General features: G+C 37.4%; 4 protein-coding genes and 1 long non-coding RNA gene across 7 annotated transcripts; 2 read left to right on the top strand and 3 right to left on the bottom strand.

The window, feature by feature from the left end:
* Nucleotides 1-4003: 4003 nt before the first annotated feature.
* On the bottom strand, nucleotides 4004-8943 carry LOC132142501 (uncharacterized). Its single transcript, XR_009434077.1, has 3 exons — nucleotides 8817-8943; nucleotides 5576-5673; nucleotides 4004-5511 (listed from the first exon to the last, which is right to left on the bottom strand). It is a non-coding gene; the product is annotated as an uncharacterized LOC132142501 (long non-coding RNA).
* A 25519-nt stretch (nucleotides 8944-34462) lies between these two features.
* On the top strand, nucleotides 34463-67262 carry LOC132142500 (insulin-like growth factor 2 mRNA-binding protein 2). Of its 3 annotated transcripts, XM_059552412.1 has the most exons (14): nucleotides 34463-34705; nucleotides 35256-35298; nucleotides 52793-53098; nucleotides 56615-56749; nucleotides 56906-57028; nucleotides 57176-57311; nucleotides 58088-58201; nucleotides 58409-58477; nucleotides 60063-60179; nucleotides 60873-60947; nucleotides 61080-61211; nucleotides 63591-63704; nucleotides 66106-66497; nucleotides 66600-67262. In XM_059552412.1, exons 3-13 carry the CDS (start codon nucleotides 52917-52919, stop codon nucleotides 66202-66204), a joined length of 1296 nt encoding a protein of 431 aa, XP_059408395.1. In that variant the 5' UTR covers nucleotides 34463-34705; nucleotides 35256-35298; nucleotides 52793-52916; the 3' UTR covers nucleotides 66205-66497; nucleotides 66600-67262. The 3 variants fall into 3 exon arrangements, with proteins under 3 accessions (XP_059408395.1, XP_059408398.1, XP_059408397.1); XM_059552415.1 differs by lacking the exon at nucleotides 35256-35298; XM_059552414.1 differs by lacking the exons at nucleotides 34463-34705; nucleotides 35256-35298 and adding an exon at nucleotides 48751-48860.
* A 3301-nt stretch (nucleotides 67263-70563) lies between these two features.
* Nucleotides 70564-79390, bottom strand: LOC132142499 (transmembrane protein 41A-B). Its single transcript, XM_059552411.1, has 5 exons — nucleotides 79113-79390; nucleotides 75482-75632; nucleotides 75181-75342; nucleotides 71680-71818; nucleotides 70564-71511 (listed from the first exon to the last, which is right to left on the bottom strand). The coding sequence occupies exons 1-5, from the start codon at nucleotides 79265-79267 to the stop codon at nucleotides 71282-71284; spliced, it is 837 nt and encodes a 278-aa protein (XP_059408394.1). The 5' UTR covers nucleotides 79268-79390; the 3' UTR covers nucleotides 70564-71281.
* Nucleotides 79391-89855: 10465 nt separating this feature from the next.
* Nucleotides 89856-106148, top strand: LOC132141921 (UPF0524 protein C3orf70 homolog A-like). The gene is made up of 2 exons (XM_059551571.1): nucleotides 89856-90377; nucleotides 105016-106148. Exons 1-2 carry the CDS (start codon nucleotides 90203-90205, stop codon nucleotides 105651-105653), a joined length of 813 nt encoding a protein of 270 aa, XP_059407554.1. The 5' UTR covers nucleotides 89856-90202; the 3' UTR covers nucleotides 105654-106148.
* A 12365-nt stretch (nucleotides 106149-118513) lies between these two features.
* Nucleotides 118514-266939, bottom strand: LOC132142498 (vacuolar protein sorting-associated protein 8 homolog). Its single transcript, XM_059552410.1, has 45 exons — nucleotides 266750-266939; nucleotides 266367-266435; nucleotides 265296-265424; nucleotides 265070-265168; nucleotides 264735-264767; nucleotides 264601-264655; nucleotides 263644-263768; nucleotides 263458-263544; nucleotides 263309-263376; nucleotides 262413-262566; nucleotides 261487-261546; nucleotides 260147-260254; nucleotides 259776-259856; nucleotides 259514-259684; nucleotides 257394-257468; nucleotides 248101-248136; nucleotides 247920-248010; nucleotides 247575-247621; nucleotides 246677-246766; nucleotides 245897-245943; nucleotides 224266-224488; nucleotides 224101-224190; nucleotides 220799-220850; nucleotides 219465-219507; nucleotides 219313-219385; nucleotides 213184-213303; nucleotides 212978-213049; nucleotides 206102-206221; nucleotides 205744-205800; nucleotides 205571-205653; nucleotides 203844-203928; nucleotides 203622-203720; nucleotides 200049-200138; nucleotides 198001-198047; nucleotides 184402-184552; nucleotides 181544-181633; nucleotides 176063-176245; nucleotides 175855-175936; nucleotides 171202-171284; nucleotides 156645-156725; nucleotides 150375-150544; nucleotides 148466-148634; nucleotides 147182-147235; nucleotides 144547-144627; nucleotides 118514-118707 (listed from the first exon to the last, which is right to left on the bottom strand). The coding sequence occupies exons 1-45, from the start codon at nucleotides 266819-266821 to the stop codon at nucleotides 118564-118566; spliced, it is 4239 nt and encodes a 1412-aa protein (XP_059408393.1). The 5' UTR covers nucleotides 266822-266939; the 3' UTR covers nucleotides 118514-118563.
* Nucleotides 266940-288358: the final 21419 nt, after the last annotated feature.

Raw genomic sequence — 288358 nt, 5'->3', positions numbered from 1 at the left:
ATTTCTGATTAGAGAAATAAATACAACTTTACCTCCAGGAACAACCCTCGGATATGATCATGTTAAAAACAAAGTCTTTCTAAAAGCCCCTCCTAAGATTTCTCTGACATTTTTTGGAGATTAGCTATTATACTAGGGTTAAAACCAAGGGCCGCTATAGAATCTGCAAAAAAGAATGATGAAAACTACATCGGTGGGGTCACAGCTGTGACATACGCACCGCATCAAATGGAGGGTTCTACACTCTGTATATATACACAGATATCATAGAATACCAATCAGTTGGTGATTCGTATGTGCCACTACTGAGATGTGTACATATAGATGGTGAAAATTTTCAGTGTTAGATACGACAAGCCTCATTACGTACCAGTCAATAAAGCATCCATTACAGAGATAGCTATAGAGGTAAAAGACGATCAGGATCAAAAGGTACATTTTACTTATGGTAGGGTGAGTGCCAAGCTACACTTTAGACCCGTGAAACAGGTTGTTTAAAAAAAAATAATAATAAATTGGCATATTTAAGTACTTACCAAATGGATCCTGAGCGTTACGTAACTTATTACCAAAACCAAGCTGGTAACGGTATCCCCGGTTATGCAGGGGGAGGAATTTTTAGGGGTCTCTTTAGAATGGCTATACCATTACTAAAGCGAGGGTTTAACATAGCAAAACCGCATCTAAGATCAGCTGCAAAAAACATACTAAGCGATGCTGTTAGCAATACGTTAACACGTTCTTTTAACAACAATAATACTCAAGACGGGTCTGGATTAATGGTGATGTCTCGCAAAAGAATATTTAGACCACCAGGAACCAGGAGGAGTGGTCAAACACCAAAGAAAAGAAGGTGCACAACTAAGAAGACCTCAGTCAGAAAACGTAGGCGAAAAGTAACTGCCAAGCGGATTACAACAGCAAAGACGAAGAGATCTGTCAATACAATATTCTAGATTATGGCTTTATTACACACCATGTCAGAAGAGTGCATCAAATCTGAACTCGATCTATTCACATTACCACTGACACAAACAGCTATTGAAAAAAATACCTATATAGAGGTGCCGCCATTATCTGCGATTTCAGACACAGCACCATTGGAGTTTTTTATTGCAGGCACTGGAGAGCATTATGTTGATTTAAACAATACGTTACTGTTTTTACGGGTCAAAATCACTAATCCTGATGGAACTGATCTTGCCGATGGAGTCCCTGTGGGACACATCAACTATGCTGGAGCAAAGATATTTTCACAAGTAGATGTGTCATTGGGGGATCGTTTAATATCACAGAGCATTAGCACACATCCCTATCGTTGCCTTATTGAGTGTCTTCTTAATTATGATAAAAACACTCTGGAAACACTTTTCTCTGCGGGGCTTTTTTACAAGGATAGTGCAGGACATATGGATGTAACAAATCCTGCTGGAGAAAATCGGGGATTGACAAAAAGAGCCGCTTTTACCATTGCCAGTAATGTTGTGGAGCTACTAGCACCCATTCACAGTGATATTTTCTTTCAAGAAAAATGGGATGGATATTAAAATTCATATGACAAGAGGTAAAGATGAATTCTGTTTGATGAGGAGTGACGCTGTGGCTTATAAACTAAACATCATATCAGCCTCGCTATTTGTGAAAAAAGTGAGCGTCTCACCATCTGTAAGATTAGGGTCATGCGCAAGCACTGCTCTCAACCACAGCAAAGTATCCCATAGACAGAGTGAAACTCAAAAACTTCTCAATTCCTGCTGGCTCTCGTGTCTGCAATCAAGAAAACCTATTCTTAGGAACTCAAGAATCTGGGAGCCAAAATCTGTGGTTCTAGCGATGGTTGACAATGATGCATTTACAGGTTCCTATAATAAAAACCCCTTTGCATTTAAACATTATGATCTAGAATTTTTAGCCTTATATGTTGACGGACATCAGTACCTCTCAAAGCCTCTTCAGCCTGAATATGGCAGCGGTTCCGCAGTGAGTGAATTTTACCAGTTAGCACTGTCTTCTGGAAAACGCATTCAACCTCACACCTGATGAAGAGTGTGGGCAACACATATCACTTATCAAGGCGGGCAATATAAGACTGGAAGTACGTTTTAGACAACCGCTCCCCCATACAATTAATTTAATTGTCTATGTTCGACAGTATTATACAAGTGTCAAACCGCAGACAGGCGTTGGTTGATTACTATTAATACAAAAGATGGACACTGTCCAACTCACAGCTGTGCTGGATAAGATTTCATGTAACACTCATTTTCTTGGAGTTCTACCATGTGACTATCTACCTAAAGTACCATTAAGAATATTACCATCAATGGTTGTATTTAATACACACGTTTCTCTACTTCCTGGCGAATATTGGTTAGCCATTTACATAAACAAAAATCATGTAGGATGTTTTTATGACAGCTTCGGTAATAAACCAGACCATTATCGTTTCCCTACAATGATTAAAGACTTTCTACACCTTAATACCACGTCTGTACAATACTCAATTAGGCAAGTCCAAGATTTTTCATCAGACACATGTGGACAGCATTGTGTATTCTTTCTCTACCATATGGCAAAGGGTTTGGATTATGAAAATGTAATGAGTCTGTATACTGATGATTTTATAAAAAATGACAAAAAAGTGTCAAATTTTGTGAAAAAAACGAAAAATGTCTCATTATAATGAAAATGTATTCAAATGTGTACAAACTGGTGAAATGTACATGTAATGTTCATTTTTTTATAATTTTTAATAAAAACAAATAAAATTTATTTTATTATTTTATTAGACTTTAGACTTTAATTTTTCACTTTTTATTTGTTTGAAACAATACAGGTAATCACAAGATTATACATTGAAAAAACACACACACACACACACACACACACACACACACACACACAAACACACACACACACACACACATTAAAAATTTAACCATTGGCTTCTGTCATGAACAGGTGATTATTATAATTGGCAGTTGGTGTACTCAGGAGAGATCTCTTTGTTTTTTGTATTCTTTTTGGATGAACTTGGAATTGAAGCGGTTCTGGTTTTGAAAGAGTTAATAGCATGTCTAACATAATGGTTTGATATTGTTGGATATGGTATATTTAATGTCACAAAAGCCTCCAGAAACTCATGCCATCCTGTTGGTCTTCGTTCATCCACAATCTTCTGTGGAGCTGTTACACTTTTTACTAAGTCCAGTATATGCGAACCTTCGATAGTTCTACCTTTAAACACAAACTCTCCCGAGTCAGTCCATGAAGCAACGTTTTTAGTTTTAGACATTTTATTTATTTAAAATGTAACGAATATTTTTTAAACTCCTCTGCGGAACATTCTTTAAAACTTCATCCACAACAACGTCTGTAACATCATGGCTGTCTGTGGTTGTACTTTATCACCCCCATCTGCTGTCGGAAAGCTTAGTGTTAATGTATTTGTTTCCTTGTCCCCCAGCCTAGACAATGTTAAATACCTCTGCCAAACAGAGGTGTACATCTTGGCTTTCTCATATGGCTCCAGATCTTTATTGTACAAAATATTTCTTATAGTCATATCCAGATCATTCTCCACAACCTGCTGTAAAGACTGTTGCTGGTTGGATATTCTCAACTTATCCAACTGGTGTTGTGGAATCATATACATCTTCTCTGCATAATTCATCCCCGACATTATTTAGATGCAATCATAAAGGGGACTGCAACACTTAAAAGAGGTAGAAGAAACCCACCCTGCTGATTAATCATCTGCCTCTTTCTCCTTACCCCAATCTTTTTATTTGCAACAAATCTGCTCTCTGCTTTTCTCCTCTTAAGCTTCTGGTATTGTTGTGCAGTTAGTGGTACATTACCATGGAGGATGTTGAGAGCTAGTTCACACAATGTGTGAAAAAAATTTTTTGGACAATATACAGGGCACTCAAATTTCTGTGATGAACATATTTTTTGAAAACTCGTTCAACCTCAGAATTACCGCTAGAGTGTTTTAATAACATCATCCAATATCAAAAAATTAATTTTATTGGGTGGAAACAGATGGTCATCATTCAGGGTCTGTGGGATACCTTCAATAAATTCAATATCATACATTTTCAACAATTCATCATACAATGGTTGCCAACAATCATAAATGCACACAATGTTTTCAAAATTGTTAGAAATCATACCTTTTGCATTCTGCAACAACATTTTTACAAAAAAAAGTTTTTCCTGAGCATGATGGGCCACAGAGGGTCATTGAGAATGGATGTTGAAACCGTGGATCAAACCCATCTGTATCCTTTACCCCTCGATAACTGAGAATGTTATCAGTAGCCATAAGGTAATGTTCTATAATCAGGGAGAAGCACCCTCTTGTTATACACAACCTTGAATCTTTTAACAACTGACTTGTTATGCAATGTGACCGTCTTTTTATTTCTCACAATGTTGTCTGTGTGGGCTAGTATGTGCTGAGTACTGTCAGATGAATTTACATAGCTGTTAACAAGGCTGATCAATGAATCCAATCTGATAACTTTGGAATTTTCTGAATTCAATGTTATCCCCTTTGCTTTCATACACACTTTTCCCTTTGCAGTTCTGTAGCCGTATGTTTTCGGTCCACTTGAACAGTATTCAGTGATATAATCATCACTGCCAACCTCATCTGTCAGTTCACCTAGATATGGACCTTGTGGAGGTTCCCAGTCTCCTTCTCTAGACACATAGATGACACTATCAGTATCGCTATAGAGAAGCCTATCCCCCAGCTTGTCCATTAGATCATACAACTCTAGTCGAGCATGGGCTGTTGTAAAAGCACCAATAAAGACATTAACATCTCGAGTCTCATAAAAAGACCCCTCTGCATGTTTGTACTGTAATAGTGCAACGCTGTCAGATAGAAAAGTAAAGTACTTGATCTCATACTGACATCCAAAGATGAAATGAGCAAAATCTTCGGGGTTTTTCAAAAGTTTAGAATTAGCGAGATTTTCTCTCAAACAGAATCGTCCCCAAAGACTGTTCAAAAAGTAATTTCATAACTGACATTTGAGCAGGGTAATAAGCTATCTTTTCAGCATCGAGTTTAATCCCTTCTTTTTTATGATAGTCATCAATGTACGCCCTTTTGTCATCCTCAGTGATTACATCTGAGGGATAGCCAGAGGCTTGCTGTTTAAACTGCAAAAACGTCTTCACATAATCACAAAACAGACTGTCAGATCTCTGTGGAAAATGCCACACCTCATAGATCTTAACCACTACATTACCTTTCTCAATGGCTTTTAACAATCCAAGACTGACCCATGTTCCTGAAATTGCTCTTTCATCATCGGTGTGAGTACAAGGTATGACATTACTTTGCTCTTTCCGCACATGTGCGGCAGAGGGAAAACATTAATTTCCCAGCGGACCTGATGGGAAGCAGCGGATATAGTAATTTTCGAGGAGGCAGCATCTTTACCTTGACAAGACCATAATAATTTTCAAGATTTTCAAAATCGCCGAAAATAATTTCTGGATGACCGATAGGATAGCTCTTCAGAGCCTGACAGTATGGGTAGAGGCTAGTGAAATCAACATATCTGATCTTCTCACCATCAACAGTTTTGTCGTACAACTTGTACGCATTGGTCCTTCCACCAAAAAGGGCATCACGAGGTTTCAGTCTCTCTGGTGCTGAATAAGTAGACATAAAATCAATTACATGAGGGTCTGTTTGCTTAAGACTAGCCCACTGACATTCCCACATAACCTCTGTGTCTAGAGGGTGTACACGTTGCAAAACATCAATCCTTTCATTGAACATAATCATGAGTGTTCCAAAAGAAATTTTGGACTGGGGGTTAATATAATCAGCTCTATAACGACAGCAATGCCCATGGAAAAAACAATCTGCAAAATCTAGAGCCTTTCTCACACCATCTTTCTCATAATAACCGTCTACATATTATGATCCAAACTTCATCTCACCATGGTTAAGGGCATGGTGGATATCCACCCCACGGGTCTTTTTCACATATTCAAGCCATTCGATCGAAACATTCGAGAATGTCTTGTGTTGGTCTACGTATGCATTATTGAGAGTCAAGGCTATTGTGTTAGGCTTGAGGAAGTGTGTCTTAAACACACCCATGCAACATGATGCCAAGGTGGTGTAGCTAAAAGGGTCGATCTGCGTACACTGTATGAACTCCTCTCTATATTTCATGCATGCTTCACATAGTAAAACTACATCATTCATACAATTCAGCCCAATCTCTTTCCTGAAGTCGAAGATCTTTCCTGCAAGAGTATCGTACCACTGGTCAAATTTTGTCCTAGCACTGTCTGTCATGTTGTTATAACCGTAGTAATGCTTAGCGGGGTATGGACCTACATAGCTCTGATTCTCCAACCTATTGAAAAGATAGGGAAAGTAGCCCTTCTCAGCTGTGGTCAGATTTAACGCTGCAGATGTCTTCGCTAAAGCCATAGGCAAAAATGAATAGCTGTCAAAGTAACGCTGCTTGGTCATCTCATCAAACATGAAGAGTAGTCTACAGCCTTGCATGAGGATCTTAAGTTTAAGACCTACTTTGCAAAAATACTCCAGTATTAAAAAATTATCAAAGCCTGAAGCGTTGTGTGCTACAAGTTTGTAATTTTTAAATTTTGGGCTGCCTGAATTTATTGACGAGTTTTTTCACACAGTCTTCACCCCTAAATTCATATTTCTTTCCATCAAAAGTCATGGCAGAAGCGTAATTCGCAACATGTTTTCCATTATCACTATGTGTTTCAAAATCATAATAGATGTAACGGGTGTCAAACTCTTTAGGTTGTGTAGGCTGTATGAAGCATTCATGAGCCCCTCCATGACTTACATTATCACCGCAATGCAGACAAAATTCAGCAGGACATTTGTGGGGTTGTGGATTGCTTGAGGCGACGTGATAACGTCTACTGCATTTACTGCAGTATTTAATAGTATCGCAAAGGGATCTACCCGACACGTTACCACCAACTGGTCGTTTATGAGCATTAAAACAGTATTGTGATTTACAAAATCGCAAACAGTCGGGACAATGAATTGTGTTTTTGGGTTGTTTTTTAAATTCACTGTCATTGCAGACAGAGCATGCAAATTTACATTCATGATTCTGTCTATTATTAGATCCTGCATAACAGTACTCACACACATAATCTGATCCAATAAATGCTGTGAGTTTCTTTATCATGTAGTAATGACTATCATGGAGATATAAAAACACAGTTTTGGGATGCGGCTTTTCATGCGTTTTATACTTTTCTAATCGACCCTCACTAGATCTGTGGAAAACCACAATTTTTATGTTTAAGACGTTCTCAAACTTCTATACATCATTAAAACCTATAAGACTCTGCGATGTGAAACCGGCAGCATTCTGTATGGTCATAGCCCTTCCTTCTAAGTCATGGTGTGGTGTTTGTGGTTCAAGAAAATGGGCTAAACAAATAGCAAAGCATAGATTTGTTCCAACACTGTTTGGACAAAATAAATGCATCTTCTTCCTCTTAATCACATCATCATGGGCGATATCAGTAATCTTCCTACGAATCCCTCCACTCTTACTTCTGGCTATCGACACATGTAATTGTAAAGAATCATCAGCCATCACACCTTCATTACTCGGCATTACAGCTCCAAACTGGTCTACAAAAATCTGCTCATTGTAATCATTACCGGGGGACAGCACAGCATTCACATCACGTTTTAGACTAGGACCTCTCAAGCTAATGTTAATAAACCCACCCTGACCTGCCATCTGTTTGGAAAATGACGCCATCTCTGACAATACATTTTGCACAAATATAGTGTATGCAGCTAAATTGGGGGATGAAATTTCTCTCAGATTCAGATCTCTATGTAACTCTAAAGTTTAAACCATTAAAATGTGGTCTTGGTACTACAGTGTATCCTCCTACAACACCACCATCTCGAGCAAGTCTGTCAACATCATTCTGACTTAAACCTGCAAAGGGACCTGTGGAATCTGACATTACAGAATCTAATAACCTGGTGCCTATCTGTTCAGAATCATAGGCATGTGTCTGGATCAATTGTTCTAATCTTTCACATAGATCAGTTGAGTCTAACATTTCAGCCTCTGTGGTTATTAGATTCTGTAATGTCAGATTTGATACTATCTCAAACATGTTATTGTTTAAAATCATCCCATGCTGTTCGTCATTAGAGCTTTGTGTTTGTAAAAGACTCTCTTATCTATCTGCTAGATTTATATAGTCCGGACCAAAGGCCTCAATCTGCTGATTAATTATGCCCTGCAACCACTCAACTATAACTAGCCCAACACTGTTAAACACGTCTTTACAGATAGTAATTAACCAAAAATTAAAAAATGTATTTGTATTTTCAAAAATATATACATCTGATTACAGATGCATACTAAATAAACAACCACAATCAAAATAAATCTCAATGCTAGTAATAAAAAAAAAAAAAACACTAGCCCAAAACTGTTAAACACATCTATACAGATAGTAATTAACCAAAAAAAATTTAAAAAGATTTACCCATCACAAAACCCCACCATTTACACAGAATGTTATAATACAAATCAATGTGAATAAAACTAATTTAACCTAACAAACACACCAGCAGTACAACACTACGCAAATGCATCTGCAGTACAAAGCATATCAAAAACAATTAACACATGGTAACCGTCAGCTCAGAGAAAAGAAGAAACCAGCGCATTTTTCTTTACATGTGTAATCAAAAATGCTCAGGATTTGCCACCGCCTAAAACAGCATTATTAATATTAGAAAGCAGTGTTACCGTGAGTTGGCGTTCTCTGAATTCCTCCCGACGCCCACTGTCAATCTTCTTCACTTGTTCAGCAATAAAGTCTGTATGTTCATGAACCAGTCTGCATATCTGTCCTTGTTCAACAGAGTTTGTCAATTACATATCAATTTGACTGTTGAGTCTTCGGAGGTGTTCAACTTGTTCATTCAGTTTTTCCTCCACACGTTAATTATGTTCAGCTTGTTCTTTTAGTCTTTCCTCCACACGTCGATTATGTTCCTCCACACGTCGATTATGTTCACGGCCCTCCAGCAATAGTTCATGAATGAAGCATTGTTGATTTGATGGTAGAGCTTGATCATTAGTTGATGCAGAATGTTCAGCAGGAGTCTCAACAGTGTTAAGTTCATCAGTCTGATGATTTTTAACCACCTCTGTCAGCTCTGTATTATTTGTAACAGTTGTGGGGGCCACACTGTCTGCAGCAAATATCAAGTCTTGATTGATCATCTATATCCAGCACAAAATTATCAGCATTTGTAAAGTCTGAAGGTCTGAAAAAATAGAAATATACATACCAACTGATTCGTGGGTTGTCGTTGGGCTACATTGTGCAGACCGTTCTCATCCCGAGGTGTCATATACTGACCCTTTTGACATTTCGTCAACATCCTACGCACATGGCACCCTCTAGCGTCAATATTAGAAGCAGATAAAAATGGGCCAGAAGGCGCCTCCTAGCGGTCTAACCCTAACCCTAACCCTAACCTTAACCCATAATCTGTGTCTCATATTGACGCTAGAGGGTGCCATATGCGTAGGATGTTGACGAAATGTCAAGAGGGTCAATATATGACGCCTTGGGATGAGAATGTGTTTTATTGTGTCAGGGTCGCCACTAGACGTCTCTTAGTACTAAGCCTTGAGGTAGTAGCCCTTGTTGCTAATTTGTCTGGCCGGGGTTGTTTAACTCCCCTGTTGACTTTTAACAAAGATAGTCTCTGATCTGAACTGGTCGATGCAGATGGCTCTGAGTGTCCTGCATCATGCGTCCTGTTAATCAGTGGAGCTCTAACTAACCACAAATAAGTATAATTAATATAAAATAAGTGGATAAATCCTTAAAAAACACAGTGTATTCACTATAATATATGTATAACAATACATTACTTACGTAGCTGGTCAAGATGATCAAATGCGTTCTGCGCTTTAAAGTATTCTGAATTGTACACACATACTATATAAAAATCCTGTTAAACATTAAAGTTAAACAGAGTAAGAAACCCCATTTACAAAGAGACAACCTAATATATAAATTAAATGCACTCACCATTTTTGTAAGCCATTGTAAAAAACAAAGTATTTCTCAGAGATTCCACAGCAGCAGATGTAGGCTAGCAAACTAACTAATCAGTGACTTTTTGTGAAACTGATCAGGTTAGAGCGGACATCCTTTGCATGTGTTGAGGTGTGATGTCAGCTGTAGGAGTAACATGAAAATTTACATTATTAAAAAACACACCTACCCAATGTTCTGTCCAATAGGGATGAATGTTTTAATTTCTTTCTAACCAATGAACACACTCCGAGGATCTACAACTTTATCAAATATAACTTACTAAATCTACTAGTAAATACAACTTAGATATTTCTAACCAGATAAAATAATATAAAGTCAAGATTAAAACTTGGTTAGAATACTAGTAATGTTTTCGGGTAGGGATGCATTCACTGCAACATTCAACATATTTGTTTAAAAGAAATGGTTCTGCTCCTTTTTCTTATGTTTTAAAAATTAAACCCACCCTAAATAAATCCCTACTAGACAGTTAAAATCGTATACTACTAAAATAAAAAGAAGAACCTATGTGGAATGGCTTTCAGTAAATAAAACTGAAAAGGTTTTTAAACATGATCGGAGTCCTAGTAATGGTTTTGGGTAAACATGCATCTGCTGTTACGTACACCATCTTTGTTTTGTTTTTAAAATTGTAGTTGTTCAATAAAGAAAATTCTTATGTTTTAAATAAAACCACTCAGAATAAAACCCTACCAGACAGTAAATTCAATGAAACGTTTAGTCAAAAGTCAGGCGTTAACATAGAAACATTAAAATGACATCTTCCACCACTAAAAGCTAGACGCCTTTGCACCTTCCTGCTCAGAAGGTAAGAGACATTAACATTTAGCCCATAGATCAGATAAACATGTTTGGATGTCTTTCAACCTTAAACAAAAGTATAACTCTAAAACATGACGCTGTTTTGTCTTCAACCACTAAAAGCTAGACGCCCTGGTACCTTCCTGCTCAGAAGGTGAGAGACCTTAACATATAGTCTATAGATCAGACCATGGTGAGGTGTCTGCATAAACACTGTTGTACCGGCCCAGTCAGGAAGGAGATATTTGAAGAAAAGGTGAAAGAATAATTAGAATATTTTAGAAAGATTTTAGACTAGTTAGGACATTCATATGATAAGTTACATCCTGACTAGCTTTTTCAATACATGTTTGATACTGCCAGTCAGGGTAGCACATTGCAAACCAAATACACAACAGCACAGTCAGCAGACAGGGGGCTACGCATGCATGTCTGGGAACAACTTCATTCACAGATGGGCAAGTGGACTGCATGGATCTCATTTTTAACTCCTGTAAATACTCTTAGAACTTTGTTGTTTTATTTCTTAAACTTATGTACTGCTTCTTCATTCGCATTCATGAGTGGAAAATGAGCTGGTGCTCTTAGGGCCTAAAAAGAACATGTCCAGACATAACACTTTTTCAGAAGTCTGGATGGATTAGATAGTTGCTGCCTCACATAATTTTTTGCCATTTTGATCATTTGACCACCCATTGATGACAATAGGGATGAATGTTTGGAAGAGTCTTTCATCGCAAAACAAAAGAGTGTGTTCCCTATCATCTCATTCATTCTTGTTTCTTGTTCAAAGGTGTGAAACAACCAGAACGCTTAAAGGACCGCCCTAGATTGCTCTTCATAGCACATGGTAAATCCTGATGACTGATTTATATCCTGATCGCAAAATGGCCGCTGCCATAAAACATCAAGGAACAGGATGCCAGAGGTTCTCAATTTGACACCTCTGTTCACAAACATCAAGAAAACAGGAACAGGACATCAGAGGTACTCAGTTTGACACCTGGGGGTCATAAACATCAAGGAAAACAGGAACTGGACGTCAGACGTGTAAGTTCGATATCTGTTATTTACAAATTAGTTATTTACTTTTTAACGTGGCTAACACTCCCTCTGAGTCAAAATAAACCAATATCCCGGAGTAATTAATTTACTCAAACAGTACACCAACTGAACTGCTGTGAAGAGAGAACTGAAGATGAACTCGATGAACTGTTCTATGTGGACTCGGAGGGCTGCGCAGCCTGCACACTGTGACTACTCCGTGTTGTTTCAAGCTTATCATTCTGCGCACTAGCACTCTGTTTCAATCCTTGAAATCCTTGAAAGTTTGAACAAAAAAAATTCAAGGCCCCGGAAAAGTTTTTGAAAATAAACATACGTTGATGCAGGTCCTTAAAAGTGCTTGAATTTATTTTGTGCAAGAAGTTTTCTGGAAAAAATTCCATATTATCCCTCCTGCTCCCTGCAAACATTCTAATATTGCATAATTTTCACGCACCAGGGAGCCGCTATCAATACACAGAGTATTTAAATCTCTTTTGATCAGCCATCTCTCTCTCCTCAACCCGCCGTGATCAGTCAAATCTGACTCATACAGCTCGTGTTGAATGCAGGGTTGCCAAGTCTGTTTTTTTTCTGTTTCTGAACATTCTGACACCCCCGCGCTGCTGGAGGCTGGGGGTAGATTACACAACAACAATAAAATGAAGAAGTTTAGGCAATCTCTGAGATGTGAGATGGGCCCCAATGGTCAGAATATTATAGACAAAAGAATAATGATTAGCAGCAGTTCAGAGTCAAGTATCATGTTTGCAATACAAAAGAACCATTCCATAATCAGTCCTTTATGGGAAGTGTGAATGGCTCATAGTCTTAAAACTTTAGAATGATGTAGGGAAAAAATATTGGAATCAGTGTCATGATCCTGGCTTTTTCTCCTTCTCTGTCTCCCTCTTGTGGTCACACATTCACACTATGACGCACACACATCCACTCCTCCGCTCATTATCTATTTCAGCTGTTTCCCCTTTCGTTCCCTTCTCCTCACCTGTCCCTTCTTTGGCCCTTGATTGTCTCTGCTTCTTATTCCCTCTTTCTAGCCCTGTCTTGTTGTCGGATTATTCGATGACCTCTCGTGAGACATGTCTGTTTCCCAGTCCTGTTCTGTCTTGTCTGTGGAGTCATTGTTGCAACTGTGAGTTATTTTGTCATTGAACTGTGTATCATCCAGCTGTGCCTGTTTGCAGAGTACCTGTGCAGGGCTTGCCCTTGGCTGTTCACTCTGCCGGCTGTCTTCACTGTTTTTCGGACTGGCTGTATGCATCCCGGGGTCCCTGCTTCTGCCCTCGTGGATATTTTTGTAGTTTGTCTGAGACCCAGTCGTCTGGCTGTTCCTGTTTTTGGCTCTGATAACAGCCTGTGATTTTTGTTCTATATTATTCAGTGAAGACAATTTGCTTTATTAAAGACTGTAAACTGCATCTCGCCCTGGTCTTCCATCATTCTTTCCCATAACAATCAGTTTTTTGCTTTATTTGATTAGTGTTCATTTATTTATTTTATTAAACTGTATAAATTGTTTTGATAAAAACAAAGGTTTATTATTATATGTTCATTTGTCATTTCATTTATTGTATACCCTTTAAATGTATTTGGAGCTTGTATACCTTATATCTTTACTCTTTACTTTCATTCTTTTCATGGCTTTGGAAAACTTGTCTCGGATGTTTCTCTGCTTTGCTTTTTGCATAACTCCGGCTCATCAACCTCAAGCTTCATTGCTATTTCTTTCTAGGAATGAAATGCTGTCTCTACATCTTTAAAGTCTGTCCGTGAGTGATCGTACAGGTGTGGATACACTTGTGCAGCTCAGCTATTCGACACTCCAGTGTATTCAGCAGATGTTGCTCTCCTTAAATGTCCTCCGCAGAATGAGGAACGAACTGAGGAAAAAAAAATTGTGCATCAAAGAAGGTGGAGTTTCAGAACACACCCACCTATTGTGTAACCGCCACGGACCAATGGAATCTCAAAGAAATTTAGGAGCCAAACCAACTCCTCCAGAAAGTTCACTTTGGTGAGCCGTTTCGAGCTGCAGAGACAAACTCAAAACGAACTTCGTTTTGGCCTGATTTTGTTCTAAATGATGTCATATCAGTTTAATCTTTGATTTCATTTGAAGTATATCGGGGCCTTTATGAGTTGATTTTCCCCGTGGGTTAAAGGTTGAAATGTTGCTTAATTACATTTGACTAAAATGCTTGTATTGAAACATTTTGCATTCTGCCTATAATAAAACTGTGCTAGATGTTAAAGTTTGTGAAGGAGGGCAACTGGTAGGAAGCTTTTTAGCTGTGTTTATGATCAATATGCATAACAGTGACTCGTAAAACATGTATTTTAGGTATGTAAATGACATTTTCAGTTTTAATATTTGGGATATGGTCATTGCAATACTTTGGGCACTACTTTAACCACCAAGCAACCAGGCCCGAGCCCCTGTCCCCGCCCACACCCACTGTCCCCTTTTTGGAAAACTAAAATATGGTCACCCTGTATGGCGTTCATGCGTGCACAAAACTATTTGGATGGATGGTACCTCTATGTTTCACAGACACACCCAGAAATTAATGTTGAATTGCTTTGCTTGTTAAGATAATGTAAACCCATGAGGCAAGAAAAATTTAAAAGCATATTCATATATCTTAAAACTTCTGGTTACATGAGCCTAAGCTCGTTTCAATAAAATCCATGCAAAAGTTAATATCAGATCATCTTAGAATACAGAATAGGATATACTGAATATTCTTCAGTTATATGCAAAACAGTACAACTAATAGAATATCATAGCGAGAGTGAACATCACGGAGAGTGACGTCATCGACCAGGAAATTATAAAGCACCCCAGAATCACAAGCGCATCAGCTTCGACTGTACTGAAGCAAGCGATCCAAGGACATGCTGAGAATATGGCAGGACACCACACCGCAACCTGGGAATGCAGGGAACACAGCGCACCACGCCGCAACCTGGGAATGCAGGGAACACAGCGCCCTTTCCCTTCGGGGAACTAGGGTTACATACGTAACCCAGGGTGTTCCACTTCAGGAACTGCCCCTGCGTGAACTCGCATAGTGAATGCTAATACCCACGTCCCATACGAGCCAGTCCCAGTAGTGTGATTAGGAAACACAAGCTGACGAGAGACCCTGTGCCCCTCTAGTAGAGCTAAGATCAAGACTATAAAATCTGACGAATGTGTGCGGTGAGGACCATCCTGTCACATCACAAACATCTTGAAGATCAGCCCCTGCAAGAAGAGCTTTAGAAGTGGCCATACTCCTAGTAGAATGGGCTCGTACAGCCAAAGGTGACGGCTGGCCTGCCGACTCACACGCGAGTGAGATGGCCTCAACCACCCACTTGGTCATCCTTTGCTTAGATGCAGGACCCCCCTTGTTGGGTGACCCGAAACCGATAAACTACTGTTCTGATTTTCTCCACAGGGCAGCTCTATGGACATATGCATCTAAAGACCTCACTGGGCATAGCAAATTGAGTTTTTCCTGGTCAGACATCAAAAAAGGAGGAGGACAGAAAGCCTGCAGTACGATGGGTCTAACTACCATAGTAGGAACCTTAGGAACATATCCTGGCCTAGGATGAAGAAAAGCCTTAGCCATGCCAGGAGCAAATTCCAGGCATGAGGGAGCCACAGAAAGTGCTTGAATATCTCCAATTCTTTTTAGAGATGAGATGGCAAGAAGAAAAATAGTCTTAAGAGTAAGAAACCTTTCTGACACTTCTTCAATGGGCTTGAAGGGAGCTAGGGAGAGGCCCTCTAGAACGATGGCCAGGTCCCAGGATGGCACCCACGTACATACTACTGGCCTCAGCCTCAAGGTGCCACGGAGGAAGCGAGATATAAGTGGGTGTCTCCCGAGAGAACCTCCACTCGAAGGGGCGTGGTTAGCAGCTACACTTTCAGTGTGGAGTGGGATAGCCCCGTGGAGAGACGGTCCTGCAGGAACTCCAGCACTGTACCAACCGGGCAGTTAACAGGGTCCTGCTGGTGCTCTCCACACCAGGAAGGGAAGAGTTTCCACCTCGTGGCATAAAGCTTCCTTGTGGCAGGAGCTCTGTAATGGAGGATGGTCTCAACAACCTCAGTCGAGAGACCAGATTCTATGAGCTGGGCCCCCTCAGAGGCCAAGTCCACAGCCTCCATAGTTCTGGGCGGGGGTGGAGGATCGACCCACTCGCCTGAGAGAGTAGGTCTCTCCTGACTGGAGAGCTGTCGAGGAGAGACACTAGGTCCGCAAACCATACTCGGGCCGGCCAGAACGGGGCTATTAACAAAAGACTGAGCCCGTCCTGGTGAACCCTCTCCAGAACTCCCGGGAGCAGAGCAATCGGGGGAAAAGCATACAGGCGTGACCTCGGCCATGCCTGCACCATGACATCCAACCCCAGGAGGGCTGGATGGCTCAGAGAGAACCACAGTGGACAGTGTGATGTCTCTCAGGAAGCAAATAGGCCTACCCCGGCACGACCGACGTGTTCCCACAGGAGCTCCACCACCTCCACCAAAGAGGGATCTGACGTGCTAGTTTGTAAAGCGGGCGAGAATGCAGACCCCCTGATGGTTTATATAAGAGACCACCGATGTGTTGTCTGTCCGGACAAGAACATGGTGGCCCCTCAGGTCTGGGAGGAAGTGTTTCAGAGCCTGAAACACCGCCAACATTTCTAGGCAATTTATATGCCACGAGAGATGATGGTCCTGCCACAGACCCTGAGCTGAGCGACCACTCATGATCGCCCTCCAGCCCGTGAGAGAGGCATCCGTCGTTAGCATAACGAGATGACAAGGAGCTCCCAGCATGGGACCTTGGGAAAGAAACCAAGGATCTTTTTCACATGATCAGGGCGCGATCACACCGATGACTCCCCGAGGGATCTGAGCCACCACTGTAGTGGTCTCATGTGCCAGAGGCCAAAAGGTATCACGTTGGACGCTGCTGCCATGAGACCTAATAGTTTCTGAAACTGTTTCACAGTGAGTGACTGGCCTAGCTTGACCTGATGTACGGAGGTGAGAATAGAAGCAATACGAGCAGTTGACAGTCGTGCCTGCATTGCCGTCGAGTCCCACACTACACCTAGAAAAGTGGTTTTCTGTTGTGGAGAAAGTACACTCTTCTTGGCATTGAACCTCAACCCCAAACTCTTGATGTGAGCAAGAACGACATCTCTATGCCGAACTGCCTGATGTTCCGATTGGGCTAGAATTAACCAATCGTCGATATAATTCAGAATGTGGATGCCCTGAAGTCTCAGAGGAGCTATAGCAGCATCCATACATTTCGTGAATGTTCGGGTTGACAGTGCTAGATCGAACGGAGGAACCAAATACTGGTACGCTTCGCCCCCAAAAGCAAACTTCACAAACTTCCTGTGTTGAGGGAGGATATATATGCGGATGTAAGCATCTTTTAGATCTACCGTGACAAACCAGTCCTCGGGCCTGATTTCTGACATGATTTGTTTGAGTGTTAGCATCTTGAATTTGAGCTTCCCTACAGAGCAGTTCAAGAGACACAGATCTAAAATGGGACGCAACCCCCCGTCTTTCTTTGGAACGATAAAGTAGCGGCTGTAATATCCTGACTCCCTGCTGGAGGGAGGAACCCGTTCTATAGCTCCTTTTAGCAGCAGAGTTTTTACCTCCTGTTCCATGATCCCTCAGGAAAACACTCGCCGGGCCCTTCTATGCCCTGTATCGGCAGGGTTAATAGAATGGACCCCTGAGAGCACCGGGAGAGACAGGGCACCGTCAACTAAGGTGAACTCAAGTATCTCTCGATGGGGACCACCCTCAGAGCCCTGACATTTTTGTCATCAGGACCTCTTCGACGCGGCCTGCTTGGCGACAATGACTGTCCTCAGATCAGCCCTGCCCTCTCGAAGACCGCACCTGACAGAGCGTCCCTCCAGTCTCTCTGTGGGGGGGCACGAGACACGACGCTCTGCTTCTGTTGCACTCTCCTTGAGGAGCTACTCGACGGCTGGGGCTGCCCTCGACCAGCAGCCCCAGAAATCTTGACTTCTTAAATCTTAAATTTTTCATAAATTTATGAAAAGCGGCAGACTGTTTCTTCTCTTCCTGGAATCTCTCAGTGACAAATTGTAATGCATCACCAAAGAAACCGGGGCATTTAAAAGAAAATATTTTTCTCTCTCATTCATTTTAGTCTGGTTTAGCCATTAATGCCTCTCCCTGGCCACCAGGGCTGCCATAGAATGGCCAATAGATCTAGCTGATTCCTTGGTGGCCCGGAGAGAAAGATCAGCACTCTGTCTCAATTCTTTAATAATATCAGCTGAAATTTCTCCCTGCTCGCTAGCTTCTTTAAGCAGGTCAGCCTCATAAGCCTGCATTATAGCCATGGTGTGCTTGCAGGCTGCCGCTTGGCCAGCTGCCGAGTAAGCCTTCCCCACCAGTGTTGAAGTATTTTCTAAAGGTCTGGTGGGGAGCTCCGGAGCTTTAAGTAATAATGCCGATTCGGGAGAGAGATAGCTCATGAGTGTCTCTTCTGCCCTCGGCATCTTCACATAACCTTCATTTATAGCACCCATAATATTACAATAAATATTTGAACTGTGGGTGTAAATGCATGCTGACATCGGTCTAACCCAGGTCTTTGACACCTCAGTGTGAAGATCCGGGAAGAATGGTAAGCACCGGCGAGAAGGCTGAGTGTGTTTGGGCAGAAATCTGTCATGAAGTTTGCTTTTAATAAAAGACTCCTGCCTGTCAGATGGCCACTCAATGCTTAGCTTTTCTACAGCATGGGACAAACATCAATAAGCTCCTCATCAGGGGGAGACCAGAGTGACGAGTCTCCAGCCTCCTCTGTTCCCAGTCTTTCAACATCCAGCATCCAACATCCATTCAACAACCACGCTTCCACAACCGAGATAGAGACACTGGATCTCATTGGTGAAGGCTGAGATAGGGAGGAGCTCAAAATGGAGCCTGGTGAGATCCATTTGCAAACCCTATGACAAACGCCTCTGCTCTGCCTCGACAGAAGCGGGACCCGAGCAGCGGGGAACGCGCATCGAACCGCTCTCCTCAAAGAGCGATCGACGGGAGCGCAGCTTCCTTAGGGGCAGATGCTTGCAATACTCACAGTCAGCCCCCTTGAGAGCTGCCTGGGCATGCTGCACTCCTAAACAAGCCACACATAGTTGGTGTGAATCCCCATACATGAGAAATCGAGTACATGGGGGAACACACTTTCTATAATGCGGCTCGCTCGTCACACTCTCTCTGATCATTTTTCTGTGTTTTTTATTTTATTTAATTTTATTCCTGTCTAGTGCTTTTACAACTAGAGACAGACAAACACAAGAAGACGGTTTTCAAACACACACAGAGCACTCCTGAAGTACAGAAGATGATGTGCTTGTGATTCTGGGGTGCTTTATAATTTCCTGGTCGATGATGTCACTCTCCGTGACACTCAGTCTCGCCATTGACTGATTTCATTCATGCTTCAGACGCACTACGCTGGGGCGTTCCCACTGCGAGTCCACACAGCAGTAGTTCCTGAAGGGGAACTATGCCTTACATGGTGGCTCTCCTGGGTGTTGGAGAGCGAGGTCATAAGGTGCAATTTCATTGTGACACGCTAGGCTCGGAGGAGATGTTTTTTATTAAAAATTATAAGGATGCATGAATAATAATAATGATATGCACAGATGATTTATAATACACAATATTCACACTACACGACTTAAAACATTGGCAGATTGCTGTGCTGTTCAGACTACCAGCCTTCTTGGCTGTCTTGAAGTCGTAATGTTCACACTACGTGACACTATGTAAATGATCCATAACAGGGGGTCACACAACAGGTGATGAACTGACAACAACTCGGTCACCCAACGACTTGAACCCAATCGCTCAATTTTTTTGTTTCCAGACTTTTCTTAAAGCCATGTGGCTGCTGCTGTTTTTCTTCTGCTGACCTCAAACCCATGCCTTTCTCTCTCATTGGCTGTAACTCATTGTGACACCTGACACAATGTGATGTGCCACAGATGATTTATAATAAACAATTGCAATATTCCATTTTTATTCCATGGTGACTTTAAAAATAATTCTTGTCATTATTTCAGCAGACAGGTCTCCTGAATGGGAACCGATTCTTCCCCACTCAAAGGACAGAATCAACCAGCAACAACAGCCCTATATGCACCCGCCGGATAACACCGCTGTGGCTGAGGAGCAGGTGAGATTATATGCCAATTAATTACCCAAGCAGTTCACCCAAAATTGGAAATTTGCTGAAAGTGTACTTTCAATGGTTTAAAGTTAATTTCACAATATGTTAAGTGATGGTCTGGAGTCGTGTGGATTACTTATGAATTATTGTGATGTTTTTATCAGCTGTTTGGACCCTCATTCTGATGGCACCCATTCACTCAAGTTATGTAGTGCTAAACTTCCCTGAATTTGTTCTGATTAAGAAACAATATCATATACATATTCAGTGGCCCGAGCAAGTGTACATTTTAAGCAAACTTAAATTTTTGTGTGAACAATTCTATTTCTAATTTCACCTTCAATCAGGAAGATTTGTGTCATGGGTTGCTAGAATAAACTTTTTTTTGCCAGATACTAACTTTAATAATACAATGTTTTTAAATTTTTTTTATTTTGTATTTTTTTACCAGGTTGCAAGATTAATGGAGATGGGTTTCTTAAGAATGGATGCCCAAGAAGCTCTCAGAGCATCCAATAATGACATTAACATCACAACAAACTTCTTGCTTCAGTACTAAGACAAAAGAAAGATGAAAAGGAGAATGAATTTTTAACTTCTGTAAGATTACTAAGTTGAAAGTACTTAAAGGGTTAGTTCACCCAAAATTGAAAATTAGGTCAATAATGACTCACTCTCATGTCGTTTCAAACCTGTGAGACCTCCTTTCATCTTCAGAACACAGTTTAAGATATTTTAGATTTAGTCCTAGAGCTTTCTGTCCCTCCATTGAAAACGTATGTACAGTATACTGTCCATGTCCAGAAAGTTAAGAAAAACATCATCAAAGTAGTCCATGTGACATCAGAGGGTCAGTTAGAATCTTTTGAAGCATCGAAAAAAAAGTACGACTTTATTCAGCATTGTCTTCTCTTCCGGGTCTGTTGTGAGTGCATTCACAACACTACAGTGATGCTGCTGATGTACGAGACTGCTGTTATCTTTGTTATTGGGCACACCAGATAACACGTCAGCAGCGTCGTATGTCAACTGTCACAGCAGTCACACTCACAACAGACCTGGAAGAGAAGTTTAAACAACTCAGTTGTGCTAAAGTCATCACTTAAAAAGGATTCATGTCACAAAAACCTTTAACTTTATACAACAATATGCTGAAGCTACTCTTATATAATGGATAAATATGTCCAACTTTAACAGTAAAAAACAATTAAACACACTGCATCTTTGTTATTTGTGTACAATGCGAGTAAAATAGGCTTCTTAAACCTTGTACTCTTGTCAAGCCATAGATGACAGTGTTTCACTTATTGTATAATTATTATTGTACACTATTATTATTTATTTTTTGTTTGTTTTATTTATTTTACAAAAAGTATGATTTGAGGTGTATACATAAAAAATAAGAAACTTCAGAAATTAGAAGATAATATTAATTAATTTGACCTGTATATTGCTTTTGACAATACTTTCCAAAGTAGCTTTCCAAAGTTTTCTGCCTTACAAAATCCAAAGGCAAAAGGAAAAACTCTCTGACATATCTCAAAACTGAAGAAAACCTCTGAATTTAACTACATTTTATTTTCGCACAGTGGCTTTTATTCTTTTGAGCTAAAGCTGTGTTGATGCTACTAAAACTTAGTATTGTACGGTTACGACCTCTCATAAAAATATCAGCTCAGAGGGAAGAGATCTACGTAGCATAAACAAAAATGAATAAATAGCGAAGTCACGCAAATCGGTTTATTCACTCACTCCCAACAGACGTCACAATAATAACGAACATACCAACCCAGGAACGAAATTCAGAACAGACAACAACAAAAAAAAAAAAAACTAAATACAAATAAAGAAACGCTTGTTTGCTGGTTAGCCCACAAGATCTGTTCATCTCCTTTCTCCTCCTCGTTGACGTTTCTACCGTATCAATCAGCCACTCAAATCACGAACAGGTGCGTCCACCTAAGAGAGAGATAGAGCACATACGCTCCAAAAGGATAGCGCAACGCCAAGAAAAACAAGGGGCTAGTGGGTTGCGACTGTGCCAATAACCGCTGTGATCGAACGAGGACACGCTGGACGGAGATTTCGGCGTTGTGTTTGGAGTTTACGGCGGTTGACATAAACTGGTTTGTGACTGGATTGAGATGTTTTCTGGGGTAAATGAGGATGATGAAATGGAGTCAGATGATTGGAATCTAGTAGGCTAAGTAAGAAAGGACAAGAAAAGAGAATGAGTGGGCGAAATGAAATGAGGTTGGAGTAGGCCCTATAGCCAATCCAGTAAAAGAGGATTAGAAGAAAACAGCTCTGAGGAAGAGAGTAGGGTTGTCCGGAAAAAGATTGAAAGAGAGCAATATAAAGTAATTCTTAAATTTAGAAAGGAAGATGAACATGTTAACCTAAGTCCAGTAGCATTGTCTAGAGAACTGAAGAAAAAGTTAGGAGAAGTGGACACGGCTAAGATTTTGAGAGACGGAAGCCTGTTGGTGATATGTAAAACTGATGAGCAGAAAAACAAAGCTCTAAAAATGGAGAATGTATGTAAGAAAAAAGTGAATGAAAGAAAGATCTTGGGAAAAAAACGGCTGAAACAGGGAGTAATAACAGGCATTCCAGTTGAGGAGGATCTAGAAAGACTAAAACAAAGTATTTCTGGGGGTGAAGTAAGTAGAATAAAAAGGTTGCAAAAAACAATGAATGGGCAAAGAGTTGACAGTTTGTCAATTCTTTTGGAGTTTCAGGACTCTGTGCTTCCAGGAAAAATCAAAATTGGGTACATGAGTTTTGTAGTGAGGGCATATATTCCTCCCCCACTCCGCTGTTATAGATGTCAAAGATATGGACATATAGCAGCGGTGTGCAAAGGAAAACAAAGATGTCCTAAGTGTGGAGGTGATCATAGATTTGAAAATTGTGAAGAGAGTGCACAGGACAAGTGCTGTAATTGTGGTGGGCAACATCGGGTAACATACAATGGATGTAACGTAAGAAAGAGAGCCGTGGAAATTGAGCAAGTAAAAGTTGTAAATAACCTAAGCTATGCAGAAGCAATAAAGAAGGTACAAGAGCAAAGGAGAAGTGATGATACTGGCAAAGACATGTCAAGTCAAGAGATTGGGCGAACAGAAGAAAGTGGTACAACACTGACAGTGGATAGACTAATTTTGTTTGTGGCATATGTAATTAATTGCACGGACCAAGTTAGACAAAAAACAGAGAAAATAAAAATAATTGTGAAGGGAGCTGAAAAGTTTTTGGGTATAAACAATATATCCTGGGAAAACATCAATAAAAGACTGGAAGGAGATGGGAAGTCAGGAGGTGCAGGTGATAAGACAACTTGAATATTGTGCAATGGAATGCAAGAAGCTTGTTAGCGAATGGTCAAGAGTTTAAAGGTTTTATAAAAGAGCTTAGAAAGAAACCAGAAATCGTATGCATACAGGAAACCTGGCTTAAGCCAGTGTTGGATTTTAATATTAAAGGGTATGATTGTGTACGTAGAGATAGAGAGGAAGATATTGGGGGAGGGTGTATAATATTTGTAAAACAAGGAGTACAGTATAGTGTTATAGGAAAAGGAATAATGTTGGAGTTTATAGTAATAGAAATTTTAGGGGAAAAAGGAAATGTTAAAATTCTAAATTTTTATAACCCTTGTAAAAGACTATCACTAGAGGTGTTGGGTGAACTAATTGTACACTTAGAAGGAAAAGTTATATGTTGCGGAGATTTTAATGCTCATAGCACACTATGGGACAATTGCAATGATGGAAACGGAATAGTGATTGAAGAATTAATGGAGTTAAAGGAATTAGTATGTTTAAATGATGGTGGGGGAACAAGGGTTAATGTGAGAACAGGAGTAGAATCAGCTATTGACCTTACACTTGTGTCAAGTTCACTAGCGGGTATATGCGTATGGGAGGTGATTAGAGAAACAACTATAGGGAGTGATCATTACCCTATAACAATTGAGGTAAATCTAAGTTTAGAAAAATGTGATACAAGAGGAGTAGACAAATGGTTCTTTGAAAATGCAGATTGGGAGAAATTTAGGAGTATAAGTGAACAAGAAATGAAAAACATTAAAGTTAAAGAAGGGATTGATGAGGTTAATAATGATATTTGTAATGCTATATTGATATCAGCAAGTCAGTCTATTCCAAGGAAGGGAGGTAGGAAAAAAAAGAAGATTGTGCCATGGTGGACAAAAGAGTGTGATAAGGTAATTAAATCTCTAAATAAAGCTTTTAAAATGTTAAAAAAGAATCATAGTTTTCAGAACTTCATTGAATATAAAAAGATGCAAGCAAATGTTAGGAGAATCTTAAAAAATACAAAAAAAGACTATTGGAGGAGGTTTTGTAACACAGTGGGAAGGGAAACTGAAATTGGGCAAGTATGGAATATGATAAAAAGAATGAATGGGATAAAAAGAGAATTTGGGTATCCAGTTTTAAAAGATGGTGATACAATAGCAATAAAAGATGAAGAGAAAGCAGAAATGCTTGCAAAAAGTTGTGTTAAAGTAAATAAATCAGATAATAGTAGTAAGGAGGGTAAAAGAGAAAGGGAAAGGACATTGGAACAGTTTAAAGACTAAATACAGAATGAGGAATTTAATAATGAACAATTAAATATGATATTTACAAAGGCAGAGTTAAATCGAGCTCTTAGAAAAACCAAGAATTCAGCTCCAGGTATAGATCAGATTTGCTATTTAATGCTAAGACATCTCAGTGAAGTATCTAAGGAAGTTTTATTAAATGTGTACAATAAATCATGGGAAGAAGGAAAATTACCACAAAGGTGGAAGGAGCCGGTGATAGTACCAATACGTAAAACGGGGAAGGATGGTACAAATCCAGGAAATTATAGACCTATTGCGTTGACATCTAATATTGGTAAAATAATGGAAGAAATGGTGAATGAAAGGTTAACGTATCATGTAGAAATGAATAAATTCTTATCCAAATATCAGAGTGGTTTTAGGAGAGGGAGAAATACAATGGATCCGGCGGTGTGTTTAGAACATGAGATAAGAAAAGCACAAATAAATAGAGAAAGTGTAGTGGCTGTCTTTTTCGACATAGAGAAAGCTTATGACATGATGTGGAAAGAAGGGTTGTTAATTAAACTGTATAAGTTAGGTATCAAAGGTCAAATGTTTAGATGGATCAAGGATTTTTTATCAGACAGAACACTAAAAGTGAGAATAGGAAACAGTTATTCAGAAAAATTCACAATTGAAAATGGTACTCCACAAGGAAGTATAATAAGTCCTTTATTATTTTCCATTATGATAAATGATGTGTTTGAAGATTTGGATAATGGGCTGGGCCTCTCACTCTTCGCTGATGATGGGGCAATCTGGAAAAGGGGAAGGAATATTGATTTTATTGTGAAAAAAATACAGGAGGCTATTACAATAGTTGAAGAATGGTCATATAAATGGGGTTTTAAATTCTCAGTTGATAAAACTAAAATAATGTTGTTTACAAGGAAGAAAGTGGGAAGTGAGGTGAAACTAAAATTATATAATCAAGAACTGGAAAGAGTAAAATATTTTAAGTTTTTGGGGATATGGTTTGATGAAAGAGTTACGTGGGCGGTGCATATTCAGAATATAATAAATAAATGTAAGAAAATAATAAATACAATGAGATGTTTAGTTGGTAGTGAGTGGGGAGCAGATAGGATGGCATTAAAGGCCATGTATAATGGATTGATTAGATCTGTGTTAGATTATGGGTGTGTGGTTTATGGATCAGCTGCAGAAACATCTCTTAAAAAGTTAGATAATATACAGAATCAGGTATTTAGACTATGTACAGGAGCTATAAAAACTACTCCAATTACAGCGCTACAGGTGGAAATGGGGGAAATGTCTTTGGAAATGAGAAGGGTACAGCTATCATTGAATTACTGGGTTAATTTACAAGGCCATAGTCAAGAGCATCCTACACTAGACACGTTAAAGCCATGTTGGGAGAAAGAGAGGAGGAAAACTAAAAGTTTTGGATGGACTGTGATACAGAAAGCCACAGAACTTAAAATTAATCAATTAAATGTTAGTCCTACTGTTCCATTACCAGTAATAAAACATTGGGTACTTCCAGATGCTATAGTTGATTTTACATTGTTAGAACAGAGAAACAAGGGTGAGGAATGTAATTCATATAATGTACAGACATATATTAATGAGTACTACAGTTATGTTCAGATATACACAGATGCATCAAAGAGTTCAGACAACAAGATAGGAGTAGCATTTACTGTCCCAGAGTTTCATTTATCAATAAGGAAAAGGATCAGTGATGAGCTATCTGTTTATACAGGGGAAATGGTTGCATTATTATTAGCAATACAGTGGATAGAAGAAATAAGACCTGTGAAATCAGTTATATGTTCAGACTCATGTTCATCATTGGCTAGTTTACAATACAGTCATTCAGAAAGTAGACCAGATATTTTAATGGAGATAATGCAAACAATATACAGAATTCAAATGATGGGGATTACAGTAGTATTTTTGTGGGTGCCTGCACATGTTGGTGTCCAAGGAAATGAAATTGCAGATAAAGAAGCAAAAGAAGCAGTTAAAAACAATGACATTAATTTAATTGTTAATTTAAGTAAGAATGAAATAAAGAGTATTATCAAGAAGAGACTAAAGGAAAGGTGGCAAAAACAGTGGGGCAAGGAGAAAAAAGGTCGGTGGTTCTATAGAATTCAAAGGAAAGTGGGAGAGATGAGAATTGCAGGGAAAAACAGGAGAGAAGAAATTGTAATATCAAGGATGAGATTTGGACACACAAGATTAAATAGTACACTTTATAAAATGGGTAAACATGATACGGGAAGATGTGATTATTGTGGGCAAGAGGAAACAGTAGAGCATGTTTTAATGCATTGTCAGAAATATGAGAATGAAAGAAGGTTGTTAATTCATAATTTAAAAAAAATAAAAATGCAATTTATACCAAAGTATATTCTGCAAAATAACTCGAGAAATGAGTGTTATAATTTTATTCTTCAGTTTCTTGTGGAATCTAATCTGTGGGAGAGAATTTAAAAAAAAAATAAATAAATAAAAAAAAACGTCATCTTGATCCACACTCCATACCAGTTGGTGGCGGAAATACACCATTGTGTTCTGTGTCAACCGCCAATAAAATCCAAGAAGAAGAAGAAAAACAAGGGAGGGACAAAACAAAGAAAACAGACAGACCAAGAAGCCACCGACAGTAACATGTACTTAAAGTGAATTATATCTGATAAGTTGTAGTGCACAGGTTTAAATCAAGTTGTTTTACTTAGTTTGGTGCAATAGTTATAACAGACAGTAAACCTTTTGATTACAGGTCTGTCAGTCCTGACCTTGAAGGACATTCTTGGTTTCAGTGGTCAGAATTCAAAGGTTAATGTGGTTTATTAAATGTCATGGGATTTGTGCAATGACAGTAGCCAGGAATTTTTTGAGAATAAACTTTAGAAAAACAACTTAATGAAAGGGGTCAAAGTCATTTATATAATATCTGAATGTCTTGAATCTTTTCCTTTTAAAATTGTTTTCTTTCATTTACATATTTATAGCTGTGCTCTGCGTTTTTTCTTTGTATTTTCATAAATCACTCTGTGGCATAATATTAAGTTTAAATATACTTAAAGGTGCAATGTGTAGGCTAATATTTACAACGATCTATTAACATAATAACTATATTTTCAGAGGAGTATAAAGACCTTTCTAAATGAACCATTATGTTTTTATTACCTTAGATTGAGCTATTTCCATCTACATACACCATGGGTCCCCTTACACGGAAGTCGCCATCATGTTTCTACAGTAGCCCTAAACGGACAAACGACTCTACAGAGCACGTTTGGTCACTTTGTTGTTTTTGCGAAACACTGACAGTGATGAACAATAGAGTTGTGACGTTCGCGAACGAACCGATTCTTTTGAACGGCTCATAAACATGAACGATGGGAGCCGAGTCGCGGCTGGAGGGGAGCCGTTCTTTCTGTCGTTCTTTTATCCTATGCGTGTTTCACACAGATGCACACAAATGAGCTCCTCCGCGAGACAGAACAGTTGTAGGGGGAGGGGCGCACCCAGCGCAGGCCAACCCTTTATAGCGTGATGATATTAGTTATTAGTTGTGCACGCATCCTTCACGCCCTTCACATCCTGCGTGCCTCTGTCATTGGGTAGGAGCGTTGAAAAAAAGCTGTTTTGCACAGACATTTATTGCAGCCCACTTTGTTATTGTTCATTGACTTGAAGGGGCTGATGTTTGCAAAGTTTACAGTAGTAATTGTATGTAGACATTTCCATTTTATTTATTCTAACTTTAAATATTTTTTGTTTTCTATCAAAATGTTCTTGTGTGATAACAATGTTCTTGTGTGGAAGTGTTTGTAGTAAAAGCTGTTTTGCACATAAATTCATTGCAGCCGGCTTTCTTTTTGATGTTTATTTGTGAGTAGGTATTGTATGAATAACATAAGTCAACGTAGCTTTACACACACACACTTTGTACTAAAGGTAAATCCAAAATAGTGATGTCACTGTCTAAGCAAGGGATTTGTGCAACCCTATGGAATATAGTCCACACATGACAAATGAGGTAATAATCAATATTTCAGAATAATTCAAACTCAGATATTGGTGTGTGATATCTGAGTTTTAATTATTTGACTACAAATCTCACCTCATCATTCTTCCCAGTGATTATTTCCAGGATAAACTGAGATGGCTCCAAGCTGGCTTCTTAAAACTGACTAAATATTTAAAAGAGCCAAAAGAGCCGTTCTTTTATATATATATATATATATATATAAAGCTTGCAAGCACCACTAGCAAAGAATCCGCGGGATTAATATGCTCTGCTGTCTGCCGCTTCTCTCCTGGTGAAAATGAACTGAGCTCTCGTTGCCGCTTGTCGGTGCAGTAGGCTATACAGAAGGGATGAAAGGGGCGTTTCAGCGCCGCCCACACATTCAAACAAATATTAAAGCATAATCTCATTTTTTACCCACAAACAAAAATACGAAAAATGCAGCTAAATTTTCGTTTTCCGTTTCTTAAACAAAACGAAAAAACGAAAATCAAACCGTTTCTCATTTATCTTTATTTCTTTTAAAATGGAAAATCAAATGACCAAAAGATACACGGACCCCATGGCCATATGTATGCTCTATTATGCAGTGTAAACTGTACTTGCCTAGGAAGACCAAACTAGCAGCTTATAAAATCTCGACAAGACATCAACCCTTCGCAAGAATGTAGAGGTAAGCTAAATAATTGCATCGTTGCATTGGTGGTTAAAATGAAGCTTTGACATTTTAGCAAGAGGTTTTGCACAAATTAGCCAAAAAGACAGTGGTGAGGAGTGTGCTATTTTTGTTTTAATGATGTGCGCGCGCATTTATAGTGCGTTCTTCCACTGTGTGATTCAGTCTCCTAAAATGCATTTAGAATGATCACAGAATTGAAGATATAGGGGCAGAAAATTCACATATTTATATAATTTCATATATTAAATCAAAATCACACAAAGAATGCCATCTTTTCCTCCAAAAATCATCATGAATATATACATACATATATATAACAGTTCAGTAAACAAGTTAATTAAGAGACTTGCGTTTTAGACACCATATTGCCTTTTTAGCTCTATTTCTACAACAGAAAATAATTCCAAACACAGCCACCAAAGCACAGTTTTGCGTCTCTGAGCAACGTGACAGTGTTTCGTTCCTGAATGAATCAACCGTTTAAATGATTCGGTTCAATCGCAATGACTCACTTATTAACAGTGACTTGCTGACACATACTGGCCATTTTAATTTCACATTTAAAGTATCTTTTGATTTTTTTAAATAATTAATTTCTTATCATTTCAAATGAGTATTCAACATTTTATGTCTTGTATATCAAAACATTATTCATGCATTTGTAACTGCAGGTTAAATGCATTCTTGTCCTGCACTAAACAGTGTAATACATCTAAATGCCACTTCCAATGAATCTTCTGCATTTCCTCTGCATTAAAAGATGAGTTTGTTGATAATGATTTGCCTGGTAACAGCTCAAATGTTTTATTATTCTAAATAACTGATTCGTTTAATTAAAAACAACTAGTTTGAGATTAATAGACCTATCCCAGGGGTGTCAAACTCAGTTCCTGGAGGGCCGTAGCCCTGCAGAGTTTAGTTCTACCCCTGCTCCAGCACACATATCATGTAGTTTTCAAATAAACCTAAATGATTAGATTAGCTGGATCATGTGTGTTTAATTAGGGTTATATCTAAACTGTGCAGGACTGTGGCCCTCCAGGAACTGAGTTTGACACTCTTGGCCTGTCCCATTTTTGACTCCCTCCCACTGTTAAAATGTAACTAAGTAATTTTTACTCTGAGTAAATTTTAAATGAGCTACTTTTTACTTTTACTTGAGTAGATTTTTAGACTGGTACTTTTACTTGTACTTAAGTAAAATTTCATTAATGTAATGGTACTTGAGTAGAATATTTTTGTACTCTTTCCACCTCTGCCGGTTCACCTGCTTATACAACTTCCTAAAAGTGTGTACTCTTTTTGAGAGAAAAAAAAGTACTTTTGAATGTGTAGCAGAAGAGATAAGCTTTTGACCATGTCATAAAACCGCACTCTGTCGCAGTTATGTTCATTCTGATACCATAATCCAGCTTGTCAATCATCCTGTCACGGTGAACATCCTAATAGACTCCACATTTTATTTTGTTAAAATTACAGTACTCAAACAATACTTCACATTGTATTGGAGAAAAAACATAGTACATTGTAATTGTTGTCCGTGGCTCTTTGGACAGAGTATTGATGAATTCTGCACATTGCTGGGTGAGCAGAGGCTGCTAACAAGGCATGACAGTGGAGAAATTAATTATTGCGACACTGTTGTGCAATATGTTGCTTCAGGACTTTTCACTTCTGTTGTACATGCAGTTTCTGCAAAGGAAAGGTGGCCAACAAGTGCTGATCTCCATATTAAAATGAGAACATATAAAAACATAATTTCTCCAAATATACATGATTTTGGACTACCAGTCCTAAGGGATGTTGTTTATCTGCGTCAGCTTAGATATTCAAATCCTTTTCAGGGCATCTCCAACCAACCATCAGTCACAAACATCCAGCTGTCACAGTCACTTTCTCCATTCACCAATTCACACTAGTCCTAACTTTCTCCATAACAGGATTTTTATTCAGGATTCAGAATTTTACTTATTTATTTATTTGTTTGTTTGTTTGTTTATTGTTTATTTTGCCAATTTTAACTGCTAAATGTTGTTTTGTTCAGTAATATGAGGCAGTATTGTTCTACTCAGAAAAAATGTACTTCTCTTTACCAGCATTTGCAGTTCACAAGCATAGTTACTGTATGTTGTGCACCAGTCTCTGCAGGTTAAAGGTCATTCATGTACAGTAGATGCGTTTAGTGCTTCCGGAGATCAGTCTTAACAATCCAAATGCCAAATGGAAAGATTCTAATAAAATAATAGCCACTCTGCTCTGTATAAGAAATTAGAAAAAGGAAAACCTTATGACCTGCATGATACAGGTTATGAGAAACAAGCCTTTAGGCAGCAATGCAACATTTATATACAGTATAAAGTACAGTGTGTGGAATTACTGGATTTTTTTTTTTTTTTTTTTTTTGCTCATCCTCATCAAACTTTATGAAATAAAACTTGACCTTAGTTTCTCATGTAAATATATTGCAAGCGTATATTGGTATAAACAAACCTTACTTTAAACAAAATTGTATATAAAAAATGAGGACATTTTCATTTTTATTTATTTTTTAAGGTTTTGTATTTTTTGGACATTTGAAAGTAGTTTCAAAGTAAACTCTAAACCAGATTTTTTTTTTTAATACTGTAAGAAAATGTCTTGATGAGCATACATTTTTATTTTTAGTTCCATAGCAAACATACCAAATACATTTCGATAGACAATTTCTTTTTTTAAATCATAAAACATATGCAACAAAAATATATACAATTTAAATAGTTTGATAGGGCAAATTTCTAAATATGGTTGGGGTTTTGAGTGTTGTGCTATTCATTACATATTTACTACAAAGTATGATCATGTCTTCACTGTAAAAAATGGTTTGAGCTATCTATGGTAACAATAGTAAACATAATATTTTTAGTCGTTTTTGAGGCTTGGCTTTCTAATGGAATCTGCCTGAATAAATCATGTAAAACCTCATAAATGTTTTAATCTATGACACATTGTTTCAACATTTACTTGTTTCTCAAACGTCTGTGATTTTGAGTAAGGTCTGTTTGTATTTGACTATGACTAGTTATTTTGAATGATTAAAAGACTGTATACAGCATGACAGCTCAAGTGTTATAAACCTTTACTGCAATAATAATAGCAAAGATATTGCTCATTGAATAAAACAAAGCCTCTTAGTGCTAATATGCAATTATCCATAACCATAAGCTCTACTCTTCTGCACAACGGTAAAAGACAAATATAACTGAAAATTAAACATTAATATATGTTACTCTTTACTCAAAAACACATAAATTAGCACTGAATTTCTATATTTATTCTCACCACCCAGCCAAATGCAAAGCATGCTGGGAACTAACAATCACGCCAAAATAAAACTGCAAAATTGAGCTAATTCTCTTCAAATACATAGGTAGCCTTCTTTCCTTATTTGTTTAATTGTTTTCAGTTTAATCAGTTCCTTAATGCAAGCCTAAAATGGCTTATGTTTCCTTAAATAATAATAATAATAATAACAAAACATATTTCTTGATTTTATTTGTGAAAATTCTCAGTATTTTCTATACAACACTGAACCACAATTTCTTTAATAAAATATACACACTATTTTAATTACCACCTTAATTTTTTTTTTTTTTTTAATAAAAATTAGAAGCCCCATGGTTCATTTTTTTACAGTGTTGAAACCGGCGTAAGTCTCCGCCCTTCTATTGGACTATTTAGGTTTCTTATTTATTTTCGTCTCCTTACAGTTTAACTTCTTTGCTCTTGGCTATGTGAACTCATAGTTAGTGGTCAGAATAGTCGTGTTAGAAAAACATCTACACAAACATTCAATAAAGGAATGTTAATATTTCTGAATGTTTACATACATACATTTCTTAAATATAGGCGATATATACGAAAACACAAACACTAGGGGGCAACAGGTATCATGGAGAGTACACCAACTGATGGAGGCCTAATGTAATGGATGATTACAAAACATTTTTGCAGCTTTGTTTAGTTTGTAGTTACACATATATTACAAGAACTGTGTCAGGCGATACTATAGTAATAATGATGAAAAATACATGCACTAATATACTGGCATTTTAATACAGGTCATGAATATTTTATACTTTCACGATAAGATTCAGTCTCAGTCAATTTAAATAGCCATACCTGAACTGTAAAATATTGTCATTATTTTTTCAAGATATAATAGTATTTTTTACAATACAAGACTGAATTCAGGTTATTTTTTTTATTTTTTTTTTTAATTGATTGTCATTTTCTGTCATAAAACTATACAGCAAAATAAAGCAGCAAATTATTCAAAAGTGCAACTACATAATTTGTTACATGATGGAAAATTAAGTAGTTCACTAATCTATCAATATACAAAAGATTAAAGTAATGCATGCAATGAAATGTAACGCTTCAGGTTTTCCAACATTCCATTGGGACACTCATGTTTGTTCAATTTCTGTAACAAAATTTTAGGGTCTTTTAAAATTTTAGGGTCTAAAAAGAATAAACAGCAGATTGTTCAAGTTGTTGAAATTAAAGGTGCACTTTAGAAAATAACTCAAATCTACTCAAAATCACATTCAATCAAGATGTTGATGGACAACGCTTATATGGTTACATTACAGTGTTATCATGCAATTTATTTTGAATAATTTATTAAGAAAGAAAGTAAGTAAGAAAGAAAGAAAGTCACATTGTAAATAGCTGTCATCATTTACAGTAATTGATCAGCAAATCTAAATGTATATTAATTCTATTTTAAAAGGTTAAATCGAAAGCACTTCTGGTTTATTTGCTCTATCTGAGAGTTTCAGTTTGACAGTAGAATAGGGGAGGCGCTATGAAGTAATGCTTTACGGTGAAGAAGGACAATAGTTCTGATAGGATAGAGTCCATGTACCGTCGTCGTGAAGCCAGCTCCTCCTCTACTACCGTGAAACGACGCGAAAATCTTATTAACCACGTGAATGTATAAGCGAACAAGTTCTTTCCACGCTTTCCAGTTATCCGCATCCAGAGGAATGCGTTTGTTTCATAGAATACGATGCAGTTTGGATATTTCCGCCGTGTGGTGCATGTCACGGATTTCCCGCAGAATTAATTTTCTGTAATATCTTGGTGAATTTATTTTAAAGACTTCACGAGGCGAAACGGTATGTTTATGGGTTTGCCAAGTTGGTGCAACATCTGAGTATGCTTTTACGAGGTGGATTGTGATTAGGGTCAGTGGGGTTGAAGAAAACAGATGATCATATAGTTCAGGTTGGGATTGCATGGATCCTTTCAGTTAACGCAGCACAAATATAATAAATCATTCAATTTAATTTCGAATATCAACAGGCTGTCAAGTCACTTAAATAGTAGCCTCAGTATATATCGTTTAAGGTCTATTTTAAAGGAAAGACGTCCAGCCAGTTTAAGTTTAGCTTGACAGTTTTGTTTAGCTTGGCACCCTTATTTATTTTGCGCCTGTTTCTCAAAATGATACTGTTGAGTATTGGAGATGGTCGTTTTTTGTAACCTTTATTCTTAAAATTGAACTAGACGTGTGTGGAATTACAGGATATATACATATATATATATATATATATATATATATATATATATATATATATATATATATATATATAAGAGAGATAGAGAGAGAGAATGTTTCTGGCCCTTTTCACTACTGTTAAGTTGTCTGCTCTGTTGTTTTCTCAGGGAATTGCACAGGAAGGTGTTCAAGGTTTCCCAGAAACTTAAGGTATTTTTCTGCTTTTTTATATAACTAGGTAATTGCTTACTTGTCGGCTCCACTGTGCTTTTAGAGTTGTCTGTATGATCGTGTGGGCCTAGTCTTACTTGTTTATATAAGTTGTTATCATGCAACGGGAAATGTTGTTTTGCTCATTCGATCAAAACATATGTAATATATATATATATATTTTTTTTTTTAATTTAGGGAAAAAATAATAATATTCAGCCTTTATGAATTAGTTTAGTAATGTAAAGATTACATCTGTGCAGAATGTCACAATTAAGTCAAACTTCCTGTTAAGTTAGAGTGCTTTGGCCATTGTGTCAGAATAATTGTGTCATGTTGATTTCTGACTTAATTGTCTCTCAGAAATATTACAGTTTTTTGGAAAAATATCTAATGGGCCTATATAGACTTGAAATGCCATGTAGGCATACGAGTTTCTCTGAATACATTACTTTATTCAGTACAACACTTTTCAAAAGAGTATCACAGTGAATTTTTAAAAGTTTTTTTTTTTTTTTTTTTTTTTTTTACATCTAATGTAAATCAGATTGGATATGTAAAAACACATGCCGAAGTGCTTGATTAGCAGTTAGAGGTCACTGCATAGAGCACAACCAACTGACCAGCTTTACATTCTTCCTGTTTGGCCACCCTCTAGTTTTTTGCAAATGTGTTTCTACACAGACAACTTTTTTTAAAGAAAGCTTTTTAGCAAGGATGTAACTACAGTGTAAAAACCTACAGTCGGAATGAATGGCAACTGAAAATTGTGGTGGTCATTTATGCTTCAGTTTGTGTCAGTTTATTATAAAACCCAAATAGACAGGCAGCAAAATGTTTTTGTAAGTAATTACATGTAAATAAAAATCATTCTGAGAACATCGACATGAAACTTGACAAGATCTAGATTAAAGCATTCCATCAGTGTGATATCGAACACAACGTGTTCCCATATTAGATTGACTTTATTTCATAAGGATTTTATAATTTTTTTTTTTTTTTTGCTTATGAAGAAAGATCATGCAAGCATGACTGTATTAATTTGTATTAATAGAAATACCACCATCTGAAGCAGGATTTTCTGCAAATAACATAAATTCCACAATGTAGCAAAGCACATACTGTACACTTATACTTCCACTTTTAGTTGCAGTTTAAATGGCTGTTTTTAAATAAATTATACATGTGTTACTTTCACCATGTACATTATACAAGCATATTATTATCATATAAACAAAGAGTGCATATTGATATCTTCCACTGTGGTTTGTGGCAAATGATTGTGATTTCATCAAAAAATGTCAATTTAAATATTATAAATAAATATTATAATAAAATATTAAATATAAAACAAATCAAAACTTGATTGAAATCAAAATTCCAAAAAGTAATGTCAGCATTCATTTGATCACAAAGGAGCCACTCAGCTTTTCAAGTGATAATTGTAATAATAATTAGGCTAAATGATAATTAACTTTTTTTTCTTTTTTTGTTTGACTTCAAACATGATAACATTTATGCAGTTGATAATTTTGTATTCTCAACTGTTTAAACAAGTTTATTTTTCAGTGTAAGTACTTACAAGTACTCATTATGTAAATATTCCAACAGACTTAAAACACATCAGATAGCAAACTAAATCAATACACTGAAAAAAGGGTAACCTTAAATGGTATTAAATCTGTATTAACTGGTCTGACTCAAGACAGAAATCAACCGAAATTCTTTTATACCAACAAAACTAAGTTTTATTGGTTAAATAAAGTAAAAATAGCTAACAATTGTTGGTCATCAGTTTTGAATCATTTATACAACCCCAACTGTGTGGCTAAGCATTACAAACGATTAGCAAAACTAGTGCTTGAATTTGAGGATATATTAGTTGTTGATTTATGTAACTTATATATTTGTTTTTTGTGTAGTTATTTTTCTAAACGTTCACATGTAACACAAATATCGTACATTTGAAAAGGCAGCATTTTCTGTACTAAAGGCTATTTGTGTTCGATAGTGATAGAAGATTATAATATAGAGACCCAGGGATTTGTAGATTTAGGAGTGCTTACAAATAGTAATTTAGTCAAAATCAAAGACAGCCTTTTAACTAGGGTTGGTAAATCGCAAATATCACATTCGAATATTTGAGCTCACAAAAAACGAATATTCGAATATTCGTTTATTTAAATTAAGTTTAATGAGACAGACGTTATTTTTCAGCAACATTTATTGTTTCCGTCATTTTGAACAAGCTTACACACAATAAGCTTGAACATTACACATCGTGTTTTGTAGCTGAAAACCTTTAACAATGCGTGCAAACGAACAAAAGTACAGATTAAAAGCAAAAAAAAAAAAAAGTGAACAAAGAAAAAACGTAAAGCAGCCAGCAGCAATTAGGCTATTGTAGAACGTAGCCTACACTTAACTTTGAAACTTTTAAACTGTCAGCAAATGTTTTTTTTTTCTATTGTTTTACATGTTCTTGTTAAGAAATATGGGCATGTAAACATGATCGGGGGAAAGTCGGCTCCTTAGTCTGTTAACAATAAGGCGCGCTCTGACGGCACAGACGTTGTCGGGACTCACAAATAACGGTGTGCTAAGCGAATAAGTTTTGTGAAGCGCTTCGTGTTTTCGTTTCACCGCTGAATGGGATCCTCATCTGGTGCAATACATGGCTCTTCCCACTCGTCTCGGCTGGACTCTCTGTACAGTACTCATCGCTGAAGAACTGGCTCAGCCTTTTCCGACGAGTGAGCATTGCATCCTCTTCATCGTTGGTGACAGAGGCTGCATCCGCACCACTCGCATCAAGGAAAATGTTCTGATAATGTTCAAAAAGTTTTTTTTTCTTACTTCTCTCATGTTTTCATCGAGAAACCTGAGTTGTTTGTGCTGAGGGTCTAGGGCAGACGCGAGAAGAGGAGTTTTCACTGTATTGTCCAAGTTAGCAGTGTTTATTCGTTGCTTGAGAGATGCCGCAACAATGTTCTTGAATTCGGTCCCTTTCTGTGATTCTCCATGGCATATTTGGAAGTACTGTAGAAGACCGCAGTTCTTAGGGGCCGTTCACATATCGCGTCTTTTGCGCACTCAAGTTCGTTATTTCCAATGTAGGCACGCGGTATGCGCGCTCATAATGGAAGCGATGCGGTCGCGATGCGCACGTTTTTTCCAGGCGCGTCCGCACCGCATCGAGATAAAAAAATATCTACACTTTTCAGAATGCCGCAAGCGCACCGCAGGTCATGTGACAAGAACTAAACATTCAGCTTCATTCTTTCCCGTAACAACGTTAAAAGCTCAGCCAAGATGAAGGAACAGCTGATCATAGCTGTATATAGATTGCCATTTTGAAAAAAATTCAGTAGCAGAGCTACTGAAAGCGATTTTTTGTGCTGCAAATCCATTTATCCTTTGGTGAAATCTTCATGAATAGAGAGTGTGTCATTGTTGCGTAGCAACGGCAGACGCCTCAGGAGCGCTTTTGCCCGAGCACTTTGGAAAGAAGGAGAAAGTGGCGCTCCTAGCATTTTCCACGCGTTTTTAGGCGCGATATGTGAACGGCCCCTTAATCATTCATTAATTATGTTTTGCTTGCATACATCTTCAAATATGCCGTGGAGAATCATAGAAAGTGACCAAATTAGGTTTTATTGTGAACTTTTTTTTTTGCAAAATTCGAATATCATTTTTATTTATCGAATAATTAGAGCAGAACGAATATTCGAATGTTCGACTATCTGTGCACACCCCTACTTTTAACAGCTTTGAGAGTGATTATCAACAACGTTTGACAGAATCAGTCAGTTCTAAATGTAATAAGTATAAATTTAAACACATCTTTAAAATACATTAAATAAAATTAATAAAGATAATGCAGTTATAAAATTTTAGGGTAGTCTTTGTATTTTTGTGAAGCTGTTTATGATTGTTTGAAATATTATTTATTATAGGTCTCAATTTCTTGGTTCTTTAATTCTTTTTAAATTAGATTTATATGATGTTATTCAACTGATCTGTTTATTTGTGCATCAAATTGTCTTTCTTTTGAAAAGAACACAAAACAAAAAAAGAACTGGCCAATTCTTTCTATACTTTTTAAGGGAAAATATACAGACTAAATGTAAAATAAAAAGTTAAAATCATGTCATTAATTTCATAAAAAAAAAGAAAGCTCTTCAAAGTTCCTGGAATAAAATAATTGGGTGTTTCTGAGGAGGGAGGTTGTTTTTTGTATGCGTTCGTGTGCAAGTGCTTTTTCTGCATTACTTTTGATTAAAATTGCATAGAGAAATATGGATTGTTTGTGTGTGTGTGTGTGTGTGCTCTCGTTTTTGTGACATATCAGGACACAACTCTGTATAATGACATGGGTATGATACAGGTATTACAAGGAGAGGGTGACTTATGAGGACATAACCTGTGTCCCCATTTTTCAAAATGCTTATAAACCATACAGAATTTTTTTTTTTTTTTTTGAGAAAGTAAAAATGCACAAAGTTTCCTGTGAGGGTTAGGGTTAGATGTAGGGTTGGTGAAGGGTGAATATACAGTTTGTACAGTACAAAAACCATTACGCCTATGGGATGTCCCCACTTTTCACAAAAACAAACGTGTGTGAGTGTGCATGTGTGTGTGTGTGTGTGTGTGTGTGTATAACCAGAGCCAAGAAGATCAGATGCCACACTGTGAACAGGGCTTCGGTTCTGTTACCTTGTCATCTGATGCACAGGATTTCTGTCACAGAACACATTGAATGTACTGTTGTAGGTATCAAGCTTAGAATAGCAGATACAGAGCAAAAAAAAGTTTTATATATATATATATATATATATATATTAAATATAAGTATATATAGTATATATGTACATATGTATATAAGTATATAAGTATATATGTACAACTGCTGCTCAGTAATTGTTTTAGTTTGTGTATTATCATGGCAAAAGTGTCTATTTGATGATGATTTTTAAGGTTACACATTTTTAATAGCTAATGCCTGTATTTGGGGATTAATTGTGGTTTTATGTGAACACCGCTCATGATTCTTGGCATCACAAGATCGATCTTTTACTCGGACTGCTTTCAGTAGCCATGTAAAAAAGTAAAGAAAACCGACTCCCTCCACTGCTTAGTCTGAACCCTGTTGTTAAATGTTCAAATGATCATTTTTGTAATGTACATAGTTTGAAGATTCCCTGTTTCCCACTTGCTTCAGTGCGGTGACGCCTTTCCTATTAGCCGATTCTTTTTAGTTGAATCCAAAAAATTACGGAAGCCTGACAAATGACTCTAGAGATGATATACTGCTTTGTATTTTTTTTCAGCATTAGCAGAGAGGGAATTTCCTTTATATGCAAGCAAAATTGACATTTTAATGGAAATATGCCCAAATAAAGGAGAACCGAATTGAATTGATTGGTGGTTTCTGCACATTGTGCATGGCATTAGTAGTCCATCAGGTGTTTACAGTCTCTTTATGTATTCATCTCTGTTTAAACACACACACTAGGGCTGCACGATGTGTCGTTTAAGCATCGATATCGCGATGTACGAATCCACGATAGTCACATCGCAGGATGTGCGATGTAGGCTGTCGTAGTTGATCCGTTATTCATTAACCGTACGGGCCAGCTGCTCCCCGGCCCTTGACGAATGTGATTTGTGGACTAATTGCACAGCTTAACATAGAGTGAAAGTTTATCATTTGCATGTGTTTTTAAGTCCTGTCAGTTTAACAGGGCAGAGAGAGAGAGAGAGAGAGAGAGAGAGCGCGAGAGCAAGCGAGCCCCGACCGCACGCTCACCATCTTCAAACAACACGAGCGCTGTCTTGCTCTCTCTCCCTCGCGCATATTAATCAATTGACACGATGGTGTCGATGTTTAAATCATTTATAATGAGAATGTAAGTGTGCTCACCCCATTTTTGTTTGTAAGAAAAAATTAGATTAGATTTCATATCGCAATATATATAGCAGAAAAATAAAATACCACAATGTAATTTTTCCCAATATCGTGCAGCCCTAACACACACACACACACCCATTGACTTGATCACATTCAATGCTCTTGCCCCATACTGTTTCTACGTAGACTGAGTCAACACGTAGACTGAGTCAACACGGATGTCTTGGGGATGGTGCAAGAGTTGCCATGGTAACCCCATAGCTGGAGAGTGTGGAGGTATAGGGAGTTCGGCTGGGCTTTTGTTATGGATGGAGTATGTGAGTCTAGAGCAACACAATAGCTCACTGAGACCAGCTCACAGGAGATGGAATTTAGTGGGAAAATTGTGATCTGTAAGTACTGTGAGAAACATTGGCAAGCAGAAATAATAACATGCTGTGAAAGCAATGTGAAAGGAACACTCCCTATCTGCTGATGGGTGTCGGCTGTTCAACGGGTTAGGTAGCATGTTTAAGAAGATTGAGTGTTCATTTGTAGCTTTATCCAAAATAAAAACTGAAACTACTGTTTAAATATAAAATACACATCATCCTGTTCAGAACTTCATGTACTGTATACTTCTTGAGTGTCAGTGAATGTTTGTAGACTCAGTGTGAAAAGATGGATGTCAGAATCATGTTCTAAAATGCCTCAAATCTGCTGAAGATCCTGGAAAACCAAATATTGTGCAGGACCTGGAGGACCTTTCTGAATAACTGTAAGCAGTTTTCGGACAAACAAGGCACTAATCAATTGATGAAACTTTGAAATTCAAGAAAAAAAGAAACAAAGAAAGATAGAAAATAATAATAATTATTATAAAATAAAATATTTCCATAGCACTGTATATGTGTGAATGTTTAATGGATGTGTTCAATAAATATGTAAATAAATGTGTGTGAAAGAGGTTTTTTTATTAAATCCAGAAACCACACATATAACATATATCACATATATTTTCACTGCAGTTCGACAACCAGTCAGTATTTACACTGACTGACAAGCCTTGAGTACACAATAACTGATGTGCGACGGAAATGATGACTTGTCTTGCACAGTTCATTGTGTTGCCAGTATTTCGGAGTTGGTATTATAAATGTGGAAGCTACGCTTCAGTGAAATTTAGCTACTACTCCCTAAAAGTGACAACTTCCATATACAAGTGTTGTAGTGTTCCTTTTGCAGTGACGGAACAATGCAGACATTGAGAAATGGATGGTCATGTGAATTATTTGCTCTTATTATTTCTAACAATTTCTGGTATTTTCTTAACAAGTTCACCATTCCCAGCATTGATTTTTTGTAAATTGAATCAGTCTTATCACGTGCATTTGTATGCTGTTCTGGAATGCAAACCTTTGTGCTGGTCTGTAACCTGTTCTAACAATCATATTAGAAGAATCACTCATGGTTTTACTCTGGCACTCTGAATCTTCAATGGCATGACAAAAGAAATTATATTTTTCCTGACTGATGAGTTTTTTTGTTAGAATGTAATAAGAAAAATGCAGTGTACCATGAAAAAAAAAACATGAACACAATGCACCTTTTTATTGCATTGTCTTCACTGGCTGCACTCATGAACAGACATACCTGTCAAGTTTGAAATAAATTTTTGTATTTTAAAACACAAGCTTATAATTTGCTCAAAGCGATTTAGTTAGAATTAATGAATTAATGTCTGAATCTCTTATTCAGCCTCAAGTCTTGCTTTCCAGTTTGACCTCAAGTCAGATTTTCCAATTAAGCAAAAAGGTTCACAAATCTTCCATCAATAAATCTTCCATCTAATAAATAAATAAATGAAAAAAAACCTCAATGATTGGTTATGTTGTTTATATGATATCAAAATAAAACTTAAATAAAGCTTCAAATATAATACCAAAGTAATATTGTTTGTAAAAATGTATGTCTTTAAGAAATATGGTACCACACACACACACACTCTCTAAGTTAGCTCTTTAGATACTGAGCTACAGGATATGGATACACACACTGGGTCAGAGGATGAGGATCAGGTTGTGATGAAGATAATGCTTCTTCAGCCTCTTGTGAATGACGTGATAGTCAGTGATCTGATGACCAGGTTAGATCTATATGCCATTCTAATATGATTAAAACACATGGCAGTGGATTGTTAATTAGTCTTTAATTGCTTCCATTGAGGCAAACACTGACACGCACATTGTAGAATTTTTTAGTATTAAACATCAATATATATTGAATGTTTGAAATGGTATATGGATAGTGTATGTGCTGTATTGTCTCTTTTTAACCCCTTCACGAGGATTGAAATGAGCTGAGTATGTGTGCATGTTTCAGGGCAGGGGGTGTAACCACACTTAATTTAATAAAGGCCTTGCCTGTGTTTTATAATCCCAATCCCCTCAGATTAATGGATGACGTACGTGTTTTGTAGAGCGCTACTTGGCTCAGACTCTGGCCAATTTGTGTCCTGTTGAGCGAATACACCATTCATGAATTACTTCAGTAAGTGGGGTTTGATAAAGCGAGAGTCTGGAACACAGAGCGTTGATGTCACAATTTGTGGAAAACCTTTTTTCTTTTTACATCTAAAGAGGAATTTTGGTGTCTCATCTGTAATGACTGACTTGCTGCTTTGTACCAAATCTGTAATACCTTAGTAATGAAGATCTAGAACTCAGTTAGACCTCTTCAGCAAAGCTAACTTAATTAGAAAAGACAACAGGAGTTGTTGGATAAACACATTTCTCTTATGACAACACTTTCTAAAACTATTTTGTACCGTCAGTTTTCATGATCACTGGACCATCTGCGGCAAGTTGGGAAAAGGTATCATACTCACTATTGTCAAAAGATTGGAATCAAGATCTTGTTTTTTTTTATGTATTTGAAAATTTAAATTTTGGATGCAAAGCTGAATTTTCAGTAGTTGTTACTCCAGTCTTCAAAGTCACATGATCCTTTAGAAATCATTCTGATCTGTTGCAGAAGAAACATTTCAGTATACCATTCAAAAGTTTGGTTAAGTAATATAAAAATAAAAAATAAAATCATTACTTTTATTGAGCAATGATAAATGCTGTTCTTTTGAACTTTCTATTCATGAAAAAATCCTGAAAAAAAATTATGCATGCATAAAATCCTGCATAAAATTATGTTTTTCATTGTGGGAATAAATTACATTTTACAATATATTGACATAGAAAACTTTAAAACTAAAATTTTAATTGAGATAATAGACCATATTACCGGGTTTGCTGCGTTTTTTATCAGAAAAATACAGCCTTGGTGAACATAAGAGACTTCTTCCAGAAACATGAAAAAATCGTATCGTAATCGTAATTTCTTTTTGTTATTTATCTATAGTATGATACACCCATAAACCCATGTATACACAGATAAGATTAGTTAAATGCAGGACATTTGTATCCAAAGCAACTTTTCCATTCAGATTATATATTTTATCCATTTATGCAATCCCTTGAAATCTACCCCATGTTCTACTGTTTGATCTCCAGGAACCATCCATCCATCCATTATTCAAGTCATTTATCCTCTGTAGGGTCTTGGCGAATTCAATAGATTTTTCTTTTCACTGTTGGAACAAATGGGAATGCAAAAATTAGATATCTTTTGGCAGTGTGGGCAGGTGCCAAATCCAGCTGGAAAACGAAATCAGCATCTTCATAAAGCTGGTCAGCAGAAGAAAGCATGAAATGCTCCAATATTTCTTGGTAAACAGGTGCAGTGACTTTGGTTTTCAAAAATACAATGGACCAACACCAGTAGATGACATTGCACCCCAAATCATCACAGACTGTAGAAACTTAACACTGGACTTCAAGCAACTTGGGCTATGAGCTTCTTCAACCTTTCTCTAGACTCTATGACCTTGGTTTCCAAATTAAATACAAAACTTGTTCTCATCTGAGGCAACAGGCACTGGGCAACAGTCCAGTTCTTCTTCTCCTTAGCCCAGGTAAGAAGGCTCTGACGTTGTCTGTTGTTCAGGAGTGGCTTAACAAGAGGAATACGACAACTGTAGCCAAATTCCTTGACACCTCTGTATGCCTTGACCCCAGCCTCAGTCCATTCTTTGGGAAGTTTACTCAAATTATTGAATTGATTTTTCTTGACAATCTTCATAAGGCTGCGGTTCTCTCGGTTGGTTGTGCATCTTTTTCTTCCACAATATTTCCTTCCACTCAACTTACTGTTAATATGCTTTGATACAGCACTCTGTGAACTTTGGCAATGAATGTTTGTGGCTTACTCTCGTTGTGAAGGGTGTCAATGATTGTCTTCTGGACAACTGTCAGATCAGCAGTCTTTCCCATGATTGTGTAGCCTAGTGAACCAAACTGAGAGACCATTTTGAAGGCTCAGGAAACCTTTGCATGTGTTATGAGTTGATTAGCTGATTGGCATGTCACCATATTCTAATTTCAAATTTGTTGAGAGAGTGAATTGGTGTTTTTTTTAATGTGAGCCAAAATCATCACAATTAAAAGAACCAAAGACTTAAACTACTTCAGTCTGTGTGCACTTAATTTATTTAATACACGAGTTTCATAATTTTAGTTGAATTACTGAAAGAAATGAACTTTTCCATGACATTCTAATTTATTAAGATGCACCTGTATTACATCTGTGGAACACAAAGAAGACACTCTAAATATCCTCATTCATTGTTTGTTTCACAGATGAGAGTAAGTCAACAATTTGAAATTGTTTAGTCTGCAGTGTAAATTAATCTAAGAATTTCTAAGTAGAACTGAATTGCAATACATGCTATTTCTCTGTATCAGGTAGCCATACATCCTGCTGCCTTGTCTTTAGCTAATGCATTTTTTTACTCACTTTGTCAAGTATGCTAATTAATCCTGTTTACTCTTAAACAATTTGTGCTGTAAAGGGCATCAGAATGAAAATACACAAAGTGCAACTCAGAATGCTAATGGATTAGCCACTGGGGGCAGCAGGATGCTGCTGTGGTAAAATAGCACATAAGCGATGTCCAGGTGTGTGTGTTTGTGGAATGTGAAGAGAGGCAGTGATTCTATTTCTGTCTCTTTCGTATACAATAAAGAAACAACACCAGGGGCTTCAGAATGAAAGCAATGTTGACAGTAAATGCTGGTTTAAAAGCAACAATTGTGGAACACCAATCTGCAGGATACATACAGACATTGGTGAAATTTTAAGTGAAAGGTTTTTTTTTTTTTCATAAAGCAAAATCAGATTCAGTTTGATTTATAGGTACTTAATGGTGCAATGTTACCTAATGGTGCAATGTTACAGCACACATAAATATTGGGTTAATAATACATTTGTAGTTATATTAAATTAAATCAAAACAAATTTTGTTTAATAAAATCATTCATCAAGCTTTGTGAGTCCTTTGTGCTTTGTGAGTACATGTATGGTACCTTTAAATAGCAAAAAAGTAGCAACTTCCATAATATAATTCCATATTTTGACATACATAAGAATGTAACACATTATACGGAGAAAAAAAATGTTGGGTTCAGGTTGGTTCTATCCATCAGTTGTTGACTGGATTTTGAGATTCAAGCATTATATGATTAATGCTTAAATATATATTTATGGTAAAATAAATAATAATAATTAATTAAACAAATGCATCAATGAATCTATGCAATAATATTGTGGTTTAAAATTAACTTTTTCACTCAGCAGCCAATTAACAGTAGTTAATGTAATTAAATACTACATTAACAGCCATTCAAACTTAAGATTATCAAAATCATTTATATTTAAAATTATTTTGGAGTCTAATACTGAATCAGCAAATGCCTTTCAGTTTTATGACAGTCAGTCATATTAGGGATAAACACAATGTTCTGTGTGACTCTTACAAAACAGCATTGATTTATTTATTATTTCTCACAACATTACCCCAAATGAATGGGCTAAGGCTGGAGGCTCCTAGTTGGAGGACATAATTTATGAACCGTCCATAACCTATCAGTTTGGTTATTGAGTTGATACTTATTCCCCATGGTTATTGTCACCTACACTCGGCAGGCATTCATTTCAAACCCTGAATATCATGCATTTAGAAATTGGTCTAGGATGACATTTCATGCATATTATAAAATGTGCAATTCAGTAGTTTTTTTTTATAATTACTATTATAATCATGTAACGTTGGAAGGACTAACATATAATTTTTGGTTTCTAAAGCAAATCTTCCCAGTACTATCAAGTGGTTAGTTCAAAGTGACATTTAAGTTCAGACTTGACTAGTATAGATGCGTATCTAATGAGCTAAGGTGAAGGTTCACATGGATCACTCAGTGTATTAAGGGGTCAGTAGTGTCTGATTAGCAGTAGCTCTGACTGAGATTGGCAATGGGACAGAAAATTCCTCGTCCTCTTCAGGGGGACCCACACTTGCTAGAGCAGATTGTGAGCTGATTAAGACCTCCAGATGTCATACTGCTAGTATAGATGACTAGATATTGCAGATCTGATTAAGGTGAGGCATTAGTTGCTGAGGAGGCTAAATTATTTTTTCTCTACACCAAAGCACTGAGTGCGATTATATCTAGTGCTTGGCTGTAGAGACCTTTCAGTAGAAAATCTCCATTCATTTGGTATACAGTAAGAGTCCAAGATTGAGAATTACCCTTTTTTTTGTCATTCCTCAAAAAAAAAAAGGTATAGCAAAAGGTATAGCTATAGCAAAGGCTGGAATACCTTTTGCTATAGCTCATAATACAAAATCTTTTGTCACCGTGGAAAATGCATTTGCTCTGTTTCTTGGCTCCGACTCTTTGCACACTTTCAGGACACTTATGTACTTAAGTGATTAAGAGACGAATTGGGAAAAGTGGGTTAATTCAGCTTAAAAGTGTCTCTATAGGTGGGTGGGAGCCACTGCCACTTCAGGGTCCCTGGGGCCTCAAACATATCCTACATCTACCTGCAGTAGTAACTGAGTTCAGCAGCTTCTAGACATTGTTTTGGTTATTTTGTGCCAGTTATTCCAGATTTGTTGGAGATAAAAGACTTTGGGGCCGAGGCTCAGAGCACCAAAGCTAGAGCTGTTTCCTGTAGCCTTTGTCTTGATGCCTTTGTTTGTTTTGAAGATCTCACGTCATGTGTGACGTGTCATGTGCAGGCTTTCAAACACGCTCTGTGTGAATGTTTAGGCTCATTACAGTTTCATAGTTGCCTGTATTGTGCCTGATGTGCTTAGACAATGGCTGTACAATTGGCTAGGTTTAGTCTGTGACTCATTACAATAGATCAAGTTTCCCTGGCTTCTCTAAACACATGGGTGTAGACCTGTCCTGACACCTGTGTGGTCCTGAAACCTCTATTACATGACCAACATTGATCTGTGACACCAAAAACGACGTGGCTGGTGGAGCAACTGTCATGGCACACTGGTATCTTTTACACCCTGTGACGACAGTCACATTGTTGCATTCTATGAGCATACCAATCTCTGTAAGAAGGTGTGCCACGGGTGTGTGTTTAAAATAGTGGAACTGGAAAAGCAGGGTGTTATACGAAGGTGATTTCTAGCAGCGCTAACATATTCAGTTAGCACAGGTAATGCTTATATCCGTCTCAGCAAACGTGTTGACACAGTGAGGTACGTAAATGACTTTATCTTTAATATCTCAAACATTTAACAATCAAAACCAATTTAAAGGTTTAATATTATGTAATTATCCGGTATATAATACAAAATTCCTGTTGGATGGTTTTCAAAAGACAGTGGTGTGAAAGTGGATTTTGAACATTTGCAAATGTTTTGATGCTATTATTTTCATCTCATTATTGATGTAATTCTAACCCTGTACAAAATTAGTTTACACAGTCTTAAATGAACAATTACATCATTCATTATGGCTTAAGGGAGGAACTGTAAAAATGTTAACATAAAAAATGTGATCAAAATAACTTAAAAATGAAACATATACAGTACATTACTGTTCGGAAGTTTGGGTTAGGTGAGATTTTTAAAGTCTCTTAAGATGCATTTAAATCACCAAAAATACAGTAAAAAAAATAGTAGTATTTTGAAATTGAAAGAACAGGTTTTCGATGTAAATATATTGTAAAAGGTAACTTATTCCTGTGATCCAAAGCTAAATTTTAAAGCAGCCATTTATCCAGTCTCCAGTTTACATGATCCTTCTGAAATCATTCAAATATGATGATTTGCTGCTCAAGAAACATTTCTTATTGTTATCAATGTTGAAACCAGTTCTGTAGCTTCATATTTTTTGGTAGAAACGGTGATACCGATTTGTTTGGAGGACTGTTTTTGACTATTTGAAATATAATTTTTTTGTTTTACTTTGGTTCAATTTAATGCATACATGCTGAATAAAAGTATCAGTTTCATTCACAAATAAAATGACTGACCTCAAACTTTTAAATGGTAGGGTCAATTAACTGGTTTTATTCAAGTCAAAATATATGTAGGCTGATTCTGCCATATGAAATGTTTTTGTTACACCAACTAAAATAGTTTTAAGGGTTAGCTATAGAAGGGTTATATTTTAAAGCGATGTAACCACTCTTTACAGTGTGAACTGTGGTATGACCCAAAAAAAACTGAGTCAGGTGATGAAAAAAGGTGGCGTTAGAATAGTAACTGCCACTCATCTGACCCCATTAGTGGAGGTGATGTAGCCTAGCTGCAGTAGTTGTAATTTAGACTGCAGACATGCAGCTGGTAATAGCTTCAAAAAAAATTAAATCTTCAGTATCTTGACAATCGGGTTAACACTAGTCACTTCAATCTACTTTCATTAACTCAAGTAGTCTAGTCACAATAATACTACTTGCCAATGTGTGAAGCAGGTGACATGCAAAGCTGCTGGTGATCTTGGTTTTAAGGTACTGCAAATGTAGTGGTTGTTTGTGGATAAAAGAAGCAGTCCCACCTCATCCAGCATTCTGGACAACACTTCAGATAGTTGTTGATGTAGCATTTATAGCATTACAATTGTGAATGAATGGACATCAGCTGAGAGATGCTGAGAATATTTGCTCCAGGACTAATGCCTGACTGAATACTTGGCCTCAAACAATAAAACTGTGTTCCCAGCAGCTGATAAAAGTCCTCTGTGTGTGTGTGTGTGTGTGTGTGTGTGTGTGTGTGTGTGTGTGTGTGTGTGTGTGTGTGTGTGTTGGACCAGTCTCCAAGTCTTGCCAGCTGGTGTTTAACCCTTAACTTCTCTCATATGGATAACACACAAACACGCACACTTTCAAACAACTCTTTTAACAACAGATCTCCAGTCCTCTATCATTAAATGTTTCCTTTAACTTATTTTGATATCTGGAATGGTTCCAGATCAGTGAATGTGGGGATTTTCTCCCCGTGGGATAATACAGATAATAGGTAAATATTTAAATAAACCAATTGAATTAAAATGACTTTTAAATAATTTATTTTTCTCTATAAATTATGTACGCTCTACTTGTCACAAATTTGGGATAGTCAGATTGAATTTTTATCCTAAATGAATGAATGCTTTTATTTAGCAAGGTCCATGAAATTGATCAAAAATTACATAAATCTTTTATAAAATTATAAATATCTTTACTATTTCAAATAAAAGCTGCGAATTACAGTTTTTTTTTATTTTATTTATTTATTTGAGTCATGAAACCACCGTTTCTACAAAAATATGAAACCATTAGAAAATATATATATTTCAAATAGTCAAAAACAGTCCTCCAAAAAATCGGTATCACCGTTTCCACCAAAAATATTAAGCTACAGAACTGTTTTCAACATTGATAATATCCGCATATTAGAATGATTTCTGAAGTATCCTGTGACACTGAAGACTGAAATTAGCTAAAAATTAAACTTTGGATCACAGAAACAAATTACATTGTAAAATATATTCACCCAGAAAAGTTATTTTAAATTGCAATACCATTTCACAACTTTGCCGCTTTTACTGTATTTGATTAATTAAATGCAGACCTTGTGAATGGGTTATTCTTCTTTTAAACATTTAAAATCTTAATTGAACCCAAACCCGAACTGTAATGCATTTCATGATTTTGCATAAAATATTTTTTTATTATATCTCATATATTTAAATTCATTTTATGCATCATGCTGAAGGAACATGTAATATAATAATGCTTTAATTTACATATATCAGTTAATAGATTCAGTTTTTGAAAGTGCATATTATATATATATATATATATATTATCTGAACATAATATGATAGACATTTTATGGAGCTTTACTGTTTCTTTTATTTTGACATTGAACAGTTTAGAGAAATATGTCTAATCAAACAATGTTTTTTGCACATCAAGAGATACGCAAGCATGAATAGTCCAAATTACTTGTGCAATTATATGTTTTGTTGCAAAAAATTTTTGTGTTGCACTACTGAAATTCTTCTGCTTCATGACTGTTCACATTAATTGAATTGCAATGCCTCTTCTTGTCATTTCAAATTCAAATTCCAAGGTAGCCTGTAGGATGTGGCCAATTCATTTAAAATTCCATTAGAATGAACGTCAGTTCTTAAATTTTACATTTTGCTCAACCCTAATAGTGAGGTGTCAATCACAGTTATGTAAAATGTGAGAGATGTTGACTATGCATTTTACCTTTGAAATTTGAAGCAAGTGCAACTCTGGCGTCTCCATTGTTTGTGCGTAGTGATGTGATGGCAATTTAAATAACAGATTTCCAAACAATCCAAATATTAAATAAACAGGCTATTTATAAGAATAGTGAATTTGAAGGTTAGAACCCATCCATTTTAGTAATCAATTCATGGCAGTAACAGAAGTCATAGAGCCAATAGCTGGCTTTCTTTCTTTTATGTGCATTTTGAAATATCAGAATCAGCATCAGAATCGAGTGATGGAAATGCTGAATCGCGAATAAAAATGCCTTAATTCGCAAAAACGTTTTTACGTTCGCTTGACGTGGTTTTTGACTTGGCGAAAAAGGGTTAATGTGAATAATGGGAGATGGAAATGCATTTTGCGAATAAATTCCTCAAAGCAAAAAGCATCAAAAAAGTAATGTGACTTTGCGCTATGGTAAATCCTGACTAACCAGCGGACCGATCTCATTCCACAGCATCTAAAATGTTGTTATGGTCATACGGAATTGGCCGAGCAAAGTCTGTCATCAAAGTATTTCTGTATAATTGCCTCCCAGAACTGTTAAACGATAGCGTTCCCAAACAGCAGCATTCACCTCTGAAACCAATAACCGCATTCATTGTGTTTTGTCTGCAGGTGCAAGTAATTTATTATATATGAAAATTATTACATTTAGTAGCTTCTCCTACTTTTCTTAGTGATGTATAGTGCCAGTTTATCAGGAACTGACGATTTTGTTCTCTTTGACTCGTTGGATGGAAACGGTGCTTGTTTGCAAATGTTTTGTGCGATATTACAATTTTGCGCATAAGTTAAATTCGCAACTTTGGATGGAAACCCGGCTAGTGTAACTTCTTTTTTTCTCATTGCAGTGTTTGATCTAATGATTGACTGATCTTTTTCTCTCTCATTCTTCTCCAGGGCTGTTGAGAAATTGACAGATAACAGTTTTGACAATCACTCCTTCAGTGTGTCGTACATACTGGACGAAGAGGCAGGAAGGGACGGGGGTGTAAGACCCCAGGTCCTGCGAGGAGCATCTAAAATGGGGACAGGAAATCATGAGCAGGAGTTTGATCAGCCAGGGGCCATGGGACGCCCCCAGGGGCCCAGGCATCATCAGCAAGAGCTGCCTTTACGAATCCTAGTGCCCACTCAGTTTGTGGGAGCCATCATTGGGAAAGAGGGACTCACCATAAAGAACATCACAAAGCAGACACAGTCCAAGTAAGGAGTCTTGATATTTAAAACATTTTAACCAATATTTGTTTAATTAATAATGAATTCAATTTAATTAGGGCCCGAGCACCAATTAATCAAAGATATACAAAGATGTGTTACAAAGATGCAATAGCTAGCATAGTTTAATGTTACTAATACAAATTCATCGATGGGACATTTCTAGGCTGATAATGAACACCTATAAACAATTTAACCGCAAGTCGTATTTCTACCCCATTTAACCTATTAAAAATAGTTTTGCTTATATGAATTAAAGGGGTCATATGACGTTGCTAAATAGAAAATTATATTGTTTATTTGATGTAATGAAATGTGTTTATGCGGTTTAAGGTTAAAAAAACTCATTATTTTCCACATAATGTACATTATTGTTTCTCCTCTATGCCTGCCTTTCTGAAATGTGAGGTGTACACTGATTAGCCAGCTATCCAGTGTGTTGTGATTGGCTGAATACCTCAAGCATGTGACGGAAATGTTAAACACCTTACCATACTTTGATGCCGTCTCCCAGGATGACGAGACGAAACCAATAAAACCCATTACATACGAGACATTTGTTGCATCCAGTGGGGACATAATTACTGATTATAATGATTTATACTGGGTTTTTACGCGTTGCATTTCCTATCGCGCCACATAAACATAAAACCATGTCTACATTTGTGATCAGAGAAATGACAAACAGCAAGCGCTACTCTACATTGCTTAAAGCTTGCATTTGAATCATCAGTGGCAAATTCTTTAAATCTAAAAATATAACTTACAGGCTTTGTGTCAGAAGCACCAGACTGATCACAGAAGGATCACAGACCCATTGTAGGCTAGTCTGCAGGTTTAGGTAACAGTCCGCCTTAAAATGCGCCACACAGTGTCACACACTGCGGACTTTAAAACGGCGCTGCCGTTGGGCTTGCAGCTACTACATGTGACGACCCCGGGCTGGATTCAGCTTCATCCATGGTGAAAGCCGATCTGGCGATCCACAGTACAAAGTTGATGTATTTCCTCAGCGACCAGCACGGATTAGTCCTAGGAATAACGAAGTGGATATCGTCCTCTTTTGGAAGACTAAACAAAGTAGTTTCGCTTTCACAATGAAACACACAGTGTCTCAACAATATGACGGTGGCCATACTACAGCAAGAATTAAAGTAATGCCTTCTTTCTTTGCCTGAACATTTGGGCGGCATTACACAAATATTTCCACATAGTGAATTAGACATGTGGGGACGTGTTTAAATGAGCCGTTTAGGGGGGTCAAGTCAAGTTAAGTCACCTTTATTTATATAGCGCTTTAAACAAAATACATTGCGTCAAAGCAACTGAACAACATTCATTAGGAAAACAGTGTGTCAATAATGCAAAATGATAAAGGCAGTTCATCATTGAATTCAGTGATGTCATCTCTGTTCAGTTAAATAGTGTCTGTGCATTTATTTGCAATCAAGTCAACGAAATCGCTGTAGATGAAGTGACCCCAACTAAGCAAGCCAGAGGCGACAGCGGCAAGGAACTGAAACTCCATCGGTGACAGAATGGAGAAAAAATCCTTGGGAGAAACCAGGCTCAGTCGGGGGGCCAGTTCTCCTCTGACCGGACGAAACCAGTAGTTCAATTCCAGGCTGCAGCAAAGTCAGATTGTGCAGAAGAATCATCAGTTTCTTGTGGTCTTGTCCTGGTGGTCCTCTGAGACAAGGTCTTTACAGGGGATCTGTATCTGGGGCTCTAGTTGTCCTGGTCTCCGCTGTCTTTCAGGGATGTAGAGGTCCTTTCTAGGTGCTGATCCACCATCTGGTCTGGATACGTACTGGGTCCGGGTGACTGCAGTGACCCTCTGATCTGGATACAGACTGGATCTGGTGGCTACGGTGACCTCGGAATAAGAGAGAAACAGACTAATATTAGCGTAGATGCCATTCTTCTAATGATGTAGCAAGTACATCGGGTGTTATGGGAAGTGTTTCCGGTTCCGGTTTACCTAATTAATGCAGCCTAAAAATCCTTTAACGGATTTGGATATTAAAAGCATATTAGTATGTTATGTGTAAGCCAGGTTAAAGAGATGGGTCTTTAATCTAGATTTAAACTGCAAGAGTGTGAAACTGCTAATAAACGTGGCTTTCTAAGGAAAGATTGCGATCTAATAGCACACCTAGGTTCCTAACTGATGACGAAGTGTGGTGTGGATGAGTCTTAACTTTATAAAGAATTTGGATCTCTCTGGATTTGATACTTTAGTCTTTGCAACTTCGCAGATCTTCTTAATGCACTTGTAACACTCCAAAGAGAAAATAAAAATGTAAATCACATCATATGACCCCTTTAATGTATACAGGTTGATTCAGTGATGTTAAGTCCTATTTTTGATTTGAATAAAACCAGTTAATAAATATGTAAAAAAAAAAAAATTCAATGTGTTGCTAGCTAACTAAAAATCACTCACTTGATATTTTTAAAAAGCTTAGAATTTGGACCTCATAATAGTGGTTGACCAATATATCATCAAGGTTATATCGCAATTTTTTCTTTTTGGCCAGTAGGAATAGGAAGTGGGACTTTTATGATGATCCCAGCAACTGAGCTCAGACTAACTTTGTTTAAAAGTTCTGTTTAATAATTAAAAAGTGAGAAATATAATACTTAAGTCTAATGTCTAAAGAATATGTAAACATTTAATACCCAAACTTCATAAACTTTTGGCAAAATTAGGTGTTAGAGCTTGGAGTGTGCATAGCCTGTATAAAAGTGTAAAGTACACTGTGTGTGGTGCCCTGTCTGTGTGTAACGATCTAAGCCTAGTAAAATAAATGCAGACAGGGCAGCTATGGTAACAACTTCTGTCGTTACCAATAGAATTCAATGGAACTTGTGAACATAGTTAGCTAAAAGCTATCTAGCATAGTTAGTGTGGGGAAGGAGACCCTGGAGAGTTGTGCTGTCACTGGACATGCATGAGCAAGAAACTTTAAATTTTGTAAAATTCAAAACTGAGCTGTACCATGTCCGGTAATCTTATACATTAGTAATAAATAATTATTTTCCAGTAATTATTTTAATATCATCAAGATACTTATAATTTGCAATAAAAATTTGAATCCATAATTATTTTTATATTTTTTTCTTCATTTTGATTTAAAAGTTTAAGTAATTTTGTTGTTTTTCTCTCTTTTCTTTGCTCAAAATATATATAAAATATATTGTTTTGCATTGATTTTTATTTCATTTTTTGTTATTTTAATACATTGTTAAAGTAAAATGATAAATATATTTCAGGTATATATCCAGGTATGTATTTATTTCAGGGGTTTTTAAATAACAAAAATGTTAGTTGAAGAAACTAAATAATATTTTGGCTAACAATATATTGAGCACTACTAATCACTAACATTGCACAGGTGTTCTTATTTCTGAGATCATAAACTATCCTTCTATATCCATTTTGCTCTATCCCTCTTTATTAGCATGTGACAGTGAGGTTCAAAAATGTGATCTCTTTCTCAGGGTAAAAATCCATCGTAAGGAGAATGCAGGAGCAACTGAGAAGTCCATCACTATCCACTCATCTAAAGAGGGCTGTTCAGAAGCCTGCAGGATGATCCTGGAAATAATGGAAAAAGAGGCCGATGACACCAAGACGTCAGTATCTTTTCTGACAGCACAATAAAGTTTTACATGCTTCATTTGCTTTAGGATTGATTTAAAAACCATGTAAATAAGCAAATATACTCATGTTGTTTTGAGTTTTATTTAAAAAAATATATATTAATATTGTGTACTCTGTCCCTGAATCAGTGTTGAGGAGGTTCCTCTAAAGATCCTGGCCAACAATAGCCTGGTTGGGAGGCTCATAGGGAAGGAGGGCAGGAACCTGAAGAAGATAGAGCAAGATACTGGGACCAAGATCACTATTTCTTCGTATGTTTGCTCTATACACAGATCATTTAATGATTGGGGTTTAAACAGTATCTCATAGGATGGGACCCAGTAATGGGATTGAGGGTCAGTTGCTTACATATTGAATGGTCACCGTAGCAATGCTAATTTCATTCATTTTTTTTTTAGATTACAAGACCTGACTATATATAACCAGGAACGTACCATCACAGTGAGAGGAGGGGTGGAGGAGTGCTGTGATGCAGAAGTGGAGATCATGAAGAAACTTCGAGAAGCCCATGAGCATGATGTGGCTTCACCTAATGTGAGTAAATCATAGCATTTGAGGTTTATTGGTGGTTGGATGGTTGTTTGTTTGTTTGTTTTAGTTATGAAGGAACAGTTTTATGTAAAGTCTCTTTGAAACAACTGGGATTGTGAAAAGTGTAATAAACGTAACATAAGGCAAATATGTTTTTTCTCTTCATTCTGGTTTATCGTAATTAATAAAGGGAACATTTTAATTGCAAATCAAATTTGCAAAAACGTTTAACAGAAGAATTAATTATTATTATCAAAGCTAAAAGCTGAAATATCATTTTAGGGCAAGAAAGTGAAGTAGTTTGAGAAGACCACATCTTTGCGTGTTTTGATTTGTTTGAAACTGACCTGACCAGAACTGACCTCTGTGCAGTTATGTGGAAGTTTGTCCTCTATGAAAATATTTGAGTTGCTGTCAAATGTAAAAGCCCATGTTTACAGAACTTTATGCGTGTATTTTTAGAAGGATTTTTTATTTTAAAAATGTGTAATTATAAAGCTACTTTGGTTATAGAAAAAATACTTTTTCTCCAAACTTGTCCTGGGAGTGAATACGGTCAAACAACCACCCAAAGAGTTCCCTTTCTGTTCTGTATTGTGAAATATTCTTAAAGATACATTAAATGACTTTGGTAAAACAGGATCAGGATCAGGACCAGTTTTAAGAACAAAGATCTCCCAAGATGCACAAATTGAACGAGATTGATTTATTCCACGGGCTGAATAATGTCTCAGTTATACTCTCAGATTCACATCTCTCTCCATATTCAGTTTCAACAGCATACTAACATGATGCCAGGTCTAAACATGAGCCCATTGGGGATCTTCTCCTCTGGCTTGTCTGTTCTCCCCTCAGCCTCTGGTCTGAGAGGATCTGACTACAGCCCCCTGCTGGTGAGCATCAGCATGTGTATATCAGGACACTTAGCTGTCAATGACTTGACAAAACAATGTGTGATCTTTACAGGGTGTGTGTGTATGAGACAGTGAGTTGTCTTTCATCTTAGCGTATATTTTCTCTTAAATAGCCATCTGTTTGCTTTGCAATTTTGAGTTACATTGGTCTCACCGCATTCTCCATGTGTATGTTCGCCACCACAGGGCCCCCCGTCAGTATTGGGTAGTATGTACGGGGTTCCCTCCTCTGGAGCATTCTCTCATCAGCAAACAGTGAGTACCGTGTCTGTATACTTCTCTCATAATGATGTTCTATAACTCTGCGCACTGTATGTCAAGACAATCTCAAGCTTATAAAAAGCTTTTTTGCTCCCATTTAATGGATAGATATTTCATTATATTTATATAATTAACTTTAAAATGAAAAGTTACAAATTATAAGTTGACTTTAAAGGGAAATACAATAATACAATAATATTCAGTGTGTCAATGCATTAGGTATCATAATATAAAAATTAATAATACAGGAATCTATCATTTAATTTACCTGAAATTAAGCTGTAATTTTAACTGAAATGATTGTATTTTGATTGAATAATTTTGTGAAGCTAATGGTGATTACTACTATAAAGCTGCTCTGAAGCAATCTGTATCTTAAAGGCACTACACACATATACATATATATTAGTGCTGTCAACGTTAACGCGTTAACGCATGTGATTAATTTTTGTCTGGTTTAACGTGTCAAAATATTTAACGCAATTAACGCAGCATCCGTATTTTCTGCCATCCGTTGGCTAGCTTTACATTATATGATCACGCTCTTATTCATTTAAATGCTTTTAAACATTTCAAGCGCGGCAAGACAAAAGAGAATGCGCTGTCTGTGAATGCCCCTATGTGACACGTACACACACACACACACACACACAATGCATAGACAGGGCACCAGAATCCAGTTCTCTTAAGCGCTTGAACTAACAATAAACATCCCAAAGTGCCAGTTTTGTCGATTATCCTCATAAGAGCAATCTTAAATGATTTATATAAAGTCTAAAATGAACAAAAAGAGTTGTGAGAGAATGAGGCGAGATCCATAGACAGTATATAAACGGTGAGATCCGCGTGTCTGTCTGCTCTTAAAGGGACAGCAGCCAATAAAGCTTCCTGTCAGTAAAGTTAAAGAACAAAGGGAACAGAGAAAATGACTCACTGCTCTTGACTAAATATCTTTTGTAGAGCTTTAATAAGGATTAACTATTTAATTTATAGTTTATGCAGTGCAGACTGCATATAACTTTGATAACTTTATTAAATTTCTGTATATTTCCTAACTGTTAAGACAGGAAGGGCAGGAGTAAACATGACATTTATTATGGGTTTATGTTAGCATTGTTTTAAGTTTACTTAAATTAAAAACTGTTATATTTTTGAAGCCTAATAATAAATGTAAAAAATAAAAAAAAATCAGTAGCTTTATTAATATCAGTAATACTGGCCTTCATTCATAAAAAGATGCCATTTAAACAAGTATTTAAAATATACTGTCTTTGTTGTTTCTACATTAATTTGTTAATTAAATTATTACATAAAAAAATATATTAAAAACGTACAAAAACATTTCTTTTTTTATTGCGATTAATTGCGATTAATCACAGAAAAAATGTGTGATTAATCTAGTTAAAGTTTTTAATCGATTGACAGCACTAATATATATATATGTGTGTGTGTCTGTGTGTTTGTGTGAGTGTGTGTGTATATATATATATATATATATATATATATATATACACACACACACACACACACAGACACACACTTGACTGGGAGGAGTCACGGCTGTCTGTGTGTGTTTCAGACTGCTGAACAGGAATTGGTCTACCTCTTCGTTCCCACTCCAGCAGTAGGAGCTCTAATCGGGAAGAAAGGGCAGCACATTAGAGAACTGGCACATTACGCTGGAGCCTCAATAAAAGTGAGCCACTTCTGATTCCTACTGCAATTCATTCCCTCTCATTGTCAACATTAACCAGTTTGAAACAAAGCTTGCATGAAAGAATGGTTTGGATCGATGGTATCCTAAGACTTGTTGTTCAGGACTAAAAAAACCATGATGTTTTTTTTTTACAGTTTTGGGCCAGCTGATTGAACTGCTAATTTCACCAATGCTGCAGTGTCTCTGAATCTTACAATTGTTGATTTAAATGTGTTTTTGTGCCTTGCAAAGGTTTTAAATTCCAAATGATTTATTGTGAATTCTGCTGAATTCTGCTCCAAGGTTGTGTCATTTAGCTGATTGACAGTAGTGGTTTTTGTCTAAATTATAGCTTGTGATTAGAAAAAATTTCAGGTAAAAAAAATCAGTAATATCTTGAATTGTGTTCGTTTTCCAGCAAAAGTGTATTGTAGTATAATGTACAGTACACTTGAGCTGTATACACTGTAAAAAGTGATGACCTGCAATTGTTACTTTAAAGGGTGATTTCTAACTGGTATTAAAATTTAGTTTAACTGGTATATATTGGTGTATATAGGTTGGTTCATTGACGTAAAATACTTTTTTTTCTGTCTATAACGGTATCACTTACACTTTTAGCAGTTTAAGTCATCTTTTGTATTTAAATCAAGACAGAATGGAAAAAGAAAGTGTTTTTTTTTGTCACTGCAGATTGCTGCACCAGACAATCCGGATGATCCTGAGAGGATGGTTATCATCACTGGACCACCAGACGCTCAGTTCAAGGTAAAAGCCATAATTCAGTCATACAGGCTCCTGATCTTCAGGGGACAGATTCCATTAGGCAGGACCCAGTGTGTTTTTTATTCATCCCTCATTTCTCCTTCACTCATTTCTGTATGTGTGTTGTGTCTGTAGGCACAGGGGAGAATATATGGGAAGTTGAAAGAGGAGAATTTTTTCACAGCTAAAGAAGATGTGAAGTTGGAGGCACATATAAAAGTGCCTTTGACTGCCGCTGGACGAGTCATCGGGAAGGGTGGCAAAATGGTATGTGTGCTTGCTTTATGTACATGTGATAGGAACACCAAAGACAGATGTTAAAACCATGTGTAAACACACAAGTCAAGTGAGACAGATTGTTTTTTACACCTGGTAGTAACACGTCCCTTGAGATCAGATTTTATAGGAACTATCACTGAATGTTACTTTGTGTAGAAAAAGTGCAGAAAAGTTTCTTCTTGGTTGAAGAAAGTTTCTTCTTCTGGTCTCCCAGATCAAGTGTCTGTCTCTTTTCATTTACACTGCAGGTCTTAATGCACAGATTCGATTTTTTTTTTGCTTTTTAGTGTTACTTTTTCACTTTAGAAATCTGGTATCTGTGTCTGTGGGTTAAAATTAATTCCCGTACAAAAGGATTGTCTGCAGTTATCGCTTTACTATGCACATGATAGACCTTCGGGTTTGAATGGCGGTGCTATATAAATGTATATAATTCCCTTCGAGTGGCCATTATTTGCCAGCATGGACAACAGCTGTCATGGTTGTTTTGCAGCATAAAATCTGATTGAATGGATAAATAATGGAAAATAACAGTAATTTTCATTTGTAAGGCTATTTTATCTACAGCTTGTTAGAGGTAGAATTCTTTATTGAAGTAGTGCCAAGATGATATTTATTATAATGAATTTGAATGAACTGAGAGAGAGAGAAAACGCACTGGTGTGAAGCTTGTGACAAAGCATGTACAAAAACTGCAAAGTTATCAAAGTTATTTGCTCATTGCTGAGAAATATAATGTAGCTTTAAGCTGTTATATGTATAAAATTCATGGGGCAGGGGTTGAAAACCAGCTCCTGAATGTACAATTTCTTACATATATAAATTTTCCATATCAATAAATGTGAGCGCATACAGCACACCAGCATCAAAATCACAATCTTTATGGGCAAACGTGTCACCCTCGCATTGGGAGTTCTGCGGGGAATCAGATTTGTGTGTTTAGACGTAGGTCGGATGTCCAGATATTGGATATGTATCTGATTTAAAACCACATTCTTAAGTGGCTCAGATCGGATGTGAAAAAAATTGGATCTCGTGTGCAACAAATTCCGATCTGTGTCCAAAAATCTGATTTCTTGTGTTTGTGTAAATGCAGCCACAGTTATCTCAGCTACTGTGGCTGACAAGTGCATGATAAACCTAAAAGTGTAGAAAAGGATGGATGACCAGAGAATCTTGAATAAGTGTCTCTCCAAAAAATCTTTACTGATTTGTCTTATTGTAAATACAACAAAATATTCCATCAAAAGATATTCCAAAAGAATTGAAGATGGCTCAACTAAAAATATTATCTTTAAACAACAACATAAAATATAGTAAAGTCTAACCAGGAACAGGCAAAAAGAAACTATAGCCCTATTCAGAGAGCAATTGTTTATCATGTGGACGTCTGTAAAAATTAATTTACATGGCACCTCAATAATAAAAATCATGGGTTTGAATGGCAATTTATTCATGGTGGAGAAGAGAGTTCTGTGATCCTATGAACCCGGGATTCTATTGAATTCCTGTTGCTACAGTACCCCATAATAATGGCCAGTTTCAAAGGTTTACATGCTCTCTTTTTTTCCTAACAGCTGCCGCTTGCTGTGGTGGTGCAGTTATGAAATATTGTTCTTGAACATACTTTCCAGCATTTTAGTATTAAAACTGCATTTAAATGCAAGTGCAATGGTCACTGTACGGTGTACGGCAGTGTTAAAAAAAAAAAAAAAGTAATCCATTTCTTCTTGTAAACACAGAGATGTGGATTTGGAATTAATTTACCAGCAATTAAATTACCACACAACCTTGGTGTTTGTCAAAAACAGTATAGGCAATTTGGCTGGAGATTTTTAAGCAAACGGTGTAAGAAAACACAGACATTGTGGATTGGGACAGTAATAAAGTCAGTTACTAACCCCTGTAAATGTTGAAAATAGCTTACCTCCTGTCCATATCGACATTTATTAATTTCTCTGGAAAACCATGCAAAGAGGGTTCAAGACTGAACAAAGGCAAAAGAGTGAGACAGAGCTTAAACAAGGCAGAAAACAGGTGAACACAAATCTTTCTGATTAATGACAGATCTCAGACCTCTCTGGGAACATAGAGTCATCTGGTGGAAAGGAAGAGTTCATGCGTATAGGTTACACCCTTACATCCCTTACACAAGGGTTAAACAAAAAGAGTAATTTTAGTGAGGTTCTTTCGTGGACTAAATTTAATTAGTAAATTTCAGCAATGGGTTGCTGGGCAACATCATGTAACATCAGGTGTTGTTGGCAACACCTAGGAAACATGGAGCACTGCTCTTGTGATTGCAGTGTTAATTCCAGGTCTAAATGGAATTTGTGTGTGTGACCTCTGACTTCTTACCACCCACAGGTCAATGAGCTGAAGAATCTTACCAGTGCTGAGGTCATTGTACCACGGGAACAGACCGCAGATGAAAATGATGAATTGTCTGTTAAGATAATTGGACATTTCTATGCCAGTCAGGTATGTGATATGTGATTGACATTCTTCTAGGCCTTAAAGCAATAGTTCACCCAAAAATGAAAATCTGATGTTTATCTGCTTACCCCCAGGGCATCCAAGATGTAGGTGACTTTGTTTCTTCAGTAGAACACAAACCAAGATGTTTAGCTCAAACTGATGCAGTTTATCAGTCTTATAATATAAGTGGATGAAAATCACATGACTAAAACATACAATTAAAAAAAAAAAACATACACAAGCAAAACCAAATTAAACCATGTGGCTTGTGATGATACATTGATGTGTAAAGACACAAAATAATGTGCAAGAAATTAAACATTATTTATATCACTTTTTACCTCTGATTCACGCAGTCCAAACTGTTAGAACTCTCCTGAGTAGCAGGTGTGAGGCTTCTTCTTCTTCTTGCTTTACGGCGGATCACAGACTTATAAGTGCATTACCGCCACCTATCTCTCAAATGGACCATTGACACTCCTAATTGAGATTGTAGATATAGTGTATAGAGTGTCAATGGTCCATTTGAGAGATATGCACTTATAATTCTGTGATCCGCCATAAAGCAAGAAGAATATACTGTATTGAGATACTTGATTTATATAATTTAGTCTTTTTTTGTTTTAATTTTTTTAAATATGAACATTGATCTGACCGCATATATGGAGCCCATCATATGTAGTAAACAGGAACTCAAACATGGTTTCTTGATGCACAAAGAATCATTTGATGTGCCTTGTTGTGACAGTTAGATGAACCGGGTATCCCTCGCTAATCATCCACCCTCCTTATCCCGTTGTGCTACTTGTGCCGCTTCTTGACATGGGTTTAACGTCTTCTAAAAATGATGTAATACACTTTTATATTAATGGTAAGGTACTTTACAATCAGAATTGATTGGCAAGCAGCTGCAGTTACTTCTATTTAATGCAGTATTGATTGCCATTGAATGTTTTCAATAAAAAGCAACCTATCTACAATGAACAGAGAGAGAGAGAGTTAGATACAGAATATGCTGGGGAAGCAACGTAAAAAAGGGCACCAAGCTTCCTCGTCAGAGGGACTTGAAGTTTTGCTGGACCTTGCCACCAGGTCAGAGATCACACCCTTATGGTCCACCATAACCTACACGTTTATGGCCCTTTCTCAATAAGTACGCCTGATCAATCACTGATGGATTGGCGATAGGGATAAGTGTGCCATCACAACGCCACCAGGATGTAATCCCCAGCATGGCGCAGAAGGGCGTTGGTGACAGTGTGGACGCGCCTCCAAACCGAGGTCTTGATTAGGCCGTAGCCCTCTCCCACGAGCTCGATGAAGCTCTCTGTAGCAAAAAAAAAAAAAAAAAAAAAACAGCTGGACTTCAGGGCTTAAAGCAAAATTCCGCCACATTAGCCTGGCAAGCGCAGGTCTGAGAAGGTCCAGCAGCTCCATAATGAGCTGTCTTGGGGAGCAAGTTTTTTTTAATATAGCCACGTCAGGCAAAGTGTCAAAAGGGCTTATTGACATGGACTAAACGGCTCCGCGTCCGGCGCCGTCTTTGATTCAATACAAGGACACGTTGGATCGCTGCCATAGTTGGTCGCTTACTGGACACCACCATGCTTACTCATTTATAGATCTTAGCCATTTAGAGCCAAATTGTTTGCCGGATTTTAATTATCAAAAGTGATTGCCAATTCGCTTTAATTACATTACGAAAAAGCCTAGGCTAATTACCACCATATTAGTTCTGATACCACATAAAGTCAACTTCATAAATAGGCCTGTATCCATTGCGAACATAATTTATTATGAGTCTTAAAATGTCCATAACATAAAATCAATGTTGAGCCACAATATTGTCAACATACCATAGTTTGACTTGTACTGCGCATCGCTGATTTCTAAAGACTACAGTCTTGAGCTCAAACAACACTAAGAGAGAGTTTACGAATGGTCCAGACCAACCTTACGAAAGTGTGACTTACAGAAGATATACTTAGCGTACGAACGTGTTGGGAATCGTGCCATAACATTAAGAGAGAGGTTAAGGAATAGGTTAAGAACTACTTAGCGATAAGAACGTTTTGGGGAACTGGGCCCTGGTACTTACGTATAACACTACATGTTTTAGATAATTGATTTGCATAAACTTCCAGGCTGAGACAGGTGTGCTGTGAAAGCAAGACACTTTGAGACACTTCTGATTCCCACTGCAGTTCACTCTCTCAATGTAAACATTAACCAGTTTTGGATTAGGCTTGAATGAAATAATTGTTTTGACTTGTCTGTGTCCTAAGACTTGTTATTGGGACTACATATGATTCGTTCACCTTCTTAAAATATTAGCTGCTGATATAAACAATATATTTGCATGTGTACTGCAGTCACCTTTGGCTATGGTGTGTTTTGTTTGCAGACGGCCCAGCGCAAAATCAGGGAGATCGTTCAACAGGTCAAACAGCAAGAGCGGAAACACCAGCAAACGGTGCCCACACCCTCACAACCATCAGAATGATCAGCAGATGCCAGCAAGCAGCAGCTAATGAATGTAGCTCGTGCGAGGACAAAAATCGAAATTCAAGAAATATTTCAAGAAATTGACAAAGGGAGAGTGAGACAGAGCGGGAAACAGAGAGAGACAGAAGCTGATGAAGAGGACCAGCAGTTTAAAACAACCAAAGAACTTAAAGCACAAAAACATTTGGAAGTGTGGATATGAATGAAGATGTACGAGTTTGTTACCAGGTCAGAGACTGACCTGATATTTCATATTGAGCACTTTTTATTATTGATTAAGCTGATGTGAACGTATATAGAGGATTTTAAGCACTGTGAAGTAGACTGCTTGATGAGGTGAATGCACACTGCAGGTAGATTTCATAGGGACTTACAGGTTTAGTTGTGCACTAGATCTACTAATTTATTAAGAGCAAATGTTAAAAAGATTTTAAAAACCATTCCAAATGTTTATTCAACAGAATTTTCTTTGGAAACTCATTTCAGGCTATTTAATGTGAGTAATCAGATTTGTTTGTTAATCTTCTCTAGTAACTAAATAGTAAAGCATTATAACTAAAAGCATTAAGTGATCTCATAAAGGAACATAAATGATGTATAAGACCGCTAGCTGTATGCCAGCATTTCACTTCCAGTTCTTCTTTACCACTGCTGAGTCCCAGCTTTTCTCCTCTGCTTGCTGTCCTTTTCTCTTTTCTTTAAAAAAAAAAAAAAGTATTTATTTTAGTTTCCTTGTTCCTGACTTATTCATCACACAAAATAAGAGCTGTCTGTGTGCCAACTTAAAAAAAAGTACAGTCTCTAAACAGAGGTAGCTCTAGATCATCTTACTTTGGGAATAGAATGTTGATATTCTCTACTGCCCATGTATCATATTATACGCTCTTAATATTACCTTACACTTACCAATCAAAAGTTTGAGTTTTTTAAATATATTTTCAAATTTTCTGATCAAAAGTGAGTAATGACATTTCTAATGTTGCTAAATATTTCTATTTAAAAAAAAAATGTTTTTAAAACTTTTTTGATCATCAAAGAATCCTGAAATGAGTATTGTTTCCATAATAAACCACATAATAACTGATTTCAGCATTGATAATTAGAAGTTTCTTGAGCAGTAAATCAGCTTCTCAAATAAATGCATTCTTTTTTAATCAAATAAATACAGCCTCGGTGAAAAAGACTTCTTTTAAAAACATTGACCAATCTTTTCCAACCCTGAACTTTTGAATGGTAGTGTACGCACTTGAAATAGCTGAATTTCTTGTGCATTCTGCACCTGGGCTGTAGGTCCTGTAACTGGTGCACATGGGAGTCCTTTTAGGTCTTCCTGACTCTAATGAATGTATATGATGCAAATGCCTTCTGCAAACATATACTTTCTGTGTTGCAAACATTCTTTTTTCCTCTTCTGATTTCATGTGCTGAGATCTTCTCTTGCAAGTGCTTGTTTGCAGTGGGCAATGACAACATAAGTGTCTATAAATGCAAAAGTTTCAAGTAAAGTCAAAGTTTTTTTTGCAAAAAAGATTTTCAATTTTTTCGCAATATATAAAGGTGATGTGTTTTGGTGAAGGATAATGCCATTAAGCCTTTAATGTTGCACATCCGAAAGGCTAATGAATTTATTATTTTTTTAATGATTTTCATTATATAGGAGACGTGCACAAAGTACAATTAATTAAACATTGGTTTCAGTATTTCTTGACTGATCAAATGCAAGCAGCCAGCACTGCAGTACTGTACAGTACAGTCATAGAGTGTAACATTGATATTAAGCAACTGATAAATCCATGATTGAGTCCATGCTGCTTTGTGTGAAGCAGTACAATATAACATTCTACCTCAAGAACAGGGTACACCTTATAAAGCTCTCAAACATTGAGCATTTTTTATTTTTCTAAATAAAAAAAAACATGAAGAGAAAAAAAGGTTTAGTGCAAGGCACCAACACGGCCTGCTTGTTCTTGCAAAAGGTTTCAGGACCTGAAACCTAAGAAACCGATTGTTGCTTTATGAACCGTTTGACTTAAATGAGCTCTTGAGGTCAATACAACTCTTGGGCAACTGAACATTTGTGTTGATGGTACTTTGTTTCTCGCAGTTTATGTTTGTACTGAAATAATCATCTTGACAGATACTGTATATAGTGTCTATAAGAATACAGCTTAATTCAACCATATGCAGTGTTCTTCAACCTGTATAGGGACATTTAGAAGACATTATCTTTGTTATTCTGTTATAAATGGCTTGGTAATTTGTCTGTGTTGGAGGTCATATCAGATGAGATGGCCAATAACAAGTCAGTTTTGCATTTTATTCTAACCGTGTTTGTGTGAGGTTTTAGTATAGGAATAATCAACACTGCTGAATATTAGCATAATGATATTAGACACGTTTGAATTTGATCTTTTCAATTTGGGAATCTGTAGTAAATTTTTGCTGTGTCAAATGGGAGGGATGTCCAGCTGTCTCAAGACCATCTCTACTCATATCATTTACAAAGACAAAATGTACATGAAACCTGATTTTTGGCGTATTACTTCTGTTGCTGTCTCTGTGTTTATTTGTCTTTACATTCTACCATGTTTCTATATGTCTTTATTGACCACTTGTACCGTTAATACTTCTGGGTGTTTGATAAACCTGTCCCTTTAATCCTTATTTGAGATGGGCTTCTGATATCAACTTTGTAATGACATCACACAATGTAAAAATGTGCAAACAAACTAATTTCAGATCTTGGCAAAAGAGGGAAATATTCCACTGGTAAACTATGGGCTCTAGCCAAGTGTGGGGGAGTTTAGGGAAAATGAGAATACAAAATCATGAATACACATCTGTTTTTATGTTTTCTGGGAGGGTCTCACTATACTTTTCACATGGATATGAGCAATAAAGAGTCTTTAAAACAATGTGTTTTTTTTCTTCATCTTTATATCAATACATAAAGTTTACTTGTGTCAGCAATAGCTTAAGGATTCTGTTTAAGCTTGTTTCTGCCACAGGATTCACAGTTATGGCTCTTATTTTTCTCGAAATTGTGAAGAAACTCAGAATTCAGACTTTTTTTTCCACACGCGATTTTAAGTCTGAAATTTACATTTATCTCACAGTTCAGATTTTCTCTCCTTGCAGTTTCAAGTTTGTATCTCATAATTTTAATTTATCAGAATAGCAAGTTCATGCAATGATTTTTTATCTTAAGCAATATCTGGATTGTGAAAAAAATATATAAATATATATATTGTTGCATAAATGGGCTTCCATTTAGTATCTGAATGCTAAAGTGAAACCTTGATGTCTGTTGGAAAATAGGATTACATAATATTATATAATATTGCAATATTCTTATCCTGCTGTTATGCGACAATGTTTTTACTTGTAAGTAGCTTGGCAATATGCACCAGTAGAAATAGTTTGGATAATTTGACTATGCTTACAGCTGCCAAAATAGTATAATTATCTCACTCATTTCAATTTTACCATGTATAGATCCATTCAACATAATTTAGCAGTCTGTGGCTGCATATACTGTAAGTTACAATGAGTCTGTTTTAAATGTTTTTTTTTTTTTTATAATTAAATGAACATTTCTGAACCTTTTGAATAACTTCTTAATTGTGAACAAGCTGTTAAAATTTGGTTATAACAGAATTATAAATTTCAAGTGCGTAAACAACAGTTTTCAATGCAAAAACTAAACCTTAATCTGTACACAACAACATCTGTACACGTTAAGACATTGATTCATTTTTCCATATGTGACTCAAAACAGGAGAGCTTCTGTAATGCAGTAACTATTCAAGTAGCACCTGAAGATGCAATTCAGGAAATTGCATATTGCAATGGAAATTCATTTTGGTTTTTAAAGGATACATATCATATTCACCATAGAAACAGCACTAGAATCTAGAGTTTCTTCCAGCTGTCATTAGTAGTGTGCGTTTTTGTAGCTAGAGATGAATGCACATGTGCACATGCAACAAAATTGTTTATGTATGACAAGATCAGTTATCAATCCCTGAATGTACTGTGCAAGTCCAGAAGATTTAGCCCATTATATGAATTATCATAGGCTTCATTATCACAAGGCTATATTTAAAGCATAATACTATCTTGCAAATAAAAGTACAACCTGACAGTACGATGCTTGAGGATAATAAATATAATAACATCAAAAATATTTTGAAGGTTTGGATACAATACAAGAAAATCTGGAATACTATTTTCAATGAAAATATTTGTATGTAATACATTTGATTAAATCTGTATGTATATGTATTACATTTACATGTATTAAATCTGCAATTGTTACTTTAAAGAGCTATTTACATGATTTAATCCATAAAAATTTGTTTTAATAAAGTACTGTGTTATTTGAGCCATATTAAATAATATTTTTTGATAAATAAAACAGTTAATTTTTAGGTAACTATTTTATCAGTGTATATTTAGAGGGAAAGTAACTAATCATTAGTTCTATTTTAGTAAGGTTTGTAAGCATACTCAAAAACACATAAACATGAAACATGACAACATAAGTATTTGTTTGCTTCAATAAAACTTAAAGGCTAAGCTGTCAGATTCCCTTTTTCCTATAAAATGTCCAATGGTGTGTACAGTGGGTAAAGAAAATTAATCCCCCCCTTTAAAATAATACCATTTTGTTGCTTTGCAACCTGAAATGACTGGACTGGACACAGTTTTGGTTTTACTCTGCTGTATTTACTTATAACATCCAAGTGAAAGGCCGCTGGATAAAACAAAAAGTGTATATCCAGCTTCAATTCAGGCAGCAATGCAACAAAATGTGATTATTTTAAAGCATGTGATTCTTTTCTATACCCACTATATGTAACATTTCAGCAATCTAAGTGTGTTCTCTTTTAAGACATTAATAGTCTCTTCTTCTGCGCTTTATCATCATTATAGACATTCAATATTTGTATTTCTGTCCATGTCAGTTCCACTCTGCATTCAGACATTCACAACCAAATCCTCAGCTGTGACTCCAGACCATTGATCAGTCTCATATTAACAGACTGCAGTCTCCTCTTCTGTCTATCTTTGAGTCATCTAGTCTTGCGATCATTCTGGACCTTTTGGTGTCCATTGGCCTCCAGGCCATCAAGTTTGAGGTGGGCCTGGCTGTAGTGGCGGATCAGAGCTCCAGGAATTAGAGCCACACAGGCGATCAACAGGAGCTGCAGCAAGGTGCCCCACGAAAAGATGTCATCCAAAGAGTGGATCTCAGACAAGATTGCACCCGTACGGACACAGATAAAATTATAAGGGATTAGACCTGGGGAGAACATAAGTATTTGAGATCATGAAGGTTGTTTTTAAGGTCAAAATGGAATTATTAGGAAAAGTTAGGTGGGGCGAGGGGTAGGGTATGCTGAATTGCAATGAGTATGTGCAGCTATAACACAGAAAATACATTAATGTATAACATGTACTGTAAGCTTACCAATGAGAATGGAGAAAAAGAATATGGGGATGGGGATGTTCAGGATTGGAGAGGTGACATTAAGAAACCAGTTTGGCGTCATGGGAAAGAACCGCAGAAAGAGCAAGAAGAAGAACAAACTACTCCTGTTCTTTTCCACCTAATAGAGAGAGATTCATCATGTGCTCGTGTTGCATGAAGTTTGAACGCCAAAGTTTTATAACAGATGAAAATAATGATCAGGGTTGCCAAATTGGGCTACTTTCAAACATTTTTTCATCACAAAGTATGCCTTATATATATATATACAGGTGCTTCTCAATACATAAGAATGTCGTGGAAAAGTTCATTTAATTCAGTAATTGAACTCAAATTGTGAAACTCATGTATTAAATAAATTTACTGCACACAGACTGAAGTAGTTTAAGTCTTTGGTTCTTTTAACTGAGATGATTTTGGCTCACATTTAACAAAACCCCACCAAATCACAATCTCAACAAATTAGAAAACTTCATAAGACCAATAAAAAAAACAGTATGTTCATAAAAGTATGTTCATTTAATGTACATGTACTTAATACTTGGTAGGGGCTCCTTTTGCTTTAATTACTGCCTCAATTCGGTGAGGCATGGAGGTGATCAGTTTGTGGCACTGCTGAGGTGGTATTGAAGCCCAGGTTTCTTTTATAGTGGCTTTCAACTCATCTGCATTTTTTGGTTTCTTGATTCTCATTTTCCTCTTGACAATATCCCATAGATTCTCTATTTGGTTTCAGGTCTGGTGAGTTTGCTGGCCAGTCAAGCACACCAACACCATGGTCATTTAACCAACTTTTGATGCTTTTGGCAGTGTGGGCAGGTGCCAAATCCTGCTGGAAAATGAAATCAGCATCTTCAAAAAGCTGGTCAGTAGAAGGAAGCATGAAATGCTAAAAAATGTATTGGTAAACAGGTGCAGTTACTTTGGTTTTCATGAAACACAATGGACCAACACCAGCAGATGACATTGCACCCCAAATCATCACAGACTGTGGAAACTTCAAGCAACTTGGGTTATGAGCTTCTCCACCCTTCCTCCAGACTCTAGGACCTTGGTTTCCTTGTCACATTGCTTGACATGTCTATATGCCTTGACTCCCAGCCTCAGTCCATTCCTTGTGAAGTTCACTCTAATTCTTGAATTAATTTTGCTTGACAATCCTCATAAGGCTGTGGTTCTCTCGGTTGGTTGTGCATCTTTTTCTTACACACTTTTTCCTTCCACTCAACTTCCTGTTAACATGCTTGGATACAGCACTCTGTGAACAGCCAGCTTCTTTGGCAATGAACGTTTGTGGCTTACCCTCCTTGTGAAGGGTGTCAATGATTGTCTTCTGGACAACTGTCAGATCAGTAGTCAGTCCAATGATTATGTAGCCTAGTGAACCAAACTGAGAGACCATTTTGAAGGCTCAGGAAACCTTTGCATGTGTTTTGAGCTAATTAGCTGATTGGCATGTCACCATATTCTAATTTGTTAAGATAGTGAATTGGTGGGTTTTTGTTAAATGTGAGCCAAAATCATCACAATTAAAAGAACCAAAGACTTAAACTACTTCAGTCTGCATGCATTGTAATTATTTAATACATTTAAGAGTTGGATTACTGAAAAAAATTAACTTTTCCTCAACATTCTAATTTATTGAGAAGCACCTGTATATATAATCATTAATATGACATCTAAATTGACTGGAATCCTTGGAATCAAACCCATAGCCTTTACATTGCTAGCACCGTATGCTACTGTTTAGGCTAAAGTAGATGCAGAGTATAAAAAAAAAAGCTAAGTCATAAATACAGTCACTGACTACAACCCGAATTCCGGAAAAGTTGGGACGTTTTTTAAATTTTAATAAAATGAAAACTAAAGGAATTTCAAATCACATGAGCCAATATTTTATTCACAATAGAACATAGATAACGTAGCAAATGTTTAAACTGAGAAATATTACACTTTTATCCACTTAATTAGCTCATTTAAAATTTAATGCCTGCTACAGGTCTCAAAAAAGTTGGCACGGGGGCAACAAATGGCTAAAAAAGCAAGCAGTTTTGAAAAGATTCAGCTGGGAGAACATCTAGTGATTAATTAAGTTAATTGATATCAGGTCTGTAACATGATTAGCTATAAAAGCTTTGTCTTAGAGAAGCAGAGTCTCTCAGAAGTAAAGATGGGCAGAGGCTCTCCAATCTGTGAAAGACTGCATAAAAAATTGTGGAAAACTTTAAAAACAATGTTCCTCAACGTCAAATTGCAAAGGCTTTGCAAATCTCATCATCTACAGTGCATAACGTCATCAAAAGATTCAGAGAAACTGGAGAAATCTCTGTGCGTAAGGGACAAGGCCGGAGACCTTTATTGGATGCCCGTGGTCTTCGGGCTCTCAGACGACACTGCATCACTCATCGGCATGATTGTGTCAATGACATTACTAAATGGGCCCAGGAATACTTTCAGAAACCACTGTCGGTAAACACAATCCACCGTGCCATCAGCAGATGCCAACTAAAGCTCTATCATGCAAAAAGGAAGCCATATGTGAACATGGTCCAGAAGCGCCGTCGTGTCCTGTGGGCCAAGGCTCATTTAAAATGGACTATTTCAAAGTGGAATAGTGTTTTATGGTCAGACGAGTCCAAATTTGACATTCTTGTTGGAAATCACGGACGCCATGTCCTCCGGGCTAAAGAGGAGGGAGATAACACCTTCCAGCATGTTATCAGCGTTCAGTTCAAAAGCCAGCATCTCTGATGGTATGGGGGTGCATAAGTGCATACGGTATGGGCAGCTTGCATGTTTTGGAAGGCTCTGTGAATGCTGAAAGGTATATAAAGGTTTTAGAGCAACATATGCTTCCCTCCAAACAACGTCTATTTCAGGGAAGGCCTTGTTTATTTCAGCAGGACAATGCAAAACCACATACTGCAGCTATAACAACAGCATGGCTTCGTCGTAGAAGAGTCCGGGTGCTAACCTGGCCTGCCTGCAGTCCAGATCTTTCACCTATAGAGAACATTTGGTGCATCATTAAACGAAAAATACGTCAAAGACGACCACGAACTCTTCAGCAGCTGGAAATCTATATAAGGCAAGAATGGGACCAAATTCCAACAGCAAAACTCCAGCAACTCATAGCCTCATTGCCCAGACGTCTTCTAACTGTTTTGAAAAGAAAAGGAGATGCTACACCATGGTAAACATGCCCCGTCCCAACTATTTTGAGACCTGTAGCAGAAATCAAAATTGAAATGAGCTCATTTTGTGCATAAAATTGTAAACTTTCTCAGTTTAAACATTTGCTATGTTATCTATGTTCTATTGTGAATAAAATATTGGCTCATGTGATTTGAAAGTCTTTTAGTTTTCATTTTATTAAAATTTAAAAAACGTCCCAACTTTTCCGGAATTCGGGTTGTATTTTTAGAACATTCATTAATGGACAATCCCTCTATCATGTGCTCATGATACCTAGAGGCAACCCACCATTCTCTGTAGCATCGCCACTTTCTCAGGGAAGAGCCTGACGATGTGGCGTTTGCCAAATGTACGGGACAGCAGGTAGCAGTTGGCGGAACCCACTGTAGTCAAAGTGCAGGCGATGAGGAGTCCATGCCATGGCCCAAACAACGCCCCTGCTAGCATGTTCTAGACTCGACAGGAAAGATTGACAGTGAAAGTTGGTTTATTAGCTCATAAGCAACATATAGTCACAACTGTTGATCAATCGTTTATTTCAGTCTTATAAGTTGGTTTCAGGCAGGTCTAGTAGACCTCTTTTACCAACCAAAAAGAACGAGCCTGGCATGGCGAAGGACTGCTTGTAAAGGTAGGCACTGCAAAAGAGAATGAACACATAGCCAGTGTGTTCTGTCTTATAGAAGTACAACAGCTCGGCTAGTTCCCTCAACTCATCCAGATCAGACGGAAACTTCAACCTGGAGAAAACATAAGACATTATGGAATCAGTAAATAATGGCAATGAATTTGTAAGATTCTCTTGTCATTTCTAACCGATTGGAGTGTGGCTGTTCTCTTACCATCAACCAAATTGCTTACCCTTATCAAAATCAGCACTAAAGAGACTGCTTTGAAGGAGGACAAGGGTTTTAATCATTGGATTTAGTGGGTACTGTGGGCTTTAGTAATATGACTTAAGCGTAATGATCTGAAAAAGCCCTTTGTTGCCCGCAAAATGTGGTGACCAGAAACTGTTACTTTAAAGAGATATTTGTACATGATTTAACCGATATAAAGTAGTTTTGATGGTATAAATGAATGTTCTAGGTTGATTCAGTGATATTAAATCATATTTTTGATAAAATCAGTCAATTTAGATGTCACTATTTTAGGTTACAATTTACTTTTTTTTTTTTTTTACAAGTGTCTAATTTTGAGTGGGTAATAAAATACAGTACTTAAAATCAGATAAGTTTGAAGCTTGAGAGTTTTTTTTATCATTTATTTATAAATACAGGACAAATTTCATATGCCTCTTTTACTTTCTTGTAATTAACAAAATGACCAGGGTTTTCAATGAGGGTAAGGGTCTGTGACCACAAGGTGGTACCATGGTGGTACTGCAGGAAGTCTGACAAAATGAAATATTCTTTAAATATACACAATATTACCAAAAACAATTATTAACCAAAAACAAAGTTAAAGGGACAAATCACAATAAATATAAACTGTATATTAATACATTATAGTACTGTTAACACATACTGTATGAAGCAGTGACATATTTAGGTTTATATATATATACAAGTTATTTTTAGATAACAATAGGCTTGAAATCACCAAAGGGTTTTTAAAAATCATTGAAGGCCCCTGATCAAGACAATAGCCTATCAGCAAGATGAGAAAGACTGAAATCTGCCCTCAGCAAGAGTGAAGGAATAAAATATGATACACCAACTGAACGGAAATAGCCTCTCAGCTTTGGAAATGTGCTTGTGTGTGTGTGTGTGTGTGTGTGTGTGGCTGTACTTGATGGCCAAACTGTTTTAAATGTCTTTAAACACATGATCACATGATCATCAATAAATATGTGGATGTACCACAGACTGAATTTCTCGTGTGGTGGTACCAACTGATGAATCACATCTTGGGCAGTAGTGAGTAATCTAAGCTCCTTACTGCCGACCAGGGGGTAATTTGGGCACGTAGCGGGGCGGTACTCCCAAACCATTTGCCAAAGCAGAGGTCTTGATTTCACATGCGTAACCAGTGTGACGAATATAAACATGTGATATGCTCCAAATTAAATTGAGTGCAGACTGAGTATGTTCTCACAAGTACAACAACAAGAGAGCCTTCAGTGGAGGAAACTCACCAGACAATAAACAAAACAGTAACAGTAAAATAAGCAAAACTACTTTTAAAAGAAATGACATATTCAGCCAATTAAGCCTTCTTTAAACAGCTTATTTTTATGGCTACACCACTGTAAAACATGATACATGCACGTTAACACAAAATTTCCCTTCTCTTATAACCATGGGAATTCCCATCCAAAGACTACAGCTGTCTCTGCCATCACTGCTGAACAACATGTGAAAAACTTCACCCCAGTCTCATCAGCCGATATTTTCCCAGGGTACATAAGGGTGAGCTAACCAGGAAATGAACCAAGACATACGGGTCACAAGACACTATGGAAAGGTCAGATCTTTGGACGGAATGTGATAATGGTAGACATACAACAGATCCGTTACCTAATTTGAAACTCCAGTGTCCTTTCCACTGCTTTTGTTGATGACTTCAGAAAGTGACGTACAGGGCTTTTGAGACGTCTCTGCTCTCCTTTTATTTATGTGTTATTTATTTTAGCTGGTCATCATGCCAGACAAACAAGTTGCATATGAACCATCCAGATATCTCTTTCTCTCCCTCCTCCTCTATATTGCACAACTCAGCAAATTCAAGAGGTCCACTCCAGAAGGCAGTTGTCTGATCTTATAACTGTCACCTCATGTCCTCTGCTAGGCTCCACTTCTGAGACATGACGGCTAATGTTGATTTGCATTCAGAGCAGACAAGGTAATAATTAATAGAGAGTTTAAAATTACATTAATAATAAAAAAATATATATTTAAAAATGTATATGAAAAAACAAGAGCACACACACACACACACACACACATACATATATATATATATATATATATATATATATATATATATATATATATATATGGGATCTAGAGGACTATGTGTGGATCTAGGGGTTCTTAGACTCCTTAATTCACTCATAGCATACAGTCACACACATGCAAAGCAGATGATATCTGAGAACCAGATGCATAATAAGAACGGACTAAGGATCAGGTCCTTTAGGAGACATGAAAGGACAGATGAAACGTTAGAGAAGAAAAAGAGTTTTGATGTTGGTTGCAGGTGAAACACCTATGATCTGGACATTTCCCACCCCGGGCCAGAGCTGCTCCTCACACGGTATAAAGTATCGCTGAGGAGGAGAGAGCAAAGGAGCTGTATGTTCCAGAATATTTGCCATTATCAGAGATTAACTGACAAAGCTTCTCTCTTTCTACACTACACATCCATCTCTCTCTTCCATTTATTATTCTCCCACAACTCATTGTCAGAATTGAGATGAGGATGTATATATTATAATAAATAAACCAACACTGAGTCAAACAGACATGCAGGCAAATAAGGAAGAATGTGAAATTAATGAAGATAGAGAAAACTAATAAATAAAGAAAGAGGGAGTTGTTCCACAAATAAAAGTAAGTGCTGTCACAAACTGCATGTACAGTCAGTGACTGTAGAAATAGTGTGAACTTACTGTTACATTGCAACATATTTTTACATGAGTTTAATGACAATGCATCATCCAATATATTATTAGGTGAAATGTATTATCAATGGAAATAACTAAACATTTTACAGTTCAGTTATCACAAATCCGTGATAACGGCCATCTTGCTTCATTAACTGAGGCAAAAAGTCCCCAGGATAAACATGCAAGGTAAAACACATTAAATATTCTATTTACATGCATGTTTTTTTTTCACAGTTTACATGACAGAAAACAAAAATCAAGTTACTAAATCACAATCCAATCAAATAGTATCTATTTCATTTTATGTTGTGTATGTTTGTATCATATCTGTGTATGTTCACCTGAAACCATTTCCTATTTTTTTAAAATTATTTAAGTTATTATCAGCACATGTACGATTATTAAAATAACATATATGACATGTAGGTTTGTAAATTGTGTGTTATTAAGACGCAAGTTTAACTGATGTGTTAATTAGGCCTACCATTTGACAGTTAATAGAGCATTTAATAGAATTAATTCAACTACAAACAATAGCATCATTAGGAATTGCTCACAAAACAAAGTACCAAAGATAAGATGCAGTGAGATCGTATTCTAATTGTTCTACCTGAGTTTTTCCTCCTCCGGTTCATCGGCAGTGTGTTCAGGTTCAGTGTCGTGAACCCGGACGGCACGAGGACCCGGCGGCAGAAACGCTGACAGCAGATACAAGTAAAAAGTTGCCGCGGCCACCAAGGCAATTAAACCCCAGATTGAGCGCATAGTCCCGGGCTAGATCGGTCTAAAAACGACACGGTTGCACTTGGTGCCACACCTGTTAAATAGCAGATCCACTCAGTGGGCAGTTTATACATGTTACGTCTCCAGCCCATGGAAGTACGTGGACCTACTATGTATTGCAACAATCTGAGTCAGTGAAGCCCCCCATGAGGGTGGACCTATCTGTCACATGAGACCCCCAAACACGAGCCTTTGGTTTTAGGACTCTGGGAACAGTATATGTAACTTTAAAAAACATTAAATAGAACCCCGCTTAAACTATGTAACAAAACATTATAGGCTATTAGAGGCTATATCAATAGGCCTACTATCAGTGCATTATTTTCAGAGCTGCAGAGAGTAATTATTCACGTGGCATCCAAAAATGAAATTGAACCATTGTTTTTAAGCCATTATATTGATGTAGTGAGCAGATATAATTGAGGTATAATATGATTTATCAAAGTCAAATGTGCTAAAACAGCAACAATGGTAGCTACTTAATTCATAACCGTGAAATACTTTATTCTACATTATGACCAAAAAGATATTAGGAATAAGTAGTACTGTAAATAAAAAGAACATGTTAATAAAATTATGCAACTCTAAAAATGTAAAGTGACATGCAAAATATAAAAGTGATAGTTAAAAAGAATGCCTAGTAATAAAGAATACGATTTTTTAAAAACAAGTGGACTGAGCAACTGGGTAAATAAAAAAATAAAAAAATAAAAAACGAGTTTACTCAGTTTCCATAAACTGTTGGCAAAGAACATCCATTCAAGACATATTCTGTGGAAAGATTGGGAATGGTTTGAACAAATTTCAACTGTTTGGAACCAATTTTACTCAAATGAAGTGAACAATTTAATTGAGAGAATGGATCTTATACTAGCAATTACACGGGCTTTCGTTGAGTACTGTACTGTCTTAAAACATGTACGTCAGTCTTTTTTCCTTTTCTTCTTTTTCCAAGGTTAACTCTGGCCCTCAAGCTCTACTTTCCTGCTCCTAATCAAACACATAAGCTAATCAAGGTTTTAAGGATTACTACCACATGATGGCAGAGTTTCCTTCATAATCTAAAGCCCAAAGAGGAACCAACACAGGGTGAGTTTTGGAGAGATTTAGAATTTGTTTAACTACTTGTTTTATAAAGAAATGTCCAAACTCCTGTAATAAAAGAAAGAAATAAAGGTATGACAAATTAACAGTTTAAATATAAACATAAAAGTTGTAAAACATAATGCATCTTGCTGTGTAAAAACATGAGAAGTGTCTGAAATCACACGTGTCATTTAATCAAAATAATATTATTGTTAGCCTATCAGGTTTTAGGGCTCAGGTTTAAGCTGCAGTTATGGCTGAGGGAGAAGATTGATATGTTTGTTAGACAGGAATGTTGATTCAGAAACAAGGTCTTGGCACCAATTACTGTAGGCAAGAAAAATAAAAAAGGGAGTGACAGACTTTGAAATGTTTGATTAATGTTCCCCTTGAGGAAGTTGTTTCATCATCAAAGATTAAAATAACCTTCCCAGCATACTGAAGAGGCAGATTCATTGATAAAATACTGCTGTGTAGGTTCTCTACAGAGCTGCCGTGCCTGACTGAGAGTTATACAGTATATTGATTACAGGCATATTGGTTTCCACATTTTCACGATTGGTTAAGGATCCACCGATTTGAATTGTGTGGAACATCTCTAATCAACTGATTCCCATTCACTGATGGGGAGTTTGAATGCACGTGGTGGACACACACAGACACAGCGGGCTGTGCTGGATGCTGAGTGGACTTATTGATTTATTTTTGTGGAGCCACAATTTTGTCATTGATATTAATCAGTGACACACAAAAGAAAAACGGTGAGATTTCATGCTTGATATTCAAGTCTTTAACTTTAAGGAATCATTCAGAAGAAGGAATTGTTCGACAACTTTTCCAGGAAAGAGAGTGACGATGTTATAGCTTGTTCATCATCAGTGTTATGTCACTGAGTCTGTGCGAGCGTGATGTAAGATACGAGGGTGCTGTCGTTCACACAAATAAAAGATAGACTTTGGAAGATAAAGGGATTTAGATGTGATTAAAGAGAGATAGGTGCACTCTTAGCTCATTTTGATGGTCCCCTTTACAGGATGCTGTGCTTTTTAAAAGGACATACAGTACTAGGAAGCAATGCTGCTTGGGACAAGAAAAAAAGTAAGAGAAATACTTGATATGAAAAGAAGTCTTTTATTAATAATCCTTTAAAAAATAGACCAGTATAATTACTCATCTTAAAAAAAAATTGTTCATGTTGTTTGCGACATTATTTCATATGTGGTTTCAGATATTTTTAATGTTATCTCTCCATTTCTCTTATGCTATATTGAAAGTCTACACAACCGATATTTTCAAGCTTCAAAACATACATAAAGACACGGTAAACATAATCCATATGAATCAAGCATTTTCTATAATGAAATGATTTAAATGTAGGCTTTAAAAACATGATCAGTGCACATACATAGAGCACATCAAATATGTTAAAAGGAAGCTCACACGTACTCGCTTGATGCATGAGAACGAAACTCACTGTTTCTCACACAGCAAACAACCATATTTAATATGTTCTGTGTATGCGCATTCTGAAGATAAACAAAAGTATTATGGCTTTAGAACGACACACGAGTAAGTAAATGACAGAATTTTCACTTTTTAGTGTACTATTCCTTTAAATTTAAGTCTGTTCCAAGTCCTTATAAACAAAGCTATTGTATGGCTTCATTATACCAATTTTATAATACTTTTTTGAAACTTGAAAGCCACAGTCCCCCTTTTATTGTATTTGCATGTAAAGAGTGACCACTACAATTGTTCCTTCATGGGACATAAAGTCAATGAGTAAATAATTAAAATGTTAATTTTAATTCCACATAATTTTTTTTTTTTTTACAGAAACTAGATATTACCCCACCACATAACTAGTTGTACCTAAATAACCCTATAAAAGATGTATCCAAACCAGAGTTTTAACATACTGTATGCACACTCATACACTATCCCCGAATGATTTATGTTCACCCCTTGTAGTTACTGAAACATCTGGATCATGCATTGGATCCCTTAACAAATGTGACAGTGAAACTACTCCCAGGAGATCTGCAGCAGTTCCACTGGAGTTTTACTGAACTACAGCATTTATAGACATTCTGAACTCTATTGGGGTTAGACAACACGTCTCAGGACCTACTCATTGTCGAAATCATACTCTAGATTTAATACTGTCACATGGAATTGATGTTGATAGTGTTGAAATTATGCAGCAAGTGATGATATCTCATTATATATCCTATAGATCATTATTTTGTTTTTTGCAAACTTCATATAGCCAAAATTGTAAATTCTACTTCTTGTTACAAGTATGGTAGAACCATCACTTCTACCACAAAAGACTGCTTTGTTAGTAATCTTCCTGATGTATCCGAATTCCTTAGCATATACAAAACCTCAGAACAACTTGATGATGTAACAAAAACTATGGACTCTCTCTTTTCTAGCATTTTAAATACATTTGCTTCTTTTATGCTTAAGGAAGGTTAAGGAAAACACCATGGTATAATGAGCATACTCGCACCCTAAAGAGAGCAGCCCGGAAAATGGAGAGCAGCTGGAGGAAAACAAAACTAGAGGTATTTCGTATTGCTTGGCGGGAAAGTAACCTATCCTACAAAAAAGCATTAAAAACTGCTAGATCCGATTACTTTTCTTCTCTTTTAGAAGAAAACAAACATAACCCCAGGTATTTGTTCAATACAGGGGCTAAATTAACGAAAAATAAAGCATCAACAAGTGTTGACATTTCGCAACATCACAGCAGTAATGACTTTATGAACTACTTCTAAAATCGATACTATTGGAGATACAATTGTAACCATTCAGCCGTGCACTATAGACCCCCTGAGGAACAGTTCCACTCATTCTCTACTATAGGAGAGGAAGAATTGTATAAACTTGTTAAATCATCTAAACCAACAACATGTATGTTAGACCGTATACCACCTAAGCTCCTAAAAGAGGTGCTTCCAGAAGTCATAGATCCTCTTCTGACTATAATTAATTCATCATTGTCATAAGAATATGTCCCCAAAACCTTCAACCTGGCTGTTATTAAGCCTCTCATAAAAAAAACAACAACTTGATCCCAAAGAACTAGTTAATTATTAACCAATCTCGAATCTCCCTTTTCTGTCCAAGATACTAGAAAAGGTAGTATCCTCACAATTATATTCCTTCTTAGAGCAAAATGGTATCGGTGAGGATTTCCAGTCAGGATTTAGACCATATCATAGTACTAAGACTGCTCTCCTTAGAGTTACAAATTATATGAAAGTTCTGCCAGGAAGACTCAATTACTTCGTCACTAATTACCTTCATCATTATCCAATCACGTCTTTATACTTCTGTATAAAAGATCGTACTTACACATGTTTGAGTTCGCAGATGCCGACATGATAACAACCTCCACCCTCCCCACCACCACCACCAGGATGGTCCTGTCCTTACCTTCCAGGGGGGTTGGCTGTGCCCCTGCCTTCGTCTTCAGGCAGGAAATGCAGGTCCGCTACCCTCGGATTACGAACCATGGACGGGGCCTTCCGCCAAAGAAATTTATAATTATTCTTGCTGAGTCAATAAATGTATGCTTCGTACATTATTTTATCTCCAGAGTCTTTCTGGTAGAACTACTCTTATCATCCGATCATGGGTGTATCTCTGTATTAGTGCTAATGGATCTTGGTTCTGCGTTCGACACTATTGACCACCACATTCTTTTGCATAGACTAGAACACTTTGTTGGCATTAATGGAAATGCATTATTATGGTTTAAATCATACTTATATGACCGCCATCAGTTCGTAGCAGTGAATGAAGAGGTATCATATCGATCACAAGTGCAGTATGGAGTCAAGTCAAGTCACCTTTATTTATATAGCGCTTTAAACAAAATACATTGCGTCAAAGCAACTGAACAACATTCATTTGGAAAACAGTGTGTCAATAATGCAAAATGATAGTTAAAGGCAGTTCATCATTGAATTCAGTGATGTCATCATCTCAGTTCAGTTTAAATAGTGTCTGTGCATTTATTTGCAATCAAGTCAACGATATCGCTGTAGATGAAGTGACCCCAACTAAGCAAGCCAGAGGCAACAGCCGTTAAAGGATTCTTAGGCTGCATTAATTAGGTAAACCGGAACCCGGAACACTTCCCATAACACCTGATGTACTTGCTACATCATTAGAAGAATGGCATCTATGCTAATATTAGTCTGTTTCTCGCTTATTCCGAGGTCACCGTAGCCACCAGATCCAGTCTGTATCCAGATCAGAGGGTCAGTGCAGTCACCCGGATCCAGTACGTATCCAGACCAGATGGTGGATCAGCACCTAGAAAGAACCTCTACTGCCCTGAAAGACAGCGGAGACCAGGGGTCTCATATATCAACCTTGCATACGCACAAAAACTTTGAGTATGCCAGCTTTCACGCTCACGGTCAGATGTACTAACAGTGAAATTAACGCAAGAATGTGCGTTCCTCCAAGCCAATTTCATGACTGGCGTACGTTCATTTCTCATTGTTTTTGTCCGTTGGCGACCCTTACAGGCAATGAAGTGAAGTTGCAAACATTACACAACAAATTGTTCTACAAGTCTATCGCACCACCACCTGTGGGAAGCATTGCAATTAATTTGCAATTTATAAAATAATTGACATATATTGTCACACGGGCCTTGTGGGAATATTATATTAATTATGCAATTAAATAAGAACATATAAAAGCATAACGGTATGCAAATTGATACAACCCTTAGTCTATGGCAATGGCAGCTTTGGCCTTATCAGAGGACGTTGCTAATGGCAGAATCCGACGAGAACGAGTTTTTAGGGACCACATTGATTTTCTGGCCCAGGATGATGACTGGCTTATCAGCCGTTTCAGATTTCCAAGGGCTATCCTCTTGGAGCTCTGTGCTGAGTTGGGGCCAAATCTAGAGAGAGAGAGACAATGAGGAGCCACGCAATACCCGTTCCCTTGCAGGTGCTGACAACACTTGGTTTCCTGGCAACTGGTTCTTTCGAAAGGGAACTGGCAGGCCGCTCAGGAATAAGCCAGTCGTCTGTGAGCCGGGAAATGCCAGCGGTATGGGATGGGATCATCCGCATGTCTACCAGGTATATAAGGTTCCCATATGATGCAGTTGACCAGCCAAACATTAAAATGCAATTTGCAGCGATAGCCGGTTTTCATAATGTTATCGGAGCGATTGACTGCACACACATTGCTATAAAGGCACCATCTGAAGAATTTGCATATGTGAATTGGAAACATTTTCATACAATAAATGTGCAGATAATATGTGATGCACAAATGCGCCTAACAAATATTGTGGCAAGGTGGCCTGGGTCAACCCATGATTCATATATCCTTACAAACAGCATGGTTGGGATGAGGCTCCAAGCTGGCAGGGTGCGTGATGGGTGGCTTCTTGGTAAGTGAGGCATTTAAAGTTATGATTCTATCTAATTGTAGTATATATATATTTTTTGCATGTAATTATTGAATAACCCTTCAGGAGACCGCGGTTATCCAATAAAGACGTGGCTTTTAACCCCCCTCACCAACCCACAAACTGACCAATAGCGCACATACAATGATGCCCATTCTCGCACTTGTTCAGTTGTAGAGCGGGTGATTGGGCAGCAGAAATGTCGGTGACGCTGCCTTGACAGGACTGGGGGGATGCTGTTATACCGCCCTGACAAGGTGTGCCGATTTGCTGTTGTGACTCCAAAACAGCATGCGTCAAGACGCGGCCAGACGGACGGACGTCAGCACTGGGGGGAGCACTGGAAATGCTGGGCACAGTGGGCGCTGGCTGCTCAGGAGGGGCGGACTCTGAGTGCCCCTCCTGAGCAGTGGATTTTTCGGCTGTTGCACCATATGAGTCTAAATAAACAGGCACATGTTAACTGTAATTTAAGTCCGTTTCATTTGTAAGGGGCACACACATTTGCAATAAATGAAATGGATCCGTAAAATCTCTGGTGTACTTTTGGTCCGCTACACTGCATGCATTTGACAATGAAATAGGTACGCTATATGTACCAAAGTAAAAACAAATGAGAAATTGGTTACCTTCGTGGCAGTCCTGTAGTAAATCGGAGTCTCCCACAGCAGCAGATAATACTCCAGAGAGTAAAGTGTCACCCATAATTGAGGAAACTCTCTGCTCAAAGGGTGTAAGTTCATCGACCCCTTTACCACTGCCTGTTTTGCAGACACTTTGTCTGTGCGCAGCAGTTCTTCTTTTAACGTCCACCTTTATATCAGACCATTTCTTTTTAAGGTCATTTACAGTGCGACTTTCAGATCCCACCGCATTGACGGCTTCAGCCAAACTCTCCCACTCATATTTTTTCCTTTTGTTATTAATTCCGGAGGACAAAGTTCCAAATAAAATATTTTTTCTAGTCTCTACCTCCGATAGTAGCACCTCCAATTCACTTTCCGTAAAGTTCCGTTTCTTCCCGCTTGCTTTAGCCATTTTCTTACTGCTATCTTTTGCCAAAGTGGACTCATTACCATATTGATTTAATAAGGGGAGGAGACTGGGTGGGGCGTTGTGCTCGTGCATGTGCGCTCAATTTTACGTTAATTGGGATGTACAAAGAGAATATGCGTGGAATCCTTCATATGCAGAGATTCATACCTCTGTTTTTTTTGTGCATACGCACATTTACAGCTTTGTCTGTATGCAATGTTTTAGTATGAATTCAACGCAAGTCTTTGTACATGAGGCCCCAGGACAACTAGAGCCCCAGATACAGATCCCCTGTAAAGACCTTGTCTCAGAGGACCACCAGGACAAGACCACAGGAAACAGATGATTCTTCTGCACAATCTGACTTTGCTGCAGCCTGGAATTGAACTACTGGTTTCGTCTGGTCAGAGGAGAACTGCCCCCCAACTGAGCCTGGTTTCTCCCAAGGTTTTGTTTCTCCATTCTGTCACCGATGGATTTTCGGTTCCTCCGGTTCCAATTTATTTTGTTTAAAACAATATATAAATAAAGGTGACTTGACTTGAAGGATCAGAAGCTGAACCTGAAATGACCTGCCAAAAACATAACAGTACGAAAAAATCACTTAACAATAAATTTATTTAAATTCAAGGGAAAATCCAATGTTGGGCAGATAAAGTTTTAATAAAAATAAAAACTAATTTAAAAAAATATATATTTGTATATATATATTATAATAATACTATTTTATTTTCAGGATCAGGATGGAGCAAGAGAGCAGTCATGCATTGCAAGCATGTAAAATCATTCATAGGATCGTGTTAGATGGGGGTTTCCCCAGCTGGGATGCTGCACTGCTGAAATAGAATTGTGTAACCCAGTTTTGGTGATGGATATAACTCTGCATCAAGCTGAGGGTCCAATTCCTGTCCAGATCTCATTACACTGAGAAAGCAAGACAACGTTACACACACTGAAAAGATTCAGAGATGCACCATCCTGCCAATAACAATCTCAGTGCCTCGGGCAGTGTCTGTTTGGTGGATGATAGCAAATGTGATATTGAAGTTATTCAATAAAACTCAATGTCTGAGTGTGAGAAAGATTTCTCAAATGTTAAAAATGTATGTGTGCGTGTGTTATGTGAGTGTGTGGAGGAGAGTGCTTTCACCCTAGATACAGTATAGTTATTGCTGCAGGCTTTGGTAGTTATATATTGACACCATTCTACCATTCTGCGTGGCCTGCCTGCAGTCTCTGAAAAAGTGGTTATGGATGTTGCCAATTTAATGGAAGCTTATTAGTGTATGAGTGGCTGTGTGCATGTGTGTTTCCCTTTTTATTCTAGAGAGAGTCAGAGACAGCAATATGGGTCTGGAGAGACAATAAAATGTAAACAAGGTTGTAGACATATGACATTAACAATCTTTACTAACATTGTGGAGGTTTTGCTCCCTGACAAGACAATGAAAACAAATAAATACCGTTAACACTAGTGAAACCTTTGAATGATGAATAACTTCTTTGTTGCCCTAGAGACAGTACATATTGACATTTCAGTTGAAGGTGAAAAAGAATGAGATGTAATTAAAGTTGAAGAGGTCAAGAGAAAGATTGTAAACAATGCATATGAACAAGTGTAAAGCTGTGCAATTATTCTGCTCCTCAAGGCCAAGCACATCTGAAGCAATTATTCTTATTGATAGATGCATTCATCCTGCCATTTTCTTGCAGTATTTCGCTAAAAGTTGCACAATCCTCCATTTCCCTTTCATTTTAATAAGATACCAAGCTTTTTTTCAAGTATTTTTTTAATACTCTTTCAACTACATTGGCTTTTTTGTAAAGCTGTGAAATCAATTTCTCTTTGGATTAAATATGGTTTGTTCTGTTCATGCCATGAGCTGAATTTCTTCATTCTTACAATTTTTTCTTTCATCTTTTGATAAAAGATCACCCGCAAGTAACTTGAGTGCAGTACTCTCAATGCTATAATGTGGCCTTGACCGTTCTGTTCCACAATACCTAATCCATTGAGAGACTTAAAAAGACACTGGAATTTTCTCCTTGATGTGGTCTAACATGAAGTCAATCACTGTCAACGGTGGCTTTGAATGAGGAAAATGTTGGGTGAGCCTCTCCTGAAAACTGCTGACAATAGAGCAGCTTTGAAAATGTAACACTGGGTATAGATGCCCTCTATGACTGTTCTTATAACTTTGAAAGCCGAAACATTTTCATATCCACAGCCAATGCCTGAAAACATTCAGAAATTCTGCCTATAGATTCTGCAACACACAGCTGATGTATCGCATAATACTTCACCATACTAGAACATACTTCATTGATCTCAAAGACAGGACGTATTTTAATGAAATATATTTAAAATACATATTTCTAACTTCTGAGTACTTTGTCATTTGTATTTTGCTTGACATAATAATAATAACAATAATTTGTAATTAAATACTTAAAGAGACATTATTTTGTATTTGAAAATAATGTTGTGTCTTAAGAGAACAAAGAAATATGGATCAATATATGAATTGGATAGGGTTAAAGAACAGTTAATAAGTTGTTCAAGTAGGGGAAAGCACTTCTCTTTCTCTTATGCGTGGAGTAGATTTCTCACACTAGTAGGCCTATTTAGAATTTTAAATGAAATGCATTTAATGAGCAAGTAGGCCTATTTGTAATTTCTAACGAAATACTTTTTGATGCTTTTGTGGCCTTCTCTGATTAATCTTCAAAAACACTTTTCATAGTGCCTAGGATATCATATTCTGTTACTTTCAGAATCGTATATAGCATAGTGCCTCAAAAAATTCCTTTTGATAAAGTTGCTAGAGGATCCGTCTGTTTCGAGATCTTACAGGACATTATGGGTTCCATTTAGCAAATTCCTAAAATTTCCTTTTTTACAGACAACAATTATTTGACAATCCTAGTCAATGCGTGGAAATGCGCGCATGCATTCATAAAACACACACACACAGAGAAAGAGAGAGAGAGAGAGAGAGAGAGAGAGAGAGGCGGGGATCGACGGCGCAAGCGAGAAAAGGAAAATCCGTCTTTTACAATAAGTATCCAGTTCAGTCTCTGTGTCATTCTGAAGCTGTTTATACGGACACATTTGGCTCGGCAATCTCTAGTGCTGAAGTAACGGTTTTAGAGGCAGATCGAGCGGAAACGAGATGTTTTTGTATAAGAATTAGAAGTGGATTTTGGATAGCCGAAGTCTTGGGCGTATCTCCACTTTTGTTCATTTATTTAGTGTCGAACTGAAAACAGCCGAGGCTGAGCGCATCTGATCCTCCTGGAGCGCTCGGCGCTGATGAGGGCTCTGTCGGCGTGATCCGTGCGCGATGGCCGCTTCGGGCGGACAGAAGAGTGAGAAGTTAGATGAAGCTCAGGCTCTAGCGAGGAGGTGCGCAGGGAGACCGGACTTTCTGCCCTGTGATGGACTATCCATCTGCGCCACGCACAGTCACGGGAAGTGTTTCAAGCTGCACTGGTGCTGTCATCTGGGCTGGTGCCACTGTAAGTACTGTTTCTCCAGCAGCGGGGAGACCTGGATGGATAAGATCTGTTTCACAGAATAAATAGTATCGAAATGCCTCGAGACACAAAGAGGATTTTATTAATGGGTCTCTTCACAGTTCACTTGAGGCTACTGTGAGGTTATGTGAGGAAAATGTATGTGTAAAAGACAAATTTTCAAGAGTTCTTTGGTTTATTTGGTCTAGTAGCTCTGTATCGTCAAATGTTCTAAATGTTATAATTATTTAACCATGATAACATCTAACACTAATTCACTAGTAGTCATTTACAGTATGTGTAGGATACTGTTGCAGCAGGAACACATGGTTTTAAAATATAGCCTTCCTTAAAAAGTAGGTTACAGTGCTTTGAAATGACAGTAATCCAAATGCAAACATATATGCCAATATGTTTCACTAATCAGGCATTAATTACCCTGTAGAATCTGATAGATATGTAGTCAATTTTTTCTTTTTCTTATCTCATATTCTCAGAGTAATGGACAATCTTGCGTTTGTATCACTTATGAAATATTAAACGAGTTGATAAATGATGCATATACATCTTAGAAATGACGTCGTGAATGTAGGCCTACTTATGCTCGTCTAAGCAATATTTAAAAATCGATTAAATTACTATAGACAGATAACGGTGATCAGATGTACCTTATACAACCGGTGGAGGGAGCTGTCTCTCTCTCTCTTTTTTTCGTATAGGTCTTTATATTCTCATATGAAGCGATAGCTTAATAAATAGCAAATTTCAGCTGGTTGATTTATATAGTCTCCATGTGTTAACTATCCTATAGATCAGCTCTATCCTGCTAAATGTGGACTACACAATAGACACTAGAGTATTCTAAACATGAACATTAGCTGCCTTGAAAAATATGCAGAATTCTTTCACAAAACCTGTCCCTGACAAACCAAACCAAACCAAACAAAGAAATCTAAATGAAGAAGTAATTAACATTATATAACCCAAGGATCATTAACCTAAGCAATATGCAATTGTTTAACTATAAATTATTTCACTGTTTACATTATAAAGAATTAGCAATTCCATTAATTACATTTATCGATATTAAGTCATTTATAGCTCATTTTGTTTTTATAAGTAGTGCGAGGTCTAAAATTGTTTAATGTGTGTACTGTGTGAATATTTCATTCAAAAATATTTTTAAGTATAAATTGACCTTTACATTGACTCTAAATTGAGTCTGATGTGTGTTTTGAGACATTCTTGAAGCCATATTTCTCTTTTACGAGAAATTGTCACATGGTTATGTTTGTCTCTAGTGTTAAAACTCTTAGTTCATTTATTAAATAACATAATAAAGTAAGCCATCAGCTTTAATTAGACATAAGCTGAATGGAAAAATTCAGTAGGGCCAACATTTCTGAGAATTATCCACTACTATCTAACACAAAAGCAGACTCAGAGGGACTTTATAGCTGAAGTGAAACTTGCTAAGGTACTAGAAGTGAGTTAGTCTAACATGTCCATATGAATGTGCATAGAGGAAGTCAACAGATGAATAAAGATGAGCGCTAAGATGTCTTTATAAGGTGGCAATAAGATCAGCCCATTTCTGGTGTCAGGGGTGTCTGATAAAAATGGCAGGCTTTGTGAGGCTAACAAAATGTCATGTGACTGTGAAGGAGGGAGTAAATTCCTTAGATTCCTGAGACCTCTGTGAAATAATCATCCCCAAATGTGTGTGGACAGTACTACGAGGTCGCTAGGTTTTTGTTCGTTTCGATATGCAGTTGCTTCAGGACGGTACTTCTGCCAACAGACTGTCTGATTCTTAAGTCATGTTTCCTGTTTAAGATTAGAGCAGCATCAGTATGACAAATTATGAAAGAGATGTTCTGGGAAGCCACTATGCAGATTGGAGCACTATGCAAAACCATTCTTGGCTAAACTGTGTCTTTGAGAAAACCGCCATAGCTTGACTTCAGAACTCAAACACTGGGAGCAGAACAGTTAAACTTCTGTTGTACCTGACTTTGTTTTTTAGTTCACATCTCAGCTGTGTACATCCCTTCAGGAAACAGTGGCTTGGATTTCTTAAACAAACCCAACAATTTCTATATTTTTATGACTGACAAGTTGAAAAATAAATTAATCAGGATATGACAGAAAGTTCACATAGCTCTGTCAGAGGTCAAGCGCTAGTCTGGGCTTGGTGCTATGTTAAATGTCAGCACAATTTATTCCTAGCATTAAGGTCTTAGCTTTGACTTGATTTTTTAAAGTTCAACATTTCACTTTTTTTAGAAAAAAAAAATCGATAGTGGTCATTTCACACAATAATAAAATGACAAAGTACAACATCAAACTCACCCATTATATAAAATTAAATTGAGAATGTTCTGAATTCATTAAATTGAGAATTCTGAATTCACTTCCTGAATTTAAATTGATGTACAAACAGGATGCAGAATTCCAATTTGAAATAAAGGAAATAAAATTAACTGTGTTTGAAACTGAAAGAAATTAACATGCTGGGAAAATGCCAGAAAGTGTCAATTTTAATAATATAATGAATAATATATTTGATTTTTCACTGAATTACACACACTCACTTTTTTTTTTCTTTCTGAAAATAATTTTTAATTCCAGAATTAATTTTATTTCCTGAAAATCTGTGTTTCCAGGACATTTTATGCACTGTATTGCAAAATTAAAATGTGTAGTTTAGAGAAATATATAGAAAAATATTTCCATTCAGAAAAATGTAGGCTATTATACAGGACACAAATAGGCAACTAAGTCTAAATTAATGCTGTTATTATTTATATTTTGTGTCCCATTGCTGTCATTCTAATTAGGTTCCAATTCAACTTCTTGTACTAGTAGGTTGTGACCACTTCAGGAATTCATTATTACATTAGTGACAAAGCCATGTGTACCCAGACACAACAACATACTGTAACTGTAAAGTTCATTTGTTACAATAATTAAGCCATTATCTGTTCTCATTAAAGGGAGGATGTTAATGTTTGCAACACTATGAGCATTATGTAAACATGCTAAATATTAATTTGATACTTTGTGCGATGCAGCACAGGCTCTCAGGCAGAAACAGTGCTGGTGAAAATGGAATGACAAGGTTAGTCTTGGGAGCTTGACTGACATTTGCTCCACTTGTGAGTTGAATTGCTAGAGTTGTATCTTCTTTTATGACCCGGAAAAGATAATACCATTATTATACAGCGATTCTTTATGTGTGCTGTCAGGCTTGTTTGTATAAATGAGGAATACAGTACAATTAGTGGATCATTATGCCAAAAATAATACCTAAACATCTGTTATTACCATTTCCCACTTATTACTTTGCTATGTTTTAAATAAAAAAGTTCAGGAGAAATATATTTTATGTTGTAGACACACACACACACACACACACACACAAACTGATCCCAAGATACCGTACAAGACCATTGTCTTTTAGTCTCACACTGTACAGTATAAAGCCCAGAGGCAGTTAGAAATGTGTTTATACATACTTGTAGGAGTGAATAACTGAATACAGATTGGATGTATCCTTTGAGTTTTATCTTTTCAGAGGAGTTCTTTTTCAGACCCTTGGGAATTCTGATGTTTTCTACTCTCATATTCCACTTTTTCTGTCTTTTATTTGTCTTTGCTGTTTGGTTGCATGTAAACACAGCAGGCATTGTTTTTGTTTACCTCCCTAAAGGTTAGCAGAAAGATATGCCGTTTGGGGACTTCAAAACATAGAGGATGCTTTTAAGAGTTCACTAAATATGCTGTGTGCAGTTAGATTTTTAGTACTTATTTCCGATTTTTTTTTTTTTTTTTTTGCATCCTCAAGATGTCTCTTAGATCTAAAATGAACTACATCCCTCAAAAAAGCCAAAACTAGGGATTGTCCCTGACTAAGGATTTTCATAGTTGAATCGGAATTTTTCGAATCTTGCTGATATTCGACTGCGAATCGTGTGTTTTGGGGGGTGGCAAAATACATCACCAGAGTCAAGTCAGACATTCGACAGTCATGATTACATTAACAGGGAAAATGTGTAATGGACGCCTTGCAGATACAAACAGGGTAAATAATGTTTTACATTTTGATTAAAAGATACATTAAACGTAAGCGAAACCCTAAAGATTCAACAGTGCACTCATTATAACGTTATGTATATGAACATGTATAGTAGTTATTAATCTTCTGCATTTCTGCATTTCATTTATATCATATAAAACACGCTTCGTTATTTATAAAACATAACGCCCAGAATGCATGAACGTGTCTGTGAGGCTCCCAATTACCTCCCTTTGTGAACGTGTTCTTCACGCAACATCGTGCAACTAAATTCACAGTGTTTTATTATAATATTGTTACTATTATTGTGTTATTTGAATGATAGTCCCAGTCCCAGTTATTAAAGGGGTCATATGACGTTGTTAAAAATAAAACTTATTTGGTGTAATTAAATATGTTTATGTGGTTTAAGGTTAAAAAAACACATTATTTTCCATACAATGTATATTATTGTTTCTCCTCTATGCCCGGCCTTTCTGAAAAGCAAGGTGTATGCTGTTTGACCAGCTATCCAGTGCTTTGTGATTGGACGAATACCTCAAGCATGTGACATTTTGTAAATGTTACACCCCTTTCTATACTGTGATGCTGTCTCCCGGCACGATAAAACAAAACCAATAAAACCCATTACAAACGAGGCATTTGTCACATCTAGTGGGGACATAATTACTGATTATAATGACTAATACTGTCTTTTAACGCGTTGTGTTGCGTTGCATTGTGTATTGCGCTGCGTATTGCACTGCATAAACTCAAAACCATGTCTGCATTTGTGATCGGAGAAACAACAAACAACAAGCGCTACTTTGCACTCAAAAAATTAGTTTGAATAGTCAGTGGCAAATTTTTTAAATATAAAAAACATACTTACAGACTGTGAGTCAAAGGCACCAGACTGTCCTTGCAAAGTTGGAACTGCACCACTTTATAGATACAATCTTTGTGCCACAGACGTATTGTAGGCTACTGGTTCAAGGAACAGTCCTCATCCTCCATAAAGGTGCACACATCTGTATATTTGGGTTGAACTGTTCTGGAACAGTGTTGTAAATACAACTTAACCACTGATTTCTAGTTGTGTCTTCTTTTGGAAGACCAAAAAAATAGTTTCGCTTTCACAATGAAACACACAGCTTCTCCACAACATGGCAGCGGCAGCAACAGTGTGAATATTTGGGCGGTGTTTTGCAAATCTTCCCACATCGTGAAATAGAAATGTAGGGGCGGGTTAGAACGAGCCATTTTAGGAGGGCGTGGTTGACTCTTTAAACGATTATAAAGAATATTTCTTTGGATTTGCGACTTTAGTCTTTGCAACTTTACCGATCTTCTTTATGCACCAAGAGCTCCAAAGAAAAAGAAAAAATGTAAATCGCATCATATGACCCCTTTAAAATTCTGCATTGTTTGACCACAAAGCTGTGCTTGAACACACCGCTCAGACTACAGCCGACCGTAAACTAACACGTGTTCTGCACCTGCGTGAGAGGACTGTCTACTGTATATCAGCAGCTATCAATAGTATATAGTCATCATTCAAAAGGGGAAACGGAAACAATGTTAAACAAGATATACGGAGTTATACGAAAGCAAATAAAGCAGCGCTTGCTTACCATTTTGAATATCAATTATGTTGACAACTTTCTTCATTTTATGCAGCTCATATTTGAAAATATTTGCATATTGGAATGCTTGGGTAAGATCACTTGACATCAGAACAGCCTTCTCTCTGTTTCGCCTGCATTTACTTGCTCGTTTTCATCACTTGCGCTTTAATTCTCAGGCATTGGCTCGTTCACTAACCTGAAGATCCAGTTAGATTTCTCACTCTTGGCCCTAAACTAATTCAACATGTTGCATTGGGCAAACTGCAGCCGATGTGAACCGACGTGGAACACAGCAGAATAACTAGCCCGACAGATGCTTACCGACGGCCAACCATCATCTTGGTGTGTCCCAGCCTTTAAATGATCACCAGGGGCCGCAGGGTCATCTGTCTGTACCAGAGTTAGCCAATGGGATTTAGAGAAACAATAATAATAATTGTGATGATGGTCGCGAGTCTGAATCAAACAAACTTTAAATAAATATTATTCATAAAAAATATAAACCAGATGGATAGTGTTCTCCTCAGTAAACAGCACTCTAAAACTGTAAATACGCGCACAGCGTGATATGATGCTCAGTCTGTTCTTGAAGCCAGTCTTGACTGCCAAGGAAACATATCAGAGACACAGAAACTGAGAGGGAGAGAGTCAGACTAAGAGTAAATGTTCTACCTGAGATGAACCGAGATCGATGTGTCAACATGGCATTGCCTGTCTAATCCTGATGAATGATTCACACTAAGGGATTTTCAAGTCCTTCATCATCAGTCTTCATCCAAGCCCACCTTCACATTTCTCTGAGACCAGTCCAATGTGTAATTAGAAATGAGCAGGACAGAGAGATTGTAGGAATGTAGAGCTCAACTCCTCTCATCTGTGACTTCACTTTTCTAATCAGAGTTCTCTCCTAACCTTTTATCAAGACATGCATCTCACAAAGTCTGAGTGGGAAACAACCTCACGGTTCTTGAGATTCTATTTTAAGGATGCAACAAAAAATGAACTCCTCCATATTACTGGCAGCCACTCACCATTTATGTGAAGTATATGATCAGAAGAGAGAAAGCACATATAAAAGCCCAAAGCACATATAAAAATACAATAAAATATAGTACTCAAATTCAACTAATACTGTAGACAGACCAAGTCCAAGTCATTGGTTTGTAATTAAAATGGACTTCTCAATTCTCAAGAGCAATGTATACTGTAGAAGTTGCTGGTTTGTAGATTGACATTTTATTTAGAGCTAGGTTATAGTCATACGTAATTGTGATTAGGACAATATAACATTTAAAGTATTCTAAATGCAAATTCATAATTACTCAAAACTGTGATTCGATTCAAGTTTAAAGTCTCAAGCTCTAATTTCTGGTCGCTAAGGTTTCAAGTGTTTAAAACTGTGTTTAAAACTGTTCCAGTCAGCAGAGATTTGAAATGTCCTCATATGGACCTTAAAAGTAGTCATAACAGGCCACCAGTGAGTTTTCATGAGAAAATCTTTGTTGTATAGACAAAATCAGCTAAAAAAAACTGCTAAATCAGCAAAGTAATTGGGTCATTCTGCACATGACAGATATAACTGACCATGTGTCATTGACCGTATAATACAGTATATTATAGGCCAAGTACAAATCAATAACCATGTGACGGGTTAGCAGTCCATGCTAAGTGCTAGGAGGGGAGCACTACCTAATTGAAAGCTTACCCACCCACACCATTTACAGCAAAACAGAAAGCTTCAGAGCTGCTGTTTCCAGTCTGTTTTTGATGAAATGATGAAAGCTAATGAAACTGGAAACCACTTTTAGACATGCGGGGCATATAAATAAATGGCATTTGAGTGATCAAGCAAGTATTGCAGTGAGTTTTATCAGTGAAGAATCACTTAAACGGTTCGCTTTTCATTATTTATAGTCTTTTTCAAGGAGCTTTCAACAGATTTGATAATATATATATATATATATATATATATATATATATATATATATATATATATATTTCATCCTTATAAAACTGGAAATCACAAGAAGTAACACATTTCTGTATTCATTGGCAAACTTCAAACTGTAAACATCTTCACAATTTTGCATTGCTCTTTAATGATGTTAATAATAATTAACCCATACGAAAAAGTAATTATGTACATACAATTTCCATGTAAGTCAAATATTTTCATATGAAGTAAAAACATATATGAAAGCTGTTAGAAATTGGAACATAAATAAATATATGTATATATATATACCATACAAATGTGCATGTTTATGTATAATACATTTTTGGACAAATATGTGTGCACATACGTATATAAGTAAATTATATAAGTAAATCTGAAAGAAGTGTATTTAAAACATTTATCACAAAACATATATACAAATAAAGATACATACACAGAATATATTTTTTGACATATGTTATTGCTACATATAATAGCATATAAAAATCATCATACAGATATTATACATACATATTTTACTATGGAGAGTTTATTTATGTTATAAACTTATATATACCTAGGGAATGTATGTACAGTTTGAGAAAACTATATATGGCCTTACAAGTAACATTCTTGATAAAGGACAATAAATGTCATTTGGGAACTCATGGGAACGTTAAGGTCAGCAGCACAATTACTTTACTAATGATTAAACACAGGGACGTGCACAGACATTTTGAGGGGCAGGGGCTCAAGTGAAATAAAGGGGCACTTATTTTTATTTTTATTTTTTAAACAAAAAAGTATATATATATATATATATATATATATATATATATATATATATATATATATATATATATATATATATATATATATATATATATATATATATATATATTAACGCAACTCTGACTTCCTTTTAAAAAAATAATTTAAAAAGTTAATTAATTTTATCTTCCTCAAACTCACGCAATTGTTTCATTTTCAAAAGATGTCTACGAAATAATCAGTTCACAGAAACCATGGTCTCCTTAGTATTCACTAGGTTTATAGAGCAGCAAAGGAAACCATTCCACAATGTGCATGTTTTGAAAACATTTTCTATGCTACTAGTTTCAAGTATATTTGAAGAGTTCAGATGCAAAAGCCTCTAAGTGTCATCTGAAATTTTCTTATGCGCTTTTTTTTTCAAGCTCGTATTTAAGTTCAGTAATTTAACTTAAATGACAATTAATAGGTAATTTTCATTGCCAGTAATGTGAAATAAGTGAACATAAACATACAAGCTTGATAAAAATGATCATTATTGAATGAAATTTCAGATGGCACTTAGAGGATTTTTCATCTGAACTCTTCATATTTAGAATAACCTAAATAACTGCATCAAACAGAGGGGCGTGTTTTACTAATAATTTGTTTATTTTTGCACAAGGCACTACATCATTTTAATTATTTTGGTGTTATCAGAATACATAACACTTTAAAATTAAACTTACCAAAATAATTGAGTAAAAATTCAATAAAAGCCAATGTCATGCATGTATTTGTGGTGGTATGGAATACTATTTTATAAAGGTTTCGAGGAAATAAAAAAAGTTAAATTACTTAAATAGTTAATTTATAAATATTGTTATTTTTAAAGTTTAATGTTAACTTATTTCTACTCAGTTTTATTTATTAATGTACCAGATGCAGTTACTCAGATTTACTAAATTTTTTAGAGTGTATCCTCCATCTGTTTGCATCTGTAGATTTCTTCTAAATTCACCAATTTAGATTTCTAAATTTCAGGGGGAAAGACTCTTGATGTAAGTCAATAACTGGGGACGTTCTGTATGCAAATTAGGCGTCATCTAGTTAAAATGCGCACATTTGCATCTAATTGACAGGGAAATGCAGGTAAATAGGATAAACAAAATAACTAAAGCATATCACCTGGTGGTGATATATGCTTATTTTATTAACTTATTTTATTACATGGCTTGGTTGAATTCCAATGTAGAATGCTGTCTGTTATAACAAACAGACCGCTGTGCAGAGTATAACAGACCGTTGCCATGAAAAACAGAGCGTTGCTATGGACTCACAGGATTCTAACCGTAGAGACGGAGCGGACTATTTTCTTTAGCGGAAGCAATACAATCGGGTTTAACAATCGGGGGAGAGGGAGCGCTTCAGAACTCCTGACCTGCTATTTAGATACTATATTTCAATAAATATATTTGTTTGACAGAGAAGCTGTGTGCAAACAGAAATATATATTATTTTTCAAAAAAAAAAAAAAAAAAAAGCATCCCAGAAAAAAGGGCACTTTCTCTCCAGGAATAAAAAGGGCAGGTGCTCAAGCCCCCTTTTATGTCTATGTGTGCACGTGCCTGATTAAACACTAATTATGTTTTATTTGAGTCTCTTCTGTTAATTAGCATTACACACATCAACACATCTACATCAGATAACATATACTCTGTCTGAAGGATAGTGATGGATATAAACACACTTTTATAGGCAGTATGAATGTTTTTGTTCCGAATTATGTCTTTACTTTTGTGAAGCTTAATCTAATAAGACAGACATGACAGTAACAGTTAGAGTGGCAGAAGAATACTTGTTCTTGACAGGATGTTGATGTGATTATTAAGAGGGATAGTTTTTCTTAGTGGCTAAGAGTTTCTGTACAAGCCTCAATGCATCTATCATTTGACATTTCACACATGACTGCAAACACTTGTTATTTCAGATCCATTGCAATGTGGAGGCAACTGTTATGTAGATACATTCATCCTTCTTTCAAATTCTTTAGCTTGGCAGAAGAAAAAGTGAAAGTGGCATGGTCACAAAAATGGTCAGTAACTATACTGAATAGTGGGCTTAGAGGTTATTGGCTCTTGTTCTTATATATATATATATATATATATATATATATATATATATATATATATATATATATATATATATATATATATGTTTAGCATTTTTACCTTTATCATAGAGGACAGTAGGTACTTGACAGAGTGCAATGTGGAAGAGAAAGAGAAGGAAAGGATCGGAAAGTACCACAAGCCATTTACCTGATACAATGAGCCACACACATTTTAATGTATATTCCATACAACCCCTTACAGTTTTTGTTCCCATAATTTAGAAATTTCATATACTGCACATACTTCTAAAGCAGACCCAGGATTGAGAGTCTTGAAAGAAGTTGCACAGTCAAGGACAAAGATAATGAGAAAGTAAGTGTTTATCTAATTTCAGAAAGTGAGAAAGAGAAGCGTTTGTCTGTCTGGAGAAGTAGAAACTGAAAGTGATGCTGGTAATTATGGTTCATTGTCAGTAACTGCCACAGTTGAATGACATTTATCAATGCTGTTGGAAATTTAAGGTGCTTTCCCTAAGGGGTTGAGATAAATAGTAAATCTACAAGGTGGAAAATCAGCTGGATAGAGCAGATAAAAGTGTGCTATTCTACATTAAAAAAAAGTGTTTCGGAGCAGATATCTGTGATACCAGACTTCTTTTTGTCATCTAGAGATTCGGATTAGATAGAAATGATTCTTTCTCCAACCTCACAGCCAGCTGGGCCTCAGAATGTTCCCTAACAAGGAATCTATTCTATCTTTGTAGGGAATTCTGCCTTTGAGATACTAGACATCAAACTCAAACTATTCACTCTACGGGGGAAATGCAGTGGAATTGCTTTTAGATGAGACTGCACTCAGTGATGCTAAAATAACTACTGTACTGTGATGAGCATGTTTAGTTTTATTTCTGAAACTATATATATATATATATATATATATATATATATATATATATATAGTATATAGTATATAGTATATAGTATAGTATATATTGGGGAGCATAAATAAATTAAAAAAAGTCCAGGTGGTAAACCTTTCCTGATATCATAATAAAGATTAAAAACTGATTCTTAAAAAAAAAGTAGTTTGAAATTTTTTTTATTTTTGTGACGAGTGGGGCGGGGCCAAGAACCGTGGGAACGGGGCGGGGCCGAGAGCCGTGGGAACGGGGCGAGGCCGGTGGAGTGATTGAGAAATGAGCGACACCTGCTCGACCCACCGGTCTCGAGTCCCACGGAGGAGATGGAAGGATATAAAACAGGAGCGACGACAGTGAAGGATGAGAGAGGACCAGGCCTGGGCTTTAGTTGTGTTTGGTTTTTGTTTATGCACGGTAGTCGTCCGCGAGGAGCTGCCACGCTGTTTTGTCTTTATTTTATTATTAAAGTATTGTTTGATTGTCCGACGGTTCCCGCCTCCTTCTTCCCGTGAATATGAAGTTTGAACAGCGTTACAATTTTTATTTCCTGTTTTTAGAGACTATAATTTCTGCTTCCTTATTCATATTGGAAAAATGTGCAGAAAATGTACATTGTATTTTAAAATATATATTTTTGCATAGCTGTATTTCCTTATAAAGTACCGTAAATGTCTGCTTTCTGACCACTAAAGTTGAGAATATGCCACGTTGTTTCCATGCTGCGTAAGATTGCTGGATGTGAAATAATTATTTCTGTCCTATGAGAAAGAGTAACTTTTTCAAATTAGTAACCTGTGTTGTACTGTGCAAGTATCTAGCAACTTTTAAATCAAGTCAAGTCAATTCAGGTTGAGCTTTATTGTCATTCCACTACCCTCGCGGGATCAGGGTGCTACATAAATACAGACATACAACAATGAGGTAAAACAGTACAAACTTATACACAACTAACCTTCTGACAGATTTTGACTATAAATATAAAATATATACCGTATTTTCCGGACTATAAGTCGCACTTTTTTTCATAGTTTGGCTGGTCCTGCGACTTATAGTCAGGTGTGACTTATTTATCAAAATTAATTTGAGATGAACCGAGAGAAATGAAACAAGAGAAAACATACCGTCTCAAGCCCTCTCGTGGTTGTAGACAGCAATGTTTTCTCTCGGTTCTTGGTTCTAAACAAATGCGACTTATAGTCTAGTGCGACTTATATATGTTTTTTTCCTCGTCATGACATATTTTTGGACGGATGCGACTTATACTCAGGTGCGGCTTATAGTCCAAAAAATACGGTAATGTATATGTTTACCTATACAAACACTAAAAAATACAAACTATACGAATGCTTCACTTAAATACTGTGCCTAAACCCAACTAACCTACTGACAGATTTTGACTATAAATGTACTATATATAAATGTTTACCAGTACATAAACTAAAAGAATACAAACTATACGAATGCTTCACATAATGCTCTACATGTGCAAAGAGAAACATTGCATGTCAAGCAGCTGGCTGGGGAACAGTGCAAGATGATTTGTAGTGCATGAACATCTAAAAATACACATATTACTAAGTCTTTTGTGGGATTATGTACACACAGCAGTGTGTGTGGAAATTGGAAGTTCACTTACCATATAAATAGAGTAAGGAGAGATGGCTGAGGATGATGGCACATTATTTGCAGATCCTGAGCATCAATGACAAACATCTAATCTTGTAAAATGGCAGTAAATACTGCTGCTTATATAGTATAGAGTCCTTGTGATTGCAAAACTCAAAGGTGAAAGTGAAAGTAATATGAGAGCGCGCATTCAAAAGTGGTTTCCATAGCAGCGGCTCCCTGATGCCTGCAATTTATATACAGTAGCCCGTAATTATCCAATGATATAATTGCGAGAAAAAACATAACATTTTTTTCCGTATTACACTTCATTTCCTTTCCAAACACGGAACTGGGGTGCGGCAGACTGTGGGAGAGGGGATGGGGGGAAGGAATCACAATGTCTGCTCAACATCGTGATGTCTGTCAGCCATCGGTGATGGATGATGGCATCATCTAACGGCCCAACCCTAGTGGTGAGAATGGATGGAGGGAGACATGCTCTTTTAGACAGTGAAGAAAGTGTAGGCGCTGGTGTGCCTTATTGGAGAGGGACATGGTGTTGGTGGTTCAGGTGAAATCCTCTGTGATGTGCACCCCCAGGAATTTAGTGCTGCTGACTCTCTCCACAGTCGAGCTGTCAATGGTCATTTTGGGATGGTCAGTGAGGAGTTTCTCCTGAAGTCCATCACAGCCTCCATTGTCTTCCCCACATTGAGGGACAGGTTTTTAGTGCCACAACATTCGGCCAGCTTTGCCACTAACTCTTTGGAGTGCATTTCTTTGCTGTTGCTGATGAGACCTACCACTGTTGTGTAATCCACGAACTTGATGATGTGGTTGTAGCTGAACTTGTCAGTGTAGTCGTGGGTCAGCAGCATGAAGGGCAGCAGGCTGAGCACACAGCCTTGTGGGGCACCTGTGATTGGATTGGAGTCAGTGCTATGGGACGGTAGTCGTTTACACAGGACACAGGTGATTTATTTGGTACCTGTATGATTGTTGTGAATTTGAGATGTGGGGATGACAGCCTGGCTCAGCGAGGTGTTAAAGATATCTGTCAGGACCTAACTTGCTTGGGTTAATCCTAGATATGGTCTTCCTTACAAAGGCTGTAGACAGACAGAGTGTCTGGTAGTTGGGATGTATGGGCAGTTTTTGTGCAGGTGTGTCATTCTGCCTTTCAAACTGTGAATAAAAGTGGTTGAGTGCATTCGGGAGGGATGTGTCATTATCACAGGCCTGTGGTGGGGGCTTGTAGTCAGTGATGGTCTGAATGGCCTGCCACAGGCTCTGTGTGTCTCTACTGTCTGTAAAGTGATTGTTGATTTTTTGATTGTTGAACATCTATCACAGCTATCACTAGTACAGCAGACAAATCACTAACAGCTCAAGCTCAAGACTATATCAACTGTCCAATGGGATTTGAATTTAAGTTTTCAGCAAGAAAATATTTACTTTTGCTCAACCTCACTTTTTTGGCATGTATCTTTTAGAAAGTTCTCTCACATTCAGTTGGTGATACCAGTGTCTCCTGCTGCTCAGAAAGAATTGTTTTGGGGCATTTATTGTATTCGTTACACATGCATGTGCTTGAGCAAAAGGTAAAATCTGCTATTTTTCTTTTTGCAGGTAAATATGTCTACCAACCCATGACCAGTGTATGCCAACTTCCCAGCACGCCGGTTCCAGTTGCCCCCTCAGGTCACACTCTCACCATGAACCTGTCCGTTTCCTTGACTGAGCGCTTTCTCAGGACAGCCCCCAAGTTCAAGGCTCCACCCTGCCCAGAGTCGCCTGAGTTTTGTATCATCTCTGACCTCTTTGTGGATGATTACATGGTAAAACGTATCAATGGTAAGATGTGTTATGTGCAAAGGCCGCCTCCACCTACACCAAATTCTACACACCAACCCCAAACACCGGCACCTCAACCTGCCCCCCAACGTACTAACAAGCACACACGGCAGGTGTGCCCGACTATTAAGCACAGCCAACCAAACGAGAAGATCTCAGGCCCTAAAATGGACCACTGCTCCTCTCCCTCCAGCTCAGAAGACTCTGGAATCAATGCATTGGGTCTGCACTACATGGAATCATGCGATGAGGACTTCTTTGTGGATGATGATGATGAGGAAGAAGAGGATGATGAGCTGAGTACCGATGGAGACTCCAGTACTGGTAGCTTCTGGGACCAGGATGAGTGCACTTTACTGTCACCATCCAAATCAATGGTTGAGATCATTGAGAAGATTGAGACAACGGTTTGAAGTGCCTGTCAGTAAATACCACAGTTGGAATTCCTCAGTCTCGGAAATACTTCCCTACACTATCCTACCAGCAGGTGCATGTGTTTAGTGAGCCAGTGCAAGCACACACTCCTTGTTATGGCAGCGCCATCCGAGGTTGTCCCAGAAGAACCCTCGAGAGATGAGTCATGGCAACTCTCTCCAGTACTTACTACAACTCTCATTTTCCCTTTAGTCCCTTATGCATGATAAGACTAATGTAGGTTACACGCAAGTAAATGCGCTGACAAATACATATTGTGAGAACTTCGACCAAATGGGACTCAAAAGATGAATATTTCATGGATGAACAGATTTAAGACAGTCAAACTCAAAAATATGACGCTATGTCTCTCCTTAGAGGGATCAACTACACTCTGTCCAATGCATAGAAATGGAAGAGGGCATGGCTGATGCAATATAGAGAGATCTAGACTAAGATGGTCTGTGTGTGTTAGAAGGATGAAGAGAACGCTACAAAGATAGAAGGAGAAAGAGTTAGGGACAGAGAGAATCTTTCAACATCCTACTGTTAGAGAATCAGTCAGAACAGTGGCTAAATCATGCATGAGCTCAGAGGATGGTAATGAAACTGCGATAAAAAAAAGATTGAGGCTCGTGCTTGAGGGAATACCCCTTTTCTTAAACTCTCTCACATGCAGAGATTCCTTGGAGGCAGTCAAGTGTTCATTACCAGACATTTCTTGTCTGGCACCACTGTGGGGTGGATCAGTCCTCCCATCGTCATAGTCTTCAGAGTTTGTGGCTTCTTTAAGAGTGGAAAACAACTTTTTGACAATCAGTTATAGAAAAGGAAGGTTTAAGCTAAATTCTGCAAATAATATTAGAATAAAATTGCTTTGCTCGTACCCCAAGAATCCCATTGTGGTCTATGTTCCATTCTGTCAAGCACACATTGACAAAGCCAGAGGATTGCTTAGTGGCCATTCACACAATATGTGTTTTTGTTTCCATCTAATTTGTTTCCCTATTTTTTTATTGTTGGTCAATATAAATGTGCTGGGCACATGTTATTGTCCCTTGCTGTTTTTATTACAGCTGCATTTTAAGGGATAGTTCATCAACATTACAATTCGGATTTAATTTACTCACTGTTATATCTACACAAATCTGTATGACTTTCATCTGTGAAAGATTTTGAGATTTTTTGAGAAATTATTTTGTATATATTGTATGCTTTTGGCAAAACAACTTACATTGGATTCAAGGTATACATTGTATAAGGTAAACATTGTATTAAACCCATAACCTAGACATTGCTGGTAGCATGCCTGAGCTACAGGAACTCTAAAAACCAGCTTTCAGGTCATTTCTGTCACCCGTCTAGCTTTATTTAATGCAAGAATGTGCCCTATGTGAAGGGCCCCTTAAGTGTCTCTTTGGCTTTAGGGTTTAAGAACATTTGGCCCATTCAGACTTACCATAACATATCTGGATCTTTTTTTAATCATTGTATTCAAATTTATCTTATTATATTAAGAAACATATGTTACATTTCCAAGAACCAATATAGACTAGGCCAAAATGTAAAAAAAAAATATATAAAAAAAACTAAAAAAATAAATAAAATTTAATAAAAACACCAAGACCTATGTCAGGTGCAGCGTGTCAAGAAGTGATTCATGAAACCATTGCTATCACTGCTAAGGTGGAATAAAGGGACTACAACTTAACCCCCCCCCCACCCCCCCAAAGAGAAAGTTATGACAATAAATTTACTAACTGGGGCTACGAGCTGAGACTGCCAAGTATGTACTAACTGGTTAAAACCAAGTGAACCCTTTTAATCATCCAATCTCATTTATTTCAAGTATTGGTTCAAAAAAATTATACTAGCTTACTTGTCCACCCCATGTAATATATAAGTACCTATGTAACTTCACTGCCTGAACAACAATACACATTTTGGAGTTTGTTTCTCATCATGAAAGGACAATGAACCATTGATGGTGCAGGTATGATTCTCTCCTTGTTAGTGAATGAATGAATAAGACTATCCCTGTCTTTGCAGTTTTGATATCAGGGACTGATGTAGCTACAAATATATACTGTAGACACGCAAATGTTTATCAAATATTAAAACATGTCCTATTGTTTTGCTTTTTTTCTCATATTAACTATTGTTAACTCACCTCATATTTTTTCTTATAAAGAAATATAAAAAATATGAGCTGTTTCTGTCTTTCATTCTGAGAATATGCCCATGCATTTTGGTTAGTTCCAAACTGAAGTGTTACGCATACTGAAAGTGTTAAAATATTTTCACTGAAACAATCTTGTATGGTTCTTCAGCTGTTAAAGAGTACCTGCAAAGCCCTTTTAATCCTAGATAATCCTAGAGAACTTCCAGTTCAATTTATCTCCTTCGTTATCAGAATAGGAGATATTTTGGAGTAATATAGGAACAGTGAGACCTTATGCCTATTTGGAAAACAGCTGTGTGCTAACAGGAAGAGGCTCCATGCAATACTAGCCTTAACCATTGAAAAAAAAAAAACAGAACACAAAACGTCCCAATGTTGCTGTGCTCACTTGGATCTCTATTAAGGCTAATGCACACACATACAGAACACCCTATATATCAATGCTTCTAATAACTGCATTTTTGGTTTAGGGGTATGATGGACCTATTAAAGGAATAGTTAACCCACAAATGAAAATTTACTGAAAATGTTCTCACCTTCAGGCCATCCAGGATGTACTGTAGATAGTTTCTTTATGGGAACAGATTTGGAGAAATGTAGCATTACATCACTTGCTTACCAGTGGATCCTTTGCATTGAATGGGTGCCTTCAGAATGAAAGTCCAAACAGCTGATAAAAACATCACAATAATCCACAAGTATCCACACCACTTCAGACCATCAATTAACATCTTGTGAATCGAAAAGCTGTGTGTTTGTAAGAAACATAAAAGATAGAACCGAGAGCTGCTTGGACAAAGGCCACAATTCATTTGCAGTTGAGAGAGGCAGGTGGAATGGAGAGCCGGCACAATTCTTTAAATGAACACTAGAGAATTGGAGTGCTTGAATCATGAATCATGATGAATGATTGAATCATGATGCTCACATCATTGTCCACACAGATCTGAAGAATCCACTCAGTATTAGAGCACACAGGAAACTCGTGCTAATGAACAAACAGAAATGTTGGATCCAGCATGCACTCATCCCCACAGGTTGTCAGGGAGACATTTATCTGTGGATCCGAGGAGAGCGAGACATAAAAAATATAGCTACAAGGTATCCTGTAGATAGAGAGAGGGAACTTATAAAAAGCACAAAGAAGTGCACAGTCAGTCTCAAGCCCATCTAGAAACACAGAGCTCATCTCATCAGATATGTGCTCTGTTTGAAACAATTAGTGGAGAATTAGACCATTACCCCAGGGCTGGCATCAATTGCAAAAAGTAAACAGTCTTTTCTTTCATTGTCAGAATGTGGTGGTGGGGTTCACTCAGTTTGATGGGGTCTGATGTTATTAATCTTCATGCAAACAGTGCAGCACAGCAGGCAGAGAGCTAGACTGAGAAACATCTATAGAATTCAGCTAATTAATCCAAGCTAACCTAAGGCAAAAAACACAACAAACTACTGGCTTACAAAAGCATCTGTGAGACAAGCATTCTTTTTTGCTTTGAGCTGAGAATTGGAAATAAAATTCGGAATACCACTGTAAAAAGTTAAAAAAAAAAAAAAAGAAAAAAAATTAAAGCCAGTTTTTTTTGTGCTGGGAGACACCTCTAAATGACCGCATGATCGTGTTTGGTTCATTTCATGAAAATGACGCAACATATTAAAATAATATTTCAGTGAGGTGGCATTTGCAGCATTCTTATTCTTAGCTTGTTATCCAAATAAAGACTTTATCAAAAGTTAAGACACCTACAGTGGATATAGAAAAGAACCTCTCCCGTTTAAAATAATCACATTTTGTTGCTTTGTAGCCTGAAATGATGGACATGTTTTTTTCTCTTTTCTTTCCCAGCTTTATTTAATCAGTGCAACTAAAATATCCAAGTGAAAGATACAACACTAACAGGAAAAAAACAACAAAACAAAAAAACAGAATCACCGAGTTGAAAAGATCACCCCCTTGTGTCATTCTTTTTTATTTTTATTTTAAACAACCTAGTCTGTTGGGATATGTCTCTGTCTACTCTAATTTTGCAATATCTGCCCACTCTTCTTTGCATTACTGCTCAAGTTCAGTTAAATTTGAGGAAGAGTGTTTGTGGACTACAGTCTTCAAGTCATTCCACAGATTTTTTATGAGATTTAAGTCTGGGCTCTGACTAGACCATACAAGGAAATATCAAATTTTTCTCCTTCAACCGCTGTGTGCATTGGGTCATTGTCATGTTGGAAGGTAAACCTTCTTCTCATTGACAACTTTCTGGCAGAGGACAGCAGATTTTCCTCAAGAATTTGATGGTATTTTGCCCCATTCATTTGTCGTTCTATCCAGACAAGAGCTCTAGTTCCTGCTGCAGAGAAACACCCTCATAACAGGATCTTATCACATCCATGCTTTAGAGAATGCTGTTATTTGGATGTTGGATTTCCGCCAGACATATCGTTTGGTGTTGAGGCCAAATAATTAAACTTTAGTCTCATCTGACGTCAGGAATATACAAGGTGTTTTGCCAAAGCTTAGTTGTGACTGCATGTGACCTTACTTGAGGAGTGTCTTTTTTCCACACAAGCCACATTTGTGGAGAATTGATGATATTGTTGTCACATGCACACAATGAACACTCTTTGTCATAATTCCTGCAACTGCTTCAGAGTTGCTGTAGGCCTCTTGGTCATCTCTCTAATCAGTTTCCTTCCGGCTCTTTCATTCAGTTTGGAGTGACATATTGATCAATGGAGGGTCTGTGTCTAAAAAGCTTCCACTTCTTAATAGTAGACTTCACTGGGCTTCTAGGCACAGATAAAGCCTTTGAAATGTTTTTGATCTCCTGTCTTGTGCCTGAAATAACCACAGCTGATCACAGCTGAGAGTCATATGGCTTTGTGTTTCATTACACCTGATTGAGTTTACAAGTCATTTTTAAGAGGGGGGTGATCCTTTTTCCAACTCAGTGATTCTGTTTTTTTTTTTTTTTCTGACATGTTGGTAATGGTATTATATCTTTTACTTGGATATTATGCGTTGCACTGAGTAAATACAGCTGAATAAAACAAAAACTGTTTCCATCTTCATTTCAGGCTGCAAAGCAACAAAATGTGATTATTTTAAAGGGGGCGATTCTTTTCTATACCCACTGTGCACATATGCCTACAGTATGTACACAGTACGGAGTTCCTCACTCATCATGACCTTTAGGTTCTTCCTGTTTCTGTAGCGCTGAAGCCTGTATGTTTGACAGGGTTGTTTGCCATTCAGAAATTATTTGAGAATGTCATTTTCAAGTTCCTGAATATAAATTAAATTGGACTTGAGGTCGCAAATATGATTCAAGTATAAGTAACCATAAGCCAAAGCTTAATCCTAACCATATAGTAAGTACATGTAGTTAATTAGTACTTAAATGTGAAATTACACTCGATCTTCACTCAGTCCATGGTTGTAAGGTTTGTAAATCATTAAAGAATGTAAGAAATTGTTGCCATTTTCAAAAAAGGTCCCCCTCTGATATTGTACTTAATTTTTTTTTCAAGTTAAACTGAAATAGAAGGGGGTTGTGGGAAAGGTCCAAGATAGCAGTATTCTGCTCCTAGCAAGAAGAGATGCAAAAGCCACAGAGTCAGCCTGTCCTGGCACTGAATATGAATTCAATTTTTAATATGAGGGAATACACTGAATTTATTTGGCAAATTCCACCTCCTGATCTGAAAGCCACACTGTGTATGATTTTTGATGATTTTGTGCCAAAGTCTGAATATGCAGAAATTAAACAGTCAGTGTGGATGAGATGGATGACACACATATAAAGATGAGGCATTTATAAGAACAGATGTAAGGGACTTTTTTCAAGTGCTTAAATTAAAAATGTTGCCCTCAGAAAGCAAAGATTAACTTTTTAAAGATTTACATGGTCTTGTAAATGTTACAGAATGTCTCTTTGGCCTAAAAACAATGCTGCTAGTTACTTGTCAAATTAGTGTTGATCATTCATGTGCATGCAAAATATTCTTAGAAATGAACCTTTTTTTAAATGTTCATTGTTCATGTTCATGAAATGTTCAGCATAATTAGACATTGTGTTTTATTCTTCACAGTGTATCTACACCTTAGTGCAACAAAGAAGGAAAATATTCACCAACAAAAAATTCATCCTCTGGAGAACCTCGAGAACCCTTTTCAGGGTGCTTATCTCCTGGCACCATGTATCTATAGCACAAGTTTGTTGTATTGCTTGTTGCTTTCATTTGGCATGCTATTTATATGCAAAGATCTCCTTTTGCCCACACCGGTTACACATTTTACTGTATATGCATCTGATATGCAATATACACATTTCACTGATTGATTTGCAGGAAGCATCAGAACTTTTAAAGCCACTAGAACAACTCAAGCAAATCAATTGGATTTTCAATTAAAACACTAAGAGAAATTCATATGGTATTATTTGTTTATGATTTTATTTCCCCTCCAGTGTTATATATATATATATATATATATATATATATATATATATATATATATTAATACTTATTTCCAAGCACAGGGAGATCTCTGATAAAATAGAAACAAACACACAGACTATACATCACGAAATGTTTTGGAAGTTATCCAGCATCACGAAAGTACAACAGAAGTAGGGAGATGGTGTTTCAAATTGTTTGTTTACTCTGAACACAACTAAGTACATGATGATGATGAATTACTATTGTGAACAGAGGCAAGGTCCTTGAAGAGCAATGAGTCTCTCAAAACATATTGGAGTTTCTCTCAAGAGTGTGATAGCAGAAGGCATCAAACACACTGGAACGTGACGCAAATGCACTGAGAAGCTTTCAAGCCCACCAAGATACATGTAAACGCACCTCTAAAGGCTCAGAGTCTCAATGAATGCTGGATTGTGAGGGTGGGTGGTTTCAGGTAAATTGCCCAGATAAGAACATTGACTTTTGAATTAGCAGGACACTAATAAATGCAGCACAGCCAATAACAGCCTTGGCAGTGCAATTATTTAACAGCACATTCAGTCCGTTTCACAACTTGTAAGGCCTCAACAATTACCCTCTATATCTCATTAAGCCTAGAGTCCCTTTTTCTTTTCTTTTCCATAAGACCAAATATTTACAGTGTGAGCATAGAAGTGCAGCGCTGAGACATGGTGCGGTTTAAATACTCAAGAGAGGCCAGCTGTGCTTGATTCAGATCATTAAAAAGTAAGAAAAAAGGGACTGGAGACCAAACACTCCTCCACGAAGCTCAATCAGCTCAATCATAATGGGAACAAAACCTCTAGCACTGCTTCATTTATTATTCAAGATAGTGTTTTTACAGATGAATCATAATTCTTTTAGTTGTGTTAATTGCTATTGCATAAGTCATTGTTGGGGAAATTACAAAATACATTTTCGACAAACATTTTAGTGGATGGCCTCTCATTTAACAATAAAAGGCATAAATCAGTCATTAGACCACCGGAAACTACAAAGTCCATATATAAATAAAAATCCATCTGTTGTGGATGGTGATTATGGTTCCATAAGTGATACTTTCAGTGTGTGTGTGTGTGTGTGTGTGTGTGTGTGTGTAAATAAGGGACACTCTCTGTTTTATATCACATATGCAACAAGTACAAGCGATACTTGACTACATTGTAAATAAAAATGAAATGCTAAACAGTCATAGTGCACATCTGCAGTATGCATATAAAAATATTCTAATCAGATTTTTGTAACAGCTTTTTGTTTGGCTGTGAGACAGTAAAACAGGAAACTATGTTGTATTATAAAGTACTTATCGATTTGCCAACCAAAACCAAAAAGATGTTAAACATCAAATTGTAGTTCTATAAAGGAATATAAACACTTTACTAAATTATCACATATATTATACAAATATCAACTTAACTTCTACTTAGGCAAATTAAACCACGGTTAAACCAAAACAATTTTGTTTTTGTACTTTCTCTTCTCGGTTTGTTATTCCTGAAGTTGTAGTTGTAGTTTTGTTGGAGCAATATAACAGACTTTGACAGACTTTTTCTTGATTCACTCCTCTTGCTTTTCTTAATGGAGAACATGCTCTCTGTGTGGATGATGGAATTCTGAGGATGAATGAGTCTATAGCCAGCATGACGAGATCTGCAGCTTGAATCCTTTCATCCTTTCAGCTCTTAGTAGCGGCACAGCCTGGATCTTCCTTCTTCGGCGTAGTGTAACCTAGCAACAGCCAATGTTTTCACATTTCACACAGTTTACGCCAATTTACATACGTCTCCTATTCTAATTGGAGATTTATTATTATTTTTTTTTTTACATTAACACATGTAAAAAATTATTAGAATGCAATAAATACTGAAGCGCTCTTGGCTGTAAGATACTAAAAATGCAACAATTCTGTAATACACAGTGATCGGCAATCAAAATGCTACATTAACCATTAGAAAATACATACATACACACATACCTAGACTCTTTGTGACATGAAAAAAAGGGATGCTTAATCCATGCTTCAGAATCTTGAAAGTAATTGCATTAGATAACAAAAGGCATTTAAATAGCTGTCCTTGAAAGGCTGCACTTGAAGCAAGTTTGCTTAATGCTTTTTAAAATAAAAAACCCAAGCACTGCACTTCACAGCTCTCTGCACTTGATTTCATGTCCAACTGTTTATGTATTTTTTTTCATATTTATATGAAGAACAATATCAATACAGTGCAATATGATGCTGAATCTTCACTCTTCCCATCTCTCTGTGCTTTTTAACAGCATAGCTTTATTCTTGCAGTGGTGATGAAGATGTGCGCTTTTAGCTTCAGTGTTAATGCATTCAGTGAGATTCCACATTTAATGCATCAAACACCTTAATGTGGTTGGCAATGCATCTATGCATATACAGAAAAAAACTGATCTTTTTCTCACTTTTTAAAAAAATTAATTTAAATACATTACACTTCATACATACTATGAGTATGAAAAGGTCACACTGGTAAACTTTTCACAAATGGCCTGTGATAACTTCTTGACTTGAATGCACATTTTTCATGTTTCCTCTAGCACTTTAGAGACACAGGCCAAGGCTCAGCACAATTAGAGGGATTCAAAGCCATCATCGAAAAACACTCCATTCTTTTGATTGACTCTTTTTCACTGCCCACACATGTAAGCGCTCACCAACACTTAGAAATTGCCTTTTATCCGAGCTGTTCAAGTGCAAATGGGAGTATTAAAAGTAGAAGGTGAGGTAGAAGCAGTCAGGCCTTTGCTGAATAGTTTAGGGACCATTAATGATCTATGTATAGAAATGTAGTTGTAAAAATAAGATCCAGATACCATATCTTACTTCAAGAAGCATTTTAGCTGTGGCTGTGTTGATTCTTTCTATATAAAGATCATATATGTGACAATGAACCACAAATTATTTGCAATTGAGATTTATTCATCATCTGAAAGCTGAATAAATATGCTTCCATTGATGTATGATTTATTAGGAGCGGACAATATTTGACAGAGATACAACTATTTGAAAATCTGGAATCTGATGGTGCAAAAAAATCTAAATATTGAGAAAAACACTTTTGAAGTTGTCCAAATGAAATCTAAGCAATACATATTACTAATTAAAAATTAAGTTTTGATATATTTACAGTAGGAAATGTACAAAATATCTTCATGGAACTTAATTTCCTTTGGCATAAAAGAAAAATCAATAATTTTGACACATACAATGTTTTTTTCTTTTTTTTTTTTTTTTTTTGAGGCTATTGCAAAAAATATACCCCAACGGCTTAAGACTTGATTTGTGTGTGTGTATATATATATATATATATATATATATATATATATATATATATATTAGTGGTGGGCCGTTATCGGCGTTAACGTGCTGCGTTAACGTGAGACTCTTATCGGGCGATAAAAAAAATATCGCCGTTAATCTATTCTCAAAGTTGGGTTGGGAGCTGGATCTATACTATGCGAGCTATGACGACGTTCACCTTGATATTTTAGCGTGGATGTATACCTATCCGAAATGCACTGTAGGGGGCGAGAACGAGTCTTTAAACCTGTGAATGTGCCTACTGTGAAATAAATTACCACATCAAACGTGATGTGCTAACATGGATGCAGCTGAAGCTTTCTTCAGGGATTTTTTTTTTTAAAACAAGCACACGCCTGTTTCACACATACTCTGTCTGCAGTGCGTATGCAGTCCGTGTGCGTTTCGTATGTGGTGCTGAAGCAGCACGGACTCATACTCATTGTGCTTTCACACAGGACGCGTTTGCAGTCCGCTACTCGGTACGTGAACGATCGCTGCACTGGTGCAGAAGCAACGCTCCTGGAATGCACTGACGGACCGCAACCACGTGAACGCTGGAATCCGTGTTCCACACATATTCTGAATGCCTTTGGCAGAATTCAAATGAGCCATTTTAATCTAGATTAATTCCAAGATTTCAGTGAGATTAATCTAGATTAAAAAAAATAATCTATGCCCACCACTAATATATATATATATATATATATATATATATATATTTATTTATTTATTTTATTTAATTCTCCATTTAGTACTGGCCTTCATAAGTTATTAAATTCATTTTCCAGAAGACAAAATAAGTATAATTTACCCTGCTCATCCAATCCAAAAAGTTGACTGCCTCTGGCTCTTAATGAGTTGTTACCTTCTTGAGCATCAGTGAATGTTTTCATGTTTTGAAATTGTGGTGTATAAATCCCTCAAATTGTCCTCGGTGTGAAAAGACGGATCTCAAAATCAAACAGTCACTGCTGGAAAGGGTTCAAATATGCAGAAGATGCTGGAAAACCAAGGAATGTGCAGAACCTGGAAAAGTTTTCTGAAGAACAGCAGGCAGCTGAACTGTTCATGACTCGTGAACAACAAACATAAAACAGTTGTGGATCATCCAGGTAACAACACACACTGTTAAGAATTAAGCCTATGAAAGAATCAAGTATATTTAACAGGGTTTTTTTTCTAAATTCCTAAATGTTCCTGTAGCTCAAGTGGTAGAGCATTGCGTTGTCAAGGTTGGGGGTTTGATTCCCCGGGAACACATGATAGGTAAAAATTGATAGCCTGAATCCACTGTAAGTCGCTTTGGATAAAAGCGTCTGCTAAATGCATATATTTTAATTAATTTATCATTTTGTCTTTTGTAGTATATGTAAACATGTATGTAAAATTGCTTATTCAGGACAAATGAAACTAAATGAAAAGTAACAGTCAATGATTTTTTTTATCATCTTATTTTGTTAACATTATTAACATTTTGCATATTCTACAAGGGGTATGTAAACTTATGAGCAGAACTGTAATTCAAAGGGAAAACAGTTTTTCATACCCGCTGGCAGATATTTGTTCTATTAAGCAAAAATTAAGTTAATTTTGCTCAGTTTCTCAGAGAACAAGACTTTACATCTTCATTTTGTATCTCAAGTGAAGGTATCTTAAAGGTATCTTTATTTAAGGATGTTTAGATATTTGTATTGGAAATCAAGAGAAAATACTAAATAAGGTTTGCTGCAATGCATGCAACAATTAATTTCCTTAACCTTCTGAATTTAAGACTTTCTGCTCTGATTAAATTATAGAAGCGCAAATTCAGACTTTTTAAGACCTACAGAAATGAAGCTACACAACACAGCGCTGCATCAACAGCGCAGTGTTTGCAGTGCATCTCTGTGCCTTACACTGTTTAGGACACTGAAATGAGCTTTTGATGAGAGAACAATCCTCACTCAGAGGCTGTACGGGGACAACGCCTGCTCTCTATCTCTTAAAGAACTCTGTGTCTGTTCTCTAGCACACACATCTCACTGTTCCCTGTGTAAGTAACAGTGTGTATATTAGAATCAGTGATACTGGAGGACCACTGAGAAAGTTCAACCCGCATGCCTGGAATACTGAATACTATCTGGTCTGGTTCAGTGACCGGTTTTGAAAAATGAAAAAAAAAAAAAAGGACCATTAGGATAGCTGAGAGGATTGCAGGGGTACCCTTAAGCACAGTCCTAGCTTTGCACACCCAAACACAACCTGTTTGAGCTTTACAGATGCTAGAGAACAGAGGCACAAAAGCAGCTTCTTCCCTCAGACCACTAAAGCCAAAGGATCGCTCACAAACACTTAGCGCTGCCTCAGTGGTTATCTTTATACAGCAATATTTTTGAGACATGCAACATTCTTATTTATTAATATTTTTTACATTTACTTTATTAGTGCTTTAACAGCAAGGAAATTATGTTAAATTATATTTAAAGTAAATGTAAATTGTTTTAATTAAATTATTTTTGCTGTTAAAATTAAGTACTTGTTTGGTAACAAAGTCAACTTCCTTGTGCCTGTGCAATCATAAAAGACAAATAAAACTTTTTTTGTATACATTTTTTTTATTTAGTTTGCCTTAGGTAGTTAAGCTACTATTTACAGTGCCATGGGCCAAGTGTAAAGTCATTTGAATATTACTTTAATCTGTTTGACAATATAAATGTTTTTACTCCATTGAGCATTTCTGAAACTTATGAAAAAAAAAACATATATTAACTAGTAATCACCAAAGTTGTGACGATTAATTTGTATCAGCTGATTTGACACAGTAATGACTGGACTAGTGTGATGACTAACAAAGCATTATTAGTTGAAACACAACATCTCAAACATCTCTGTACAGACATGGTAGTGGTTTATTATGATTTGTAACAGTGGGCGGAAACATCTACTCCTCCACCAGTGGCGGAGGAGAAAGCTTTAACTGGAAATTCTCGCTGTGATAAATACTTCCAGTTCCTGGATGGACAGGGTTCGACAGGCCGGCCCTCTCATTGCCATGAGAATGTGTGAGTTCTGTCAGAACAGCAAGCTGAAAAACAAAGAAAACGGAGATGAAAATAAAAAAATAAAAATCTGTAGTCAATAATTAAATAAACAGCTAAAATACTAAAAAAAAAAAAAAGACATGAATGACAATAACATTAATATTATATTAATATTATTTATCATCAAACATTTTTTTTTCTTCTTTTCAAATCATCCCTACTCTGGTTTGTTCACAAATTGCAATCAAATAATAATAAAAATATTATTAATAATAACAATTATTATTATAATACAAATTTCTTAAAATTGAGCAATATAGCACAGTCATTCACAAGAAAAAAATATATTAAATATTACATTTTAGATATTAAAGATGCTGTTGTAAGGCAGGAAGAACCTCTAACATTGATCTCCTGAGAAATGGACAATACAACAGTGAATTAACATGTAGACATCTGTTTCCACATGTCACTGAGAGAAGATGCGGGAAAGCTTCTTTCTCATCTGTTCTTTCTGCACATTTGTTCCTTCTACAAAGGATGATCAATAGCAAAACAGAATGTTCAAAAGAATGCCAGTAATATTCACAATCATGTTTGGTATCATTTGAAATGTCTCAGTGTGAATAATGCAATGGTAGACTGAAAGGTAAGTAAGATCCTAAGAGTTAAGATATATTTTGCGTAGTGTAGAGGGTGTCTTTCCTAGTGTCTTTCATGCAAATTACCATCCGTCCCCAAAAGGTGTAAACTTCTCCTCGTCTAGGACTTTAAGTTGTTATGTAGTTAGATTAACTATGGGGGCTAGATAAAATACTATTGAAGTATTAGCAAAAATGGTGCGGCATACTTCATAGTACTAGCATAACCTCGAATTATTGTTTGAGCTGTAGACATAGATTCCTAACGAACAAGTAAAATAAGGTGAAGTGAAGAGTTAACTAGAATAATCAAATATCAAAAGAATAATAATTAGAAATGGACAAACAACCCATTTGCATTTCAATCCAATTTAATGTCATAATAAAATGGAGTCAGAATAGAATTTAATTTAAATTAAATTACTTTGCACACCAAAAAAGCCTGAACACACAGGAAACCTTCAGACACCATTGGATACCTCCACTGGGCCAATTGGGTGGACACTAACTGCCACATCCACACTGAACCTAGCTGCAAATAAGTAAAAAAATAAATAAAAAACCCATTTGCTAACAGTGCAAGATGAATAAACAGTGTTAAAAGCTTTTTAATGTGTTTCAAAGTGCTTTCCCTGTAGCAATTTCAGATCTTTTCTGAATACAAGCTTTAATTAAAAAATGTTATCAATTAAATAAAAAATGATTAGTAATTTTTCTGCACCCAACTGACAAAGTTTGGTCACCTGTGATTTTGTTTGCTGAGTACCATAAGGCTCTCTCGTAAGTCTGCCTAAAAACCCTGCCATGAATTAAGAATGGTATCAAAACGTCCTGAAAGAGCGACTTCTTCCAACAATCCATGAGCAGTTTCGTGCATTTTCCAGCAAGATGGAGCACCATGTCACAAAGCAAGAGTGATAAAGAAGTGGCTGGAAGATCATTACATTTAAATTTTGGATCCATGGCCAGGCAATTCCCCGGATCTCAGTACCACTGAGAAACTGTGGTCAGTCCTCGAAAGGTGAGTGAACAAGCAGAAGCTCACAAATTTTTATCAACTCTGAGAACTAACAAGGCAAGAATGGATCGCCATCAGTCAGGATTTGGGCCAGAAGCTAATATCCAGCATGCCAGAGCGAATTGCAGGGGTTATGAAGAACAAGGGTCAACACTGTAATTTTTTTGCCAATAAAAGCCTTTAAAACTTTTCCAGTATACCATAGAAATGTGGAAAAATAATCTACAAATACTGAAGCTGCAAACTTTGCAAAGCACAAAATATGTGTCACTGCCAAAACTTTTGGCCATGACTGTATGACTGACTTAAATCTAGCGTAAGTTTAAGCACTCTCAAAAAAAAACCCCTCCCTTATAATCAGTAAAGCTGTCTATAGACCGTTTGATGTATGGATCTCCAACTTACATCATACATACATTTGCACTTTGTTTATGATAAGAGAATTAGCGAGTGAGCAGAATTCAATTTAATGTTGGAGTCAACAGTTTTCATTTCATTTTCATTTTATTCGCGACAGCATTCATGGATTTAGTTTAACTGTACAGCAGAATTTTTTCCACGCGTGTTGCCATAATAGTTTCTAAAAGCGGAAACGGCATGGTAGCGTGGATTTTACGCCATTGATAGGCACCAATCAACAGGGACGAGCCATTGTTTAAAATTTTAATTTCTCTGGATTTATAAATCCATGGGATCTTTTGGGATAACACAATTACTCAACCTCATGAAATATATAACACTGTGCAAGTGGTTTTTGGATATTTTAATAAGAAAATTGTACATATCGTGCCTTTGAAAGGCTTAGTTCACCTAAACATTTAATTCTGTCATCATTTAACCACCCTCATTTTATACCACACCTTGAGTTTATTTGTTCTCAGGAACATTAAAAGAAGATTTCCTTATAAATTCATTGACAATGGATGTCATTGATAATCAAAAAGTATCTACTGTTGAAAAGTAAGTTATACAGGTTTAAAATGCCATGCAGGTGAGTAAATGATGTCAATTATCATTATTTTATTGACGACTGAACCAATCTGTTGGTGTTGGCCAGTATACGTTATGCAGTAACCTGGGTTGCACCCCATGAAGAAAGATATTCAGAAAAGTTAAAAAGCTTAAATACAGACTCACACCACCATTCATTAGCAGCATTAGCCTGTCCTGAGTCATTCATTAATGTCTATATTTTCAGCAGAGACCTTGTTACAGCCAGGGCAATCAATGTGCATTTAACGAAACAGCATGAATCAAACAGCATAATCTATCCTTCTCTCTCAAGCCTCACTTTAAAGCCCTCCTTTGCATCTTTATCTTCTCCTTCCCTCTCTGATCTCACTCATATTTTCCCTTTCTCATTCCAGTCCACCTTTTCTCTAATGAGTCCCTTTTTTCTGTGGGCAAACCAACTTTTCAGCATCAAATCCATCAGCGTTACTGTTTTAATTCACTCATTTCATGTCATCTTCTTTCTCCTGCTGTTTATTAGCAGTCTTTAAATCAGACTGCCATTTATAAGCCATAGTTCTATTTCTCATGCTTCTTTTCTTTTTTTTCTTTAGCTTCCCTATCTAAACCGGACACCTGCTAAGCAAAGGCTCCGGAGAGTGACGGATAAAAGCAAATACAGACACGGAAAGCACGTCAATGGCTAATAATCGCTTCTGTCATGGCGGTGGCTTTATTATTACCCCCATACTGTTAGCAAACAGGCTAAACACAGAGTAAGAAGTCTGGGCACGTCTGATGCCAGTAACAATCTTTCTATCATACTTTACTATGAGCAATTTTCCACACTGCTAACCAGGGTTGATACTCCTCTGGGAAAAAGCGTAGCTTTAGATACTATAATAACAATGTTTCATTCTATTTTTTTACTGCATCTATAGGATAAACTTATAGAAATGGTTGTTTGTCTGCTTGTTTAAGGAAAGCTAAGTTACTTTTACATTATATGATAGAGACTACAACACATCTGTACACAAATTCATGTGTTGTACTTCTTAGTGTGTTAGCTTGCAATGGCTGCTCAGGGTGAGTTATTCATGGAGGCGATGGATAGAAAGTTTGCCTTTGTGTGAAAACTATGGTGTATGATTTAATTACACTGGTGGAGAGCTGTCAAAGTGCTGGATATGAAAAAGGACACACTTTGTACCATGCTGTGTGTGATGGTGCCTACTGTAAAATCCATATATGGATAAGGGCCTGAAGAGAGCCTAAAGGTTTATTCACACTAAGAACTGTGTGACAAAGCAAGCAATTTGCCAGGACCACATAGACATTGAGCTGTTGATATTAGCGTCGGGTAAAAGGAAAATAAATCAGCTTAATAGGAGTCTGAGGGAATGCATATTCCTTTACGAATATTTTGTTATAGAGATTTGTGCTTGATAAATGCAGAATTCTCATATTTGTGACTATGTATTCTAGAACTGTGTATTCTAGTGTGTGGGAGATCATTTGTAATACAGTATATGAATGTTTCTGTGTGTTTGTAATGGTTATTATGATGCTGCAGGTAGACTTTCTCATCCAGTGTCTGGTTTGACACGTCACTGTATTTGGCTCAAAATAATTTTTCAATGTGAATGAAAGTAATGGGTTTTGATTGACAGTTGACAGTGATTAACTGATAACAGAATCTTAATTTCTGGGTGAACGATTCCTTTAAGTTGCAGGTTAAGTTACCTTTTTAATTTTTTGCCATTTCTTTAATTCCCTTTTCATTATTTTTTAAGATTGCTTAAAGGAGAAATGTTTAAGAATGTGCAATTTTGGGCCTTTTACCCGATTACATTTTTTTCTGCATGAGAACTTGGGATATTGTATTTTGACTGGAAGCAAAAGTTTACAGTTAAAACATTTCAATGATGGATTTGTTTCTACAAGCACGCAGTTTTTCACTTCACACGATGTTGATCGATGGGCTGAAGTCGTGTGTTACAGCTGTTAACAGTTGCATTAATTAGCTGTTTGGACTCATTTTGATGGCACCCATTTACTGCAGCATATCCATTGGAGAGCAAGTGATGCTAAATTTCTCCAAATCTATTCCCATGAAGAAACTCATCTCATTTACATCTTGGATGAACTGAGGGCGAGTACGTTTTCAGAACATTTTGGATCAACTATTCGTTTAAGGCCATGGATCAGATCTCCCAGGACACATTGAAACATTTGTTTTTAACACAAATTAAACATTTTCTAAGAGTCAAAAGCAGTAAAAAGTACCCCAAGTGAAAAAAAAGATCCATATAGGTCTATAATACCCCCTTTTTTTCCTCTCTCATTCTGTCCTTTCACCTCTCTTAAATCTTGTCCTTCTAATTCATTCATTCCCAACACCCTCCGCCATTTCATTGCTCCTGCAATTTCATTATCCTTCCACTCATTCCTATCAACACAATCCCTTTCCTCCAGCTCTATTTCTCTTTATTGCATGCTTGTCTCATCTGTCTTCACATACATTTCTTTTTCCAGTGGCTTCATCCGTCTTCCTCGCCTTCTTCCTGGAACTGCAGCGCTGAAGGGAAATGGACGGACTGGGACCTCAAAGACAGCAATCAAAGCTCAGTCCTGACAAAGCATCAGAGAAACCCTGACCTCCTCCCACACACACACAGATTTCAGAAAGACTATAAAATAAAGCACACACAAACACAACTTTCACTTCCTCCTGGTCAAAATCAAATGATCCTCTTAGCTTAATCAGCAGGTTCAGCATGTTTAGCACTTCAAAAACTCGCATATATGCTAGTGCTGACATAATTACAACCGGAGTTTATTGCCAGTGTCTGGTAGCCTTCTCATTAATGCTTTGAAGAAATACACACACACATTTGTTTTGCTATCTTAGTAAGGATATAGCATAGACATCTAGTAAATTTATATCAGGTTAATGATATTTTCTATAACCTAACCCAGGGGTAAGCAACTCGCGGCTCTTTCATCCGTCTCCGGTGGGTCCCTGTAGCATGGGCAGAGAATATGCAGAGGACATGTTCTCCTGACTTTTAATAAAACCTAAACTCTTCCCCTGCACTTTTTTTCGGGCAAGTGTGTTCACGTAGACATTTTCAAGGCCCAGTGTGAAAAAAATCTAGATTTCATTTAAAAGAGACAAGACAGTCACATAGTTTTGGATAAGTTTTATTTGCATCCAAAACAATGTGAACATTACGGAGCACTCAACACACTCATGCAGTGTGTGTTTCACTTATACTCCAAGCAGAAAGTACAAAACAGACTCATAGAAGTGGTGATAACTTTTGATGTGGCAGGAAATTCCTAATAAAGGCATCCAGCTATCGCTGCAGCTAAGCTGAATAACAAGCAAAAACCATAACTGATCAATAGATAACGTGAAGACAATAAACAAATCGCTACAATATATGGTTTATGTATGTTTTTCAATTCTTCTCAAGGTAATAAATATGAATGATACTGTGCCGACTGACATAGCATTTACTACAGTACAGAAGTTATAAAATATATTTTCTGCCTTATTCAGTGATAAAAATGGAAAAATTGTTTGTAGTATATAAACCAATCATAATCTTAAAATTGTCATTAGGAAAATATCAAAAATATTATAGAATACAAATGACTGGTTATTGTACAGCAGTATATTTTATTTATTAGCCAATTAAAATATTTTGTTATTGTCAATTAGACAAACATACATAATTAAATATTATTTTTATTATTACATTTGACATTTCTGTCCCCCTCACCTCTGAAATGATTGCTGTTCAACACACAAACATCTTCAATCTGTTCAGCTCAGTTTCTTAATACAAATTTGAATTCCATAATCTTTACCTAGACAAAGGAACAACGGGAGACACTAACCACACAAGCACAAATACACACATTGTCTGACACTCTGGTCTTTTTTTTCATCTACTCATCTTCTGAAACCATTTACGGTTTAATTAAGGAGCTCAGAACTGGGCTGTGCAGTTCGGCTGTGTTAATTATGGGAAGTCTGCTGGGAATGTGTATGTGTGTGTGCTGACCAAACAGTTGTAATAACACTCTTGAGGATGATTGTGTGAAAGGATTGGCACAAAAGACTGATAAATGTTTACCTGACTGTTTGGTGTGGGTACCATTTTTTATGTTTTTTTTTATTGAAATCTTATGCTTATCAAGGCTGCATTTATTGGATCAAAAATATAGTGAAAACAGTAATATTGTGAAATATATATCTATTTTCTATTGTAATGTATTATAAAATGTAATTTATTCCTGTAATGTAAAGATGAATTTTTATGAATTAAAAGAAAGGTGAATCATTACTCAAGACAAGGTCCTTCAGAAATCATTCTAATATACTGATTTGTTATTCAAGAAATATTTCATTTTATTATCAATGCTGTTACTTTATTTTGGAAACCGTGATATTATTTTCATGATTTTTTTAAGCATTATTTATTTAGAAGCATTTATTCGAAATTGAATGTGTCCTTGCTGGAAAAAGGTTTATTTTTGTCTTTTTTTTCCATTTTATTTCCTTTTTAAATTTCACTAACCCATTTATTTCCTTTTTAAATTTCAATAAACTCAGTTCCCCGCTGAAGACGACTCCAGCTCGGGCTCGAGAACGAGCGCAACGCAGCGCAGATACGGTGAAAACAGAACAACAGAGACTGGTTAATAACACGTAAATTACTTCTGTTTAACGTTTAATTTTTTGTTTTACTGTTTGTTAAACGAGTTTATATATGGGCAATATGTATAGCCTATTTAAAACGATATAAACAATGCTGTAAATGATAATTACACTCTAAAAAATGTTGGGTTATTTAATCTACCCAACAGCTGGGTTATGAAATGCTTTACCCATTATGGGTTATTTATATGGAATTTGGGTTATTTTGTGCAACTCATGCGTTGGGTCAAAATCCATCAACCCAACTTATTTCATTTGACCCAGCACATGGGTTGTTTGTGCTTCGAACCTCATCATCACATCATCACAAGAGTCCACACACTGAGAGCTCGACACAGCAGAGAACCTGACTGCTCATCCAGCGAGGAGAAGAAGTAATAAAAGGTATGTGTACGCTACGTGTCTAATTCACTTTGTCTGTGTTAAGTTACCTATTAAAGTAGTATATTGTCGAGGCAAGTTTGTTGGTTTGGCAAACATTGTAGCTAACGTTAGCCATTATCATGGAAGCACTGGTAGCCTACAGCTTATCCGTTTGGTCTGAATTATATTAATTAATTAACTTTAATTAAACAAGTTCATAAAGCCCATGAGCATATATAGTCATGTTTATTGAATTCGCCAGGCTAATTTGAAAGCTAGTTTAAAGCAGGTGATTCGCCAGTTAACTAGTTTACTGTCAGTTGCTTTGCCTTATTTGCTGGCTATAACGAGCGCTTGTTTTTCCTGAAGCTTTTAATGTGACATGAAGGCATTACACAGTGTTTGACTGATTAAAATAGGTGAAAACAGTGAGATAATCTGATTTTGTGAAAGAGATAATTTTATTTTTATGCATGTGAATTGTAGAGATGCGGGGCTTGAAAGTAAATCAGCACAGGGTTAAGTCTGCAGTGGTGAGAAACCAGGACTCTTATTTTGAAAACTGAAAGGAGGAGCTGTGTGCGCGCCTGCGCCCTTACATCTGCAGAGCATTTGGTGAGACGATACACGGATGTTTCCTCATCAAACTTTATTTTGCAGGTATTGTTACAAAAACTTGATAATATGCACACGAGATCTGTAATGTAAATGTATATGCTCATACCGCTGATATTTCACTGCGGTCAACCCAGCCGCCAAGTAGAAAAGCACGGTCAATCTAGCCGCCGCGTTATCGGGATTGTGGATATGCAGACTGTCCGCCATTTTTTTTTTACGCTGTAACACGAGGTGATTGTGAAACGCGTTTAATTCTATTCAAATTGACTCCAGTTACAAAGTTATAGTGTTCATTATGAGTTTACTTCAAATTTGTGTTTGGTTTATTTAGTTATATATACGTATAAAGATCGGATGCACTTATTTTGCAGAACTGTCTTATCTGTCTTAACGTTACTTGGCCTTCTGCGTGGGGTCTGTAACATCAAGAAATATATAATATATTTATGTGCACTGAAGGCTATGCTGTGAGCAGCCACACATATTCTTGTGCTGTAAGAACAGACAATTTACATGTATGCAATTTGTTATGAATTATATATAGAGAGGGAGGATTGTTTTCTCTATATTTTGTGATGCTAAATAAAATTGCTGGTATCTTCACATCGTTTTACATTTTCTGCTGCTGTAGTCTGCATTGCTTTTGCATGGTGACGTATGAATAGTTAATACTATAGCAATTGTATTTTTGCTTAAGCTCTTTTTGTGTTTGTTTCAGATCAATGGACAACTTTGTCATTAACACTTTGACAGACTGGCAGCTGACAGACCTTGTGACTTGTCTAAAGATTTAACATTAGAGGTAAGAATTTAGTTTTCCCATCTACCGTATATCAAGTCTGCATTGCTACTCAAGCCCTTTTCAGACATGAATTCTTATGAAATATCATTTTTCAGCAGTACTTTAAAGTTTTTTTAGTTTGAATTATAGGACATAAATATATATGAAATGCTTACCGTCAATATGGCCAATGCAAAGTTTTTAATTAATAACCCAAGTCCTGTGTCTTGAATTTTGATTTGGTTATTTTACGTTTACTCCACAAAATTCATTGCATTTATATTGTTGACTTGTTCTTTTAAAAAATGCTGTCACTGGGTAAAGATTTTCTGTATGTGCTATTCAACACATCAATGCACCTCTGTTGTTCAATGCCTGCAAGTGACTGCAGCACAACGTGTCCTTATGCAAGCTTTTGCATGAACATGCTCATTGATAAAAGGTTGCACAGCAAATACAGAAAATAGTGCCTAGTTGAACGGACACATCCTTTTATAGATGAAAAAAGTCAACAATACAACTGCAATGAGTGGAGTAAGGCTTTTTACATTTATTTGTTCTAGCCAACTCACTGGAAGTACTTGTTATGGATAATAACCAAATTAAAACTTGAAATGAAAAAGAGACTCTCGTTATAAATTAATTCCTTCACATTGCCTATATTAACTATTTCATACTTCTTTATTTCCTACAATCCAAACAATCCATTTAAATCTAGTTTTCTAATCTAGTTTTTACCTGTGTGTTTTTCTGATTAACAGTCCTAAATCAGATATCAAAAAGGCACTGGCTTCGGGTTTGGTTCAGTCATTTACCTGTTTGAAAGACTCAAGCAGTGGCAACATGAGTGTTTTTTTTTTTAATGTCATTGAGATTTATTTGGGTTGTCATGATCCTCAAACCGTTTTAGTTTGATTTTTAAGGTTGCAATCCAATTCGATTTTCAATTTAAACTTTTCTTAGTTTACTGAAGTCAGCCGAGGGCTCTACCAGCCCCCCTTCTGTTTTTGCTAGATTTCCTGTGTAGATCTCCTATTTCTGGTGAATCCTCACCGAAGAATACACACTAGGGTTTGTACATGTGAAAATTTTCCCGCAGGTCCTTTAAAAAGATTTAAAATAAATTATTGGGAATTTGAGGCCTTAAATTAGAAAAAAAAAATATTTGAAGCAAAACATCCATATTTCAGTTTCTGACAACTTTGTTCTTTTTTTTACAGAATGTACCATATCAGACGAACGTGCGTCACAGTTTAACGAATGGTTGAGAAACAATTCTCAGCCCCTCAGCCAGATAGAGGCCTACAAAGGACCACGTGGATTAGGGACAACAATTGGACCATCGATCAGATCCTCGAAGAGTTCCCTCGCTTAATGACAAAAGGCATGGTAGGTATAGGGAAATATGATCTTACATATGAGGAAACATTGTTTATAATGTCTTATTACTGTGCCACATTAAATTGGTTTTAAAAATGTGTTTTCCATTTTATAGATTGCACGGGACTTTCTTGTCCTACATGGGGATGCTGCATCAAAGTTGTCTGAAATTTGGCTACCCATTTATGTTGAGAAGATCCTGTACCTGGCAAGACAGGAGGGGAAGCTGACATTGCCCCTGGATAGATTAACACCAGGTAATATATTCTTGTCAGGAGATCTTGTAAATGCAGGGAATGCAATGGAATATGTGGGGTATTTATGCAATTATATATGATGAAATCGCAGGTATTGTGAAATCACAGGTATGCTTTTTCACATCGTATTGACACCTATGTCTTCCTACAGATGGTGTTGGGGAACTCACCCTGATGCAGTTGCCAGCCTTGCTTCTACCCACAATTTACAGAGTTGGCAGTGGCCACAGTGTGAAAGTAGTTTGCCTCACCATACAGGAATGCAGCCTGGCCTTCATCAACCATAAGCCTGTAAGTCCTCATGCACATCTAAAGGGGAAACTTTATTCATTTTATCAACCTATCTGAGCTCAATACTGTGCACGCACACATGCATATCCAGGTTTGTTTTACTATACTTTTGGGGACAGGCATCAAAAATAGCCTGACAGTATTAGCTGTTCTACAAGCTTACAACTCGTTGGTCACTATCAAAGCATCCTAGAACACCTCAGCAGTGCCACAGGTTGATTACCTCTGTACCACACTGATGCAGTAATTCGTTCTAAAACGGGCACCAACAAAGTATTGAGTGCAGAAATTAACTTTTATCAGAAGGTTGACACTTTTGTATTTTAACCCATTTGGACCTGACTCCATGAGGTTGACTCTAAAGAAGTCTTCTAAATCTACAAAGCATTTGCAGCCCAACTATCTGACTACCTAACCCTGCTGCTGCCTATCGGCCAGATAGGATAGTCAGATAAGTGAGCCGCACGCATTTTCTCAGCATGTTTATTGCAATGTTAGATCAATCAATTTATGACTTTTTAGGTCAATTGAGGTTTGTTAAATTGTTTTCTGTAATGTGAGCCATATGCTCTAAGACTAAGGCTACGTTCACACTGCAGGCTGAAAAGACCCAATTCCGATTTTTTTGCCCCTATGCGAACTGTATCTGATCTTTTCATGACAGTCTGAACGACAAAGATCCGATCTTTTCAAATGTGACCCAGGCCACTTGGGTATGTGGTCCTGAATCCGATACGTATCCGATCTTTTGAAATGCGACCTCCGTCTGAACGACCAGGCCACATGTGTCCGACCCGTACGTCATTGATATGCTACAAACATCACAATTCTGCATTGAAGTAGGCGGGAACGAGAAGATAAACAACAACCATGGCGGACGATCACAAAAGGTCGCATTTAATTGAAAATGTGAACGGCCTTGCAAAAAAATCAAATTAAAAAAAAAAAAACGGAATTGAGCATTTAAGCCCTGCAGTGTGATTGTAGCCTTAGTCAAAAAAGGTTTGGAATATTGGTTATTTGCAATGAAATGTGAACTATTACAGTTCAACTTTTTTAATTAGAAATGCACTGAATCTTTTCCAAATTGTAAAGCTAACTAGACTTTATCATAAAACAGTAATTTCTCTAGTGAGGACCAGGAAAATGGTCACACAATGTCTGTATTTCAATTCTACTATAGTAATCGGTTGAAATTTGGTCCTTACTCACTCGTACTCTCGCTCTCTTGTATTTTCTTTTTTAGCCTGGAATAAACATGGTGGAGTACCTCCATGAGGCCAAGGCATGCAAGTCATCCCCCCACATCCTGACGCTGGGAAATGATCAGAGTGCATTTCAGGCCTTCGTCTAAAATGGTTAAGTTTATTCAAACTAGAAATCTTGCTTGCAAGTAGAGCTAATGGCTCTTAAAAGCAGCAATTAGGAATTTGAATTTATTCACTATAGAGCTGCTGTTGGTCTGTTGAATGTTCAGGCAGTTCAATCGAAATTGTTGTTTTGCTCTGAATGTTTGAACTGAATCATTTCTACTGTATTGTTGATATTAATATAATAAATTTTTTCAAACATTCCATTGCTTTGCTATTATTGCATAATATGCATAAATCTAGCATGTATTCGGTTCTAGGTTTGTAGTTTCAGTTTTTTATGGGTAGTCTATTGCAGTTTATTTTCCTATTGTACTGTAATGTTAGACTTAATCTGGTTTATGGGTTAATTATACCCATCTTAATATGTAGTTGAATCAACCCAGAATTGTAATTAATTTGACCCAGCATTTGGGTAGAATATTTAACAAATATGTAGTTAAATCAACCCATAATTGTATTTAATTTGACCCAACGTTTGGGTAGAATATTTAACAAATATGTAGTTAAATCAACCCATAATTGTATTTAATTTGACCCAACGTTTGGGTAGAATATTTAACAAATATGTAGTTAAATCAACCCATAATTGTATTTAATTTGACCCAACGTTTGGGTAGAATATTTAACAAATATGTAGTTAAATCAACCCATAATTGTATTTAATTTGACCCAACGTTTGGGTAGAATATTTAACTCATCTGTTGGGTTAAAAATGATCAACCCATCTTGCTGGGTCAAATTAACTACTGTTGGTCTGGTGCAATAGTGACCCAGTGGTTGGGTTATAGAACAACCCAAGTTGGGTTATTTTTAACCCATCATTTTTTTTGTGTGTAAAGAAAAATAAAGGAAGTTAACATGCAATCCAGTGGTTGTGTGGATTATTTTAGAAAAGTTCAGAGGATTAAAGTTAATCTGTAAACATTATTTAATCTATGAAGTAAAAAAAAGATATAAATATAGTAAAAATTAATACACTTTATCTGGGTTAAATCAACCCCTTGTGCTGGGTTAAATAACCTAATTTGCCTAAATTAACCCAAGATGGGTTCTGTCCTATATTTACCCAGCCCTTGGGTTAATAACAACCCAAATTGGGTTGTATACAACGACTTACGGATACATTTCTGTCACTCATACACAGAGGCAGGGAATGGTGCGATATGAGGAAAGAGGGAGATAGAAAAGTTTTTTAATGTCCGTTTTGTGTGATAAAGGTGTCAATGTTTCTAAAAACATTTTTATTAGGTTCAAACTGACTGACAATTTTCAAATAAATGAAAACTTTGTTTTTGGTCTTCTTTGGATTGATAGGGAGATTGGAGAATTGATGGAAAGAAGAAGTGGAAATGGTATTGTGTAATGACAAATCTGAAGGAGTATATTTTTTTCATGCTCTTTTTCTGTCTCACATTTTCACTTCATTCCTGTGTCTATTCCTTCTTTTCATCAGCTTTGATCAAACTCTGAGTCCACACACAGAGGAAAATATTACGATTGGTGTTTGTTTCGACTGGAAGGATAGTCTCTCATTAGCACACAACCATACACACACACCCACGGGCTATAAAAAGTATTCATACTCCATTCTTTTTCACAATTTGTTATGTTGCAGCATTATGCTAAACAATGTTAAATAACTTTTTTTTTCCACATCAATCTACACTCCATACACTATAATGACAAAGCAAAAAACAGGGTTGTAACAACTTTACAAATTTATTAGAAATAAAAAAAAAAGCATTCATACCCTTTTCTTGGACAATTTCCCTCAAGAGCATTCATATTGATTGTAGATGTTACTACACTTTCAGTGGCGTTAACCTGTGGCAAATTCATTTGAATGAGTATAATTTGGAAAGGCATACGCCTCTCAATAAAAGATCTAACAGATGAAAGTGCATATCAGAGTAAAAACCAAGCCCTGAGGTCAAAACTCAATCCTCTCCTTCTCAGTGAAGAATTTGCAACAAAGCACATAAAGAGCTTTCAGATTGTGAGAAAATCATGATGTTTGAAGGAAACCAAAGCACTGCTCATCACCTACAATCCCATCCCAACAGTAAAGTGTGCAGGTAGCAGCCTCATGCTGTGGGGCTGTTTTTCAGTGGCAGGGACTGAGGGACTCGTCAGAGTAGAAGAAAAGCTCAACACAGCAAAATATAGAGATTGCCTTAATGAAAATCCAGTCCAGAGCATTCAGAACCTTAGACTAAGACTGGGTAGAAGCTTCACCTTCCAACAGGACAATGACCTTAAGCACACAGAAAGAGTGGCTTATATACAACTCTGTGCAAAGCTTGTCCCATCGTACCAAAAATACTTGAGACTGTAATGGTGCCTCAAATAAGTACTGTGGAAAGGTTCTCACTTATGCAATGTTTTCATTTCAGTTTTTGTCACAAATCTGCTTTTTCATTATGGTGTATGAAGTGTAAATTGATGTGGGAAAAAAAGTTGCTGTTTAACACAAGGCTGCAACATAAAAAAGTAAAAAAAAAAAAATATATGAAGGGGTATGAATACTTTTTATAGGCACCGTATTATGACTGTTGCCTCATGATTTCACAGCATCTTTGCTGAATTATTAACATCTTAATTCATATCACAAAATATCATGAAAAATCTAAAGTTCCGCGATGTTTTGATTTTTTGTTCTTTGCAATATTTTAAAATATTGTAACTTTCAGAGTGTAAAACTCCCTCCCAAGTTTCATTTGTTAAAAGTATGCTGTAAAATTCTCTTAATCCATGTTAAATATTAAAAGCCTATATGTACACACAAATGTTGTGGCTATAAAGCAGATGCAGGATATTAACATTAGATACTGGCATTCCTGAACACTAAAAGAAGAACATGAAACTTGAAGCTGGAATATTACTAACAATAAGATGCATGGGATATCCATCAAACATTCCTGGCTGCGTGAAAGAACAGATTTCTCTGTCTAATGTTAAAACAGCTTATATTTACCAAGGCCACCCTATTTATAATAAGAGACAATATTAACTATAAAAAAGAAATGCATTCCTATGAACCTATATACACTGAGGACGGAATATGATGACATATAACAGTTTTTTCCCCCCAACCTTTTTCCTTAATTTTGCAAACAAACTAAAATAATAATTGTAAAATAAAAAATAAATACACAACATTTTTCACAGAAGGATTGGGGTTAAACAAGCAGACAACGAATATGTGATATGAAAAACAAAGGTGCAATTGAGTATTTATTAAACAAATTTATACTATATTAGTAATTTTCTTTATCTGCTGATTTGTAAGGTGTTTTTCTCTATGAAAACGGAATTGTATTTTGTGAATTTTATTTGTGCATTACAGCAAGGTAAAATGGTTATTACCCGATAAACTTAACAAAACAATAAACCAACCTTTGACTATGTGGACTTCACAATAAAATGACCCTTTTAACAGAGCCCTTTCAAGTAACAATTCATGTTTAATTAGCTCTAGACTTTGGGGACACTCTCTGGACCTATAAAAAGTTGCAACCCAGTTTCTGAATTAGGTCTGTTAAGCTTTAGAGGTCCAAAATGTTCTGGTCTCATCGAACCTGTTCTTCCAGATGCTGACTCTCAGAAAACAGAAAACGCTCTTTCAAAGTGTATAGGAAGAGATGTGAGGGAGTTTTTAAGGTGTGAATACTTTGCATTACGTGCACCATCCACACATACACATATTATGTGTTGTATTCATAATCATTGATATATACACTGAGTACATGAGCCCATTTGTTTATCTCTCAGAAGCTCAGTTTGACATGATGTCATGTTTACAGTAGTTTGTTTCCTCATTACAGAGAGTGTGAAGTCTTGCACAGAGACAGGAAAAGATCGACAGCACATAAACAAACACACTTCAGCATGTCACATTCTGTAGATAAGTGAACACAGCAGCAGTCTATCTACCATGACTCTTAAGGCTGAGGACAGATGCTGAGCTTGAGAGTGTTAAGAGTTATACTGTATCACTGACCCCCATAGAGGATTCGGGTCAAACATTCCCCACACTGTGATTGCAACATCACATGATCAAACCAAAGTTATTATAGTTTTGAATTTGTTTTATTTTAATATCGTTTTCTAATTTGCAATAAAATTCGGTTTAGTTTTTATTAGATTCATTAATATTGTTATTAGTTTTAGTTTAGTTGGTATTTTGTAAACACATTTTTATTACGTTTTTATATAGTTTCAGTTTTAATTAAAGTTTATCAGAATTAACAGATCACTTCTAGAGCGCAGGCCAAAAAAAGACTTTGGCATAATTTAACCTTAGTGAGGCAAACATCTAGTGACAGAAAATTAATGCATGCTGAGATTGATTAAATGGGAAAAGTGTACAAATATACGCCAAAATGAAGCAGTCAAGCCTTTTTATTAAATAAATCTACATAAGCTGTGCTTAATGTCATATCTAATGATGTGTATAGAGATATTTAATGACAATAAATGTAGCCTAATTTTGTTAAGATGGTTAGATGTCTTGCTTATTATTTAACCATAATCATGAAATTGTAACTGTCGTGACTTGCTCACTTTACTGTGAACAACTGCGCATAAATCATATCTGGGACTAGTGAAATTCAATAATAATGGCAATTGCATTAAACAGTAAAAGCTTATATTTGAATATGTTCTTTTCATATATGAATAATTATAAGCATGTGTATGTGATTTAGCCTATGCACATTTGTCTGAAAGCCTGGCAGAGTGATCACAAGATGCTAGGCTAAAGTTTCGTATTGTTTACAGAAAGGATGCGCGTTCACATATTTTTTTCCTGTTAATTATCATGTTGCGCTGTGTGTCTGTTTTTCTTCAAAGCATCAAAATAGAATGCCTAATTTTGGTTTGATTGCTTGTATAATATGAGAAAATAAATAATTTTGCCTACCTGATGTAATAGATTTAATGCGGGTGCGGTCTGGGTCGCAACTCACGATCTTTATTATGTCAAACAGTTCTGGTCTGGTACAGAATTAAATAGTGCTGCTTTTGGATAACGGGTTGAGTGTGCTGTTAAGTACTGCTGGTGCGCATTTACCAAACAGGACCCATGCAGAACTCTGCTTTAAACTGCTTTGCGTCAGATAACCCCATGTGCGCAATGCACCATTTACAGGTAATTCCCTAAACTGCCACACAGCTAATATATTTTTTTCCACCAAGGAGTGATAACGTAATGATTATGAAAACGATTATTTATTTTTGATAATTAATATTTAGGTTACTTTTTCAATAGCCGTTGTTAGTTTTGATTTTAATTTTTTTTTTTTTTTTAGATGTGAAATTTATATGTGAAAATGAAAACAGTAATTTATGAATAATGTGAGGTTGCATTAAGTGAAAAATATAGATCATTTAATGCACTTTAAAAACATTGCTATAGGGGTGTTGCAGTATCCGCACTGATGATAACCACGATACAGTATTACAGTGAAAAAAAAAGGATGTTAATACTACACATGCGTTATTACTGTGAATTATCAAAAGCCAGACACAGAAAAAGTCAGCTCGCAAATGTGGGAGTATTTTGGACAGGTGTTAGACAGTAACAGTAATTTAAAAACACTTTAACTGCCTTTATGTATAATGCACTTTAAAGGGGCATTATCTTAATTTTAAACTCAAAATACCCCACAAATAATTTTTTATAACTTGCTGAAATGGCCACTTTTAGGGTATGAGCCAAAACGCGCCGTTTTTGTGCTTGTCCCTTTACATGCAAATTAGCTTGTGCTCCTACCTCCCTTTTCAGAAGAGGGCAGAGCTTCAAGAGTTCATGCTCCGGCACACAGGCAACAACAAAACAGGACAATATCACGCAATCTGACTTTACTGTACATAGTAAATGCGCGTTTATGAATAAAACGGACAGGGAGCACGGCGTGATAATTATAACATATGTCGTCTCATGGTGCCTTCACGTGCTATTACATTATGAGCTAGACAAATTCAAGCAGTCAACTTCACATTGCTTCCAAATACAATTTTGAACTACCACATTCCTACTTACAATCATTCTTGCAGCACGTGAAGGCAGCATCAGTGAAAACAATCCGAAACACAGTCACAGCGCTGTTTTGCATCTCTAAGCAACATGATGGTGTTTTGTTCCGGAATGAAGCATTTGTTAAATGACTGTTCAATCGCAATGACTCCTTTATTAAGAGTGACTTGCTGCCCCACTCTGGTGGTTTTAATTTCACATTTAAAGTTTCAAATATTTTAAATATCAGTATTCAACATTTTCTTTTTACAATATTACAATTTTATGAATGTGTAACTGCAGGTTAAATGCATTCATGTCCTGAATTAATCAGTGTTTACATGCATCTAAATGCCATTTCAGATGCAGCTTCTGTGTTTCCTCTGCATTGCAAAGAGGAATTTTGTTGATTGATACTTTAATTTGCTTGATAACAGCCCAAATATCGTATTATAACTGACTGATTAAAGATAAGAATTTGACTCATATGATAATGCGCACTTTAAGAAAAAATGTCTTTAAGGTAAAAAGGACCATAAAAGGTAAAAAAATCAATTTAAAACTTATTTTAAAAATTAGAAAAGATTAATTTCTGTCACTGCTGTGAACTGAACACCACAGAGAATATCTGTCAGCTGTCCACTGTAGTCATCAATATATTAGCACAGTAACACTCAAAAAATTTTGAGCAATACAATTTTTCATTTTCTCTCTTCTTCAGCCCTTTCTTTTTCTTGTGGTTGTTAGTGGAAAGCAGTGACTAAGTGACTGACAGCTAATATTAACCCATCTAAAATATAACAATGCAATATAATTTGTAGTTGTGATGCTCCTAAATTTCTGATGAGGGCATTGCTCTGATGAGAGCAATGCTACAAAGTAAAAAAGCTAATTATGAGCCCTGGAATGGATAATTATTACAATGTAATATATATATGTGTTAACAATTTTTCATGAGATCAGACAATGCACTGTAAGATATATCACAAGGCATAATTATACAGCATTATTTATTTAATTTCTATACTTACTGCATAAATTGTTTGGCCACATTTATCGTATAGTAAAAATCCACCTAGTTGATTTATGTGAAGTCTGAAGTACAGCGTAACCTCAATTCATTTTACTTATCTAACACAAAGTGGATAACAAAAATGCATTTACACCATTAAATGTGTCATAATCCATGTCAGACCACCTAAATATATGTTTTCAGTGATTCAATCACGACCCAATCAAAATGTCTCTTGGGTGCATTTATGCCTGGCTTTTAATGTGATTAAGTGTTATTTTATGACAGTAAATGGATATTAAATCCAGGTGTAAATGGGGCAACTGGCCTCTTTTATTCAAGGACACATTTAACCAAAATCCCATTTGACACTGAGGCAACTTAGTTTTTAGTCCGCAATGTTGAGTCGACACGCACCTTCATTTGATTCTGTTGAGTGTCTCTATGTTTGTGTGAGTGTATGTAGGGGTGTGTACATGTGGGTGAGATTATATGTAAGTGCATCTGTGTGTATGTGATGGATAGAGCTGTGAGTGGAAATAAAGGCATGAATAGTGTCCAATACTACAAGTATCTAATCTGGAAAATGTATATAATATAAAAGTAAAAGGAACAAGGATGGCCTTCCAACCTCCCATATACACACATACAAATGTAATGTACTGTACATGCACACACCTGATTTTAAAACTGGACTACTGATTTTAAAACTGGACATACAGCATGATTAGTACACCGATGTGATGGTTGGTAAGAGGGTAGAGGACTGTGTGATTGAGTTCAGACAGGATACTGACAGTCAAACACTTAAATGAAGACATTCGGATTGTCTCTGTCTGATAAGTGATGACCCATAAACAGTAAGACTCAATGACTCCAGTAAATATACAAAGGCAACACATACACACACACAATCTGCTGTTATGCAATAACCTTGTAAGGCACTGACAAGTATTCTCAATGGCTGAATGAAAATCCCACAAAATCTGCAAAAGAGCTGCAGTTCAAGTGTTTACATATCCCTTAGAGCAATGAGGGGCGCAACCACCAAGGGTCCGCACAGGTCCTTCATGTGGGAAAAAAATGGAAACCACTGTGGCAACAGCATTCAAATGTGCGAATAGCGGTTGGCTTTCTGCTTTTTATAAAGCATCATCAGTCGCCAATTCCTCTAAATCTTTCTCATTCAAACTATTCACTTTGCACCTTTTGACTCAGCCAGATACAGAAGATCCTCTCCATCGCAAAGCACTGCTTCAGCGAACAGAATCACAAGCTGCTACTGTGAACTCAACCTTCAACAGCAACAGAAATATTGTGTCTCCACTGTATGCAACTGTTGCGTCATGCTGCAACAGCTAAAAGCTGTCTATGATGTACATGACAAAGTGATCGATGCAAATCCATCTGTCCTTCTGTGTCCGTAGTAGTGCAAGCGCTTAGAGTATGTCAGAAATAGAATGGGCCGTCAGCTTAATGTCGAGATTTGTCGCGTTGCACCCACTGATCTATAAATATAGAACTGGATTGCTCATGATGTCATGAAAGTGAAGCCGCCATGCCGCCATATTGGTAATCCCTAGTGTGCATAAACGTTCTATTGAATTAAAAGGAAATTGTATGATTTTAATGAGAAAATATCACCTAACAAGTCAGCGTTTCTAACTCTGAAGTATCTCTGTGCATTCTTATAATGCAAACATCCTAGGCATGTAAACAGTTATTTTTTTTTACATTTCGAGAATTTCCCTTACTTATTAAAAAAGCTACATTCATTACAGTAGCGAACATCATGAACATGATAATCATCAGATGGAAACGATCTCAACATATATATATATATATATAACAAACAACAAACTGCTCATTCTGAAATCTGAAGAAAGATTTATGCTTTGTATACCTTTATTTGCCTTGTACAGTTATTCATTGTTTATATAATTTAGTTATAGTGTTTTTATTTGTACAGTAGCTAACTGCAAATATTGCAACAATGAGTTCATTAACAGCATTCATTTTGAAGCAGGTAACGCTAATGATTTAAACGGTGGTTAAATAAAGTATTAATTTAGTATACAACATTTACAGGGAAACGGTAATAAACATATTTGTGCGATCTTGGAGAGTCTATACACATCATAATTTATTCAGAGAAATAACTGACTACATACAGTATGGATTTAAAGACAAAGCCTAATTTCCAAGATAGTAAGTTAAGCTTTTCATTTCATTATAGAGCAATATTAACAGAGGCTATTGTATTATTCATTGTAATATTCAAATCCATTTCTGATACTAATCGAGCTCAGCATTAGATCAGTCAGGCCACGGAGGCTTAGGCTGCGACCAGCTGATGCGGTCAGCTGTCAAATAGCTCCAATCACTACCATTTTCCAAATAGACATGGGACATATATATGTGGCACCACTGCTTGGTAAGTATGCTCAAATGGCTCGCAACCCTCCCTCCTTCCACATTATAAGCATGAGCATATTACCATGCACCTTCTGGTTGTCGTCTCTTTGTTTCAGATCACTAAGGCTTTCAAGTCCTGGTTGGCATGGACCTCACTGCCGAGAGACACTCATCCTCATAACCAAGCTACAGGATAGACGACCCACTGCTACATCTATACGATTACCACTGTTTGCTTTTAAAGACATTAATAATAGTCTTTATTGTCATGTTTTTCAAAGCTGATGGTTCCGGTGGGGTTAATGTTTAAGTTCTTGTAAGTTCAATTAATTTGGGAGCAAGAATCCCGATAAGGAACCATATCGCCAAAGATAAACTGTGTTCAGTAAACTCATGTAACTTGCCAAAGTGAAATATTATTAATTATTAATAATATTAAATATATCTCTCATCCTGCCCAAAAAGACCATAAACACTGCAAATAACATCAAAAGTAGGGCTGGGCGATATACAAAAAAAAAAATGATATCTCGATATTGTCAAATTTTTTACGATATTCGATATATATCTCGATATGTTTGCATTTGCATTTAAATAAAAAAAAATAAAACATGATTTTCTTTTGCCCATTAAAAAAAAAAAAAAAAAAAAACCATTTAGATTAAACAGCTAATTTAAGCAGTTAAAAAATCTAGACCAAGAGATCACTTACTGCTTTTTATTAAATGAATACATGTAGGCCTATATGTAACTGAAGCAGTGCAAATTAAGTAACAGTTACAGAAAGTGCATTCTGTCAACTTTTTAGTGCATGCAATTCACAATTTAAACTATGCAACTTGGATAAGTATTTTATTTAAATTTTTTTAACAAGTTTTTAAGCTAAGAACACAAGTCTGTTAAAAAAAACCCTCTAAGATGGGGAGCTAGTTGCTAAAGCACATAGCTATTTCTTATATATAAATATATATAAATGAATACCAAAGACTTTTGCATTTTCTCTGTCTATATTATGGAAACTGGTAAACATATCAGTGAAATTCCCCAATAGTAATTCCAAATGGCCATAGCCTATGTTTCTCTATTCAAACATCAGCGGTCGAGTAAGTGCATTTATTTTGCGATCACAAATGCAAACAATACAGTTGAGATCTCACGACAGAACACAGACCGGCTGAACGACGCTTCATTAGATCGCTCAATTCCAGCTTGTTAGTGTTTTCAGATTATAGTCAGCGGCTCTTCCGCAATGAGGAGTGAGCACGTGCGCATGGTTGCCAGATTGCTTAGAATAAGCAAACACCGGGAAGAAAATGTATCCTTGTAACAGTGGAGCTCTGATTCGGAGATTTAAACTCTTGTTATCTGGCAACAGCTATCATTAAAGCTCTCGTAGTAGAGGGGCGTAGAGCAGTCAGCAGTTACAGGTTCCTTTTTTGGACATTCGGCGCGTTCTTTTGGGAAAGTATGCTTGAATTTGAAATATTCGATATTCCTGATATATTCAAATTGTACATCGTTGTCAAAATTATTCCGATATTATCGCTAATATTCGATATATCGCCCAGCCCTAATCAAAAGTAAACATTAATCAAAGTAAACAATGTACATACACATAACATAAAAACTAATCCCATTTGACAAAATTTGCTTCAAATCGGGTGATTTTAGGTCAGTGTTTTAGCTGTGACTCAATGGTGTGCTCTGCCGGTAGGGATTAGTAAGATGGCGGATCGAACACTACCGGTAGCTTCACTGCCAGTTGGCAGTTTAGAACGCAATGAGCGATAGGGATGGGTATCGTGAAGGTTTTAACGGTATTACTACTCTTACTCTAACGGTATTCTTATCGGTACTTTGTGTTGTGTTACTTTGTGTTGTGTTAGGCAGTCGAAAACTTTGCATTTCTCTGTCTGCACATAATGAACTTTTGAAAGATGCTTTGACAGATTGCTTGTGTTTCCGATTACATGCAAAAATTTGGTAGCACTTTATTTTACAGTCCTGTTCCCCATGTATATACTATGTACTTATTATAGTAATTACAATAACTATGTAATAACTAGTTACTAACCCTGAACCTACCTCTAAACCTAACCCTACCCCATGTATTTACCTTGTATTACCAGAACTTTCTTAGATAAATACACTGTAAGTACACTAAGGACATGTAAGTACACGTACTGTAAAATAAAGTGCAACCAAAAATTTAGTTGCACTTATGACGACCAGCGTTGTCTGCATCAACTCTAGTGAAGTATAACCACACTTTGGAACGTTTTGCTGTCTCCGCCATCGTCACTCTTTGTATTTTCGTTCTGACTTTTTTCCCCCAAAGCCTTCGGGCACTTGTGCTCCTGAGGCGTCTGCCGTTGCTAAGCAACCATGACCTGCTCTCTCCATGAAGACGCGGAAATTTCAGCAATGGATAAATGGATTTGCAGCACTAAAAACTGCTTGCAGTTGCTCTGCTACTAAATTAATTAAAAAATCCACATACAGCTATTAGCTGTTCCTTCATCTTGGCTGAGATTTCAATGTTGTTACGGAAAAGGTGAGGAAGTTACATGACCTGCGGTGCGCTTGCGGCATTCTGAAAAGTTGAGATGTTTTTAACTCGATGCGGTGCGGACGCGCCTGGAAAAAACAAGCTTGTCGCACCGCGTGCGCGCCGCTTCCATTATGAGAGCGCATACCGCGCACCTACATTTGAAATAACGAACTTGAGCGTGCAAAAGACGAGATATGTGAACGGCCCCTTATGCGTGTGTGTGCGCCGCGCTCGTTCTTGTTGTGTGTGTGAGACTGACAGACAGCCTCCGCGGCGCGCATGAGAGATCTCGCAGAGCGATCCAAGCATACAGTATATAGAACAGTGGTTGCCCCGCATCCAATTGAGATGGGTTTTACTGTCTTTAGTCGCATCGTGTTGCGCTGCTCAAGTCCGGTGTAGACATGGTTAAAGTGAAACAACTGTATGCGTGACCAAAATTTCAGAACCACACTGCCTTAGAGAATTTGCAAGGTTTAGCTTTTTTTTAAAACTAGAAATATCATAAAAACTGCATTTTGTTTATTTATTAAGTACCGCAGAACTTGATTTTATTTTAGTACTGAAAAAGGTGCATAACAGACATTTAAAATATTCCACAAGACAAATAAATGCAATTACTGAAAGTAAAATATGTCTATGTAGTCTTGGTTCTTAGTATCATGTACTGCCTCCCTGAGTATCCATGAGTGCTTCCAGCCTTTTGTAATAAGGTAGTCCTTCAGTTATCCTGAACATGGATCTCAACATCACTGAGCCAATGTGGGGATGAACTCAACTAGCATGCAAGAACTTAAAGTACCTGGGGGCTTTTTAAAAAAAAAAAAAACAGCCCACAAATTTAATGTTCTGGACAAACCAGGGGTTTGCACTGCTATCAGAAAAGGCTGCAAGCAGTTACTGATGCTTGCGGTGTCAATACTAGACATTAATAACCAGAGTATTTAAAGCTATGTACTGAACATGATAATGTGTTTGAATTAAGTTTTTTTTGTCTTGTGGGATACAATATCATTCAAAAGTTTGGGGTCTGTAAGATTTTATTTTATTGGTAAAAAAAAAAAAAAAAAGAATTTAATACTTTTATTTGCCAATAATTTTGGCATTCCTATTTCAAATAAACAAAAAAAAATTCACAGAACAAAAACATGAAGCGGCAGTTTATAAAATTGGTAATAAGAAATTATGAGAAAACAGTTATTTTAAACTGTAATATTTCACAATATTAGTGTATTAACTGTATTTTTATCAACAACAAAAAAATAGCAAAATTAAAATTTTATTGGACATAAGAGACTTTCAAAAACATTACAAAATCTTACCAACCTCAAACTTTAAAAAAAAACTATAGTGTATACATCAAACAGCATTACCATAACTAAAATAAAAATTTTATGACAATATTAAATGCTATTTAATAAACAGATTGTGCCAGTGGCCTGTCAACATTTGAGTAATGAGAGAATGGAAAGAAAAGTCATCCGTACCCTAGATGGTCCTCTATAGAGAGTGCGGAAATGATCCCAGGCCTGTGTCTGCTGGGCATCCAGAGTGGCTTCAGTCAACATCTGCAGAGAGGAAAACACACCACCATAACAGCTCAACATACTGACAGGACCAAAACACTCTAGGCTCATCCTCTAGCTAAACCACTTTAGAATGGCCAAAGATAATCCTAAAGACAATTAAATTTAACATTTCGGTGAAAATACACTAACAACATATATAAAAACATTAGAATGTGAAGGGGCAAATCCTGCTGCCAGACATGGACTTGAAAAATAGCAAACTGCACAACCCTTCAAGAATCAGGAGGGTGTTAATTGCGTCCAATGTGAGATTTTCATACACATGCCTAGGATGTGGTAATGAAAAGTGATTAAAGCCTGACGGATGTGACATTTAAAAAAAAAAAAAAAAAAAAAAAACATGACATCAACAGAAATATCAAGCAGGAAGAAAATAAGTAGAATTTACACAAGTAAATATACATTATTTAATCTATAATAATCCATACTTAATCATTGTTGGACCAGATTTACAGACAGGCCCATGATACACAGTGACAGATTCTCTTATTTGAAGACACATTCCAGTGACCTTCACACCAATCAGAATCATTTCATCACTTGGTTTGGCTCAAATCAGCCTCCAGTGATCCAAAACCTCTCAATCTCTGTCATCCGTCAATGACTTCTCCAGTCCCAAAGGCATGAAGTCAAGCACACACCCTAAAGATCTGCCAAACTTCACCAAGAGATGGTTTTCAACAGAATGTTCCTTAATTAAATCAAGTGCATCCTCACTTTACCTCACTGGGTCTTTATATATAATCAGAGTTGGTTTGGAGTGGCACAAAAGACAAATGCTACTGTCACTGCAGAAGAGTAAATGCAATTATTGTGCCCTCCCTTCAGCAGAAAGAAGGAGATGAACATTGTCACGCTGTTTAAGCTGTCTCCGTATGCAGGGCGCTGAGCTGGAGGACTTGGATTTTGTGTGACAGTGTTGTGGGAAAGCAAGGATAATTTGGTGAAGCGTTCATTAAATTTGTTATTTACACACGATTTATTTACACACTTTTTGATAGCCCAATGTATTTCATTGCTTAAAAAAAACAGTAAAAGCACCTCGAGACATCAGGAGAAGCATTTTATCCAAATAGACAAGGTGTTGAAATTGTTTAGAAACATCTGACCTAATTCTAAAAATCTACCATTTTATCTTTCTTCTTGTGGCACTTATAAAAAAAAAATAGCATTGAAAAAATATAGTAAAAGTACAGTCTGAGAATTCATTGGTGGCTATACCAAATATAATTGAGGTAGTCGATTTTACCTATTTATTTAGCAACATATGCTCATAGGAAAAAAAACGTGACTCTACCTACATTTTTTGCAAAACTTCAAAAATGTATATAAGGGTGACCATATTTTAGTTTTCTAAAAAGGAGGAGTGGGGTTCGCCTAACTTTTTGTTTGTTTGCTTGTTTCGTTTTTATAATAAAAAGTAAATAGAATAGAAAAAGAATGCTAATGTTAGAGGGTCATTTTTAAAATAAAATCAATAAAATAAAGTTAATAGAACAGAAAAATATATATTTTTAAAAGGTTTTAGGTCATTATTTATACTAAAAAGAAAATAAGTAAAAAAAAAATAGAAAAAGAACAGAGAATATGTTAAATACTCTTTTTTCATTTTAAATAAAACAAAAAGTTAAAATAGAAATACAACAGAGAGTGTTAGAGGGTCAAGATTTTTTTATAAAAAATAAAATTAAATACATTCCACCAGGAGGGAACAGTTCATGTAAAAGTCAGTGAAAACTTGGACATGAAGAAAAGTGCTGAATTTTGCCTGTTATAGATAACAGAGTGCTTAGTGATGCGAATGGCTGAGGGTTTATTGAAGGAGAGAGAGGATGAAGGGATGCTGGAGAAGAGGAATAGGTCAAAAGGTTCATGTCACTTCCTGTCTTGTCTTTAAGGCTCACTGTCACATTGCATAAAACGCCAAGTCTCTTGACCGACAAGCAATGAATGCTTAATGAAGAGAGAGAAAGAGAATGGCTCCAAAAGAGTGAGAACCCAGAGACAGAAATGTGGATGAGAGAGACGGAATGAAAGAAAGAGACAAGACAGACAAACAAAGAAGGACTGTTTCATCACTTCATTCCTGCCAGTAAACAAATGCACGAAAGTAGGGAGAGAGTGAAATGCAATCATAAGCAAGCTAATTTCCTTTGAACCAGCAGAGGAAAAGCCATTTACATTTCATGGATGAATGAACACACAAAAGGCAGAGTGGAATAGAGCTATGATTCTCCATCTAGCTGAAGTAGAGCAATGAAGCACCTCTAAAAGTGCTGAATTGAGTCAGTCATAGAAAAGGGAAAATGCAACACAATATTAAAACTGTTTATTGTAAAGGTCTGACACCAATTACAAACTAAATCTAAAATCTAAATACAATTAAATGGCAATTAAGTTTGTGGCTAAATGAATTGACAATATAAATTTAAAACAATTTAAAACAGAACCTTTCTTTCAGCTGACGTAAGATTTAATCATCCTAAACTAATCAAATCCAGTGTAGCTGTAGAATGTAATTCAACTCACTTACCTTTCTCCCATGAGCCTCTGTTACAATCCCATGATGAGCAGACGTCACTTTTGTCTAAAACACATGAGGTGACAGGTTAAATGGGATTGACGGAATATCTCAAAAGCAGTGCAGAGATACAGTCCGACTCGAATACAGATCTGTTATCAGAATTTCCCAACTATGTTTACTACATTCATCTGGTCATAAAAAGGTGAAATTATCTGTCAAGAGGGTCTGCAGCAGTCCTCTCTATATCATTTTGCTCTTTTATGATTTTTTTAATGTGTTCTAGGTTTCTGCATGTTGGTCACACCACATGTCTTTCATCTTCCAGACAAACGGTTTTAAAATTTAAAAATATAGATTTTTCTAAGGAAAAAAAAATTAACTTCTACTACGCTTATTGTTAAGAATTTGATTCTTTTTATTACTCGAATATTGAAATGTAAAATATGACATATACAGTTTGGCCCTATATCAAGACTTATTTTCCATATAGGTTACATTTAAGGCCATACATTATATTCACATTCTGAAACGAGAGAGCAGGAACGAGATGGAGTGAAAATCCAAATTTTCTAGCACAAGTTTATTTGAACAACACAAATATATATATATATATATATATATATATATATATATATATATATATATATATATATATATAATCCAATACTGGATTTTTTTTTTAAGCACTTTCATATATTTTTTACACTTTTATATATTTTTTATTTCATTCACAGTACATAACTAACTGTCACACTTACAGAAATGGAACATTTGTTTTTTAAGGAGCAGTGCCGATTCAATCAGCAGGAATTATGGGACATGTGTTCAAGGTCAGCTTGAGGTCAAGGCAGCTTTTTCAGATGCTTTTTTTTATGCAGTTGTGCAAATACTCTAATCACACTGGTTGGACACCTCTGTGATTAGGGACACTAGCTTTGCTCACTTTTGTGCCTACTGCCATCAGCCTTCTAGGGTTATGACTAATACAGCTGCATGCAGAGAGAAATCCATTTGCATGCCATTTACATACATCACTGCCACATAACAGAGATCCAATTAGCGTGGATAATATACACACTGCATGCATATAAAAGTACTTTAGAAGTCGTATCGTCTTTAATGGGAACTCTCTGTAGATGCGAACACCTTCACTTTGTTCTTTTTCCCATTTTGGGGCTTGACTGACATGGGCAGTATGAATTAGATTCTTTAGAAGCACATTGGGGTGAGTGAAATTTGCCAGATTTTTCAGATTTGGTTGAACACACTGATTGTGAAATGTGACCGACTGACCTGTGCCAGAGAAGTGGCGCGTGATCGAGAGCTCCCTGCGCTGGGTCTGTCCGCTGGCCGCGAGCCCTGGTTGGATGTGCATTTGTAGCAGCTCCACGAGTACTGCCTCTCACTCAAAACCCCCGGCTCTTTACGCTGAAGACACTGGCAGTGGTACAGGTGTCCACAGCTACACATGAAATAAGAGTTCAGAATGAGTAAGAAATATGGGACTCAAATATGGGATCAGAACAGGGTGAACAATGGCAGATATAATGCTAATATTTATAATAGAGGTCTCACAATAACCATGATATTTAAGAAATTAAATACTGATATCACGTTAATATTATACATGCGATAATACTGTACATAATCCAGCAGAAAAGATCTGGTTGACACTTCAAAAGAGTGGTTGGTTTATTGCACCTTAAAGGGATACTCTACCCCAAAATGAAAATGTTGTCATTAATCACTTATCCCCATGTCAAACCCATAAAAGCTTCGTTCATCTTCGGAACACGATTTAAGATATTTTGGATGAAAACCGAGAGACTTGTGACTGTCCCATAGACCAAGTAAGTCACAGTGTCTAAGTCCAGAAAAGTATGTAAGACATTGTCAGAATAATCACTTGCCATGAGTGTTTCAACCGTAACGTTATGAAGCGACAATAATATTTTTGTACACGATAAAAACACAAAATAATGACTTTATTCAACAGTTTGTCTCTTTGGTGTCTCTCGGCATCACCTTTGTGCAATTTTGGAGAACAGCTGCTAGCAGCAAAGCAGCGTAAGCTTTTCTGTGTCAGCAGTGCTGCACAGATGTGCTGTTTTCACAGAATACAGTAAGCTGCTTGCGTTCAGCTCATATTCTCCAAAATGGCGCTACGGTAATGCATAGAGACAGAGGTGACAAATTGTTGTATAAAGTCGTTATTTTTGTTTTCTTCTAGGGCTGCACGATTAATTGCATGCGATTGTCATGCGTGTCTCATCAGTAAAGCTGGTTCTGTGATTAGCGGTAAATGTCCATCACCTGCTTTCAAATGGAGCGGCACTTACTACACAGAGCTATAGTACACTGAAAAGCTTCACAATATCGCGTTCATAATCGCAGATGAATCACATGCAGTTATGAACGCGATATTGCATAGCTTTTCAGCGAACTACGGCTCTGTCTATTAAGCAGTCCTATTTTCTTCTCGTACAAAAAGTAATGGCAAAGAGGTCAGCACACATGCTCCACAATTCTGCTTATTCAGATGAAATAGGTTTGAGTCTAGGCTGTGATGTGTCCTGTCTCAACATCTCCGTTCTAAAAACGTCCCCCTTCCCAAAAATGTCCTGCCATAAAGCATTATACTGCAAGGTATGTCTGTACTGTAAATGGCAAAAACGTGCTAATGCTGATCCTTTTTGTACTTGTGTTGAAAGTTTTGGTTGCAATGACAAAACTGATTAAAGAATAGAAAAATATGTTCATTTGTGTTACAAGAAAAAAAAATTGCATTATTTTTATGAGGGAATTTTCATTTGTAGGTGAACAATTAAGTATTAAGCTATTAAGCAGCCCTATTGTCTTCTCGTACAAAAAGTATTCTCGTCACTTTATAACGTTACGTTGAACCACTGATGGCAGATGGACTATTCTGACGATGCTTTTCATACTTTTCTGGACCTTTTACAATGTATTTTACTTGGCAGTCTATGGGACAGTCACTAAGCCTCCCGGTTTTTGTCCAAAATATCTTCAATTGCGTTCTGAAGACAAACAAAGCTTTTATTGGTTTGGAACGACATGGGGCTACATGATTGATTACAAAATTTTCATTTTGGGCTGGAGTATTCCTTTAATACTGGTTGGTACCCATCATTTTTTTTTTTGTGAAGTGAATCAGGGTTTTTTTTGGTCTTCCTATGTATACCTGAAGATAATGATCTCCTCCTCGCTCTCTTGCCGTCTCTTGTACTGCTGTAAGCAGATGTTGCAGTGGTATTGTCTTGGGTGAAGCCCTCTACTGACTGCCTTGCGCAGGTGTGACAGAGACCAATGAAGATCTGAATTCAACAGATTGGTGGTCGTCTCCAACAATGTCTGAGAGAAAGAAAGGAGAGGTAAAGTAAACCATTGGAAAGGTTTAAAGAAAAAGAAGAAAAGAAAAACACTGAGTTATGGCAAAAAGTTCAGCACGCATGCTCCACAATTCTGCTTATTCAGATGAATGTTTGAGTCTAGGCTGTGATGTGTCCTGTCTCAACACCCCCTTTCTCAAAACGTCCCCCTTCCCAAAAATGTCCTGCCATAAAGCATTATACTGCACGGTATGTCTGTACTGTAAATGGCAAAAACATGTGCTAATGCTGATCCTTTTTGTACTTGTGTTGAAGTTTTGGTTGCAATGACAAAACTGATTAAAGAAAAGAAAAATATGTTCATTTGTGTTACAAGAAAAAAAAATGCATTTTATGAGGGAGTTTTCATTTGTAGGTGAACAATTAAGTAAACTTCATAACAGTAATACTGTAAGTAGAGCATCTGCATATAAGCACACTTAGAACTTTTATTTTTCATCAGAAATGGCACATTATTCGGTGTCATCTACACAGAGATCTACACATCCATCACAAATTTGAGACTCTGTTAATTAAATATCTTGACTCGGTTATGCTTTCAGCTACAAATAACGCGAAATGCATTTTACCATAACTAAATACATTTTAAAGATTTTCCCCTTACACACGAATGGAAAATGCATGAAAGCCAGCATATATAATATTCTGAACAGACTCCAGGAAATGATGAACAGCTACAGTTTCTAATAATATACAATTTTCCTTATGTGTTTTAACACAACATCTTTATGTTAAAAAAGTTCATTTTTAAGTTGTGTGTCAACTACCCTATTTCAGTTTAATTCATGAGGGAACACGTTTATTCATTAACAACCACAGGCAATGGAAGAATTTTCCCATAACTAATTATCTTATTTATGTATTAATTATATACAAATTATCAGGACTGAAACCAATGAGGCATGTGAAACGACTCAGAAGCTAAATGGAAAAAAAATGCCATTTCAATTCTCAAGCGTATCTTTTCTATCACAATCAAATATCTTTTGAAATTTGTGAAATGGATTAACATTTGAGCTTGTGCTTACATTAAATTGGTTCAGTTTATTTTCAAGAGTGGAAGACTCTCTGTTAATCTACACAGTCTCCTCACCAGAGGCAATGGATTTCAGCAAGGTCAGATAAAAAGACTGAAGAGAAGGAGAGGAGAGAGAGAGAGAGAGAGAGAGAGAGAGAGAGAGAGAGAGAGAGATAGAGAGAGAGAGACTTGATGTACGTTCTTTCATTTTGCTGTTAGTGCAGCATTTTGAGTATTACACATACATATCGGGAAGCACATTTAAATCTGACAGACATTTCCGATGATTTGAGAATACATTTCAAAATATTTCATCAGCTATTGGGGCAAATTCAGCTGGGTCTGTGTTGAAATGTATGCCAGGACAAGCTTTCCGAAGGGATTGTTCAAGTGTGTGTATTTATGTTTGTGTAATTGACATCTCAATTTTGTGGCTGCAAATTATTTACTGCAGGAGAGTCTCAAAAGCAAGGGGAAATGTGTGTGTGTGTGGGGGGGCAGTGGGGGGGGGGGTGCATGGGCGCTGTATTTCAGATGGTATTTCTATTTCCTTTGAATGAAAAGCTGCAAATTCCCATTGGTCATGGAAGGGAAAGTGCAAACATACAATGACACACACTTACTTCCACAAACTAAAAGACTGCATAACCATATCTGGTGACAGCTTAAACAAACAGTGCAAGTGAAACAGAGGTAAAATGGCAAAATACTTTCATTTTTAGTAGCATGATAGGAGCTCAGCAACGGGAGATTCTCCAAAAACCTCTCAGTTTAGTGAATCAGTTATACAATTTTTCAAAATAATACTTGAATGTTTAGATTAGTTCCTTTGTGGCATTTCATGTTTTTAATTTAACAAAATAAATATTTATTTTATGTTTTAGAGATTTTTATTACTGGTTTTATTCAGATTTTTTGGTAACACTTTATAATAAGGTTCCATTAGTTAATGTTAGTTAACTAGTTAACATGAACGAAGCAAGAACAATCCTTCAAGAGTATTTATTAATCTTAGTTAAAGGCAGGGTAGGTAATACATGTATAAACAACTTTCTTCCAAATTTGTTTAAACTTTCTATATATATCAATGCATAATTAAAATGTAAGTACTCTGATAAAAAGAGTATACAAATCGAGTGACTTTAGACCGTTTAATCTGTATTAAACACAGCTCATTATTTCCATTTCGGGACGAAACATAGGATTGGCTTAGGCGACTGTCACTCTCTCGCAACCATGGCAACCACCCTTTTGCCACACATGACCTGCCCACTTGCGCGTGCACGTTTGATTTGAGGAAACAGCACGTTTGATTCAACAGGCACGGATCCTAGGAATACCAAAACAATGGCAGAGAAACAGCAAGCAAAATTCACAGTACCAGCCTATGCAGTTAGTGAAGGCAAACCAGGCAAAAAAGGAAGACAGTAACAGTACAAGAAAAGGCAATCAAACAAAGAAATAAAACGCGAGTTAATATCGGCGTGGCTTTCCAGCGATTGCGAGAACTGAGGGAACTCAAGGGGCTGAAAAGTGACTCCTTGATGGCTTTATTTCTGCTGGACAGGTAAATCTTTCTTTTTGTATTTTGATCATACATATTTTTTTCATGAAGCATGTGTCATTAGCACACGTAGCTGCGTAATATAGCTAACATAACATTACTTAGCGAGCCGTAGTAGAGACGATAAATAATCTATAGGAGCCCAGAAGGGAGGGGGTGGAGTGAATGGAAATAATGAGCCGTCTTTAAAACAGTCGTGAGAGGTCTACAGTCACTCGATTTTTATACTTTCTTTTTCAGAGTACTTACATTTTAATTATGTATTGATATATAAATAAAGTTTAAACAAATTTGGAAAAAAAGTTTTTTATAAATTTTTTTTACCTACCCTGCCTTTAATTTTAATTTCAACATTTACTAATGCATTATTCAAATCAAAAGTGCTTGTTAACATTAGCATGAACGAACAATGAACAACCGTAGTTTTCATTAACTAACATTAACTAATAAAGATTAATAAATACTGTATTATTAACTAACCCAGAAATGTCTTTTCTAGAGGTTGAGGAAAGACAATTTCCACATCATGTCTAGACCGGACAGGGGCATTATAAAACCAGTCACCAACAGTAAACTAATGCCTCATTCTGTTTCTGACGTTCTTCATATGCTTGGAAAACTTCCAGCAACAGGGGTAATGGATTTCAAAGGTTTCAAATAATTGTGCATTGTACTAAAAGTCAAGGTTCAACTCATACTGCACCAGTTCATAAATGTACACTGTGGCCTTTTTAAGGTTCAGTTCTCAAAAGTAACAACTTGATTTAGCATTAATTTTGTCAAATATAGAATAGAAAGGAATAAAAGGGAACACACTGAAGTCTGATGCAAATTTCTGGATGCAATTAGCCTATAGGTGACACTAAGGTGGAGAAAGCAACTCTACACTAATAAACAAAAATCTATAAAAGAAATTAGCATTGCAAAAACGATATCAATAAGTGTCAGACAAGTTCTGTTGATTTTCAGACAACAAAGTCTCTTTATTCTTCTTTCTTTTGTCTTGACTTTCAGAAAATAAAAGGCAAAGCCCTTTTCAGTAAAGCCGAAACGAGGGAGGAATTTAATCCAGTTGCTACAATATAATAACACAAACCCAAATAAGAATTAATGCTTCAGAAGTTTTTTAGGCAGCTTTAAAGAAAGTTGTGTGAGGTCTTGAGATGAGGGGAGACTATTCATGGTGAAGTATTTAGTTGTTCATTAAGCAAAACTGTAGGGTGTATGTGTGCATGCCACTGATAACCATTACGGTTTCTAAGACGTCCAGAGAGCCGCTTGAATTATGCACTTGTTAATTAATGAAGAAACAGCCATTAATGAGCTCTCATAACACTCCACCCTCAACTGACCTGTTAGAGCAGCTGTGAGGATAAACTGGAATAAGTTAAGTATGATACTTCCTCTAAAGGGCGTCCCTCTGTTAAAAGCTAGTGGGATTGAAAAGGTACAGTACTTGTGTATGTGGGTGTGTGTAGATGTGTGTGTGTGTGTGTGTGTGTGTAGGTGTGTATGTGTGTGTGTGTGTGTGTGTGTGTAGGTGTGTGTGTGTGTGTGTGTGTGTGTGTGTGTGTGTGTGTGTGTGTGTATGACCCATCACTGTGTTGTTTTTATGAATATTGCTGAAACATGTCATAACAGGTCCATACTCTCTTAATAGTTTCGCTGTAGAATATTTATTTTATTATTATTTATACCAATAAAACCACCACTGGCATGTTGGAAATAAGCATGAAAAAGCCAATTTTAAAAACTGGTTTCTTTATAAGTAGGTACACTTTTTTTTCTGCTGATCGATTAATAAATACAAACCCAAAATTTGCTAAAATTACCAGCAACAGTTTGAAAACAAATCTTCAAAAAGATCTGCATTACTTTTAATTCATTCAAAAAACAAAAACTAGAATATGGAATTTTTACTGTACTTGATTGCACTGCAAAAGAGAGTTATGTTGTTTTCTAGTGCAAATGATAAAAAGATTCTTAAACCAAGAATCAAGATACATTGAAAAGCAAAATAAGATAAAATAAGATACCATAAAGATAGATACCATAAAGATTTTTTTTTTTCAAAGTATCTCACCTCCACATCTCATTCCAATTATCACATAAAACCCTGTGAACTTAGCTGCTGTTGCTTCAGCTGTGTGAACAGTAAGAGAAGGTCTCATTATAATTTAACCGCGCTAAATGATGTATCTTTCTATGCTGCTGTCTGAAGCAGCAAGAGTGCAGTTAATATGAAAGTAAGACATGAATGATGCATCATGGGTAGCTATATAACCATGGACACATTTAACAGGCTGTCAGGTTGTGTATCAACACCTAACAAACCCTGTACTACCACCTAATAATAAATAAATAAATAAATTTACATTGACATTTAGCAGACGCTTTTATCCAAAGCGGCGAAAAAATGAGGACAATGGAAGCAATCAAAACCCTGATCATCCAATTTAAAAAGTTTACCCCCCCACCCCAATGTTGCATCATGTTGCTATCTTGAGCATCAGTGTATGTTTTATAATGGTTGTGGATGAGTCCCTCAATTGCCCTCAGTGTGAAAAAATGGATCTCAAAATTATACACTCACTGCTGAAAAAGGTTCAAAATGTAAGAAGATGCTGGAAAACCAACAAATGTGCAGGACCTGGAGGATTTTTCTGCTAAAAAAAGTGGGTAGCTGAACTCCTCAGGAAAAAAAGATGAACAACTATCACAAAACATAAAACAAACAGTATAAAGAATCAAGCGTGTAAAATTTGAACGGGGTCATTGTTATATTATATTGTTATATGTTATATTCAGTTATTATTTTGTCTTGTAAGATATATGTAAACTATGGAGCCCCGCACATGAAATGCTAGAAAAAAAAAAATTGTTGGCACAATTTATTCGTTTGTTCCCTCAATTTACTAGATCATGTGCACAATTTAATAATTTGCTTAATAATGCCCTTCTTTTAAGTAAATCTTGACCTCAATATAATAATTTGTGCCCACATTCTAGGTAAATTAATAATAATTAGTTGTACTTCTTGTCCAAGTACACATTCTCATAAACATGTTGCTGCTATGTTATGTCATGTTATGTAATAACAGGACAGCAATAAATAAAAAAATTAATTTGTATGATCATACACACACACTCCCACACGCATACAAGAACTTAAGACAAACACTGATGACCATGCTTCTCTATAGTGTAAAAATGCATTTATAAAAGAAAGTATTCAACAGTAACAAAGCTGATGAGTTCAAATTGCTGTATAACACAAACACAAAAATGATGCTTTTAAACACAGATACACATACACACATGCACACGCACACTCACACTCTCTCTCACACAAACACACACACACACACACACACACACACACAACACACACACACACACACACACACACACACACACACACACACACACACACACACACACACACACACACACACACACACACACACACACACACACTACCTGTTCATAGTTGAAGGTTTCTAGCATCCCTAAAATGAGTCCCTGAATCTCAGCCAGTTTTCCTTTCCCATACACAGGGTCCTGCAGGAGAGAACACATTTAAGAGATACATTATTTTCTCATAGCTTTGATCACACTAGCAGAAATCTGTGTCTGTCTGTATAAAGTTTGTAAGTCAATTTTAAAAGCATGTTCAGCAGTAAACCAACTTAAGCACAAATCAGAGAGAAAACACAGTGCATGCTGCCAGACTGCAAACACAATGACAGCTGATAATTCCTAGATGATGAAGGAGTGCGGTCTCAGAAACAGCACACACACACACACACACACACACACACACAGACACACACACACACACACACCACTAGCTGTTATCGCGGGACTGCACACACTTGGGTAATTCTGCCCTCAGTAGGGGCTCAGATTGAAGCAGTCACAAAGATCAAGACCTGTAAGACTCTCACACACATACAGGATCCTGTTCATTCTGAGAGGCAGAACTGTACACACATTCCATTGTTATTGAGGGGAAAACACATGAAGGTCACACAATGGCAAAAACACCAGATTTCTGTTCATTCATTATTTTATATTCATATTACTTCCATTCTTGCTCTCTATTTCTTCACACTTTCTCAACATGAAAAAGTTTCTCCTCAGTTTCTCCTCAGACTGCCTTTGTCAGCTTGTTCTCCTACGACAACACATGATACTCTATTGATCCTGATAAGATACTTTTCATTGATCCCAATAGGGTACTTTACTGATCCTGTATGAAGAGAACGGAGAATAAAACTTTATATTGTAGACATTAAACTTTGTAGTTATATTCTGCCTCCTCCACACAAAATGAATGAAGCTAATTCCCCAAGGCCAAAACTGCTCATCCTCATTACAGACCATTATTCACACAAACATCTGGAATATCAAATCCATTGAGCTCAGGTTTGAAATCCAACATATGTTTTACAAGAAGAATGAAAACTAACAAAACTGAATTAACTTTACTCATTACTATATAGCACAAAACTTCAACTACCACTTATGGAACTACCCTTGGCATATGAGACATACCTCTAATCCAAAGGGGCTTCGATATGAACTAATGAACCCAAAATGATACGAATATGAAGCTCTCCTTTCTCTTTGAAGTGTTACAAGCTGTCCGTGAATAGATAAGATCCCTAGTTGCAAAGACTTAAATCTCAAACACAAAGAGATATTCTTTTTTAAATGTTAAGACTCGTCCACACCCCCCTAAAACGCTTTGTTTACACACGCCCCCACATGTCTACGTCACAATGTGGGAGGTTTTGTTCACACAAAGAAAGAAGGCATAATAACTTTATTGTTGCTGCCACCGCTACCGCCATGTTGATAAGACGCTGTGTGTTTTGTTGTGTAATAATGATACATTAAATAAAAACCATAACTGTTGTAATATTAATTTTGGTCAAATGTTTACTAATGGTTACAATGTTAAATCACTGATGAACTGTTATGGACTTGCTGCAGCCTCCCAGATTTACAGAATGATATAAAGAAAACAATTTAGCACATAAAGGATGAATAAAAAGAAAATAATTCGCTGCAAGATAATAGTTGTCTAAAATAACATCACTTTCTATTTCCAGCGAAACTGTTTCCCCCTGAAGCAAATCGTTCTCATGAATTTTAGGGACCCCCACGTTTTGCAGTACGCCTCTGGGAGCTACTATTAACCATCTCTGAGTTGTACAGTATGACTACTGCTTCAGGAAGAGACAGAGAGAAAGACAATAGGTGGTCTACTAATTATTTCAGCATGGTTGACTCAGATGAGCATCCTTGACTAAACTCCTTACTGGATATGCATGACACTCTAGTTGCAAGTGTTATTCAGCCTCCCAAACAACAGGTATCACAATTCAGACACTCTGTAAACACGCTGTAAACAAATCCAAACAGAAATTAAAGCTGCAAGCAGCGATGAACGGGCCCTCGCACTGGGCTCACCACCACCCCGGTGCCCATAGGAGAAACAGTGAACGTTGGGCCATATGCTTATAAAATAGTAAATATTTATGCAACATTTCCTGCTGCCAACAGGTGGCGCTATGATTACTACTGAATATCAGCATGTTAATGTCTTCAGGCCAGGACTCTTACCAAACATGCAAAGTTTCGGGCAGATCAGACATCTCATGTTTAAGTTAGTATAAAATAAGTAATTTCCTGTTGCCAGCAGGTGGCTCTATACTTATAGTTGAATATTGGCCTTTAGTTGTGTTCAGGCCAGGACTTTTATAAAACATGTGAAGTTTGGGTCAGACTGGAAATTTCTAGCATGCTGCCAGTGTATTTATCACTTGCTGGCACTTTTTAATATGTTGCTAGGAGTCCATAACAGTGTTACACATGACACTTCCTGTTGCCAGTAGATGGCGCTATGGCTATAACTGAACACAGGCATGTTGAAGTGTATAGGACAGGACTCTTGTCAAACGTGTGAAGTTTGGGGCAGATCGGACATTGCTTGCCTTAGTTACAGCAACTTCCTTTTTTCACTGGCTTAGTAGCATGCTTTAGCACTTAGCTAAGTGTTGCTAGCATGTTTTATTATGCTTCTGCCAGCCTATTTAACACTTTTTGACACTTTTTAATTTGTCCCTAGGAGTCCATAGCAGTGTTAACCTTGTCACTTCCTGTTACCAGCAGGTGGCGCTATGACTATAACTGAATTTGGTCATGGGTGTTTGTTCGGAACAGAACACCTATCACACAAGTAAAGTTTGGGGAAGATCGGACATTGCTTGTCTGAGTTACAGCAACTTCCTTTTTCACTACATTAGTAGCATGCTTTATTTCTTTCTTTTCTTTATTTATTTCAAGGATAGCCCCTTGAGATGTGCCATCTCATTTTCGAGGGGGTCCTAACAATAATGATAAACAATACGAAATAATAATAAAGAGTAAGTATTAAAGATAATTCCAAACTCATAAACACAAAGACACACACTCATTCACATACCCACGCACACTCCAACAATGCTCCCCGAAACTAGCACCTCCCAGCCCCCAGCCAGTATTTCACAAACTTTGCACAGATATGGTATGATAAAAAATATAATAAAAATACTGAGATACAAAAACACAAAATAAAATAAATCCCTCTGCGAAAAATAGAAATTGACATTTGCACACATAAGCATACTATACACCCCTTATGAATACAGCAGCTTGCATGCACAGGTAAAATATGCAATACATATTTATACAAAAATACACACATATATACAATACACTGGACCGTGAGTAATATGAGTCTTAAAACAGTTCAGAAACAAGAACAGGATGTTTGAAAATGGGTAATTAAAGATGATTTGAAAATATGAAAAGAAGTAATCGACCTAAGAGAGGAAGGAAGATTATTCCAATCTGATGGAGCTTTGAATTTAAAAGCACGACGACCAATTTCTTTACTGATTCTAGGAGTAACTAGAAACAGTTGACCCATGTGCCTGAGGCTGTATTGAGAGCTGAGAGGGATTAAATGGTCTTTCAGATATGATGGGAAATTAAAATAGAAACATTTGAAAATGAGTGTTAACCAGTGGAGTTGCCTTCTGTACTTCGGTGCAGGCCAGTTCAAGGACTCATACATTAAACAGTGATGGGTTCTATAAGGACACCGGAGCACAAATCTACATAGACTATTATATAATACGTTAAGAGGACTGAGATTAGTTTCAGAGGTGTTACCATAGATCACGTCAGCATAGTCCAATATTGGGAATATTAGTTGTGTTATAATTCTTTTCCGAACTTCTTGTGAAAAACAATCAGCCGAACGATAAAGTGATTTCAGACAACCAGATATTTTCTTAGTGATCGTATTAATATGATATTTAAAGGAAAGCCGGGAATCAAGCCAGAGGCCTAGATATTTAAGTTCTTCAATTTTGTCTATAGTTGTTCCATCAAGAAGGGTAATAGACCAGTTAGTTAACAACGAAGGATCAGGTCGAGTGCAAAACAACATGTTATATGATTTTCTCTTATTCAGGAGAAGCTTGTTTGACAAAAACCATCTTTGAACCAAATTGAAATCAAATTGTAAAGAGTTTTGAATTTGTGAGATGTCAGAACTGGAAAAGTATAATACAGTGTCATCCGCATATAAATGAATTTGGCAGTCAGAACAGATTTGAGAAAGATCATTAATGAAGATTGAGAACAAAAGCGGACCTAAGGATGAGCCCTGAGGAACACCTTTATCAATGATCTTGAAATCTGATTGACTTCCCAGGAAAAACCAATAGCATACATTTTATCTAAAAGAAGATAGTGATCAACCATATCAAATGCTTTTGAAAGATCTATAAAAATAGCACCCGTAAGCATATTGCTGTCAGCTGCGGACAGTATGTCATTAGTAAATTTTAAAAGAGCGGTAGTAGTTGAATGGCAGGGTCGAAAGCCTGATTGGTGTGGAGATAATATATTATGATCTATAAGATATGTAGATAATTGATTAAATATTAGTTTTTCGAATATTTTTGCTATACTATTGATAATAGAAATTGGTCTATAATTATTAGTATCTGATGCGTCTCCTCCTTTATGAAGAGGGATTAGTCTAGCACTTTTCCATGATTTGGGTGTTTACAGGTTGCGAAAGATAAATTAAATAAGTCAGCCAATGGAAATGACAAAACATGAGAGGCAAGTTTAAAGAACTTAAGTTCCAGACCATCTGGACCAGCACTGCATCCAGAGTTTAGACTATCAATAACCCGCTGAACATCGACTGGAAAGATTGTTTTAAAACAAAATGAGCCGCCACACCTATTCTGAGTCGATTTAAGACCAACGCTCGTGTAGCCAGACAGAGAGCTGCCAATTGTAGAAAAGTGCTGGCTGAATGCCTCTGCAATTAATCAGGGTTCACTCACAGTTTGATTAATTATTCTAATATGCATAGCAGAGCTTTTTGTGGATTTTTTGGTAATATCATTAATTCTCTTCCAAAATTTCTTCGGGTTCTTAAAATCAGTTAATAGGTGATCCTTATAGTAATTTGCTTTAGCATTTCTTGTCTTGGTTTTACATTTGTTCCTCAACTCCTTATATGCATTCCAATCATTAGAGTCCTTTGTGTTGCGGTATTGTTTCCAGGCCTTGTCCCTTTGTTTGAATAAATATATGAGATCACCCTTAATCCAAGGTAAATGTCGACCCTTGACCTTAATTGATATACAAGGAGCATGCTTGTTGATAATCTCGAAAAACTCGTAATAAAAAAAACTCCAAGCATCTTCCACAAATGGAATTAATTGAAATCTCTCCCAGTTTATGTTTAATATATCCTGTATGAAAAGTACAGGATTAATTTTATTGAATTGTCTTACTTTAATCAATTTAGGAGGAAGACGAGGTACTTTGATTTTCCAAAAACAAAAAACCATAGAGTGGTCACTAAAAGAATCAGGTAGAACCCCAGATTGTAAAATTCTGTCAGGATGGGAGACTAAAATCCAGTCAAGCAAAGATGAGGAACTAGGACAGACTCTAGTAGGTTCAGTTATGAGTTGAGTTAGATTTATACTGTTAAAGAGATTACGATCTTTTTGCGAGGAGCGGTCAAGCCAATTAGAGTTGAATAAACATATAATGTTCATGGACAACCAAAAAGAATTTCAATATTGTAATTACATGTATAGCCTTTAAACTTCAGGAAATATAATGCCCTTTACACTCCATCAACCTACATACAGTATCACAACGAGTGAGATATGAAAAACACATTTATTAAGAGAGATAATACCACCGTTATAATGTAGACATTTTGGTGATGAAAACAACATTACACTGACCAGAAAAGTGGTACAAAAAAAAGGACATCTTGCTCTCTTCTGATTGCTGTAATGCATTTTCGTAGATCTTTTTGTTTGTTTTTTTCTTTTGGATAGCCATATAAATGCAATTGTGGGTGATTTCATTTGCAGCTGGAGCAAAAGGAAACAAACATAATATTTGCTAGCGTCTCCCATGTACCTCTAAAGAAGTTTACCCTCCTATATTTAACCTCTAACTTTGCACTCCAAAATTGTTAAAGCATTTATATACACATCAAACGAATGAAACTGGGAGTATTCGGCTCCTCTGATCAACAGTAAGAATGATCTCCCCTCAGAAGCAGCATTCGAAGCAGCAAGTTCTGCCGTTATGAACATAGCTCTAAGATTAGGTGCTTTCCCAAAACCATAGCTCTAATGAACATCTGCCCGCAGCATTATTAACTTGGTCTTGTGTAGGAATGTCAACGATTAATTGATGATCGATAAGAGATCCAATCGATTAAAGCTATCGATGGCTGATTAAGCCATTTATTTTTGGGCCGCAAACGGCTCATGCGCAAAACATGTGCGAGCGGCTGTGAGTGATGGTGTATAAATGCATCATCATTCATTCATAATGTACAACAACGCAAAGTTCTTCAACATGGAAAACAATAGAAATGTAGTAAGTCATTTCCCCAGATAACAGTTTCATGTCAGGCTCTGCGCTTTGCAGATTTGGGAAAGGAAACCATGCCGAATTTGTGGAAATTCATGATCAACCAGCAAACCAGAACAAAGCCACGTAAATGTAGGCTATGGGCTCGAACGGCATCCAAAAGTATGGTCACGCTTAAATGAAATTAAAATGAAGTTTTATGAGATTTATGCATTTAGCATATGCTTTTCTCCTAACATGTGTTCCCTGGGATTCGAACCCCCAAACCTTGCGCTTGCTAACGCAATGCTCTACCAATTGAGTTACAGGAACATGATCTAACTGGAAAAACAGCAAAAACAGTTTTACTGAAGCATTCAATGATGTCACTAAACGATGATGCCACAACAAGCATCGTTCACAAGTTTCTGCATGGACCTAACTAGCCTAGGGCACAGGTTTTCAAGCCCTGGGACAAAATGGGATGCTTTAAGGAAAATGTATAGCTACTTAAGTAATAAGCCTAAAATAAAAATAATTTATTGTCATTAAAAAAAGCTAAATATACCTGACTTAATTTAGCTAACAGATTTAAAGCAGAAGTGTGGTGAGGCACTCCATAAACAAGTTCATGGAAAGGAAAGGATGACAACGCTCATTGTGTTTGTTCGACTTATTTTACAAAAGTACAAATCTTCTGTTTGTATTGTAAGTGTGCAAAATTAAAATTAAACACTTTTGCAGATTATATCTTACTCCAAAAACTGTTTTTTTAAAACTGTCTCAGCAGTTTGATCGAGCCGGCGCCTCGTTCGCATACATCCCACATATTCTAGCAATTCAAACTTCAATCGCATTGAAAACATTGCAATTGTGTGTTAAAAAACAACAACGAGCACCACGAAATCATTTGAAGAGGCGCATTCAGCGGTCTCCTTGACGTGATATAAAACAGTCAAAAAAGTAAAATGATCTCAAATGGCGCACTCCCTTTATTTTATCAAATGATCATGATCACATTTATTCATGTAACAATCTTGCTACTAGAAATTTATTCAGACTAAAACTTATAATTTTTTTTTTTTTTTTTTTTAGGTGGTTTTTCCTGTCATTCCGGCAGTGTACCCCGCCATCTGCGTGTCCATCACTCAAAAAAAAAAAAAAAACATAAATTCATATCTTCAGCTTGCATTTGAATAATTAGTGATTCTATGATGCTTCTCAACAACCAGGATACTACAATACTGAGGTGCAGATATCGCTACTATTTGCAATAAGAAGTATAAATAGCAGAAAATCCTGCTATTTTAACAGTGTAAATAGAACCTATAGCTATTTATTTCCACTTAGTGTAAATATTATATCACAAAAAAACTAGCGAGTTGCAGTGCTAGATTTTGGAGCTGTCGTTTTGTGTTAGGACAAACTTCATTCATGCGGGCCTGCTCCGCATGCGCCCCCTGCAGTTCTGGCTGAAAAGCGCAGGTACCGCGTCGAATGCATCTCAGGGTCAATCAGGGCTGTGTTACAGCCCTGAAACCCTGGATAGCAAACGACTGGTACCAATCAGGTGTAAGCCTGGGGACTTCCTCGAAAGTGAAGATGGTGTCGACGGACGCCTCCACTTCGGGATGGGGAGCGCTGCTCGAGGGCAGACCGTCCTTTGGCCTGTGGTCAGGACGGGAAAGCCTCCAACATATCAACTGTCTGGAAATGCTGGCAGTGGAGAACGCGCTGACGCGCTTTTGTCCCCAAATCAAGGGACACCACGTCTTAGTTCGTTCGGAGGACATGTCTGTGGTGTCCTACAGAAATCGCCAGGGCGGTCTCGGGTCCCGAAACCTGTACAGGTTGGCAGAACGCCTCCTGGTTCGGGCTCAGCGCAACTTGCACTCGCTGAGGGCAGTTCATGTGCCTGGACTACAGAATCTGGGTCCAGACAGGCTGTCCAGAAGCAACATTCCCACGGGCAAATGGTCTCTACACCCGCAAACAGTCCTGCTGTTGTGGGAGAGATTTGGCAGGGCGGAGGTGGACCTCTTCGCATCCCACGAAAACGCTTACTGCCCCGCGTTCTTTTCCAAGGACGAAAGCGCGCTGTCACGGAGATGGCCCGCTGCCCGCTTTATGCTTTTTCTCCCGTCTCCCTCCTTCCGCAGGTGATAGAATGGGTGAGAGAAACGAGATGTTCAATACTGCTTGTAGCACCTTTTTGGAAGAACCAACCATGGTTCCCAGATTTGATGCAGTTAGCAGACATCGCCCCGTGGCTAGTGCCGTTGAGGAGGGACCTCCTCTCGCAGGCCAGGGGCTTGATTTGGCACCCTCAACCGGAGTTGTGGTCCCTCCATGTGTGGGCGCTCAACGGTTACCCGCTGATCTCTCAGTGGGTGTGCTAAATACCATCACTCAGGCTAGAGCTCCGTCGACACGACGGCTGTATGCCTCGAAGTGGTCGGTTTTCTCCAGCTGGTGCACGGCTCGGGGATGTTCACCCCTTAGTTGTGAGGTGACGGAGGTTCTCTCCTTCCTACAGGAGCTGTTGGGTAAGGGCAGAGCCCCATCCACGTTCAAAGTTTATGTGGCGGCCATCGCAGCATTTTCTGAACAGCGCTCGGTCAGTCAGTAGGAAGGAACGATTTGGTCATCTGCTTCCTTAGAGGAGCTAGGAGGCTGAATCCTCCCAGACCTCCGTCAGTCCCTATATGGGACCTCGCAGCGGTTTTGGAGGCCATGAAGGGTCCCCCTTCTGAGCCTATCCAATCGATTAGCCTCCAGCATCTGTCGTTCAAGACCATATTCTTGTTGGCTCTCGCTTCAGTGAAGCGTGTGGGTGACCTGCACGCGCTCTCGGTGAGGCTGTCGTGCTTGGAGTTTGGGCCTAATGACTCAAGGGTCATACTCAAACCTAGGCACGGTCATGTGCTGAAGTCCCTCAACACGCCGTTTCGGGCTCAGGTTATTGCCCTGTCTGCCCTGTCGGTGTCAGGAGAGGATGGAGACTCGAGTCTTCTTTGCCCTGTTAGGGTTTTAAGAGCTTATGTGTCTCGCTCCGCTGTCTTTCGACAGACTGAGCAGCTGTTTGTCTCGTTCAGTGGACGTTCCAAGGGAATGGCTATTTCGAGACAGACTCTATCCAGATGGATAGTTGACGCCATAGCGTTAGCTTACGCTTCCAGGGGCCTTCAGTGCCCACTGGGCATCAGAGCACACTCCACAAGAGGCGTCACCTCGTCGTGGGCATGGTCTACTGGGATCTCCTTGCAGGATATATGTATGGCGGCAGGTTGGGCCTCGCTGTCTGCATTTATCAGGTTCTATAACCTGGAGGTTCCCGCCTTGCAAGCAAGGCTGCTGTCGGTATAGCCGAATCAGGGCCCTGATGGGAATTCTGAGTTCGTGAGCATTATGCGCTGCCGACTGTTATATGGGCAGTATTGCGTAAGACCCGCATTGCCACATTGGTCAGGCCTTGCCTCGACTGTGTGATGTTATATTGCCGCATCTACGGGTGCTGCTAGATATGGGACGGAGGGCTCCCCCCCTTTCCTGTCCTGGACTCTCTGTGAGTCCCTCGGGTGACTGTGCACTGTAAATCCTGGGCGTTGCTTCAGGTTTATTGGTGTGTGATCCCTGCGCGCACGGCGTTTTACATGGGGTTCCCGTAGCGTCTTAGCTAAGACGCAGTACGAGAGAACTCGTAAGAGAACGTACTCGGTTACTAACGTAACCTCGGTTCTCTCTAGAAGAGGGAACGAGTACTGCGTTCTCTGCCGTGCGTACGATTCACTCTGGTTCGCTTCGGCGATGAAATAAATCAGGTGAGTCAGCTTTTTCGAACTCCTTTTATAGGGTTGAGCCACACCCGTTTAGGCGGGAAGTGGCGTGATAGGCGTCCTAATTGGTCTGATATTGCATCAGCCTGCGCTCGATAGGCTGTGCACTTGCTGCAGAGCAGCCAATGAGCGAGCAGTCTCGCCTATGGCTGTGTACTGCTGTAAATGCGCTTTATAAAAATTCTAAATTAAGGATAATTTTTTGCTTCAGTATTTCGTGAAAAGAGACTTTTCCCGTAGCGTCTTAGCTAAGACGCAGTACTCGTTCCCTCTTCTAGAGAGAACCGAGGTTACGTTAGTAACCGAGTACGTTTCTTTGGATAATGGATAATTTGACATATCTAAAGATTATAAAAAGATATTGCATATGCAATTGTCTTTAGATCCCAATTAAATATGAACCTTGTTTATAGTCATTTATATGTTTTGTAGTTTCAGCATTGTGACGAATGTCAAACTTTAATTTAACTGGCATTTTTATTTGTCTTTGAATTATTATTTTTTTTTTTATAATGAATATGCTGACTGATAACTAGGAGAGAGTAAACCAGTTAGCTACGCAATGTGTGATTGACAAATAAAATCAATCATAATATTATGTTTGAAAGGTTGTTTTCTCAGTTATTATTATTGATAAGCATGATATGGCATTTAAAAACTGATAATGCATCACAATTTCTTTTTTTCAGCAGCTGTTCATTATTTTTATCTTTATACAAATAGTTATAATTTATTAAATTATTTTTACAATAATTCAGAATTGTAGTAATATTTATATGTATTATAATATTGCATATTATTATAAAAAGTGTATATTTAAGAAGTTATCACTTTTAACTAGTTGCTTATTAGTGTGCCTATTACATATTGTCTGTTTATTAGTAATTATAACGCATTTATTCTACATGACCATCTAGGCTACTTCCCTAATCCTACCTGATACATAAACTTAATAACTACCTTGCTAACAATTAAAAAGCAGTATATTAGGAGTTTATTGAGACAAAAGTCGTAGTTAATGGTTTGTTAATAGCTAGATTTGGACCTTAAAATATAGTGCCCCTATTAACTGTTAAGAAAGTCCAGGTGAAAAAATCCTGGAATTGCCCTTGCATGCCAATGACTGCATGCTGCTACAATAGATGCACTTTGCAGCATTAAGGTTAAAGATTAATTGATTAATTGATGGTTAATTCAAATGACAATCGATCATGGAATTGACCGAAAATTGACATGCCTAGTCTGGTGTAGACAACCACCCCTTATCTTATAAATCTGTGGAGTGCAAACAAATTGGAAATCATTTCTTAGCTTAAATTACATGAATACAAGAACGAGCAAGCACAGTACGTACAGCTGCAGGTGCCTCTGCCCAGGTGTAAGTTCACATTCAAGATGACAGATGTTGATTATGTAATACCATGATTGCGACCATCTGTTAATATAAATTGATAGGGTTCTTTCTAACCTTTCCTGTTCCTTGTCATTGGTGCATTTGCATTCACAGCAGTGCACTAATGATTACCCGCTGTGAGCAAATGCCATCAAATGTCACCATCAGCAGCCGGGCAGAACCAGAGCTGCTCAGATAGATGCTGAGGCATGGAGATTAATGACACAACATGAGCCACAAAAAAAGAGACTATTACTAAATCATAATGAACATGAAAAAAGTGAAAAACTATAATGATAGTAAATGTTTGGTCTTAGATTTACTTTCACTTTAACGTGTATGCTCCTTGGCGATGTACAGTAGTTCTGTTCAAAAGTTGGATTGGTAAGGGATCGGTAATATTTTTAAACGTTTTTGAACTAAAGAATCATTTCTTATTAATATATTCAATAATACTACACTTCAGTTAAGTATGGGCAAAAACATTACCTCTTTAAACTATAACTATTTACATATAAGCTAAATAAATCATTAATATATATATTTTATTCAATTATGTAATAATATTATGCATATAGCTTATTACTATATTAACAACACAATTTCTAAACTATGAACCACAAAAATTTACTATAAACTAATAGTTTGCAAGTAAGTTCTGTTATAAAGTGTTACCAAAAATGGTGAACTGTAGTGTTGCAAAAAAAATTAAATAACTCATAATCCCTGATTTAAAAGAAATCACAGAGGATCTAATGACAGCAGGTTAAAGCAGAATAGCAGAGTGCTGGTGTAATAGCAGTGATAAGGAGGGGCAGACTGGAAGATCGATGGGGGAAAGCTGACAGCACTGAATATGTACAGATGAAAACAGATAAAGGCCTTCCACTGCCCAAAGCCTCAACCGTTTCATGAGCTGCCGCATCGATCTCATGGAAAGCAAAAATATGTGCAATGTGCGTGTGTCAGTCTGTGTTTGAATCTACACAAGACTCAGAGCTGTAAGGCTTAGGGTTGGGCCGACAGACGATGCCATTGTCCATCACGATGTTGCAATGGCATCGTGATGCTCCACCCCCCGCCCCTTTTGGAATGCACGATCCTTTTGGAATGCACGCACGCACGTGCACTGTTTATACTATGGAGCAGAAGTACTTATCACATATTTTACTAGTTTATTTGTTTGTCAGTGGTACTGAGGATATGCAAATCATTCCCCATCGTTCTCAGTCATCTGTCATTACACAGTGTCTACACCGGATGCAAAAGTTGTCGTGTGGCACCGAGCCGCATCAGCTAAAGTCTGTCTAATTTTGTGTCAGCACATCATAAACAGAACACGGCAGCAGTTTACTGTCAGGGATTTGTGGTGTCATGCCACGCCGCATCCAGTGTAGACAGCATCACTGACTATACTGAGTTTTATTGACTGATCTACAGTACAGACCAAAAGTTTGGACACACCTTCTCATTCAAAGACTTTTCTTTATTTTCATGACTATGAAAATTGTAGATTCACACTAAAGGGATCAAAACTATGAATTAACACATGTGGAATTATATATGGAATTATATACATAACAAAAAAGTGTGAAACAACTGAAAATATGTCATATTCTAGGTTCTTCAAAGTAGCCACCTTTTGCTTTGATTACTGCTTTGCACACTCTTGGCATTCTCTTGATGAGCTTCAAGAGGTAGTCACCTGAAATGGTCTTCCAACAGTCTTGAAGGAGTTCCCCGAGAGATGCTTAGCACTTGGTGGCCCTTTTGCCTTCTGTCTGCGGTCCAGCTCACCCCTAAACCATCTCGATTGGGTTCAGGTCTGGTCATCTTGCGCAGCACCCCATCACTCTCCTTCTTGGTCAAATAGCCCTTGATGCCTTCAGTGTGACTCTACAATTTTCATAGTCATGAAAATAAAGAAAACTCTTTGAATGAAGGTGTGTCCAAACTTTTGTTCTGTACTGTATATATAATGAATCTTTATTATAGATCAGTGGTTCACACGCAGTGCAATGTTTTTTCCAGGCGTGTCTGCACCGCATCGAGTTAAAAACATCTCAACTTTTCAGAATGCTGCAAGCACACTGCACGTTGTGTGACAAGAACCAACCAATCAAGCTTCCTCACTTTTTCCGTTACTTTGAAACATCAGCAGAAAAATTGAGGAGAAGCTCATCATTGCGGTCCAGGGATTTCCTGAACTTGTCAAGCCCTCATTATTTTGACTAAAATAAGAGGAACAATGCATGGAGATGCAGCTGATGGTTGCTTAGCAATGACAGATGCCTCAGGAGCGCAAAGGGCTGATCGCTTTGGAAAGAATGAGAAAGTGGCGAGCCTAGCGTTTTCCACACGTTTTTAGGCTTGATGTGAACGGCCCCAGAGAAAGCAGATATTGAGCACGGATTGCGAATGTAAAGATAAACAAAAAATTTAAACAAAGATCAAAAATTTTTGGAAAACAGTAAATGAATAAATCAATTTTGAAATAAACAAACATGTGATATTAACGATATAAATGTAATGAAAAGTGGAATGATGCGAAAACCTTATATTGAATTATAAAGTAATTGTAAATTGATAATCCGAGTCAGATAATGGGATTTTGAGCTTGAGCCTGCTACCCTATTGTCAAGGCAGAAGGCTGTAAGTCTTTACAAACAAATCCCATAAATCCCACAGAACAATAACAATCTCACACATACCACAATCACTGGAACACACTGAGTGACCTCTGACTTGCACACAATGACTGCCATTTAGTAATAGGCAGGAATAATAGCAGCATAGTTTTAAGACAAAAATTTTCTTAACTGTTAAAAACAACAAAGCATCTACTTACTTGTAGGATGCGCTGAATGATGGCAGGTGGGGCGATAAAACTGGACATGCTGTTTAAGACTTTCATAGTAAGCTCTTTTAATGCTGAGGAAAAAGAGAAACAATCAGGACTGACTGAGCACTCAGCTAAATTCATTATACACCAGTGGTTCTTCTAATGTCTGAGATTTTTTTTAAATTGTAACTATTTTTTATCAGTTTTAACTATTTTCATTTTTTAAAAAGGAAGCTTTAAAGCACTTACAGTGGGTACAGAAAATGGGTCAGTATTTTGTTGAACCAACTTTTGCTTTAATTACAGCCTTTAGTCTGTTGGGATATGTCTCTGTCTCCATTAATTTCACAATATTTGCCCTATCTTCTTTGCAGAACTGCTCAAGTTCAGTTAAATTTGAAGAGCGTTTGTGGACTTGAGTCTTCAAGTCATTCCACAGATTTTTAATGGGATTTAACTCTGGGCTCTGACTAGGCCATCTTTTCATCTTTTCTCCTTCAACCAATGTATGCTCAGTTTTGCTGTGTGCTTTGGGTCACTGACATGTTGGAAGGTAAACCTCCTTCCCATTGACAACTTTCTGGCAGCGGACAGAATATCTTCCTCAAGAATTTGATGGTATTTTGCCCCATTCATTTTTCCTTCTATCCTGACAAGTGCTTCAGTCCCTGCTGCAGAGAAACAGCCCCATAACAGGATCTTATCACCTCCATGCTTTACTGTAGGAATGCCTGTATATCCACATCAAGATGTCTCTTCCAATATCACAACTTGACAGCTTGGCAAAATTAATTAAGAATTCAGGGGTTTCCCACTTGTAAATACAAATTCTCTTGTAAATGCAGAATTTCTGACTCCATTTGAAGGCTGCATTAATCTAATTTCATCTATAGATTATAATTTCTGTATTTCTGATTGCACTTACTGGTAATTATAATAATTGCCCTCACCTAAGAAGGAGCCTGTGTTATTTACTTTACTTCCTTCCTGCATTTAAGTGCGAACTGTAGTTTCGATTTACAACCCGAATTCCGAAAAAGTTGGGACGTTTTTTAAATTTTAATAAAATGAAAACTAAAAGACTTTCAAATCACATGAGCCAATATTTTATTCACAATAGAACATAGATAGCATAGCAAATGTTTAAACTGAGAAAGTTTACAATTTTATGCACAAAATGAGCTCATTTCAATTTTGATTTCTGCTACAGGTCTCAAAATAGTTGGGACGGGGCATGTTTACCATGGTGTAGCATCTCCTTTTCTTTTCAAAACAGTTTGAAGACGTCTGGGCATTGAGGCTATGAGTTGCTGGAGTTTTGCTGTTGGAATTTGGTCCCATTCTTGCCTTATATAGATTTCCAGCTGCTGAAGAGTTCGTGGTCATCTTTGACGTATTTTTCGTTTAATGATGCGCCAAATGTTCTCTATAGGTGAAAGATCTGGACTGCAGGCAGGCCAGGTTAGCACCCGGACTCTTCTACGACGAAGCCATGCTGTTGTTATAGCTGCAGTATGTGGTTTTGCATTGTCCTGCTGAAATAAACAAGGCCTTCCCTGAAATAGTTGTTTGGAGGGAAGCATATGTTGCTCTAAAACCTTTATATACCTTTCAGCATTCACAGAGCCTTCCAAAACATGCAAGCTGCCCATACCGTATGCACTTATGCACCCCCATACCATCAGAGATGCTGGCTTTTGAACTGAACGCTGATAACATGCTGGAAGGTCTCCCTCCTCTTTAGCCCGGAGGACACGGCGTCCGTGATTTCCAACAAGAATGTCAAATTTGGACTCGTCTGACCATAAAACACTATTCCACTTTGAAATAGTCCATTTTAAATGAGCCTTGGCCCACAGGACACGACGGCGCTTCTGGACCATGTTCATATATGGCTTCCTTTTTGCATGATAGAGCTTTAGTTGGCATCTGCTGATGGCACGGCGGATTGTGTTTACCGACAGTGGTTTCTGAAAGTATTCCTGGGCCCATTTAGTAATGTCATTGACACAATCATGCCGATGAGTGATGCAGTGTCGTCTGAGAGCCCGAAGACCACGGGCATCCAATAAAGGTCTCCGGCCTTGTCCCTTACGCACAGAGATTTCTCCAGTTTCTCTGAATCTTTTGATGATGTTATGCACTGTAGATGATGAGATTTGCAAAGCCTTTGCAATTTGACGTTGAGGAACATTGTTTTTAAAGTTTTCCACAATTTTTTTACGCAGTCTTTCACAGATTGGAGAGCCTCTGCCCATCTTTACTTCTGAGAGACTCTGCTTCTCTAAGACAAAGCTTTTATAGCTAATCATGTTACAGACCTGATATCAATTAACTTAATTAATCACTAGATGTTCTCCCAGCTGAATCTTTTCAAAACTGCTTGCTTTTTTAGCCATTTGTTGCCCCCGTGCCAACTTTTTTGAGACCTGTAGCAGGCATTAAATTTTAAATGAGCTAATTAAGTGGATAAAAGTGTAAAATTTCTCAGTTTAAACATTTGCTACGTTATCTATGTTCTATTGTGAATAAAATATTGGCTCATGTGATTTGAAATTCCTTTAGTTTTCATTTTATTAAAATTTAAAAAACGTCCCAACTTTTCCGGAATTCGGGTTGTAAGCAATTGCCCTGCTATAGCCTATTAGCTGTGCTAATTAGAAGGTGGCCACAGTTTTCACTTTAGTGTCTTAGACTGTGTATTTACCTGATGTCTTCCACATCAGCGGAAGTGTTCAGCCCTCTTTGTGTGAAGACCAATGAGTGTAAATACCTGCGACTTTACCTCCGTGACTTCACCGAGCAAAGAAACCGGCAATGCACTTAAGTACTATTTGTATCCTCTCTTTACACATTCTCCTTTTCTGTCCTCTCTTTGCCACCTGTTTCATGTGTTTCCAAAAAATTCAGGTTGTCTCTTGACAATGCTCTAATGTCACATGCAGATGGCAACGCAATGGTGCTAACCTGCATCATATCTCTACATCCTCTACTGCACCTCTTTCTTTGTGTGTCTCTGGAATTGTCAGTCAGCTGTCAACAAAGACGACTTAATTTCTGCTTTTTCTTTGAAATCTACACTCTACATCTAGGGCTTGACTGTGACCTGGATTCGTCCAGCTGGATTCGTTATGTCTAACACTTTCTCTTTCTCTCACACCCCTCCTCAGGTAGGCCGGGGTGGGGACATTGGTCTGCTAATTTCTGAGAATTGGAAATGCTCAACCCACTCTCCAGTATGCAATAATAACTCATTTGAATATCATTTGATCACTGCAACAGCTCCTATAAAATGCCAGGTTGTGGTAATTTACTGCCCTCCTGGGCAAATTCTATCCACCTTCCAAGAGGAGCTGGATGGGCTGCTGTCCTCATTCCTGGAGGATGGCAGTCTACTTTTAGTCTTTGGCGACTACAACATTCACCTTGACAAGCCTTATGCTACATACTTCCATTCACTCCTTGGCTCATTTGATCTCAAACGACTTACCACTACAATCACGCACAAATCAGGCAACCAACTTTACTTAATTTACACATGTAATTGTATTGCAGACAACATTTTGGTATAACCCCTACATATAGTATCTCTGACCTTTTCTTCATTACATTTAACCCTCTGGAGTCTAAAGGTATTTTTGGGGCCTGGAGAAGTTTTGTCATGCCCTGACATTTGTGCTTTTTTCAGTTTCTTATAAACATCTAAATGGGTAAAGTCTAATCTCACTGTAATTAGCACAAACTGGGCTATAATAATATGTGAAATGCATGTATGTACATGATTGTGTTTTTGAGAAAAAAAAATATATAATGCGTGGTTAGTGAAAAACTAAAAATGTTAAAACACTTGAATAAGGCAAAAAAACACACATAAAGAACAATGGTTCCCGGGATTTTTAGATTTTTGAGAACTGGAGCTTGTAGCCTAGAATTTTCCTTTCTAAATGATGTGAAAATCATCTTGTTTACTCACTTACAGAAAACAATATATTGATTTAAATTTTCTAAGACACTTTTTGTTGGTAAAAGTCATATGTGAGTAGGCGTCAACTATATCATGAATATCATTGTGATTTACACCAGAGAAGACAAAGGCCTGCATAATGAGCTGCATAATGAGCCATTCAGTCATCTGTGTCACAGAGGAAGGAGTTACAAGAAAGAATGTGAGAACAAAATAACTGTATATAATTTTATGTTTGTAGTTTATTAAGAATATATTTAATTATCCCACAACATAATTTAATATCCACTTGGGGGAGCAGTTAAACAGTTTATTAGAAACAATCAAAGCTGACTTTCAAACAAATTCTTTGGCATCAATACTCCAGTCACACAATCCTTCAGAAATCCTTTTAACAATCTTATTTTCTACAAAAAAAAAAAAAAAACATTTATTGTTATTATTATTAATGTTGAAAAGAGCTGAGAATATTTTTTTGGGATTTTAGGGGGATTAATTTGAAAGAAAAGCATTGTTTTTACATTTGTTACAGTTATCTATTTGTTACATTTATATTATTTCCATCAAGCTTTTGAATGGTATAGTATTGTATATTGTTATAATTTTGCTACCTAGGTAAGTCTCTCTGGATAAAAGCGTTTGTAAAAAAATGACTAAATATGTTTAATATAAATATGTTTAAATGTTTGTCTCACCGTCTGAAGTGTGTTTGGCATCGGCACCTTTGAGTAGTTTCTGTGGTGACATCATCGCCTCGAGGAGAGGAAACCACAGAGCCTGAGAGTGAGAGAAGATTGATGTACACACACACACACACACACAGTGAGAGGGAATAAGAAGATCAATACATTTTGTTCATGAAAAAGACAGCTCAGGATGATTGTACTACACACACACACACACCTCTCTTTGCTGCAGGTTGAGACCATGCGAGCTCCTCTGACACAAAGCAATGATGTCATGGAGAGCTTCCTCCACTCTTCGTAACAGACTCTGCACTTCATTGCATGTCTCCTCCTCCTCACCATCAGGCTTGTCTGCCTCTGAGCCTTTCAGGGCAAGTTGGTGGAGTTCGCCCTTCAGGGTCTGAGAAGCAGATATCAACAGATCGATAGCACATTTCCACTTGCCCTCTCTGTCTCACCAGGGATATTTAAGACACTGTTCTCTGAAACACAATCTAAATGAACTGGCTATTTCTGAAGGTGCTTTCACATTGGTAGTTTAGTCTGAAACAGGGCACGGTTTGCATAAAAATTTGTAATGTGAACAAGTGAAGTGGTATTGAACCCGAGACTTCATGCAGAAGTTGTTCTGAGTTCAGTTCCTCTGGAACTGTGGCACAATTTGCATGAATGTGAAAGCAAGTCAAACTCAGGTGACATGAGATGACAGAAAATACACCAGTGTTCGATAAACTCAAGTGAGTCTGAAACTAGACCAGTGCTGCGGGGGGGTGCCAGGGGTACCAAACTTGGATTCGGACCACAGAAAATGTGGCCAGTGTTAAAGCTCCCCGAGAGAAAAATTCAAGTAGTTCATTTAAGATGGCTATATAAATAAATACCATGGCTGTGAATCAGTTAACTTAACAGTTAACAGTTGAATGTTTCACATATATTATATGATAAATAATTCTAAATTATTTCCAATTAATTTCAAATCTTCTGCTCACCAAGGCTGTATTTATTTTATAAAAATTACAATGTAAAAAGCTGTGACTTTGATATAAATAAAACAGGAACAAAAACTTACATTTTATTATTATAAAATATATATATATATTCTTCACCGAAATGCCAGGAACAAACAAACACACTGGCAGCACTCCCCTGCAGCCCCGGAGAAACAAATGGTTATCTTTCTCTGACAACCAAAAACACACTTCTTTGGTGACATTATTGATTTTGTGGTTTAAAAACAAAATAACAAATACTTCTCGAGCAAGTCCTGCACAGCAGAATCAGAGTATATAAGCCAGAGTCCATGAAATAGACCAAGTTATAAAGTTATCATATATTAGTATCAATGTCGAAAACATTGCAACTTCATATTGTTGTGGAAACTATTAATTTGTTTGTTTGTTTGTTTGTTTGTTTAATGAATATAAAGTTCACGTTGCATGTATTTCCAAGCAAAAAAGTAAGTCATTAATGTTATTGCAAGATAAAGTATTGATTTATTTCTGACTCCAAACTTTTGAGTATATTTTCTGTAAGATGATGGTCTACAGTACAATTACAATAAGTGCATAACCGTATTAAGTCCAAGGAAGATTTTTGTTCATGTATTCCATCTGCAATATTTTATAATTCATTTTTGTTTAATTTACTATGTGGCAGAAAGTCTTTAGTTGTTTCATTTCATTGCATCTCACTATTCTGCATCTCTAGCCATGATCGCCAATGCTGAAATTCAACTTTGAAAAAGCCCAACCCCACTGGCATTCTGTTACATGTTCAGCTGTTTTTAAATGCAAAAATGTGCCCTGTGGAAACAACTGCTTACTAATGTTGTACTTAACTTGCTCTGGCATTAGTAAAATTGCTCATCAAATATATGAATGGAACAGGAGCCAGGGCATATGATTAATTGAGTGTAATTTTTTTTTAATTATTATTATTAGCCTTTTAGAAATATAATAATAAAAGCTGGAAATAAAACACAATTTTAATTTTTTTATTTTATTTTTATAATTTGATCTTTCTTTAAGCTACAAAAAAGAGTGCAGTGCTGCCATTTCAATTTAACACAACAGAACAAGGGTAAATCCATTTAGCAGAATTCCAGAATTTTTTATCATTAATCAATTTTAAACATTAATCGTTGTCAAATCCAGTCATTTCAATGCACTCAATGCATGCTTTGGAAGGGACTGCATTGGAGAGAAATTTAGAGATTGTGTTTTTTTTACAGTAATATTCAGTAAAAGGAAAGGCATGTTGGTGTTTTATGTTTATGTTGGACATTAAGAGGAGTTGCTGTAATGTTTTCAGAATTGTTCTGTTTCAGTATTCAGTACTCAGTATTTCAGTAGTTACCATTATGCAGATGAGTGTTGTCTGTGCTTAGGTATGGGCAGTAAGTGAGTAATAGCTATGCTAATGTCGGTACTGACATCAGTCTTTTCTTTTTTGTTCATTACATTGTGTATAATAATTAACGCAATGCTATATAAATAAAACTATTAAATTAAGTAAAGGTATTGAATACATTTTTTTGATCATGCTATTTTGAGTGTAGCATGATCTTAATTTTGCATGAGGGGAAAAGATTTCACAATGTGTTCAAGTTGGTAACACAGATTTACAGCATAGACTAAACGACTTCTGTGTAAGATGTGCTTCAAATACACTTGGATGAAATGAAACAATAATGTGAAAATCAAAATGTCTGCATTTTCAGAAAAACTTTGTCTGATTTTTCAAAATTATCATTTCTGGTTTAATCTAATGACATGTACTGTACAGCCAATTAGGCTACATTTACAATGTAATGGATGCACAGATCTAAAATTTTGACATCTTGGCTTTTTGAAAATGAAGTGGATTTGATTGATCCATCTCGCAAATATGTTACAACGAAGCGAGAGCACTCCTAGCAGAGTATCCATGAACATACACACTGTGTTCAAAAGCAGTCTCTGAAGTAGCTTCAGACATTAATATAAGGTCATGCAATATGGTAATTCTCCATAAATAGTGACCACTAGGGCTGTCGCGATAGTCGATAAATCAATTAATCGCACGATAAAAGAAATGAGCTCGATAATATTTTCTGTTTTCTATTTAAATAATGTAACATGTCATGATGTGGGGTTAGTCTGGAGCACAGCCTGTGGACAGCCTGTGGCAGAAAACACCCTCTCTGATGGCACAGATGTCCCGGGAATAAACAGATAAATGTCTCGCTAGAGTGACCAGCTTTGGGAAGCGCCTTTCATTTGGTTGTGGATGTTTGCGTAGCAAGCGATACAGCATTGTACTTGCACAACTATTGTACTTCATTTTAATACCGTATAACATATTTTGGAAGTAACTTTGTTGCCCTTTCTGTCGAAATTGGCCTTTATTTCGCTCGCTTTATTTGGCTTGCTCAGCTAAATATGTCTGTAGGCGTGTGGTTGCATGTGTCAACATGCCCAGTTAACACACACACACACAAACACACACCCGTCGTTTTCTCCTTTCCAAAGCACTCGGGCAGCTGCACTCCTGAGGCATCTGTCATTGCTAAGCATCCATCAGCTGCGATATCCGTTACAACAAGGAAATTTCAGTAATGGATTTCCACCACCGAAAAACCATTGCTGTAACTCTGCTACAAGATTTATTTACGAAGAAAAATAAAAGTAAAATAAAACTGCAGTGTTTTGGTGCACCCCGTTTTTCAAAAACAACGGGTATTTTCACCCTCAAGGAAGCTGATTGAGTTGGTTCTTTTCACATGACCTGGTGGACTTGCGTCATTCTAAAAAGCTAAGATGTTTTTAACTTGATGCGGCACAGACGGGCCTGGAAAAAACAAGCGCGTCGCACTGCGTCTCTTCCACTATGAGCGCGCAAACTGCATTTGAAATAATGACCTTGAGCACAAAAAAAGACGTGATATGTGAATGGCCCTTTCATCGAGCTCCTTCATCGGTCAAAATGTTTACTTCCGGTTAACGGTTAAACGGTCAATATGAGCATCCCTAACTGGCATATACACATAATATAACATACAAAATTAATTCATTTTAAGCCACACAAAAGCTGCCATAAAATAAAATAAAAGTTTATTGATCTTTGAAAAGGTGTACCTGCATTTTTATGCCATTATCCTTATATTAGTTGAAACTGGTCTTAGAACGACGATATTATCTTTATCGCGATAATTTCTTGGACAATTTATCGTCCAGCAAAATTTGTTATCGTGACAGGCCTAGTGGCCACATGAGGGTAATATCAGTTACAAAGTATTTGGGTGGTTTTTAAGTGAATGCTCTGATACCATTTACCAGAGAGTAGCAGTGAAATCCTGTTTTTGTGATATAAAGCAAGAATAGTCCTGGTCTTCATTAAGAATCTATTTGTAAACATCATGTCCTTGATGTTTAAGTGTCTGTAATAAGATCTGCTGCCTGTACCTCTTTCTCTAGCACTCTGTACTTCAGGGCAGTGCAGCTCCCACACCAGGCTCTGATATACCTAGTCAGGACACATATAATAGTGCACTTACAGAAGCTGAGCAGGATGTGATGGCAAAATGCTGGTGTGACAAGATCGGGTTAACTTCTCTATGATGGTTATTCTCAGAAAATGCTGACCCTCTCGACTCAAGTTTCCATCTATGTCTGGTCACCAATTTGAAGTTCCCTATAACTTACAATCACATATTTGGTTGTACTAGTCCAGAGCTGCACTGCCAAGAAATACAGTATAACCTAATAGCATTCATCTACTTCATCTATTTTGTTTAAAGCGCTATATAAATAAAGCTGACTTGACTTGACATTGCAGTCATATCTGGTGAAACACTCATGAATTAATAAAGGCAGGAGAAGTGGGAATAAGCTTACAACCTTAGGGGACTCAAGTGTTTAGAGTCACAGCAAAGGATATGTTTGTTCCTACTCACATCACCTGTGGTGTTTCATCAAAAAGCCCAAGATTTTACAGCATTTTATACCCATACCTTGAAACATCATCTACTAGCCTCTCCATCCCTGATTTTCTTAAGTTACACCTCCACATTTTTAGTGTTCCTTAATAAATCTTTCACAATATGTCCAGAAAAAATACAAAATTGTAAAAAGGAAATAAAGAAAATCTGTTTTCTAACTATTTATTTTTAAGATTACAGGGTTGCTAGCAATCCAAGGTATGTAATAGTGTGAGTGTATATTTTTAATTTTTTTGTATTAGTGTAATTTATAGATGGATCTAATGATAAAGCTTTCGGTGAACAAATTACTGTTTCTGAAGATGATGAAAAAGAACATTTTTGAGAGTAACATATCAAAAGGCTCACAATCCCCAATATGAGCAAGATGCTGAATGTACCTGAATGTAGGTGATGATGGTGGGGAAGCAACAGATAACGAATTATGCTTCATTTTATTAATTTGTATTTGTTATTAAAATAGTTTATAGCTCAATCTGTGTTAGATATTCCGGGGCCGGGTCAAATTCAAGGGTTATTACTTGCATTTGCTCTATTATGGAATGTTAAAAAGCTGTCAAAAATTAACAACTTTTTTTTTATTTATTTGTAAGGTATTTGTTATTGTATTTCAATCATAATGGAGCAAATGCCATTTAAAGCAGTCAATAACCATTTCAAGCTAGCATAGATCCTCTTGGCCAGTTTTCTGCAAGCTTGTATGGTGCGAAGAGCTCAAACCTGTAGCAGCACTTCAAAAGCTCCCTGCACATCTCCCTTCTTCTCCAGCAGGTAGGCCGTGGCCTCATGCAGCTTGTGTTTCTCTGTGATCTGTGATTAGACAAGACAGAGATAAGCCCGTCAATTGTGTTGCAGTCAAATTGTCAAGATTATCAAGACGAACGATCCACTCCAAGCTACTATCTAGAGGTGAGATAGTTTGTTTGTGAGAAACCATTCCCATAATGAAACATTCGAACACTTTCTGAAACCAAAGTAAAAAGAAGGTTAACGTGAAAGGCAGAGAAACACGAACAGGCATCCATGAACACAAAAATAGGGTAACTGAGAGCATCACAGAGCATAAAAAGACAATACAGACGGACAGAAACACAGCAGCAAGCAGATGGGTTTAAATATGGAGACATATACAAATAGCAGTGAAACAAGAATAAGGCAAGATGGCAGGACTTCAGAGCTTACTGTGTATGCACGTGTGTGTGCAAGGTGTCTGTTCAAATATTTAGCAGGTGCCACTCTTACTCCGTAACTGTATTGATTCTCTCTTCTGCCTGTCTTTCTTTTTCAGCGCTTCAGCACATGAGATATCTCCCCTCCCTCCATTATTCATTCATTTGTTCGTTCCTCCAGGCATCTTTCTGCCTGAGCCTGTCAACCAGCCCTCTAATTACTTCAGATTGCCAATCTTTACTTGCTCTATCATTGGTTTCATGTTGACTGATTAGATAGTGTGTGGTCTCCTAATCTTTAACATGCCAATGCCAAACCTGTAGTTTGAGGAGTGAATTCAGTAATCATCTGTATTTCAGTGCAAAAACTTCTGATTGTCTTATTTACTAACAGCCTGCAATTTCCTTTAAAAAGGACTCTGATAACTAATGTCATTGGTGGGCTTAATTTGCAGCTCTAACTACAGTACGAATCAGTACAGCTTCAACGACATCTGCAAGTAGTTTCAATACAAAAAAAGAAATGCGTTGCATCGGGAAGTTTAGTGCGGAGCTAAAGTGTTCTCCACAAAATGTATTTCCAGTCTGTGTGTGCAGCTAGAAGTAAGTTTAAATGTTCTTATCTTTATTGTTAATATATTTGTGTATTGTTGCTGTTGAAGCTAGTCACGGAGTGCAGATATTAACGATTCACGCATCTTGATCGTGATCCAGCAAACATCAATCTTCTTTTGTGAATTAATGTGATTATAATTATTTACGACATTTGTTTACAAGCTTATCAGAGCTGTTATGTGGATTATATGCTTATTTGCAGACGTACAGATAAATGCATCAAGAATCACATTCTAAAACTGCACCATCATGTGGTTTACATAAGGCACCCAGTTTGGCGCTAATGACAATAAAGCTGTGAGTTCGAGTCCCGCTCGGAGCAAGGCTGTACATTATACAGATGTTTGTGATTATTATAATTACATAGTGACTATAGTTAATCCTAGAAATATTTAAATGTCTTGGTAACTGCTTAATATGGCTGTAAATGCTTATTGTTATTGTATTTATTTGAGTACAGTTATTTACTATTGTTGTATTTTTTTAGAACCACACACATATACTTGCATCTACAGTGGAGAATAAATGTCAAAGAAACAACATTAGAATCCTTGCATTCTAACCAGACGTGCCATAGTGATTGCAAACTTCTACTTAACAGCCCAAACTAAGTACTCCATAACAAATCCAGTTCACCAAGACGCTAAGTGCAGTGAAATCACACCAAAAAGCACCATGAGTAATGAAGTCATTTGCAATCTTCCATTTTCAGCGCAAACATAACTTCCTTTTATGTAAATTAGGCTAATTATAAAGCCTTATTCACAAACTAGTTGTCAGCATATCAATAAAGTTGTTTCAATGAGTATAACTTTGGTGTAGCACATAGTACAAACTGAAAGATGAAGGCCAATCTGTATTAAGTTCTTTCTACATATTAAGCATAGACTTTATTCAAGCCACATAAATACAAAAAAAAAGGAAAAGTTTATACATTAACGTCGATTTGGGACAAATATAATGCAATGAAACTATGCTAGCTGCAGTGTTTGGTGCGGCAGGTTTCTAAGCAGTTTGGCGTGGCCAAAAAATTGGCGAATGGTGGCGACACTATGCATACACATGTTTTGCAAACATTTGAAAAAGATTTTCAAAAACATTTCTCATCCAGTGTACAAACCCCTTAAGTTGTCCATCAAGGCAGTATAACTCACTATATAACAGAAAACTTCTCAGAAAAAAAATCTTCCTACTTCTAAGAAAGCTATTTACATCGATTGCAATGAGCTATCCAAATCAACCAAGGTGGTAGTTGCAAATTTATTTGATAGTTATATTTAACTCATACTTATGTTTCTCAGTACTGAAAAGTATTAATGCAACGATTTACTCAATAATTGTGTGGGCTAAGTATTGCTTTTGCAATACAAGTATCAAGTCTTTAGCTCAGCAACAAGTTAATGTCAAAACCTTAGTCAAAGTCTCTAATGCACTACACATGAGGATTGCTGATTATGTGTGAGGAATATGTGTGGTAAATATTGGATTGCCCATTAAGAACGTTTCAAATCAGTCACTAGGATCAGATGCATTTTGCAGAATTTTTCTGATTTTTGTGGAGTATGTTACATGGATCTGAAAGTAATGTCCTCATTTTTTGTAGCTGAAAGCATCAACAAATTATATCAAATTAAAATAAAATAAATAAAATGGATGGGTGGATGGAAATGTCCAAAGTGAAGGGGATTTGTAGAGCTTTCAATGCCATAGAATGTAGCTGTATAAATGAAGGCAGCAGACCACAAGAAAGTTCACAAACAACAATATGTGTGTATGAGTTTTATTGATTTATACCTGAATTGCCTCCTCCAGTCGGTAGTCCTGAGAGGTCTTAAGGAAGGCGGTGACCTGCTGAGGACTGAACTGGCACTGTAGGTCCACTAAGAGCTCATGAAGATCTGGGCCCAATCTCAAGACGGTCTGAGGATTCAGACCCTCTCTGAAGCTGTTACAGAAAAAGAAAACCATGGATTAAGTCAAATGAATCCATTATATACTAGAGGAAACGGTCTTAAAACCCTGTCAGAAAAAACAAGCTATTTTTTAATAAACATGATTTGTTGCAAAATGGTCATTTATTTGGATCATCAGACTACAGCTGTGAGCATTACTGACCAGAATTACTAAACGCAGATCATCAGAGTAGACTGCTCAAGACAGTATTTCAGTTAAGGGTCAGCAAGAATATTTTCCATAATATTGTGAAATATTTTTGATTTTAAATTGATTTAATATATATATTTTACTCCAAAAGAAAAGGAAAAAATAGACATCTAACGCTTAGTCACAGCCAATACAACATCATCTTATCTAGATTTTGGCCAAATGTAAGCAAAAAAAAAATCTATCAACACTCTAAAGACATCAAAGTCGTTTTAAGATATTTAAAAATGTTTGCTGCATTGTAAAAAAAAAAAAACACTTTTATAAAATTGTGTTTTGAGAGTAAAAAAAAAAAAAAAAAAAAAAAAAAAAAAAACTTAAGTTGTTGCATTTTATTAGCCCTATTCCTTTCCAAAATAATGAAGGATAAAATGCCTGTAGTCTACAGCAAAATGTTTACAAACATTATAAAAACAGTTATTAGTTTATCCTCTAAAGTTTAGGTTATGAAAACGTCAATCCAAAAAAAAAAATAATAATTTACTCTGAAGCTGATACCTCTCTCATTTGGCACAAATCAAAATTAGGAAAAATAACAGAAATTAATATTCCTATTCAGTAACGTCACAGTGCATAGAATATAGAATAATACTTACTGTATAATAAGTAATGCTGTATATGCGTCCAAAAGTCGGACTCCAAATTTCATTCTAAGAATTATTTTGAGGTTAATATAGCAAATGAAAACCATTCAGCTTCCGGGAAATTTGAGAAGCTCCGCTAGGCTATTTTAGTTCCCCTCACTCTACAACAAATAATTTCAATTAACAGTATTTAGAAAAGAACAAGAATTACAAATATAAGAAGCTAAAGCAATAAAAACCAAAACTAATTAATTTAGGCTAAAACGAAACTGAAACCAACGTTGGGTCTCTCATTCGACACAAAATCAAATGGTTCCGTATTCGCCATCTATTTGGATGCCAAAAGATTATAAAAATAGCCTAGCTATGTTTACAGTGTTTATTATCGCTTAATATTTGTAAACATTTTGTGTCTGCATTATGTCTATTTCTGAATTAAATAATCTTTTTTCTCTAAAAAACGTTTTTTTCCCCCCTCTCTCTCTCTCTGCAGCAAACTGATAATTTACTGTAAATAAATCAATTACTTTTTAAACTGTTTAACTGATTATTAATCGGTCAAAATTAGCTGATACAGTTTGTTGCATTCATGCGCACTCAGAAAACGATGACTGTAAACGAATCAGCAGAGCTTGTACAAGCTTTTGTCATCATTGAATCTTTCTCAGATGTTTCCAAATGTCGAAATTGGTTAGCGCATCTATCTGTGCATGATGATGTCCAATGACTCCGGCGAGCAGAGCTTCTCAAAGTTGGGAATAATCAAAGGAGAGCTGCGGTCCTCAGGTGGGCAGGAAAGGCTAAGCATGGTGGCGTTTGAGTGTCGAATGCACATGCACCAACGCCAAGAAAAGATAGGCCCTTTTTGCGCTGCTTCATGAGGCCTAATTTGGTGTTAATCCGGCCCTGAAGGCGGTGCATTGCCATTGAGACTTGCCTATGCTGAGTTCACAGCTGAGCAGACATTTCACTCATTGGCTTTAGCGTCACATTTGCATATGCCGTACTGCTGGAATTCGTGATTGGTTGACAGCAAATTTCAAATATTAAATGGAACGATAAAATAACGTTATTAACCGGTTAATGGACATTTCAAATTTTCGATTCTGTTCGGAACTATAAAATTTGATTCATTTCCAGTAAAAATTACGTTCGTTTGCGATTTTCGTTTTCATTCCTTGGTTCCATCCAACACGGTTCCTGACACGTCACTTTTTGACGTAACCTACGCTCACTCTCATCCTCCCGGCTATCTGCTATAGTTTCATCTTTGCTTCCTTCCCCTGAACAGTTATCATCTCTTGATGGTAACAGTGCTACTGATACTTTCTGCTCCCCTCTTACATCGTGTTTAGACACTATCTGCCCCTTCCATGCCAGCCTGTTCTCCTTGAGCATCGTTCTAAGCTCAGAGCTGCAGAAAGAGTATGGCGCAAATTACAAAATTCTACTGACCTTAATGTATATCGATAACTCCTCTCTTTATTCTCTCCTAATGTCTCCACTGCTAGAAGGACATAACAAAATTAACAATTCACCTAACTTTCGCATGCTCTTTAAAACATTTTCCTCCCTCCTTTGTCCTCCTCCCCCTCCTTCATCAACTCTAACACCTGATAACTTTGTCACATTCTTCATTAATAAAATCACAAACCTCGGTTCACAATTTGCCACACCACAAACTGTCAAACACCTCTTACAAGCAAACATACACTCATTTTCATCCTTCTCTCCACTCTCTGAGGCAGAAGTCTCTAAACTCATCCTTTCCAATCATCCTAATACTTGTACTTGCCCTAACTCACATCGTTTATACATCCATTCACATTTGCGTTTTACTCTCAACATTTAAACAGGCTTATTTAACCCAACTTCTTAAGAAACCCACTCTTAACCCAACTCTTTTAGAGAATTACAGACCGGTTTCCTTTTTACCTTTCATTGCAAAAGAACTTGAAACAAGTTGTGTTCAACTAAGTATACAGAACATCATCATGGACAGCAAACAATCTGGCTTCAGAAGTGGACATTGGATGGAGATTAAACTGCAGAAAATGCAGCCTTTACTCTGGAAACCCCAAAAATAAAGCAGCTGCGCTACTTTATAAAACATATTTAAATAGCCATTCAAACTTGTGGATTTTCTATGGTGTTCATCACAGCGCCAAATACTTAGATATTTAGACTTAATAGGCTATTTATTTTCAAACTTTTTTTTTTACATTTTAATCTGGACTACAACATGCTCTAGATATTGTTTGAAAGTCTTTGGATTCTTTATTGGTCGTTAAAACTTAACATTAGGGCTTCTTTAATTAACATTAGTTAATTCATTAGTTAACAAACTGCCAATGAAAAATTCTTCTGAACATTCATTAATCTTAGGTATTCCAATATTTAATAACACATTGTTACAATCGAAAGTCGCAACTGTGTTATTTATTGAGTGAACATTAAGACTTGTATTTTTTAACAAAGATTAATAACTTCTGTAGCAAATGTAGCTATTCCTCATTGTGAATGTTAATGCAGAAGATAAACGAATGAGATCTTATTTTAAAGTGATAGCTATTGGTCTTTATAGTTCAATTGCACTTTAATCTGTATTTTTTTATTTTTTTTTATTATTTTTTATTATTTTTTATTTTAACCATATTTTTTTCTGTATTGCTTTATTGTATTCAAATGTTCAATTATTTTTGTTATAAGAAAAAAATATTAAACCGGTTATAATGTATTATGACCACTTTTTTGAAAATAAAATTGAATATTAAATGTATTTAATATTTAATATTAGCAATTTATCACAACATGAAAATTGGATACCAGCATATCGATAATATTTATTTATATATATATATATATATATATATATATATATATATATATATATATATATATATATATACACACACACACACCTTGCTACATGTACTGTGTTAAGCTAACTGAGACTTATCATTTATATATATATATATATATGTGTGTGTGTGTGTGTGTATATATATATATATATGTGTGTGTGTGTGTGTGTGTGTGTGTGTGTGTGTATATATATATATACACACAGTACAGACCAAAAGTTTGGACACACCTTCTCATTCAAAGAGTTTCTTTATTTTCATGACTATGAAAATTGTAGAGTCACACTGAAGGCATCAAAACTATGAGTTAACACATGTGGAATTATATACATAACAAATAACTGTGAAACAACTGAAAATGTGTCATTGTAGGTTCTTCAAAGTAGCCACCTTTTGCTTTGATTACTGCTTTGCACACTCTGGGCATTCTCTTGATGAGCTTCAAGAGGTAGTCACCTGAAATGGTTTTCACTTCACAGTTGTGCCCTGTCAAGGTTTAATAAGTGTGATTTATTGCCTTATAAATGGGGTTGGGACCATCAGTTGTGTTGTGCAGAAGTCAGGTGGATACACAGCTGATAGTCCTACTGAGTAGACTGTTAGAATTTGTATTATGGCAAGAAAAAAAGCAGCTAAGTACAGGAAAACGAGTGGCCATCATTACTTTAAGAAATGAAGGTCAGTCAGTCCGAAAAATTGGGAAAACTTTGAAAGTGTCCCCAAGTGCAGTCACAAAAACCATCAAGCGCTACAAAGAAACTGGCTCACATGCGGACCGCCCCAGGAAAGGAAGACCAAGAGTCATCTCTGCTGCGGAGGATAAATTCATCCGAGTCATTCAATTTGAGATCATTGGTTCCAACCACCGTGTCTTTGTGCGACGCAGAAAAGGGGAACGGATGGACTCTACATGCCTGGTTCCCACCATGAAGCATGGAGGAGGAGGTGTGATGGTGTGGGGGTGCTTTGCTGGTGACACTGTTGGGGATTTATTCAAAATTGAAGGCATACTGAACCAGCATGGCTACCACAGCATCTTGCAGCGGCATGCTATTCCATTCAGTTTGCGTTAAGTTGGACCATCATTTATTTTTCAACAGGACAATGACCGCAAACACACCTCCAGGCTGTGTAAGGGCTATTTGACCAAGAAGGAGAGTGATGGGGTGCTGCGCCAGATGACCTGGCCTCCACAGTCACTGGACCTGAACCCAATCGAGATGGTTTAGGGGTGAGCTGGACCACAGACTGAAGGCAAAAGGGCCAACAAGTGGTAAGCATCTCTCGGGGAACTCCTTCAAGACTGTTGGAAGACCATTTCAGGTGACTACCTCTTGAAGCTCATCAAGAGAATGCCAAGAGTGTGCAAAGCAGTAATCAAAGCAAAAGGTGGCTACTTTGAAGAACCTAGAATATGACATTTTCAGTTGTTTTTGTTATGTATATAATTCCACATGTGTTAATTCATAGTTTTGATGCCTTCAGTGTGAATCTACAATTTTCATAGTCATGAAAATAAAGAAAACTCTTTGAATGAGAAGGTGTGTCCAAACTTTTGGTCTGTACTGTATATATATACACACACACACACACACACACACACACACCTTGCTACATGTACTGTGTTAAGCTAACTGAGACTTATCCTTTGCACTTACAGGTATATATTGTTGCTCTTGTTAGTTTTGACTGGTTGTATAAAAGCATCTGCTAAATATATATATATATATATATATATATATAGAGAGAGAGAGAGAGAGAGAGAGAGAGAGATGGTTGTGCGTGAAAGTCCCAGTAGATTAGCAGTTTTTTAAATACTCAGACCAACCCATCTGGCAGCAACAACCATTCCACGTTCAAAGTCACTTAAATCCCCTTTCTTCCCCATTCTGATGCTTGGTTTGAACTTCTCCAAGTTGTCCTCACAACATCTAGTTGCTGTCGTGTGACTGGCTTATTAGCAATTAATGTTAGCAAGCAATTGAACAGGAGTACATAATAAAGTTGCCTGTGAGTGTATATATGTATGCAAAAAATATACAGTATAGCTATTGCCATGCCATCCACTCAATACACTGCCGTCTGTCTCTCCTGGGGAAAAGTTGTCCCTTTCATAGAGCTCCAAAAAGAAATCATGCGTCATCTATGCATCATTCTTGCTCTCTTTCTCTCCCTATCAAGTCATCATAGTAAGATGGTTTTCTCAGATCGCAATCATAGCTAATCTTTCAAATCAAAACCCAATCAGCCACCATCAGCCCCTGCTGCATGAGGCATGTGAGAGTGAGCACATCCTCATGTGAGATGTACTGTTCTGCCTAAAACTATGAGGCGTATGAGAATGATGATGAAATTAAGTGTATGAAGTGGTCAAAATCATACAGAACATAAAAATATTCTGAAAGTGCACAGCTGAATTAGGATAAAATAAAGCAGAATACAGGAATATAAACATTCTCTGGCAGGTGTTTCCCTATCCAAGTGACAGTGATATTTAGTATATAGATTAAAAGGTTTACCAATTAAAATAAAATCTGTCATTGTTTAATCATCCTCATGACGTTACAAATATGTATGACTTTCTTTGTTTGTGCCCTTACAATACAAGTTAATGAGGTAGAAAAGGAGACATATTTATTTTTGAAATATATGACATATTTACATAATCAATACAGGATTGGAATGATATGTGGCTAAATAATGACAGACTTTATTTTATGGCAGAATGGCTGGAAAAAAACATTTTTACATCATAGCAAACTTATCTATGTAAGGATATTCCTGATTATTTTCAGAAGGATTAGTAAATTGTAGGGCTGCACGATTAATCGCATGCGATTGTCATGCGTGTCTCGTCAGTAAAGCTGGTTCTGTGATTTTCACCTGCTATCAAATGGAACCGCACTTACTACACAGAGCCGTAGTTTGCAGAAAAGCTAGGCAATATTGTGTTCATAACTGCATGCGATTCATCTGCGATTATGAACGTGATATTGTGAAGCCTTTCAGTGTACTATGGCTCTGTGTAGTAAGTGCGGCTCCATTTGAAAGCAGGTGATGAACATTTAGCGCTAATCACAGAACCAGCTTTACTGACTTGTGTAAGTGGGGTAAGTTATGCCTAATTTTTATTAACATATATCCTGTCCAACCAGAGGACCGAATACACTGGATCATTGCTACATTTAAGAATGCCCACAAAGCTCGCTCACTACCAGCTTTCGGCAAATCGGACCATGCCGCCATTTTCCTCACACCGGAATATAAACAAAGGCTTGTTCAAGATCCCCCGGTGCAGAGGGTGGTAACGCGATGGTCCGCCCAATCAGAAGCCATGCTTCAGGCAGCTCTTGATGACATTGACTGGGACATGTTTCGTGCAAGTTCATCTGACATCAGCGAGTTCACGGATGTAGCATTAAGCTTTGTAAACACGCTAGCCGAACAAGCTACGGATACAATAACTATAAGGACCTTCTCAAATCAGAAACTGTGGGTGGACAGATCAATCCGTGCAGCAGTAAACAATCGCACTGCTGCTTATAACGGCAGTCTTCTGTCAGGAAACATGAGCGAGTACAATGCAATGTGCTATGCTCTCCGACGCGCAGTAAAAGCCGCCAAACACAGATACAGGGAACGCATAGAGTCACATTTCCAGCTAAATGACTCCCGACACATGTGGCAAGGACTAAGGACCATCTGTGCCTTTGGAAATAAATCCTCTGCAGAGGTGAGAGCAGATCCATCGCTAGCTGACGAGCTAAACACTTTCTATGGCCGCTTTGAAAAACATTTAAGCAAAGCGAGTCTGCCGATCATCGCGTCAGGAAGCAGCAGTCAGAGCAGCGATCATCATGTGATCACCGTGTCAGAGGACGAGGTTCGGAGGGCACTAAAGCGAGTGAATGTAAGGAAAGCAGCTGGACCTGATGGGATTTCCGGCCGTGTTCTGCAGTCCTGCAATGATCAGCTCGCTGGTTTGTTTAAATCCATTTTTAATGAGTCTCTTGCTACATCGGTGGTTCCCACCTCATTCAAAAAATCTGTCATCATCCCTGTGCCTAAGAACAATAAACCCTCTTGTCTGAATGACTATCGTCCAGTTGCCCTAACATCAAAGGTCATTAAGGTCTTTGAGGGACTGGTTAAAAACGTCATCTGCTCCTCCAATCTAGATACTTTAGACACTCTTCAGTTTGCCTACCGCCCAAACAGATCCGCTGATGATGCCATCTCTAACATCCTGCACTCTTCTCTCACACACATTGACAGCAATAACAGGAACTATGTAAGGCTGCTATTTATCGACTATAGCTCAGCTTTCAATACTATAGTCCCCATCAAGCTTGCTTCTAAACTCATAGACCTCGGCCTGAATTCTTCACTCTGCAACTGGATTCTTGATTTCCTCACCGGCAGACCTCAAGTGGTGAAACTAGGCCAGTACACCTCCAACTCCATCACCCTGAACGTATCTCCGAGGACCTGACTTGGACTACCCACATTCAAGCACAGGTTAATAAAGCCAGGCAAAGACTGTTCCATCTGCGACAGCTGAGGAAATTCAGGGTCTCACCAGCAATCCTGAAAACTTTCTATTCAGGGGCCATAAAAAGTGTATTGACTCAGTGTATCTCAGTGTGGTATGGGAACAGCTCTAGTCAAGACTGCAAAGCCCTGCAGAGAGTTCTGCGCTTAGGTGAGCGCATCTCCAGGTCTACTTTACCGTCTCTGCAGAACATCTACCTCAAACGCTGCAAAAGCAGAGCTGTTAAAATCATCAAAGACTCCACCCACCCCAGTAACCATCTTTTCACTTTGCTGCCATCTGGTAAGTGCTTCCGTAGCCTGATGGCACAAACCGAGAGACTCAGAAGAAGTTTCTTCCCCCTGGCCATCAGGCTCCTAAACTCAAAACCAGCCTCTTAACATCTTCATGTCTCCACTTAATATTAACTTTATCAGTTAGATATTCATCATTCACTACCTCCCATTGACATACTGAAAGTGTCAAACTGTTTGGACATTTGTCTCTTGTACATCCCTGTGTATCTTAATATTTAAGACTACAGTTTACTTTCATAAAATTATTTTGCGTTCTATATTTAATTCTACAATATACATCTTTTTTATATTTTATTCTTATATTTTTATTGTTTACTTTTATTTCAATCTTACATAGCTATATTTATGTATATTTTCATCTGTGTTGTATTCTTTAATAATTAAACTGTCCATGGAGCGGACCTGACTCACATTTCATTGCTGGTTATATATGCTATATATAACTGTGTATGTGACGAATAAAAATCTTGAATCTTAAACAATGAAGCTATTCGTTAAAGAGATGCATGTGAACAAATAGACAGTGCAACCCATGTCTCCTTATATACTTGGCACTTTAACACAATAAATAATTCTGTTGTTTTTACTCCAAATGCAGCGACTATCCTCCTAATAGGTCAATATTCAGTATTAACCAAACGCTTTTCACCTGTCTCAAGATCTCTCACTCTTTACATTCCGACTGATGGTGGCTGTAACGAATTAAAAACTTCCTAATCATCGGGAAGAAGGACAGCGGAAGGATCAGCGGGAACCGGCGGACAATCATATGAAACTTTAATTACCAAAAATAAACACAAAACAGCGCACCAGCCCCTCACGGACGACTGGTGCACTCAAATAAAAATCAAAACACAACTAAAAGCCCAGGCCTGGTCCTCTCTCGTCCTTCACTGTCGTCGCTCCAGTTTTATATCCTTACATCTCATCTGTGGGACTCAAGACTGGTGGTGGGTCGCAGGTGTAGTGGATTTCCCAATCACTCCACCGGCCTCACTCGTGTTCCCACATCCCTCGGCCCCGCCCCACTCGTCACAGTGGCCTTGGAGTAGTTTTTTTCCTAATTTATGATCATTTGAAATGTAAATTATTCACATTGTCCAATGATTCAACTTAATCATTTTTCAGAAGTCATATTTCTAAGGCTGTATATTATAAATACTTTAAAATTACAATTAATAGAGTATTAGTTTTATCGCGTTCTAATTTCATCTTGCTTAGAGTAAGAAAATCTTAAGTAAAAAGTAGCACAGCTTATGCCACTCTCTGAAAGTGTTTTATTTAAAGATTCTGTAGTATATAGTCACAAATGAGTTATTATTACAGTTAAGTCTGTAGTGTGTTAATCACTGCTGTGAGTCCCAGAGTGCCTGCATCATGAATGGAAGTCTTTATTTATACAAATTACCCTAAATGAACTCAGCTATGTTGTCCAAAATGAGGCTCTTGTGACAAAATGAGATGGGAGGTTGTTAAGGACAGGAAGATTGCGAGGTGAAACATGGTTAGAGGCCTGGTTGAGAGGAGATAGACGTCACATGGAGAGGACAGTGTAAATTCAGATATTCTTCCATAGATGAGTTTTGGCCCTGAGGTGCCATATGTCCTATAAAGGGGACCACAGGTCAGCTAGACCAAAAGCAGCGTTGTAGCTCTGAGGGTCTGCCATGACGCAGAAATGAGCAAGCACTGATGTGTGACTGTCTGAATCTAAAACAACTGTGAATCTGGGCCAGGTGAATGTGCTACAATCCAAATTTAGATTTATACATTGTCAGTAATAACGTAAAAAAAAAATGGGTGATGCTACGCACTTGTAGTGTATCATTCCATGGTTGTTAGCTTGTTCTGTGTGGTTGCTAGCTAGTTTCGTGCTGGTTTAAGTTAAAGTTTCAATGAAACAGAAGAATGACAGATCTTTTCTTCTATATTATGAAAAATATCCAAGAACAACAAAATTAAAAAGTAGGTAAACTTTTTTTTTTCCAGCAGTTGAGATGAGACACAAATGCTAGCATTTAACTGATCGTAAGAAAGGGATTTAAGTGATCAAAATAATTTGAGAAGTCCAGCACACGTCACTAGAGAGAAGTAAATTAAAAATGACAGTTGTTTACAATATGACCAAAATGCATTTAAAAAATAATACTTTGATTCCATGCTGAGTTTAAAAGAGCCCATTGTCATATTCTGTGGGTCAATACAAGAAGTTAATTGTTACACACATACAGGTGCATCTCAAATTAGAATATCGTGGAAGAGTTCATTTCTTTCAGTAATTCAACTCAAACTCTTGTATCTTTTATATTTAATGCACACAGATTGAAGTAGTTTAAGTCTTTGGTTCTTTTAATTGGGATGATTTTGGCTCACATTTAACAAAAGCCCATCAATTCACAACAAATTAGAATATGGTGACATGTCAATCAGCTTATCAACTCATAACACATGCAAAGGGTTTCCTGAGCCTTCAAAATGGTCTCAGTTTTTTTCAATAGGCTACACAATCATGGGGAAGACCGCTGTTCTGACAGTTGTCCAGAAGACAATCATTGACACCCTTCACAAGGAGGGTAAGCCACAAACGTTCATTGCCAAAGAAGCTGGCTGTTCACAGAGTGCTGTATCCAAGCATGTTAACAGGAAGTTGAGTGGAAGGAAAAAGTGTGGAAGAAAAAGATGCACAACCAACCGAGAGAACCACAGCCTTATGAGGATTGTCAAGCAAAATCAATTCAAGAATTTGTGTGAACTTCTAAAGGAATGAACTGAGGCAGGAGTCAAGGCATACAGACATGCCAAGGAATTTGGCTAAAGTTGTCATATTCCTCTCGATAAGCCACTCCTGAACCACAGGCAACGTCAGAGGCATCTTACCGAAGGAGAAGAAGAACTGGACTGTTGCCCAGTGGTCCAAAGTCCTCTTTTCAGATGTGAGCAAGGTTTTGTATTTCATTTGGAAACCAAGGTCCTAGAGTCTGGAGGAAGGCTGGAGAAGCTCATAGCCCAAGTTGCTTGAAGTCCAGTGTTAAGTTTCCACAGTCTGTGATGATTTGGGGTGCAATGTCACTACACCTGTTTACCAAGACATTCTGGAGCACTTCATGCTTCCTTCTGCTGACAAGCTTTTTCTTAAGATGCTGATTTCATTTTCCAGCAGGATTTGGCACCTGCCCACACTGCCAAAAGCACCAAAAGTTGGTTAAATGACCATGGTGTTGGTGTGCCTGACTGGCCAGCAAACTCACCAGACCCGAACCCCGTAGAGAATCTATGGGTTACTGTCAAGAGGAAAATGAGAAACAAGAGACCAAAAAGTGCAGATGAGCTGAAGGCCACTATCAAAGAAACCTGGGCTTCCATACCACCTCAGCAGTGACACAAACTGATCACCTCCATGCCACGCCGAATTGAGGCAGTAATTAGAGCAAAAGGAGCTCCTACCAAGTATTGAGAACATGTAAAGTAAATGAACATACTTTCCAATTCACTAAAAATAATGTGTCTTATGAAGTATTCTAATTTGTTGAGGTTTTTGAGATTATAAAGTATTCTTATTTGCTGATTTTTGTTATATGTGAGCCAAAATCATCACAATTAAAAGAACCAAAGATTTAAACTACGTCAGTCTGTGTGCATTGAATTTAGTTAATACACGAGTTTCACAATTTGAATTGAATTACTGAAATAAATGAACTTTTCCACGACATTCTAATTTATTGAGATGCACCTGTATTCACTATTAATTAAATTTTTTTTTCCTCATTAAACTTCGAAATTTCTGCTTATCGATAGTAGTTGTTGTAGTAGCTTTGTTTAGGTATGAAGGTAGGGTTAAGAGACCTACAATATGGTTAAGAAGAATAAGGCATTAATATGCACTTTATAAATACTTATATACAGCCAATATGCATGCTCACAATCAACTAGTTAATAGATGCATACCCTAATCCAAATTGTTACCAAAAATCCATTTTAAACTAATAAGGTGTTTAAATTTAAAAGTAAATTAAAAATGAAACTGTGAAAACTAAATTATTTAAAAGTAATACAAATAAATTTAGGCATCACAACATGTGAACTAATCATAGGTGTGATCGACAAAGGACAAAAAAGCAGGAAACTATATGGTGCACTTTTATCGACATTATATGACATTTATGCAAAGAGTCAGTATTTGCAGTGTTGGCCCTTCTTTTTCAGGACCTCTGCAATTCGACTGGGCATGCTCTCAATCAACTTCTGGGCCAAATCCTGACTGATAGCAACCCATTCTTTCATAATCACTTCTTGGAGTTTGTCAGAATTAGTGGGTTTTTGTTTGACACCCGCCTGTTAAGGATTGACCACAAGTTCTCAATGGGATTAAGATCTGGGGAGTTTCCAGGCCATGGACCCAAAATTTCAACATTCTGGTCCCCGAGCCACTTAGTTATCACTTTTGCCTTATGGCACGGTGCTCCATCGTGCTGGAAAATGCATTGTTCTTCACAAAACTGTTCAGCATTTCAGAATGATTTCTGAAGGATCACGTGACACTGAAGACTGGAGAAATTCAGCCTTGTATCACAAGAATAGTTATATTTTAAAATAGAAAACAGTTTGTAATAATATCTCACAATATTACTTTTTATATTTAAATATTATTAAATATTATTTGATATAAAAAAGGCAACCTTGATGGGCAGAAGACACTTCTTTCAAAAACATTCAAATCATATTTCAAATAATTGTTTTTTTAAGTAATAATAATAATAATAATAAAATGTTATGGCCAGTATTTCCAGTTGACCTGCCATTTGCAGGTTTGGCATGGATGGTAAGGAACAACATTACAAAAAAAAAAAAAACAGCACAGCACAGACAGCAGGCATGTAAAATGAAACAAAATGGACAAAAAGAGACAGTGTTGCAGAGGGTGCTGCTATTATTACCTGGGGTTCAGGAGGCACTTCAGAAACTGGAACGCCAAATAGTCATCCTACAGACATAGAGAGTTCAACATCAAAATATAGTTCGCTTTCACAAGGACGGCAGTGATGTGAAATTATAGCTTTGAGATCTTGTATTAATGTATTGCAAGTCTTGATCGATTGCACTGAGTACTACACAAGAGGGTTTAAAAGAGATACTGTGCTTTCAATTTCCCTTCCTCATTACATGTACTTTCAGGTTGCATTATCTTAGTTAACTGGAATTTTCCAAGCAGAATACCATTGTTCATCCCTACTGACATCAAATGATTAAAGGGTTAGTTCACCCAAATATAAAAATTATGTCATTAATGACTCACCCTCATGTCGTTCCAAACTCGTGAGACACAGAACACAGTTTAAGATATTTTAGATTTAGTCCGAGAGCTCTCAGTCCCTCCATTGAAGCTGTGTGTACGGTATACTGTCTATGTCCAGAAAGGTAAGAAATACATCATCAAAGTAGTCCATGTGACATCAGAGGGTCAGTTAGAATTTGTTGAAGCATCGAAAATACATTTTGTTCCAAAAATTACGACTTTATTCAGCATTGTCTTCTCTTCCGGTGTCCTGACATTTTATCCTACCCGTCAGATTTTCCTACCCGGGTTTACTGCACATGCGCATATCAATATCGCGTCCTTTTTCTAATGCTAAACAACAATATTTAATGTATCTCCATGACTGTAAGAGTAGGTTTAGGGTTGGGGTAGGTGTAGACTTTAATAAAAACACAATCTAATTGGTAGAAAAGAATATTTATTGTTGGTTTCCTGTAGCTGTATCCCTTCTAGTTACAACCGCGAATATAACACATAATTACTGTATTTGCAGTACTGTAAGGGTAGGTTTAGGGTTGTTGTAGGTGTAGACGTTAATAAACCATAACTTTACATTAGCATTTTCCGTTGTCGAATTGTACTATCCAATGTTTTAGTGAGAGGTAGGATAGGACAAATCGACAGAACACCGGGTCTGTTATGAGCGCGACTGCTGTGACAGTTAACGTACGACGCAGCTGACATGTTATCTTTGTTACTGGGTGCACCAGAAAACACGTCAGCAGCGTCGTACATCAACATCAGCGTGAACGTACTCACAACAGACCCAGAAGAGAATACAATGCTGAATAAAGTCGTAATTTTTTTTATTTTTGGACCAAAAGGTTTTTTCGATGCTTCAACAAATTCTAACTCTGATGTCTCATGGACTACTTTGAAATTGTTTTTCTTACCTTTCTGGACATGGACAGTATACCGTACATACAGTTTCAATGGAGGGACAGAAAGCTCTTGGACTAAATCTAAAATATCTTAAACTGTGCTCCGAAGATGATTCGAGGTCTTACGGGTTTGTAACGACATGAGGGTGAGTGATTAATGACATAATTTTTATATTTGGGTGAACTAGCCCTTTAAACCCTGAACATGATAGCATGGGTCTGGCTTATGTTAGTAAAAATCTGCTTAGTTTGGCCACGAATGTTCTTGTCATCATCAATTTACCAAATGCTCCAGACTTTAATGAACTACACATCATTAAAACAGCATTAACGTTATTCTCACACTAGTCTTTGACTGTGAAAAAAAAATCCCTTACCACTTGTTTATTTTTTCTCCCCATTTCCCTCATATCTTCTTCTCATCGGCACATGTGTTTGCACAGGCACGCTTTTCAATTAGCATCTTTCTGACAGTGTGCGAGATAACGTAAAACCCAATTACACACAGCACTGCAAAAAGAGCCTAATCTATTTACTGATACACACATAGGTGCACTCGGGCCTCAGGGAGGCCTCTTCCCTCTCACACACATTCACTGACACTATCTTAAGATAAGTGAATAGGAGCCGAGACAATTCAACACAGACATTTATACACACACCAAAGGAGAATCAAACACACAGTACAACACCGACAGGGTCCTTTAGAAATGCTTTTCTTAACAGTCCAGCCTGTTGAAGGATACACTATGTGTGTCAAGCCAACATCAAGTCCAATGCTGCATACCTGCAGAGATGTGATGATAGACTGCACCTCATCTGCATAGTGCACTGCAACTAGTTCTGCTGTCTTAGCTGAGTTAATGCTGACCAGATCCTGCAATGGAGGAACAATGACATACCAATAAGAATTCATAAAATCAGCCAATCCACCAGTGTAGTATTTTCTAATAATTACTAGTATTAGCTGGGTCCTAGAGTCTTCTAGTGCAAACATTTTTTTCATTCTACATTACAAGTAATAGTAATGCCATAACAGTTTGCATAAAACGTTTCACTAAAATAAATATATCATGCATTTCAGAATTTCTGTATGTTGCTTTAACCCTGTAAATTCTGACATATGAAAAAAAATTCGAAAAATATATATATATTTCCCTGCCAATTGGAATAGATTATTAAACCTTTAGACAAAATCTTTAAAAAATGTGTGCATGTGTGTTATTTGCTGACCATATTTGATACATACCAGTAAGTCTTATTGCTCATAGTATGATATAGCGAGATTATAGAGAAAAAAAACTGCTCAATATTATTCATTGGCCCAAACTGAGCAAAATGGTGTGGATGCTAATATTTTCACGGCCAAAAATTAAGATGAAATTCTGATAGCTTGTGAGCTTTATATCAGTATATAGACTCTATATACTCAATCTCCCAAGTAAGATGATATTCAAATTAGGGCTGTCAATTTAAAGTGGTAATTTAATTAATTAATTATTGAAAAATAATTCTATTAAAATAATTTAACACCATAAACGCACTGGCCCAAAGACCTATAGGTAATGTTAAATTTCATAAAGATTATTGCTGACAAACATGATGCAGAGAAACAAGTCAATTAGGGCTGTAACTAACGATTATTTTTATAATCGATTAATCCGTCGATTATTTTTGCGATTAATCGATTAATCAGTTTATGTACTTATATTTTAGTTTTTTCCATTTTTTCCACAAGTAAATTATTAATAAATGGTCTTTATCCTTCAGCATAGATTTTTAAGAGATTTTAACCATTTTGCACTGTCATATCCTTATCAAAAATATACCTGGAGTTGTTTTATTGTGTTAGTAATCCTTTGTCGAACTCTTCTGCAATCAGAACACTGACCCATACTCTAGCAAATTTCACAAGGAGATTTCAAATAATGTTTTCACCATGGCAGTCCTTAGAGCTCCTAAAGTAGTTTAACATCCCGAACAAAGATTATTAAGGAATCTTTCAGAACATATTTTCACGAAGAATAAGGATAAAACAGAATAAAATTGCAGTGCATTGTATTTTATTATTTACTGCTAAACAGCTTTATAGCTTTTGCTGTGAAATTGTAAACAATCCTTCGAAAAAAGTGCCAATGGCCTGAAACCTGAATGGAACTCACAATTGAAAGTAAAATCCATCAGAAGGTTGTCCAGAAAAAAAAATTGGACACACACAAAAAACCTGCTTTGTGAAAAAGAGCAGTGAATACTTAGAAAAAAAATACATTTCAAATATCTTTAAACATTTACCTCTCTCATTCAGTCATAATTAGGCTGCACGACTGAATTTTGAACTGGTAAACGACAAACTGATCACAGAACATGTTTGTAAAGCTTTTGTTAACTGTTAAAAAGCAATGTTATCAGCTTTTACGACTAAACATTTGCTGGAGAATCTGCACAAATTAAAGTCTTAGGGGCCGTTCACAAATCGTGCCTAAGAGTGAACTCAAGTAAAGTACTCCCAGTCTCCCACATCACGCTGAATGCTGCAGAGACGCTGTTCGGGAAGCACGTGACATAAAAAACGAGGCCAGCTATTGGCTATTTGCTACTTCTCCTGCTGTACTGGCTGAGTAAAACCTCCGGTGGCTCATTACTGCCACACTTTGGTCACCGCAGATTTGAAATATGCACGAAATGAGCCGCTTATGGCAAATAAAAGTTATTTAGCAATGAATCGATGACTAAATTAGTTGACTATTTTAATAACCGATTTTAATCGATTAAATCGATTGGTTGTTTCAGCTCTAAAGTCAATGCATGTTGTAGTACATAAATGCAGTTATGTACCACTAAAAATCAAGATATTGGGGCAAAAAATGCCCCTGTATGAGTTTTTGTCTCATTTACATCATATGATAAGCAATATCACATGAGCAGCGACAGCAATATCACAGAAAGGATGTTTTTATCCCAAATAGCACAAGTGCAAATGTGATTTAATACATAATAAACAGTTAATTAAATAAGAAGTTAATATTGTTATATACACAATATTGTCTGTTTTTGCTCAATTTTGCCTTAGAAATATGAAGCCATAGAAGAATTGTTGTACATCTCCAAGCATTACAGTGGTGATTAGTTTTTAAATGAATCCGTGGTTTGAAACAAACGGATGAACCAATGATTCAATGGCCTGTCCATAAAGAGAGCCATTTACTTCATTTCTGAATGGATCAGCTATTTGAATGAATGGAATGAATGAATGACTCAATGACTTACTCAAAGGCATTTTACTAGCGGTTTTAGTTTCTTAATTAGAGCATCATTTCAGTAAAGAATAATTTCAATATCAAAAAAACAAAAAACATTAAAGAGATAGTTTACACAAAAATTACAATTCTGTCATCATTTACTCACCCTCATGTCATTTTTAAAACTGTATGACTTATTTTCTTTTTTTGCTGTACATAAAAGAAGGTATTCTGAAGACTGTTGGAAAGCAAGCTGTATTGGTGATCAGTGAGTTTCATTGTAATGAAAAAATTAAAAATAAATACTACAATGTTTCTCAAATTATATCATTTTATGTTCCATAGTTTATGTTAGGCTGTTATAGCATAATGTTTATGTGTAATAAAACGTTGAATCACCTACTTTTTTTTTTTAAAGCTACTTTTTGGAATGTATACTTAATACTTTTCTCATTTAATACAATAATGGCTTTAAAATATCTTCTGTGGGTATTTTCACAGCCAAATTTCATTTTGATTCAACATTTTAATTTAAATGCTTACTTTTAAATTCAAAGCTTTGTAGTTTTTTAAAACATATATAATGCAATGCAGTACAATGATGATTGAGAGATGAAAGAATAAACATTCCTTAAAAGCCAGATGGATAATTTTTGATACTCAAAACATTTGAACATGATTTTTTTTCCCCCGAAAAATTATGTATGATAATCAAGTATACCTAAGTTGCTTCAGTCCAGGTAGTGTTCATCTTTAAATATTACTAACAACATTATTCTTATTTACTTTATAAAAATCAGTAAAGATTTTACAGCAAAAAAGACATGCGAACCACAGCCTGAAGGTGGAAAATTCTAGGGTTATATAATAAATGTTATTTTTTTAAACTCAGGCTCAACTGAAAGGCAGTCACAAATAATGCAGTGGCATTGACTGATTTTCAGTGCTCTCAATTTTAACAATCAGAGTAAGTCATTTGGACAAAGAACATTGACTGGGCAAAATGTGGGAGAGAAGAGTCTGATGAGATTAGGGTCTGAAATGAGCTTTCTGAAGCCGGAGCTCTCTCTACCTGGAGTGTGCTCTAGGGGACAAATCATTTGAAGCCTTGTTTGACTCACCTTGATGTGTTGAAGAGCTTTGACCCACACCAGCTGCTTCTCCTCTGAGCTGTAGCCTGGCATGGACAGGATGTTGTGTATGTAGTTGAAGAGCTCCTCCTGGAGTTAGAGATAAAGATTTAGTACAGAAATAACAGGAAATGACAGGAAAGAAAAGAGTGAAATTACACTCTTTAAAAAATTAATCAAATTTAATTTAATCAAATTAAATTGAAAGATTACCTTTCTCAAAGGGTCTTTCAGGTAGCAGTCAACAATTTTGTTGTAAAGGTGCTTTTTGTCATACATAAACTCGCAGATCTGATAACTGGAAGAGTGAAAACAAAATGACAATGCTGACTAATGAGCAATTATAACAACAAAAAGGTTTGCGCTTTTTACGAAATTAGATTTTCAATCTCTTGAAGAAATTGATATTATATATTCAAAAGCCTTCTTTAGATGTGTCAGTGATCTAGCTGTGAAGTCCAGCTTAGAATGGATTCCATATTAAGCTATGTTTCCTTTGTAATTACCATTAGTGTTTTTAAGACCATTACATTTTTTCTTTCATTTTTTTTATTTCATAACAATTTTCACCCCTTTATCCTTAAAAGTGATTATCATTACTTTAATACAACGTTTTACTGTAATAGAAGTGAAAAATACTTTGCAACAAATGTAGTTAAATCAGCATAAATTACAGATGCTGTATGTACGATTTTGACTCTAATAAAGCATAAAAATACCATAGTATGTTTGCAGATATTTCAGAAACGTGCTAAGTTAACATACTTGTTTATCTGAAAAACAATGCTACAGTCAGTTATTCTCTTTTGAAAATGTGCGTTCAGGGGCAGAATGTCTGTCTTTGTTTTGGTTTGTGAAAACTGACCACTGCCAGTTTACCCAATTGTATTTCAGCACCCCGGGTTGCCAGTTGGTGGAAAACACAGCGTATTTCATTTCTTTCATCATTAAGTGCACTCGTTCCTGTTGTTGTCGTCAATCTAGAAACCTGCGTGTGCGTCGAGTTTGAGGAGGAGGGGCCGGATGAAGAAAACCCTCTCCAATATTTTGAATTTGGACTGCAATACCTAGTTCAACCACTCGGTGTCAATCATACATACAGCACCTTTAAATATTTACTGTAATAGAATGGAAAAAGACTTCGGAACAAATTTAGTTAAATCAGCATAAATTAAATATTTTATTGTAATAGAAGAGAAAAAGACTGCAGAACAAAGTTAAATAAATCAGCATAAATTAAATATTTAACTGTAATAGAAGGGAAAAAGACTGCGGAACAAAGATAAATCAGCATATATTAAAGGCTTTGCAACTATGATATACACTATTATTTAAAAGATTTTTCTAAATTTATGTCTCTTATGATTACAAAGGCTGCATTTATTTGATCAAATAAACAGTAAAAACTGTAATATTGTGTAACTGTTTTCTATGAGAACATAGGTCAATGTATTTATGTACTGTAGTCTTCAATGTCACATTATTCTTAAGAAATCATTCTAATATGCTTATTTGCGGCTCAGGAAACATTTCTTATTTATTTCTTTTGATTCCAGAGTGAAATATGATCTGGATGACCAGGTTTCATGATGCTCACCTATGTGAACGTTAGTGCAAGTCATTCTTGCAAGAAAATATCTAACTAACATTTATCTTGACATGTATGTAACATGTATTTAGAACAGAAATGTTTTATTATAGTAACCTAAGGTACATATAAGTAAGTTAACAAGATCTAAGTTATCAACCAGAGAATAATAAAATATTTGTCTCCTCAAATCATACGCCAAACCCTTATAAATTATAATCTGTTATGATTTATGAATGGTTAATGTTGTACTTTTAAAGACGGATGATCTTATCGTTCAAATCTTAGCGAGAGACTTCAGCTCTATATTTGTTTGGTGGCTGTTCTGCTTTCTGATTAGAAGATATCTTACAATTCTGCCTTCTCTGCGAGGTCAAGAAGATGCTCCTCGTCAAACTGGATCACACCACCAACCTGCAGGAGCTCCAGCAGAACCTGACGCATGTGAAGAGCATATGATCAATCAATGTTTTAACAAATCTAGAGTAAACTTAATCAGTCTCAAGATGGTTGTTGTGTTCCTACCTGCTGTCTTTCTGTATGTCTAGAGTCATCATCTGGACTACATAGAAACTCTAGAACCTGTAAAAAAAAAAAAAAAGAGCAACAGATGAAAGACACTTCAACAAAGCACCTTTTCAATAGTTCTAAAACCACTAATGTCAGTTTCACTGTCATAGCAGAAAATCGATGCAATATAATTTAAAACAGGCCTCAACACAGGGTGCAAAATCATGAACTATTTAACATGCAGAAAAACAACTGTCTTCACCAAAAATTATCACCTTCTTTGAAATATTCTCTTGATGAAACCATTATAGCTCGGATTACAAAACAATGACAGTAGAGTGCAAATGGCAAAGGTGAGGGGCTGTCACTTCACCTGGTCAAACAGCTTCCGGTTGACAAAGAGGGTATTATCAGGTTTGGCAAGTTGTCGTGCCAAGAAGGTGAAAAGACAGCCAACCTGAGACGGGGTGAAGTCAGAATTGTCCACCATAACCTGGAGAGTGTGCACACAGGGAACTTGTTAGTGTTTGTATATGCAGTGTGAAAAAAAGAAAAGTTTCTCAAATTATTTCTTTAAGGATTATTGTAGTGTGTTTTATAAGTAAATACTATATCAGTCTTACTACTTCAAAAAGGTTACGTTTAATTGAATCTTATGTTGTTTTTTTTTTTTATTATTTGTGTTCAAATACATTGAAATGGAAATTAGGGCTGTGCAAGTAATTGCATGCGATTGTCACGCGCATCTCATCAGTTATGGAAGCATATGGGTAGCAATATTCAATTTGGAATGTAATATGCAAAATGACAATGCAATATGTAAAATGGCAATGCATTTCTGTATTTATATTTACATTTTCCAATACATTTGTGCAACGTTTGGTGCAAAATGAAAATGAAAATTAAATTACATAATTTTCTACAAAATTCTACTTCTTGTTACAAGTATGGAAGAACCATTACTTCTAACACAAAAGACTGCTTTTTAAGTTATCTTCCTGATGTATCCAAATTACTTAGCATATCCAAAACCTCAGAACAACTTGATGATATAACAGAAACTATGGACTCTCTCTTTTCTAGCACTTTAAATACAGTTGCTCCTCTACGCTTAAGGAAGGTTAAGGAAAACAGTCTGACACCATGGTATAACGAACATACTCGCACCCTAAAGAGAGCAGCCCGAAAAATGGAGCGCAGCTGGAGCAAAACAAAACTAGAGGTATTTCGTATTGCTTGTCGGGAAAGTAACCTATCCTACAGAAAAGCATTAAAAACTGCTAGATTTGATTACTTTTCTTCTCTTTTAGAAGAAAACAAACATAACCCCAGGTATTTATTCAATACAGTGGCTAAATTAACGAAAAATAAAGCCTCAAAAAGTGTTGACATTTCCCAACACCACAGCAGTAATGACTTTATGAACTACTTTACTTCTAAAATCGATACTATTAGAGATAAAATTGCAACCATTCAGCCGTCAGCAACAGTATCGCATCAGACAGTGCACTAAAGACCCCCTGAGGAACAGTTCCACTCATTCTAATTCATTACATTTATATAGCGCTTTTCTAGGCACTCAAAGCGCTTACATAGTCAGGGGTCTCCTCATCCACCACCAGTGTGCAGCATCCACCTGGATGATGCGATGGCAGCCACAGTGCGCCAGAACGCCCACCACACACCAGCTTACTGGTGGAGAGGAGACAGAGTGATGAAGCCAATCAGCAGATATGGGGATTGTTAGGAGGCCATGATGGTCCGAGGCCAATGGGCGAATTTAGCCAGGATGCCGAGGTCACACCTCTACTCTTTTCGAAAGACATCCTGGGATTTTTACTGACCACAGAGAGCCAGGACCTCGGTTTAACGTCTCATCCGAAGGACGGTGCTTGTTGACAGTATAGTGTCCCCTTCACTACACTGGGGCACTAGGACCCACACAGACCACAGGGTGAGCACCCCCTGCTGGCCTCACTAGCACCTCTTCCAGCAGCAACCTAGTTTTCTCAGGAGGTCTCCCATCCAGGTACTGACCAGGCTCAACCCTGCTTAGCTTCAGTGGGAAACCGGTCTTGGGCTCCAGGGTGATATGGCTGCCGACAATATATAGGAGAGGAAGAATTGTATAAACTTGTTAAATCATCTAAACCAACAACATGTATGTTAGACCCTATACCATCTAAGCTCCTAAAAGAGGTGCTTCCTGAAGTCATAGATCCTCTTCTGACTATTATTAATTCCTCATTGTCATTAGGATATGTCCCCAAAACCTTCAAACTGGCTGTTATTAAGCCTCTCATCAAAAAAACACAACTTGACCCCAAAGAACTAGTTAATTATAGACCAATCTCGAATCTCCCTTTTCTGTCCAAGATACTGGAAAAGGTGGTATCCTCACAATTATATTCCTTCTTAGAGAAAAATGGTATATGTGTGGATTTTCAGTCAGGATTTAGACCGTATCATAGTACTGAGACTGCTCTCCTTAGAGTTACAAATGATCTACTCTTATCATCTGATCGTGGGTGTATTTCTCTATTAGTTTTATTGGATCTTAGTGCTGCGTTTGACACAATTGACCACAACATTCTTTTGCATAGACTTGAACACTTTGTTGGCATTTATGGAAGTGCATTAGCATGGTTTAAATCTTACTTATATGACAGCCATCAGTTCGTAGCAGTGAATGAAGATGTATCATATCGATCACAAGTTCAGTATGGAGTACCTCAAGGCTCAGTACTAGGGCCGCTACTCTTCACGCTTTATATGTTACCCTTGGGAGATATCTTCAGGAAACCTGGTGTTAGCTTTCACTGTTATGCTGATGATACTCAGCTCTATATTTCTTCACGGCCCGGTGAAACACACCAATTTGAAAAACTAATGGAATGCATAGACGATATAAAAAACTGGATGACGAGTAATTTCTTACTGCTAAATTCTGAAAAAACTGAGGTGCTAATTATAGGACCTAAAAACTCTGCTTGTAATAACCTAAAACACTGTCTTAGACTTGATGGTTGCTCTGTCAATTCTTCGTCATCAGTTAGGAACCTAGGTGTGCTATTTGATCGCAATCTTTCTTTAGAAAGCCACGTTTCTAGCATTTGTAAAACTGCATTTTTCCATCTCAAAAATATATCTAAATTACGGCCTATGCTCTCAATGTCAAATGCAGAAATGTTAATCCATGCATTTATGACCTCAAGGTTAGATTATTGTAATGCTTTATTGGGTGGTTTTTCCTGCATGCTTAGTATACAAACTACAGCTAGTCCAAAATGCAGCAGCAAGAGTTCTTACTAGAACCAGGAAGTATGACCATATTAGCCCGGTCCTGTCAACACTGCACTGGCTCCCTATCAAACATCGTATAGATTTTAAAATATTGCTTATTACTTATAAAGCCCTGAATGGTTTAGCACCTCAGTATTTGAATAAGCTCCTTTTACATTATAATCCTCTACGTCCGCTACGTTCTCAAAACTCAGGCAATTTGATAATACCTAGAATATCAAAATCAACTGCAGGCGGCAGATCCTTTTCCTATTTGGCGCCCAAACTCTGGAATAACCTACCTAACATTGTTCGGGAGGCAGACACACTCTTGCAGTTTAAATCTAGATTATCTCTTTAACCTGGCTTACACATAACATACTAATATGCTTTTAATATCCAAATCCGTTAAAGGATTTTTAGGCTGCATTAATTAGGTAAACCGGAACTGGGAACACTTCACATAACAGCCTATGTACTTGCTACATCATTAGAAGAATGGCATCTATGCTAATATTTGTCTGTTTCTCTCTTATTCCGAGGTCACCGTAGCCACCAGATCCAGTCTGTATCCAGATCAAAGGGTCACTGCAGTCACCTGGATCCAGTACGTATCCAGACCAGATTGTGGATCAGCACCTAGAAAGGACCTCTACTGCCCTGAAAGACAGCGGAGACCAGGACAACTAGAGCCCCAGATACAGATCCCCTGTAAAGACCTTGTCTCAGAGGACCACCAGGACAAGACCACAGGAAACAGATGATTCTTCTGCACAATCTGACTTTGCTGCAGCCTGGAATTGAACTACTGGTTTCGTCTGGTCAGAGGAGAACTGGCCCCCCCCAACTAAGCCTGGTTTCTCCCAAGGTTTTTTTCTCCATTCTGTCACCGATGGAGTTTCGGTTCCTTGCCGCTGTTGCCTCTGGCTTGCTTAGTTGGGGTCACTTCATTACAGCGATATCGTTGACTTGATTGCAAATAAATGCACAGACACTATTTAACTGAACAGAGATGACATCACTGAATTCAATGATGAACTGCCTTTAACTATCATTTTGCATTATTGACAGACTGTTTTCCTAATGAATGTTGTTCAGTTGCATTGATGCAATGTATTTTGTTTAAAGCGCTATATAAATAAAGGTGACTTGACTAATTTTAACGCTTTATTAGTTGCAAAATTAAAATTAAAATGTATTACAGAAATGATTAGATATGTATAACATGTTCAAGCAAAAACTGTGGCAAAATTATCATTCAAATGCTATTTTTTCTTAATTGCATTAACACTCACAGTCAAGACACTTACGATTGCATTTTCATTCAATGTCCCGCAGTGAATGTAGCAAACTTCAATGTGCACATTGAAAATGCATTCCGAGCCGATCACGTGTCCGCCCCCTCACGCCATGTCAATCACTGCGTGAACAAGGCAGGGCTTGCAGAAGGTCAAGAGACTCAAGACTCAAGAGGATTCAAGTGAGAGAACATGGACAAGACAGTTGGTCCGTGTACGTCATAGGTATATATCTATGCGTGTCCCTTTGATCATTTCGGTTTATGGCTTCAATGTTTCATTCGCACTTGTGGGCGGAGCTGAAACGCTCTTTTATCTGATTGGTCGAATCGCTCCACCTACAGCTCGGTCTTTTCATTCTTTCAGGCAGAATAAGAGTCAGTGAGAGTGCGACACTGTAATGTCTGAAACCACCGCTCACTGTTAATTAGCATAATATTTGAATCAGATGTAGCTGGGCACATAATTCGTGCTGCTGCGACTTGCAAGAGACCCCGTTAAATTATTTCTAGGTTATAGTATTGTATAAATATTGTCCCACTGATAAAACAGTGCAAATAGTTCTGTCTCCTTGGATAACAGTGAAGTGGAAAGTCTGTGTCAATTACTCTCATAATAAATAATAATAATAATAATGTTACCCGTATTTTTCGGACTATAAGTCGCACCTAAGTATAAGTTGCATCAGTCCAAAAATACGTCATGACGAGGAAAAAAACATATATAAGTCGCACTGGACTAAGTCGCATTTATTCTGAATCAAGAGGAAACATTACTGTCTACAGCCGCGAGATGGCGCTCTGGGGTAGGCTACAGGAGCACTGAGCAGCATAGAGCGCCCTTTCGTGGCTGTAGACGGTAATGTTTTCTCTTGGTTCATTTATCTTGGTTCATTTCTCTTGGTTCATGTCAAATTAATTTTGATAAATAAGTCGCACCTGATTGTAAGTTGCAGGACCAGCCAAACTATGAAAAGAAGTGCGACTTATAGTCCGGAAAATACGGTAAACATATGTGGGGTTTCTCAAGCCCAACAAAGAAGACTAAAAAGAGAAACATCATTCAATTTAGTATGTAATAAAACTAATATTACTAATTTATTTCAGAAATGTAACTATATTAATTTTCACAATTATTTATTAATGTCTCAAACACATACCTAGTGCTTTATGACTTAAAATATGAGAGTGGTAAATGTTACAGACATGGAACTGTTCAGTCTATTATTGATTTTTATTTCCACTTCACTTTTATCCAAAGAGATAGAACTATTTGCACTGTATTTATCAGTGGGACAATATTCATACAATACTACAACCTAGAAATAATTTGCAGGTCGCAGCAGCACGAATTATGTGCCCAGCTACATTTGATTCAAATATTATGCTAATTAACAGTGAGCGGTGGTTTCATACATTACAGTGTCTCACTCGCACTGACTCTTATTCTGCCTGAAAGAATGAAAAGACCGAGCTGTAGGTGGAGCGATTCGACCAATCAGATGAAAGCAGCGTTCAGCTCCGCCCACAAGTGCAAATGAAATACTGAAGCCATATATCGAAATGATCAAAACGTACACGCATACATATATACCTATGACGTACACGGACCAACTGTCTTGTCCATGTTCTCTCACTTGAATCCTCTTGAGTCTTGAGTCTCTTGACCTTCTGCAAGCCCCGTCTTGTTCACGCAGTGATTGACATGGCGTGAGGGGGCAGAAATGTGATCGGCTCGGAATGCATTTTCAATGTGCACATTGAAGTTTGCTACATTCACTGCGGGACATTGAATGAAAATGCAATCATAAGTGTCTTGACTGTGAGTGTTAATGCAATTAAGAAAAATAGCATTTGAATGATATTTTTGCCACAGTTTTTGCTTGAACATGTTATACATATCTAATCATTTCTGTAATAAATTTTAATTTTAATTTTGCAACTTATAAAGCATTAAAATTAGTATTCATTTTACATATTAAAACTAGTTTATGAAATGGCAAATGAAAATTATGTAATTTAATTTTCATTTTCATTATGCACCAAACGTTGCACAAATGTATTGGAAAATGTAAATGTAAATACAGAAATGCATTGCCATTTTACATATTGCATTGTCATTTTGCATATTACATTCCAAATTGAATATTGCTACCAATATGCTTCCATAATCAGTAAAGCCAGTTCCATGATTAGTAGTAAATCTCCATCACCTGCTTTCAGATGGAGCGGCATTTACTACACAGAGCCAGATCGAATCGCCAGCGATAATGAACGAGATATTGCGTAGCAATAGTGAAGTCATGTGGGATGCCATGGGGGCCAAGGTAGTGCTCTCTGTTTTTTATGAATGAGTCAATGATTACAGATGGAGAGAAAGGGAGAGTGTGTGGATGCTGATTTGAGTTGCTGAAGGCACTTGAATGAGCTGTGATGAGGAGGGGGAGGAAGACTGCAGGACCGAGTCGTTTCTCCACCAGATAAAATTATCCAATTCGCATGATTTACATTCCAATAACAAAGTGAAGAATCATTTCAGACCCAAGTGCTTTTTACATAGATTGGGGGAAAGCATTCCTGTGTGTGTGTGTGTGTGTGTGTGTGTGTGTGTGTGTGTGAGAGAGAGATTCTTAGGCCAAAGACAGACAGTGAGAAATATGTTTCTGTCACCTTCAGTAAAATGTCCACAATCCTTTGCTGATACTCCAGAGCCTGTTTGTCATTCTTGAAGTCCTCAAATGTCTGTGAGGCAAGGACATATTAATATTCAGATCTGATTAAAGGGCAGATGAACTACACTCTACATGTGTAACACATAAGTAGAGCACTGATGATTTTAGTAACACATATTGATATATGGATTAGTTTATGCACACCAGCGCTAGGACATTGAGGAACTCTCGAGTGTCGAAGTGCAGAAGAGTTCGGATGTAGGGATACACTTCCTCTTCCTGTGCAGCCTCCACCGAGTGCAGACGAATGAGAAACTCAAACACCTGGAACACATTCAGAGATACAACATAAAATGCACAGCACTGCTTTTCAATTAAATTTTTTTTTTCATTTAGATTACATTTGCCATCATCTAACACTTACTTAACATCAAACTTTTAAAACACAATTTTAATACAATGTTAATTGTAATCTTAAGCAACTAACATTTGTATATCTAGAACAGAAATGTTTCAAGTTATAAAAACCACATTTCCAGAGAATAATAAAATATTTGTCATATTAATATTCAGATCTGATCAAAGGGCAGACGAACTACACTCTACATAAATAACACATAAGTAGAGCACTGATGATTTTAGTAACACATTGATTTATGGATTAGTTTATGCACACCAGCGCTAGGATGTTGAGGAACTCTCAACAAATCTCTAACTATATTTTATACTGTATTATAATGTTGCATATTATAATTTTACAGTTAGTTACAATGTAAGTTATAAAATAAGTTCTAATGTAACAGTGTTCTCCTTAATTCAATCCAAATCTAATTTCATTTAGTTTCTAGGAAATATTACTTTTTATTCATTTTTACAAAATATCCATTTACATTACATTTATATACCATGTTATGATTTAATTGATTCTACTCTTGAATGTATTAGAATTGTTTTTGTAATTATTTATATAAATATCATTAACAATGTCGTGCATGACAATGTGCTTCACAAGAAACGTACAAGTACATTATGGAAATATTGGGATGATTTTTTTATATATAGGCTTCAAGTATATAAAAAATAAAAAATAATATTTGCATTTCATATATTCTGCAGGTACATGCTCTTAGGCATGTACACAATAACTAAATCAAAATTCAACCCTTTATCATTAGAGTACAGTACAGGGCTGACTAGTTGCCATGGTGACCAAGTGGTACACTTTCCTGCTGTATGTGTGTGAGCAGCATGGAACAAAAGATTAGTCACTATCTCCCATTCACACACACATAAAGAGAGGTCATTCTCCAGGATCACCTGGAGGTGCTCATCTTTGTGACGCCAATGTTGTGTTTTACTGCAGGAAGGAGGTTTTATTTCAGGAAGGATTTGGACCTGCAGATGTGTCTCCGTGTGTGTGTGTGTGTGTCTCCGTGTGTGTGTGTGTGTGTGTCTCCGTGTGTGTGTGTGTGTCTCCGTGTGTGTCTCCGTGTGTGTGTGTCTCCGTGTGTGTGTGTGTGTCTCCGTGTGTGTGTGTGTGTGTGTCTCCGTGTGTGTCTCCGTGTGTGTGTGTGTGTGTGTCTCCGTGTGTGTGTGCGTGTCTCCGTGTGTGTGTGTGTCTCCGTGTGTGTGTGTGTCTCCGTGTGTGTGTGTGTGTGTGTGTGTGTGTGTGTGTGTGTCTGCATGGGAATGTGTGGATGTGTGTTAGTGCAATGAGGGATCAAAGAGGAACAGGAGTCTTTCTGTGCACATGTGTCTCTTTGAACATGACCCCTTAGGGGCCAAAAGATGATACGCCACTCGATGATAAAATTTACTACCTGCTGTAAAAAATGAACTATACACTGTTAAACATACATATATTTATAACATTGCTGTCAAATCAATTCATTGTGATTAATCGCATCCAAAAAAAGTTTGTATTTACATAATAGATCTGTGTGTGCTGTCTATGTCAATGTCAATGTCAATGTCACCTTTATTTATATAGCGCTTTAAACAAAATACATTGCGTCAAAGCAACTGAACAACATTCAATGTATGTATATAGAAATACACACACATATGTGTATAACAATGTAAGAAATATCTGCATGTGTACATATAATTATATTTGATTATATTATATATAAATAAATACAGTTAGCTCCATATATATCTGGACACAGGCACAATTTTTATTTAGCTGCCGACCAAAAAAAAAAAAAAAATCCATCAGAGAGATAGCGGGAACATTAGGAGTGACAATTTAACAGTTTGGTACATTCTGAAAAAAAAAAAAAAAAAATGCACTGGTGAACTCCACGACATAAAAAGGCCTGGACATCCATGGAGGACAACAGTGGGGGATGATCGGAGGATCCTCCAACAATCTCCAGGGGGTAAGCCAAGAGAAGACTTCATGAGAACAAACACAGAGGGTTCACTACAAGGTGCAAACCATTCAGAAGCCTCAAGAATAGAAAGGTCAGATTGGACTTTGCCAAATAACATCTAAAAAAGCCAGACCACTTCTGGAAAAGCATCCATCTTAAAATGGATGAAATTAATATCAACCTGTACCAGAATGACAGGAAGAAAAAAAGACTTGGAACAGAACAGCTCATGATCCACATCATCAACATCATCTGTGACACATGGAGGAGAGGCGTGATGGCCTGGGCGTGCATGGCTTCCAGTGCCACTGGTGTTTACTGATGATGTGACTGAAGACAGAAGCAGCCGGATGAATTTTGAACTTTATAGGGTCATACTGTCTCCCCAGATTCAGCCATTACATTACATTATATTATATTATAAAACTAAACTTGTAGTTAGGCACTGGTTTGGTAAATAAGAAAAGTCATTTCCCCTCTCGAATCAATGTAAATGGTACGACCCGCAGTTCAGGTGCTTCTGCTGCGGACCTGCGGTGAATCAGTTAATGAGACAGGAGCTGGAGTTAGCCGTGATATGAACTAGGAAGACAGGGGAAGAGCAGAGGTGGGTAGTAACGAGTTACATTTACTTCGTTACATTTACTTGAGTAATTTTTTGGGGTAACGAATACTTTTCGGAGTATATTTAAAGATGGGTACTTTATACTCTTACTTGAGTAAATTTTTGGGGGAAAATCTGTACTTTTACTTCGTTACTGTGGGCGACGCTCCTCTCGTTACTTTATCTTAATGCAATAAATGTTAGGTGCTTCAGTTTATTCCAAACGCGCCGTCTACTTTTCTCTGGGCAATGAGCGATTGCCCTTTCGCGAATGATTCATTCTTTTGAGTCAATTCTGTTCAAAGGCTTGATCAAACCAATTGGCAAACGAGTGAATTGGTTCATGAATCAGTTTGAATTATTCGTTCAGTTCCCTGCCGCACGCGCTGAGCGTCTGAAGTGGTTCACTCGGAGTTGTAACGTTTAAGAACAGAAAGAGCGTTGGAAACGTGGCTGGAACTGCACTGAATTGAAATCTGCAAAGGCTATTATTTGCTAGCGATGGAGATCCTTATGAGATGAACACCGCGTGTGCTGTCTACTGTTTAACAGGTAATAACTTGGGCTACATTCGATTACAGTACACGATACCACTGTGACATTAGTTTGTTGTACGTGTGTGGCTTATAACAGAGGGGATTGAATGCAGCTTCCAAACGACAAAAAATAGCCGATTAAGATTTTATTAATTTTAATACAATCACACCGGCGTGAGTACGTTCAGCAAGTCATATCATCATCAGCTGCTAAATTCAGATCTGTGATCTCTTGCTGGTGCTGAGTCAGAGATAGAGGTGTTTTTACAGCGCTGCACATTATAACCAATCACACATGATTCTTTTGAGCTGATTAAAGCATTGGCCAATCAGAGGCGTTCCGATGAGTCATCGCTAAAATGCCAGTGCTTCCTTCACTCGCTCACTGACTGAATACCTCTTTCTGGCGAATTCTCTCGTCAGAAACAACAAAGTGCAGATGTGTGTACGAATCTATAATTAAGATATTGATTTCACAGTGTTAACAGTTTCAGTGATTTTAATGGGAGTTTCTGAGAGTGATTGAAATCTAGACTGTCTGTGAAAATTATCTTTAATAATGTAAATGTTATTTGCTCTCTTTCTGAACAATGAAAGATTAGTAGCAATATTTATATCACATTAACTTTCAATGTTAAATTCACATTTAATATAAAGTCAGTCATATTAAAAATATGTTATGGTATGACACCTATATCTGTTACTTAAGTAAACAGACAGGGTTTTATAATAAATTACATAAATTGGAGTAAAGGCTGATGAAATATATACATTTATACACGCACACATACATTACATACATTTTATCTATATATCTAAATAAAAATAGGCTCAGTATATATGACCCAAAGTAACTAGTAACTAACTACTTGAGTAGATTTTTTATCCGATACTCTTTTACTCTTACTCAAGTAACTATTCAAGACTAGTACTTTTACTTGAGTAAATATTTCTAGAAGTACTTTTACTTTTACTTGAGTACAGTTTTTGGGTACTCTACCCACCTCTGGGGAAGAGTCATGTCTTTCCTTAAGAAAGGAAAATCAGGGGCTCAAAAACAAAAAGATGATTAAAGAGAGAAAGTCAAATGGGGGCAAGCAGTTCCTCACTCAGTTTTTTTAAAAGAAAGGTGAGCTCCAAATGCATCATCGAGCATTGACATTGTTTTAACATAAATATCTACTCTTGGAGGAGTTCTACCCAGAGTCAGAAGTTTACATGAAAACACTGTATATTTCCCTCCATTGTCAAAATCTAACACCCGCGAAAACACAGATCGTCAGCGCCTATTTTACAGCATTGTTATGCAAATTAGCTCGCACATGTTCTTACATTAAGTACAGGATTGTTCTCATCTTAATGATTGAAAATGACTTATTTTAAAACATAATTCAAAGACTGAATGTCTAGTTTGGCGGTTAGTGTACCCTTTGATTCTATAGTCTGCATTTATTTTAAACAGACAAATAATCAGCAATTAACTTGTACTTAGCCTACACTTTAAAAAAGGTATTGTGACAATAAATGATATTTTAGCAACCATTTGAAGCCATATATTTCAGTTTCAGACCCTGCAGCAGCAGGCCCCTCATCATGGCCAGATGAAAGCAGTGACAGTGAGGTGGATGTGACAGTAAGACTCACTTAGTAATTAGTAATTAAGTGTTAAGAGGAAATAAGCAAAATGGTTACATTGTTATTGTACACATTTAAACTTTAAAGGGATAGTTCACCCAAAAATGAAAATTGTCATCATTTACTCTCCCTCAAGTTGTGCCAAACCTGTATGATTTCCTTTCTTCTGCTAAACACAAAAGAAGATTTTAAAGAAGGTTGGTAATTAAACAGTTGCTGGTCCCCATTGACTTCCATAGTATTTTTTTTCCTACTATGGAAGTCAATGGGGTCCATCAGTCTTTTGGTTACCGACTTTCTTCAAAATATCCCACCCATTGGTATCACTATGGTATTTGGTACGGGGGACAAGCAAGATGGTTTGTTCCCAGGGCCCAAAATTTGGTACTACGCCCCAGCACAGTACACACACACATATATTATGTAAACACAAACTTTTATTCTGGATGCAATTAATCACGATTAATCGATTCGACAGCAATAATTTATAAACATATATACATACATATATACACATACATACAGAACAGACCAAAAGTTTGGACACACCTTCTCATTCAAAGAGTTTTCTTTATTTTCATGACTATGAAAATTGTAGAGTCACACTGAAGGCATCAAGGGCTATTTGACCAAGAAGGAGAGTGATGGGGTGCTGCGCCAGATGACCTGGCCTCCACAGTCACCAGACCTGAACTCAATCGAGATGGTTTAGGGGTGAGCTGGACCGCAGACAGAAGGCAAAAGGGCCAACAAGTGCTAAGCATCTCTGTGAACTCCTTCAAGACTGTTGGAAGACCATTACAGTAATCAAAGCAAAAGGTGGCTACTTTGAAGAACCTACAATATGACATATTTTCAGTTGTTTCACACTTTTTTGTTATGTATATAATTCCACATGTCTTAATTCATAGTTTTGATGCCTTCAGTGTGAATCTACAATTTTCATAGTCATGAAAATATTAAAGAAAACTCTTTGAATGAGAAGGTGTGTCCAAACTTTTGGTCTGTACTGTATGTGTACATGTATGCGTACATTTTATTGGTCACTGAGTCGTTAATGCTACCCGCTTTGTCACACCAGCCATGTCAGTTGTCCCTCCCAGAACAAATCACTTGAGCACTTTGGATGGGTAACAAGGAGAAACGTCCCTTACTGCAGTTTGGGTTTAATCAGTCTACTTACCTGATTTTTCACCTGAGGGACCAGATCTTCAGGAATGTCACCTAATGGATAGGCCCGTCCTGCCAAACAACAGCTAGCAGAGGAGAAAGAACAGATGGTTTATGGCACACAACTCTGTATGAGTACAGTACTTGTGCAGAAAGTCACATCACCTGATGTACACCAGCATTTTATTTCCCATCACAACATGCTCATCTGTGGAAGGAAATGAATGGGAAAATCAGATTATGTGCAATTTAGTTTAGCATTAGCTGACCAGATTTCAGAAGTGAAAATCATCCTACTTAAGCAGTCAAAACCTGTGGCATTTACACTGTTATTAACAATAAAATTATCTATTAATAAGAATGTCATTATGCAGATTTTATACATTTGAACACAGCTTGTGAAGCTTGGAATGACTGGCATTGTAAAACAAATATATATATATATATATATATATTTTTTTTTTTTAAAAAATGCATTCTGACTTATTTTCACTGTTAATGGATCATAATGCTAAATATGACCAAAGTTTAAAAAAATGATTTTTACAAATTAAGTATTTCAGTGTCAAATACACTGACTTCAGGGTTCAGAATGTTTTCAGAAAGTCTTTTTCGAAATATGGCCCTGTGTGTTGTCAATGGGCAGAATTTATTTTATAGGCACTTCTCCAAGAAGAGTGAGTGCACACATATACCAGAGCGAGAGCAAGACCACGTCCATCAATGTGCTTCATTCGGGTAATGAAAGTCATCTGCAGCGTTTTACAGAACTTGCTCGAGAAGGATGTCACCAAAGGAGTGTGTTTTGGTTGTAAGGGGAAAGATAACCTTGTTCAGTTTCCCAAAGAACCTGACGTTAAGGGAATTATTTATGTTGATGTCACAGCTTGAAGATGATCACTACGCAAAAGCTTGCTGATGCTATCGACTGCTATCGACTCTTTAGCCTACGGCACACCCCCTGGAGCTTGACTGTGTTCAGAGAGAAGCGTAAAGCTGTATCTGTCTTTTATAAATCTGATAAAACTAAAGACCCTTCAGAGATATGGAGGATGCAATATTTAACTATAGGTACTTGAAATTGGCATAAACTGTGTGTTGTGTCCCATTTAAGTCTGATAATGTGCAAAAGAAAGTTTTAGTTATTGGGTAAATCTTAAAAAAAAAAAAAAAAAACTATTCAATATTCATCTTTTAGTTCATCATTATTTAAGGTTCTCTAAATTTCTTAATTTTTAAACATGAAACCACTGAACTTTTATTTTGATGGAAAACTGTAGAGAGCCCTTAAAGGTTCTCTTTTGTAGATCAACAATTTTTTATAAAAGTTATCATCTTGCAATTCCGGTTTTATTTCAATTAGACGTGCAGCCTTACAATTTTTAATGCACAGTAAAAAAAAACTGGGATATTTTCTGGGATAGCTCCTGCCATCTCCTCAGGTTTAGCAGAGTATCTTGATGTATGTAGGATGTTGTTTTATGTTTGCTCTGTTCTACCTGTGAGAGGCTTTCCTTCACGGAGAGGAGGACCAATGGCCTGAAAGAGTTTCTGAAAAAACAGGAAAAACAAGCAGTTAATTTTTTTTCTTTTTCTTTTTTCTTTTTTTACAAATGAACATGAAGAGTAACATAACTAATTTAAAATAATAATGATAATAATAATAATTTTGACACTTCATTTTGGCTTCAAAGCCATTTAGCTACTGTCTAACAACAACCAGCCATTAAATAAATTTTAAAAGTCACTTTAGAGAGACAAGCAAGTCATCACAATTTGATAAAAGAATATATACAACCGGAAAAAGGGAATAAATACACTCTGTTGATTCATCTTGACTTTTTTTTAGACCAGCAAACAGACAAATATACAGCATGTTAAGAGAGTTCCTCATATTGTGTTCAAGTACAGGGGTTAAAGCAAAAAAAAAAAAAAAAAAATCTTGAGCCTGAACTTTTTTTCCAGGGGTTGGACATATACACAGAGTTATTTGGCAGGTATTTAGCTTGAAACCAACTAGTAACGTATCTACCATTGCCATTAGCCCTTGACAGCCTCAGCTTACAGATTATGGTGGGATATTTGAAACAGCAATAACAAAAAAGGTTACTCACTTTAATATGGTGCAAACACATGTAACATTTAGGATGCTTTTGATATCAAGTTTTGCTGGTTTTGTCCATGAAAGGGTACAAGATGACCTACAATCTAAAATTTGAATTTTTTTAATTGTTTTGTTCAAAAGAAATAATGGTAAATCAAATACTAGGAAATCAATATAAAATAGGAAATATACAAAGACAGTTTATTACAGAAAACTACAATTCAGTTCAATGAACAATAAAATAACAACACTAAAACGTTTCAAGAACTGGTAACTTAAACAGGGTTCATAGAGATACCGCAAAATACATTTCCAGGACTTTCAAGTACTTTTTTTGTTTTCAAGGACTAAAATCAGATCTCGCGTATCAATCAATATTGTTGTTATCTTTCAAATTCTAATAAATAAACTAATAAAACAAAATGGTTCAAATAAAGTGCAGCACATGTAAATAATGCAATGATTGTGGCAAACTTAACATCTGAAAGGATACTATGGCAAAGTTACCTTTCCTTCTTCAAGCTGATTTTTTTCTATGTCGTACACTTGGAAAATTATGAGCTTTATCAAGCTCATAGACACTAGGGGTGTGACAATACACGAAGCTCACAAGGTGAGACAAAATGCAGATACTTGGTTAACTAGAATGAGACAATGTTTTGATACTTATTTATTTCTTATTAAAAAATTATTTCAATGTTACAAAATTACAATGCAGTTGTATTTTGAAATTTTTTAACTAATCAAGTGCTTCTAATAATCTACTGATTATTTTGACAAGCGAGTTATCTGATTTTTTTTTTTTGTAATACAAATAGAACTAAGTGGAAAAACAGGCTTTAATATGACGTTTTATATATTAAGTAACGATGAGGCAATAATAATTGGCCTCAAATAAAGTATCAAAACTAAGTACCGTATTTTTTGGACTATAAATCGCACCTGAGTATAAGTCGCATCAGTCCAAAAATACGTCATGATGAGGAAAAAAACATATATAAGTCGCACTGGACTATAAGTCGCATTTATTTAGAACCAAGAACCAAGAGAAAACATTACTGTCTACAGCCTCGAGAGGGCGCTCTATGTTTTCAGGGGTAGACTACTACAGCAGCAATGAGTAGCATAGAGCGTCCTCTGGCGGCTGTAGACGGTAATGTTTTCTCTTGGTTAATTTCTCTTGGTTCTTGTCAAATTAATTTTGATAAATAAGTCGCACCTGACTATAAGTCGCAGGACCAGCCAAACTATGAAAAAAAGTGCGACTTTTAGTCCGGAAAATACGGTACATGGTTTTATTGAACAACATTGTTGAATACATAATGTAATATGCCTGATATTATAACAAATATTATAACCAATTGCCCGATGTTTTAAATCAATTGAATTGTATTATTTGGCCACATGCAAAGTCAGAAACCTTTATTTTGAAATTGTGATGTACAATAAATCGCGTATTTAGAAATATGTTAATGTATTCTCCTGTGTTGGCAAAGGTTTAAATAATTTACAATTAAAAGCTGCTGTTGAGCTCCACTGCTATTTTATTAGCTTTTATATGTAAATATTATCTAGATTGAAATCTTCGATCATTGCGCCTTGCAGCTTTTTCGAGACCCAGGCTTCTTTTCCATTCATTAGATAATGCACCTCTCGTATTTATAAGAGCAAAAGCTTCTGATTGGCTAGTAATTTTAGTTTGGTTGAAAGTGAAAGCTGTGTTCCTCTCATACATTGGTAGGCAAACTCATGAACTCAAACGTAATATTAACAAGTGTTTTTAAATGTAGGTTGACTTTTATTTCCCCACAGCCAAACACAGCACCCCGGAGATCCGGCACGGTGCTGGAGAACTTTAAGCCCTGAGTACTATAAACAACACTAGTCTACTCTCCCTCCAGACTCACAGCAGCACCTGCAAGACAAGGTCACGTAATCCAGCACAACACACACTACAGCAGAGTGCTGCTGTGTTTGGTCAGTGTGTATGTGTGTGACATTTTGGCCCTGAATCAAATGAATCCCTTTCTCAGTCGCCTTTCATCATGGGTTTGAGAAGATTACCCTGACAACAAGGCTTTCATCTTTTTTTCTAGCTTAATAGTGAGAAACACACCAAAAAACACAAACTTTATGGGCAAAAACACACTTGTGTGGATCAAAAAATGTGCACACACACACACACACACAATGTGTCCACCAAAGGCTTACCAGGTTTAATTTAGTGTTTTTCGTTTTGTGTGGCAATTATATCATCAAAGCATACATACATTTACATATAAAAAAATAAATAAAAGCTGGAATGCATGACTTTCGCCCAGCTTTTGTCCCAATTTGCAATCTGGACGAGACAATGCTAGTTGTCTTCAGATTTTGGGTAGTTGGAGTTACGTATGATGGACAACAGATGTTTTTTTTTAAGCTTCAGTTCATGATTCCATCCAGTTGAAAGCAATGAAAATGATTAATAATAATAATGAATAATGCATCTCCTAGCAATTAAGTGCATGTTTCTGAGCCGTTTAGCATATAATGCCCAGTTCTTCTCTGTAACCATTTACAAAGTCTGCAAATATGTGATGCCTATTGTTTTAATATTTTCAGATTTGAAAATTTGTGTAGCTATTGCAGCCTTAAATCACCTTTTAACACAAACACACACAAAAAAAAAAAAACATTGAACACACACTAGCATACCTCCATGGGGCTGATGTAGTCATTCATGCCACTGTTGAAGACGTAGATCATGGCGTCATACAGCTGGTTATCCCAGCACATCTGCACCACCTACAAACATATCATGTTTTTAAGAAGACATATGCGGGCTTGCGCCATACAGATGATGCATTTTCACATACACACCTGTTGTATGTCCAGATTGGTGATGTCCATATGGACCAGGCATCCCTCCACACTATCCATCATGCCATTCTCCTGGAAATAGCTGAGTAGGTCTCTCATGACGGCAGCAGTCAGACAGCCAATCCGCTCACTCAGAATGTAAGGCTCCAGACTTTCCAGAAACACACCCCTGGCCACCGAGTTCTCCACCAGCCGAGGGTAGATCTGGTTAAACAACAGGTCCCTGGGCAGAAGAGAGATTTTTGAAAAATGAGATGGGTGATCACATTTTCCATTGCCCATCAAATTGTTCATCAGATTTTCAAATATTTTTGCATGGAATTAAAGGTTGTGGTGCTGTGATTCATCCCTGAGCTCATTTTTTTGGTGTATGTCTTAAAACTCTTTACTCTTGAAATGCCTACCTACAAAGTGAATCAGAAAAATACTTCCATAACCAAAGCCAATGAGACAGTGGGTGGATATTTTTAAATTCAATGTAAAATCACTGGGCCTGTCCATATACCCACACTTGTGGTCTTGGCCACTTGATAGCATGTGCATACAACAAAGGAAGTAAATGCCCCAGGTCTTAAAAACGCCAGTGCCCTTGATGCAATGCTTTTTTTGAGATTTTTTGCAGAGATCTCAGCGTAAGTTAAATATTAGTATTAATAAGATATTGCGTATAATTTGGTAATAAAACAAAGTGTTGCACATTTTATTGGTGCAAAGATGACTGCATTTCTTTTTTCACTTAATTAGAAGAACTACAAATTAAACTGTTATTAAATTGTGTCGTCTGTTATAGGGACTACTGAACAGACATTTAGAAATGTATTTTAAAAAGAAAAGTATTGAAAATCAAAATAAAGCTCTGCCCATGCTTGAATTTTTACAACACAATAAGTGTATCCCATCAGGCAATGAAAAGTTCTACAAACACTCGTGGTATTCACGCCTACTTAAACTCTTGGGCCACACACAGGGAACACATAATGGAAGAAGACAAGTGGTCAAGTGCAAAGACAGCAAGTGTGGGTATTTGGCTAAGTCCATTAAGTACAAAACAATAAAAGTCATATGACAAACTTTTTAAACACAAAAGAAATGCTTAACAGGTTATTATCAAACTTCAGTCTACTATTATTAGCAAAAATTCCACTTTCAAAAATAAACCACAAATTTCAGTTTCTGTTTATATAGATCATACAGGCATAATTTTAAAGGGTGGTATTATGCATAAAGCACATGGGCAGCTAGTCTCTCTAGTGCAGAGGATTGTCACATGCTATTGGCAAGCTCCCTGGTCAAAGTACAAACACCGAACACAATAGCCTTAAAATGCACATACAATCTATACAATATAATGCATTAGTGACAGATTTGAAAACTGACATTTAAAATCTTATATCAATCTGCATCTGGATATCATTGAATTATGAAATGGAAAAATTTATCTCTGAATCAAAAACATCTCAAACATCAAGCAAGTATAACAACACTAAAATCCAAGCCTGTATAAACATCATTATTTTAAATGCTGCAAGCAAATACCATACACAAAAAAACATCACTGCTGACTAACTGGATGTGCATTTAAAACAAACCTACTGTGATAAGAGCGTATCAGTTATTTAGGCGACAGTATCACAAGCACCTGAAGTGTGAGAAAGTAACAGAACTCTGCCAGAAAACAGGAAGTAAAAACAGGGATTAAAGTCTCTGTGGAGACAGCATGATAGCAGCCCTAGGCAGTGGGACTGTAAAGCTTGAGTACAAAGCTTGAGGCTGTGAATATTGGTGTATGTATTATATATATATATATATATATATATATATATATATATATATATATATATATATATATATATATATATATATATATATATATATATATATATATATACACACACACACACACACACACACACACACACACACTTGCCTAAGTTTGGGATCAGTAAGATCTTTCATATTTTTTTAAGAAGTCTCTTATTCTCATCAAGACTTCATTTATTTGATCAAAAATACAGAAAAAAAAAAGTGATAATGCGAAATTTTATTACAATTTATAATAAAGGTTTTCTATTATACGGTACATTCAAATATAATTTCCTTCTGTGGTTAGCTGAATTTTCATCAGCCGTTACTCCAGTCTTCAGTGTCACATGATCCTTCAGAAATAATTCAGATATCACTTTTTATTCAATGAAGAATCCTGAAAAAAATTCACAAAGGTTCCAAAAAAACAAAAATAAATATTAAGCAGCACAACTGTTTTCAACATTGATAGTAAAACAGCATAATAGAAAGATCCTGAAAGATCATGTGACTGGACTGGAGTAATGGTTGCTGAAAATTCAGCTTTTCATCACAGAAAGAAATTATATTTCAAAGTAAATTCAAATAGAAAACCGTTATTTTAAAATAATATTTCACAATTTCACCTTTTTTTCTGTATTTTTGATCAAGTAAATGCAGATGACCATAAGAAACTTTAAAAACATTAAAAGTATTATTGTATATACAGTATACAGTATATTAAGGCTGTCAACGTTAACGCATTAACCAATGTCATTAATTATACTATCTTTAAAGTGTTCAAATAATTGAACGCAATTAATGCAAAATTAATGCACAGTTTCTATTCTCACCCAATTTCGCTTCTCTGTTTGCAATCAGTTCATTTTAAGTTGTTAAACACCAGGAAAGTTTTCAGTGCAATGATCCAGTAAGCAAATGCATTCAAAAAATCCATCCAAAACTGCACTAATATAAAGGAAAACAGGCTGATTATATCAGAGACTGCAGAGAGAACAGAGACTCACACTGTCTTTTCAAGGAATTTTCCATTCCAGTGTGTCTGGCTTTAAAACAGAAGCTCTGTCATATTCTGAAGAGCGTGATGAACGAAATATCCCCCGCTGTATGGCCAGGTCATACGCAAAACACATTTCATGTCTGGACAACCAGCATCTCACTAGTAAAGTTTTGATGGATAAAGATTACAATCAAGGTAAAGATAGAAATTTCCATGACTTCCAGGTTTGCTATGATCGTGGAAACCCTGTTCTAAACTACTGCAGATCCACCCAGAGAGATGGTGTTTTGCTCAAGGGGATCACAGTTTGTCCCAGTATGACAGAACACATTTCCATAAAGCGTCTTTGAGAGCCCCAAAATACAAAGAAAGATCAATGTCTACATACACAGACACACATTCACAGAATTATGTTGAGAGACTCTGGCATTGTGTGAACAGCAGGGCTCTTTAAACACAACAACATCAGGGAATGCACCTACTCACTGTAACCACTGACACAAAGTGTCACAGCTGTCAGTGTGTCTCACATCTAGAGACAAAGAACCATTAATCCAATCTCTAGCTCAAACATGAGTCAACGGTGTATATGAGGACAAAAGCAGAAACCATCCAACATGCACATAAATGAGACATTTCCTCGCATAACCTTTTCCTTTGTGTGTGCGTCACTGACAATAATGATGTCCAAGATGGTAAAACTGAGAAATCATTTCAAAATCTATCTATCAGAACTCTAAGCGGCCGTAAAGGGAAAGCTAAAATAACATTTTACACAAATGAATTGTTTGTGTATTTACATTTATATTGTATATTTATTTATTGCTTTAAATATTCAAATTTAGACTGTAAATAAATAAATGGGTCATAATATATCCGGAAATAAGGAACATGGTGGGGGGGGGGGTCGACAAGTCTCAAAACTCCTCAAATGAAGTTAGATAAAGAATATTTTTGAGTTTATTTTTATTACAACAAAAATATAAGTGCCTTCAAATATTGTCTTGGACAAAGGTGGGCATTAGAGTCAAAAAGGCTAAGAACTGCTGCAGTAGATGAAAATTAAACCAACTGCTTACAGCTTTATTTGCTTAAATGTATTCAGCTGGATTACCATGGAGTGCCTGCTCATGTACAAAATAAAATCAATGAATGACAGGAGTGTATGATGATAACAAGAGAAGAGAAGCAGAGAAGAGTGGAGGTTGAAAGTGTGTGGCAGCTGCTGACCTTTGCTGGCACTGTAATACAACAAGAAACTAATTTATACAGACTGGAAATTGGCTTGTCGCAAGGATTGAAAATAATGATCTAGTAATATGAGGAGTGTTTTGTCTTCTGTTCGTCTGAATTATAAGTTACGTGATTTGCCACAGAAGTTTTAAGATAAAATATTTATTTGAAATAACAGCGGCAAATCAGCTAAACTAAATTTACTCCAAGTTATTAAAAGCATGTGTATTTATTGTTGAATTTCATCTTAAGTTTAGTGTTTACACATCTGTTGATCTCTGGAGTACTTTTATAACTGGAGATGAGCACAGGACAGATGCTTTGCGAGGTCTGATTCACTGATTTGCAGACTGCTGCCGTTAGGTCTGCAGGCCAACCCTTTTTCATTACTTTGTGTATGTTTCATTTCTACAGCGCTGCTTTTTAGAGCAAGCAAAGTCTTTCACTTTATCCACCACTGCCATCACTTATCTCCTCAGTGCACACTTTACATTTAAATTGACACTTATGCATTTGGCACAATGTCACTTTTATTAAAAGCAACTACATTGCATTTCAAGGGTGCAAGGTTTTTTCTTTTTTTAAATCAATTTGTGCATTCACTGGGAGGTACATGACATGACTAATCGAATTTTCATGTAGATCTCGTCTGTAAAGCTGCTCCTGTGATTAGCAGTAAATCACCAGCACATGCTTTCAGATCAGTTTTGCCAAGTCCGCGGTTTTCCCGTGGAATTGGGCAACTTTAACACTGTTGCCGCAGGTTGCTTTCATGTCCGCGGGTTGAGGTGCCCCCAATAACCTGATATTCAGCCCCTGGAATGCTAATTTTACTGGAGGAATCCCACCGGAAAATGTGAATTTTACCCCCCAGAATGTGATTTTTACCTGAGAGCCCCCCTTGAAACGCAACTGGGCTAGTTTTGAGTAGCAATTTGGCAGGTTTTGTTGTGAAAACTTGGCAACCCTGTTTCAAATGAGGCAGCATTTAATACACAGAGCCATAGTTCACTGACAAGCTACACAAAATCACATTCATAATCGGCAATGAATCGCCTGCGATTTTGAACGCGATTTTGTGTAGCCTGTTAGTAAACTATGGCTCTGTGTAGTAAATGCCACTCCATTAGTCTCATCTTCAGATGTAACGCCCATGGACCGTTGGCTAAACATCTGATGCACGTGGGAAACAAAAGTAGAAGTCATCATTGGATTGGTTGAATTATACAGGATTTCCGGGAGACGTGTGTGTCGCATTCTTTAACATTCCACCTGGAAACAAAAATGCTGTGGCGCCAAACCCCTCACGAAAGAAGAAAGTCGTAAAATTAACAATTGTGACAATGAGCGATTATAAGGATCAACTAAAGGTATTCTAAACTATTCAAAGGTATGTCAAATAAAGTATTTAATTTGCAAATTTGCAATAAAAAATATTTATTGTTTGCGGGTATGGAATCTTTAAAATACTTCTCGAGAGTTTTACACCGGTCTGTTATTGTGGCGACATTTCCACACCCCAAAACGTAATGCTGAACGAAACAAACAGCGATTGATTGTTTGACATGTCATTCAAATAGCCTCATGAGCAGGTCTTGGCCAATGAAAGCTGCCACAGATTCCAGACCCTCAGCCGTCAGTCTGAAGGTATGGCTATGCAAGACTACCTCTCCATCTGAAAGCACGTGCTGGCGATTTACTACCAATCACAGGAACGACTTTACTGACAAGATGTGCATGAAAATCGCATTCGATTTTTTGCACAGCCCTTATGACTATAAATATTAAAAGTAATGAAATAAAGCAATGCTGTTGATGTTGCACTATTTCAAACTGTTGGTACCTTATTATATTTCAGTACCTATTTTAGCATCAGATTTTTTTTGTGGCACTCACCACAGTTTAGAAAATGCTTAAAAAGTGGGTGTGGTAACAAATGTACAGTGGTGAATGCAACAAAATGAATAAATATATTACACTGGTTTTTAAAAGCTCACAGCACTTTACACGAATACATATCCTGTGACAACTATAATGTAATGCACAAATACATTCACCAGCCACTTTATTAGGTGCACCTGTTCAAGTGCTCGGTAACCAAGCAATGGGAAGAAAGGAGATTTTGAAAGTGGCATGGTTGTTGGTGCCAAATGGACTGGTCTGAGTTCAACCATTTCTAGAGTTTACAGGGAATGGTCCAAAAAACAATTATGGTTATCAACATTTCTGTGGGTTGCTCATAATGCCGGATGGTAGGGGCAGAATGTGGTCCAAACAACATGAAAGCAAGAATCTATCCTGCCTTATATCAGTGGTTCAGGTTGTCGTTGTGGTGCAATGGTGTGGGGGACATTTTCTTGGAAGACATTGGACCTCTTCAGTAACAAATGAACATGGTTTCAATGCCTCAGCCTACCGGAGTATTGTTGCTGACCATTTGCTTCCCTTTACAAAAGCTCAAAGCTCAAATGGTCACAAAGCTCAAACCATCTTAAACTGGATTCCTGAACATGACAAGGAGTTCACTATGCTCAAATGGCCTCCACAGTCACCAGATTTTTAATTCAACTGAGCATCTTTGGGATATGGTGGAATGGGAAGTTTGCATCATGGATGTACAGCTGACAAATCTGGAGCAAATGCGTGATGCCATCATGTCATTAAGGAACAAATGGCGCCTTTCCACCACATGGTACAGCTTGGCTCGGCATGGCCTGGCTCAGTTTGCATTTCTGCTGCAGTTTGGTATGGCTTTAGAGTGGGCGGAATTATAGACATGTCATGTCGTCATTGCGCTGCCTTTACTGCCATGCTGAGCGACCTCCTGAAAAACATTTTCATTCCGCATAGTCCCATCAAGCTCTCACTGGATCCACTCCTCGGCTATCAGTGAGAGGAAAGTTTGTACAGTCGTGGCCAAAAGTTTTGAGAATTACATAAATATTGGAAACTGGAAAAGTTGCTACTTAAGTTTTTATAATAGCAATTTATATATACTCCAGAATGTTATGAAGAGTGATCAGATGAATTGTATAGTCCTCCTTTGCCATAAAAATTAACTTAATCCCAAAAAAACCTTTCCACTGCATTGCATTGCTGTGATTAAAGGACCTGCTGAGATCATTTCAGTAATCGTCTTGTTAACGTCTTGTTAAGGTGAGAATGTTGACGAGCACAAGGCTGGAGATCATCATGTCAGGCTGATTGGGTTAGAATGGCAGACTTGACATGTTAAAAGGAGGGTGATGCTTGAAATCATTGTTCTTCCATTGTTAACCATGGTGACCTGCAAAGAAACGTGTGCAGCCATCATTGCGTTGCATAAAAATTGCTTCACAGGCAAGGATATTGTGGCTACTAAGATTGCACCTAAATCAACAATTTATAGGATCATCAAGAACTTCAAGGAAAGAGGTTCAATTCTTGTAAAGAAGGCTTTAGGGCGTCCAAGAAAGTCCAGCAAGCGCCAGGATCGTCTCCTAAAGAGGATTCAGCTGCGGAATCGGAGTGCCACCAGTGCTGAGCTTGCTCAGGAATGGCAGCAGGCAGGTGTGAGCGCATCTGCACGCACAGTGAGGCAAAGACTTTTGGAAGATGGCCGGTGTCAAGAAGGGCAGCAAAGAAGCCACTTCTCTCCAAAAAAAACATCAGGGACAGATTGATCTTCTGCAGAAAGTATAGTGAATGGACTGCTGAGGACTGGGGCAAAGTCATATTCTCAGATGAAGCCCCTTTCCGATTGTTTGGGGCATCTGGAAAAAGGCTTGTCCGGAGAAGAAAAGGTGAGCGCTACCATCAGTCCTGTGTCATGCCAACAGTAAAGCATCCTGACACCATTCATGTGTGGGGTTGCTTCTCATCCAAGGGAGTGGGCTCACTCACAATTCTGCCCAAAAACACAGCCATGAATAAAGAATGGTACCAAAACACCCTCCAACAGCAACTTCTTCCAACAATCCAACAACAGTTTGGTGAAGAACAATGCATTTTCCAGCACGATGGAGCACCGTGCCATAAGGCAAAAGTGATAACTAAGTGGCTCAGGGACCAGAATGTTGAAATTTTGGGTCCATGGCCTGGAAACTCCCCAGATCTTAATCCCATTGAGAACTTGTGGTCAATCCTCAAGAGGCGGGTGGACAAACAAAAACCCACTAATTCTGACAAACTCCAAGAAGTGATTATGAAAGAATGGGTTGCTATCAGTCAGGATTTGGCCCAGAAGTTGATTGAGAGCATGTCCAGTACAATTGCAGAGGTCCTGAAAAAGAAGGGCCAACACTGCAAATACTGACTCTTTGCATAAATGTCATGTAATCGTCGATAAAAGCCTTTGAAACATATGAAGTGCTTGTAATTATATTTCAGTACATCACAGAAACGACTGAAACAAAGATCTAAAAGCAGTTTAGCAGCAAATTTAAAAAAAAAAAATATTTATGTAATTCTCAAAACTTTTGGCCACGACTGTACTTACTCCACAGACCACAAAAAACATTATTTTGTTGTTAAAAAAAAAATTGCGCTCGTTCTAATCTGTTGTGTTCATTCAAAAAAGTTGCGTTCGATCCTTGCTGGCTGTACTGATTTATTCTAGAAGGTCTAGTGTCCGGTGTCGCAAGTTCAATGGCGCAGGTAGTGACGATTCTCTCCGCCAAATCAGTGATCAGCAGGGTTTACAAGTCACATTTTGGTAATGGTACGGCTCGCTTGGAACCTCAGCAGAGGTGGTACTAAAAAAAGGGCCAGGTAAAAGGTATTGTACACAGCAGAAACCCCCTAAAAGTGAGCTGTGCTGTGCCGTGTCCATAGGAAAAGCGCCAAAAATCTCTGAGGAATGCTTTCAGCACTGTGTTGAATTTCTGCCATGAAAAAATAAGGCAGTTTTGAAAGCAAAAGAGGTTTCAACCCAGTACTAGTAAGGTGTACCTAATAAAGTGGCCAGTGCGTGAGTGTAAATGCACATTTGCATTTGTACTCGGCATCTAAAATATAAATGCACTGTTGCATTTTTAATAGCTTGAGACTATTTTGAGGTGTTTATATACCATATTGACCCGAATATAAGACAATTTTCTTTTTTTCTTGGAAAAACATCTGAAAAAATGTGGTTCTTATATTCAGGGTCTATATTGACATGTCAGTAATACAAATACAAAAATAGGTGGCGCCAAATATGCGTAAAACGAGTGTGCCATGAATAATGTAATGTAATGTGTGTTGTAAAGATCGTGAATGAAAAAATGAAAAGAAAAGCTTACAGTGGCATGAATCGTGACTGTCATTAGCCTGATGGGAACAAACTTCGTCTGTAAGTGATTTTAAAAACGTAAGACAGTACCCAGATTTGAAGACTACAATAAGATTTCATTTCTACTGTTAATTTTTTTTTGGTAGGCTGCTATGAGATGGACAATTCAGGTAGGCTACCTGTAATTTTTATGGTATATCTAAATTTGTAAATTTTTAAATGTGATTGTTGTTACATTTTACCAGTATTTACCATAATTTTAAAACAAAAATTAAAATAGGAAAAAAATGCATTATGAAAATAATTGAAGAAATATTTTATTTTAATTCTAAGTAAAATAAAATTTTTGGTACATCTGAAAAAGTGGGGTCGTCTTATAATCAGGGTCGTCTTATATTCGGGTCAATACGGTAAGTCATTTAATAGGCTATATCTATCGTAGCTGTAAAGACCAGTTACACTCACAGTATGGATGGATCAAGTTTGTGACTGAGTCTCATTTGTATATGGAAGAGACCTTAGAAACTAATACAGTGAAAATAAAATGTTCATGAAAACAAACAATCACTCCATGAATGAGTCTCTTACTTAATGCACACAATCTCATAGTTTGAAGCATTTTTCATAGGAAAGCAACATATGCTGTTGTGATAATTAAGATTAAGAGTCTCATGAGTAATTATGTAATGTACAATAATGGAAAAATGTCACATCTTGACACAATGTAAATTTTAAACCTGGAAGATGAAAAAAAAGAAAAGGAAAACTCTGCTTTCAACCTGATGCTAACTATCTTTTATGATGTGCAAATAAATCTCAAATGGTAACCAACCTAGATATATATCCAGCTAGACTCTGAAAAGCTGAAACGAGTCATTAGTAATTCGAATATCACTTCCATGACAACTACACATCACTGTGGAACATATTTGCGTAATACCCACCTATGCTCTACGTTGGCTGGCCGCGAACAACTTGACCTGCACTAAAACACTATAGCTTGTTCGTGTGGTTAAAATCATGTCGAGAAGATGCTGTGAAAGTAAATTTGTTTTATTTTCACTTCCGAAAGATGAGGCTGCAAAGAATTAGTGGTTAAATTCCTCTTTACCACACTGCTTCTCTAATCTTGGTGAGTTCAACACAGAATTCACAAAATGCCTGCTCTTGAAAGATGGCTCAGTACACAATTTATTTGAATCAGCTGGCTGCATTGAATCACAACCTGTAAGTATGATAAGTTATAGATATATATATTTTCTATGTAGTGTTCAAAATACGGAATTATAGCAATGGGCGTATCGCTTCCGACACGCGCTGTACGCGGTAGACCAACACAATGGGACATCTAAACAATCAGAGCAGAAACGCCTAGTTCACAACACAGGATTTTAAGCCTGATATGCAAGTTAACAAGCTCACCGACAGGGCAGGCTGTGTTCAGGGGAAAATCAGCGGATGATAAGCTCATGGCAATCTTTATGTGTGTACTACCAAAGACTATAGAATACCCAAGACGTGTCACTCGTAAAGTTTTGAAAGGGGAAAAATGCAACGCTCAATATGGCAATATTGCAGGAAGCCCCACCTTCTGAATGTAAGAGCTAATTGCTAATCGGTAAAGTGAGCAAGTCACTACAGCTGCCGTTAGAAGCGCCCTGTTGCTACAAAAATAGTCAGCGTTCCAATACGTGCGATTGATCCTTGAAAACAATGGACAAGTCAAAATGATTTTGTGTTAATCAACTATATGCCACAAATGCAGCCAAGTGAGCTTGTATTGAACCAGAAATATTCCTTTAACAGTAATACAACTTGAAACCTGCAGGGTTTCTCTCACCAAAGAAACGAGTGAGAAAGTGAAAACCTGGAGTGAATCTAGAATCGGAGGCTTTCAGCAGAGAGGACAACTGCTGTTGCTACACACAAATTAAACATAATTTGGGGCAAAGCTTTAGGACACTGGTACTGGATCAGAGGGGAGATGAGGTTATCTGCTGACACTGACTAACACTGACACATTGCTAGAGAGCGAAAACAGATGGAGATTATAATCAGCATGAGAGAAAGTGCAAGGCAGTAATGAGATGTCTGAGTTTGGCCCAAGGATATTGAGATTCCAGTTTATCTTTGTGTGTATGCATGCATGTGCTCACGTGTGTATTGTTTCTACGTCTCCATGAGCCACAGGTAACGGAAACACCATAACAAGAAGATAAGAAGTGCAGAAAGAGCAAAAAAAATATTTTTACGAACTATGTGCAGTTTACAAAGATGTTCCGAATTCAGATATTTTCCACATTCATTTGTTACAAAACGGGAAAAGTGCAATTATTTTCCAATACAGATTTTTAAGTTAGTGGCCTCCTCTGAGCATGGGAATATCATAAGATGTTAATTATTTATGAATAAGTAGTATGTGCGTGTGTGCATGTCAAAGTTTGTTTATCCAACTAAGAAATTAATTCAGAAACTTTAGAAGAGCAATCTAGAACAAATCACCAATAAAATGTACAATGTTGATATGTTGTTTATTTGAATAAGCCCTATGGTATTTCCACTATATTTTTTAAAAGTAACACAAATACCATGGTCTATGAAAATGTTCAGTACTTGCCAAACTATGTATTTTCAAAACTTACTAATTGATGGGTTACCAGAATGGCCACTGTATATATATATATATATATATATATATATATATATATATACACACACACACCTGTAAAATACTTGGCCCTATCACAGTTAATATCAATGGTTCCTTTTATATATTTTTCAACATGGAGAACCAACATGGAGAACCACTGGACTACTCTAATCATTGGTCGGTTGTGGGATGACTAGTCAACCATCCCGAAGCAATCCTATTCAGTAAACTATTCATTATAGTTAAGATCAGCACTGTGGAATTACCACAATATACTACCAAAGTACCACAAATAAAATCTCTTGTATTCAAAATAATTAACAGGAAGATTATCTTTTGGCAAAACTGCTATAAATTCTGTGTGAGTGAATAAAGTGTTTCGACTAATGAAGGGACAGCTGGAGGTTGAGGAAGGGGTGATCAGTGGTGCTGTATCCCGCTGATCTAAGACCTGCTGCTGACATTGTGCTGAGGAGGTGGAGCTAACACGATAGAGAGTTTCAGAGTTTTGGTCGGGTTAATTGAGTTGCTGAGATCTGCACTTCATCACACTTCTTCTCAAGTTAACAAGCTCTGCTCTGCTGAGTGTTAACACATAGAAACACGTGCTAACCACTGTGCCTTAATACTGAGTAGTACATCGTTAGAAGAGTTCAAACATTCTCTCACCTGCTAATCACTAAACACAAGCAACAAGCACATAACACACACTCATCATCTTCAGATTCTTTTTAGTACTCACACACACACACACACACACACACACACACACACAAAGCAAAATATATCTGACAGTAGCAGAACTGAAGAGGTAGTTGTTCTGTGTGACAAATATGTCCTAAGAGCTATGAAAAGATTTGTCTGCTTTCACTCCCTGCCGGGATGCCATTTAGTTTTTTAGTTTAGTTATCTGCTACAAAAGTCAAAGACTACTTCCTACAAGCTGAAGATATCTTCAAAAATGTGCTTGTAACTGAAGAAGTGAAGTGCATGGATATCAATGAACACATGGACTGACTGTTTGTTTGGACCGCATGGTATGTACGGCTTTATGCATTTCTTGAATCAAGTCCCTGAAATGATAGAAGAGGAAACAGAACAGAAATTCATATGTAATGGAAATCTGCTTATGGAGGGATTTGATTGTAAAACCGTGCAAATTGTTGGAAGTCTACTATAGGAAAAGTGGATCATTGGATGATTTTATATCAGTCTGCTGGGCCGGGCAACATAGCAAATCCATGCATATTGATTCCATGTGCTGAACTAGCAAACAAGTGGCAAGTATGGAAGACACCGCTAGTGAGTTTGATGAAGAGAAAGTCAAGGGTGACTTATCAAGCACTGTTATGGATGTAGAGATTAGTGGTCATGCGCCTAAGCTACGAAATGCTAGAAAAGGAAAGCTCGCCCATTTAACAAAAAGAAAAAATATAATGCTTGAACTTATGGAAGATGCTTCGTGTGTGCAAGAAGTGAAAGAAAATTTGAATAAATTTGTGTGTCTATTGGATGATTTTAAATCTCTACATGAAACCTATCAGGAGTTGTTGTCAGAAGAGGAAGCAAGGCAAGATGAAGTAGAATGGTTTAAACCTAAAATGGGAGACATTAACACTTTTCTCTCTTCTGTTTCTGAATGGCTGTCTGGAGTATCTAAGGCTGTGGAACCTCAGGAGATTGAAGTTGCCCCTAAAGACAGCATATCTCAAATTTCCAGTAAATCCAGATCAAGAGCGTTTTCAGTTGCATCTGCAAGTCTACAGGTGGAAGCAGAGAGAGCTGCAGTTTTAGCAAAGGTGGCTGCACTCAGAGAAAAACATGACTTGGAGGATAGAGAAGAAGCACTTAACAAAGAGAGGCAAGCATTAAAGAAAAACGTGAAGTTCTGGAGCTGAAAGCACAGCTAGATGCCTCATCAGCCAAACTCGCAGTTTTGAAGTCCGCTGGTAAATATCACGGAGCCTCAGCAGCATCAGGCTTAACATCTAATCCTCACGACATGAACGTGCCAAGGGAATCCTATCTTGCTGAGATGTCATTAAAGAGTTATGCTTCAGAGTGTGAATTCCTTTCTTTGGATAAGGTCGCTAAAGCCATTTCTGTTGTGCAAACCCCAAGTGTTCGTCCCAAGGATATTCAACCCAGTCCTATCCCACAGCGTTCAAATGGCCACAATGCAGTCAGGAAGAAAGCCAAGGAGGTTCAACCACCTGGTCCAGGTAATCTCCATGCACAGTCAAACCTAGCCACAGCCAGTGCATCTGACCAGTCTTCAGATCAGTCTTCAGAGTCTGTTGCGAGTTCTGGTGTACATCTGAGTAGCTTGGTTAACATCCTTCAACGCCAAAATGACATAACATCCCTTCTAGTGAAGCAGCATCAGCTTTCAAGTCTTCCTCAGAGAGATATCCCAATCTTCGATGGTGATATTCTGAAGTACAGACCATTCATAAGAGCTTTTGAATATGGCATTGAGCTAAAAACGGATAGCAGTGCTGACCGACTGTACTTTCTTGATCAATATACCAGTGGCTTTCCCAGAGATCTGGTAAGGAGTTGTCTTCATATGACCCCAGATAAAGGTTATGAAAGAGCAAGAGATTTGCTACAGAAAAACTTTGGAGATGAATTCAGCATGTGTTCTGCTTATATGAAGAAAGCATTAAAATGGCCTACGATTAGATCTGAGGATTGCAAATCTCTGCAAGCTTTCGCAATATTTTTGAGGAGCTGTTGTAATGCAATGGAGGACATGAGTTACTCACATGAAATTAACTTGTCATCCAACATGAAAGTCTTGGTCTTGAAACTTCCTTACAAGCTAAGGGAAAGATGGCGATCAAAAGTGTTGGAATTTCAAGAAAATCAGAAAAGTAGGCCTCAATTTAAAGATCTTGTCCTATTTGTTGAAAAGCAAGTGAGAGTGGCTTCAGACCCAATATTCGGGGATATTCAAGATAAACCCCTAATCAAAACTAAAGACAAGTTTCCCACTAAAGTCAAGCCGAAGTCTGGTGGAAGTACCTTTGCAACTAGTGTTTCTGCTCCTGCTTTCCATTCTACTCAGCAATCCTCTGACAACCATTTGCAAGTCTTATGTCATTTGTGTAGCAGCAGCAATCACACGTTGGAGCAGTGCAAGCTATTTGAGAAAAAGAAGCACAGGGAAAAGATAGAATTCATCAAAGGAAAAGGAATCTGTTTTGGGTGCCTACATCAAGGTCACATCAGCAAATACTGTAGGAAGAGGCTCACCTGTACATCATGTTCTAAACAGCACCCAAGCGTCCTTCACATTGAGCAAACAGAGCAAAAGGTAAAGCATGAAAAGAAAATTGACACAAAAGAAACTGTGAACTCCTCTGCTGTTACGCAACCAGCCGGTGGGCATATTGGGGCCGGTATACAGGATAATGTCCTTTCAGTGGTTCCAGTAAGAGTCAAAGCTGCTAAAGGTGACAAAATCATCTCAGTCTATGCTTTCATTGACCCTGGAAGTTCCGCTACCTTTTGTACCGAACGTCTGATGTCTCAGTTGAACGTCAAAGGTAAAAGAACTAATATCCTGTTGAAGACAATGAGTCACGAGAAGTCCATACCAACTTATGTAATCACAGGATTAGAGATCTCTGGATTGGATAAAACCAATTTCATACAATTGCCTGATGTATTCACACAAAAGGAAATGCCAGTCACCATGGAAAACATACCCACCAAAAAAGATCTTGCTAGATGGCCATACCTGCAAAAGGTTGATATCCCTGAGATTAATGGCAACATTGAGCTACTTATAGGAACCAATGCCTCAAAGATCATAGAGCCATGGGAGATTGTAAACAGTCATGGTGGGGGCCCTTATGGAGTCAAGACTTTAGTTGGTTGGGTAGTCAATGGACCCTTAAGAGGAGGGAAATCCAGCATAAGTTGTGACTCTCTATCTGCTGACATAAACAGAATATCTGTAGGAAATTTGGAAAAGCTTCTGATTAGTCAGTACAATCATGACTTCAATGAAAAGGCCTCAGATGAAAAACGTGAAATGTCATATGATGACAAAAGTTTCCTTAAAATTGCAAATGAGTCAATCTCACTATTGGATGGACACTACACACTCAACTTACCATTTAGGAAAAATGATGTGATAATGCCCAACAACCGTCACATGGCCATGCAACGTCTTCTGAGTCTGAAAAGGAAATTTAAGAGAAGTGATTCATTCCATAAAGAGTACACATCCTTTCTCAGTGACATGATAGATAAAGGATATGCTGAGGTGGTCCCACAGGAAGAGGTGGATCAAGTGGAGGGAAGAACCTGGTATATTCCACATCACGCAGTCTACCACCCTAAAAAGAATACACTTAGAGTTGTGTTTGACTGTGGTGCAACATATCAAGGTGTGTCCCTGAACACGGAACTGTTGCAAGCGCCTGATCTTACCAATTCAATGGTTGGAGTCCTGCTTAGATTTTGTCAAGAACCCTTATAGACATAGACATAAAGTCTATGTTCCACCAGGTAAGAGTCTCAAAATCAGATGTGAACTGTTTACGCTTCCTGTGGTGGCCAGAAGGGGACATTGAGCAAAGTCCTATAGATCATCGCATGTTGGTGCACCTTTTTGGAGCGGTCTCTTCTCCAAGCTGTCTAGCTTTGCCTTGTGGAGAACAGCAGAAGACAACAGCTGTTTTAGACCTCTAGTAACCAACACAGTAATGCATAATTTTTATGTTGATGATTGCCTAGTGTCTCTGCCCACAGCACAGGAAGCAGTGCAACTGAGATTAGACTTGGTGGATTTGTGCAGCTTGGGAGGTTTTCAACTCACCAAACGGGTGAGTAATAGTAGAACCATCTTGTCTGCCATTGAGGAGGAGCAAAGAGGGAAGAACATTAGGTCCTTAGATTTAGATAAGGACAAACTACCAGTTGACCATGCCTTGGGACTTCAATGGAATGTGGAAGATGACACCTTTAGATTTACCATCATACTCAATGAAAAACCCCATACCCGTAGAGGTATTATCTCCATGGTGAGCTCTGTCTTTGATCCTCTTGGACTTTTGGCACCCCTCACTCTTCCAGCCAAACAATTTTTACAGCAATTGTGCAAAGAAGGCTGTGGATGGGATAAGCCGATATCCACGTCTCAATTAAGACAATGGCTATGTTGGATTCATGACCTACCCAAGTTGGCGGCCTTCAGTGTGCAACGCTGTAAGAAACCCAATGGATTTGGTAAGCCACAGTCCTTTCAGTTGCATCATTTTTCTGATGCCAGCGAACTTGGATATGGAACTGTAAGCTACATCAGAATGACCAATGAGCAAGGTAACATCCATGTATCTTTCATGATTGGAAAGGCAAGAGTTTCCCCTTTAAAGCAGTTGACGATACCACGACTTGAGTTGGCAGCTGCTGTGTTGTCTGTCAAAGTAGACAAGATGCTCCGGTCAGAACTGCAGCTGCCATGGAAAAATTCACTGTTCTGGACAGTGTGAGGCAGTGTTGAAATACATAGCCAATGACAGTGCAAGATTTCACACTTATGTTGCCAACAGAGTATCATTCGTTAGAGATAATACCTGCACCCAACAATGGAGGTATGTGTCCAGTAAGGGCAATCCGGCAGATGATGCATCCAGGGGGCTGAGTGTACCAATGTTTCTGGAAAGTATAAAATGGATATGTGGCCCTAAATTCCTCTGGCAACCAGATCACAGTTGGCCAACTAAAGGGTATAAACAAGTGTCCCTTAGACAAGATGACCCAGAGGTCAAAGGTTTTACCATTGTGTGTAACACGGTCACTAAAAATGAACAGAATCCTACCCAAAAGCTTCTTTCTTACTTCGCAGATTGGACCAGATTGCTTAAAGCTGTTGCTTGGTACCAAAAGCTTGGAGACAGCCTGTTAGCACTCGCTGCTAAAAGGAAGGAACTTTCCACCAATGTCTGCACTCGGTCTAGACATCAAAAACTGGCTTTCCAGCTGCATACCTTCAGATCAACACTTAGTGGTCAGTTCTTGTCTATGAAAGACCTTGGGAGAGCAGAAAAAGAAATTGTATCCTACACTCAAAAACAAGCTTTCCCAAATGATTTCGAAAAGCTAAAAATGACTCCACACAATGTTCAAAAAAAGAGTACCCTCTACAAACTAGATCCAATGATAAAAGATGGATTGTTGAGAGTTGGAGGACGACTGTCAAGGGCGACGATGTCAGAAAGCATGAAGCATCCCATCATTCTTCCGAAACACTCCCACACCTCCAATTTGTTACTACGCCACATTCACGAAAGGTATGGGCACTGTGAAAGAAATTATATTCTTGCCCAGTTGCGTAAGAAGTATTGGATCATCAATGGCAACACAGCAGCAAGAAAAATTATTTCTAAGTGTGTGACATGCAGACGCTTGAAAGGCAAAACTGAGAAACAAAAGATGGCTAATTTGCCAAAAGAAAGAACTCTACCAGATCTTCCACCGTTCACAAATGTTGGAATGGACTATTTTGGCCCAGTAGAAACAAAAAGAGGAAGAAATTTTGTCAAAAGATATGGCGTACTCTTTACATGCATGTCGTGCAGAGCCATTCATCTTGAAATGGCCAGCTCCCTGGACACTGACTCCTGTATCCATGCTTTAAGAAGATTAATATGTAGGAGGGGCCAGGTAAAACATATCTGGTCTGACAATGGTACCAATCTCGTTGGTGCATGCAGAGAGCTCAAAAAGGCCATTACCAATCTGAACAGCAGTAAGATTCAAAGTGCCATGCTCCAAAGGGGTATTGACTGGAGTTTCAACCCACCAGGGGCGTCTCACCACGGTGGCGTGTGGGAGAGACTAATCAGGTCTGCAAGATGGGTCTTAAATTCCCTTTTACACCAACAAGTTGTAGACGATGAAAGGTCTCCAGACATTGTTTTGTGAAGTTGAGGCAATTCTTAACAACCGCCCAATCACCACTGCATCCTCTGACCCTTTCGACCTGGAGGGTCTTACACCTAACCACATTCTCTTGCATAACTCACAGCCTGTTCTACCTCCAGGTGAGTTTTCCAAATCTGACTCATACACCAGGCGCCGGTGGAAACAAGTGCAATACTTGGCAGATTTGTTCTGGAGGAGATGGACACAGGAGTATTTAACACTAATGCAAGAGAGACAGAAGTGGTGTAAAGCAAGAACTAATCTCAAAGTTGGAGATATTGTGGTGGTGGTTGACCCTACCTCTCCAAGATCCTCATGGCCGCTTGCAAGAATACTAGAAACAAAACCTGACTCAAAAGGGATGGTCCGGTCAGTCAAACTGCAGACAAAGACCAGCATTATCGAGCGGCCTATCACAAAGCTGTGCTTGTTGTTGGAAGAAGATGATCAATAGAGATCAGATGAATGGAAAGTATATATTCTTTTCTTTTTGTAATTAGATTACTTAGATTATTAATAGCTCCTTGTATAAATGTATATAAATGTTCAATGTTAAGTTTGAAACAATCAGTTCACATGCCGCTTGAACTGAGGCACTATAGTGATCTGTCAAAACACATTAAAGAGCCACAAAATGGTAGATTTATTTTTTTTAATTTCTTACAAAATAATACAAGTTGAAAGCAGATACATCACAAAACTGCTCGTTTTACATGGATTCATTTTATGAGGCTTTAACCTTTTTGGATCTTTTAAATTTTCATTTCATTTCAATGTACATGTTGCCCCTTGGTAATATTATTAGAAAATACGGGATTAGTTCCCACTGTTATGCTGATGATATTTAGCTTTATATCTCAACGAGACTAGATGAAACTTCTAAATTATCTAAGATAACAGAGTGTGTTAAAAATGTAAAAGATTGGATGACCAATAATTTTCTCCTATTAAATTAGGATAAGACAGAGATATTAATTATTGGACCAAAAAAACAGTACACAGAATCTTGTAGACTACAGTTTGCAACTAGACGGATGTACTGTTACTTCCTCTACAGTCAAAAATCTGGGTGTTATTAAACAGCAACTTGTCTTTTGAAAACCATATTTCCCATGTTACAAAAACAGCATTCTTCAATCTTAGAAACATTGCCAAGCTATGAAACATGTTACCTGTTTCTGATGCAGAAAAGCTAGTTCATGCATTCATGACCTCTAGACTGGACTATTGTAATGCACTTCTAGGTGGCTGTCCTGTATCTTCAATAAACAAGTTACAGGTAGTCCAAAATGCAGCACCTAGAGTCCTTACCAGGTCAATAAAATATGATCATATTACCCCAATTTTACAGTCTCTGCACTGGCTACCTATTAAGTTCTGTATCAGTTACAAATTATCATTACTTACCTATAAGGCCCTAAATGGTTTAGCTCCTGCGTACCTAACTAGCCTTCTACCATGCTACAACCCATCACGCTCCCTAAGGTCACAAAACGCTGGACTTTTGGTAGTTCCTAGGATAGCAATGTCCACTAAAGGAGGTAGAGCTTTTTCCACATTTGGCTCCCAAACTCTGGAATAGCCTTCCTGATAATGTTCGGGGTTCAGACACACTCTCTCTGTTTCAATCTAGATTAAAAACACATCTCTTTCGCCAAGCATTCAAATAATGCATCTCATAAATTGTGACTGCAGTTGTATCTGATCAAATGCACATTCTTACTCTTTATCTTTGGTTAAACTAATTAATTTTAGTTGGTTGGAACAGCAGCTACGTTAATTACATATCTATTTGTTTCTCTGTTTGTAACTAGGATTTACACAAGCTCCAGTCTGGATCCAGAACACCTCAGAAGAGATGATGCTGACCATCAGAGGACCCCAGATGATGCTAACCCTGAATCAGCATACAGAATTAACAAATATTGCTACAAGTGTAACTGCATCATATAATAATTAATAATGTTCATCGCCTGGCTGACCACTCCTTGTATTAATATTTCTGAAAAATCCTGTCATATGCGCAGAAACTGACAGTAACCACTTATAAGCTATAACTAAATATTGTAGAAACGTAATTTTCTGTAAAGTTGCTTTGTAATGATTTGTATCAGAAAAAGCGCTACAGTATATAAATAAACTTGAATTTAATTTAATATAATTTTTTATTAGATAAGAGATGTTCAACATTGATAATAATAAGAAATTATTAGAATGTTAGAATGATTCCTGAATGAACATGTTACACTGAAGACTGGAGTAAAATTCAGCTTTGATATCACAGGAAAATACACTTTATAATATATTACAACAGAAAACAGTTATTTTGAATTATTATAGTTATTTAAAATTGCAATTATTTTAGTAATATTTCACTATATTATGTTTTTTACTGTATTTTTGATCAAATAAATGCAGCCATGGTGAACAGAAGATACACCTTAAAAAACATTTTTTTTAAAAATCCTACCAACCACAAACTTTAGATTTTTCATTTTTATTTTAAAACTATTTATTTTAGTTTATATATATATATATATTTTTTTTTTTTTTTATTTCCTGTGGGATTTAAATGATTTTCAGTGGTAAATGACGTAATGCCACAAATGTTGTCCACAAAGAATAAATTATATTAAAATCAGAACATTTAATTAATGCTTCAGGCTAGTTTGCAAACTCTGGGATGATTCCCAGAAAAAAGAACATGTGTGTACGGAGTGTGTGTGTGCAGGCAAAGAGGTGTGTATACACTCACGTTCTCTGTAGAAGGAGACAATAATCCACCATGACAGGAACTATTTCCTGCAGAGGAGAAGAGAGAAAGAACAAGCAGGAGCAAGAAAAGACAGAGTGATGGGATTTGTAGACACAGAAGAACAAGAAAAAAAAAGAGAGTGAGAATTCATTCATTCATAATAATAGACTGTATTAATAACACCAGGGCTGGCAAAGTAAACTAGAGAACGAGAAAGAAATCTTTGTTTGCAGAACAAATCATTTTGAAAATATTGAGAATCCAATCTTATATATTTCCCAACTCAATAAACATGGGAAGTAATTAAATGTGCACATTTCTCTTGTGGTAAAACTGACTTTGAAAGTGTGTCTGACAGACAGTTAGAGAGGCATAACATTCCACATTGCCCTAGATATACAGAGCTAAATCTTCCATTTGGACATGGTGAGTGCCTTATTTTTGTGATGACAGAGTGCTTCTTAATGGTAAAACGAAATCAGAGAGCGAGCGAGACCCAGAGGCAGAGGAGAGATGACATTAGTGCATGTTGTTTCCACTTTATGATACGGTTTAAAAACGGATGCCGCAGGCCTAAAGACTGACTCTATCATTCTCTCAGTCTGCTCTCCTCACTCTCACCTCTCTTAAAAGCCTCTTTAATGCTAGAAAACTCTTCAGCTCGGTCTTGCTCTCTCGTTAAATAATATCTAAATCTTTAAATATATGGAAAATATTTAACTTCTGGAGAGAACACCGTTTGAGGCTCATTCGAGAGGCCTTCTACTGGTGACCCATTACCTGGAAGTGCTGCTCCATCACCTGGATTTTTCCTTGCTCGGGACACTTTTTCAGAGAGCGCTCCACATACTGTAACAAAATTTCCACCATCTGTGAAGAGAGAAAAATCACCAGAGGAATGTGTTATTTATTTACCCAAAATAATAATAATAAATAGTTTTTATGTACCTACAACGAGTTCATTTAGGCCATTCTAACTATTACTTACAGTGCAGAAGTGGGATTCTGATCATCAGTTTAGTTAGAGAATTGGGCTCAAAAAGTTTTAACCAATGGATTTAATGTTAAGTTAAAGGGTACATACACAACACATGGAAACTCATTTCTAAGCATGAACCTACACAGTTCTCGGTCTGAAATCCGACATGCTGTACTTACACACACAGTATAAACCGGTGGGTACCCACTACTGATCCAACCTCCATTTCTGAATCAAAGTAATAAGTCATCTTTTGTGGACATACAATCACAGATAACACTTGAGGCTTTCTTTTTCTACACTGGATATCAATTGCTGTTTGAAGAGATCTCCACAATAATGCTGCAGACATTCTCATAAATGTATTGCCCTCATAGGTTGCTTTGCAAAAGATCTTCTACCAGTCCACTGTTCCACCAGTGACACGACATGGCATAGAAAAGCCTCTTTTTCTTATTTATTCTAAAATGTTTCACCTTTAGTGCGTGTATTGTGCATACCTAGTTTCAATTGGTTCCTTCAGTTTATGTTCCAACAAGAAAGGTTTTTTTTAATTGAAGATGTATTTATAGTATAGTATAGTATAGTATAGTATAGTATAGTAAGATGTATTTATAGTGGTGGTGGTGGCGCAGTAGATAAGACACATGCCTTTAAGACACATTTACAGCGGTGTCAGTGTATTAGGAAGAATCTTACCTTGTCTGTGACCACACCTTTTCTCTTAGCAGGGTCTGCAAAAAGTCCTGTTATGTAAACACATCACAATAGGTCTACATTACTATCTGGATTTTATGGCATCATTAAAGCATTTGTAGCTTTTCTCATCTTAATTCTATCAAACAGTTTTTTTCACTTTGGTAGAAAAACTCTGCAGTTCTTGGAAAAAGACAGACTATATAAATTGTAAGTTTAAATGATTACTAATTAAAAGCTTGAAGTCTGAAAGCTGCGATCGTTTTCACAGAAATTGAGAAAATAGTCATTTGGTTAAACATTTAACAGAACGTAAATATTAGAGTGGATGTGAACAGAAGGACTGACCTAGCACAGCTTTGGCGGTGCCCTCGTGGAAGGACCAAGCAAGAGACAGAGCCTCCATGAACTTCTCTTGCTTCAACAGATGGTCCACACGCTGCAGCACATCAGAACTCCCATTACTATCAGATTCGCTAAAGCTAATCAGATATAGCATCATGTGATGTGTTACAAAATGATGCCTTACCTCACGCCAGTTCCTCAGGGTCATGATGTGCACAGACTACAAAGAAGAAGAAAAAAAGTGATTAACAGATCTGAAACAGGGCTGAACAAAGGTGCTCTGATGACCCTGAGCAGTCCAAGAGAATTTTGAGCCAGATTTAACCAGTTGGATGTTGCTGCGCTTCAATTGCTCATCACATAGATATGTTTTTCTTTAAATCTTCCAAAATTAAACATTTGGTTTTCTGTTTTAAACACTGAACATTGTTACTGCAAATTGTGCAAAATTCAAGTGATGCTTTTCGGGGGGAAGAACATAAAAGAGGAAGATAAAACTTTAAACTATAATATTTTATTAAACATTTTAAACTATAATAATATTTCACAATATTATTGTTGTAACACATTTATGATCACTACATGAAGTTTAAGTCATGTAGTGTGAACTAGGCTTTACTGACCACAAACTTTAGAATTCTAATGTCTTTTCTTTTTTTGTGTAATTGGCACACTAAAACATTTATTACATTTAGAATGGACCAGTGAAAATGTATTAATGTATTTGCCATTAAATGTACTGCTAGAGCATAAAATTTGAAGAATTCATACAACTAAGGTCACGTTGGATGTTTATTCAAGCACTGGTTGAGTTATTAAATAAGCAGCACTTGGGGGAAATGATACAGGCCACAGGAATTAATGAAACCTCCAAGAGCTGGGCCACTATCACTTCTAATGGATGACCTACAGGCATTTCTATTGCAATCCTTCCAACTGCCCCTCTCTCCTTCATTTCTCTTCCCGTACCTCCCTCTGGCTGCAGGTAACAGGAAATTCAATGAGGACAGCACGGAGAGCAGACCTCAATGAATATTCACGGTATGTGTGATGTGTGATTAGCATAATAGCACTTGAGTGTGCCATAGCTCAGTCAGAGGGGCGCTGGAGGAGTCAGCCAAACACAAGTCAACCAACTTGTGCTACCAGTTTGAGAGTTTACAAGATACCCTTGCAAATCTCATGTATTCACCCTTATAAATGTAAAATGTATTAATTCATTATATAACAACAGTTTGAAGTTAAAACATCCTTTTTTTCTCTTTCTTACGAACACACAGCTTTTCGCTTCACAAGACATTCATTTATGGATTGGGGTCATGTGGATTACACGTGGGTTATTGTGATGTTTTTATTCGCTCATTCTGACAGCAGAAGATCCACTGGTTAATAAGTGATTAGGGCTGCAACTAACGATTATTTTGATAATCGATTAATCTGTCGATTATTTTTACGATTAATCGATTAATCGGTTTATGTACTTATATTTTAGTTTTTTCCATTTTTTCCCCAGGTAAATTATTAATAAATGGTCTTTATCATTCAGCATAGATTTAAGAGATTTTAACCATTTTGCACTGTCATATCCTCATCAAAAATATACCTGGAGTTGTTTTATTGTGTTAGTAATCCTTTGTCGAACTCTTCTGCAATCAGAACACTGACCCATACTCTAGCAAATTTCACAAGGAGATTTAAAATAATGTTTTCACCATGGCAGTCCTTAGAGCTCCTAAAGTAGTTTAACATCCTGAACAAAGCTTATTAAGGAATCTTTCAGAACATATTTTCACGAAGAATAAGGATAAAACAGAATAAAATTGCAGTGCATTGTATTTTATTATTTACTGGGAAACACCTTTATAGCTTTTGCTGTGAAATTGTAAACAATCCTTCAAAAAAAGTGCCAATGGCATGAAACCTGAATGGAACTCACAATTTAAAGTAAAATCCATCAGAAGGTTGTCCAGAAAAAAAATAGGACACACACAAAAAACCTGCTTTGTGAAAAAGAGCAGTGAATACTTAGAAAAAAAAGTGCATTTCAAATATCTACATTTACCTCTCTCATTCAGTCATAATTAGGCTGCACGACTGAATTTTGAACTGGTAAACGACAAACTGATCACAGAACATGTTTGTAAAGCTTTAAATGTTAACAGTTAAAAAGCAATGTTATCAGCTTTTACGACTAAACGTTTGCAAACAATATTGTACTGGAGAATCTGCACAAATGAAAGTCTTAGGGGCCGTTCACAAATCGCGCCTAAAAACGCGTGGAAAACGCTAGGCGCACCGCTTTCTCCTTCTTTCCAAAGCGCTCGCGCAGAAGCGCCCCTGAGGCGTCTGCCTTTGATAAGCAACCATGACGTGCTCTCTCCTTGAAGACGCGGAAATTTCAGCAAAGGATAAATGGATTTGCAGCTCAAAAAAATCGCTTGCAGTAGCTCTGCTACTAAGTTTATTTCAAAATGGAAATCCATATACAACTATGATCAGCTGTTCCTTTCATCTTGACTGAGCTTTTAACGTTGTTACGGGAAAGGATGAAGCTGATTGGTTAGTTCTTGTCACATGACCCGCGGTGCGGTTGCGGCATTCTGAAAAGTTTAAATGTTTTTAACTCGATGCGGTGCGGTGTTGGAAATAACGAACTTGAGCGCTCAAAAAAGACGCGATATGTGAACGTCCCCTTAAACAGTGCAGTAGAGCAGAGTTTACAGGTTACTCTTCTTTTTTAAAGGCTCAATGTAAAGTACTCCCACATCACGCTGAATGCTGCAGACATAGACATCATATGATTTCTATGGCTGCAGAGACGCTGTTCGGGAAGCACGTGACATAAAACAAGGCCAGCTATTGGCTATTCGCTACTTCTCCTGTTGTACTGGCTGAGTAAAACCTCCGGTGGCTCATTACTGCCACACTTTGGTCACCGCAGATTTGAAATATGCACGAAATGAGCCGCTTACGGCAAATAAAAGTTATTTAGCAACGAATCGATGACTAAATTAGTTGACAACTATTTTAATAATCGATTTTAATCGATTAAATCGATTCGTTGTTTCAGCTCTATAAGTGATGTTATGCTAAATTTCTCCAAATCCGTTCTGATGAAGAAACAAATTCACCTACATCTTGGATAGCATGAAGGGGAGTACATTTTTAGCAAATTGTAGTTTTTGGATGAACCACTGCATACGTGACCAACACCACCAATTAAACTTTTTTAGGAAGTCCTTTGACCAACATTTATCCCAGACTGCTCACATGTGGCAGATTAACATCCAAAACAAAAAAATATCTTCTCATTGGCTCAATGTTTTGTCCGTCAAAAATCTCCCACAAAGCCAAAGGTTGGTGGGTTACAGAGAAAATAATGTGAAAATAGCTATGTCTCAAGATGTCACAAAATCCAACTACACTGTTTAAATAAAACTACCAGCAAGTTTATAATACAAACTTTGGAGGCAAACTCATTTTGTTTTTGTAATTTGTAACATCATAAAAAGTTTTACAACATGAACACAGACTGCTTCACTTCTTGAAGAAACATGATAGAGGGTAAATCTTTCAGGCAAATTATAAATAATGAAGTTTATAATTTAAAAATGTTTATATTACACGTTTGTGGACAAATGCTGTTGGATGTTTATCACTGGTAAATTGATGTTTGTGATGAACAATTCACCAAAGTGCGATGGACAGGATTTATCTCACCAAGATTCATTCATACTTCCGTCAAAAATAATTCTTGCTGTTGCTAGAGCATCTATGCCGTAAAACATAAACTAGGCAATGATGTTATTTTATCAGAATCAGAATGAGCTTTATTGCCAGGTATGTTCACACATACGAGGAATTTGTTTTCGTGACAGAAGCTCCGCAGTGCAACATAATGACAGTGACAGAACAAAAAACACAAAATGGAATAAAAAATGTACAAATTTTTACAAATACAAATAGGTAGGTAAGGAACGAAAATATACAAATTGACAATGTATATAAGGGCTGTCAATGAATATTCTAAATTCGAATATGTATTCGAATAGTTTAAAAAAAAAAACGATTTTCGAAGGTGAAAATTAATATTCGAATAAAAAAAAAATGTGGAAAAAAAGGCCCGCGGTAGTAGAGGCGTGGTAGTCTGCTTTGCGAGTGGGCGCGCTAGCGTGCCTGAGGGTTCAGGGACAGGTCACAGGAGTCGCACTGTATGGCACAGCATCACTGCTGAAAGTTGACTTGTCTTCATGGAAGATGGCAGCAAGTGCAGAGCCCAACTCGACCGCAGCAGAGAAAATGAGGAAAAATTGTTGACCCGCGAGATTGTTGCATGCAAGCTATTTAAGATACAGTTAGCATACCTTCGACCACTAGCAACATGAGGTCACATCTCAAAAATGTGCACCCAAATGAGCATAGCACTATGTGTGGAACTCCAGCTAAACAGTCACGTCTTGACACTTAACGTTACTTTGCATCGCCCGCCGCAAGCACTTTGTCTGCAACACGACAAGAGGCCATAATGGATAAAATAATTTCGTTCATTTGTAAGGACATGAGACCGATCAGTATCGTGGATGGGGCACGCTTCGGGGAGTTCTGTCAAGCAATGGATCCAAGGTTTGATTATTTATCGTTTCATGTCAAGGAAAAGTTCCATGTTTACCATAGCACAGCTCGCTCGGAGCATTCAATGTCAGTTCTATATGCTGTAAAACTTCAATTAATATTAATAATATTTGTTTCAATCACTGAATGAAGCCTGCTATATTTGGGACAACAGTCGCGACCTTAAATTGCTTGCACAAAAATTAGTTTGTTCATTTAAACCATTATGCGCAGAGAACGTGAGGGTGAGAGAGTGTGAGGTCTGCAGTCTTGGCCATTAGTTGATTTCCTTGTTTTTGTGTAGGTAATACGTTGTCATATATGTTTAAACTTAAATAGACTATCTATACAAGTAGTTATGTCTCTTTTATTATTTTTGCCTGTTATTGACGTAATGCGCGTCATTGACAACATGCGCAACCAGATGTTCGAATAGTTTGAATATTCGTGTATTTTTTAGAGGGAATATTCTAACGTCAATTTTGAGCAATTTTGACAGCCCTAATGTGTGTGTATATATATATATATATATATATATATATATATATATATATATATATAGAGAGAGAGAGAGAGAGAGAGAGAGAGAGAAAGAGATCTTTAATGGCAACTTCAACAATATTTTTAGACAGTACTCTATACAGAAAAAGTAAACAAAAAAAAAACCTTAAACAAAAAAAGTAAACAACAGGACCGGGAATTGGAGAGAGTAGTCACCCCTCTTTCATTTTCAATTAAGACTACCAACTTGATAATGTTCCATCAAAACTAATCAAGGCTTTTGATATAGTTGGGCCTAGTGTTTTATCTATTATAAATAGTTGCCTTGTATCAGGGTTTGTTCCGGCTTCTTTTAAATATGCTGTGGTGAAGCCTCTAATTAAAAACATTAATTTGGACTCTACAGTGTATTGCAATTATAGACCAGTGTATAGCAATTAAAATTTCCTTTTTTCCTCAAAAATGTTGGAGAAAGCAGTTCTCAGTCAGATGCAGTCTTTCTTGAATAGAAATTCTCTCTTTGAAGTATTTCAGTCTGGGTTCAAGGAGCATAACTGTACATAATCTGCGCTTTTAAAGGTTCTTAATGATGTTTTGTTAACTGTAGACTCTGGTAATGCTGCAGTTCTGGTGTTACTTGACCATAGTACAGCATTTGACACCACAGACCATAAAATTCTTATTGCACGGCTTGAGCGATTGGTACAGTTTCAAGGTACTGTTTTAAAATGGTCAAAAGTCCAATTTAACAAATATAAATTTTTCAGTTGCCTTGAGTTAATTTTATATCATCTTCAGCTCCTCTTACATGTGGGATTCCTCAAGGATCTATTTTGGGTCCCATTTTGTTTTCATCATATATGCTTCCAAATGGGTCTATTTAAAAAAAAAACGTGGTATATCATTTTACTGTTATGCTGATAACACACAAATATACAGTATATGCCAGTAAAGAACGAAAGTAGCTCACTAGGGCCCCTTTTTGCATGTTTGAATGAATTGAAAACTTGGTTGGATGAGAATGTTTTGCATACGAATGAATCTAAAACAGAGATTTATTTAAACTGAGATTTGGGTGAGATTTGCACCCCCAAATACATATGGGTCCCCTAAGTTTGATTTAGGCCCTTTATCTATTCATAGTAAATTCATGTTTTAAAAAAAAATTATGGGTACTTTTTAATGAGTCGTTAAAAATTGACAAACAGATCAATGCTGTTGTCAGATCAGGCACACAACCAACACAAGTTTCGAAAACGAAAATAGGAAATTGATTCTAACGACCTTCTCTCGGAGCACATCCAGGTTTTTTTTTTTTTTTTTGGAGCGTGTCCATTTTATTTTTTTTTTTTTTGGAACAGGCGTCACACAGCAACTGCAGTTTCGGACACACACGCATAACAGCAAATAATACTTCTGCACAATGTTTCTCTTTTTACAACAGAAATCTGAATTCTGCCGGTATTCAGACAGTCTCATGCATACAGATACAGATTCGGGCTAGAATCGCCTAGGGCTGTCAAAATAACTGAAAAACGAAATAATTTTTTTTTACTTAAATATGATAAAAATTCGAATTCTATTCGAATTTAAAATGCATAATTTCAGTAAGGGTGAAGAAAAGCTTTTTGCTTCTCTTCTGAGGCCTCAAGACAGCGCATCGAGCAAAATATTACTGCACGTTTATTAAAAGCATTAGAATACATGACTGTGAAAAAACAACATAATAATAATTGGTTCATAAAAATTATTTTAAATATTAAGTTGCTTAAAGAACTATAAACAAAACAGCGTCATGTATGCATGCAATGTTAAATAAATAAAAAGGGCGGAAAACCAGTCCCACAGAATAATTTTTTTTTTATTAAAAACGTGAGATGCAATGGGATGGGGAACAAAAACCCAACATAAAGTCTCGAGATATTTTTAGAAAATTAAATTAAATACATTAGTTTTACATGTCTTTCTAAACATGCGGCTCTCATGTGCGAGACGCGAGTCCAACGGTGTCCCTCTAGAAAATGTGCGAAATATGCGTTCTGTGTGAACGGCTTGGTTTCAGTTTTGATGTAAACAAGATCATCTCCACATTGATGTTCTCTTTTTTTTTTGTGGCTTCAACTGAATAGGCTAACATAACCTTATAATGCAATGCCACATACATCGTCATCGCATCTCGTGTGCCACTGATAAAGATCAAGTATACTTTGGCCGTCCGCACTCTGTCTGCATTATGTCCTTTTCATCATCCGCGTGCGGACATTTTTTGAGACCGCGCGGACGGTGAGCGTACACGAGGTGAAAGATGAGACAGCAGCTACTGCGTGTCGAGCTCGTCCACCTTTGAAAGTTGTGTAGACACGGCTGTGCGTGCGGTGAGATGGAATGGAACACGGACAGTACCGGGGCTCATAAGGCAGCTTCCTTAATGCACACCTAAAATTCGAATGGAATGTTTTTGCATTCGAATGTGGATATTTATTTTAAATTCGACTAATATATTTTTTAACAGCCCAAAAATCGCCTATGCGATTTTTTATTGTTGTTGACATTTCTAATCATAAACACAGCCATGTTGAAGCCTGCAGAAAATGTTTTGCATTATGGCAGTCCACTCTGCTTATTGTTTTTCAAAAATGTTGCACTCCTGTTTGTCATTGTGCACATAACTTCATGCCAATAAATCATCAGAAATATTGGTCTTTACATTCGTCCTACCTGTTGTCCGTGGATGTACCTATATTTGGTGTTATTTGCCGTATAAAACTTATTTAGACATGCAAAATCGATTTTACAATCGGTTCAAATGAACACTTGTCACTCAAATCAAACAGGATTTTTTTCACAAAGGTGACAACCCAAGAAAGCAAAGTAAACAGTCTCTCATTTGTAGTTTGCATTTACACGTAGCGGTGGATGCAAGTAAAACAGTATAACAGTACCTGTGGTTCAATAACGTTGAATGTTACAGGGACTGATTATTGCAAATGCAGATCCCACTGTGATCTGGTTAAATAATTTTGATTTACTTATTGCTAAGGTTTGCATGTGGTGGTGTTCTTACAACATACAGAACTACCAAATCTTGCTGTAAGTTTGATTGCATCATATAATCATTGCTGTTAATAGTGTTCATCGTCTGTTTGACTATGTCTTTAACAGATTTTTCCGTACATTTCTGCCATATGTACATGAACTGACAGTCACCACTGCTAAGCGACTACTAAGTATTGTAGAAACCTGCTTTGCAACGATTTGTATTGTAAAAAGCGCTATACAAATAAACTTGAATTGAATTGTGTTCTTAATGACAGCTTTCCTAAAAATATATCCTAATCCTAAAATAAGAAATATCCCAATATATCGCCTTGCTGACAGTATTTCAATGTATCACAATATATCTTACTGTTTTTACATGATTTCAAAGGTGTACAGCACATTGGCCAACTAACTGTTGTTTTTTAATGGTTCTTTACAAATAAATTGCCTTGCCTAATTAGAGTAAGAGAACTCTGAAAAAAATGAAGATGATCAAAACATACTCTTCTCAGTAAACTTTCAGAGTTACAATCCCTTGCTGTGGCTCTAGTACTTGCACTGCCGTAAGCTCTTGGAAGGAAAATAAATTTCACATGCTGACTGCTGGGACTGTGCCAAATTCTGTAGTATCCTTATTTTTGCAATTTTGACCAAATTAGATACAGATCCATAGCTAAGTGCACAAGTCTGTTTAATGTTGTAACTGCCCACAGCACCATGTTCTCTCATTTTAAAAAGAAAATTATTAACCAGATTTAAATTTTTTCCAAGCGCTTTCCATTTGGAAAGGAGGTCACAGAACCCACAGCCGAAACATAAAAACTACAGTTCCGCTCAGAAACGCCTCAAAACAAACAAGCAATTAATTTACTATCCCTGGATGATGCTATTAAATTAAAATTAAATTAAATTTTAAAAAATGTATGCATTTAGCAGACGCTTTTATCCGAAGCAACTTACAGTGGATTCAGGTTATCAATTTTTACCTATCATGTGTTCCTTGGGGAATCGAACCCCCAACCTTGCGCTTGACAACAAAATGCTCTAACACTTGAGCTTCAGGAAAACTATTAAAATGATTTAATCAAATATTCCCGAAATAATGATTGACCACATAGCAAACTGCATTTTTAGCACTGGAATATGATTAGTGATTACCAGTTATAAGAAATACAAAAGAAAGACTTTGCTATTAGCAGAGTTTTTATACCAGAAGCTCACATAGAACTGATTTAGCAAAAATACAGGAGGCTGAAATGTATAGAATCCATTTTTATATGCTGTTTTGTGCTTGTGTTCAGTGTTACTTATCATGTGTGGCTTTACCTTTGTTCCCAGGTACATAATCTGGCCTGCATAGCTGCAAACAGACTGGTAACATGTCTTCTCTCCAACTAGAGCCTGAAGATGCACAGAGGAAAAGTGATTCAATATTTCTATATGCCAAACACTTTCTATAGTTCCTCTACATCTCAAGAATTGGCCATTGGGTTCTTCGTGTGTTTATATAATGTTTAGACAAAAGATCTTAGCATTGACTCTTGAATCTGGTCTCACAAAACCTGGTTTCAGCTTAAGGCATATTGTTTATCATATGTAAATGATATACAGGCAGGCCTCGACTGACACCTCCTGTCTACATGAATATTTCTAGGCCAGAATAAATACAGCAGTAGGATTCTGGAAGTAAAAATTCCATACATTTTCTTCATAGTTCATACATAATTTATTATTTGATAGAGATTTTTGGTGTATCATAAATATTTTTATTTCTATTTTTACACCCTCAAGCCATCCTAGGTGTATTTGACATCCTTCTTTCAGACGAATACAATTAGAGTTATATTAATAAACACTCTGACGTTTCCAAGCTTTATAATGGCAGTGGATTGCAACCAACAGCTATAAGCTCAAAAAAGTGAAAACATCATCATAAAAGTGCTCCACATGGCTCCAGGGGGGGTAATAAAGGCCTTCTGAAGCAAATTGATGAGTTTGTGTAAGAAAAATATTCATATTTATCACGTTACAAATTAAAATTCAAGCTTCTGGCCAAACGGCCTTTCGCAGTCTACTTACGCATAAAGCACAACTTACGCAACTTGTGACATCAGAAGTAGCATAGTGCGTTATAGCGTGATGTAAATATCAGCAGTACATCACATTACTCGCATAAGTTGCGCTTTAGACTTAAGTAGACTGTAAATGGCCGTTTGGCCGGAAGCTTGAATTTTAATTTGTAATGTGATAAATATGAATATTTTTCTTACACAAACTCATCGCTTTGCTTCAGAAGGCCTTTATTAACCCCCCAGGAGCCAGGTGGAGCACTTTTATGATGATGTTTTCACTTTTTTGAGCTTATAGCTGTTGGTTGCAATCCACTGCCATTATAAAGCTTGGAACCGAAGGCTTGAATGAAGGGCAATCATCGGCAATGACGTCATTACGTCGAGCGCAAAAGCAGTGAACCGTTTCTTCAACCGGTTTATTGAATCGAAATGTCCAGAAGAATCGGTTCGTGGAAAAGAACCAAACTTCCCATCACTACTGGTGATCCGAAAACCCGATGCAACCAGTTCTTGACTCAAGAACGAGTCAATCTTTTGTTCGTTATCTGGCTCGGCTCAGTGTTCATCTTCAGTTCTCTCTTCACAGCAGTTCAGTCAGTGTACTGTTTGAGTAAATGAAATACTCCAGGATATTGGTTTGTTTGAACTCCGAGGAAGTGTCAGCCACATTAAAAAAGTTAACAGCTTAAGTCATTTGTGGATTAATGCGTATTGGAGACGCGAACTGTTTCAAACGATTCAGTTCGATTTGGTGAACTGTTTCAACAAGATCCGGTTACATCGAATGATTCGTTCGCGAACCGGATATCTTTGAACTGTTGTGTTTTGAACTTGCTCACAACAGACCCAGAAGAGAAGACAATGCTGAATAAAGTCGTAGTTTTTGCTATTTTTGGACCAAAATGTATTTCGATGCTTCAAAAAATTCTAACTGACCCTCTGATGTCATATGGACTACTTTGATGATGTTTTTTCTTACCTTTCTGGACATGGACAGTATACCGTACATACAGTTTCAATGGAGGGACTGAGAGCTCTCGGACTAAATCTAAAATATCTTAAACTGTGTTCTGAAGATAAATGGAGGTCTCACTGGTTTGGAACAACATGAGGGCGAGTTATTAATGATATAATTTTGATTATTGGGTGAACTAACCCTTTAAGGGTGAGTAAATCATGGGTTGATTTTCATTTAAAAGTGAACTACTCTTTAAGGCCACAAATACTTTATTATTCATATTTTTTTTAATCCTTATGAAGGAAATAAATGGGAACAAATATTTCCAAACCTAAGGTTGTGTTTCACAGTTTAAGGTACAACATGCACCAGACTAAATGGTGAAGGCCCTGGAATGTCGTGATCCTGGTCTTTACCAGTGCTTGGCTGACATTTCCACCGGTAGCGAGGGATTTAAAATGGCTGCTGTTGTAAACCAGCTGCAGTTCGGCCAGGTCCACGGTTTCCAGTTCCTCCTGACTGGGCTTGTCCACCACTCGCAACTTCTCTGTGCTGTCCATTAACACAAGTGTACGAGGGTTTATCCACTGCCAAGAGACATGAGACAACATGAAACAGTGCACACACTGCTATACAGGTAATCAGACTCATATGATTGCTAGTGAGGGTCTAACTCACACTCAGACTGATGAGGTCACGGTTGAGCTGAAGCTGTCTCTGTTTGATGACATGGATGGTACCAGACTCATCTTTTTTAACCTGAGCACCAAAACAATAGAGTGGTTTGATTACTGTAGGAACTTATTTAAAGGTGAAGTATAACATTTCCACTGACAGTATTAAACAGATTTATGACTTGTTTTCTAACAACTTTCAACCATTGATAAACAGCATAAATGTCTTTGTCTGTGGCAAAGTTATCCCTCCCCAAACTCATGCTGTTGGTGTGTCTGTCCCCTAGGGACGTTCAAACTAAATAGAAATGCCACATTTCACCTTTAAGTCTACATTCTGTTTATGACTTTTAAAACAGTGTCGCTCAAACAGACCAGAAGGAAGTGGATGGTGTCTCCTCTACAGAAGGCCAGAACGGGGTTGATTGTTTTCTGTACTGCCACAAACTGCCAAGCCAGCAAGGGAACACTCGCTGGATCCGTCTGCATCCAAAAACATTTAAAAACGTATGAGATATTCAGAACTGCCAGACCAAAGACACAGTTATCCTGCCATGTTTTGTTTGTGCAATATGTTCTTGTAGTCACTCTTGCTGGTGCTCTTTGGGCTTTGCACTTAACAGGCATCTTTTCCTACCAGCAGAAATAATCATCACTATTCATTACAATGACTTTTCCTATGAGAAGATGTCATGAAAATGTCTGCAGGCACCTGAGAACTCCATCATAACCCAAATAAATAATGTGAGGCAAGACTGAGTGATATCTGCGTGCTAATGGGCAGCTGGGCCATGTGCTCTGTGCTAAATGAATGCAATTTAGCTCAATTTAATTGAAGAGACAGGCATAAAGGAGACAACAGACCAGATGAATCCAGGTCAACAATCACTTCAGAACTTTTGTTTAGAGGTTTGCAGCAATCTTAATAGGTAGTTTGCTTCATTTTGAACAAAATGTTTAATGTCATCTTACTATGAAGCTCTATGTGTGAGTTGCATGGAATTTAAATGTAACTTCAAATAGAACATTTTTTTTTTTTTTTTGTGAATAATAATTTACAGATAAACTGTTCTAAAGTTAGCATGGAAACAAAAGTTAGGTCTGACTTTCATATTGTGATGCATTTCTGCGTAAAACGCAAATGTATGTGCAATATATGTGCACTGGTCAATTATTCACAGTAATACCAGTAGCATGAACTGAGAGCATAAATAAGATAAAATAATGAATTCATGGCAACTTTAAAATTTAAAACCCACTCTCATTTCAGCAAACCCAATAGAACTGTAACAGAACTAAATTCAACAAAACATCTCTTTATAATACAGTTAAAAAGCATGATGATCAATGGCTGCTCTACAAGTACAGCTGTGATTTTGAAGATGAATGCAAGTCTAATGGTATGGAACAACATGACTGAGTAAATGATGACAGAATTTAGATTTTTGGGTAAGCTATCCCTGACATATGCATGGAGACGCTGAGATCAGGACTGAGTATTGTTAGGTAAGGTGTATAAATGTATGAACTAGTATCCTGTTGAAGAGAGGAAAAACACTAGAGATGCAGTTAATCGTGTATGTGCTGTGAAAACAAATGCTAACATAAATCTTAAATACAGAGCTTATAAGTTTGTCTGTTAGATGCCGTGTCGATGGGTGTTGGATAAGCACACAGATACACACATGAACAGAGGATTAAAGTGTGTACTGCACCTTGCCGTAGGGAAAAGTCATCCACACTTTGAGTGAAGGCTTCAGTCCAATCAACAGAATCTGTCAAAATAAAAGTTCAGAGGCGGAATAAGACTACAGTCAAACAGAAACCTTTCGAGTGTGTTTGGGATGCTAGCAGCTGGCTGGTGCACCAAACAAATAAGCAATTCACTAGATATATAACCCATCTGAAAAAATACAAAAAAGAAGCCTTTTGGGAAAACTAATTTCACCCCATTTAATGCAGTGACGCATACAGCGATAGATAACGCTCAAACATTTGGGATTGGTAAGATTTTTCTGTTTTTGAATGTTTCTTATGCTCAAGAAGGCTACAACTATTAAATGAAAAATTTAGTTATAGATATAACTATATTATTACCATTTAAAATAACTCTTTATTTATGATATAAATTAAAAAAATAAAAATGAGGTGCTTATTTTTCTTCATTTAAGTGGATACGATATAATTCCAATATTGGTATGAACACTAACACTATGGAACACTATGATTCCCCCAAGAGATTTCATTTGGCATAAAACATTTTTATTCTCATTGCAAGTGAACCAGGGCTGCAGACTGTAACTAAAGTCCACTTTTTGCAAATGTCCTGCATTTTGGTCACACAGGTATGATTACAAAAGAATCTGATTATGTGCTGATTTTAAAAATCCAAACATTTCCAAAAATCTTTTGAAAAAAGGTAACATCTTAATGTGTACAATGAGTTTAAAAAATTTATAATTTAAACATCTTTACCGTTCAAAAAAATAAAGGTGTTTTGACAAAAATCAAAGTTTTATAAAAACATAATAACCACATTTCAGCCTAATAAATTACTGTGTATGTTTGGTCTGAACAAAAACGGTGATATTGTGACAACTCTAGTAGTCAGCAGTAGACAGCTCTGAATGTATAAGTATACCTTGGTGAGTGAGGCCATGGCCAGCAGCGAGTACTGGGTAATGGGATGATCTCGGAGTTCAGGTCCAGCATGTAGAGGCTCAACACAGCAAACCTCACCTTTAGAACCACTGAATAAACACCTGGATTCACATGTCCTCATTCCCATCACCCTTCTAGAGAGAGAGAGAGAGAGAGAGAGAGAATGTGAGCACATTCAGAATCCAGAACCTCTGTAATAGTCCCAGGAACACAGCAGTGAATGATACAGTAGATACCTGTCAGGTAAGAATAGAGTCATAACAGAATTCATCAATTGATACAGATTCAGATAATTAGGTTTCTGTTGGGATCTCTTGGAGTTTGAGTGATGTGACAGAGCTCTATTCTCTGCCATAGGCACAAGAAGCAATGGTAAGAAAAATGAACAGGAAATGTCAGGTAAAATATAACAAAAAAGTGACTATTAGTAATTGTTAATGCTGAAATAGAGTGGGCACACCATATTGGCAAAGTTGGACTGTGTTCATAATTTAGTATATACTTACATGATATTTAATTAAATGTATTTCAGAATGGAATGCCAAAAAACAATTTTTTTAAATCAACAGAAAGGACGAATGGAGAAATACTAGAATAGATAGAAATGTTTACTCTTAAATCATAAATGTTTTTTCTTAGTAGATATTTTAAGGAGAACTAACTACTTGAAGTTGTAAATTTAAGTTGATAATGGGTTACTGTCAGACGCATAACAGCCTATGGGTTACTGTCATATGCATGAGGCTCTACTGCCCCCTGCACACCAGTTATCTGTAGTAAAATAATATAATGTCAGATTCAGCTCATTACATGTAACAAAAACCAAAACGATGTACTTCAGTTTGAACATCTTGAATTTTCGGAAGCACATCTCACCTGAATGACAGCTCAAACACTGATCCGCCACTGTCATTACACACAGCTAGCGCCGGGTGGTCAGTAAACTACGGAAAGAGAAAAGTGCTTTATTCAGTGTCTAGGAACAACAAAGCATGTAAAGTGCATGTGTAAATACAGTGCAGAACCTTCACATGTAGTATGGCAGTGCCGGGTGGATGGGCGTCAATGATAGTGCGGAGCAGCTTCCCATTGGCCAGATCCCACATGGTGATCTGCATCAGAAATAAAATACCACTTTCCATAAACATGTGCCTGAACATTCAGCCTCACCTGATCATAAGCTATTTGCCATCTAGATTACTGCGGCTCACCTGTCCTTTGGCAAAGCCACACAGCAGTCGTGTGCAATCGTGATTAATACTGAGAGCTGACACCGCTCCATACTCCGCTCCTGTCGCTGTGGTGCCCAAACAGAGACGCAGAGCCTGGTTCTGATCTGAAATCAAAATATAGGCTACCGATTAGACAAAACAGCATTAAATGCAGATTATCAACAACATCATTTAACAAAAATTACACATACAGTGGGTTGTGTTTATGTAAATATACTTTAAAATGCAGCCACAGGCAAAATACAAACAGACAAAGAGCGTGCAAACAGCCAAGGCAGATTTCTCATGCTCATATCATTCTTTCAGAAAAACGATGCTTTGCCCTTGCCACAATATCTAAGGTTGAAGGCCTCAAAATGTTTACCATACTGTATAAACTACACTAGAGTAAACAGCATGCTACATGGTTTAACATCTGATATGGTTATGGTGTGTGTGTGGGAAGCAGAACACAATAACAGGCTGATGATGATGATGATAGTCGTGGGTCAACACGATCAGCTGTGGTTCAGTTGCACACTAGAAAGACTGCCAGTGTGAAAGCACAGTGCATGCAGCTTCAATGCCACTTCTGCTCTGTTTACACTTCCAGTGTGAAGCAGGCATTACTGTGCAGCAATGCTAAACATGATGCAATAGGAAAAAATGTGGTATTAATTTGCATAGTTTGTATTATATTAATACATTACCTTTTCCTGAACATTCCCCCCGTGACGAGCCAAGACAGAGAGATAGTCCCAAAGTAGTTTAAAATACACTCACTGATGAATACTATTACAGTAAAGCATATAAACAGCATTCTTTTGTTTTATATTAATTATCAATAAAACACTGTGATAAACAAAGCCCTAGGAAGACTTTGATTAAACATAAATTCTACTGCAGTGACCACTAGCAACTTTACCAGAACAGTACAAAGGACTGAAGCATGCTTACCGAATACTAAGACCAGACCATGTGACGTCCCAACAGCGATCACATTTGAAACAGTCTGCAAACACAAAAGCATTTCAGACAAGAAGGGACTTGCATTTTTTTTATTAGAAATCACAAGAAAGGTAAATACTCACTATTGCCGTTGGCAAGCCAGCATCAACTTTATCCTGAATAGAGATGCAAAGAGTAAAAGCACCACATTATAAAGTGAGCAACACAATTTCACTGGAATATTAGAAAATTCTGTTTGGAAATGTCTCTTATTAAAACAGGATTGTGCACCATTCACAACTGAACTGACTGAATTTGAATGAAATGGAAATTTAATTAAATAATACATTTAAAAAAAAAAATGTAAATGTAATTATTAAATAAATGTTGAATTGTATTACATTACCCACAAACATTTACACACAGCATATTTAGTATAGCATAGCATAAGTAACAGATTAAGTGCTACTAGTCTTACCGCAGCAGATACTATCTGAGCGGAGATGCCTTTCAGCACATTGCGTCTGAGAACAGATCCATGTACTGTAGCATTCGTTTCCACTGCTTTCCTCCTCCTGAGGTGAACATACACAGACTAATTACTAAAAAGAAAATACTTGATTCAATCACCAAACATGCATCACAACATCAATACAGAGCAAGTGCTATTAATGTGAAGCCAGGTTAAGAAAGTGTGCATTCCTCTTCAGGTGTGTGCGGTCTCCACTGTCAGAGCTGGCCAGAGATGAGGTCTCACACGAGTGGGCATCAATGTTCTCCGTGTTCAAAAGACACGTGTCCTCCAGAATGAATGGCTCATCCTCATCTTCAGGCTGAAGACAAGAGTGTTGACAACCAAAATAGTTACGGTCACAAAACAAAGGCACTTTCTGTAATTCCAGTTTAAACAATAATAATAATCAATCTTGTTCTCTCTCGCTCTACTTTTGTGCATTTCACTTCTGCTCTAGTTACTGTACCAATCCAGCTTATACTTGAAACTGGGTATTGTGTATACAAATTGTTGGCTCTTATTATGATACATTTCTTGCAGTGTTACTCATTTGAAAAAATGAATAAATCTAAATGTCTACTAAATTAAAAGATGCTAAAAGAATGCATACAAGATAAGTAAAAATACAAGGTAAACAAATAAAAAGTACCATTCAAACAATTTTAAAAAAGGGATTTATCACAATAATGTAAAAAGTGAGTGATAAAAAAAGATAATTGTGGCAGCTCCATGGTGTAAGAATGATATCAGATGATAATACAATATCCATGTAAAATAAAAAATGCAATTTCCAATTAAGAAGGTATTTTCATTGTACTGCATAGAAGTACTTAATACTATTTTTTTTTTTTTTTTTACCTTTTGCTATTTTTGGTTTGTGTAATACATGAATAAGAAATAGGCACACATACTTTATCAATGAAATTCTTGAACTGAACACTTGACTAAATTTAGATTATCATAATTATCATATATATATATATATATATATATATATATATATATATATATATATATATATATATATAATATTACAGTTTTAACCGAGTTTTTGGTCAAATAAATGCACTGGTAAGCAGAAGAGACTTAAAACTGACCCGACCACAAACATTTTAGCAACAGCATATAAATGATGCCTACATATAACAGATAGTTTATAATCATACTTCAGTTTATGTTATTTCATAGCTTTTAGGACTTTTAAAAATGCTCGTAGGTGTAATGTGAAGATAGTGTAAGATGACTGTCCTGACACACTGACCTCATTCAGGATGCTCTCTAGGGTCGGAGGAGTGTCCACTTGAGGGATGTCAAACTCTTTATCGTCAATCTAAGATAAAAACGTCCTTCGTATGAAATCATGCATGTATCAAATTAGCACACTGCCATTTTTCGCTGTGAATACTGCAGCTTGCTTACCATACACACAAAATAACAGCTTTACATGTACAAAACATTCACAAATACAAAAACATGTTCCACAAACAGCGAACTCACTGACTAGGAGAGACGAGCACTTATTAAACGCCCTGATCTCAAGAGCAGCTTTAGTTAAGTGTCATTAAGAACAACACGAAGCTTGTGACGAACCAGTTTCAACAAAACCACCACAACAAACACCGAAGCAGTCAATCTCAGTCTTACCGTCTCTATTTCCATTAAATTGAGCTGCGAAGACGCAGACACGAGACTGCGACTGTCCGGAGATTCAGCCATTACACAGTCATAGAGAAGCTGTCGTGTGTAATATCATTTATTTTATATATTTATCAGATGTAGTCATAGTGCTCTGCAGCAGCACTTTACGTCCCTGATCGTGTCGGAAGAGGCGGGACCTGACGGCTTACGTATTACGTAACTTTCTTCTTCTTCTTTATCCTTCCGCCACCTGCTGGGATGGAGTGTGAGGCGATGACATCAAGGGAAAGGCTAATAATAATAATAATAATAATAATAATAATAATAATAATAATAATAATAATAATAATAATAATAATAATAATAATAATAATAATCCTTCTACCTATATTTTATTATATACATTTGCTCTTTTCAGATTAACAGCTTTACAACCTTTATGACAACTGTTTAACATGTTCTGTACCGTCATAGAATTAATGCCAGCAGATTTTAATTCCTCTTTTAACTGTATTCTTTCCCTTTCATGTGCCCTACAGTTAAGCAGCACATGCTCTACAGTTTCTGGAGGTCCACAATGAGTAGATTGACCAGATTCATGTCCTATCATCTGGAGTGTTTTATTAATAGCAGAGCGTCCAATTCTCAATCGAGATACAACAGTATCAGCTGAGATATAACTGTTACTATAAGCAGTTCTTACATATCCTACTTGTTTGTCCTACAAAAAGTAATAAAGAAAATAAAAATAAATGTGTTATAATACAAAATAATATTAAAAACATATTATTTTGTTGCATGGGAACATAAAAACTGAAATTGTACTGAAATTGTACAATATAATTTTTTATAATTGTTATTTTTATGTAGTTTGTGTATTGTTTTCAGTAAAAAAAAAGGTGGATTTAATGTTCCCACGTAACAAAATAATATGTTTTTAATATTATTTTATATTCTAACAATTTTTTTTTCTTTTCTTTATTACTTTTGTTAAGGTTAAGGGCCAGCTGTAATATTTCAATTTGAAAACAGTTCATATAATGTGTTATTTGCACGATATATGCCAGTAAACATTTTGAGATCACGGCATGCACTCCAGAAAAAATATAATAATAATTTCAACTAATCTGGGCCAGCTGGTCTGGTAAAGTGGACCATCTCTTATTAATCAAAAGTTATTCTGCATATTAATTAAACTTGATTAACACATATTATCAGACAAATATATTTAACAAACCCATAAATATATAGCCTAACCTACAAGTTATTATGAGTAAAATAAATCATGTGTAAATCCATCTTAATTCATGCATGAAATCCCAAATAACTGAAAGAAATAAACTTTTTTGTTGAAATTAAATTTGATGAAATCAGAATATTGATTAAAAATAAAATACCTCTACAATATATTAAAAACACAAATAACAACTCTCTCTCTCTGTCTCTCTTTCTCTCTCTCTCTCTCTCTCTCTCTCTCTCTCTATATATATATATATATATATATTGTGTATATTTGGATTCAGATTTAATTGTTCTGGTTGTTTTGTAGAGTTCGAACACAGAACATAAGCTTAGGCTTTATACAACTTTCATGCGAAGGAGGAACATTAAAAACAAAACATTAAAAAAATGTATATTGATATTAATATTAATATTGGACGAGTTAAATTAAAATTTAATAAAATAAAAAAATAGCCCACAAGTAATATAATGATGCCTATTCTTTCAGTGTAGCAGGCGTCTCTTTGATCTCATTGCAGGGGTTTGCTTTCCCCGTGCGTTTATGATTGTACATCTCTGAAAGATTTTAAATGGTTCTTCAAACCTGGTGCCGTTTTTATGCAGGGTGAACACTTTCTCTAAAATGTTTGCCTTATTTGAAAAAGTGTAGCACTGTGAATTATTTTGTAGGCCTATGCTTTTTGTTAGAACTTAACAATTTTAATTAATTAGTAGGCTTCTCTGGTAAAAAAAAAGATGCACATTGTAGCCTACTTCATTTAAATGATTAGGTCAGATTAGATTTACTGTCACATTGAGCTAAATTTCAGTGACAGTTCTTTAAAAAAAATAAAAAATAAAAAACTTAACTGGGGGTAATTATACCAGTGTATAATGCATGAGCTAGATATGGTACACAACCCATCCTTTGTTAATGAGAGACCTTTTCCTCTTTTCATCTGCTGGCAGAGATACACCAGAGACAGCAGACAAATGTCAACCTTGTCACTTCATTGCTCTGAAAAAAGAAAGACACTGGTTCTGTGTCGTCTGTAATGTCAGACCTCACATTGTTTCTGCTCTATTCACTTTCTTTCTGAAATGTGGAAAAGCTGTTAAAATAAAACTCCAACAGGTGCAGTCACTAATATTAATGCTAAACAATCACCAAGGTTCATTTGTTGTCTGGAGTAGTAAAGTTAATGAGATACAGTATATTTCTCATTTAGAGATATTTCAGTTCTCAGGGATCCATGCAGGAGAAGTATTTGATTGCTAGTCACAGATGGATGATCCTACACAGCTCTGTCTTTGGCTGAGAAAGATCTGCAGAGGAATCCAAAGACAGGGTGGTGTTTCTGGCTCAGGTCCGCGGTCACCATCATGCATATATTTAGAACCAGCATCTCCAAATACTTTCCAAACAGAAAAGACCTGGGCCAAAATCACTTTAAGACCAGATTTCTGTTTTATGCAATTGCATTGTTTATTGAATTGCAATCTAAAGACTCTTCATTTAATAAATTCAATGACATAAAATATTGTTTTCTTTTCTTTTCTTATTTTAGTTTTATTTTAAAGAGTCCACACACAGGACTGCAGTGTTATTGAGGTTGTTTGTGCAGAAGAAGGGCAAACATCAGCTGTTGATATGCTTGTGCAGAAAGAGGATGGGTAAACCTTTTTAAAATAGATATGCATGGATGAAGGAAAATCTACCCCCATTGTGCTGTGGTAAGATCTGCATGCTTGCGTGAGTTGGATTTATAAATGATCTAATTAGACTTTCTTGAAAAGGAAGGGAATATCTATTTTTTGTGTCCAATCAGACAATGATAAAAACTGACTAACTATCAGAGTTTATTTGAATGATTCTAATAGTTGAATTAACCAAAAGGCTCACAAAAAGCAGGGGTTATGTTCTGAAATCTATAAAAATATATTGCATATTGTTTTAAAATATAAGAATATAAGGTACATTTAAAGTCTCCATAAAATTTCCATACATTCTATGTGGTTGCAAAGATGTATACTGTTCAAAAGTTTAGAATTCACTTTTTAGCTCATCAAGGCTGCATTTATTTGATCAAAAATACAATATTGTGAAATATTTAGTCCTGTGATGCAAAGCTGAATTTTCAGCATCATTACTCCATTCTCCAGTGTTGCATGATCCTTCAGAAATCACTCTAATATGCTGACTGGTTGCTCAAGATTTATATATATATATATTATCTATGTTGAATGTTTTTTTTTTTTTTTTTTTGTTTTTTTTGTGGAAACCAAGATAATTTTTTCAGAATTCTTGGATGAACAGAAAGGGTAAGGAACAAAGGAACAAAAAGGAAAGGCATTTATTTTAAACAGAAAATAGACATTATAAATGGGATTTACTGTCACATTTGATGAAGTAAAAGATTGAATGTACCCATGCTGAATAAAAATATAAATATAAAATATTATCTGGACTGGTAGTGTTAGTTTTGGTGATTTTTGTCCAATACACAAATGTAATATATGTACATTACATTTCCATATATGAAATATATTGTCATATGAAGCAAAAACTTATGAAAGCTAATAGACATTGGAACTATTTCATATAGACTCTAAACAACTAAAAGTGGTTCATTGGTTTGTGTCATAGGGGAACCACTTTAAGCACTAAACAGCAACTATATCAAATGATGCTACAGTATGTCGAACCATAAGAGGAACACCATTCTCCTCCTTAGAATTCAGATATGTAACTTCACTCTCATATGTTTGCTATGAATGGGAATTCATTAAAATGGCTAAAGCTGTTTTAAATCATTTTTATGCTTTTCTTAAGGTCAAAATGTCTTGTGTCTGGGAATATTTCCTTATGGGGGGCTTTGGGGGCAAAAAGGTTGAAAAGCACAATATCTTCTGGAAATACACTGTATTTTGTGTTTTTATTTAACCCTTTCCCCAACTAAACTAAGAGACTATGACAGAGTAAGAGAAACTGTAAAGAACTAATACAGGGTTCTTTGTTTGTCAGTGGTGCTATAGCACCTTAACCACCCAAAGAACCACTGAAGAACTAATGTAAAAAACTTGCCAATATATTAAAATTATAGTGTGTGTGTGTGTTTGTATATATCTTCCTGGGACCCAGGCATAGACTTTTGCCATTTAGAGGACATTATATTTTAGAGAATATCTAAAATATGCCACAGTTTCAAGTCCTGTACACAACACATTCAGGGACTTTTAGAGATACCAGATGTTTGGGGGTTTGACCACAAATAGTCCCTCTCCTTGGTTTTTAAAAAATGACTGATATTGGCCAAATAATCAAATTTAGCACTCTTATGGCAGGGTTATGGTTTGTTAGGAACACCATCAACCTCTTCAGAAATCCAACTTGACATAAATGAAGAGAGACAAATTGAAGTGTTCCAGTCTGCCATTACATATCGCTCTGCACTCCACATGCACCTGAGATTTCTGACACTCAAGAGAGAAGATCAGGTTTCAGATGTAGCCACCAATGCAGCAGTAAGAGAAGGTGAATCTGTCAGTGATACATTGGAAATTGAAATTCAGAATAGCTCTGTTGTGAGAGACACACACACATACACGCCAATATCCTGGCCATAATTCATGATTCACATCCAAGTTTATTCTCACTGGCTGTCTCTAGATCAAGCCAGCTGAGTCAATCTATTATTTATGATCGAGTTCAGAGTCTCAAAAGAATTCGCCAAAACCTGTATATCACCTGACAGAACAGGGACTGTTCATCTCAGTGGAAGAAAGTGGCCCTTTAGCTCTACTGCCGTATAATAAGGTGATGACCGGCCAAGCGTGGTGTAATCTGAAAAGCCTGAAATGAGTCTGAGATCTAAAAGTGAGAGCAGCATTAAAGAAAGTAGAGAGATGAGTGAGGCAGAAACGCTGATCAGAGGACAGAATGATAAAAATAGAGACGAGCAGACGGATCTGTGGGAGAAAGAGTGGCTCAGAGTCAAAGGGCTATTCAATAAAAGTCAATTGTCAATTAGAGCAAGAAAACAAAGAGCCATTACAGCCATGTGACACTTTATCACCACAACATATACGTGTTAGTATGAATTAATAATTTATAGGTCACTAGGCAAATTTGTGACACTGACAATGTTAAAAGGTCACAACAGATCAGATTTCCTTGATTTCATAAACATGCTGTGCGAATATTTCCAAAAAGGTCACATATCAAATACTCAAAATGACAGGAATTCGTGGTAATTTCTCAGTTTTTTGCCTTTTCACTCAAAATGTTAATCATATACAATTTGTAATTAGACAAAATGGAAACATAGGCTTTTTTTCTAGACTATTCAACCTCACTGTATGTGTTCAGTTTATAAAGACAATGAAATTTGTAATAAATCGCAAAAATAAGCACATGATAATGCATGAATGAAAATTTGTTTTAAATGTACCCATTGTCAGGCCATCCATGAAGTAGATATGTTTGTGTCTTCGTGGGAACAGGTTTAGCATTACATGCTCACCAAGGGATTCTCTGCAGTGAATGGGTGCCGTCAGAATGAAGCAACAGTTTAAAGTTAAAAAGTCTTAATGAAGGATTTGTTTCTTACAAACATGCAGATTTTCACTTCACAGGACCATTAGTTGATTGACTGGGGTCATGTGGATTACTTGTAGATTATTGTGATGTTTTTATCAACTGTTTGGACTCTCATTCTGACGGCACCCATTCACTGCAGAGGCAGCAATTGATGTTATGCTAAATTTATCCAAATCTATTCCCTTTAAAAAACAATCTCATCTACATTTTGTATGGCCTGAGGATCTTCAGCTTATTTTCTTTTCTGGGTAAACTGTACCTTTAAGGCATAAAACAAAAGTTTATAATATAGATTTAATGCGGGGGCGTGCAACAAAACATGTCTTATGGCATGGCAAATGTCAACATCATTATCTCAATTCATTGCAAGACAAAACACCATAAGAGAGGGGGCGGAAACATACATTTCCAATTGAAACTCATCAAGACAGAATAACTCATTAAATGTTGTGTAGAACAGAAAAATACCCAAGGGAATCAGATATTATTTTATCTGGCTGAACGAAGAGAGCTGTATAATTCACGAAGAATTCTCTGGTAGATTGTTAATTGAGCAGGGCCAGTTTTTGACACAGGACCAGCAATACAAGCAGCACTAATTGGCCTTCCAGTGTCCCTAGAGGAACAGAAGGAATAAGGTGTGTGTGTGTGTGTGTGTGTGTGTGTGTGTGTGTGTGTGTGTGTGTGTGTGTGTGTGTGTGTGTGTGTGTTCATAAGTAAGTGTGAGTCAGAAAGAAAGCAACAGAGGGAAGGATAGACAGAAAGAAAGAAAAAAGAAAGAAAGAGAAAAAGCATTATAATTTCAACCAAAGGCTGAAGCAGGCAAACCCATTGATCTATCAAAAGGGAGACGTGCTCACTCAAAAATCTGATTCAAGGTTCTTCACAAGTTAATAAGATATTGATGTTTGTGCAGCATATATCTTGTATGATACAAAGCATAATAAAAGTGTTTCACAAGAAAAATGTTAATGTAGTGCAAATAGCAAACAATTCATATATATTTTTTCCATCAGCAAGATACGTCAGTATCTGTCCATTTCATGGATCAATTTCATCAATTTAATTTTTAAGAAGCACTCCTTGAAAAGTTTGTAAAATGCAATAATTACATCAAAATGATCATTATTATCATTTATTGCTGACTGTATTGTTGTTCAAATTTGCACAAATCTTAGTAATATTAATCATTCCTTAATAAGCATCGAGTAAACATTATAGTAACTCAATTAAATACTACACTTAAATAGCTAACAAAATCATTTAGACTCATGTAAACACTGTATGTAGAAAATAACTTGAACATAAACACAGCAAAAGAACATCTTTGAATAAAGGTAATCCTGTGTGTTGTTATATCCAGATAACTGTTAAAGGGAAACTTAAACACATTTTGGTAGCAAGGAGAAGACTGAATTTATTTTGCACTGACAAGCATACAAACCATCAAAAATGTAGCTGATTTAACAAATGAAAAGAAACATCATGGCCTACATTCTGTAATTCATTGCACTCTTGTATGTCAAGGACCGGAATGAGAATTCACAGTGTTTTTACTGTTCAGAATGAAATGAAGCATGACAAAAGGTGAAAAAAGTGAGCATCTCCAGTCTTTCTCAAAGTAGCACACTGTAAAAAAAAAAAAAAATTACTATTAATATTGCAAATACACATACTGACAAACCTATACATGAACAAGCTAATTAAGGAATTCAGGGAACTTGAAAATTACAGGCAGGTGTGTTTGAGAAGGGTTGGCACTGAACTCTGCAGGAAGGTAGCTCTCCAGGAGAAGGGAATCCCTGTTCTATAAATGTAAACCGGACATGCTGCATTCACCATGTTGGCTTTTTTATGTGACTTACAGTATAACTGATGCTGCTTCCATCCAATTGTGAATCCTTTCCCTAGGCCTCATAGGATAAAAATGCGTCCTTCATATGCATAATTAAAAATAGCAGGTAGTAGGTCATCCAGGTACTCACTGACTACTGTTTTATGAATACTGGGAATTCAGTCATGGATAATTTTGGAAAAATAGGCCGTAGAGATGTTTCTGTATTTCTCCTATATTTTGCCATGTTTCTATTGTTTAGACTCTACCTTAATAACTACAACATTATGGTTTGATGGTACTTAACGGATTTCTTGCTTGATCCTGTTATTTGATGACCAATCAGTAACTTCAATCTTTCGTGTGACTGACTGAAGTGTACAAACTGATGCTGTCACCTGAAAACTGAAAAGTCCCTTTCCTCCATGCCAAAAGCAGAAATCAAGATGTGGCGGTAGACATGTAGGAACATTTTTGACAGATCATTGACATATTTTTTTCGTACTCAAAGTAAAGTCTACCATGCGATTGAGTCAACTGAATCAGATAAAAAAAAACTCCCAGATATCTTTTCTTTTTTTTTTTTAAGATCACATAAGACTGAGAGAACCTAAAAATATAAATGCGTCTGGTTGTGTTGAATTGACAATTGACTTTTTTTATAGTGCAGGAAAAGAACATCTATAAACATTTTAGACTAAAGGATTATCCAAATGTGCACCTGATTTGTATGTAAACATGATCAATTTCTATGTTGTATCTCACGGTGTCTCAAAATGAAAGAAGTCGTTTTAATACTAAACCATGATACTGTGCTTTACTCTACTCTTATGTATGATTCTAAAAAAACAGTCATGGAGAGATATCCAGGTCCATTTGTCAATTCTTAGAGAAGTGCGTTTCATTAAGATGAAAGAGAACACCATTTCCACAGAACTCTAAGAATCTGTCATTCACGACTGACAGCCTTTTCTTATAAGACTTCAGAGGAAAAAAAATACAAATACTATCAGCCAATAGTTTCTGAGCATTAAATCCAGACCATTATATCCAGACACCCTTTTTTTGTTTTTTTGTTGTTCTAAGAATGTGTGATTGTGTCTACATATGCCAGTGTGTAAATATGTTTGTGCTCAAATGTACATATGTATGAGTGCAGAGCATCTCCTTGGTTAGATCTGAGATCTTCGAAATACCTTTTCCAGCTGAATGCATCTCTCTTCTTCACAGCTCAGCTTGTCAAAGAAACCTGTCTGCACATCAGTGCTCACAGCTGGGTTCCTCTTTACATGTGAGCTGGGATACTCTTCCAAGCTGCAATAACTAAAGCCTATTGTTTCAGAGTCACATGTGTCTCATTGATGATTAGCGAAGACAGAAAATGCTTTTGAGTGTTTGGAACTGCTTACAGAAAAAGAGCTTTAACACAACACAACCTTCTTTAATGTACTAAATGGCAAAAGTATTCATCAACGCCCTCCCTTTGTACTTAAAATGCTCTTAATATGTAGACAGAACTATAGATCTCATTAAATCTCAACACATTTATTTAATGGTTATGCTCCCATAATTGTTATTTTTCATCTTGTCCTAACCAATTTATTTTTTATTTTATTTTTTTTATTCCATCAGAACAGTCTTGAGATTTTATATATATATATATATATATATATATACACACACACACATTAGAGGTTTTAAATCTGGTTCTTAATGAAAAATCTGTGGATGCAATAATTCATTTGGATTGTGGTTAAAACAAATGTTTTTATTGTAAAGAACTGGGACAGAAGTCATGTTGTACAACATGACTTAACAACAGTGTTAACAACAACAACAACAATAAACAGGACAAACAGCATAGATGTTTGTAAGTATTATTTTTTTTATTATTATTGAAAATGATATCAGACGATTTTTATATAATCTGCAAAAAATCAAATGACATCTTTCATAATTTCTGTGGTATACTGATTCAGGCGAGAACAGCATGAAAAGCAGGATAGAGGACTCATCTCTTGGTTTTTACAAACATGCAGCTTTTCACTTCATGAGTTATTTTCTCTTCACAAGTCACAGTTATTGATGACTAGAGTTGTGTGGATTACTTGTGTGTACTGTGATGTTTTTATCAGCTGTTTAGATTCTCAGTCTCACGGCACCCAGTGGTCAAAAAAAAAAACAAATCATATACATCTTGGATGACCTGAGGGTGAGAACATATTTGTCAATTTTTTTATTTTGGGGTGAACTATTTCTTTAAGGTTTGAACTATGAAACTAGTTAATAAAACACAACAAACTGTGTGAAACAATATTGTCTCTAGATACTATACTATACTAAAATGATACTAGATACTGTAAATACGATACATAGCTATTTTAGTTACTTTGTTGAATGCTGTTCAATGCATTTTTCTGTGTTATGTTAATGAGAGCCAGTAGTATCCTGAAGCCAGTTACCTTAAGAATCTCTTGGGGTATTTAAATTTATGAATTTATTTAAAACACCTATGCCTTTTGTTAAGATAAATAACCAATTAAATTTCTGAAACCCAAGGGACGATTCCCATGATATTTAGTATAAGTAAAGTTTAAATAGCAAATATATGTTTTATCTTTTTGAGCATAAAGAGCAAAGGGAGCTTCTTGGGACATACAGCATTAATGCTGAGATCTTCCAAGTTGAATTTCTCCTTCATATCATGGGTGAAATGGCTCACAGGCAGTGAAAGATACAGGCCAGTCTGCCAGGAACAGTTAGTGCTTATGCAAGACAAATGTCTCTATCTATTCTGTGTGTTTCCCTCAGCTGTCTCAACTTTTGAGACAAAGGAATTTATACTTTGCACGGCTTGGGCAATCCTTTGCCCTACATGGAATTTTTTTTATTTATTTATTTTATTTTTTTGATAAGTAAAATTTACTTGACTGAGAGTGCTTATTTATCATTGGTCAGTATAATATTTATAACAGATTTTCTGCTGTTACTGTAAGGAACTACTTGATTTAACCCTTAAAATTATTTAGTTGGTGTAAACTAATGGTTGTTTAGTTATATAAAATCATATTATTGGCCTGAATTAAACTAGGTAATTTAGATATTAGCTTATGAATGACATATCTGGCAAAACTTTCAGTGCACTGTAAAAAAAAAAAAAAAAAAAAATTATTTAAAATAAAATAAACCTTTATTGAAAAAAGCACTGATTACCTGAAATTATACAGTAAATTCCATTTTACTGTAAAATATTGTTTAACGTATAAAATTCTTTAGTTCGTAGTTTTATTCTCTATTTTAGTAGCAAACTGACAAAAAGCAAATGGACTAAATGTGACAAGGACAGATTGCGAATGGCAAAAACATTCCTTATCATTGACAGCAAATTTGCTTCTTCTCTGGACTGATTACCTGATACCAGAGAGGTATCAAATACATTGTAATTAATCTGTTACAGCACCTGCATTAGTATCAGTGCATTTGACATAATAAAAAAATGGTAACCTAAAAATGTTATCATGATTTGAGTGTTTTATTAATGTCTGACTGGTTTTAAGTCAAAAATATTAACATGACAGAACCAGCTTGTATGCATTGAATTATGCCAACAAAAGTAAATTTTATGGGTTAAATCAAACAGAAAAAAAGCTGATTAAGATAACAATTAAAGGCAACTAATGTTTTTTTTTTTCGCTTTAAGTTTAACAGTGAACTTTTTTCCATTGAAACCTCGAACCTGCAATCAGACTCTGTCATTCCAAAGTCATTTCCTGCTGGAAATTTATGCTGGAAATGTCTTGCAGCAATTGCAGCTGTGGACTTAAAGTTCATGTCTGCCCAGCGTTTACTTGATATCTTCTGCGGTGGAGTTCATCGGGTTTACCGTCTCAGAGACAGAGGGGGGCGACGAGAGGAACTCTGGTAACACTGACCTAGAAACACGTGCTTGTGAGCAGGTCTCACATGAAACCAGCTGAAACCAAATCCGTTTGGGGCTCCGATAGATGAGAAATGCCTAGCTACAACAAGAACGATCTCCTCATGCTCGAATAAAAAAAATACGAATTAAAATTCACATTTCAAAAGTTGGACTTGAATCCCACTGGATTCCCGGGCGGATGAAACTGAGGTCTTTATTTATTACGTAGCGCAAATAGTAAGGACGTGCTTAAATTCGTTTCATTGGCCGTGCGCTCGCCCCCTTTGCTTGCATCACAGTCTCGGAGGGAGACGGGCCCGCGCCTGGGAGCTGTCCCAGACAACATGGTGCTGAAACCGCAGCGAGAGCGAGCATCCTCCGGCTTTACTGATGATTATCATAACAACTCGAGTTAGAACTGCACAACGCCTATCGTCGCATGCAACGCTTTGGATTACCAAGCAGGAGCCACTTCAGTATTTTGCCAGCAATCTGATTCAAATGAAAGGCACTAGATGTGACAAAACGACAGACTGTGGATGGCAATAATATTTCCTCATCGTCGAAAGCAAATCTGATTCTTCTCTGGACTGATTTTCAAAAGACATGTCTGACATTAGACGGGACAGTGAGCTTAACTGCCTTGGGATTTCTGCAACAAGGGTTGGGTGTTTAAGGAGATAGGCTGCCTATAATAACAAGACGTTGGCACCTTATATTTTTCAGAAGGGGACTTGTGCGGGATGCATTTGTAAGCGGTCGGACCTGAAACATGAGATGAACGCCAATGACAATTGCTGGCTAATTGGCAAGATTGTGGATGAATTTCGTTTCACGCAACACAATTTGCATTCACATTAACACAATTACACGGTAGTCGCTTATGGTTTATGGCTAATAAGCGAGTACGATGTGTCATGGATAACAGAAACTGTGTACTGTGTGTATGGTAGACTCCAGTTGTTTAATTAAAGACACACCAAGGCTGCCAATTGTTTGACATTGCTGACGAATAGCCTGCATTTCTGTTTTGCTGCTTTTGATGAATAGATGCCACTGGCCAAGATTACCTCAGGGTAGCTCTTTTGTCAGAACCTTTTCGCGGGAATCCCCGATATTTTTCATTCAACTCGGGTTATTTGTCCTCAGGTTCGTGTTCGAATGTTCGATTTGATTATCTCTGAGCATAAGGACAGTTGTTGCAAACGGCCTCAGTCCCAGTAAACTGTTTACTCAAATGTGCGTCACGTGGTAACATCCGAATTAACTAGTTTTGTTGATGTACTCCAGATGACTTAATCAACATTTGGTTAAAACAAAGTTACTAAAGGTAACAACTACACGTTACCACTTTTGACAGCTACATGTGCTTACAATCGTCAGCTTCTCAATGGAAACACTAGCGCGAGAACTCGCTCATATGATATCAGAATAACTGTTGAAAATAAACACCTGGTCTTTGTCTATGTCACACCCAGGGGCTGGCTATGCTTTAACTAAGCCACACCCCTTCTCAACTTCCACCTCGAGGAGGTCCCCAAACCCGACCCAATGGCCAAACAACACGAGAACAAGTAAGTGATAAAACAATCTTTATTTAAATATCTAAAAATAGCTTGGGGAATAGGGAAAGGGCAATTAAAACTAAACTCTGACTCGGCCCTCCAGATGGGCTATGGCCGGGAAGAGGTCAGGGAGCAAGGGGGCCACGGGGATCCGGGGCGTGAGACTCGGGCCCCGGCCTGAGTCTTAGGTATCCGTAGCGCCCTCCTTCTTCCTCCTCTTCGCTGAATACAGCTCACGGTAAGTACTGGTTCACACAGTTCGTTCTCGAGGTGCTCACTCTCTTTCTCTTCCTCCACAGGCAACGGGCTCTTTCTCTTTCTCCACAGGCAACGGCTGGGACACACAGGCACAGTTAATTCAGCTTGGTTTTGCTCTCACCTCTTCGCTGATTACAGCTCACAGTAAGTACTGGTTCACACAGTTCGTTCCTTGGGTGCTCACTCGCTTTCTCTTTCTCCACAGGCAACGGCTGGGACACACAGGCACAGTTAGTTCAGCTTGGTTCTGCTCTCACCTCTTCGCTGATTACAGCTCACAGTAAGTACTGGTTCACACAGTTCGTTCCTTGGGTGCTCACTCGCTTTCTCTTTCTCCACAGGCAGCGGCGTAAGTACAGGTTTCCTCAGTCTCTCCTCGTGTTACCCACTCTCTCTCCTTTTCTCTCCACAGGTATCGACTTGGGCACAATAGCACAGTTAGTTTGCTTTGAATGGCTCTCACCTCTGGGCTGGACACAGCGTACTGTAAGTACAGGGTTCGCTCTATTCCTCCTCGTGTTATTCACTCTCTCTCTCCTTTTCTCTCCACAGGTATCAACTTGGGCACAATAGCACAGTTAGTTTGCTTTGAATGGCTCTCACCTCTGGGCTGGACACAGCGTACTGTAAGTACAGGGTTCGCTCTATTCCTCCTCGTGTTATTCACCTCTCTCTCCTTTTCTCTCCACAGGTATCAACTTGGGCACAATAGCACAGTTAGTTTGCTTTAAATGGCTCTCACCTCTGGGCTGGACACAGCGTACTGTAAGTACAGGGTTCGCTCTATTCCTCCTCGTGTTATTCCCTCTCTCTCCTTTTCTCTCCACAGATATCAACTTGGGCACAATAGCACCGTTAGTTTGCTTTGAATGGCTCTCACCTCTGGGCTGAACACAGCGCACTGTAAGTACAGGTTTCCTCTGTTTCTCCTTGTGTTACTCACTCTCTTTCCTTTCCTCTCCACAGGTATCAACTTGGACACAAAACACAGTTACTCTGCTTTGGATGGCTTTCACCTCTGGGCTGGACACAGCGTACCGTGCTATCTCCGGAGATCTGAAGCTCGCTCACAACATATACTGTACTGAACTAGGCTAGGACCAGCAATCTCCTTGTCCTCCCACGCCGAAGTGCGTGAAGGCGGGGGTTTATCTGACAGGACACACGGCAATACACAGCAGCCCACAGCAATATACAGCACCACGTCAAAATTATAGGTTTTCACAGCACGAAGACTCACCCCCCACACTCAGTGTACGGAAAGGACACCCGTCTTCCTTCACTTCGCTTGGTTCGGATCTGGCGATGGAATATGCGGCCTAGCTAGTGATGTCGTCGTTGTGACTACTTCAATAAGTATTCCTTCGGCTCTCCCACCACACTATATTAGGGGTAGGGCCGCCCTCCTCCTCCTGGAGAGATCTACACAACGCCAGGTCAATATACAGGGCACTTTCGACTGGCTCTTAGTACTCACATCAATGCCACTTCCAATCCCCTTTTTTCACGTCGTCTCAGTTCGCCGTATAATCTGTTCACTTCTCAACCTTTAAGGTTCGCGATGTCTTCACAATCATACAATTCCAGCCTGAGGGAGAGAGAGAGTTAGACAGCTACCAGCAGCGTACCAAGACGGGCACAACCCAGTGCTTCACACACACCAAAAAGAGCTTCCCAGACTGTAAAATAACTTGGCCTTAAGTACTGCCTTGTCCAGCGTATCCTCCAATCACCAACCGCTGTCCCTAACTAGGCACAGGTGCATCGAATTCCCTGATTTTCCTTCTTACGGCGCTACCGGAAGTTCCGGTGTTCTGTTTTTCCGGTCCGGGCGGAAACACTTCCGGGCGGAACCAAACTTCCCGAATTTTGGTTCCGCCCCTAAAGATCGTCACCTTGTGACATCCTCCCCCGCCAATCCGTTCTAGTCCCTAGAACGTCCTCGGGCTGTCCACTCCCCATAGCGGGCAGGGGGTCGGCCTCGGTTCTCTCGCTGGGATCGTCTCACTGGTGAATCGGGCTCAGCTTGTTCAGGGGCTGCTTCTGGTTCTCTCGGGGCGATCGGGGGTGGTGCCACCACGGGTCTCCCTGGTACCACAGCCCAACCTTCAATCCAGGGGGCCGCTGGTACAGGTTCCGTGGGGACTTCTTCCACGGCTTCAGGGTAGTTAGGGCATGGGCGAATCATGTTCCGGTGCACCACACGGTCGGGGCCTGACTTCCCTTCTGGCCGGATGGTATAGACCGGCTGCCCCGGCCTCTGCTGCCGGCAGACTACATAAGGGGTGGCCTCCCAACGGTCACTCAGTTTCCCCTTCCCCTGCCGCCGATTATCTCTCACCAACACCCTCTCTCCTGGCAGTAGAGGGGCTTCTCTAGCAGTCCGATCATACAACCGCTTACTTTTCTCTCCTGCCGTCTGTATCCTTTTCGACACCTGCTCGTAGGCGAAATGCAAGCGCTGGTGATGGCGCCCCACCCACTCCGTTACACTTGCTTCCTCTTGGTCGGCTATCACTCCTAGGACCAGGTCAGTAGGCATTCGTATGTGTCTGCCAAACATCAGGTAAGTGGGAGCGTAACCCGTAGTACTATGTATACTGTTGTTATAGGCCTGTAGGAGGTTTGGCAAGGCACTCACCCAATCGTCCTGCCGTTGTTGGTCCAAGGTCCCCAGCAGCCCCAATAGGGTCTGATTGAATCTCTCACAGCCGCCGTTCCCCTGAGGATGATACGAAGTGGTGTGAGTTTTCGTGCAACCGTACAACTGGCATAGTTCTCTAATTACCCTGGACTCAAAGTTGGCTCCTTGATCGGAGTGCAGAAACTCCGGGCATCCGAACGTCTGGAAGACGGCCCGCCATAAAACTGTAGCGGTGGTGGTTGCAGTCTGGTCGAGGGTGGGGATAGCCCAAGCGTACTTTGTGAACAAATCCGTTATTACCAAGATGTTCTGGTAGCGATCTCGTGGTCGGCCCAGTGTCAAGAAGTCCATAGCCATGATATGAAGGGGGGCCTTCGCATGGATGGGTACCATTGGCGCTCGGACCTCCCGTCTGGACTTAAACAATATGCATCTCGGGCAAGCTTGAATTAGGGCGTGCACCGATGCCTCTAGCCCGGGCCAAAAGAAGAATCTCCTAAGCAGGGACACGGTCCTCTCCTGTCCCTGATGCCCCAACTGGTTGTGGTATGCCGAAACTAAAGCCGTTACCTCATCTGCGGGTACCACGATCTGGCGTACTTCTTCGCCCAACTTCGGGTCACTGACCCTTCTGCACAAAACGCCATCTCTCAGCTCCAGCCTGTCCCATTGCCCCAGCAGCCTCCTCCCAGTATCCGTCTGGGCTAACCTCTCCGCTGGCGTCAGCCGTCGGCCCTGTTCCAGCCATTCTCTTACCAGCCGCACATCTTGATCCCTGGCCTGTCTCTCCCTCCACCGACGGGGATCCCATCCCCAGTTCTCAGGCACGGCCTCTTGTCTGCTGCCTGGTGCCTCTACTGCTCCTACCATATAGCCCTCCTCCGGGCTGGCCCCTCCGGGGCTTTCCGCTTCGGGCAGCCTTGAGAGGACGTCCGCGTTCATGTGTTCACGCCCTGGTCGGTACTGTAGTTGATAGTCAAAGTTGGCCAGTTGGGCCACCCACCGCTGCTCCACGGCTCCCAGCTTCGCCGTCTGTAAGTGTACTAATGGGTTATTGTCTGTAATGATCGTCACCTTGGCACCCCAGAGGTAGTCTTTAAATTTCTCACTTAGGGCCCACTTCAACGCCAGCAGCTCCAATTTGAAAGAACTATAGTTCGCATCGTTCCTCTCGGCTGGGTGGAGGCTCCGGCTGGCGTACGCGATGACCCTCTCAACTCCGTCCTGCCGTTGAGCCAACACCGCTCCCAGCCCGAGATTGCTGGCATCTGTATACAAAAGGAATGGTTTTGTGAAATCTGCGTATGCCAAGATAGGGGCCTGTAGCAGCTCCTGCTTCAATGTCTGGAACGCCGACTCACAATTTGCATCCCAGTCTACGTTGGGCGACCCCCGGCCCCGGTTACGACCTGTGCCAACCAGCAACTGATTAAGGGGTTTAGCAATTTTTGAAAAGTCCTTTATGAAACGCCTATAGTATCCCACAAATCCTAAAAAGGATCGCACTTGCCTCACTGTCCTCGGGGCCTTCCAGTCCTTCACGGCCGATACCTTTCCAGGATCTACGGACACTCCAGCCGCACTGACCACGTGGCCCAGAAAGTTGACTTCTCTCCGTAGTAAGTGACACTTATTGGGCCGTAGTTTCAATCCGTACTTCTCCATGGCCCGAAAGACTTCCTCGAGGTGCCTCAGGTGTGAATCAAAATCTGGGGAGTAGACAATCACATCATCCAGGTAAACTAATACTGACTCCATTAACTGACCTCCCAAGCACCGCTGCATCAGCCGCTGGAAGGTGGCCGGAGCGTTACAGAGCCCGAAAGGCATCCGGTCCCATTCAAATAGTCCAAACGGGGTTGTAAAGGCAGTCTTCTCCCGGTCTGCTTCGGCCACCTGCACCTGCCAGTAGCCACTGGCCAAATCTAGGGTAGAGTACCATGCCGACTGCGTGAGGCTGGCAAGCGAATCTTCGATCCGTGGCAAGGGGAAAGCGTCTTTCTTAGTCACGAGGTTCAGCTTACGGTAGTCCACGCAGAATCTCCAAGCCCCCGTCTTCTTTTGCACCAGCACTATGGGGGCCGCCCACGGGCTGCTGCTTTCCCTAACAACTCCTTGCTTCAGCATGCCTTGCAGGAGTGTACGTACCTCGGTATACAAAGTGGGCGGAATTGGGCGATACCTCTCCCGGCTGGGCCCTGCATCCCCGGTAGGTATATGATGTTGTACCACCTGGGTGCATCCGTAGTCTTCATCGTGGGTGGCGAACACATGCTGCCATCTCCGAAGGAGGGCCTGTAACTTCTGTGTCTGTGCCTGCTCTAAATCCTCCCCTTGTAACGACTCACCCGCCAGGTGGCTCGGCACACTCCTCTCCATACCACCCCATGGGGTGTCTACTTGTGTCAGGGCCACCTCGATGACAGTGGGGCACACCTGACGAAAACTAATATCCCTCTCTTCCCTTACTTGGTGGGATGTAACCGTTGTCAGACGGGCTAATCGTTGGTGCCGATGTAGTTGCACCGCGTATGGATGTACATTCCGTATCCTCACGGGGACTCTCCCCCGCCGGACCGTCGATAGTCCTCGTGCCACTTCCACTTGTGGACAATCCACATGGGGCTCCACCAGCACCCACTCTTCTGGGCCCGCTCTTCGGGGCGGTACTCGCGCCCACACAACAGCCTCACTTTTTGCGGGGACAGACAAAGCAAAACGACACATCACTCTTCCTACCTCTTCCTGTTCCCTGCGGACTTGGCTCATTTGCACCCTTCGACAGTCAGCTACCACCCACTCCCACTTGGGCCTCTCTGCAGGTGGTATCTTCGATACGGGCCTAGCCCGAAATAGCTCTTCCCAGCAATCAGCGAGGACATTCATGCCCAACAGGGCTCGATGTGCACCCAGACAATGGTCTTGCACGATAATCACACCTTTCTGGGGGACCATCACTCCGTGAACCTCTAGGTCCGTCAATCGGTAGCCAATATATGGGATGTCGAGGCCGTTTGCGCCCTTCAGAGTAAGCCAGGGGGCCTCCGCCCCTGGTGCCCCTTGTTTCCCAAACACTTCTTCGGATAAACTCTCAGCAAACAACGTCACTTGGGAGCCTGTGTCTACCAGGCATTGAATCTCCTTGCCGCACACTCTCACCTTCGCCACGGGGCTACGCCCAATCATCTGGCTCCTAGAGCCATATCCTCTTCCAGGGTCTTCTCGAGGGGTCCCGGCCACACGACCCACAGTGGCCGGCCGACCTAAAAACCCCCTTCTGACGCCCTGCGGGGCCCACACTGACGGCTATAGTGACCTGGTTTGCCACAGCGGTTGCAGATGGGTCGCCCTTGCTCGTCCCATTCGAAACGGGGCCGGTTAAAGTGGTTCGGGCGCCTGAACGGCTCTCGGCCTCCCTCTGAGTACACTCGGTCTCGGGGCGCCGGCCGTGGTTCCTCCCGCGCCCGTCCTTGGCGCAATTCTCCTACGAGGGCTTTAGACAGTTCAGACATCTGATCGCGGACATCTTTCAAAAGTTCAGCCTTCAGTGCTTGCTTCCAGTCAGGGCCTCCGGGTTGTGCTGGTGCTACTTCACTGACAACCGCACACACTGGGGAACCACTCACCTCAGTCTCATCACCTTCCAGGGCCAGTGCCTCTTTCTTCAGATCTTCAAACGTAAGACCCGGGTCCCTTCGAAACTGGATACGTAGGCTCTGTCTCACCGGACCCTCCTTCAACCCCAGAAGAAACTGGTCCCGCAATAGAGTCTCTCCATCTCCCAACCCGTGGTCCCGACGGGTCTGTAGTCGGGCGAATTGCTCTCGCAACCTCAGGGCGAAAGCTCTAATCGGTTGGCGGGGGCCCTGCTTACAATTGAAGAACTGGGAGCGAAGGGCAGCTACGGGGGTGTGGTCACCATACTGTTCAGTGAGGAACTGGAACACGGTTTGGGCGTTGGCTCTAACGGCTTCGGGGGCGGCATGCACCTCTCGCCGCGCTTCTCCATCCAGGGAGTTTAACACAAACTGAAGCCGCTGGGCTGCACTAAGGCCCTGTAGGTCGGCCAAGTACTCTAGTTGAGCCTTCCATTCAGACAATCGTACCTCGGATTCTGTCCCCCCATATTTTTGAATCCAGGGGCTCCCCATAAAAACGGGCATGGCACGGGGTTGGGCTGAAAGCCCCGCGTTGTCGGTCATTGGACGACCTTGGTTACTCAACTCGAGGTGGAAACCCTGCCGACTACGCCAAATCTGTCACACCCAGGGGCTGGCTATGCTTTAACTAAGCCACACCCCTTCTCAACTTCCACCTCGAGGAGGTCCCCAAACCCGACCCAATGGCCAAACAACACGAGAACAAGTAAGTGATAAAACAATCTTTATTTAAATATCTAAAAATAGCTTGGGGAATAGGGAAAGGGCAATTAAAACTAAACTCTGACTCGGCCCTCCAGATGGGCTATGGCCGGGAAGAGGTCAGGGAGCAAGGGGGCCACGGGGATCCGGGGCGTGAGACTCGGGCCCCGGCCTGAGTCTTAGGTATCCGTAGCGCCCTCCTTCTTCCTCCTCTTCGCTGAATACAGCTCACGGTAAGTACTGGTTCACACAGTTCGTTCTCGAGGTGCTCACTCTCTTTCTCTTCCTCCACAGGCAACGGGCTCTTTCTCTTTCTCCACAGGCAACGGCTGGGACACACAGGCACAGTTAATTCAGCTTGGTTTTGCTCTCACCTCTTCGCTGATTACAGCTCACAGTAAGTACTGGTTCACACAGTTCGTTCCTTGGGTGCTCACTCGCTTTCTCTTTCTCCACAGGCAACGGCTGGGACACACAGGCACAGTTAGTTCAGCTTGGTTCTGCTCTCACCTCTTCGCTGATTACAGCTCACAGTAAGTACTGGTTCACACAGTTCGTTCCTTGGGTGCTCACTCGCTTTCTCTTTCTCCACAGGCAGCGGCGTAAGTACAGGTTTCCTCAGTCTCTCCTCGTGTTACCCACTCTCTCTCCTTTTCTCTCCACAGGTATCGACTTGGGCACAATAGCACAGTTAGTTTGCTTTGAATGGCTCTCACCTCTGGGCTGGACACAGCGTACTGTAAGTACAGGGTTCGCTCTATTCCTCCTCGTGTTATTCACTCTCTCTCTCCTTTTCTCTCCACAGGTATCAACTTGGGCACAATAGCACAGTTAGTTTGCTTTGAATGGCTCTCACCTCTGGGCTGGACACAGCGTACTGTAAGTACAGGGTTCGCTCTATTCCTCCTCGTGTTATTCACCTCTCTCTCCTTTTCTCTCCACAGGTATCAACTTGGGCACAATAGCACAGTTAGTTTGCTTTAAATGGCTCTCACCTCTGGGCTGGACACAGCGTACTGTAAGTACAGGGTTCGCTCTATTCCTCCTCGTGTTATTCCCTCTCTCTCCTTTTCTCTCCACAGATATCAACTTGGGCACAATAGCACCGTTAGTTTGCTTTGAATGGCTCTCACCTCTGGGCTGAACACAGCGCACTGTAAGTACAGGTTTCCTCTGTTTCTCCTTGTGTTACTCACTCTCTTTCCTTTCCTCT

The sequence above is a fragment of the Carassius carassius genome, chromosome 6 (assembly GCF_963082965.1).
Source record: "Carassius carassius chromosome 6, fCarCar2.1, whole genome shotgun sequence".
NCBI lineage: Eukaryota > Metazoa > Chordata > Actinopteri > Cypriniformes > Cyprinidae > Carassius > Carassius carassius.
Note: the sequence above shows the minus strand (reverse complement) of the source record. Positions and strands in the feature narration are given on the sequence as shown.

Bases quoted from the DNA above. Each gene is read 5' to 3' on its own strand.
- LOC132141921 (XM_059551571.1), top strand. From the start codon at position 90,203: ATGGCCGCTTCGGGCGGACAGAAGAGTGAGAAGTTAGATGAAGCTCAG. The intron at 90,378-105,015 runs GTAAGTACTGTT...TTCTTTTTGCAG, and splicing joins TCATCTGGGCTGGTGCCACT to GTAAATATGTCTACCAACCC.
- LOC132142500 (XM_059552415.1), top strand. From the start codon at position 52,917: ATGGGGACAGGAAATCATGAGCAGGAGTTTGATCAGCCAGGGGCCATG. The intron at 57,029-57,175 runs GTATGTTTGCTC...TTTTTTTTTTAG, and splicing joins ACCAAGATCACTATTTCTTC to ATTACAAGACCTGACTATAT. The intron at 58,202-58,408 runs GTGAGCATCAGC...TCGCCACCACAG, and splicing joins CTGACTACAGCCCCCTGCTG to GGCCCCCCGTCAGTATTGGG.
- LOC132142498 (XM_059552410.1), bottom strand. From the start codon at position 266,821: ATGGCTGAATCTCCGGACAGTCGCAGTCTCGTGTCTGCGTCTTCGCAG. The intron at 206,222-212,977 runs GTGACAGAAACA...CACACTCTCCAG, and splicing joins TTGTGGACATTTTACTGAAG to GTTATGGTGGACAATTCTGA. The intron at 148,635-150,374 runs GTATACATAGGA...TTTCATGTGTAG, and splicing joins GAGGAGATCATTATCTTCAG to CTGTGGACACCTGTACCACT.
- LOC132142499 (XM_059552411.1), bottom strand. From the start codon at position 79,267: ATGCGCTCAATCTGGGGTTTAATTGCCTTGGTGGCCGCGGCAACTTTT. The intron at 75,633-79,112 runs GTAGAACAATTA...TGTTTTCTCCAG, and splicing joins CCGGAGGAGGAAAAACTCAG to GTTGAAGTTTCCGTCTGATC. The intron at 71,819-75,180 runs GTGGGTTGCCTC...TCTCTCTATTAG, and splicing joins TGGCGATGCTACAGAGAATG to GTGGAAAAGAACAGGAGTAG.